At 41.6% G+C, this 239,291-nt stretch overlaps 13 protein-coding genes and 1 long non-coding RNA gene across 17 annotated transcripts; 7 read left to right on the forward strand and 7 right to left on the reverse strand.

Annotated features, from left to right (window-relative positions):
• Window positions 1-10,740: 10,740 nt before the first annotated feature.
• On the forward strand, window positions 10,741-62,798 carry asap2a (ArfGAP with SH3 domain, ankyrin repeat and PH domain 2a). The gene is made up of 28 exons (XM_075487985.1): window positions 10,741-11,334; window positions 28,502-28,574; window positions 34,173-34,318; window positions 35,145-35,219; window positions 40,604-40,653; window positions 44,643-44,772; window positions 45,142-45,227; window positions 45,380-45,455; window positions 45,570-45,656; window positions 47,292-47,395; window positions 47,552-47,621; window positions 48,067-48,154; window positions 48,543-48,591; window positions 48,907-49,073; window positions 50,629-50,762; window positions 51,263-51,357; window positions 51,995-52,184; window positions 52,276-52,361; window positions 52,718-52,833; window positions 53,910-53,977; window positions 54,080-54,187; window positions 56,055-56,289; window positions 56,863-57,015; window positions 57,558-57,648; window positions 57,774-57,832; window positions 57,955-58,034; window positions 58,823-58,942; window positions 60,953-62,798. The coding sequence occupies exons 1-28, from the start codon at window positions 11,209-11,211 to the stop codon at window positions 61,025-61,027; spliced, it is 2,937 nt and encodes a 978-aa protein (XP_075344100.1). The 5' UTR covers window positions 10,741-11,208; the 3' UTR covers window positions 61,028-62,798.
• Window positions 62,799-63,968: 1,170 nt separating this feature from the next.
• Window positions 63,969-67,739, reverse strand: itgb1bp1 (integrin beta 1 binding protein 1). Of its 2 annotated transcripts, none has more exons than XM_075447978.1 (7): window positions 67,514-67,739; window positions 65,990-66,104; window positions 65,825-65,903; window positions 65,605-65,735; window positions 65,399-65,491; window positions 65,003-65,152; window positions 63,969-64,886 (listed from the first exon to the last, which is right to left on the reverse strand). In XM_075447978.1, exons 2-7 carry the CDS (start codon window positions 66,059-66,061, stop codon window positions 64,815-64,817), a joined length of 597 nt encoding a protein of 198 aa, XP_075304093.1. In that variant the 5' UTR covers window positions 66,062-66,104; window positions 67,514-67,739; the 3' UTR covers window positions 63,969-64,814. The 2 variants fall into 2 exon arrangements, with proteins under 2 accessions (XP_075304093.1, XP_075304094.1); XM_075447979.1 differs by having other exon boundaries at window positions 67,455-67,522.
• An 87-nt stretch (window positions 67,740-67,826) lies between these two features.
• LOC142366164 (cleavage and polyadenylation specificity factor subunit 3) lies at window positions 67,827-74,129 on the forward strand. The gene is made up of 18 exons (XM_075447977.1): window positions 67,827-67,987; window positions 68,848-68,911; window positions 69,502-69,599; window positions 69,776-69,904; window positions 69,985-70,162; window positions 70,259-70,348; window positions 70,453-70,603; window positions 70,815-70,990; window positions 71,096-71,254; window positions 71,443-71,589; window positions 71,715-71,867; window positions 72,332-72,440; window positions 72,624-72,722; window positions 72,818-72,912; window positions 73,106-73,193; window positions 73,330-73,396; window positions 73,530-73,626; window positions 73,714-74,129. The coding sequence occupies exons 1-18, from the start codon at window positions 67,917-67,919 to the stop codon at window positions 73,813-73,815; spliced, it is 2,073 nt and encodes a 690-aa protein (XP_075304092.1). The 5' UTR covers window positions 67,827-67,916; the 3' UTR covers window positions 73,816-74,129.
• A 1,205-nt stretch (window positions 74,130-75,334) lies between these two features.
• LOC142365988 (uncharacterized) lies at window positions 75,335-77,559 on the reverse strand. The gene has a single exon (XM_075447752.1). It carries the CDS (start codon window positions 77,413-77,415, stop codon window positions 76,369-76,371), a length of 1,047 nt encoding a protein of 348 aa, XP_075303867.1. The 5' UTR covers window positions 77,416-77,559; the 3' UTR covers window positions 75,335-76,368.
• Window positions 77,560-78,171: 612 nt separating this feature from the next.
• LOC142366037 (transmembrane protein 151B) lies at window positions 78,172-85,069 on the forward strand. The gene is made up of 2 exons (XM_075447807.1): window positions 78,172-78,671; window positions 82,353-85,069. The coding sequence occupies exons 1-2, from the start codon at window positions 78,552-78,554 to the stop codon at window positions 83,970-83,972; spliced, it is 1,740 nt and encodes a 579-aa protein (XP_075303922.1). The 5' UTR covers window positions 78,172-78,551; the 3' UTR covers window positions 83,973-85,069.
• A 983-nt stretch (window positions 85,070-86,052) lies between these two features.
• lrr1 (leucine rich repeat protein 1) lies at window positions 86,053-90,159 on the forward strand. Its single transcript, XM_075447566.1, has 5 exons — window positions 86,053-86,602; window positions 87,309-87,407; window positions 87,838-88,090; window positions 88,897-89,371; window positions 89,464-90,159. Exons 1-5 carry the CDS (start codon window positions 86,420-86,422, stop codon window positions 89,717-89,719), a joined length of 1,266 nt encoding a protein of 421 aa, XP_075303681.1. The 5' UTR covers window positions 86,053-86,419; the 3' UTR covers window positions 89,720-90,159.
• A 36-nt stretch (window positions 90,160-90,195) lies between these two features.
• On the reverse strand, window positions 90,196-92,556 carry dnaaf2 (dynein axonemal assembly factor 2). Its single transcript, XM_075447959.1, has 2 exons — window positions 90,681-92,556; window positions 90,196-90,597 (listed from the first exon to the last, which is right to left on the reverse strand). The coding sequence occupies exons 1-2, from the start codon at window positions 92,406-92,408 to the stop codon at window positions 90,211-90,213; spliced, it is 2,115 nt and encodes a 704-aa protein (XP_075304074.1). The 5' UTR covers window positions 92,409-92,556; the 3' UTR covers window positions 90,196-90,210.
• A 1,628-nt stretch (window positions 92,557-94,184) lies between these two features.
• Window positions 94,185-97,822, reverse strand: LOC142366259 (Krueppel-like factor 11). Its single transcript, XM_075448091.1, has 4 exons — window positions 97,618-97,822; window positions 96,556-96,846; window positions 95,195-96,170; window positions 94,185-94,959 (listed from the first exon to the last, which is right to left on the reverse strand). Exons 1-4 carry the CDS (start codon window positions 97,654-97,656, stop codon window positions 94,658-94,660), a joined length of 1,608 nt encoding a protein of 535 aa, XP_075304206.1. The 5' UTR covers window positions 97,657-97,822; the 3' UTR covers window positions 94,185-94,657.
• Window positions 97,823-106,346: 8,524 nt separating this feature from the next.
• On the reverse strand, window positions 106,347-121,593 carry grhl1 (grainyhead-like transcription factor 1). Of its 2 annotated transcripts, none has more exons than XM_075448824.1 (16): window positions 121,430-121,593; window positions 119,111-119,300; window positions 118,810-118,880; window positions 117,706-117,839; window positions 117,383-117,618; window positions 116,725-116,807; window positions 116,246-116,402; window positions 116,036-116,147; window positions 114,984-115,078; window positions 112,921-113,164; window positions 112,179-112,306; window positions 110,815-110,843; window positions 110,501-110,586; window positions 109,250-109,335; window positions 108,507-108,571; window positions 106,347-107,520 (listed from the first exon to the last, which is right to left on the reverse strand). In XM_075448824.1, the coding sequence occupies exons 1-16, from the start codon at window positions 121,447-121,449 to the stop codon at window positions 107,406-107,408; spliced, it is 1,851 nt and encodes a 616-aa protein (XP_075304939.1). In that variant the 5' UTR covers window positions 121,450-121,593; the 3' UTR covers window positions 106,347-107,405. The 2 variants fall into 2 exon arrangements, with proteins under 2 accessions (XP_075304939.1, XP_075304938.1); XM_075448823.1 differs by having other exon boundaries at window positions 110,501-110,589.
• A 19,105-nt stretch (window positions 121,594-140,698) lies between these two features.
• Window positions 140,699-147,570, reverse strand: LOC142366234 (uncharacterized). Its single transcript, XR_012766758.1, has 4 exons — window positions 147,273-147,570; window positions 142,815-142,940; window positions 141,557-141,601; window positions 140,699-141,054 (listed from the first exon to the last, which is right to left on the reverse strand). It is a non-coding gene; the product is annotated as an uncharacterized LOC142366234 (long non-coding RNA).
• A 2,981-nt stretch (window positions 147,571-150,551) lies between these two features.
• Window positions 150,552-159,526, forward strand: ywhaqb (tyrosine 3-monooxygenase/tryptophan 5-monooxygenase activation protein, theta polypeptide b). Its single transcript, XM_075448848.1, has 6 exons — window positions 150,552-150,642; window positions 151,140-151,543; window positions 155,440-155,563; window positions 156,805-156,968; window positions 157,083-157,178; window positions 158,444-159,526. Exons 2-6 carry the CDS (start codon window positions 151,250-151,252, stop codon window positions 158,516-158,518), a joined length of 753 nt encoding a protein of 250 aa, XP_075304963.1. The 5' UTR covers window positions 150,552-150,642; window positions 151,140-151,249; the 3' UTR covers window positions 158,519-159,526.
• Window positions 159,527-160,272: 746 nt separating this feature from the next.
• adam17a (ADAM metallopeptidase domain 17a) lies at window positions 160,273-176,545 on the forward strand. The gene is made up of 19 exons (XM_075448670.1): window positions 160,273-160,495; window positions 160,771-160,903; window positions 162,924-163,057; window positions 163,166-163,254; window positions 164,406-164,595; window positions 167,004-167,134; window positions 167,313-167,399; window positions 167,943-168,068; window positions 168,362-168,506; window positions 168,606-168,697; window positions 169,019-169,171; window positions 170,328-170,527; window positions 170,610-170,713; window positions 170,853-170,987; window positions 172,560-172,690; window positions 172,812-172,890; window positions 173,029-173,117; window positions 173,215-173,274; window positions 174,927-176,545. The coding sequence occupies exons 1-19, from the start codon at window positions 160,390-160,392 to the stop codon at window positions 175,344-175,346; spliced, it is 2,604 nt and encodes an 867-aa protein (XP_075304785.1). The 5' UTR covers window positions 160,273-160,389; the 3' UTR covers window positions 175,347-176,545.
• Window positions 176,509-178,996, reverse strand: iah1 (isoamyl acetate hydrolyzing esterase 1 (putative)). Its single transcript, XM_075448669.1, has 6 exons — window positions 178,672-178,996; window positions 178,490-178,542; window positions 177,859-178,010; window positions 177,314-177,475; window positions 177,100-177,221; window positions 176,509-176,809 (listed from the first exon to the last, which is right to left on the reverse strand). Exons 1-6 carry the CDS (start codon window positions 178,732-178,734, stop codon window positions 176,633-176,635), a joined length of 729 nt encoding a protein of 242 aa, XP_075304784.1. The 5' UTR covers window positions 178,735-178,996; the 3' UTR covers window positions 176,509-176,632.
• Window positions 178,827-191,571, forward strand: rpap1 (RNA polymerase II associated protein 1). 2 transcript variants are annotated; one of them, XM_075448668.1, is made up of 27 exons: window positions 178,827-179,131; window positions 179,568-179,767; window positions 179,890-180,038; window positions 180,237-180,329; window positions 180,590-180,776; window positions 180,872-181,036; window positions 181,138-181,359; window positions 182,100-182,215; window positions 182,340-182,438; window positions 182,590-182,691; window positions 182,782-182,949; window positions 183,130-183,312; window positions 183,405-183,539; window positions 183,619-183,789; window positions 184,101-184,258; window positions 184,739-184,909; window positions 184,999-185,194; window positions 185,388-185,497; window positions 185,643-185,838; window positions 185,979-186,125; window positions 186,321-186,463; window positions 186,708-187,140; window positions 187,773-187,891; window positions 187,984-188,215; window positions 188,323-188,499; window positions 189,116-189,172; window positions 190,886-191,571. In XM_075448668.1, the coding sequence occupies exons 2-27, from the start codon at window positions 179,572-179,574 to the stop codon at window positions 191,051-191,053; spliced, it is 4,293 nt and encodes a 1,430-aa protein (XP_075304783.1). In that variant the 5' UTR covers window positions 178,827-179,131; window positions 179,568-179,571; the 3' UTR covers window positions 191,054-191,571. The 2 variants fall into 2 exon arrangements, with proteins under 2 accessions (XP_075304783.1, XP_075304782.1); XM_075448667.1 differs by having other exon boundaries at window positions 178,827-179,060.
• The last annotated feature ends 47,720 nt before the right edge of the window (window positions 191,572-239,291 follow it).

Raw genomic sequence — 239,291 nt, forward strand, 5'->3', positions numbered from 1 at the left:
TCGTTTTAGCTCAGTTTGCATCCATTCGTGTTCATCCGACAATTACGAGACTTCATTCATCCTCCGCAACGTGCACTTTGACTTTACTGTGTTTGTGACACAATAAAGGGGGAAATACGACTCTCAACTATGCACTGCTCAATATAACCTACAGAATGAAGTAGGCTATCTGTTTCTCTGTCAAGACTGAAAGGGACAAACGTGAACGCTACTTTTGCACGTGAAGACGAAATTAATTTGAGTTGTTTCCTAGTTATGTAACGGCCTGGGGAGTTACCTCCCTGGCATCCTTTTCTTTCTTTCTTTTCTTTTTTTAACTGGCAATCAGCACCATCTAGTGGATTCCAGTCATTTGCCCCATATGGACTCTGTAGTAAAAAAAAAAAACATATCGAAGAACAAATATCAATTTCTAATCTAAAATAAGCAGGGTTTTTTTTTTTAGATGAGGGCCTGTTTTGACTGAGGCCATTTTATTATCTTTGTTTAAAGCAGTGATGCAGCAGTTGCTTTTGCACCTGATCGCATTGGCCAATAGAGGGCAGCACTTAGTTACTAGAAGCGGCCCATCTGAGCTGGTGGCAACGTTGCGCTTTACTCTCTGAATTGATCCATTTGATCAAACCCTTGAATGTTTAAGATATTCAAAAAGTCAGCGCTCATTACTCTTTTGTTTTTTTTGTTTTTTAAGGAGGAAGGAAAAGAAAATCAAGGGAGGAGTAAAGTTTTAAGACCAGAGTCAGTGGGGCAATTAACGGTAAAGACCTTCAAGTGTCCTGGAGGATAGGCTCCAGTTAGCACACCTTTCTATTCCTGTACTTCCTTGCAGGGGGAGGAAGAAGTGAAATGGAGTTTGAAGTGGAGCTTCACTGCATAATACATGAGAGGAGATATCTGGATTGTCAGCCAAGGCCTGGCTACTGGGCTCGTCAAGCTTCTGGAAATTAATTCTCTAAAATAGAACTATGTCTGCGGTTCCTTGTGTGACATTAAATGTATTTATTAAGTCACTTGTTTATTTATCTATTTATGATTGAACATGTGCCTATATGAGTATGATAAGTTCATTTAATTCATGTTCCAGAAACATTAAACCGTCGCACTTCATCTGAGGTTTCTTTGAGGCAGGTCCTTTGCATTTTCAAGATCAAGAGATCAAGATCAGATTCATTGTCATATACAGGGAAATACACAAAATTTCTCCCCCACTTTTAACCCATCCAGGTTGTCACAACCTTGTGCAGCAAAAACTTCAATAAAATGTTTCCCAGAATTGTTGATCATTCATGCACATCTTCCTCCAGGAATTCTAACGGCAGGAGAGCTTCAGTTCTGGGATGTTGGTGGGTTTCACTGCTTGCTCCATGTCATTTCACTACGTTTCTACTGATTTAAGGTCAGGACTTTTGAGTTGGCAACTGAAAAACAGAAACTTTTCTTGCATAAACCTTTCTTGGGGATTCAGTTCACTGGGATACTTAGAGCCTTTCCGGCTCAGACGGAGGAAAATGGGCACCAAAACATTCTATCACCACCATGTTTCATAGATGGAGTAAGAACACTATAGGATACAATGTTTTTTCTCCTCTAACAGACTTCCTACTCAAGCCACTCAAGCTCTAATTTGGTGTTATCAGTTCTCAAATTCTTTTCTTCCAACCAAACTTCTTGCTTGTCCGCATGACAGGTGTGAAACGACATGGCAAGCATCAGCGTTCTCTTTGGAGAGCTGGGGTCTTCTTCTTGCAGCCCTTGTTGTTCAGTGACCATATTGTTTAAAAGTTTCTCTTGGTTCCTTTGTGACCTTGCAGACTATAACACTTCTTAATCTTGGAGTCATCTCTGCTGGTCAACCGCTACCGGAGAGAAACTTTCAAACACCACTGTATGTGGAAGAATGACCATGTACATTTATGGGGTCTATTTCGGCCTTTTAGAAATAAGAAATGTAAATGATTTAACGATCCCATTTAAAGCTGCATATTCAAGAAAAGAAAACAACTTATATGAAATTAAATTTGAGAGGATAAAGATGTATGATGACAGAACACTAAGCTGTCAATAAAGAGATTTCATTATCTTGAGGGGATGTAAGACTAAATGGCTTATATGGCATTATTGTATGTTAATTATTCATGTCAAGAATCCCTGAAATTTCCTTCTCTCTTCCTCAGAGGACGACGTCACTGCACTGCTCTCCAGAAACACTCACCATGTACTTAATGTACGACAGCTCTTGTATAAAAACCATTAATCATTCAAGAGTATCCACAGACAGAGAAAGTATGACATTAAGTCGGACTGCTAGACCAACCGGGATTCATTGCATTCATGTCACTCTGCTAAACTGCCCTATTGTTCCTCCTAAAAGACACCCAATTAGATCCACCATCGCAAAGAAAGAGCATTTTGTTAAGTTGGCATCGTCTTGGCAACCCTATCCCCTTCCTCTCTGGTTGTCTCCCAGAGTGACACTCCACATTGAAAGAGTAAAGAAAGAGAAAGAAAATGGATGGTGTGAAATCACCATGGGGAGGGAAAAGTCCTCAAAAGGATGTAACAGGATGTAAATGTTGAATTTGTTTAAGTTCCCACTTAATCGTAATGAAGGCCAGGTAGTGTAACACACTGTGCACATGTGATCATCTTTCTATCTACCCTTCTTGTTCCTGTCTTGACTTCTGGCTGATGTGTAAGCACCTTATTTAGTCAATAGTCCAAGTTTTGCACTCAGTCTCGCCCCTCCAGGGACACGCTGCCTTTCTGTTTATGTATCAGAAAGGAAGTGTTTTTGTGTTTCGGGGTCAGACTGGAGAAGGCTGCTTGAAATAGAACAGGTCCTCAGAGATGGACATGTTCTGTTTATTTACCACCACAATTCTCTGGGTCTGAAGATCACATTTTCCCCCCTCCTCTCTCTCCCTCTCTCTGTTTCAGCTTAGCAGCGCCTGCAGACACAGAAAGCTTAGTCGGCTAGCAAAGTGTCTGCCGTTTTAATGGTTCTATGATCCCGGTGAGAATTCTCAGGCAGCACATTATCATCTTGACTTGAAATAGTCCAGCTGCACAACCTGCAGGAATCACTGAGAGGAAGCTCCAGACTGGGGCCAGTTTTTCCAATCAATGAACGGCGTTAGCCAATCAATGAGCTCATCCTAAATGGAAAAAAAAAATCCTAAATTTAGTATTCTGGGAATATCATGGTTGTAAATTGAAATGCAATGGGGTCATGGGTAATTTTGTATAAAGAAATGAGATATATTTGTGTATTGTCTACAATAACAATAGTGCTGAGCAGACTTCTGAGTTCAACAGAAAGCAGATTTTGCAACAAACCATGGCAGCTAAACATCGCCCGGCTAAATCTCGGAGGGCTCAAACACTCATCCATCCTTCTCCCACATCAGCAACACATTTGGGGAGCACAAGTCAAATTTGCATCCACCATCTCTTTCGGTGGGAGTAAGATGAGCTCTCTCAGCTCTTTGTTTCACTTCATGCACAGGGTGGGGCACTTGTTCCGTTTCGCCTCACTTACAGTCTGGCTGTGGGATCAGTCCTAATGTCTCCTCTGTTTTTGGCTCATTCTCCTTCTGCTGAATATACAAGACATAAAACGTGTTACTGATCTTGTCATTGTATCTCAAGCTCACAAAGATGTCAAGCTCATTTGCCCATATATGGAAAAGAAATTAAAATCAATCAATCTCTCCAAGCATATATGTGTTATTTCAAAGTGTGTTTTGTTAGTATTTTTCAGTTTCCAGTGATGGATACACAGGTTACGCAGTTGCTTTAAACATCAAACTTAACTTTCGGGAGTGGTTTTCTTCTTTCTGCACAAAAATAAGATGAAGTTGTGGATCACTGTGGCCAGCACAAAGTTCAGTAGTACTACACAAACCACTGCAGCATGCAAAGTGGACACACAATAGAGGCTTCATGGGTGGGGAGGTGTGGGAGTGTTATGGGAGTGAGGACAGCAGAATTTAAGGAGGCCTGTTGGGTTTCACACAATTTCTCATCATGCTCACATTCAGTCAGAAATGGATCGTCTTTCTGAGCCATAAAAGCCCGGTGGTGGTATAAACGGTGTAGATTGATTTTTTTTTTAGAATTATTTTTAGAAGCTGTATAGAAGATCAATAGTGCTCTCATATGTGCACTGTAATGCATCTGGTTAGCTTAGCTCAGATGAGACTGAAATCAGGGGGGAAACTGCTCACGTGGATCAGTCCAAAGATTAAAAAAAAAAAAAAAGTTAAGTAAAGATCACCAGTTTCCACAAAATGAGCAGCTCTTCCTTCCGTAGCTGTGTTCCAATGAAATGAAAGAAGTGAGATGAATGAATAAAAGCAGGATGACAAAGAAAGCAGTGAGTCATCTAATGTCAGTCACATAGCTTAATCTTTTAGCTAACCTGATAAAATGCATTAAACAATCCATCATGGACGTTTCAATAACCAAACTGTGATGGATGTGAAATGACCCCCTTTAGCATTAGTATTGATCTGACACAAGCAAGATATCTTCCTCACATTCCTGCATGATAGCTTTTTGTATAATTAGTTCTTTTCATATTAACATAATTCCATGTAGTCTGGGAGCTGGATGAAGTCAATAGATGTCAAGAAACTCTGAGTTACATAGACTGAACTCACTGCCCCTCCATGAGCATTCCCAGGGGATACTGACAGATTCTCTTGACACACAGTGCAAACTTGCTGCAGTTGATTCTTTGCTGGGCTTTGCTGTGCTGTGGCACAGATTCTTCATTCTCTCTCAACTCAGCAGGTACTTTCACATGATTGTGAAATGAAACACACAACTGCAGCAACACAGAGAGCAGAATGCAAACAGTCCTGAGGTGCAATTTCATCCACTGCTGTCTCCTGCTATCATTCAATCCCTCTTTAATGCAGCCACTTGAAATGCCTGAGTTGTTCTCAACTCAGCTGTTATGGTGTCAGAACAAATGTAGTACAGCCCGGGAGTTGGCACCATGGCTGCAGTCCCTTGGTGAACCTTCCAAGAAAGAGAGGCTGCTTTAGATTAATGCTGCTGCAGAGCTGCACCGTGAAAGGATTACTGAATGAAGTTATGTATGTCTGGAGAGCCAAAATTTTGAAAGATGAAGTTCAAATTCTCTCTAAATGTCCACAAGGAAGTCGAAGTAAACAAACAAAGCTGAATGAATACTGACAGGGAGACAATTACTGCGAAAAGCCAGACTGTGCCGCAGAATAACCACAGCAGAAAGGCAGAACCAACAAAACAGAGACATAAAAAGTTGCAAAATATCTGCAGAGACTAAGAGAATGCGAAGATTAAAAAAGAACCACAACTCGATGCAAATGACTGTTTGAAGATTGACAATGGCCACAGAGGCTCAAAACAGCCACCAAGACACTCAAACTACAAAGAGAGGCAAACAAGCAGATTCAAAGCAATAAAAAATATATGGGAAGAAGAGAGAAACAGATGCACAACAAGCAGAAAAAGACATTAACTGACCACAAACAGATGCAGAATTACTTCGCAAAGACATATAAGACCCCTTAAAGATGAATTTAACTAAAAAGAACTACAAGACTAATAAAAATCGCTACAAAACCCAATAATAATAGAGCCTACATGGCCAAAGAGAGATATAGAAAAAAATCAGACCCTTTGTAAATGTTGTGTGTCTCTTGCATAGTGTAGAAGTGATGGTGGTGAGAATTTTATAGAACAAGACATGGAGCTCAGATGGTCTCCGTGCAGGAGGACATTTTATCATGAAGCAGTAAATCCAGGAATTGAGGTTTCATGTGCTGATGTTTCTGAAAGTGTTTAAAGCTCAGAGAATATCATTGTCATAACGGGTAACCTAACAAGTATGATCACTGATCGTCCTCCATTTCCCTCTGAATGCATGTTTAACGGCAACCAGAAAAAGCCTTGTCACGATAAGCAGTCACAATTCAGTTGGGAAATAAATATTTAACTGTGGACATTAAAACCAGATGATACTGCAGCAGACATTCAAGTATCTGCAGTAACCAAGAGGGGAGTTGATACAGCATGCATTTCTTATGAGACTTCGCAGCACACTTGTGAGCCGCTGGATTTTCCAAACCAGTACAAGAAATGAAATGTGAGGATTTGAAATGATCTCTTCTTTGTGTGTTTTGCGTTTTTGTCCTATGTTTTGATAGCCAATTTTCTCCAGTTTACACTACAGTGCTTTGGGAAATGAGGAGAGGATCAACATTATACGCAGCCACTGTCCTTTTATTTATTAAGGAGCCGACAAATAAAATGGGACGGTATTCCGGAACTAGGTTTTGGAAAGATTTTTGCTGCAGGATGCAAGGCAAGGTAATACGTACCTTTCCTCAGAGAGGAGGAGACGTTCCTGAACAGCTTTAATGGGGCACGTTGTCATGCAGCCTGTCAGGTTATAATGAAGTACACAGCCACTCGATATGCTCAAGCTCACAGAGGTCAAATCCTGTGAGGACTCAGGATTGCTCTAAAAGCCTCTCATTCCTAACGATGATCGGGAAGGAGCGGCTTTTGGCGATCATCACCCAGATGTCTGTGTGGTTGGGACCGGCTAAAAATGTCAAGCAATTATTTCAGAGAACATTTCTTCCTGGGTGTCCTTCAGGGTGGTCAAGGGTAAATGAAAATCATGAGCCGGAGCATTCCTCTAACTGGAGATAATGGTAATGCTTAGATCTGATATTAATGGAAACCCCCACTGCTTTAAGAGAATGAGAATGCAATAACTGTCAAGTCCTTGCAAATAGATTTAACCAGAATGATCAAATTTAAGTTAATTCTTCAAACGCTCAACTGTTCAGTGACGAGAAGTGTAAAAAAAAAAAAACTGGACTGCATCACAAACAAGCTTTGCACCTGGACTCTTTCAGGAAGGAATCATGCTGTTGTCACTTGAAGAGGATAGATAAAATAATTATTAGCATTAGCTGGGTCGCCACTGATGTGCAAGTTATCCACGCATTGTGGTGCATTGTATAACCAAACCATCACAAGTGTTTGGTCACGTTGTCGTGCAGAGAGAACCAAAGCACAGACTCAGGCGAGGGAAGCAGATGGATGATGACAGCTAAAACAAATGATAAGATAAGACATAGAATAAGGGACTAAGTGAAGGTGTTGCTTGGCAGGAAATCCAACAAAGTCTGAAAACACGCAGTTCAAATAACCTGCAGAGCAGGTCGAGATTATGAACTGAAGCGGGTTGAAATCAGAGTAGCAATGACGATCCGGCTGTGAAGACAGGAAACCTTGTAGTACGTGTCGTGTATGAATGACAATTCAGGTGTGCAGCAACCGGTAACAGAACCCAGGTGTGAAGCGAGGACAGGAAGCAAAACTGAACAGAAAGCTCAAAGGAAAAGCTGTATTAGAATAAAACAGGAAGGAAAGCTAAAAGGAAAGGTTTCTCTTGAAGTCTGAACTTTTTGATAACATCATAAGCTGTGCACACTTTTTCTTAGAAGGACCATTCTTAAATTGTTGAATTCTTTTAATGCTCTCTCTTCTGGAGCGGTGAGCCCCTCCCTATCTTAACTTAATTTATACCCAGTCGTGTTGATGACTTGTTTCCAATTAACCCAAGCATATTTGAAATGTTTTGCATATCTTCACATCTGATTTGATCTGTTTTTTCACACATCATTGTAATTCATTTCAATGAAAAGATTCTATGAACAGCAGGACTGAAGATATGCATCCTGTTCATTTAAATACAAATACACGCTTCACTCTAGGAGCAGGAAAAAGTCCAGAAAATGTCTGCATCAGGCCAAAAGCATCTCAGCTCAGATAATGCATTCTTATTGAGGCTGAAAATTCATTACTGAACTTCCTCTTTGAGGAGTTTGTGGGAAAAGCCTGATTTGTTACAGTTGACTGCCCTCCCACCCAAGTGCTAGACTCCCCCTTCGTGTTCTTTTGGCCTTCCTCTCCCCTCCCCTGTTCAACCCTCTCCAATTTGGAGCCTGTGTATGTGTAGCTACTGCTCAGGTTCATCAGGCACTGCTTATCTAGTTCTTGCTAAGAAGCAGAAGCCTAATTTCTGCAAGCTTCCCACCTGCTACACAAGACCCACATGACGTCATGGCAATGCATTTAGGAAAAAGTGACTCCCACTCACACATCAATCCTATCTATTACAGTAACATGTTCCTTCTGACACTGAGCTGGATGTTTGAGGCTCATTTTGAAAACAGAGCGGGTGTAGTGACACACCCTGTGTCGTCCGGTTCTCAGACCAAATTGCAAATATCTTCTCCATGAGTTAAACTGTAGGAAATGTGCTTCGGCCATTGTGCCGTCTGCAGCTGTCTCATTGCATCTGGCATTTTTTTTCTTTCCCAAAAATCAGCTGAGCTTTTACAGCAAACTAACCCATTTCCAAGCAATTCACAAACATTTTCAGTTTCGCCAAATCACTTGAAGATGTGAGAGTACAGCAGCCGTGACCAAAGCAGACCCAAACAACTTCAATTTGGATTTGTTACTTGAGGCCACATGTAGCTTGCAAATAAAGTCTATACTGAGGATGAGCTCTGCTGTTGAAAGAGGCTTCTGTTCTGTTTAACAAAGCAGCTGACGGCTTTAGCTTTGCCACCTTCTTTTCCAGTGGACGGCAACAAATGCGGCTTGGTTGTAAAATGTAAAAACTAATGATGTTGTAAAAGGAGAATATTGATCATTTGTGCAAAGGCTCCACTCAGCAGTATTTTTTCTTTTATAGTATTTGCTTAAGCTACATTTTATTATCCCTCTCTGATATGCTTTTATAGGTTCTATGAAATGTGAAACTATGTCTTTTTTTATGCTACGATTCAAACATGTACCTCCCGAAAGGTACAGCAATAGAAATGGGAACATCACTGATTATTCATTCAAATTTTCAAGTTTTTTTTTAAGTCAATGCAGTCTCGATTTTAAGGATAAAACCTCAGATGGAGCTGAAAATAGGAAGTCATGTCAGCAAGGACGACTGAAGTATTTTGCTGACCTCACTGACTGAGCTGCTCTGTCTCTGGATGGCAGATGTCCACTGAGAGTGTGTTTATTCATTTTCATGAGGGAGTTGAGGCCTGAGAGCCAGTCAGGGTCAGTCTGGGTCTTGGGCTCTTCATTTAGCTGCTTGCCAGGAGACGCTGCAGAGCTGAAAGAATGTGTGAACACTGCCCAGTTTGTGATTTAAAGGCTGCCGAGGGTTTTTGCCTCGGCCGCCGCCACACTATTTATACCAGTTGCTGCCCTGCCTGGGCCGAATGAGGTGGGAAACATCAGCAGATTTTGCATCCCAAAACCAAGGAAATTACAAGTGCTCATATAGGGCAAAGGCTTTTTTTTCTTTCTCCCAGCTCCTGTTGACAAAAATTCAATCATAGAAAAAAGTTTTTTTTTTCTTTTCATGTAGAATGTTTTCTCCCAAAATGATTTTGGATGAAAAAGATGCGTCTTGGCCCAATCAGAAAGGTCACACAAAACTTGCACTTTCCTGAAAACACTGAGTGTCTGCTACTGATCTTTGTACGTGTTATATTATCAGAGCACATTACAGCACGTCAGGCAAAAATCTGCTGTCAATGCGAACTATTTTTCACAATACACAATGTCACATTGTGTACTGTATTGTGCCAAGTTTGGAGCAGGCTTGTGGTTTTTTTTTTGTCTCGGTTAACACAGTACAGTATAAATGTGCTTCTGTGGTCTTGGGTCACAGTCATATTAGATTTAGAGATTACTCTTCTAAACCAGTATCCACTGGGTCTATGCCATACACCTGCGTACTTATTTCCACCTTAAGAATAAACATCACCAGTGACTTTGTAGCCAACGTGCTGCATTAATGGGCTGTTGGGAATGTCTAAAGTGGAGACTTGTTCCTCTGCTGCTGCGCTCCGTTGGCAGAGAGAAAACAGATTTTGAAAAATAGTTTGAAATCTGGAAGAAGGGGGTTGAGCCAAGAGTAGATGTACTTTATTGAATATGTTGCCAGCTTTTTATGCGTTTTAATTAACCAGTACTTTCCCAAGGAAATCCCACTTGTGTGACTGCTAAATTGTGTAAATGTTTCATCAGTCATCACTACCATCGATACATTTCGGCTGCTGACGTCTGCATGACTGGACCAAAGTCTTGAAAACAATAATAATACTAATAATAATAATAATCCTGTGTTTGCATCATGTCAATGCTGTTCACGTGCCACGAAAAGGTTTGTTTGTTATAAAATCCCACTTTTCGCGAAGTATTTCAATTCTGTAAATGACACACTAGGTGTGTTGACTAAAATGTTTTATCTGCTCTCATGTCACTTTTATTATATATTGAATTTGTATCAAAGTACTGACTGATGCTTTTCTACTTGTTCCTACTATAACCATAATTTAATCGAATGGGGAGTAAACTGTTAATTAAGGTCTCGTTTTAGTATTCTTTATTCTTACTTTACATGTTTCTTAGTTTTGTTTGTCTTTGCTTGTTAATCGAGCGATGAGTCATTTATTATGATTGCTTAAGACTGTTTCTCACTACAGTGCTTACAGAAACTATGATGTGGTAGTTTACGAGGGACGATTAAAGGCAGCATAATTCCATGAATTCTGATTGGCTCCCGGTTTCCGGCTCCTGTTCTCCATTGGCTGGTGCGGCTCCATTGAATCCCCTCCTCTACCTTTGTCAATTTTCTTGCGCTCCCGTTGAAAGCGCTCGGGTGTTGTTTCCCGGGGCTCGGCAGAGGGAGAAGTTACCTCCGACTAGTCGCGGGTTTGGGACTCTCAGAGAGGACACCGAGGCGTCATTGTGGAGGCTTAACTTCACAGTGTTACTGAGGAGGAGCTGCCCAACTGAGCGGAGAAGGAGTATCGGGCTGAGAGGCTGGAGAAATTTAACCTATCCATCACCTTGTAGCACGCGCGGTGAGAGCGGCAACACTGCAACCAGCGTGCCCCACCGCTGCACGGGATTGTGTTGGAAACGACCGAGGGAATGACATAAACCCACCGGAGATGGTTAACCACCCGCGGGGACCTTCAAAGACACTCCTGCTGCTACCATTGCTTTGAGAAATTTCCGGGCAAAAACTGCACTAACCAGGAGGGGGGTGGGGGGGTTGAGAAAAGTGTTCTGTCCTTCTTCTTCGTGTTCTTCTTCCCAAAAGATTAGGGATTAATTATGCCGGACCAAATCACAGTTTCAGAGTTTGTGGCAGAGACCAATGAGGATTATAAGTCGCCGACTGCCTCCAATTTCACCACCAGGATGTCACACTGTAGGAATACAGTGGCTGCTCTGGAGGAGGTGAGTGACTCTGGGCTTGTAGAGTCCCCCCTTATCCAAACAGACGAGTTGATAATGCAGACATCCACCTATGAGCTAAAGATGGTTATTCTTTTCTTGGACGAAATGTCCCAGGCAGTGTTTTTGGTAAAGGAGAAAGAAAACGCGCGCGCTCACATAAATCTTGCCACCTCCATTGATTGTAAACGGAAGCGGTCCTTCGCATCTCTCGCGCTCCAAGTTGACTTTCTGACCGGCTCAGACGTTGTTCATCGAGGTTTTTGGGGCCATTACGGGTCCGTGCTGTGGAAATGTGGGGCGGATTTAAAACATGAGGTTGAATTTGTTTTGCCCTCAAAGGGATTAGCCGGCAAGAGCAGGTACGGCCAAGTCAGTGAAGGTTCACAGCCCTGTTTTTGGATATGTGGATTTGACCTTTTTATTATTTGATCCCCTGATTTGAGATCCCCTGATTTTTTTTTTTTTCACCCAAAAAAAGGTGAAAACCCAGAGGCGCGATCCCTCTTCCAGCCCGGACAGACATGCCACTGCTGCCCTGGCTGTCCATGCAAAAACATGATGACAAAGTTAGAGGTCAGCCAGCTAAATGCACTCAATTTCGCCCGTTTTTAACTCTGCTAAATGCTTATAGCTGCAGTGATGGGGGAGAAACCGTATGCCCGTGCCCCAGTTTACAGCTGCACTCCACTTTTTGTGCACAGAGGGCACTTTGTGTTCCTTTTAACTTGCAGGTCATCAGGAGGAAGGACACTTCCGCTTTGTTCCCTGATTGCCCTCAGCCGCCTCCCTCCCTCCCTTGTTTTAGTTTCCCTACTTTGTATACTGGATGGCGGAGCCTCGCCCTGCTTGGCTGTTAAAATAGAATTTCCCACACGAGTAGCTCGTTGTTATGTGTGTTAGTGTGTCTCTGCTTTGTAAATTAGGGTAGGCTTGAGGTCATGACGTGTAGGGAAGGGAATGAGATTGTGCTGGAGGAGTGTTTAAATGGGGCTGTGGGACATCTGGAGCACCTTTCTTTTATTTCAGGCAGCTTGAATGCCTTGTATGCGGTGTGTGGAGGAGAGATTGGCATCTGATGTTGGTTTTACTCTGTTAATCCACATCTGGGCTCACCATAAGCTGTCTGATCTTCCACACCTCAGTGTGGGTTGTAGGTTTATTTTTAAAGCTTGTGGAGGACTGATCCAGGCAGACAGTCCACCTGCTCACGCTGACAGGTGCTCCACTTCAGCGTCTGGCACCTCGCTGCACACATTTTCGCCCAAACCTCTGGTGCAGCTTGCTTTAAAAATAGCCAGTAATCTGTCACTGGGAACCATTTCAGCCCCGCTTGGAGAGGAATGTGTTTTTCGGTCGGAGAAGGCAAATAAGAGTGGATTTTACGCTCTTCAAGAAGCTGGGCAGCGGTAATTGCTGGCTTGTGAGGTTGAATTGTTGGGTTGGAGAGTCTAATTCGGCAGCTTTGTTTCAGAGTTCTGCCGCAGAGACGTGGAGCAGCGTGTTGTTGTTTCACATTGACCTCCTCCAGCTCAGGGAGCACAAAGCCGTGTTGTTGGGACAACTGGACCCCACAAAGTTTGCTCTGTTGGACCAATTAAACACTGCGGTGGATGAGGAACACTTCCACTTATTGTCTGCGGGCCTGTTTGGAATTTCAAACGCCTTTTACGTACGTCCAAACAGATATCAACAAGCAGCTTGCGTCCTCTTTCACCCTTGAGGACAATAACACATCCACATGCGGAATGAAATCTTTAGACTGCTGTTTTTTCAGCATCATACTGAGTTTTAAACACTGTTTTAAACACTCTGTTCTTCTTGAGAATAGCAGTTTGCAACGGAAGAACTCGCCTCCTGGTTTTAACCCTTCAGCTGACGGCTGAGGACAATCTGAGGAGAGCAGCTGGGGTATCATTTCCTAGGACGCCTCGTGTTTGGCCAAGTGGCACCTGCAAGTTTTGTTAAATGGGCTGTTGGCTTTGTTGCTGACTGCTTTCACACAGTCTCCTCTTGGCATCAACAACAAATACAGACGGGCTGTTGCCTGACATTTCACTGTTGGGTCGTACGTCAGTTTGCAATAATAAAAAAAAAAAAAGAAAAGAAAAAAAGAAGTGCATTTGAACCTTTTCTGAAAGCAAATCGATGACCTCACAGCACACAAAAGTGGTGTGTCCTTGTCCTGTTCCGCTGTTTGTGTGGCTGGAACTTGTTGACAGGGGAGGCTCGCTCCTAAGTAGAGGGGTGTGATTATTGGTGCGGAAATCTGCTGATCCAGATGGTTTGTTTGGGATAAATCTGCCTCTTAATCCTGTTGCCAGCGAGAACGGAGCGCAAACCCCGATAAGACCAATGTTTTTGGGTTATGAAACGGTCAACGCATGTGCACTCTGTGTCTGTGGAAGAGCGCCGAGCGCACACACTGGTAAGGAAGTGTGCACCATCAAAACAGCAGAAGGAATACATCCGTCCGAGTCAAATGTAGCAAACGGACTGCATTAGGCTAAATCAACTGCCTCTCCAGATCTTTGCATATCCGCTGGACTTAAAGTCTCACCCTTTTAAAAGACCTTAAAAACTGACCTCTGGTGCCTTTCTTTACACACATTAACAACGGATTGGAGTGGAAAAGAAAGCATTTTGAAAGAAATGCTGTCCGGTTATTTCCTTCTAAACTTAATTGCATCTGACACCAGCTTAATTGGGGGCTAGTAGTTTTAAACTGCCTGCCATTCGAGAAGCTTGTGTGCATGTGTGTGCGTGTTGGTTTTCATTTGCAAAACCACAGCAATAAAAACCTGTTTATCCAGTAAGAGGATATTGGGCCATGTGTCATGACTCTCCCTTCTTTGTGCTCATTTAAAACACTTGTACTCTGTGCAGACTTCTCAGAAATAAACAAAAAAAATGTCACTTTTTGTTCAGTACCTGCACAATGGCATGATTCGTTATTTCGACGTATGGTCGTGTTTATAAAAAAATGGGGTTGAATTTTAGTTGTTTAACCCCTTGTGAGTTATTTTCAAATGCACATGCTTATTCCCCATTTCAATAGATGGCAAAGTGGCACCATAACAAAGACTTTGCTTGACTTTCAACCAAAAACTTAGAAGATCCATTTATAGGAGTGCCCGGCCCTGAGGGCTGAGCTGACCTCTGTGTTAAATACTGCTCTCGCTAATGATGCCTCTTTGCTTATGTCTCGCCCAAGGAATCGCTCACGAGGTTGTCTGCTCAAGACTGGAAACGGGCACACATTGTGGTGGTTTTTGGTCTGTTTTTTTTTTCCTTCTTTGCCTGTTTTTTCTTTTTTAGCCCAGTTGCTAAATCCTGCCAGGCACACAGGGTGCTAAAATGTTGCAAGAGTTCACTCCTTGAACAGGCCCCAAGTGCATTCCCTTCTCGCCCACATTTGACCTGTGCTACATGAAATTGTCCCTCTTGCAACTCACTGATCGTTTGTGGCGGACGTTTAAAACATGAGTGATTATTTACTTCTGTGTCTGACGCGATCGGATATTCCGGGCGAGCCTTTGTGTTTCCAGCAGTGTCAGACCTTTGGTTAGACCCTTTCAGGCAGATACACGGCCACTTTGTAGTTTTAAAGTTTCTGGACGGGTTATTTCAGCACATAAACCATGCAGTTGAATGTTCAGTGCTTTTGCATTGCTGGTGATAAACTGCAGAACACGCATCTTTTTGTTTTCAATTTGGGAAAAAGAGAGTAGCTGCATGATTAATATCCTGACTCCACTCTCCCTCTCCCTCTGCTCTTTTCAGTTTGCTAATTTTTCACCTGTGAATAACTGTTATTTATAGACATAGTCAGCTTTTCATAGGCCGCCTCTTATGTAAGGGGTAACTCCGTCTGGAAGGCTAGCATCATTAGTCTTCCATTTGGCTATTAATTCATCCAGCAGTGCTCCATCACATGCCTGCTATGCACTGTAAAAGGCTCTCTGGATTGCTGCTGGAGTGATTATTGGTGAGAAATGCTATTCGTAGCATGCAACTGTTGGTCGTGGCTGTGCAGGTCATTCCAGACATTAGTCTGGGGTCTCGCTCATTGTTTCTGGCTTTCCTGATGCTGGCATTAAATAAAGTTATGTATTCTGTTAACACGAGATGATATCTTACTTATTTTCATACTCCCCCCGTGGCTACACTGCTCTGTTTTTGCATAACCGGTTGGTGCAGATCAAAACATTTGTTCTTTTTTTTTGTTACCGTTTGTCTTGAAAGTCTTATTCAAAGTGCAACGATTTATGACTGGAAGTGTTAACGCCTGAGGGCAAATATGCTCTCGTCATTCTTTCAGCCTGTTTGCTTGTTTTGACACTTCTGTGGTTCCCGGCCAAGAGAGTACACGTCCCCCTTCTGCCTCGACCCCCCTCCCCTCATTCCAGGCACGGTTGGCGCTAAAGGCTGGGACCTGGTCGGGGACAGCTGCCCCCCGTGGAACAGGTGGCCGGGAGGAAAGTTTTAACAAGCATTCAGACTGTAGGATTATCAATGCAAGGGTAATCCACATCTAATAGCTTTAGAGGCACACAGAGGGATCTATGAGCTCCCATGCACACATGACCTTAATGTGCTGTCTGGTCCAAGTGAACAGCCTTAACCCGACAGCCACACTGGTCAGTCTTTGGTAAAGAAGCTTAATCGCTCCTATAGTTGAAATAGGATTGCTGGCAGGGTTTCTTGTCTCCTCACTTCCTTTACTTCTGCAGTGGTCATCCCTTGACTGCCTCACTGTACTGTCGTTAACGCATCAGAGAAGACTGAGTCTGTTTACGTTTGTCCTTCCAGATTATCATTCTTTTAATAGGACTGGGGGGAGGGGGTATTTATTTAAAATGAGAGGTGTCTCTCCAGCCTCCTGTGCCTGGAGCTTTCGGGTTATCACCCGACTACAGGCTCTGAACGGGCCTCATTACTATGCAGCAGCTCTCCCCGTGGATCTACCAAGGTTAAGGGTCAAATTCGTGTCCCGATCGATTCAAAGCCACGATCTCCCTTTTTCCCCAACAGACTTTGACTGTTTGGACGTGATACATTTATTCTTCAGCCTCTTTTAAATATTCTTCAGCCTAGTTTGTGCTTATTTTAGGGCTTAAAAGGGATTTGATCCCGTTTAATTGAAGCTGTTGGTCATTAATGAGCCTAGTGAGTCTATTTTATTCCTGAAAACCTAGTTCAGCATTGTGAAAAGGCAAGACAAGACTGGCTGCTGTCTGGCCCAGTCAAATCTTCAGAGGTTAGATACTAGTGCCACTGGGGGAAGATGAGAACTTAAAGCTCATCTCATCCATCAAAGTGTGCTGAGCCAGATTGTCTAAGACGGCTCCTGTTGAAGGCTGTTGTTCTCTGACAGGCCGTGCCTCTTCATTAATGAACTCCGCCATTGATTTGTCGCCCTGGTCACTCTGTGTTGCCCGGGGCCAGGGTGTATTAGGAGGGGTGAGCCGTCACAGCTGTGTTGTCCGGCTGTCACTTTCACTCAGAGAAGTGACCCGGACCTATGCGTATTGGGGAAACTCCTCCAAGGCTTTTCTGAGGATTTTAAGTCTCAATTCCTCCGTCTCAAAAAGATCAGCGGCGTGACAGCTGAGCCGAGGCACTTTGTTCCTCGTCATTTTAGGATTTAGTCTTTTCTTTTTAAGAAGAGCTATGATTGACAGCCAACAGATCTGAAAATGAAGTGCTTCAAGTTGCTGCACAGAGCGTTTTCAGTGGAAAATCAAGTTATTTTCATTTTATCCCACTTTAAGATGAAAGCCAACAGAGGCTGCTGGCTTGTGACTCTTTGTTTTAGCCTTTTTTGTTCTTGCTTGCTTCCTCACATCAGACATGTTCAGCAAGTTGAAGGTGTTATGGTGGAGACCGTCTCATCTAAGGATGTATTGTACTTATTGTCTCCTTTGTGTCAGCCGTGGGTAAGGTGGATGGTGTGCAGCTGAGTTTTCTGGTTTGCTTTGAGTAATTTATGTGCTTTTGCTTTAACAAGAGTTAAGTGTTGTGGTTAGTTGAGTGCCGTCATGGAGCCAGAACAGCCTTAAGCTCCGGTCTCCTTCCATATGAGTTTTGCTGTGTTTATTTGGTTTGTTTTGTGTTAGTTTTGTTTGTTTGTCCAGGCCAGGGCGGCCGACCTGTGCTGGAATGCTGCACACCTTCTGCCTTCCCCGAGTGGCTCAGCCTGAGGTCCTTTAGTCGTAGTTTCTGCTTCATGGTGATTTGTGGTAGCCTTTGCCTTTTTTAACATAGTACTAGGATTAAACTTAATAAAGTAATGCTTTCTTAACTGTTTTAATGTTAATGTTTATGAGCTTTGCCAGTTACTGGGGACTGCAGGCTGTAGCCACTGTGTGCACCTACTACTGGGCCTTTTTGTGTGACAATTGACTTGTGGGTAGCCATTAGTAGTTATTGAGCGCCATGTTTGAATTTAGGTGTAATGCTTGCAGCGGTGTCATTTGTGAACCTGAGATATGTATGTGGTTTGCACTCTCTGTTTGGAGTTTATTTATTCCCTGTTACTGACTTAGTGTTTTATCTATTTAAGGTCCCAGTGGTGGGTGGCAACCTCTGACTCCTCCCTCTCATGAGCTTGGTTCTAAATAAATTGTAAACCTTTGGACACTTGACTCTTCATTGTCTTACGTTGGTCGACAGAATCTGGTTACATCTTTGGCTTATTGTAAGTTGCTTTTGTTAAAAGTGTCTGCAAAATGACCGTAATGTAATGTAATGTATGATCTGTACGTGGGGCTATGATATTGTCCACATGACATGAACCATTGAGGGCTCATGTGTGCCACGCTGCCTGGGTCGGCCAGAAGAGACCTTCCAGGAGCTGAGACACACACACACACACACACACACACACACACACAAACGAATACAGAAGAAATGGACCAGATACTAAGGAGCAACCCAGCCTTTGAAACTCTAAGGAGAAACAAGCGCTCGCAGGTAACACGAGCCTACCTTTTGACGAAAGCCCTTGTTAAACATTCTGCTTCATGGCAGGTATGAGGGGCTTTTGTTGACCTCTGGAGTCGTGTGTGTGTCTGCAGAGGCTGAATGGGAGTCAAAGTCGATGCACCTCTGAAGGTAGTCACATAGCCGAGTGGACAAAAAAGTCACGTAAGAAACTTTCTGATTTGGAGGTGGAAATTCTCTGCTTATATATATATATATATATATATATAATACCATATGAATATGTTACAAAAATGAACTGAGCTTTCATCAGGGGGGTTATTTGATTAAAAGGTGGTCCAACTTTAAATTCATTACAAAAATGATTAGAGATATAGTAGAAACAGTATAAAAAGGTGGGCGATTATTGGCATTAGGGGTAAAACTAGCAGCGCTCTCCCAAGTTATTAGGATAATGAATGTCATTTTCATAGTGGCAACAAATCAATCTGATCATTCAGATTCATTTAAAATTGAATAGAAGGCTTCTCACTGAACTGGCAGCATGGTAAGAGCGGTCTCAATTGTCGCAAAAGTCTCGATACTTTCCGTTTTAAGAAACATGATAGATTTTTAAAGAAATGAACAGCCTGTCGGGGTGGGAGTTTGTGCTTTTAGGGTGCCGCTCTGAAGGACACGTGTGCTGCATCACAACGACACAAGACTAAGAATGACAGCGTCCTCATAAAAGACGACTCTTTAACTCGGCACTGAAACCGGGGACAGGCACTTTAATGTCACCCATTTGGCAATTTTTATCTGCAGAGGCTGTTTGTGAAGTTTCCCCCCCCTGAAGTTTGCCTTTGATGTGTGGAGGGACCAGATTTATGCCGGTTGAAGCTCTTTTCTTGTTTGGTTCCCAGTGGAATTCAAAGAAGCTGTTATGAAACACAGGTCTTCTCTTCTGTATGTATGAAGCGTGCTGTGTCTTACACAGTTTCTCCAGTGTTTTACTGCAGTGTTTTCCAGGGGAAAGCAGGTTATTTCCCCTCTGTCTCTTCCAGTAATGATCGTACGCTACAGAACTGGTCGGTAATGTAATTGCTGGGCATTTTGCCCCTGGCAACGCTGCTCGGACACCACGAGGCCAGGACAAAACGTCTGTGTGAAAGGAGTCAAAGAGAAACTCCCAAGGTGAGGTTTTTCATCTCCTTGTCCAAGCGCCGCACATTTGGCCCTCATTCCCCAACCCTGTGCCTCAAACTTATTTTTTGAAACCTGAAGTAAAAAACATCGCCACAGGCAGAAGTGTTATCACCTTGAAAGCACTGCAACTTTCTGGGAAAACCTGACTGAAATGAAAAGCTTTCCCAGCTTGTAAAGTTTAAAACGCCCTTAAATCGCCCCAGCAGTTTGAATAAAAGTTTTTTTCTCTGACACTTAGACTACTGCAGTTGATGCCGTCGTCCCAGTGTGACTTCTGGCAGCTGGTAGCCAAGACTTTGGTCCAACAGTGCTCTTTGTAGTCCTCCCTGAGGAGCTGTAAAGCAACATGTGTGCGAGTGCTAAAATAACACAAGACTTGTCGGTGGAAAAGCTGTTTCAGTGACTGATGGAAAACCTGACTGAAACTTTTCAGGTTGATGGCAAGTGTTAAATCCTTGGAGGACGTTTTTGTGCTGCTTGCCGGTGCCGTGCTCAGCAGCTTTGTCTCCAAAAGCCCCAAAATGCGTCTGTGTTAATGAGCTTATGTCAGACAGCCTCATGACACTGTAAAAAGCACCCTCCCCCTTCCCTTTGCTCGCTGTCCCATACCAATGGTGAGCTTTCTATGTAGAGTTTTTCCGTGCTTCCCTGGGGCGGTTTGACTGCTCACATGTCCGCTGTCTGAGAGAACAGAGAAGCCCTGCAACCACGGTCGGTTAGCAGTCAGCTCGATGAACCCAGTTCTGTCCAAATATTGACTCTTCACATTCGGCTTGGTGAAAAGTTGTGAATGAACCACTTGAGTGTGTTTTCTTCATCTTTCTTTTTCCCTTAAAAGTTCAGTCATAGCTTCTACCCTACAGTTGCTTCCTTACGGACAAGATTTCAAATTCGATTGTATTACAGTGCTTTCTGCTTTCTTTTGAATGTCTTGGTGGTTGAACTGTGTGTATCATTTTAAACATGTTTCAAATGAGTGTGTGCTGCAGCTGTGCCACATGTGGAGCTGCAGACAGCAGCTCTGCATAGTCAAATTTACTGCACAGACTTCACTTGAATGACGATTTGGTAAGATGATGCAGCAGTAATAAAATCGGAATTTTATTAGAGCAGAGCGACATCTGGAAATGCTCTAAGCGACTGCGAGTTTCATGTAGTCTTAATAGACTGAATTTCAGTGATCCTGTCTGACACATGGAGCTGTCTGACAAGAGAAACGGAAAAATGAGAGGAGCTTTATTGGGAATTGGGCTGGATTGATGTACGCTTATGGTTTACTTTTTTTTCTCTCTTTCTTTACATAAATATGGAACTTAGCCCATTTTTAGTCTACCTGAGCGGATACTGCAGCCACGTTTTTTTACCTTCACAATTCGACCATGATTTTCTTTGGTCAGACCAATATGTTTTAAGACATTTCAACGCAAGGTGCATTTCAAAAGTCTGGTTTTGGCCGTACTAACACGAACATTCGTTTCTTTTTTTTTTTTCTTGTCTCATGTAAACGTGTCGAGGGGCACCCCATCAACTCAGCTGTCCTGATGGTGTCAGTCCTATCCATCGGTAGGACTTTGCGCTGGTCAGTGTCTGCAGGACGTACGTTTTGTTTTACTTTATGTGGCAGTTTCCAACCTGATGTTTCAGTCTCTGCTGCTTCTCCAAGTGCAGTGCAGGCTGACCACACCCCAGTGATGGAATGAATTTCTGTCTCAACCATCGCTATCACATTAAAATCGGGGCTTTTATTCATGGGTGTCTTGTTGCAGTACATCATTTAAATGTTCTTTCTCTTTTTCTGAAGTCTGCTTTGTTTAATTGTAATATCTGGTCCCTCTAACGAGAGATGGATTACAACCCACCATCGCAGATACGGTACCCACATATGCAGCAAATAAATTGGATAATTACATCCCAACTGCTGGATTCTTAATCCCTTCACACTATGTAGCAGACTGTTTCCTCACATGACTGTTGCAGGAGGTGGGGGGGTAGGTAGTTACAGGGTGAGGCAAGGTTATTAGACAAGATATTAAGACACACAGACGGAACCAGCTGCGAGTGTGGGGGCTTTCAATAAGTCTGTAGTGATGGTAACGGTAATACTACAGTCAGGGAGGACTGTTTGGATTGCCTTTTGTGAGAAGTGGACATGTGTGTTCCGTATGGTGATTGGGCCTCTGAGAGAGGCGGGATAGCGTCTTGTAGAGCAGACATGCTGTCATCAGCAGATAGTTAGTTGGCGAGAACAATAGAGCTGGATCTCTGTCTTGTCTGTCAGTCACTGCGGCATGCAATCATCCAGGAATGTCTTTCTTCTTCAGGGAGTGGAGAAAGAGGGGGAAACTGCTGCGATATAACAGGCTTGCTGGCTGGACTCACTTTAGCTGCTGCCCACTCTGTCCTCTCTGTCTTCGCATGATGCGAGTGCTTTGGGTTCTGACGAGCTTGTACGTTCGTCTTAGGTGGATAAAATCACTCTTTCCGTTCCGTTTCAAACGCAATGCAAATCGAGTTTATCGTGTATTTTTGTCAGCCACATTTCCCCTGAAATTGAGTGATTCATCAGTGACATCAGCAATCAAATGGAAATGTATCAGCAACATTTGCAATTCAGTCACTGAAGGCTGCTTTTTACAAGGTAAAAATTCCCCAAACCTCATTCATTTATTTCCTGCTTCCCTTTTTTTTTTTTTTTTTTTTTTTTTTTTTTTTTTTTTTTTGGTTAAACTCCGTATCTTTTGGTTTGTTTTGGACGACGACAAAAATTTAGCCTGACCTTGTCTGTGTATCCCGATATTTGGTGGTGTTTAGGTTGGGAGACTGTGAAGGCCATGGCAAAAGCTTTCAGTTCATGATCACCAACACCTCTTTTCATCTTCAGCTTTTTTAACTGGTGGGATGTTTTGGATTTAGATTTAATCTAATCCGGGTTTACCCAAGCCGAGCGGTTGGGGGGTGTTCTTTCATTACATTTTCCACCTTTTTTCCCTAAGTTCTATTTCATCGCTCAGTCCACATGACTTGTTTCCAAAATGCAGTGATATTTTTAAAGGAATCCAGTCTCAGAAACCTCTGTCACCATACATGGAGCTGAGCGTCCTGAACCTAAATGGGGTTTACAGCATCTTATGTCCTCCCATATCTGCCTCTGAAAACACTTCAGATATTATCTATCTCTTAGGTGCTCTGGTGAAGCTCAGTCACCCGACGCATTGTGCTCAGCCATTCAGGAAGTGCATGTGCATAAGTGAATGGATCTCCACGACGACGACCTCCGTGACCCTCCAGGCTTGTGATGGCGTGTGCAGATTGGCTGCAGCAGATGGTGCGCGATTGTAATCACAATGATTTTGATGATGTCATGCTTTAAGACGAGGATTAATTCAATTCAGTTTGGGTATCTCCTCCTGCTCAGGCTGGCAGGGCGTCAGGAAAGAGCCACTCTGAGTTTACCGTGAGCCGATAACGGGAGAGGAGAAATGCTGCCGCTTCACTAATGTTGTATGAAGTGTGCTTGCAAAGCAGCTCCAGGCTCGGCATTGGATCTATTGTGTAAATTTTCAGCTGTCATCCTGCTCTGTCGAAAGAATGCATGCATGTGGAATCCCCCCTCTCACTGTGAAAAGTTTTTTTTTTTTTTTTTTGGGGGGGGGGGGGTGGCGCTTTGAAATTGTCTAATATAAAGCTGTATGCCCTTCGAGTATCGGGACTCGCACGACTGGTGGCGTGATGCTCAACCCTGCAGAGCATATCAGAATGAAAATGTGCAAGAATGATTGATTGCTTGAGAGAAGGAGATTGATTTAGAGGAGAGTGTTTGTTGTGTTCAGCTGGTTTATTACCCTGCTTGTCTATTGTCCTGTCAGACCACTCTATAGGGAGTGAAAGGGTCTGCTGGAGCGTGATATTGTCTGTGTGTGAGTGGGCTTTTTGTGACAGCGAGGGATCCGTCCACTCCAAAGGTGAATGGCAAGGCTTCAATCGGTCTGATTGATTCACCGGCTCGTTTACTGATATAATGTGGAGGTTAACCAGGGGCTCAGATGGACCAGTATGCCTCGCCCCTGGCAAGAATCAAACTTTTTGACTCGGCAGTGAAGGAAGTGGTGTAAAAGGAAAAATCCACTGGTTAATAATTGTAGTTGATAATTTTGTAGCCACAATAGCAAAGTGTGGACATCCTTGATAAGGGGTGGGCAACCGGGTCAGTTGATCATACGATCATCTTTTTGGGTACAATCACAAAACGCAATCTGAATCACAGTTCTCTTGCATCTCAGCTCATGTGATCATTTAATATTGGATCTGGCTGCCTGGAGGAAAAACTGTCCACATTGGCTGTCTTCAAAGTCTCAGAGGAGAAGAATTAACAGCACCGCTTCTTTTGAGGATGTTTGTTCGCTCGCTGCTGTTCTTTGTCACCTGTGCTGTTTTTCAGTTTTCATGTATGTTGAACGTGACACGGGAAAAAAAACGATTGTGTTCGTCAGACAGAAACCTGTTGGTGTGACCAAAGCCAGACTAACGCACACAGATAACGCAGATGGGCGCTGAAATGCTCCTGCATGTATACGCTCAGCTGGGCTCAAATGGACTCAGGCGCTCCGCAAGTGCCTCACAGTTCCTGTCCAGTAAACACAAGAAGAAGTTGGTGACTACAAAGACTAATCACAAGGAACAGCGTGTGTTATTCTTGCTTGATTCAAGTGTATAATTAATGCAGCCAAAACCCCAATAAAGCTGCTCTCATTCACATATCTTTCTTCTTCCTCTGTCAGATGGCTAAACGTGTCAGAAATTGTGACTTAAAATGAACCTCTGTGGAAGACTATGTGTGAACTCTGTCATGTAAAGCATTTCCAGACTGTTGTTCTGATAAAATCCTAAATTTGTAAGTGCAACGTCATCTGACGAAGTTGGGAGAGTTGCCCAGTTGACCGGCCAAGTCGATCTGTAACTGTAACTCGACTTTAACCGTGCATGTATTATGCCCCGTCTGTCTTTTTCTTATTTCTGGTTTACTAAAAAAGCCTGGACAGCCCTGTTATTTACGTTGTTACAGTGACACGATTTGGGTCTAATTGAAAGGAATGTCGCCCAGCTGCTGTTTACATAGCAGTAGCTGACAAAGAGCCCCTAAAACTGAGGCAGTTACATGATACTACAGCAGAACACAGAGCTGCCATCTGATGACACTGATGCAGCATATGCGCTAAAAGCTTTAGTCACAAAATGAACAGATTGTCATAAATCTTGTGTCCATTTGGCTCGCCCCCCTCCTTGAAAACATTCACATTATTGCCAGCGAGCCCGGCTGAGTCGAACGCAGCGCTGCTTTTTCTGTGACATATTTATTGTCGTGTTATGCATGCAGGGAATAAATTGAGAAGCTCAAAAGGTTGAGCGGTGGGTGCTGCACTCTACCAGTATCTGAGAACATACGACCGTCATCGACACGTTTTTGGGAGTTTTCTTTGAAAAGCACGAGTGAAACACTCGCAGACAGTCTTGTATCCAATTGATTCTGTGTGCCTGTCAGCTGTTAAACCCTGTTACATGCTTTGACTTAAGTAGCTCAGCCTTGTTTGACCTCATATCCTCCGCACCCTACGACGCTCGGCCTCAACCGATCACTACGTAGTTGGAGTGTTCAAATGCGTTTTATCGGCTTTGTATTGAATTTTGGGAAATGTAAATCGGATTTAATTTACAGAGCAGAATTTAAGGAGATATCAGCTCTGTTGGCAGAACACCATCAGTCTTCTTGTGGTTGGCTTGGATAAAAGGGATCTTTGATTTGATTCATAGAACAGTTCTATGACTTTTTCTGTGCCTTCTCTGCAAGAATACCTGTTCTACAGTTTGCAGACGCTTGGCTGTGTGGGGTCTAAGCTGCTGCTTGAGACGCTGTCTGAGCCAAGCAGAGATAATGGGATAATGGCATATGTACCAGATGAGTCATTTAACAGGAGCTGAAGGAACTAAAACCGCAGCATTTCAAGTTCCACTTTTGCTCAGAGGCTTCTTTTAATTTGCACAGTTCCTTTGGTAAAAGACAGCTAATCTTATTTTTAGAAGGTGTTACTTTCATCGGGAACTGCCTGTAGTCGTACCTTTTGATAAACACGTTCACTTTGAATTTAACAGCAGCAACCTTTCTACAAAGGATCCAACAGTGCGGCAAAGGACTGGGAAGTCGTTTGATTCTGCTGTGGAAACACTGTATGGGCTCAGGGGCAAATCTGAAAACCATTTCCACTGAATATAGTTAAAAGAGAAACCAGACAAATGAACAAAAACCCACAATATAGATAAGGTACAGAAATGATGCAACCTTCACTCGGCCCAGTCTCATTTAGGATGGTATGTTTTTTTTTATGACTGGAGATTAATTAAGGCACATGCATAATCTGCACACTCAGTTGGCATTGTTACAAGGTTTTGGTGCCGCATGCGGTCGGCCGCAGAGGGACCCGGTGGACCCTCGCAGACGGGTGCAGAAGAGAAAATTTGCATCACACAGGATCCGTAGAGAATCAGACGTGGAAGCAGTGATTTGTTTTTAAGTCGGCCTCCCTGCAGTCCAGGACCCTTCACCCAACTGGAAATATTCGGCGCATTGTGAATTTAAACTGTCGGGCGGCTGAAATCCTACTTAAAGTAAGAATGGGGGGAAAAAGCTCAGCTTCCAAAAGTTTTCAGCATTGCTGAAAGAAGAGGTGATGCATGCCCTTGTCCCTTGCATCTAAAATGTTGCTCATGGTAATTAACCGATTTGCATCCATTTTTCTCAGTTTCAGCTCATTGAAATGTTGCGTTTGATTGATTTGCACCACATGGCCGACTGTTTTTATTCATTTATGTGTTTTCAATCACTTTGTTTCCAATTTAAACTATCCAGACCAATTTAAAAAACCTGAGCAGTGTTTGGAGAAAAAAACACCCTCTAAACCCCTTTTTCTTTTCCAGCCTCTGAAGAAAATATGAACATATGAATTCGAAGCCATTGGAAAGCTTTAACGTTTAGCTTATATTCTACTGCTGTTGCCCTTATGTTTTGCCCAATATTAAAAACAAGGTGCAATCCTTTGTTTGCATGCTGGGAAATGAAGATGTTCACCTCTCATCAAGCTTGAGATGTAAAAGCACACAATTACAGGTCTGAATGGGGGCGATACTCCCATGTTGCATCGGATCGGCGAGGAGAACGTGGCGTCATCTGCAAAACTAAGGAAAGTTTTAGTTTTAGTTTTTAGTTTTAGTGCTTGTTGTCTCTCAAAAATCAGTTTGTAGAATACATTTTTTTATTCACTTTTCTCTAAATGAAACAATATTCCGATGTTTATGAGTTCATGAGTTGCCTGTAGGGTATATTTTTGCGTTAAAGGGTGTAATTTGATTAATTAGTCCTGCCCGTGTTGTGTCCCCTTACGCCACTGCGATATTTACATCCATCAAAACCGCCACTGCATCCATACCTTTGAAAACGTGGAGTATTAGCATCAGCGTTCTTTCTTGCCCCAAAAATGTGTATCTGGTTTATCAGCAACCATCCTGTTCTGCAAAAGCCCTGCTGCCAGAGCCAGCGTTGCCAGATCTTGTGACAGAAACAAGCAACCTCAATTTACGAAAACGAGTCCAAAACAAGCGACTGATCTCTTTAAAAAAAAAAAAAAAACAGAAGCCCAAAGTCCTGTGTGTCAGTGTGTGTACACACACAGAAAATTCTTTCCTCCTCCCTGAGTCCATCCAGTGTAACTGTACACCCCGACAGGCTGACTGCGGCCCCCCCTCACACTTAATAGGTGGCCCCCTCTGAGCCACTATTGACAAAGGAGTGAAAGAGCACATTGTGCACGTTCATGTCTTTTCTCCGAGCTCTGTGCTCTTCTGCCTACCCTTCAAGCAGTCACTTTCCCTTTAAGGTCTCTTTCTTTATGCGCCTCTCTCCTTTTCATTTCGTGTTTGTGTGGGTCAAACACGGGCGCAATACCAAAACCGCTCATAGCTTTGAAATGAAAACCGCCCCAATTCATGGCCTCAAGTTTACTAATCACATTTATATAGCTGTTGAAAAGAGAATGTTGTGTGTGTGTTTAGTTGTGTACAGTTTTTGTGTGCCTGTGGCTGACTCGGAGCCGCCGTGTGTGTTTTTTGGTTTTCGGAGAGAGTCCGGGGGATCTGATACGCGTCAGGCACATGAGGGAAGAGTGGCGCCAGTTTTGACCCACTCAAGCGGACGTGCTTAATGAAATCCCTGAAAAACTCATTTCCTACAATCCCCCTCATCCCAAAAGAGCCCTTCACTCATCGCTATGACTGTGGTGCAGTGTTTGCTCTGCTCACAGTCTGGACTTGATGCTTTGGAGGGGAACCTGTCCTCTAATGTAACGGGCCTCAGCTTCTCACTGCTGTAGTCCTACAAGCTGCTGTACTGATAAGGACACACACACACACACACACACGCACGCTAGCATGGTTACTAATAAGGAAGCTGAGGTCTATTCTTGGCTTTGCCCTGAATAATTTATTACATGAATGAGACTGGGCATGGCACACGCACAAACTGTACCTTATGTAAGCAGGCATGCTTTCCAGATTTGGGGGGGAATAAAGTCAGAGGAGCACCAAAGAATTGACTATTAAATATTATGTATTGTTAAATCCAAAATGTGTGATATCTTAATTCAACACAGCTACAACACAACGTACTGCAACAATAACAGACATGTCTTACAATCTCTTGACAGCGTTAGTTTCACTGTTCAAACTGTGCAATTAAGAGTGAGAATGTCAACTTTTCAGAGAATTCAGGACTCACTATTTAGTGGTGTTTCTGATATTCTGACAGTAAAGGATGGTAGCATCTATCTAAGATGGAATGAAACAGACCTCACCCAAGCAAAACGGTTATTATTATCTTGTTATTATCTACATTATGACTGCAATACACATCCAGATTAGGGTCATAAATCTCCACTATCCAGAGCGTTGACTTCTCCGTGTTTGACTCTTTGTGTGTGTATGTGTGTCTCTGCAGGCTCTGGACGTGGATCGCAGTGTTCTCTACAAAATGAAGAAGTCAGTCAAGGCCATCTATACATCTGGTCTGGGTGAGTTCCCCCCCCCCCCCCCCGTCTGACTCTGACTTCATGATTTTCATTTCCGTGTCTCATCACCTTTGTTGTAGACAGACACCACTTCTCTTAGTTGGCCCCAATACCCAAAGATGTTCTCTCTGTTCGCTCCTCTGCGAGTTAAACCCTGTAAGCATAATTTTAACTTTCCGAAACACACGTGATATCTTTAAAAATGCTTTTTATCACCTTAGAGGCATTTCTAAAGTCAAATCACCCCTATTACAGTTTGATTCTAAAATGCTGATTTGTGCTTATATGTCTGGTGGTTTGAATAATTGGAATTCACTTTTCTATTTATTTATTAATGCTATTTTTGATAATCTGCACTTACAGCAGATTTTGTCTGTTTAAGCACATTGAGTTTATTCTTTGAAAATGCCAAACCTCCAGAAGAATGTGAACTGTTTTGATTCCTCAGCAACAAAACTTTGTAATAAGAGTTGGAATAAAATGGCAGATCAGCACTTTCTTACCTTTTCTGCCGTCTACAGCCAAACATGGTTGTTGAATTACTAAATTATTTGTTTTGCTAACTGGTGGACCTTTCCAGTGAGAACTGAGAAAATACTTACATATACTTGAATGTTTTGGACTAAATTATCTAACTATCACAGTTGTTTGATGGAAAGTAATGAGTTCATATCTGGGTGTCTTTCTGGTTTTGATGTTTTTAAAATGATGATTTTTATTTTGCTGTGCTTTTTTTTGATCAGTTTAAGGCAAAAACACATTTATAAAAACAATCATGAATGGCGTTGCTGATGCTTTTTTCTGATCGGGTTTCAGCCTGGGTGTGTGTGTGTGTGTGTGTGTGTGTGTATTGTTATTTCCATGGTCACTGCGGCTGGCTGTGCCAGTGTTGGGTGTGTTTTCAATGTCTTTTGTTCGGCTGGCCTGACAGAACCCTGCTGAGACAGAAGAGAGACCTCAGAACAATGTGCTGAGCGGGTCTTTTTCAGAACAGTGTGAGCTCTGTTCAGGCCAGAGGGACAGCTGTCTGATCCAGACCCCAAAAAGGAACAGCTGGGGAGGGGCACACGCTGTGTTTGTGTGTGGGTGCTGAAGCATGGACAGCCTCATGTTCTCGCTTCACTATACTATGAAGCATATGTTTACACGGACATACGTTGGCTGTACACGCCAGCCCGATGTAGTTTACATTTAGAAGTTTGACCTTGAGTTTAATGACTGCGCTTTACACACGTCTAAGAACTACAACTATTTCACAAAATAGACTTTTGGTTTTGTTGCCAGCAGCAGTTGTAAAAATCGAAAGCAAGCAAATCGATCTCTTTGCCTTGAAGCATGAATGTGTGTATAGAGTAGGCACGGTGGCTGGACTGTGGAAATGCTTCTCCTGGGAATGCAGTTCTTTGCCTCTTTCAAAGGAAGCTGGCATTAACCAAGGTCACCTGTTATAAACTATCATCATGGATAAGCTGCCCCAACACTGATCTGCTTTGAACACAACCAAATGCAGCGTCCAGAAATCGTCCTCCTTTCAAGCTCCTCTGTTCAGTATGTTGGCGTTAACAAACTTTGTCACGAGAACTGACAGAGCCAATTTTTTGGCTCAGCTCTTCAAAGCTCGTCATTTTCTCTCAGCTTCGCCGTTTGGTTTAACGGCTCATAGTTTACTTTCACTGCACTCATGTTTTCTGCTGAGAGTAGCTGCTTTCTGATGCAGCACCTGCCCAGCAGTAAATGATACACAGACGGGCACGAGGTAGCCTTTACAGAAATATCCCCCAGAAACTGTCTTTTCAGCCTTTTGCTTTCCATCGTCCATTTAAGAGTCCAGCAAAAACACGAGGGGATCATTTTGCAACCCCAGTGTAAGAAGCTGAGATGTGAGACGGTGGCTGGGTTGCAGTTTGTTGTGTCAGATCGTTTTACAAACTGCATAGAAAAAATGTGATTTATAGCTTGCATGTGCACAGGTAAGGCTTTGTAAGAAAATAAGCATAGAATGCAACTTGATACAATGAGCAACTCACAAGCTCAGTAGAACACAGCTGTGATGGTTCAGAAACACGGTAGAGTCGGTGGAAAGCTCCCAGTATCTTAAAGGCAAATTGCACATGCAGGTAAGATCTAAGCTGGATGCAAATAAACCGCACAGAAGTGTTTGTGATGCAGTATCTAAATTTAATCTCTACTAGATGAAAGCTTGGTTTTCTTGGATGCAGGGAATACATCTGAATACTGAAAAAACAACAGGGAGTCTCAGAACACTCAGAGCACACAGCTGCTGTGACTCGCTGTCGAGTGCAGCGCTCAACAGGAATATTTTCAGCTCTGACATGTGGAATAGTAATGAGGAGGAGAAGACTGGAGAGGCTGGGGAAACGTGGGATGCTTTGTTACAATAGTGAGGGGAAAAATAAACTGTGATGCAAAAGTGAATAATCCGCAGGAGCTGAATAAGCGATGCACGCTTTTACCAGATACCAAAAAAAAAAGAAGATGGGGAAATGGAGTGTAAGGGATGAGACGGTTGAGAAAAAATCTTAAAAGTGAGCGAGAGTGTCCTGTGTTGCTGCAGGCACTTGTCATGGTGTCAGCTGGCTGTATTTAATGAATAAACCAGCAGCAGCCTCTCGAAGCTCTAAAGAAGCTGGAGCTGATTGAGCAGAGCTGGCTGGAATGGGCCTGCCAAAGCTGCAGATGACGGCGACAAACCATGTCACAGCTGCTGTACTTATAGTTGGAGCGGCTGAACAACCTGTGGGTCACTGCTATAAGCTCCCGCATGTATTTCTCTCCCGACCATCAGGCAACCAGGAAAAACTACCATGAGCTCTGATGATGAAGAGTAGATGCACTAGATCCATGTGTGAGGAAGAAGACTTAAAGGTGAAAGCAAAAGATTAGAGTTGGATGAAAAGACTGATAACGCTCATGTTTTTATAGTAAATATGAGACTTCAGCCAGGAGCTGCTTAAAAATGGGAAATATGCAAAAAATGTGAGCTTCCCAGCACTTGTAAATCAAACATTTTACATTTTATACTCAATCTTGTTTGTTTAAAGTGTATAAAAGCACAAAAAGTTGTGGGTATGTGCCACACTTTTTCACGGGTTGATTAGTGACTCACTAGCACACTAAACAGCTAATGAGCATGTTTCCTGAAAAGCTATTAAAATTCTTTGCCTTTTTTTTTTTCTCGTTGGGTAAAAAGTCACTCTCCCCTCTCTTGATGCTGGCGGCCATGTTTCTAAGTGGACATGGAGTCCAGCGTTGTTTTCACAAAGTCCACGGAGAGCTGGGGAAATAATTTGAGGTCACACATTGTGTTTGTGAGCGTCAGCAGATGAGGCCTTGCAGATCCATGTGAGACGGGGCGAGCATGGGAGAGGCGGAAGCAGAGGCCGGTCTGTTGTCTGATGATTAAACCCTGTGTGCGCTTGTGTGTTTGCCTAAGAAAGAATGTAGAAAGAAGCTGCAAAACAAACCTTTGGGATGTTAGATAATCCTGAGCAGACGCCTGGAAGCAGTACATGGTTATTTCTTTTCTGTGTTTTTGTTCGCATGTATGCTGAGAGATAAGATGCTGTGAATACAATTGGGATTGGCAGGTCATTAGTGTGTTTTTAAAGGTGTGTGTGTGACACTGTTTCACAGTCTTTGAAGCATTAAAGCACTTTTGGTGTTATCTGTGACTGTGCCATATTGTGAGACAGTCTCATTCCTCAGAGAAATAACAGTTGGATATCTCTGTGGTTGTTGGCTGACATTTGAGTCTCCTGAGATTGTTCCACTTCTGCACTTGTTTAGTAGGTACTGGAAGCATTATGAGTTTTATTTAATCAGTTTGTGCAACATAACAAGTGGTTTACTTTCAACTACTGAATAAAGACACGTTCTCTCTTGAATAATCTCAATGAAAAGTTTTAGTAGAGGAGGTCTTTAATGTCCTGTACTGGAAGCCTATGCCCCCCCCCCGGATCACCAGTTTAATGTGCTGGGAATGTTTAGCCAACATTTGCAGGTCAACACCAAATTGGACGGTAGCATTTCCAGTGCTATCTTTAGAAAAGGTCACCTCAGTCCTTTTTGTTTCTGTTCCTGCCACGCTCACCTGCTCAGCGCATTGCGCAACCCCTGTGTGAAGTCCAAAGCCGCTCTGCACTGAGCCCTGCATGTGTGATATGTTTAGGTCATGTTGCAACAATTACGCGTGTACTCACTTGGCAGCCCTGTTGGTGCTGCGCTATGTGTCAGCTCCGAATAGCAGAGCTCGCATGTGCCACTTCAAAAACATCAACAAGCCACCGCCTTGTTGGCTCAGAGCCTGGCAGAGCCACAGCCCAACAGCTGGAGCTGATGTGTAAACAGTAGTGGTCGGCATCTCACGCATGACAGCGACTCAAGTTTATTACGTCTGTCTACGACAGACTCTCTGTTAGTCTGTTTTGTCTGTCCAGCCCTCTCATTTTGCCACCTTCGACTCATGTCAGTCTTTTCATTCGGCTCACTCATCACTCCACAAGATATTCTGCGATTTGAATTGGTTGTCTCGTGCGGGGGATGCCTGCAGGTAGTGACTCAGAGGCTTTCAGCCTTTCGCTTTTAATAACATGATGGATATCTCTGTGGCTCAGACATGAGCTTATTGAGCTTCACCTATTAACCCGCCACATCAATGAACCTGTGTGGCTGCTCTCTTATCTGTCCGTGTGTGTGTGTTTGGCATCTTAAAAGCTGGAAAGCTGACTCATGTTCTGGCTGCAGGTGTCTTTTTAGTTAGTCTTCCTCGTTTTTACCCTCTATTTCTGTTGCTGCTCACTGTGTTGTCATGGTAGCAATCCCCTGGGGCCTTGGCATTAGTTGTTATCACCTGCCAGGCATGGCATGTTTGACTAAATAGCTGGAATCAGCTCGGCCTGACTTTGCGGTAGGAAAAGCCGAATTTAGACACAAGGTTCAATTTGAATTCAGATTGGGAATATGCAGTATGCAAGCATTTACAATGAAGCCTAACAAGGAAATAAATGATTAATGTTGGAAAATTTAGGTAAGAATTACAATTGAAAGCAATGAGAAAAGAATCTGTGAAACAAATTATTATTTTTTTTTTTTTTTTTGAGCAGTAAGAAATTAATTCAATTGATCAAAGAAAGAAGAAAAGGTAAAAAGAAAAAAAAAAAGATACGATATTATAGATTTCAACTCGCTTGCAGTTTTTGTGCACATCTTTCAAGTTTTCAGGCACTTACTGAGTAAAACTGGATTTTTTAAACTTAAAAAAGACAGCACCTGAAATGATGTACCTTTGAGACGTTAAAGGTCACATAATTAGGTTTAAAAACAGATTCCGCTGTGCTCAGATTGACAGCATTATGGTCGGACTGTCAGACTTAGGTTGGAAAGGTTGTGGTAAACTTCCTAGTCGGCGGTGAGCTGGTTAGGAGATGTCTTAAGCTGTAATGGAAGGGAAAAGAAGATTGCTGAACTCCTACAGCCTGCTAATCGTTACTGATTCCCAGCACCTGTCAAAGCTAATCTGTGTATGTATGTGTGTGTGTGCGCGTTTGTGTGTGTGTGTGTGTGTCTGTGTGTGTGTTCCAGCCCACGTGGAGAATGAGGAGCAGTACACTCAGTCCCTGGAGAAGTTTGGAGAAAACTGTGTGTACAGAGATGATCCTGACCTGGGTTCAGCCTTCCTCAAGTTCTCAGTCTTCACCAAGGAGCTCACTGCGCTTTTCAAAAACCTTGTGAGTATACGCGGTGTGTTGAGGGGGGGGGCTTGTACTGTACATGTGGTTTGGATGGAGTTGGGTAAACTCCTCTGGGACAAAGAAAGAAAGATTTCCATGCTGTCACTAATTGCCCATATCCCCCTGAGTCACTTTGTGTGTTCTCTAACACACACACACATACGTCTGAGCACATTGTGGGTCCAGCTGGAACTTAAAGCCCCCGAGGAGGGAGCTCAAGTTTTCCATCGAGGCGGCCAAAGAGCCAGTGCAACACCAAATATCCTCTGGATCTGATTCGGCCTGAACCTGCTCCATGAAAGCCTGACGTTGTCTTTATGAGGCACTGGGAGCAGGAGCTTGAGATTTGGTATTACTGATATAACCTCAGCAATATGAGTTTGTACCTGACCTTGATATAAAGATGTAATCTCCAAAAAGCTTGTGCAAAGCCTAGTTTCCTGCGTTACACGTGCAGCGTTCTACACACGCCCTGGTGTTGCAGTCAAACTGGATATGAATGGATTTTTTTTTTTGTGTCAGTGTGTGTTCTTGGTAACAATAAGATGCAAATGGGATGGAGTTTTAGACGGCTCCATATGTTTAATGATTATCTTCATTAGTAATACTCATTTTTTGACATAATTTAACTGTGTTTACCTCTGTTATCACCATCATTTACTCTTTGTTCTTCTTTAGTTGTTTGCCTCTTTTTCCAGCGGACGCTAAATCCACACCCACACGCCCACAAACTCAGAAATGTCCTGAATTTAAGTCTGCTGCTGCCTTAAATCCTCTGATGCAACCTCTCAGCTCTTATTTGTCACTCTTCGCCCTCCTCCAGTTCCAGAACATGAACAACATCATCACCTTCCCTCTGGACAGCCTGCTGAAAGGAGACCTGAAGGGTGTCAAAGGGGTAAGGCAACCAACCAGCACGGTTTAGTGTTACTCCACTCAACAGGAAATGTCATATGAGCGAATATATTGAGTTTTGGCTTTTGCTGTGTCATCTATGACCTTAATAAAAAGGAAAGATGTGATGTGAGTTTTAGTAAAGTCGGAGATGCTCAACTCTGCTCCTGCGTGAAAAGTAAAGAAAAGTGAGAAAAATGAACACTTTATCATCCATTTGACACAAAAGGCTGGTTTTGGGTTCAGGATTCGCTGTTTGTTCAAAGCAGTTTGAAGATGCCTGACAGTAATTACTGTCCTCCAAGTTCTGCAGTCCTGCCAACAAGGTTGATATTACACTGCTTTGAGCTGCCTCAGACTGCGTACCTGTTTCCAAAAAGAGTGAAGCTCAGACAGACTATCAAATATGATTAAAGCCACAATGTTTTCCCATCACTAACCAGTGTAAATGTTAGCACAACTGCTGCAATGACACACCATGAAGAACGTTACTCAGAACTATGAGGGAAGGAGTCTACAGTCACTCAGCACTATAATGCTGCCTTTGATGGAGAAAAAAGTCTTCGGATGTCTTATTTTCTAAGATTTAAAATTGATTTACAAATTAGGGAAAAACAAGACACGGGTGACAAAATGGACTATTAGACATTCACAGAAAGCAGGGGGCACACAGGCTGGCAGTTTTTAGCCTCGTGATCATTCTGCAGGTTCACTTGGAAACCCCGTTACAAATTTTTAACTCTCATCGACCACATTCTTTTCTTCCTCGCGCTGAAATAAAATCTCGCTGCCTGGTGAGCTTTCGGGGAATCAAAAGCATGCTGGATTTACAACGCATGATGGAACGAGAGCATTATCCTGAAACATGATGCAGCGCTATAACAGTATCAGTCATGTTTGTTTGCATCATTTTTGGAAGATCCAGTTTTAACTGAGCCCATAAGATATAACCGGCTCGACATTTTGGACACGTGGTGCCACGGACACATTGGTCCAGTATGTAGTAACAACACTTGGTCATACAATCGGCTGTGTGTTCGCCATCCAGACCAAAGCCTCTCGTCGACAGTCTGCAGATCTGTAATGCAATCAGCCCTCGTTACTGTCCGTGGCGGTCTCTGACCTTTCGCTCCAAAGCCGCGTGATTGGCTTTGGTTTCCACTGAGGTATGATGCGATTAAAGTCAACTTTGTAATGAGGCTGGTTGCTATGGATATGCCAGTTGTACCCGTGACCCTCTGCCACTTGGCTGCATTGCCACATCTCAACGGCTCCCCTTTTTGTCCCTTTTCGTCGCTCTCTTGTGCCTCTCTCTTGTTTTCTTTTCTGCTGCTATCTGCTCCCCTCGTCTGTGATTTCCTGTCTTTGTCTCCCTTCTCTGTGTTTAAACTCCACAACTGTCTCCTCCTCTTTCCTTTCACTCTGTTCCCGTCGCCCGTTGCTCATTAGCCCTCAGATGATTCTCATTACCCCCCCTTCGACATAGAGCAAATGAGTTGCTGGCTGTTTTTATACTTTGCACACACACATGCAAATGTCTCTGCTGATGTAATGTAAATAAAACCAGGAATTAAAGCCTTGAGGGTTTGAAAAAGTAAAGTAAGGATGAAAGTGATGGGCTGGCACTTGGGTCCATTTCTCTCTTAACTTTGAAAAGCTTGCTCAGCTCCGTAGCTCAAGGGCTTTCCCTCGTCTCTCCCTTCCCCATCATCATTTTCCTCGTCTACTGTCATTATCCTCCTCCTTCACTCCCGTCAGGGGGAAGTACCTGGTAAGAGAAGAGGGGGGGCAGGAAAGAGTCCAGACCTGCATGACAGAGTGTTTAGACTACAAGGTGAGGAAGGTGGAAAGTACGATTAAGTAATGAGTTGATACGGACGGCGTAAAACACCAAAGAAGTCTTTGGGGACAAATGAAGTTCAATGTTCTTAGAGATATGTATTTCATGACTTACAAGTAGCATCATAGATGTAAATGTATCTAAAGAAAAACACAGTCAAAACCACACACTTGATTTTCACAGCAGTACTTAAAAGCATCATGGGGTTACTGATGTGATTTTTACCCATCAACACACATTAAACATCTCTGTAAAGGTGGAGTGTACGTGCTCCACTTCTAATGTATCTGTGCTATTGCAGTTACCGGGACTTTAAGTTGATTTCATTAAGGACTGAATGGCTTTCCGGTGACTATTGTTCCCTCAGAGCTTGTTAATATTCTGCCAGCGTTGTCTTTGCCAATGAATGCAATGAACTCCCCTGAGGGAGCAGGCTGCTTAATGGCTCTGGGATTATAGTGCTAGCACCTAGCAACCTGTTACTGCTGTTTCTCTGCTAAAACCTCACAATTTTCCACTACATCTACACCGAGGGCTGACTTACCGCTGAGTTCAAATGGAGATTTCATATGCAAAACTCACTTTTAATTGGTCAGTTCTCACCTTTTAGTCTCCATGGTTAATAAATAACACATGGAAAATTATTAGAATACGTAATACTTTGCTCTGGATGCACCTCAGTTGCTGGTGTACGGAAGGGAAAACAAAAGCTGCTGTGGGGTTCATGGAAGACATCGTGGTGTTTTTGCTGAGGACAGACTCCCACTCAGTGGAAGCTGGAAAATGCTGAGTCCACCTCACCGTTTTGCTAACAGCGGACTTTCAGAGTGGATGCCGGCATGATGTCATGCCTGCAGCCGAAACTCTCATCCTCTGCTTATTCACGAGTCTATGTTCGTAGCTCGCTGTGAGTCATATCGGCTCATCACTATTCAGTCACAGCGTCTGGTTAGCCGGTGTTGAGTCCACCGTGTTTGTTTGGAGTCTGAGGAGGGCAGTGGGGAGGTTGCGCGGACTAATGCATGTGGATAGAGCAGCGTTGGCCTCATTGTGATTCAGTGGGTCATGAACACCGTAAAACCCCCACGTATGTTGAAAGATTTTAGATAAGAACAGATCTCTGATCACTTGCATTTCTTACTGGGTTGCAAATTGTATTATGACCTAAAACCTCAGCAGAAGACAGATTTATCCAGTTTATAGTTTATAGCAGCAGCAATAATCGTATATTTTCCTGCTTATCTCCGGCGGTGAACTGTGATGCACATATATATATATATTTTTTTTGCTGTCATGTTTTTGAGATGTTTTCCTCTGAGTAGCAGTTTCTGAACCACGCCCCAATGGAATGCATTTATTTACCAATGCATAAAGACCGTTGACTTAGTTTTGTCTTTGTGAGTCTTCTTGGGGTGTGATCGTGTCACAGAGCCATGCTACGTTTGGCAGTGGGAAAAGGTGTGAGGAATATGTCGCTGGAAATGCTGCTCCTGGACACTTATGGTTCTAGATCGTAAGAGGTGGTACGTTTGTGAATAAAGGCCATTGTCAGTGGTGACATTCTTTCTCCATCCTTCAGATTCAGTCAGACAGGGAGGCGAGGCGCTAGGAGTCTGCTGCTTTCTTGGGGAGCCCTGTGCCTTGGCCTACACTGCTCTGCCCTTCCCTGCCCTGCAATGCCTGTGTCTGGTATTTTTAGTCATTGTTACCATTTTTCTCCCCTCTCTGGCTCTGACATTTCCTTCCGCTCACTCTTTTTTTTTTCTCTCTCTCTCTCTTGCTCTCTCTTGACCTGCAGTTCAGTCTTTATGTGGCTTCCTCTCTTGCTTTGGCAGTTTTCTTCTCAGTTTTGTTCTTTTTTCCCCTTCCTAAATAGCCTTTTATGCTCTCCGGTGGTCTCTGCCCTTGAGCAGGTTGAGTGAAAGGCTGAGCGCTCCTTCACTCGGCCCACCCTGGGATCCTGTGGGCTGACAGGTTGAACTTGCCACTCCTCTGCTGTCGAAGTGGAGGTCAGTCGTGAGATCAGTCCTCTCGGAAGCTCGAACAATGGCAGTAAAGCGTAAAGTCTCTTCAGTTGTGGAGCAAAATGGAGTGCTTTGTGCATTTATAGATGGAAATGCAGTAAAAGTGAGAGGAGAGCTGCTTAAAATTTTTATAACCAACTCTGTGAGGACTGTTTTTTTTTGGGGGGGGCAGAAGTTTTTCTCACTCGGTGCTGTTAAATTTGTCTGATTATTTGTTACTGATGCATGCAGAGATTCCCCCATTAGCCGTGGCACTAATGGGCAACAATTCATTTAGTCCATTAGTAAGCAGCGTGGTCACTTTGACCGAGCAAAGCCTGTTTCATATATGACCTCATCGCCGTTTACCCAGCGCTGCAGCATTGTTAGGTGAAGTGTGTGTCGCGCGACCAGGGAATTTGTGTTTCCGAAGACGCTCTCATCACGTTCCTGCTTTTCCACAAACCCTCAGCCCGGTTCCCTGCAGTGTTGGAGCTGTGAGCAGCTCTGCATGTGCGAGGAGGATGACTCAGCGCTCTGATTCACATGGGACTGAAAGACACACCTGCACACACACAAATGCACAAACTTCAACTTTGTTCATTAGTCAGCGACAAAATCAAATCTCCCATTTCAACATCTGACAGTAAGTAAGCACTGACGAGGGCCTCTTTGTAATTCCTGGTTGTTGTACCTTTGTCACGATTCCTTGCTTTTGTCTTTTTTTTGCCTATCATGGCTGTTCTGATTATGTACATACAACTAATAGTTATTTTCACTTTGTTAATCCGTCGATATATTTGACTCTTAGTAGCATTTAGCTCAGTTTAGCATTCTGTCAGTTGTTTGTCTTTGATTTGTTCCTCAAGAGCTAGATGGGATGGTTGATAGAATTTGTCATTGTTGCACTCTGAGGCCTAACAAAGAGACTGAAAACGGGGAGTAATAGCTTTTCTGCCTCTGTTCAGCAGTTAAAACCCTTTAAAGCTCACTAATGTCACAAAAGTTGGTTGATAAATGTTAGCACATAGATTCTCATCAAACCATAAATTGTAGTTTTTGTGTTCGGTACGTTGATATAGTGTGTGAGTTAACGAGTTTTAAATGATGTCATATGGCCTCCCTTACCTGATCGGTTGTGATCAGTTTAAGCATTTCCCAGTTATATTCTTCAAGCTGCTTAGTCCATGTCAGGGTGGCAGGGACACCCCGTCTCAAACTAAACTTCCTCCCAGAGGATCACCTGTTATTCCCAGACTAAAATGGATATGCAAGTTCTGGATCAGCCCCTGTGCCTCTCCTTTGGCTTGTATGACCTGGTAACCTCTAAACAAAGTATTTGCAAACTTTGCACTCATTAACCAGTGTTCCTCACCATAGATGAAGGTTGGGAAACTGGACCCAACCTGCTGTAGAGTCAACATCTAAACAGATTACGCTGTTGAGTCGTTTTCCGCTTGTTAAATGATGAACTAAACATATCAGCAACACACTCCTGGCTGCTGTTTATAATCTATAATTTCACTTTTCTTTCTTTTTTCCCAGGATCTGAAAAAGCCTTTTGACAAAGCCTGGAAGGACTACGAGACGAAAGTGTAAGAAGCTGACTTAATAATACCAGCTGCCTCTGTATTTTTACTGTTTACATGATTGAACGTTTGACTTTTTCTTTTTTGGAATTAACTTGAGATTTTACACCATTGTTAATCCAGTATTTAAACTCCATGTGTAAATGTGCCGTATCTGTCGGGTCTCCGTCTGAGCTGCAGTGACCAACTGCACTCCCCTGTCTAAGCTTTCTCTGTGATTAATGTGTCCACACATCCCCGACCATGTGAAAAACCCTCCCTCCCTGTCACCTTTCCACCTCCATGCTGAGACTTCGTTATCACTGACACTCCTCTTGTGACTGTGCATGACGAGAGCACAGGAGTTTTTATGGTGCTCTCATGTGTCTTACAAGCTGCAAAGGACATTCTTTACTGAAAGGGTAATGCTTCTTCTCTCCAAACCGTTCTGATCGAGCACCGCAGGCTTTGTTTTGACAGCGATTTTATCTGGATGCTGTGTGACTGTTCCTGACCGTTCCAACGCATTGTTCGACTCTACTCTTGGCAAATGGAGGCCATCAATAGAGTCCAGTGTTCTAACATTCCCTGCCGCTGGTCGTATCTTATCTCTCTGCTGTCTGTTGTAATAAGAACAAGCTGTTTTTCCTTTCTCATGGACGCAGAGAGATTTAGTCATTTGGTCCAAATTCAGTATTGATTTGTGATTGCTTAATTTGGTTTTTGAGCTTTTTTTTTTTTTTTTTTTTTTGCATCTGATCCCTGCACTTCAGTCGCTTTCAGTCTCCACGTCGGAGATTATTTCACATTGAATGCTGTTTATTCAAGAAGTGAGTCATCTTCAAGTTTGCAACCAAAAATAAGAGATTTTTATCTTGAATTCAAACGCAGAGTACATAAAGGGGGGGTGGGGAGGTCACTTCCTGAATTGACAGTACTGAAGGTGAATGGATTCTCAGCCCCATCATCAGTCAAAACAAGTGTCCCAGCTAACATGTGCCTCTCTGTTAGTCTCAGCCCTGATGATGCTGTAATGCTGTCAGGGCTGAAGATTCATACGCTGACAAAGGCCATAAGTGTACTCTCAGCGAAAGGAGTCTCGTCTTTTAGATGGTTTTTATAGGACTTTGATGTTTTTCTATGCTTGTTTGCATTATGACCTCTGAAAACATGACACATATCATTTCATTTCCTGTAATTCGCTGGCCATGAGTACAAAGCATACCACTGCCGACTTGAAACTCTGACAAGGCGTGTAGTTAAAATACATAAGTTGATCCAACCGACTTCTACTGGTTCCTCTTTAAAGCAGTGCCCCATCGGGAATCAGTGGTCCAGAAGGAACATGTTAGAAGAGAAGTTGCTGCTTTCTTGCCAAGCAAGAAAGAATTTCTTTTGTGTCTAGAAAACGGTTTCGTGATAAAGCAAAATCTGAATTTTGCATCTTTTGTCATTTTCAAAACAAAAGAAGAAATAAAACTGAATGATCCCTTTTACACAAGCATTCAGGTCCTCTAACAGATAAATTATTGCCCCAGTCCATCCTTCCTCTGTCCGTGGTCCTTGAGCTGCGTCTATAACTTAACTGAGTCCACCTGTACCCAACTGAATTCATTGGACATAAGTATGTCAGTGAACACCTGTCTATTTAAGGTCTCCAAGCCAACCAAGACCATCTTGCAGAAGGACAAACAGACAGAAGCCATTCCTCTTTAAAAGATACATGAGCACTCACTGGGAGTGACACTTGTGTGGAGGGAAAGATACATACTGGAAATATAGAGCCCTCTCGAATGAAAACATTTTCCAGAGTGTTCAAGGTCTCAGGCTCGGGTGACGATTTGGATTTCAAGACAACCACCCAAAGCACGTGGCTGAAACACCCAGCTTTCAATGTCTGGACCTGAACCGGCAGATCACTGCTGCAGTACATGTCTGTGCACTGACACTCACCATCCCACATGCCGAGCTTGAACACTTCTGATAAGGATAAACACTCCTTTTTCTCAAGCTTTTAGAACCATTTCCATTAAGGTTTGAGGCGGCCAAAGATCCTTTATGTGAGTACCAAGTGAAGGGTCTGAATGCTTGTATAGATGAGATAAATGAGTCTTATCTTCTTCATAGATTTACCAAAAACTTTTAAAACCAGTTTTTGCTTTGCTGTTGTGGAGAATTGTGTGTGTGTGTGTGTGTGTGTGTGTGTGTGAATAAAGGGGGGAAAAATGAACTTTGGGGGGGGGGATTTGCATCACCATCATGGCTCTCCTATTGATATTAAGCTCCTATGAAGCTACAAAATAGATAACTTAAGCTTCTAATACAGACTAGAATTGGGAGCATCTTGTCTGATGCTGTTCGGGAGTCAGAAAACCTGCAGCTATTTATTCTGTACAAAAACGGAACTGTTAAAAAAATCTAAATTGTGGTTTTAGCTGTTGTTTGAGTGTGATGATTTAATGGTCAGAGATGTTTACTTCCATTTAATTGTCACCCTTAAGTTCTGGAACAACCAGCGAAGATTGGCATGGTCTGGTCTTCCCAAGACCTCTCAAAGTGTTTCTTAATTTTGTGTGATTTCAAAGCTGCTTCAAGCATCTGATTCGTGAAAAAAACGGATGTTTTTGTGTTGAATTAAAAGTGATAACAGTTAAACGTGGAGGAGTTGGTGCCTGCCTTTCTTAGAGGGAACAAACTGCAGCACTGTTTATGCAGGCAATATGCGTCAGGACAAAAAAAAAAAGCATATGGAAAAGAATGGCCAGCTGCATGGGATGGTGCCTTCCCTCCTTTGTCTGCTGTGTTTTCCCCTCACGCCTGTGGGAGAAACAAAATTTGTGTGAAAAATCAGCCCTAAATATTTACTGTCAGGCAACTTGCCAACAAGTTATATCTAATCTCATTTGCTTATAGTCTCTTGGATCCTTTTAACCTTTCTATGCACCAAACCCTCATCTGACTTTAATTGTCCACGTACACATTAACAGAAGTTCATTCTTATGCGTGGCACTGGAGGTCTCTGGTGGGGTTCAGTTTACACAGCCTACCTGTGTGAATGCAGCTTGTCGAGTTAAACCACCCTTACTGCTTAACATCTGCTCTTTTGATTTCTTCAGCTTCGTGCGCCGGTCTCACAAACGTTTGATTGTACAAACAAGCTTTATGCATATAATGGAAGCCTTCCAAAACTATAGATGATCTCACTGCAGTTGAGCTCCATTTTTGTAGAGTTCTTCTGGAAAAAGGTAGACGGCAACACACGTCAAATCAGTGCAATGAGCCATGTATTTCTCATGCGGTGACACATTATTCTTGCAGTGCGCTTGCCTCGGCACATTGTGTGTCTCATCGTTAGAAAAGTTTTTTTTCCTCACAACGCACCACATCTGTTGAATTACACATGCAGTGTTTGCGCCCCAATTTTACAGCATTGATTGACTCCTAAAACTGAAAGGGCTGTCTCTTTTGAAGTGAAAACTAATAAATGCATCGTGATTCCATGCGAAATGGCAGAGAATTTCACAGCACCGAGCCATGAAAGCTTTACAGATTTTTTTTATTTTTTATTTATTTAATTATTTTTACTCCTGTTATACGTGTTGAACTCTTCAGAGGAAGCAGATCTTCCTTAAAGAGGAGAACATGTTCAAGACATCTGCGTCTGCAGCGTGACAAATAGCCCCGTGCTCAACCTTTAAGCACTTGAAATAACCTGAAAATATTGCATAAGATAATTGCTCTTTATGCTACTGACTGTTTTAACTTTAATTAATTTGGGAAGAATCAGATGCCTGCTCTATGGATAAGAATCTAAAAAATCTGAGGATAGATCTTTTTAGTGGCTTAACCCGCTCTAATCTAAAATCATTCATGTGTGAAACCACCATTAAGTGCCTAGTTCCCCCTGACAGCTGCAGGGCTGATTTTTGCACAATATGATGACTTCTGTGCGTTTGCGATGCTGTTCTGAATATGGGGCGTGCTCTTTGACCCTTTGTGACCTCACTTTCTGCCAGCACCAAGATAGAGAAGGAGAAGAAGGAGCACGCGAGACAGCATGGGATGATTAGGACCGAAATCAGCGGGGCGGAAATCGCCGAAGAGATGGAGAAGGAGAGAAGATTCTTCCAGCTGCAGATGTGCGAGGTCAGTTGGAGAAAAGATCGAGAGATTTCACTAATGGAAAGTAAATAATCTGCACCATAAAAGATCAGCAAACGAATGCTGTTTATGGTGCAGATAACATGTGGTTTGGATTTTAGAATGACTGAATAACCTGTTGGAAGACGAGCGTCACAATACATTAGGGCTGCCAGTCCCTTTTTGAGATGTTTCACTTTAATGAGTCTTTCCTTGAAAAATGAAAAAAAGATTTCCACTTTGAAGTGTCTCGATATAAGATCAAAGCAGCGAATCTGTTTGAGACGAGGCATAAACAACGTTAAGAGCTGCCTTCCTCTCTGCCTGAACCCGGTCTGACCTCCCTACCCGGATCTGTATTCAATCTGTACACAGTATCTCCTCAAAGTCAACGAGATCAAAATCAAGAAAGGGGTGGACCTGCTGCAGAACCTCATAAAGTACTTCCACGCACAGTGCAAGTAAGACATGCAAACTCTGCACCCCTTTAGCCCCATTATTTGTGTCAGTTTTATTACTTTGAAGCCACTCGCACATAAAAGCAGATCTTTTCTATGGAACTTCTGTGCTGGATGCTGCTGCATTTCCCTGAAATGATGCGCCTCCTGTTCAGTTTCTTTCAGGATGGTCTGAAAGCTGTAGACAACCTAAAACCTTCCATTGAGAAACTGGCCACAGATCTGCACACGGTGAGAAGACCACTGATCTCTCTTTTTTTCTTTTTCATGCTAGTACTTCCCTTGGGTATTGCACATTACTAATTATCTCTCCTTAATATATCCCCCCTCGTCCTAAAAAATCAGATCAAGCAGGTGCAGGACGAGGAGAGGAAACAGCTCACTCAGTTACGAGACGTCCTCAAGTCAGCGCTACAGGTGGAGCAGAAAGAGGTACGTCACACCTGCCCTGAAGTTCCTGTCAATTTTAAACAACCAGACTTTAAAGCCAGATTAAACTGTATGTGTCATACACACCGATTGTTGCCCTTCTGTCAGTGATGACATTTACAAAGTGTACACACGCTTTCACTTAAACACTTCAGATAAATTCAGAGCATTCTTGTTTCTCTGTTACTTTGTGCTTGAGTTGCTGTTTTTCTGAAGTTGTTTTCTTCTCTCCTTCGCTGCCTTTGGCTCTCTAAATCAAGTCTAGGAGAGTAAGTGATTTCTTGAGGAGCATGTTTCTGTGGCTTTTGACTCCTGTGTTCGCTGTGGTTTCACTTTCAGTGTTTCAGTGTTAGATCTGCTTTGGTTCTTAGTACTTTTTACATCTACACATTTTTATTCTCAGTTATTTCACTGTTGTGTTATAGTGCAATAATCGCAATAATCAATAATAACGAGGTTCAAAGGCATTGAATGGTCCGGGCAAATGTACTCAGTAAATGTAAATAGTTCAATGAATTAAAACTGAACACAAAAGAATAAAGTGAAAGGAGAAACATTGCTATCATTTTTGTTTTGTGCTATTGAGTAATGAAACACGATTCAAAAGTTTGGACACCTTTCTGAAATACGAGCTCTGGGATAATTTACACTAATGGCCCAAAACTCGTTAACCGTAAGCTTTGGGAAATTTCAAAAGATTTTTAAAAAGTTTAAAGGAGGATACGTTTGGCGGAAAAAAGTTGCAGGATCTTGAAAAGAGCGTCGCTCCAGCTTGAGCGCCATCAGCAGTCACGCTTCGGGCGAGTGTTGCAGTCTTTGGCTTGAGGGACATTTTGCTGGTAGAGGAAGGAATTGATTGGATTAAATACCGGTAAATTCTGGAGGACATAGTTGTACCGTCTGTCAAACAGCTGAAAATGAGAAGAGATTATATATGTACGGAGACCTCTAAAGGGCAGTGAACGCAGCACGCAAGATGGCCGAGGAAATGTGACAGAGCTGGGACCTTTTCACGGAGGAAAATGAGGAAAAACCCACAAACAGGAATGGAAAGACTCTAAACTGCTACAGTTGGAGATTAAAAAACGTAGAATCTTGCCAGAGGGTGTGTTACGGAGCACTGATCATACAAGGTGACCAAACTTTTGCTTTGGCCCATTCTCTTTATTTATTATTTTTAAAAATAAGAATTAAAATAATTTAATTTGATGTCGTCATCCTCATCTTAATGTTTTTTGGAAATCGTGTCAGGATATGCTCTCAGAACCGGGGGTGTCCAACCTTTTCACGTTGTTGGATACGAGGCTTAAATTGGCAGCCAGACTTATCATGTAAATGGGACTTCTTTTTTGATGTCTTGCAGAGCTATTTAGACAAAAATGTTGATAACAAAATCTGGCCAGAGGTTCTGGCAGACCATGACTTCATTGGTGTAAAATGTCGCCTTATTTTCTTTTTCCCCTCCTCTTTTGTTTGTGCAGAATTATTCCGGCTAACCGCAGCTATGCCCATTTTTACTCGTATTTGCCCTAAAATTGTCAGAGGAGCAGGAAGCAGTAAATCAGAACACTTTAATGCCTCTGTAGCAGCCTCCTGACTGAATACAGATTAGCTGACTCTGTTGGTGTTCTTTCCCAGGATTCCCAGGTGCGGCAGAGCACCACCTACAGCCTGCACCAGCCGCAGGGCAACAAGGAGCACGGCACTGAGCGGAGCGGGTTCCTTTACAAGAAGAGCGATGGGTGAGCTTGTGAAATGGTGCTCTGAAAGGGTTCATTTGGTTCATAATTCCAGCTTTCATTGTCTCGCTGTAAACTTAAACGCGCTCCTCCGCCTGAGCTGATGAGTTCGCCTCACCACTGTGTATGTGACATATTGGTGCACTCTGTGTGTGGCAGGTTGAGGAAAGTTTGGCAGAAGAGAAAATGCACAGCGAAGAACGGATACCTCACCATCTCACACGGCACAGTAAGCGATCAATGACACTTTGTGTGCTTATTCTGAAAAAAAGCAACTACCAGAAGCCCATACTGGATAAGTGAGTTTGGTCTGGTTTAAGCACACTCTGATTCAGCGGATATGAGCGGCGAAATGCTTAAGCGAATTGGCTGCAGGGGCTCTGACTTTCCGGCCACTGTGTTCACTCATTTACTGTGAATATATCTTGAAGCTTCAGAGTTTACTCTCCATCTTTGCACGTTAGCATTACTCCCACATTGCTGCGCCAGCTGTGCGTCTCTTAACTCTGCCCGTTCCCTTATTAAGATTTAGCTCAGGCCTCGCACAGGGGCAGCTTATCAGATGTTTCACTTGGCTCCAGCAGCGGTCGCATACGATTTAAAAACAACACTCTTACTTGCTTATGTTGTTTTTCCTCCACCCTCCTTTCCTTTCTGACTTTCACATCTGTCAGGCGAACCGACCGCCAGCTAAACTAAACCTGCTCACCTGCCAGGTGAAACACAATCCTGAAGAGAAGCGCAGCTTTGACCTCATATCACGTAAGTTCAACCCGCCTTTTTCTTCTATTTGCCCGCACCCACCTCATACTAATCTTTTCTATATCCCCCCCAAATCTGTGGTCATTCAGGTAAATGCCCTAATTTGATTAGCCCCAGAGAGCTGGAACAAAGGAAATGAATACAATTATTTACAACTTGCTTGAACAGATGCAGACAGGCAGGAGCTGGAGATTAAGTTGGGGCTAATTTTCTAATTCGTAGACAAGCTTGTATTGAATTTATGGAAAAAGAGAACTTTTTAATGTGCAATTCTGATGAACAGAGAAGAGTTTTAGGGGTTTTAATCAGCCAGTTGGACGATATTAGGTGTTGGAATGTCTATTTTGGCAGCATAGACTGAAATCATGTGCATCTTTTCCCTTTTTAGATGACAGAACTTATCACTTCCAGGCCGAGGACGACCAGGACTGTCAGATGTAAGTGCCCGTTCCTTCCTTCCTTCCTTCCCTGTGTGCATGTGGCCATTGTTGTGCCGTAGTGCATCCTGTTTATCGCCTCAACTGCTTACCACACACTTCCTACCTCACATCCACTCAGACGCTTGGCCTCGCCTTGACGTCCCACCTCCTGCCCATTAAATGCCTTTTCCTCCAGTCTCGCTTCTTCCTTTCTGTTTTGGCTGCTGCTGTTCTTACAGCACGGCTCAACCCACTTTCTTCTCTGTCATTAGCCTCATTTTCATCCATCTGACTCACTTCCTTTTCTGTCTGTTCCTTTGCTCTCTCCTCCAGCTGGATCTCGGTGCTGCAGAACAGTAAGGAGGAGGCGTTGAATCAGGCCTTTAAAGGGGACCATCATGTTGGTGAGAACAACATTGTGCAGGAGCTGACCAAGGCGATACTGGGAGAAGTCAAGAGGATGACGGGAAACGACGTGTGCTGTGACTGCGGAGCCCCCAGTGAGTGGCAAAGACGGATGGGGGGGGGGACCTTCTCCGGACAAATACTTTACCGCTCAGAATTAAAACATTATTGGGCAAGTGTGAGGGAGGGAAGTCTGGTCGATGTGGGCCAATCCTAAAGAAAAGCTTGTGCTGCATATTGTGCTAAAAAGCTTTAAATGACTGAAAGGAGTCCATCGCAGGGTGTTAACTTGGCCTCCACGTCTCAGTCTCATCGAGCCTTTCTGGGATGTGCTGTAGAAACAAGGTTACACGTCACATCTTATAATGCAGTTTAAAAACTGGAGTGAATCCTCAAACTCTCCACAGAGCTGTTGAACTCTCAAATATGTGACTATTTTATTACAAAAAAAATAAAAATAAGCTCATTGTTCTCTGATGACCACTGTGCTCACTTGTTGTTAATATTTTTAGCGTGTATTTTGGAGGCCAAGTCATACACTTCGAATGCCAGACCAGTCTTGAATGCACCCTAAAGCATACTTTTCTAAAGGTTCCAGGCTTGTGCTTAATGCCAGAACTAAGATCCCAGGATTTCCTGGTATTTTTCTCTAATATCTGCTCTCATTTCCCTGGAGAAATCCCTGGAAAAAGAGAACCTGGGGTTCTTGGCACATGCTTGCACGTACTGAAGATGATGTGCTGACACAACTTGTTGCATAATGGTAGACCTTAAAATGCTTTAATGATGAATGATATAACTGCCACAGATTTCAGCTGATGGAAGTTAACGAAATTTTCACTCGATGTAATGTCGGTTCTTGCTGAAATGTCAGCATTCGTCTGATTCATTTATTTCTTTTTTCTTGAATTGAGTCCTCCGAGTTAATTTCATGCTGGCACTCATCACAAAGGAGCCTAAACATCCAAATTGAGGGAAGTGCTCTGCACATTTTACGCATGATGGCACGGCAGCATTAATAATTCAAATCTCCTGACACTGGGACAGGATCAAACCGTGACTATCCACGGTTCTGTGGTCTCAATCAATTCTTTTTCATTTACGGTGAAAAGTCCCACACATCCTGGGAAAAGAACGACGTGCAGTTCTAACTTTAAAATCACAGGAAACCCTTTTGATGTTTGTATTTGGGTACTGAATGTGTTAAAAAAAATTAAAATTAGGATTTGACTCCTGGAAGCAAATGTGTGATGTGCTTTGGGGACGTGTTTGGATTATTATGATAAAGAATAGTCGTTATTGAGGTGGTGTAATGTATGCAAAGCCACTGGTGTTTGAAATGAGTTTTTCTCAAATAGGTGGAGAAATCTCCTCCTCCACACGTGCATGTATTTACATAGTGCAGTTGAGAGTATCTAGGCCACACACATCAGTTACAGTTCAGCTTGGTCATTTTCTGCTGTGAGATACCGAACCACCCCTCAGACAGAGCTTTCCACAACACTGCATCATCGTTAGCCAATAAGCTGCTTTAGTAGCTTTCACCAACTGACACTTTTGTCATCCATGCTAGCTTATCTTTGGTTTGTGTCAACTCTATTCTCTCAACGGCTTCCCTTTCTTTCTTTCTTTTTTTTTTTTCTGCCTCAGACCCGACGTGGCTGTCCACCAACCTGGGCATCCTGACCTGTATTGAATGTTCAGGGATCCACAGAGAGCTGGGGGTCCACTACTCCCGGATCCAGTCCCTCACTCTGGATGTCCTCAGCACCTCAGAGCTCTTGGTAAATCACACTGGGCGATCTGTCGATCTTTGTGGAGACTTTCAGGCGGGATAAAACGGGGAAATGAGGCAGGAAATGAATGGAGATGGGGCGTAGAATGAGCATGACAAGATGATGGTAAATAAAGACGGGAGGTTCAAGCACCCTTGGCCTCGCTCCTCTCCACACTCGGAATAGCTGAGATTTTGTTTGGCTTTTTTAATCACCCTTTTGGGCAGAGATTTACAGCCTGTGGGACATTTGGGATTAAATGCTTCCAGTCATGATTGCTTTGCTTGGTGTCAAGACGCCAGTCGTGTTGGCCACAGTCAGACACGGCTGGCTCCACACTTACAGCTCAGGATGTCTGCCGCTTCCCAGTGGGTGTGTTTGCTGATGTCTTTGGAATTAATCAGCGTGGCACGAAAAAGTAACTCAAAACTTATTTTAATTTATTTACGTGTGTGTGTGTGTGTGTGTGTGTGTGTATGTGTGTGTGTGTGTGTGTGTGTGCTCCACAGCTGGCCAAGAATGTGGGGAATGCAGGTTTTAATGAAATCATGGAGGCGTGTTTAAGTGCTGAAAATGTGGTGAAACCCAACCCAGCAAGTGACATGTAAGTCCCCCTTTCTCCAGCTTCCTTCTTCCAAACTATCACCTGCAATCCCCTCATCTCCCCACCACCACCCCTCCTGCTGGTCTTTTCCTGCCTCCTCACTCATCTCACATTACGGCCTGCCACAGCTGCTCATCTTGTGGTACTTTACTGGGCTGTATTCACACATTTTAACCAACCATGAATGGATTATGACTTTTTTTCCTTTTATTTTAACTGGCAAAAACAGTTTACACGTCTCACAACTTTCTGTCAGACTTCTCAGGGTTTCGTATAATCCGTATGCGTCCCATTATTTCACCACTAACTTTACTTTCAAGTTCTTCAACAAAGTGCTAGAAGTCCTAAACAAGTTTTCTTTTTTCTCGGTTTCTTTTTGTCTTTTTTGTTATAAATCCTCAAACATCAAAGTTGTCTAACACCAAATAACACAGTTGATCGGTTGACAAGTTGTCTTTCCACTGTGAAATATGTCATTTAAGAAAAGAAAAAGACAAACTCAGGTTTTTCCCGCCAACCTTTTATGAATCATAAATCCACTACAAAGTGCGTTCTTTATCCCCAATTTTGGTGCCCAAACCTCTTGTCTGTACTATACATTGTACAGTTGACTGTGCCTTTTGTGTTCATCCATCAGGCAGGCGAGGAAAGACTTCATCATAGCCAAATACACAGAGAAGCGCTTCGCCAGGAAAAAGTGTCCCGAGGCGACGTCGCGGCTCCACACGCTGTGCGACGCGGTGAAGGCTCGGGACATCTTCTCCCTCATCCAGGTCTATGCCGAGGGAGTCGACCTCATGGAGCCCATACCTCTCGCCAACGGACATGTGAGGGCACAACATGATTTGTCCCATGATGATCATTGTTCAACTTTCCCTTCAATGGAGTTTCATACAAAGATGTATATATTTCTTTAAGGAACAAGGGGAGACGGCTCTTCATCTAGCAGTCAGGCTGGTGGATAGAACGTCCCTTCACATCGTCGACTTCCTCACTCAGAACAGGTAAGTGCAAAAATGCAGAGGGCAACCAGAAATCAATAAAATGGTGGAGTGGGATTTGATGGCACAGCAAACGCAGAAGAGCCGTTAGCTTCATAACAGGTGCTGCTGACATCTGTTTCTTTCTTTTCTTTCTCTTCTATTAAAATAAGAAGTTAATTACACTGTGATTTAATTGTTTTTCTATCGGGATTAGTTTGCTTTCAGAGAGCTGTGTTTATTGTGCTTTGTCATTAAAACCACTGGAAAAGCATAGATTAGACAGAGCTTTTTTTTTTTTTTCTAGGCAGGCTTGAGCAAACTTTCATTATTTCTGTTCGCTGTTGGGATTTAAAGTCATTCACTCCGTCTATATTTAGTTTGAATTTGGACAAGCAGACGGCCAAAGGCAGCACAGCGCTGCACTACTGCTGCCTGACCGACAACAGCGAATGTCTGAAGCTGCTGCTGCGAGGCAAAGCTTCCATCGACATCGGTAAGCAAACGCACCAGCAGCAAACAGTTCGGCCATGCTGCATTCACTGTCTGTCTCTTTATTTGTTGATGCTTCTTATTCAGACTGGGGGAAAAAATACATTTTCCTCTCATTGAATCATTTTAAGCAGGGATTTTTAATTTTTTGACTGAGGCTTTTCATAATTCCAGTGCCAACATAACTTTTATTATCAACCTCATCATTTATTATTATTTTTTTTTAGAACTGATTTTTTTATTTGACATATACATACATACAAACACAAACTCAACAAAAACAGAGGGGGTGTATATTATATGCAGTTATACTTGCTTAAAGTTCCTTAAAAGTCCTTTCTCTCTGTAAATTTCAGTCACTGTTTTGCACCTTTACATCATATTTCCACTAATCCAATCCTCTTCTTCGCTCTATATGCCCTAACGAGCATTCTGCGTTAATATGAGTACTTTACAAGTGAGAAAAACAACCATACAAAGTACTTTGTATGCTTTTTAATTGGGTTTCTACGGATTTTATTAACAAGAATAATCTTTAAGTCTGGAGATGTTGCAGATTTTAACATCCAAACAGCATATATTATGCACTGAAAAGCCTAACAAGTGCAAAAAACGCTGCTTGCGATAATGCTTGATAAGTGCAAGTAAAATATTCGTGACATTCAAGGGTGGCGTCTTTTCACGCCGGTGCGGTATTATTCCTTATATGCAAACTCACTCTGCGATCTCTCACATTTCGTCTTTCCTCTGGCAGCCTCTCATGCTCTCATACTCATAAACAGTTTCTGCTCCAAGTCTTTCAGGTTTTAGTTCCCAGACACTCAGCCCTTGAAATCGGACCATGGCCGCTTTTTTCTCACAACACTAATCTTTGTGCAGCGCTCTAAAATCAACAGCCAGATAAAAGGTTCAGTGAGAATGAGGACGGAGAAAGCAGAGTGGCTCAGTGTGGGAAACGGTTTAATTACACATTTCTCATGTCACAGTGGGAAAAGGAGAGAAAAAAGGCCAGTGTGTTTGTTCTCATGTGGCGTGTGGATACAACAGTGATTGCATGTTTCTGTTGTTTTTTCCCTCCAGCTAATGAGGCTGGAGAGACGCCGCTGGATATCGCCCGGAGGCTCAAACACCTGCAGTGTGAGGAGCTGGTGAGTTCGCTGATTAGACCTCTTTTATGCCTGCGAGTGCATCACTTCCTGAACCCATAAGAGCTGTTAGTCGGCAGTGTGTTGATTTGTTTGTGCTCACAGCTCAACCAAGCGCTGGCAGGAAAATTTAACGCCCACGTCCACGTCGAGTATGAGTGGCGCCTGCAGCACGAAGACATGGACGAGAGCGACGAGGATCTTGACGAGAAGGTGAGCGAGGGTGTTGGGAAGCCGCCGTCTTTGTGAGGCTTTTCATGAAAGCTGAGGGCAGAATGTGAAGGACACGCATGCGTGAAAATGAGGATCGAAGAGGATTAGGGTGAGGGGGGGTCTACTTTCTTGACAAAGTTTAGACCCAAAACAACTTGAGGTGCATTAAAGAAATTGATTTTGTTCCTGATAAATAAAACATGTGTTCTAGAAAGAAACTTTCTCCGTTATTCCTGCAGTTTGATGAGATCTCACTGGATTCTCACTGTGTTTTTGTTGTTATTGCTGCCGGAAAGTGTTGAACTTGGAGGGGATTTTGTTCATTTCGTGCCAGTTGCTGTCTTTAAGGTTTTGTGGCTACGTTACTTGTAGGTGGAAAGAGGCAGCTGTTAGTTATCTGAAAGTGCCTCAGGCTTGGATGCTGCCGTATTTACAAGGCTATGCACCATGACTAATTGACTGGACCTGAATCATTAGCATTGGTCCCATAGTGTTGGTCCTACAGTGTTGCAGGCATATGACGAATTTTCAAAAGTTCAGAAGGAATTGTCAATAAGATCATAAATAAGAGACAGTCTTGTTGCTTCTTCTTAAAAGACTCAGTGTGACAGGACTGAGCTTTTGGCAGAACAAAAAAACAAAACAGAAAAAACAAGATGGAGCCAGAGTGTGCAGACTTTTGAAACTTTGCCCACAATATGATAATTGTTTGTTAAAGGCAGACACTTCAGCAGTTATAAGCCACAGATCAGCTTTAGTGTCGCTGGCCACATGCCGCAAGATTGTTTGTGCTTCCTCAAAATGGTTCCTGAGTCAGTCTACCTACCAACACTGGTTTTGATCGATCAAGAAGCTCCTTTCATTCGTCTGATTTGTGCCTCCTCGTCTCTTCTTTCTTCCGTGCTCCTGCCTGTGACCCAAAAGATCATCACATATTATTGTAAGTCGTTTTGGATAAAAGCGTCTGCAAAATGACCTTAATGTAATGTAATGTAATGTAATCAGTTCTGGCAAAGCATTTCGAAAGGATGTCTCGATGCCTAAATGTAGGAGGCTGGGGGAAGTGAGGATGCACTTCTGCATCCTTCGCAGAAGTCTTTTGGGTCTCGTTCTGAAGGGGCGGATCCAACATTGTAAATCAAATTGGAAATGAATATGTTTGTTGTCACAAACAGATTTATTGCTCATATGTGAAAAATAATAAAGCGCTTTGCTGCCAAAGAACAATAGCTTGGTGACGCAGCTGCGTCCCCGATCAGTTTGAAATGGTGGCTCCGGAGCTGTAGCGGCACGCGTGTCGATGTAACTTTTGTACGGCTTAGTCTGAAGATCCTCTGTTCCATTTGCGGTGACGGTGAAGTAGAGGGCAAAAATGTGCAAGTTCAATCAGGCAGAAAACCCAATCCCACCTAAATTTAGGTCATTAGATTGCCACCGTGATCCAAGGGCCCGATCCCATTCCCCAGCCAATTTCACATGTGCATGAGTGTGCGTTCATTAGGGCTCAAAATGGTATAAAAACCAGAGGTGACACCCCATCATGACTGCACACGAGCCTGCAAAGGGCACATAACCATTTAAGAAAATCTATGTATTACCAGTGTGTATTTGGCAGCCATCGCTGCAGGACTTTTTTACTTCATACTTCTGGCTGTTAATAACCTTCAGTTTGTCACATTTAGATATTATATGCTACACATTTTAACTACCAAAAGTAAACCTAAACAATCCTGTGCAGCCATTTGACTACAGCCCTCGGCGAAGAGATAAATCCAATCATACATGTCATGAACCGTTCTATTGTCCCAAACCTTTTATCGTTACGTTTCCCCTGCCTTTAACCCTGACCTCTGACCTCTCCCTGCAGCCGAGCCCTCATCGGAGAGACGAGCGTCCGGTCAGCTGTTACACCCCTGGCAGTAACTCCCATCTTCAGTCCGGGCTTGGATCCACAGGCCGGGATGCCGTCGGTCTCGCTAAGGACAAGCAGCGCCCCTACATGCCCAACCTGGTCAACAACGAGACTTACGGCACCATCCTCAACACGGGCTCCCCTCAGCCAGCTGCCGCCTCTGCTCCACCTCTGCCCCCGAGGAACCTGGGTAAGATCAGTCACATTAACATGGACTCAAAAATGGAGCTCAAAAACCTCTGCAGGCAAGATTGAGTTAGTCATTTATAGGCACGTTTAAGTTTAGCGTAGATGGAAAAAGATTGCTTATCACCATCCAGATAACCTGTCTGACCTGAAGCTGGCCTCTTTCCGGTGTTTAGGAAGTTGTATTTTTAGAGGATGCCCTCGAGGAACAGCCTCATTTACTCTGCAGGCCTGACTGACATTTTGACCTAGTTAAACACGACTGATGTCTCTTTGGAGACAGACTGGGTGCTTTAAAAACAGTTGGATGTGCGGCCGATAGAATTCATTGCACTTCTTACAGTTAAGCGGTGTGTGTCATTAGTTCACCTCAGTCAGTCTTTAATAGCATTAGTGGCTGTCTGGAGAGCTGCCAGCAGAAAGGAGGAGAATCAGCCTGCTCGGTTGCCCACCTCCATCTCCTCATTAACCGTCGCTCTCAGTTACGGCTCGACTTCCAAAGTGGACGCAGGTTCCGACAAAACGCACTCTCTTTAACCTGTCTCCTAATTTTTTCCTCCTGCATTGTCTCTTGTAGTCCACTTATCTTCTCTGGGAGGGATCAGTCAGTCCTCGGCCTCTAGTAGCTGGAAACCGGGCTCTTTAGACCTGGTTGGCCGACAGAGGTCATCCTCAGACCCCCCCAACATGCACCCCCCTGTCCCCCCCATGAGGCTCACTTCAACTGGAGGTAAGGACCCCGGTTTGGTGTTGCATTGCCCGATTACCTTTAAAGTGTTGCTTTTTAAGTTGTGGCTTTGGGAGCTGTAATCGTGCACACGGAAACTCCATTTTCATCATGGCCCCCCAGCAGACCTGTTTTCTGTGTTCAGAGACTCTGATACTCTCTTCAAACAGATTTTTAATCTCAGTAAGATCTTCCCAAGTTAAAAACTTGACCACAGCCACAAAAAAATACATTTGCTAAGTCCAGCTTTTGTAAGTGCTGAACATTTTCCTCAAAGATGTGACGAAAATGTTTCACTTTTGTTTGGGACTTTCTGCACCAACAGGAAAAAACAAAACAAATTTTAGCAGGTAATTAATACGTCAACTCTGAAGGTTTCAATTTAGCACCTCGGTTCCTTAAAGCTGCAGTTTGAGCCTTTTGCATCCAAATGACAGAACTGAAGATTTATGTTTTTTTCTGATAAATGTTCCAAAAAAACAAGTTTGTCTGGAGATTTCAAATGCGTGAACCTAACAAAGGCCTTGTGTTGACGTGTGTTGCAGGTCTGGGGAAGATGGAGGCTTTGAGCTTACAGTCCAAGTCAGGTCAGGGTCCGCTGGGGTCCAGATCAGTAGCACCTAAATCTCCTGCTGGGTAAGGATTTGAGAACACGCCGCACACGCTGTGCAGCGTTAAAAAAGCCACGTCTTCATCTGACTGTCACCCTGCTTCGAATATTGTTGTCAACGAGATTTTATTTTGTTTTTGCTCCTTTTCAGCACCGATAAAAGCTTCAACCGAGGGATCCTGAATCGAACAGAATCTATAGAACGAGCAGGTGAGTCAGCCGTCCCGGTGTACAGAAAGTTTCTACCCGTCAGGTCCTGTTTCTTTTCGGGAAAACGTGGAAAGTTTTCTTGCGGTTGTGATGCAATTTTCCTGTTCCTGTTCCTGTTCCAGCTAAGGAAGTACCAGGATGCCCCCAGAACTCCGTAGGTCAGTCTCTACCTCCGGCCCCCATGCTGAGAAAAGCCTATCCGGTGAGCCCCCCCCCCCGCTTCTTTTCATCATTCATATTCATATTGATGTTTGACCTTGTTTACTTCATTCGTTCTGCTGTACAGATTTAATTAGCTTCTTATTTTCCTACTCGTGGTTTAATCTCTTCTCCGTGTTGTGTAATGCCTTTCCCTGTTGTTTCAGTGTTTCCATTGTCTACTTGTGCAATAAATTTCCTTCCTGTAGTCGATGTCTCTGCTCCAGCCAAGAACCTCTTTTCTCACTTTAAGTAGAAAAGCTGTTTAGCTTCGTTCTGGGTGGAGGAGGAGGTTGGTTTCAGCATAAAAACATTGCTGGTCACTTTGGAGAAATGTTTAGATCGTGGTAGTTTTTCTTTCTTTGTCATTTCATAGCTCTTTCTCACAGCCTGTCTTTTAACACTCACATGGCATTATGAATGATGAATGAATCTGTTGTTTTTACTCCAAGTTCATGCAGCTTTTTTATGAATTAGTTGTTTTGTAAAAGCGAAGTTTGGCCACAGTCCCAAACTACTTGCCATCTCCTTTATCTTCAAACTTTGTTGTAGCTTTACATGGTCAGATAAAAGCCTTTGGAGCCTTTTTCTGATTGTGTTTTCCTCGAATTGTGATTTAGCTGAAGATCAGACCTTATTTTAAATGCAGTTAAAGCAAAAATCCTTGTCATTCCATTTGATTCAGAAATTTTGTCTCGCTGGGTGAACATACAGTAGAGATAAGGATGTTGAAATGACCCCAAATCCTGCACAAACTTGATCTAACCTGCTTGTTTTGTTCCTGTGTTTCAGAAGCAGAGGCCGAAGCGAGTGAAAGCCATCTACAACTGCGTAGCCGACAACCCCGACGAGCTGACTTTCTCTGAGGGCGAAGTGATTGTGGTGGATGGAGAGGAGGACCAGGAGTGGTGGGTCAGTATCGCTTAAGCTCCACACTCGTCTGCAAGTGTGTTTTTGGAACCTCGCATCTGTTTCCAGAGTAGAGCACAAAGCGCTCCCAGTTCAAGTAACTCGCTCTGGTCCAATTTCCACCGTGTACATGTCGGCTCGCTCGGTAACCATGGTGGTTCAAAGCAAAATCTATGACCTCATTCTGGCCAATACCCTCCTCCTCCTCCACCTCCTCTTTTTCCGCCTGCTGTTGCTTCCTCTGTGGAGCCCCTTGTGTGAACGTTGACCAGCTGCAACTTGTTTTTCCTCTGAGCCACCCCTGCAGATATGACCGTATTTAGTCAGTCTCTCTCGGTCCAAGTCCCCCGAGGTCCCCGCGATGCCTCTTCTTTGACCTTCGTCCAGCATCACTGTTATCGCTGTTTTTGCTTCTTAAGTATCGAGAATCCCGACGCCGTTCCGAGCCGCACAGACAACTGTGTCAGCTGTGGATGACGGCAGGCCTCTAACTCGACTTCATCACTGATCTTCGCTCTTTGTAGAGGCGGCGTGGTAAATGTGGTCGTGGGTTACGGCCAGACTGAATCTTGACATCACTCTGTATTTTCCTTTCCTTTGTATTCTTGCATAAACTTTGTTGGAGCAGAAACATGTCCCAGCTTTTTTTATTTTCAGGTGTAAGCGACGTTTAAAGTGACTTAAACGGGGATAAAAAGTATTGCCGTCTTTGTCATTGAAGGTAATCCAAATAAGAGGGAAATCCTACTGACTATTTTTCTGAGATGTCTGTTGTGACATAGCCTCCTGTCAAACCATTTGTACTTCTACGTGTAGGCATTTAGTCGGAATGGATGCTGTTGTTGATCTCAGTTCGATTTGATTTTTATTTGAGACTCTGCTGATTTGATTATTAGGGACCAGTTTACTTTTTACTGTGTCATCCAGAGTTCCGTGAAAAAGTTTGTGCACGAAAAGGTGACCGTGAATGATTAAGAGAGTAGAAAAGAACTGATCTCCAAAAGGAATAAAGGTCCAAATGAAAATGTTAGTGCAATATTAGTGCATTATTTTCCTTTTCCAACAATTGAAGAGTGAATAAAATCCAACGAGCAGCTTTAGACTAAAAAGATTGGTAACTTTTTACCAAGGTCTGAGAGCTTGACTCACTTCCACCTCAAACATTGTACCAGCAATCATCAGCTGTTTCTTTGTTAGGAAAGTAGAATAAAGTCATGTTTGGCTGTGAGGATTTAGCTCTCTGGAGCGGTGGCGCGCTGAGCAGCAACATCTGCACAAATGTGACCTTCAGGGAAGAGCTGCCGAAGGAAAACTTACTTTCACCCTGATCGCAAGATTCATTGTAAGAACTCTGCAAGTGAATATCTAAACCACCCAGATGCATTTTCTACACCAGTTAGAATAGGACTTTTTGGCTGCAATAAGACAATGTATGGTTGGTGAAGCGCAGAATTTTATGAAAAGAACTTGCAGAGCGCAGGGTGGGATAATGGATTGATCTTTTTATATAATCAGTTGGCAAAAAAAAAAAAAGATGATCCTACGCAGACCTCAGAGGAGCAGCGCGTGGAAGATTGTTTCAGAACATCACAGACTGAGAAAAACCCAAAACATTCTTGAGTTTTCCTCCCTGGCGTATTGAAGAACGCATTATAACTTTATATTCCTTTTGGAAATCAGACGCACGACGCGTTAAAGCGGCCCACACATGAACAGGTTCAGTCATCGGACGAACAAAGAGTGCAAACTCAGACATTCATTTTACGGTTTTAAGAATCAATATTGGAACACCTGAGTTAAAATGGCAATTCATTCCAAAACTCTTTTTAGATACCCACCCTATGTTTGTGTTAGGTGTGTGCTCGTGTTTTAAGTTTTCTGTAGGAGGATAAGGAGGATCATCCTAATCCTAGCAGTCAAGTGATTTAGTGTCTCTTCGCTGAACGTTTCGGTCGCTCTCGCTGCCCTTCATCCTCCTCTGACCTCGGCTCCGTCTTTTCCTCTTCTTCACAGGTGGGCCACATTGAAGGCGACCCGATGAGAAGAGGCGCCTTCCCTGTTACATTTGTACACTTCATCGCCGACTGAGGCGGCCGCCCAGGGTCTGGGGGAGCGTCCTGGGAGGCCGAGTCTCTCTCTCACCCGTCTCTGCCTCCAAACGTCAAAACGATCTGTCGCCCCGCTTTTCGCCACCTTCGTCATCGCCTTCCCTGGCGTCCCGTTACTGCTGTGTCGTCATTTTGGCTACAGCTTTGTGCGGCTGTTGCTGTTGGCAACCACTGCAAACGTGTCTGCAGGTCACAGAGACTCACTGGGGACTGTGTGGTTTCGACGCTTGAGGCGACTGTTCCTAACACAAAATCGAAAAGACCTAAATTGGGGAAAAAAAAAAAGATGATTGTAGTGAATGATCTCTGGCAATAAATGCACTTTTCTTGTCTTTATCTGTGTTCCAACGTGAGACGACATAAAGGAGGTCACGTGTTCAGTATTCATTTCACCTGTCTTCTGTTCTGCTGCAGTGTGCAGGCTTCAACTCTGAGATTACAACCATGTGTTTTAATGTACTAACCACTCGAAATGTGAACTTTACTCAACACGCTTACATTCCACATCTGCGCATGAGTAATTTAGCTCAAGTCTGCTTATAGATAACTTTCCAGATCTACAGGGGGTGGGGGGGTATTTAATGGTGCTAAGTTAACCCTGGAACATGCTGGAAGCTGCATCCGAGGGAGCGCTTCCCCGTCCCCATTTCAGCGCCTGACTGCCGTTGAAATGGGGTTGCTGCATGTTATATTAGCCTCCAACTAGTCACAGCTGGGAGAGAGAACCTCTTTCTCGGATGTGGGTAATGAATTCACTGTCGTACGTCTTCTGCAAATACTTTTCCGCACTGCCTGTATCAACTTAGCCTGGGTGGATCATATTCAACAGCAACTCTCCAGTTCTTCCTCTTCGTTTGCTTTTAGGTCAAATTCTGACACCGAGTGGAGCTCCGGCAGCCAGTAATTACCTGTGTGCTGAGTCTTTGCTTCTCGTCTTCCTTGTTTGAGGGATTAAAAGTTTGTGTGCGATGGCATGTGTCACCTGCACAGAATAAGCCACGCATGAAAGTAAATTAATAGCTGAAAAATGAGCGCATGGGAGTGTGATGAAACCTTGCTGTAGCTCTGACTTGTGTCGCTTTCTCTCGTCTTGGACAACATTCGCACCCTGACGGGCTGATGTTTTTTTGTTTGTTTTTTTTTTCCTTCAAAAAGCTAAATTAAGTCTCTTTGACACTCTACACAGCGAGGGAGAGGATTGTCCTTGATGCTTGAGCCTCTTTTCGGCTCGTCTCTGGACTCCTTTGCTGTAGAAAGATGCTTTTAACATGACTAAAACAGTGTAATTAACATTGTGGTTGCAGAGCAACTTCCTTTGTGTTTATATTGTTCATATTTTTGGCATTTCACTTGAAACCCAGAGCCTTCCGTGTATTTGTGAATGACCAGAAAAAGGAGCGTGTGAAAGCTCCCTCTTCATCATGTGTACTATTAACTCACTGGAAACAGAAGATTTAATAATCTATTTATGTAAATAGATTGGGGTTTTGTTTGTGGATATTTAAATGTAAAGAAGGGCGGCGTAAAACCTTGGGCAGTAAATGTCTTGTAATGCACTGTGGGGGGTGGTGAGCGGACCACCTCGGTTGGCCCCGCGAGCGCGCGTGCGTGCTGTAAACGCAAAGGCAGACACTCCAGCACACGCAGCTGGGATGATGATCTTGATTCATTCTTATTAACCGTCTGTGGCTCACTGCGTTCACTCTTGACGTGTGCAAGTAAATGGGAAAATTAAACTGGATGAATAAAATTTGAAAGAAAAAAAAAAATACCTGGCTTGGTGTGTTTCTTGTCAACTAAGGAGTTTATGTTCTTGTGGAAGTAGTGGCACCTTTGATCTCATTTCTGGGGGGCCACTCCTGCCCTTCTGTGCGGTCAGATCTCTCTGACCGTTTCCAGAGACATGGATGTGGATTCTTTTTAAGTTAGTTTTGTTTTCTTGACCTATGAATGATCCACGCATAAAAAGCACCCGATTTAAGGGATGAGTCACTTGTATCTACAGACAACTTGGCAAACAGCCAATCTGTATCTTTCTGCACTTTGTTACTAGCAGCATGTTGCAAAAAACGCATTTCTTTCATTTTTCCAAAGATGACACAGTTTGTCCAACGAGAGAAACTATCTGCAGCAGAATAACAGGATCTGAAAGTGATGTCTTTAAGAAAGGAAAAAATCCAGCAAAGACCTGAGAGACGCACCTGGACCTTCAGCTGATCCATCCACTGTTCACAGGCCTCATCAGAAATGGTCTCCATGGGGAGTGGCTGTCAAGAAGCCATTCTTAAGTAAAGGAAGCAGGGAGTAAAGGCTTTGGACTTAAAATCAGGGGCAAAAGGCAGAGAGATGAATCCTCAACTTCCCTGAAGCAGTGTGGGATCATCCTGACAGAGAATAGAACAAAAGGCAGCAAGCAAATAAAAAAAACTTTGGAATATCCTTCAAAAAGCCTGGAGAATGAAGACTACATACAGAATTTAAAAGAAAGCTCGTCTAAGAGGGTTCAGGCTGCGTTGAAGAATAGAGGTAGCCTGAGCAAACACTGACTTTTAGGTTCATTTGAGTTGTACAAACCGTTTTTTGCCTTTTATACTAGATTTACATTCATGTTTGCACACATACAGTTTTTCTGGTAATACATAAAGATTTCAGGGATGACTTACGACCTTTTCACAGCACTGTGCCATTTAAGCAACTAGCCTGCGTTTCAAAGCAACATTTGACCGGTTTGACTCGTTAAAACTACAATCCAGGCGATGCATCATGAGCTCCCTCTGGTGGGGAACAAAACGCACACTGCTGCACGGAAACCTGTTTCTGATCCTGCACATTCAAAAACACATTAAAACAAAATTACTCAAAAGTAAAGAAAAGACTAATCAGAGAAATAATCACTCAAAAGAACTCGTGTTTTGTACCACATCAAACCATTTAATAAGTAAGAGGCTCATTATTGTACAGGCTGAAGTCAAGTCAGAAGCACGACTGTAAACAAGCTATTTCCCAAAAAATCGTCCGTATGTAAAGAACAGCTTATTAGAATTCATGGGATGTAAGAAAATCTGCTATTTATTCACTAAAATTTAGAAGGGGGGGTTGGTACCAGCAAATTCTCTGGACTTTTACGTTAAAATAAACCTTAAAAAAAATGCACAAATGGGGACAAAAACAAAAAAGTGACGAAATACAGGTTGCAAGTAAAGCCAGTTTGTAACATTCCCTCCAGTCATAATGTCTGTTATTGTACCGATGCTGTTGGAGCACAACACAACAGGATTTCTAAATCTGAAGAAGGGATCTGAGCATCAGTCAAATCCGTACTGTGCGCTTTCTCTGCCGATTCATGTCTACCTATCTTATATGTACACACACAAACAGGCTGTGACCTCGTGAACCACTTCGTACCAAGATTTACATTAAATAAGGTTAATTGACTGTACCCTGCTAAAAGCTGCGCACTGTGTCCTCCCACGATTTGTAAATGCAACCATCTGCCTCTTTTCTCGCTGTGCCTTTTGCTCCTGGAAGGGCAAGCGGACAACTGAGTGCAAGGAAACTAATTCCCAGCGACTCCGTCTGAGCTGGAGGATGATGGGAGAGCCGGACGTCGACATAGAGGCTCATGGATTTTCCTTCCACGTCGCCACCGGTGACGATTAAAAAGCTGTAAAAAGAGGAAACTGTTGCGTTCGTATCGCAGCGGACATGATTGCTGGTTCTGCGGTTTGTTTCACCTCCCTCCTCCTCCTCCTCCGGTTGCTCGGACCTCAGGACTTGTCGGATGACAGCGCGCAGTCAAAAGAAGCCGACAGCACCTTGCAGATGGACTGGGCCAGCTCCTGTTCAGACAAATCACAGACAAGACAGGAGCATTAGTCAGGGACGGTGGGTGTCGCCCCGGGCAGTTTGTGTTTGTGTTTTTATATTTAGTTTTCGATAAGCATCCGACACTCACTGAGCTGCTGCACTGGTACACCCAGATGCTGCACTCTTGTTGCTTCGAGTCGGTGGTTTTCAGAGCGAGGAGGTTCTTCCCTGCGCCCAGGCCGTCATCGTAACACAGCATGCGCACTATCAAGTAGAGAGGGTGTCGATGCAGCACGTCCTGTCCGGTGGGAACAGGACAAGACATTTGATCGTGGACTAATTTGCACCAGAATCATACATATTTGTAACGTGTTCAGGAAAAATCTTGGGCCATCCAGTGGTTTAAGTAGAAAATTTGATGAATGCGCCGGTTCCCGAAAAATTTAGTGGGGAAAACGTTTTGTGGACAATTTAAATATCAGAGCCAGCAGCTTTGTACATCATATAAAAACACAGTGACTCTGAATATATAACCGACACTCACACACTGGTCAAGCGAGGCCACTTTGACTCCGTACTTGGACACAACCAGAACCATCTCCTCATCTCCAGGGACGAAAGGCAGTTTTCCGTCTTGCTGTGGGAAAAAAAAGAAAACCCCAAAATATTTAGAGTATCTTCACCACGATATTATAAATCAGTGTCTGTAACCCTGAGGCGTCTGAGGGAAAATGTTCTCCGGCACCGTACCTGAGCCGCGTCGATATAGTTGATGAGGTCCAAAGGTTCCTGAAGGGTCTTGCTCATTTCAAACTCTAAGCTCTCAATGGAGCCCACGTACTTTACCCGAAACTCGGCACATGTCTCAGAGGTGCTGTTTCCTACAAGGACGCACACCAACGCTCTGTTAGAGGAAAGAGTGGCGGGGCTACACTGAAGTTTGGAGGAGTTTAACAGCAGTCAGACTGACCTGAGCTCTTAGCGGAATCTGTATCGAGGCTGGCGACAGTGCTCGATCTGGAGAGTCCTCCCAAACTGGAGTCAACAGACTACACAAAGACGAAAGCTGGATTAATACAACAGAGAGAGAGAGGAGTTCGGAGTGTCGTAACAGTGAATGCACATGCTACTGCACCTTGCTCTTGGTGCTGATCTCGCTGCTCTGCGAGCTGCTGCTGCTGTGCCGCTTCTTGACTTTCCGAAACATCCTTCACCATGACGACCGCATCCAGACTCCCACCTCCACCGACCTGAATCATCACGGCCCAAAGCGTCACACACAGCAGGACTCCGTTCTCAAGTCTCAAACGAGATGATGAATAAATGAACGTCTAGTTTGAATAATGGATGCTGCAGTTTTTTTGTTTGGTTTTTTTTTTTTTCGGGGGGAACTTCTCTGATGAACGATGACTCAGTCAGAGTAAACAACGCTGTATAACCCATAATGATGCAAAAATACCAGTAAGTGGTTTAAATCCAAATGAGTTCATTTCAGGAGTTGACAAGACCAGATTTTTGCCAGATTTCCATCACAACAATAATTAGATTGAGATTTGAAAGGTCTTTTTCAACAGTGCCTTGGCAAAGACGGGCAGCTGCTCAGTCCAGCAATAATTACAATGCAGATACATAAATAAATGATTATATGCACACAAACAAATCAGTTAATCCATCAAAAAATGCAAAAACTCTTTTTCCCTAAAAGTGACCGATTTGTCCTTGTAGATTTTTCTTTGATGCCGGGTGATGACTTCACTTGTTATGATTATTGTCATAACTTTCCGTTCAGTGGCTGTAGGCAGCTTTATAAAACACAGCAAAAGAGACGGACAACACAGCATTTTATAAAACAGGTGTCTGAGGTGTAATTTGCAGAATTCTGTTTTCTGAAGGTTCATTTGGCCAAACGTGGCCTGAAATGCTGCGTTTTCGGCTTTATAGTTGTGTAAAGTGAAGCAACAAAACAGAATACAGCATTTAACTGTGGAAAATGCATATCATACTTCTCGTTGTGGTTGGTGTAATAGTTTTTTTGCACTTTGTAGCCGCTGTAAATGCGCGATATAAAAACGTAATTAACATCTCCTTTGCTAATACCAAATACATTATCGGTTACCATGATAACGACACAGCTAAGGAGGCGACGAAAGGGACACCAGTTACACAGGAAACCATTTTTGTCTAATACACCTGCTGCTGTAGCAACCTCCGCCAACTCCATTATGACAGCTTTATTATATTATCTATTATAAAATAGATGTTTTTTCTGAGCGGGATAAAGGTATGTGAACTATTTTGAAAAAATGAAATTATATGAGCTCTCATGACAAAAATCATACACAAGAATCAACAGGTTGCGCAACTCTCGTTAATCAAACCATTAGCTAACTAACGCGCGTAGCAGACAACATTTCCCGTTATGCCAAAGCTACACCCTAAAAGAAACGCACCGACGGTTGATACAACTCACTGCAATCAACCTTAAAGCCGCTTTCATTAACGAAGTTGTCAACCAGCGACTAACGGACCTTCGTTAGTGAGCATTAACGCAGTAAATCCAGTAATCTTAACTATTTTACATAACGTATAACTCTTCGTACCAAAACCACTTAGAGACTCCTTTCGGACAAAATTTTCTTCAAATACGTTTTGTATGTACCTTCTGTATGAGTCTTCAGTTTCCCTTTGAGTTCACCAGCCTCCGCCCAAACCCACTTAAAGGGGCCGCAACCAAAAAACTCAGCAAAAAATAAGATAAATTAGAAATATAACCACTGAAACTAAAAGCTATTAAATAGTATATATCATTAACTTGGTACACAGTTTAAGGCTGCAAATGATCTGAAGTTAGTATATATCTCTATGGCTGCCGTACTCCGTCTTCTTGCGGGACCTTTGTTAAAACTCTTGATTCTAGACGGTTATATTTTGCAGGTGCTACCGGAAGTTTGCCGTTCCGAAGAAACGCCCCTTTTCTTCATTCAGAAAATGTAATGCACATTGCATTGTGACCGCATATATTTTTCTATTTTCACGTCATTAAACTGTAATATTTAGTACATATGGCTACAAAACGTAAAGTAGATATATTCGTACCAGCCGAAGAAAGCGACCAGCTCCTAATTCGTCCTCTGTAAGTTAATCATTTTAATTAATTTTATTTTTTTTGACAATTGCTTTTTTTTTTTTTTTCTTTTGTATCACCTTCTGAGGCCTGTAGTACGAGGCAGGATTAGTGTCTCAGTGAGGACAATTTTAGGTTCAGTTAAGGATGTTCAGTATCATGAAGCGGGGTCATTTCTTACCAGGTTGTGTCACCATGGCAACATACCTGGAATCTTAACCTGTCAGCATCTAACAGCATCTTCACATCAGCAGAAGGGCATGCGTTTGTAGCCTAAAACCGAAAGCTATTATTTTAAAGCACTGTCTTTTTTCGAGCTTTGAATATTTAAAAGTAAGAAGGCATGATTTAAATGATCAGTCATTGTTTAAACTATGATGAACGCAACTAAATGCATCAAATTATGTCCACATTCATGTAATAAAAACTGATTTGACAGACCATTTATTTATTCGTTCATTCATTCATGCACTCGTTCATGCATTTATTAATTAATTTAGCAATTTAGAGCCTTGATGTACTTAGACATCTACCATACGCCCTCTGACTGGTTTAAATCGCTTCAGTGTTTATTTATTTATTGTTATTTTGTCTATTTGAGGATTTAAAACAGCGAATTTCATCTGACAGATTTAGACCACAACTTTCTCAAAAAAGCCTCAAGGATGCACCTGCAGCACATAATTAATTAATAATTAATAATACTGTAATTAATACTTACATAATGACATTCAGGATCATAGAACTGCTTGGCAAGATCTCCTTTTTTAGGGTTGATTACGCCGGATCACCTAAAGATAGCCTGTGATATGTTGAACCTGCCCCGCAGTGCAGGCCCCAGCTAACTTGTCACTCTCCTCATGTTACAGTGGTGCTGGTCAGGAGGTTGGGAGGTCATGTATTATCCTGGAGTTCAAAGGGAGGAAAATTATGGTAAATATGATCATTTAGGACCTGTACCCGCTTGCTGGTGTGTGACTTCATACATTATGTAATTATGATGAAATGTATATGTTACTAATATTATATAATGTATTTTTATTTTCACATGTAATCACTTTGTTAATGATATTCTAAATATGCGTTAGTTGCATAAACACTGTTTTATCTTTTTCAGTAAATCTAAAGCCGGATTATTTTCTAAATTATGACATTTATTTGTATCTGTTGTATACCTGCCGGAGGGACTCTGTAGCCCCCCCTGGAGTTCAAATACTCTCATTGTCTAAAGAGCGGATGTCAGCCATCTGCCAGGACACTCCTCACCTTCCTCCTTGCGTTTGATGAATTGGCTCAGGGGCTCCGTGGGTTGGACAACTATTTTATTGGGGTTTGATGCTAGTCCTAGAATGTTAAAGATGAATGTGCTAAACAGAACGCTGAAACACTCAACTGTAATTCAGTAAACTATTTCTAAAGTCTGCCAATGAGCAGAGAGGTTTCAGAGAGTTTTCTCAGATGAAAAAGTTGTCGGGGGAATTTTCTTGATTATGAACAAGTTACATAAAAATCCATTTTGGCAGCTGGACTGTGGCATTCACCCTGGCTTGGAGGGAATGGACGCTCTCCCTTACATAGACTTGATCGACCCAGCTGAAATAGACCTCCTGCTCATCAGCCAGTGAGTCCTCCTTATACTTCTGGCACTAATTTGATTTCAGACTTTCTCAAGGTTCTCCTGCATTTGATTCACCCCAAACGTTTCCTTTTGATATCTTGGTCAAATTATTCAAGTCTGTTCCACATCGTCGCTATCATATGTGTTATTTGCTGTTGATGCGCATGCTTTGTCCTCAGTTTCCACTTGGATCACTGCGGAGCTCTGCCCTGGTTTCTCCAGAAGACAAGCTTCAAAGGGAGGACCTTCATGACCCACGCCAGCAAAGCTATTTATCGCTGGCTGCTGTCAGACTACGTCAAAGTCAGGTAAGAGCGGAAGTGCTAGAAAACATCCTCCTCTGTTGAATTATTGATGAGGCATGCAACTTTTCTTTTTCAAATTCCAGCAACATCTCTGCAGACGACATGCTCTACACTGAGACTGACCTGGAGGAGAGCATGGACAAGATTGAGACCATCAACTTCCACGAAGTCAAGGAGGTGGCCGGAATCAAGTTTTGGTGCTACCACGCCGGTCATGTGCTGGGAGCAGCCATGTTCATGATCGAAATAGCTGGAGTCAAAGTAAAGGATTTTCAATCTCTAATTACTTTCTTTCATTACGTCGATCATAGAACTTTGCTTTTCTCACAAGTCCACTGTCTCTCCCTCCATCCAAAGCTGCTGTACACTGGAGACTTCTCCAGACAAGAAGACAGGCATCTAATGGCAGCTGAGATCCCAAGTGTCAAACCCGACATCCTAATCATAGTACGCGAGCGTTTAAAAATGGGTCTTCACGTGGAATCATTCACAAAGAACAGCCATTTTAAAGAATCTTTACATGATAAATACTGTTTTTGTTCTTTTTGCAGGAGTCGACCTACGGTACTCACATCCATGAAAAGAGGGAGGAGCGTGAGGCTCGGTTTTGTAACACAGTGCATGACATCGTCAACAGGGAGGGCCGCTGTTTAATTCCTGTGTTTGCGTTGGGGCGTGCCCAGGAATTGCTGCTTATCTTGGGTTAGAAGTCACCTTTTGGCCTCCTCATTCAGCTTGCACCTATTTGAGGGACATTTCTGTAAAATCCAACTTCACTTGTGTTGCTGTCTCTATTTCTGACAGTTACTGCACTCTTTTTTAGCATGATAACACTTATATGTACAGATAGCTTTGACTTTTTGCCAGCTTCTCTTCATTATGTATCAATCAAATGTGTTATGTTCTATTTTAGATGAGTACTGGCAGAACCACCCAGAGCTCCACGACATCCCCATTTATTACGCCTCATCCCTGGCCAAGAAGTGCATGGCCGTGTACCAGACTTATGTCAATGCAATGAACGACAAGATCCGCAAGGCCATAAACATCAATAACCCTTTTGTTTTCAAGCATATCAGTAATTTAAAGGTAGAGCGTGCAACAGACACCCACAGTGCATCTCTATATCCTGATAATTAAATTCTGCTTCTCTTTCGATGTCTGAAAAGCAATAATGCTGTCTGCTCTTTGCAGAGCATGGATCACTTTGACGACATCGGCCCCAGTGTGGTGATGGCGTCTCCGGGTATGATGCAGAGCGGACTTTCCAGAGAGCTCTTTGAGAGCTGGTGCACCGATAAGAGGAATGGAGTTATCATCGCTGGCTACTGTGTGGAGGGCACGCTGGCTAAGGTCAGAGCATGGACAGATACTTACATACTGCAGTGTCCACGCAGTCAAGCCTCCAGTTAGATTCGCCCGTAATCTGTGTTGTTTTCAGTTCTTTTTCATTGACTAAGGGATTAATACCGAATATGAGCGGGTTGATTTGTATTGAAGGTATTTCAGCTGGAAATGTGATTATTGTTTGGACTCTGCAGCACATCATGTCTGAGCCCGAGGAGATCACCACCATGTCCGGCCAGAAGCTGCAGCTGAAGATGTCGGTGGACTACATCTCCTTCTCCGCTCACACCGACTACCAGCAGACCAGCGAGTTCATCAGGGCTCTCAAACCACCACATGTGGTAGGAAGGGGCCAAAAAGAAAAGAGTCATCCTGTGTTACTGTCTCTGTACTCAACACATTTTTGCAGCTGTGTAAATGTAAAAAGCTTTGCTCGATGAAAACGGAGGCGCTTCTTTCCTCTCAGATCCTGGTCCACGGGGAGCAGAATGAGATGGCTCGTCTGAAGGCTGCGCTGATCAGAGAGTACGAGGACAACGACCAGGTTCACATCGAAGTCCACAACCCGCGCAACACCGAGGCTGTCACGCTGAACTTCAGAGGAGAGAAGCTGGCCAAGGTACATACACAGCCATCTTCATTTTCTTAATCTTTGCGTTTGACTGCTTTGTTGAAGTTGGGAAGTTTTCTAGAGTAGAAGCTACCAACATCAGTGCATTTAAGAACTATAGAGAAATGTCAATTTTGATGCCATCAAAGCACTACAAAAAGAATGAGATAGAGGCACGGCTATCATCGTGTTGCATCATTACTCCTTCTTTGTGACAGTTTTTGGTTCATGGGAAACTGAGGATGCTAATGATGAATACAAGATTTCAGCTGCTCAACACTCTGTGGTCGTCGTTGTATGATTCTCCTCCTCATTAGGCGCCGCACATTTTTAATAGAAGCGAGATCGGGACTGCAAGCTGACCACGCTTGGCTTTTGCACCTTTCACGTTTTAGAAGACTTTCCAACTTTCCTTGAAAGGGGGTTTGTACATATGTTTGAACAAAGGTACTCAACATTTCTCCTTCTCTCAGGTGATGGGTTCTCTTGCCGATAAGAAGTGTATTCAGGGTCAGAGGGTGTCAGGCATACTAGTGAAGAAGAACTTCAACTACCACATCCTCAATCCGTCTGACCTATCAAGTAAATCAGTTTTCTTTAACTTCAAATGTAAAGTTGTGCTGCGTGGTCACAGAACTCAAACTGAACTAAATACTGAATAATTTGTTGTCTCGTGCTGGAGCCACTGGACAATACAACCATCCTCCTGCATAGCAGCACACTGCTGCCAGCTGTAGTAATCCAATGTGTCTGCTCCGTCTGCAGCGTACACAGAGCTGGCCATGAGCACGGTGAAACAAACCCAGGCCATTCCCTTCACTGGGCCGTACTCGCTGCTCGTCTGCCACCTGAGGAGCCTCACTGGTAAGACTTCCCATCACGTGTGACTACTCGTTCATTCATTCAGAGCGCAACTTTTCCCCCTTTCATTTCATCTAAGTGCTGACCATCTGTCTCAGGGGACGTTGAAGAGCTGGACGGAACTGAGAAGAGCACTTTGAAGATCTTTAAGAACATCACTCTGATCCACGAGGTCGGCATGGTGCTGCTGGAGGTGAGAGGCCGCACCGGCGTCTTTATGTCATCCTGCTGGGTCACTTTGCAAAATACAGTGATGCAAAGTTAGAAATTTGATCAAATTTTAATAGAAATTTAGTTTGTGGTGCTCATAGAGAGGTTGGGACTTTGCGGGGTTAGTAATGGCTGCAGTTCACTCAACCTTATTTTCTTCTTATCACCCGTTTCAGTGGGTCACTAATCCTCTCAATGACATGTATGCTGACGCCGTCACCACTGTGGTTCTGGAAGTCCAATCAAACCCAAAAGCTCAAAAAGGTCAGTTTGGACCACACTAACTGTTTACCTGCGGCTATACTTATGAGTAGCTATGAAAGTAAGGAGTAAACAGCAATTTACTTGTGTGGCAGCAAAATTCCATGAAATCAGTGATCATTTTCTGCTCTATTCGCAGTCATGGAGACCCAGAGTGCCATTATGGACATGGCGGTCTTCCAAAGCCGAATCGAGGTCATGTTGCAGTGAGTTCTGCAATAAATCTTTCACATAACATTGTATACACATGGATAAGTATGATTACAATATCAAAATGTCAACACTCAATTTTTCTCGCTTCAAATATCTGCAACGTTTTTGTGTCCTCGTTGTTCTCAGGGACATGTTTGGAGTCGAATGCGTGGACTTCAGTGATGGTAAAAGCATCTCTGTGACAGTCGATGGGAAGACGGTTAACATTTGTCTGGAAACGCGGGTGAGCGACCGTCCACTGGTCAATGCAAGATAAAGGAGTGTGCATTTGCTGCTTGATTTTGCTCCTGACTTCTTCTCCCCTCTTCAGTCGGTGTGCGACGAGGATGAAAGCCCAGACGACGACTCCCTGAGAGAGATGGTGGAACTGGCGGTGCAGCGACTCTATGATGCCCTAAACCCAGTTATCTAAAGGTCTGCTAAAACTCGAGTTAATACTAATCGTTCCAAGCATTCAGCACATAACGACAACTAAGTCTCATCTCTTGATTGTTGGACAACTCTGACTTTTCATGGAACTACTGTAAGAGAAGAAAATAAGCTATGTGGAGTTTTTTTTTTTAAATTTAAAGTAGGTTTTGTTGTTTGTTTAATAATGCGAGCACTTTGTTGTAATATATTTTATTGTATTTGTGTAGATTCACTGTAGGTTTTGCACTGATTTGACACAGTTGTGTTTATGTTTAATTGTGATGTGAACTGTGAATTTTTACAAGTATTAAATTGATGTTTACTGTATATTTAATGGACTTCAAAATATATGTGTGGAGTCACTTGTTTTAACATTGTCAACGCATCTTTTTTATTTTATATATCAGTTTCCGCTTATTAGGAAGCTGAGAGAGAAAGAGATTTCATGTGCAGCCTAAGGCTCAACACCGCACCGTGTTTAATAATAATCAGCTTCATAGTTTTCTTTTAAAATTGCTTTCAAAAGCAAAGATCACAAACCTCCACCTTACCTTCTGCCTTGGAGCAGGAACAAAGGTCCCTTGGCTGAGGTATGCATGTTAACCAGATGGCCACTTGACATCCTGGCAATGGTATTTTTTTTATTAAACTGGGGGTTGTTAGAGGCTCCAAGAATGGACGCTGCAACAGACCTATTGCTTCTGCTCAAGTTCTTATTACATTCATTTATCTGCAGTTTTTTTTCGATTAATATTTGATTGAAGAATGCCACCCTTTCAACTTTTTCCTTCATTTTCTCAGCAAATACAGGACCCTTTAAAGCTCAGTATCATCTATAATCCTGCCTGTTCCTAAATTGTTAATGTGGTAGTTTCAATTTGTCCATCAGTCTCCCACAGTCCAGTCATTTTATTTCATTTTCTTCATATAAAAGATTAATTTGTTTAAAACTTGCAGATCTGTAGTTTTACACAAAAAACAACAGGGCAGGGGTGGTCGATGGCGTAGTGGGTTAAGCAGACACCCCATGTACAGAGGCTACTGTCTGCAGCTGCAGCTGGCCCCGGTTCGAGTCCCGCATCGAACTGCCCTTTGCTGCATGTCTTTCCCCCTCTCTCTGCCCCCTGCTTCCTGTCTCTGTTGAACTGTCCTGTACATTAAAGGCATAAAAAAAGCCCCCCAAAAAAACAACAGGGCTGATGGCAGAGACAATTAATGATTTGGGTACCAAATAACAGTTTGAATATCCTGAATTAGGATATTAACTGAAATCAAAGTTCCCAAATAACGTTATAACACTGGCAAACAATGAACCAGGTTAGAAGCAAACCTGAAAGGTCCTCTGATCAGCAGGTGGAACCGCTGAGCATGCAAAGCAAATATGGTGACATATGTTTGTCTCAGTGCAGCTTTTGGTCAGTCCAGGAGCCCGTTACTCTTTATGTTTGAAAATATGCAGACATTAACATCTCTAACTCCACAAGTCTTTATTGAAATGTGACCAAAAATGGACATAAAGATTCTTTGGATACTAAATATTACGCATCTCGCAGCATCATGGTCTTCAGACGTGTCAAGGTGTTGCTCTGGTTAGCACCGGCATGAGCAGCATTTTCATATTTTTGGCAAATGTTCAATCCAATCCAACCACACATTTGACAACACTCAAAACCAGCAGCATGTCAGAATTTGTTTTATTTCCCCACAAATTTCTCAACATTTAAACCAGGTAAATTTACCTGGAGCCTAACCGTTGCCACTTTCAGCTGCATTTGAACATGAACAGTGATGCACCGAACCAAAGTGACCAGCACTGCTCATAAGTTATGTATTCCTAAACGAACAATATAACCATTGACATTTACAATAAACTCCATCAAAGGCACATTCTTTAGAATAACCATCTGACCACAGTCACTGCAATGCCCCTGTTTGAGGCTTTCAAGTAATCATTTTCTTACATTGCTCTAAATATCCCATAAATAGCATTACATCAAGCCATAATTAAAACGGAGCCATTCGGAAAAAAATCAAATTTGCCAGCCGTATGACTTTATGAAAGTCAAAAAGATCAAATGAAAGATCAAACGGTTGTAAATCAACCACTGAAGCTTCCTGTGTTTGCATGTGGCGACGCATGCTCACAATATGTTGGCACAGTGGAGAATTATGGGTGACAAACCAACAGAGAACGGTTCACCAAACAAAACCCAAAACAGGACCAAACATATACATTTGAACCTTAATTTTTCCAAAAAGACAAGTGTATTCAGAGAGTGATGTGAAGTATAGTGTACTTGCTCATATGCAAGTTCCAAACAGCCCCGAACAAAATTATTTCCAATCACACTTTACACCGAAGTCTCATCAATTGGAACAAATGAGTGATTTGTTCTTGAACTTGTCAGTTCATTTTCTGTCCATCTGCTAAGTACTTATTCGTTATCACAGCTCAGTAAGTAGTGTTGCATACAGGAGCGAGAAGGGGGGTGAGGATATGATGTTTTCCATCCACAGTACCACCACGTTCTAAGGTTTTATAAACACATTACCATTAACGTTGGTTTAAGCTCAATAATAACCCCACAGCTAATACCATAAGCATCCCCACTCCAAACTCCATCATCCTCTCCATCTTCTTGTCCCCCACAGCAGTCTGCTTCCTCTTCAGTATCTCCTCTTTTCGGACTCGGATTTCCTTTTGTCTTTGCAGCTGCTCGCTGTAGTGAGACTTGAAAAACGTGTCGAAATCAAAGATGCCTCCTCGGCTGTCTATGCCCATCACAGACCGCTTGCTGTCGGTGTGCCGACTCGCTGAGCCCCCGGTGGTGTCCCTGGCAGAGGGCCTGCCTGTAGTCAGGTCTGACAGATTGAGGAGTCCTCGGTCATATTTCTTCCGGAGCCCCTTGTTTCCCAGCACCATGTAGGCTTCGCTGATCTCCGAGAAGCGCACAGTGGCCTCGTCGCTACTCGCGTTTCTGTCAGGGTGGTAGATGAAGGACTGCTTGTAGTATGCCGTTTTTATCTGAGCTTGAGTGGCGGTAGATGACACCTCCAGGATTTCATAATAGCCCGTTTTGGTTCTGTAAAGAGGCTCGGATCTGGTCCCGTTGTCACTGTACTCCCTGATGAAAACTAACTGCCCATGTCCTGGGTACAAATACCGACAACAGGAACTCTGCTGCCGACGGTAAGAGTTGGACAAAGTCCTTATAAACTTGGCATAGTTTCGGTATGGAGGAAGGTTCCTCTCAATACGTTGTACACGAGGCTTGCTTGAAAGCGAATGCTCTTCAAGTTCACGATAATGATAGTTTTCATCAATATTTTCGTTTTCCAACCCAGTATCGACACCACTAACCAGTTGTGCTACCCTTGTGTAACTGTCCGGAGAGACTCCACTTGCCATTTTATCCGCTGCATTTTCGACTCCATTTAGTCCGAAAATTTTTATGTCATCCAGCAGAAACCCCGCTGTTAGTGACGAAGCGTGCAGTGCCCCTCTCTCCTGTTTGCTCGGGCTCTCCAGGAGGTAGCGGTTGTATACTTTGAGCGCAAAGTCGTGCGCTCTCCTTGCAGTATACTGCCTGACCTCCGCCATGTTGCCCGAGAGTTCCGCGTCTGAGGAAGCTCCTCTTACTACAGCGCCCCCCAGTGGTGAGTAGGAATAATTACACTAGATGAGTTTGGCTTTTTTTTCTGCGATTTTTAAACTTTTTATGGGGTTTGATAACCGGGACAGGGTATGTTTACAATATTTATCACAACACATACTAACACAACTAATCTTTTTTTTTTTTGTTTTACTGTTAGAGAAGTGATTTCAAGTAAACAAATCCATCAACTGATAAGCAAAACGTTTTAGCCAACAATGGTCAAAACTCTTGCTTCTGATAGTTGACAGAACAAATATTTTAACAATGTCTGTAACAAACTGTGTCCCGCTTTCTTTTTTGAGTATTCCACTGGAAAATTAACATTATTACAAGCTCAAAATAAATGACTTAGTTCTGATAAAAAAATAATAAAAAATGTTACAGTAGGCTAACCTGAATGATTTGGTAACAAATCTGCGAAGCAGAGGTAATTGGCACCTGGGACAGTAATCAGAGGTTTACATCAAAATCAATTAGCATCTGGTCAAGCTCTTTAAAAAGGGAATAATGGAGCCTGGTCCACAACAGATATGCACTAAAACGTTACAAAACTCTCCAGAAACAACAAAAACGTACCAGGCAGTACATTTCTGCCGCTGTCAAAAGATGCTCTTATTATGAAGTACAGTAAAAAAAAAAAAAAAAAAAAGGTTTGTTTCACTCTCACCGGAAGTCCGTTTTTCCTTGCGGTGCAGCTTCCACATAGAGGATCTATTGCGTTAACCACCGCTGCGGTGTGTTTTTGAAATGGGATTTGCTTTATTAGGCAGTTTAGCCTGCCAATCTCCGGTCTCTGATAAAGACCTCCGCTGACTGCATCATCATCATGATGGTCAACCTCTGCTGCCTTTGCTGCGGTGAACTCCCTGAACCCCGCCCCCCTCCGCCCGGTCCGCCGGGAGCACCGCGGGACTCCCGCTCCGCACAGCAGCAGCATCAGCAGCCTGCTGGTTCCGGCCCAGACGCTGTGGGGCTGCGGGGGGCTCAAAAAGGGGGAGCAAACCGAGGGAAATCTGCAGTAAAGCACGGTATTAAAGATTTATGAGCTTCTAATTTTCTTCGGACATGCGAAAAGTGCAGCATGCTCTCTTCGGATCAGGAGCACACGGAGGACACGGTGGCCAGTGGACCCCATGATGCTGAGGGAGAGGAGCAGGAGGAAGACTCACCTCCTCCTCCTGAGTGTGGTGTCCCGGAGGAAGTAGGTGTAGACATGGCATATATTTGTGATTTTTATTGTTTTAACCAAAACACACTTAATTATGAGAGATGTGGCAAAAATAAGTTGACAGTTTCACACATGGCAGCTGCATTTTGTGTAATTAGATAGTAATCAGTGTTTGGATTTTTGTGCTCTCAGCTCTCTGGAAATCATTTAACTACTCTGTGCCATCGCATTGCAGCTGCTTCCACCTGCTGTCAAACATCTTAACTGGCTGAAATGTAGTAAAAATGGTAGAAGATACCAATATGTACTTTCACAGAGAACGCATGCCTAATTGGTTGTTTTATTTTTGCAAAATCCTACTTTAGTGTCGATCAGCCCAAGTTTGCCTGCTTTTACTCTGTACTGTGTCTTTATTTAGTTATAGAGTGATCGCCGTGGTTGTCTGCGTTTGCAGTCAGCCCTGGAGAGAAAGAAAGATCATATCAGTTGTCATAAAGCAAGTTGTTCTCCTGGCACCGATCCAAACTGTGGTAGATGTCACCAAGGACCAGCAACTCTTTATCATGTTTTGGATGCGCCCCACTCTGTCTCTGTATTGGACATCTATTTTTTGACTCTCTCTCTGCCATCACATCTCTTAATATTCATCCTTCACACTTAACTGGCTCGTTTGGTGTCTTACCCAGTGACCACTCGCTGCCATCTCATTTTTATTGAGCTTGTAGCTTTTCTCCCTTTGCCTGCAAGGCATGTTATCCTGACGCACTGGATGAGTCCTTGTGCCCCCTCTCATACACATTGGATAAAGGATGCTCGATATTTTGTGAAATTGAAGAAAAGGAAACATTCTCTTCATGGCTCCAGTTTAAATTCTCCAAAATTTGGGTGCCCTTCTTAGAATATGTCGGGTCCCTTCGATTTGATACTGTCTCCATTGATTGATGGCCCCCCTTGTTCTGCACGGCATTGTCTTTTCTTGTATTCCTTGGGGTCGAGTCCTGTTCTCCTCATGCTGGTATCACATAGTCTCTTTGTTTTGTTTTTCTTTTGGGGTTTTTCTTTTTGTGTTTTTTGTCCTAGTTTTATTTATGTACATATTATTTTAATGATCATGTATTAGTTTGTTTTTTCATAAACACTTTTTATTTCCCCTCCTCTCCGTGGTGGTACTGTTGTAATCCCTTTGTCTTTTTTACATGACCTCTTATGCCATTGCCTATCTCATTTTGCACTTTTCTTTTATTCAATGTATTCAGTGATACATGTGGGGATTCATATACCGTATTAAATGTTTGTGTGTTAAATTCTATAAATAAATCGGGCAAAAAAACAACCAAGTTGTTCAGTGAATGACTACTTTTCAGTAGTCTACAGTTCTAATATAAGCAACCCGGGACATGGATGCACACCAGTGATATTTTATCTTTATAGATATTTACTCAGCAGGGTTATTTTGAACCTTCACCCAGCTGGCTATCTGGTAACTGTCAGCCAGATGTTTCACTTGAAGAAGGATTTAGAGACGAGAGGGGCATTAAGACTTTGAATTGCTGATTTGATCTTATCAAACTTAAGGGGAAAGAGATGTTACACTATTGATTATTTTTATTATAATCAGCAGTCACGAGGCCTGGACACTGTAAGGTCCCTGTTTCCTCTATAAATGACTGAGGTGGAAGTGGCAGTGTGCGATGTCCCTGCCTCTGTGTAGGGTTGTAATGGATGGCTGGTTGTCAGCATAAATCCTCTCACTTCATAAAACACCAGTGGTAGTCAACAACACGGGACGTCATGTGGAGCAACATCACAAGAGCCGGATAAAAATATTAGATTGTACCATGCGCAAATCCTGAGAAATTGCCTGCTCTAAAAAAGACTGCTCTAAATTAGTTACAATAAATGTTGTTGCAGTCTCAGATTTGTCTTGTCATGCATTAAGGCTCCAGCTTCTTTTACTGTTAGTGTTACTGATTAAATAGCCTGGAGCCAGTGCCTTTGCTGAATGAGACCATTTGACTGCTGGACAGTATTGCAAATGCGAGCACTTTGTGTTTCTGATAGTCTGCTCCGAGCTAACGACCCAGTACTCAGTTAAAGCTGAGAGATGCTTTAGTGTTGAAGCAGCTCTGGAAGAAGCATTCAGTCCCTTTACACAAGTGAGCACAGACAAGTGCTACTCTGCAGCAGAAAAAAGGTTGAGATTGTGCTAGATGATTTATTGAATGGCTGTTTGTTGTATTCATTTCTTTTTTTTTTTTTTTTTTTGCTATTTTAAGTGGCTATTGTGAGGTTGCAGAATGTTATTCAAACTATTGGCAGTTCAAGTCAAGTATAAGCAGCTTAATATGGAAGTGAAGTGGTACTTAAAAACTGTATTAAAGTGTTGGGTTACATTCAACCAAAGTGTTTATATGTGTGCACTTTGTGTGTCATGTTGGGATGGAACCAACACTTCCATTATTGATTCATTGTTTTATTTTTTTGTGGGGGACATAATAATTAATCAATTAAATAATTAGCAAAATGTCATGAAAATAATGACTGCCAAATAAGAAACCCTTTTGATTGCAAAAGACCTTCAAGAAGATTTTTCAGACTCTGGTGTGGTGGTGCTGCATTGTTCTGCTGTATAGCAACACCCATATAAATACGATCTTCCGTGGTTGTGTAAGTGTCATCCGAATAAAACCGTTCCTGCATTAGAAGTTTGCAACAACAAAAAAACTAAACAGCCCCAATGAATTTTGGGCTGAACAAGGGCTTGTTCTGCAGCTGGTGGCACTGAAAACACTTCACTTATAAGTGGGGAATAACAGATTTAATTAAATGCCAGCAAGTTGTGAAAGCAAACATCAGTCTGTGAAAAAAAGCTGAAAATAAGAAGAGGATGGCCTCTACAACATTATGACGATCCCAAACACATCTCCCATCGTGAGGCACTATCAGAAGGTTTTGCCAAGGTCCTGATAGTCCCCAACATGATTGAAAGCAGACCTAAAAATGGAGTGCATGCAATAAGGACTAAATACCTGACAGAAGTAAAAGGATTTTGATTAATAACTTAGAAAAGATCCATTGAAGAAGAACGGAGGCCCTAAATTTGTCACTTGTAATTTCCAGGAATGGATAGAAAACAGTAATGAAATGATCATCTTCAGCTTGATGCCTTTTGAAAATCGGCTATTATCCAAAGAAATTTTGATCAGAAGAGCCAAACGTTTGCATATCATTTTCTCTTCTGCATGTCATCCGAGAGCATTGACACTAGCTGAGTTTTTGCTACTCTTCTCAGTGTGTAGACTTGTGCTTTAACACCTAAATTTATTGACTCTTTACTCAATAAATTCACTATTATTTAAGAAAGTCTGTTACCCTTTGATATTTATGTGACAATCACAAGCAGGTATATTTACTATCACATAAAAAAATTGAAATTAATTTCTTCGATAGACGTGTGAAAACACATCGGTAATATTTTTCAGCTTGTTGATGCATAGCCTCACAGGGGCACCACGTGGTTTAATGGAATTCCACTGAGCTCTCATAGTGTGATTTACTTTGTGCTTAGGTATGGAAAAGCTCTGCAATTTATAGATTAGCTTCGTGCATTTACATTTCTGCTGCCAGCCATGGAATCCCTGGCATGTTTAAGGATCTCATTGCTTTAAGTGTCTTGTTCTCATCACTCTTGTTTGTCTTGGTTTTTCTCTGCAGCAGCATCCAGTCAAACAGTCCCTGGGTGATTGTGTCTGCAGGGAGTCCCACTGGCGCTGCCTGCTGCTCTCTGTGCTCATGTACAGCTGCCTGGCTGTGGTGGCCTGGTGTCAGCTGACCAGGGTCACCAAGATCAGCTTCAATTCTGCCCTCACCTCATCGTTTTCGGCCTCCTTCACCTCTTCCCTGCGGGGGGCTTCTGGGTTGGGCATTGGAGGGCACTCTATGATCTACCACGACAGCCCGTGCTCTGATGGCTACATCTACATCCCGCTGGCCTTCCTGCTCATGCTCTACGTGGTGTACATGGTGGAGTGCTGGCACTGCAGAGCCAGGAGCGAGCTGCAGTCCAAAGCAGACGTGGACAGCGTGTACGAGCGGGTGCTGCGGATGCAGCAGGCGCAGCCTTGCATATGGTGGAAGGCTATCAGTTACCATTTTGTTCAACGGACACGGCAAGTCACTCGATACCGCAATGGGGACGCCTTCACCACCGCACAGGTGTACCATGAGCGGGTCAACACCCATGTGGCTGAGGGCGAGTTTGATTACAGCCACTGTGGGATGAAAGATGTGTCACGTGAGCTCAAAGGCTTGGAGGGACACCCAGCAACTCGCTTACGCTTCACTAAGTGTTTCAGCTTCACAGAGGCTGGTCCTGAAAATGAATACCTCAACCAGAGAGCAAGATTCTTCTCTGAAATAGAAGGTTTGGACGATTACATGGAGGCTCGGGAAGGCATGCAGTTAAAGAATGTGGACTTCAGAGAAAACCTGGTAGTCTGTTTTGACCCAGACAGGATGCCTTGGTACACTTCCCAGGTTGCCTTCTGGCTGGCAGCTCTGCTCATGCTATCATGGCCTCTGAGAGTCCTCACTGAGTACCGTACTGCTTATGTGCATTACAGAATAGAGAAACTGTTTGGGTTGGAGTACATTCACAATAGCCCCTCTCCTCTGGACGAACACAGGCCTCTAGGGAATACTCCTGCGTGTGTTATTCCAAGAGTCAACACATTGGACAGCACTGACATGGAGTGGCATATACGCTGCAACCGTCAGCTGATTCCCAGCTACTCGGAGGCCATGCTGATAAACATGAACACAGGAACCTCGAACTCATTTCAAAACAGTTCATCCTCCAACTGCTTCCTGGTAGACAGCAGCAATGCGACTGCTCAGAGCTACGGAGCTCTTCAAAGCCAGGACGACTGCGAGCAGTGCAACGAGATGAACGGACAAGCAGCAGCAGGAGGCCGGAGGAGAACCGCCACCAGCTCCAGCTGCTCCTCCATCTTCTCCTGCAGTGGAGCCCTGCTCCACTCCCACCTCTCTTCGGACTCTTCTCGGTTCTCTCTCTGCCGCATGTACGGCTCCCTTCGCACCGTGGCTCCGTGGAGGAGTCGCAGCAGCAACCTGTCGGACCCCTGCTGCGTTGACGAGCAGTTCTGCCGGTCTGACTCCAGTCAGCTGGCACTCAGCGACAGCCCACCGACTTACAGAGATGCTCGTTTCTTCCCTGCTCTCATTGTGCATTGGTCTGAGGGCAGCGAGGATGGGAGGGAAGCAAGGCGATATTATATACGGAGAGGGTCATCATGTGCAGAGACAGCTTTTTAAATGAATCAGTTTCCCTGTAAATGTTTTTCAACAGACTTTCTGATAACTGACTACAAAGTCTCACAGTCTTGAACTGCATTTAGATATTTAGTTCCACCATGAAATCATTTGCAGGTGCGACAAGCTAACATCTACAATGGTACGCAAATATTTAGGTACTGGTCAAAATTTCAGTGAGCAGAACATTAACTTATCTTCAAGTGATTAAAAGTTAAACATCTTTCGATTATTGTTGTTTGTTACCATTTTTGAGTGGGGACAAAAGAAAGGAGCACAATGCAAAAGTGAGGCACCTCAAGAGATTTGAGCTCTGAGATAACTTTGATAACTGACTCCTCAAACCTTATCCCGACAGTCATGATCCTTGAACTCCTCTAAGTAGCTGCACAGCTCTAAGAAAAATGAAATAATAAGAGATAATTGATGCATCTCCTTTGCCTTTTTGTGGCCCTGTGATGGTTAAGCTCCAGCACTCCCAAACCCTAAATAGAAATAGACCCTAAAATTAAGAAATCGAATGAATGAAAATAAAGAAAATGAATGGATGGATGGATAATTCGTGCTCACTGTATTAACTATGTGGATAGGCCTCAAAAGACCAGTTCAACACAAAATGAAAAAATACAAAATGCCTTTAAAAGTACTGTAGTACTGTAGTGTACTGTGGATTTGGATGGATGGGTATGTATGTATAGATATGTACAGTATGTATGAAGTGAAGTAATCTTTAACTTTAAATGTTTTGCTCGCTCAGCAATTAATGGTGGTAGAAATTTTGACCAGGGACACCCAAACTTTTGCATGATGCTGTGTGTTTTCCAGATATGTTGTTTCCAGAGTGTAAAAACTTTACCAATTTTGTACAAGCAGAGCTTGTAGCTCACCTGTGCGTGATGTACCTGTATATGTGTGAGGAAAATGGCTCGCGTAGGAGGCAAATGTAAGAATAACACATGAAAAATGTAAAAAAGCTGCATGTTGTCACAAAAGCACATTATCTTATAGTGGATTAGCAGGCTGACATCAAAGAAATGCTGTTGTTTTTCAACTCTATTATCATTTCATTGAAACTTGTAAAAAAAAAAACCTGAATGACCAGGAGAAAACAATAAAGTTGATGCCTTTGAAGGTATTTTGAAAAAAAAATCAATACCATGATACAAATATTTATTAAGCATGTTATTTAAACTGGAGTGGTCCTTCATGAATAATGGAATAGGGAGAAATTATTTGGTATTGTTAATTTTACCTTAAATGTATCATCATTGTTGCTGGTTGTTGATATCTAAAACTTAAAAAAAATCCAACCTTTGAACTGCTCTCTTATCGCTCAACTTATGAACATGTTGACTACAACTCTTGATATGTTGTAGTTGTACAGTAAGTTACAGTATTTGCATTGAGCAGTAAACATTTAGAGTACTTTTCATATTTCATTTACTATTGAGATTTTATAACAATAATTACTTAATACAATGTGATATTTGTAAATCTATCCGGTAACAAACGCTTTAAAAATTGCATCTTTGGCTCAATAATCAGTAGTTTTTGTTTACTTTCTAAAGGCCACCAGATAGCACCACTGACATGTATCAGTCCCTCTAGTCTAGCACAATGTTTTGTTTTGGAGGGGTATTTAGGTGATTTAAATGTTTTATCTTCCGCTGTACCAATAATTTACATATGATCAAGAACTGGATTTATGGCGCCAATATCTATGGCCCCTAATTTCTGAGGCATTAATATTTTTTTTTTAAGTTTTGGCTTCTTTGTAGCAGCACCTATATGTTAAGTATATTTGATCAATTTCCTTTAAATAGATAGATAAGTATGAACATAAGTAAATGTAAACTAGGATTCTGGTTGACGAGCACGAGGCAGTAATTCTCTTTTAATATGCAATAGTCACTTTTTTCCTATTCCCGGAAAGGCATATTGATATTTTTGCATTAATCGACAACATCACAGTGCTTTTCACGAAGTTATCTGACGCCGCACGCGCGGTTCAGCCCGGCATTGTTGTCCATCTCGCGCCCAAGCTCACATAACGAGCGCCTTTTTGACGTCACTTCCCAAGCGCGCGGTGCTATGCTAACAGCAGCGAGCCAGCTGACAGCCGAAAACAGTCCGCGACCTTTACGGTCCGCCAAGTACCGTCAGCCAAACTGCAGCTGCCCTACGAGGGTCCGAGTGTTACCGTGGCAGAAAGGGCCTATTTTCTTTCAGCTCTGTTCAGATGCTGCTGTAGCTTTGTGAAGAAGGTTGCTCTGTTGTTGACATCCATGACGAGCACGGGTGTGTATCTGCTTCCTCCGTGCTGACTTGCTAGCCTAACTTTTTTTTTTCTTTTTTTTCCTCGCGGAAGTTTTGCCCTGGTATGCATGTAAAGCCTTTATTCACTCTGACGCGGCATTAAGCCGGACTGCAGTCACCAGCAACCGCTCACGATGAAGCTACAGTGTGATGTCGAGGTGGTAAATCGGATGCTCCCCACATTTGGGATGAAAAGTCGGGGGAAGGGAGCGAGAGCAGTGCTTTCCATCGGGAAACACTTGGACAAGACCAATCAACGCAGCAGTATTTACATGATGATCTGCACAGCCAAAGACAGGGCAGGATCCAAGTATAAGGTGTGTGTGCTGTTTGTTTCTGGCGTAGTACTGCATGTACTATTTGTTAAAGCTAGAGCTCCATTAGTCATTAATCTAGGTTCGCGTAGCCCTTTATATGTTGGTACCCAAATCACATTTTAAAGGATTTTGTAGTTTTTAAAAACATTTTTTTTTAATGTCAAAATCACTATCAGGCTATTTTAGTGCTTCAACAATGCCTTAAGGCTTTGAAAAGGCACAGTGTACTTACTATATGTGTAACTACTGTCATATTCATCATGTATTTAGTCAATTCAGGCGACAAACCTGTGAGCCAGTATAATTTTAAACCTACTGTTTAAAATTTAGACATCATTTTTAAAAGAATCAACCGCATTATTGTCATTTTAGTTGTTACAAGTTCATTCAATTTACCAGCTAAAGTTCTGTTTTCCACTGAAGTTTAATGAGGCATACTTTTGTAAACAGTTACGGACTTAAGTGGTGTTTATAATCCTGTATTACAGATTTGTGGTCTCAAATGTTGCCCCCAAACCTTGTGCTTCTAATGAATAAAAGTTCTTTAAGTCTGCTTGTTGACAAAAAGTGGAGGTGCTTTCTCTTTGCCTGTCCTGACTTGCACAAGGAACGGATCCCTCATGGTTGAATGGTGATGCATACCCGCCCCTCCTACGGTTGTGAAATGTGTTTTTCCACAGCTGATGTTTGTCAATTTCTCTTGCAGCTGAAAGACAACATCGAGAAGTTCTTCACTTGGTTCGTGGAGGACGGCAAGGCAACTGTGAGGTTAAAGGAACCTGCTGTTGACATTTGTTTGAGCAAGGTATGACATCTTGCATGGTGTAATCACAGTCTGAGGAAGAGGGTGTTTATATGTGAGAGTCAGGCTGTTCACTCGTTCCTTTGTCCACCTCGTGGACCTAAAGTTATTACCAGGACAGAGAGCTGAACAACCTGAGAGCATTTAACACTATTCTTCAGGTCTGATTGATAGAATTGTACGGCTCTCCCAAAGTGTTCAACATTTCTCACCTCGTGTACCATCCCACTCACATTTGTGTTCCCAGAGGCAGAGAGTCCACCCGGTTCATTGAAAAGAACTGTGTCAAGATATTTTAGGCCAGTAAATCCAGGTTAGATATTTCAAGGAATCTGGTTAAAGACAGCCAACCATCTGAGACGATAAAGTCCATCTCTAGGTGTTACCTGGTGAATCTGCTTGCATGCCTGTAACTTGATTTAATTATTTGTAGGCTGATGCAAATAGCTTGAAGAACTTCCTCTCAGCAGCTCGTCTGGCAGACAGAGGAAGTGACACGAGCAGCCTTCCCCTGTCTACACTCACTCCTGTTCGCGCCAGAGACGTAGAGCAACCAAAGAAGAAGCTCACCATCACGTCCAAGAAGGATTACCCCCTCACCTCCAACTTTCCCTACTCCCTGGAGCAGCTGCAGGTCTCCTACTGCAAACTGTCACGGGTGGACATGCGCATGCTGTCCCTCAAAGGTAGAGTGAGTTGAGTGGGTTGTTGGGGACGTGCTAAAGGGGGATATTAAGGCCTTGGAAAGCTTGAACACACAAAATAGAAAAATACACGTTGGCATGTATTCTTAGGCTACGGCTACACGAAAACGAAACAAGGTTTTTTTTGAAAACGGGTACGAAAATTATTGCGACCACACAGGAAAGCTTCTGTGTCCGCATGGAAACGCGACGCTTGCTGAAAACGACGCAGTACACACGAAACACCTCTATGTGCGCTGTAAGCCACCCCCACCGGTTACACCAGAACAATAGAAGAAGCAATGCGCATGCGTGTACGCTCCTACTTCTACCAGCGCGAAGCTCACGTTGTTCCTTCAACAACGCCGCTGTAGTTAGCAGTGTCTGCAGCAGTGCTGCTATCAATGTTGTGGGGTCCATGATGATCGCTGTCTGTCCTTGTTGTGTTGTCTTCTTCTTCCGGATTTTGAATGGAAGCCGCTTTTTGTTCTGGTCACTGACGTATGTGTATACGTCACTGGCGTTAGCCATGTGGCTGTGACGCAGATATAAACGAATCTGTTTTGGCTGTAACAATGGAAACGAAACGACGCCGTTCTCAGATCTTCCCACTCTGGAACCCGTTCTCCAAAACTATCGTTTTGGGGTAGTGGGAACGCCGGCTCCGTGTGGCCGCAACAGCCAAACGATAAGCAAAAATATCATTTACAGTGAAAAACGTTTTCGTGTAGCCGTAGCCTTAAGCTGTAGAATATTACCGAAAGACTGCCGTAAATAGCCACATTTTCCTTTGTTTGTTTTTTTCCTAGCTCTACGCAAGCTCGACCTCAGCAACAACCACATCAAGAAACTCCCCGCCACTATCGGCGACCTCAGCTGCCTCTCTGAACTCATCCTCCACAACAACCACCTGGAAGCCTTCAGCCAAGCCCTCTGCCTGTCCACCCTGCAGCGGACCCTCCAGGTCCTGGACATCAGCCAGAACCGCCTGCAGTCCCTGCCCGCCCAGTTCTGCCAGCTCAGAGAACTAGTGAACCTCAAACTGGACGACAACGAGCTCGTCTGTCTGCCCTTCCACATTGGCCGGCTCTCGAAGCTGAGGTTCTTGTCTGCTGCCCACAACCAGCTCGCTGTTCTGCCCGGCGACTTCCGAAAGCTGAGTCTCGAGAACCTGGACTTGTTTGGAAATCCGTTTATCCAGCCCAATCCTCTGGACCACAGAATGCAACTTACATTCCCCCTTCCACTCCAGGAGATTGCCTTCAGAGCTGTAGCTAATCTCAGGTTAGATGTGACGCCCCCCCCCGTCACAGTTAAACCCGCCGTTCCTAAGTTCTCACCGCTAACAAACTTTCCCTCTTTGATTCTCCCTCCAGGATTCCATACGGACCTCACCTCATCCCTGCCCACTTGTGTCGGGACCTGGAAGTAGGCAAGACCTGCGACTGTGGCCGAGTCTGCATCAACTTCTACATCAAGACGGCAGTGAGCATGAACCTGCACCAAGTCTCTCACACCGTGGTGCTGGTGGACGACATGGGGGGCACAGACGCACCTGTGCAACAGCACTTCTGCTCCCTCACCTGCTACTCTGAGTTTTTAGACAACTCCCTACAGAGAGGAATCAGATGAGGGGGGGAACGGACATGAATACACCCCACCGTGGACGATGCAATAGTTGTTTTGTTACAAACACCTAAGACGAGGGGAAGCAGAGGCGCTTAGTTGGTTTTAAAATGGCTTCAAGCTGCTTGTTTTACACTTAAATCCAGCCAGTGTCTGTTCTATTTGTACCATTGTGGCACCGACGATTAGTCATGACAAAAACTCCTGCAGGTCTCACACAGTGTCTCGTCTTTTTCTGCTCTTGCTGCCTTTTAGAGGAGACCCTTATGACCCACTTCTATAAGGCAGGGGAACACAGAACTGAGAAGAATTTCCTGAACACAGTGCCTCAGAGTTCATTAACAGTGGCTAAAAGACAGTCGGTCATTACTGTGTTAATGACCCGGATTTTTTTTAATATATATATAAATGCATAAAAGAAAATAAAGTATTCTTTGTCTTTTGTAGTTTATTATGATATATTTCAATCCTTTTTTTCCACGTCTCTCAACAGTCCATCAGTCCAGCTCATACATCAGCTTGTTTTGGAAGATGAACCCAGCAGCTGTGGAATGATCTCTGATAACCGTCTCGTTTCCATCTGTATCGATCTCTCTCAGTAATGCAGGCGCTGGCTCGTCGTGCTCTGAAATTTGAAAGATTTGCTCTGCCGGCAGGTCATCCTCGTCCGTATCCTCCCTCTGCTTTACAGATTCAGCAGAACGAGGCGTGAGCTGTCTGTCTGAATCTCCACCTGATGTTTTTGTGTCGCCCGACTTCACTACCTCGTCAGAAATGCAGACATCAGCTCCATCGCCGCTCTGACTCAAGGTTGTGGATGCTGCGAAAGACGTCTGGGATTCCTCCCTGAATGTGGGATTCTGAAGCGCAGCATCTGTTCCCACCTGAAACAGAAAAAAGAAAGATAAATCGGTTTGGGTTGGTTGCCTTGACGTGCACCCACAGCACGATGGGCAGGATTTCTCACCTGCTCAATTCCTCGTCCGGTTTTTGTCTTTGCCGTCTCCTCTTGGATATCTGGAGACTTCGTTTTGGGTGTTGACTCTACAGCAGAGGTCAGGCTTTCGTCTTCGTCCCCTGCTTTATGACTGGAGAGTCTGTCGTAGATTAAAATGTGTTTATCTGCAACGGTGGTTTCTTCCCCAGCAGAAGTTCCTGTTTTCAGGACAGAAGGTTCACCAGATTCCAGTTTCTCTGCTGCTCTGTCGTAACGGTCTTCCTGTAGTTCGTTGTGGTGACTTATCTCGTCGCTTTTACTTTGCTCGTCCCACATGGTCAACTGTAAAACCTCCTTTTGCGCCTCCTCCCGCTCTTGTGATTCTTCCTTTTCCTGCTCTTCACGTTGAGGAGTCCTGTGGTTTCTTTGTTTTGCTGCTTGACTTTCCTCCTCCTCACTTTCTTGTCTTTTTCTCTCCAGCTGCTCCTTCTCTTTCTCCACTTCTTCCCCACCTTTTAGACTCTGCTCTTCTCCTTTCTCCTGATCCCTTTCTCCCTCCTCTTCCTCGCAGTTCTCTCCCCTTGTCTCCTGTTCTGCCGTGTGTCTTCCCTCTATTCTTTCCTCCAGCCTCTCACTGTCCCTCTGAAAGTCACCGACTGGTGTAGCAGGTCCAACAAAAATGTCAAAAGCTTCATGAGGAGGACGAACAGGGAGTGTGACGGTCAACTGTCCTTTCTGTTTGTTGAACTTGGCCTCCCCTTCGTCTTCGTTCACAGGGTAGGCTAACGGCAGCTCCAGTCTGTAGGCTGGGTTCTCAGACTCCAGCAGCAGACTTTTCTCGTTTACTTCTAAGTTGGTGTTTGTGACTGACTTCAGGAGTGGCATGTCGATGGTAACCACAATCTCTTTAGGCCTGGGGCTTTGGGCAGAGTCTCTCGAACACCTGAAGTCCTGTAAATCAATGAAAGATCGATATTTTACCGCGTAGTTGGGCTTGGTTGGCTCTTTGGTTTTCCGCGGTTGAGTCCGAGGGCTTTCCAGTTCAACATCACTGTTGTTTTTCGTCTCTGCAGGCTTGGTCTGCAGCCGTTTTTCATCCGGGTATGGGAAGGCAAGGGGGTCGGGCTGCTCGGGGGCCTCCTTGGCCTCGCATCCAGGTATGGGTTTTCGGATTACAGAAGGCTGCGGGGTGCCTTTATATTTTGTTCTCATCTCTCTCACATTGTTTTTGTCCAGTGTCACTTTAAAGGCTCTCTGGATCCCTTGAATGGCTGTATCATCCACCATATCCATAAATCTCTTGTTTTTGCTTGCTATATAGAGTGTTTCAGGGTGATAAATGACATCATAAATCATGAATTTTTTACCTTTAGGGTCTGTATCTTGCCTCCCTGGGAACAAAGTGTGAGGCAGGGACCAACTCTGGCCTCTGCGGCCATCCTCCCCCACAGCACACTTAGATTCAGGCCTCCCAACTTTGTCATTGGAACAGATGTTGACGAAGCATTTCTGTTTGCCACCCACGCTCGTTTTGATGACCCTAAATGGTGTCGGGTGGATGAACTCGATGCGGTTTCCTCTCTCCTGCTCTAAAAGTTTGATCTCTTCCTCATATTTTTTTCTGTTCTCAGGGTCTGATATTTCTTGGGCGTAGTCGTGCAGCATTTCCCTGAATTTGTCGTCTTTGAAAGCTCTGGCAAATTTGTCGATTTCATCCGCTGTCAAGTTAAGGTCCTTCATCTCATCTCCGAGCTCCATGCTGACGGTCTTGAGGAGGCGTACGGGTTGGACTCACTTTTGTGATCGAAACTCTCAAAAAAACTATTTCAGTTTTATCTAGAAGAGTGAAAACGCGGTATTTACTTCTTCTTAGGTCAATTGATACGCGTTTTACTTCGTGTTGCAAGGCGAGTGACTCCAAATGGAAGGCACCTGAAGTCCAGCAGTTTTGTTAATGTAACCATAGCAACAGGGCTGTTGGTGCAACAAGGAAATGGCCCCCCACCTCCACCCCAAGACAAAAGAATACGGCTTTAAATGTATGCTTTAGTCCAACATATCGTCCAAGTCTAGGTCTCAAAATGATGGATGGATGGATAGATATATCGATGAATTTATTGACAGAAAAAAATTGTGGATCTCTCCACATGTTAAGCTTGAATGATTGTGTGTTTCACAGAGAAATCACGTTTCGAAGCGTTATTTGTTTTATCTCAATCAGGTCAACTAATCATTTCATCTTAAGTTATATGATTTACCGAACAGTTTAACGATTAATGAAACATTTATTAGGCAAAACGGAATTTTAACTTCAAGAATAAATGCTCCAGTCTGGTTGCTATAATTTACTTAGAGCAAACCTTGCGGGTCATTTTGACCTAAAAAGGTGGAACAGCCGAGAGTATAATAAGACACCGGCTAAGCTGCTCTTTTGATGTGAACAAGCCATTACAACTCTGCAGTTCCATGTCTAAAGTGACTTTATAATCGATCCATCCAACGATGGATGGATAAATCATGAAATATTGTTTATTTTTCTTATTTCAATTCTACGCGACATGCATAGAGCATATCAATGATCGGAAAACCGCTTTGTTTGGACATTAAATGTTCACGTCATGATGGGGTTATGGGTAAGTCAGTGTGAATTATTATTTTTCTCTACCAAAAGTGTTTTTTTTTTTCACGGTTGCTGAAGTGATGACATGTTCAGACCAGCAGATGTCACCCTAAACCGCAGCTTCGGCGGCACGCCGATTGGTGAGAATGTCGGTCAGTAAGGCAAATGGGCGGGTGTGCGGAGGAGAGCGGTGATTGGTCGCACCCCCAACAATTCATATTTCCCTCTACCTGATTGGAAGGGGTGTGCTGTTACTGGGTATGAGGCCACTGATAATGAATCTGTGTATGTGAATGAGAGAGATAGGGGTATGGTTGATGCATCAGTGGGAATGTTGTGAGTTACTTTCTCGTTGTGTGGAATATCCAGTGGCAGTAATAGTTATTTTTTATATATACATGTATGTATTTAATACACAAATCACAGGATATGGGTAGTTTGCAACAATCAACCAGGTGAATGAGAAGTCTCTTGATTAATTAGGCCCACTCACAGCCCCTTCATCTCATTGTTCTCACCTGACACATCTGAGAGATCTCAAATTGATCTATTAGTGAACTCCAGTAAAGGGCAAACATCTTCTCTCCTGACTCATCAGGCATTCCGGCCCTGAGATAATGAAGAGGACACTGTGTTCTTGGATGATCCGCTAAAAGATTTTTTGTGACAAATAGATAAATAAACAAATTCATTCAACCAGCAGGAAGCTTCCCACATGCTCGTGAGCATATTAACAGGAACGGGAGAGAGTTTCAGCTGACCAAAGAAGGCGCTGGTAGAGGGGGAGTCAGTGTGACGCACACAGGATGTGGGCAGACACCACTCACTATTTCTGTATCACCCAGCTGGGAAAGATCGCTGACTGTACCTCGTTTCTACTCTCTTTCGGACAAGAAATGCAAGTAAAGAATGAATCATTTCAACATTTTTTATTACAAATATGATATTAAATAATATGAAAAGTTAGCCAGGGAAATATAATCAAAGTATAATCATAGTACTGATGATTAATATTCATATTTACACTGTTTATCGTGTCACTTTTTTCCCCCCCAAATATGATAAAATAAATGAATTTCATGTCACAATAAACAATACATTCACACAGACATCAGGTAATGCAGAAGAGGTGGACAAAGTGAAATGTCTAAGACAAACTTCATACAAAGGCTTTGGCAAGAGTGCATACATATTACCAATAATATCAGAGTAAACTAAGAATCTTTTAAAGAAAATACATGTACAAATGAGCAGTAGAGCAGGAAGAGTTCAGTGCATGTTCTGTCCTTAGTTCCCATGAGCAGGAGAAGAGCAGCCATGTGTGCTTGGCTGCTCCCATCGTCCCTCTAGTAGGTTGGGAGTGGGTGAGATGGCAGCAGTTCGTTGCCTAATTCGAGCCAGCAGGTACCAGCATGCTTAGGGTGGCAATGCCAGGTTTAGTGGGTGGATTTTTACTGGCAGCCATTTTGCTCAGATTGTGAACATCAGCCTGCCAAGAGGGAATCTTCTTTGTTGTCATGTGACGGCGGGCGTGTTTGGTTAGATGATCGCTTCGCATGAATCGCCTGTCACAAACGGGGCACGCAAATTTCTTCTCCCCGGTGTGTGTGCGTCGGTGACGGGAGAGCTCATCGGAGCGGGCGAACCTCTTATCGCACCCATCCCAGCTGCAGCTGAAGGGTTTTTCACCTAAGGGGGGGAAATGGAGAGGGAAAAACCGGGAGAATAAGTGAGTCACACTGTTGTCATACAAACTTTACACGTCACTTCTGACACAAACAACTACCTCACTGTCTGCTCATCGAGCAGACAGTGGGAAGAGTGTTTGACAAACAGGATGCAACACTCATCTGTGGTCACCACATTCATTCCACATCATCTTGAAAATCACAACCAAAGACCTGTTTATCCAGGAAACCCTCACCTGTGTGTGTTCGCAGGTGAGCCTTGAGGTGTGAGCTCTTGAAGTAGGTCTTTCTGCAGCCTGGGAAGTTGCAGACATAGTTTCTCCTGCGGGAAAAGTCTATCTTTGTGGCTGGTGTGCTGCCACCGGGCCCTGCTGGTACGTACACAGGGGCCGGGGCGAGAGGTAGCAGCTTGGTGTTGCCCAGGGTCATGACAGTCTGAGGGCAGTGAGGGACCTGAGAGACTGAGGACTGTGGGAGAACCAGCATCACTGTCCCCTGGGGAACTGCTGACCCCACAATAAGGGACTGATGGACAGAGGGCGTGTTTGCTGAGGTGGACTGGGGGAGGATGGATGTGGTGGCAGTCCGAATTCCAGTACTGGAGGTCTGAACCGCACTGGGGATGAAGGCTGAGATTATACCCGATTGGCTGCTGACAGGGAACATCTGGCAGATTATTTGAGGGCTGGTGACTGGAGGAGGGGACAAGGTCGTGGAAACACTGGGACTGGGTGGGCTAATTTGTGGTTGGATGTTTACAGAAGTGGCGGTGGGGAAACTGTCCAAACAGGGTTTTGAGGGACTGCCAAGCTGCACTGTTTCCGAGCATATGAGAGAAGCAGGAGGACATGGGGGTGTGGTCATCTGCTCAATGTTTGTAATGCATTCTTGCTGCTGCTGCTGCTGCTGCTGCTGCTGGCAGACTATTGTATCTGATGCTATGTGTATAGTTTTCTCTGATTTGGGGGCCAATGGAATGTGTTGTTGGCAGAAGTTTCTGTCTGCGGTGTGGCGGATGACGCTGGTCGCCATGGCTCTACAGGCCTGTGATGGAGAAGGGAGGGCGGGGGTCTTTTCAGCAATGGGTGCCAGGACAGGTTGATGGAGCCCAGATCCATGGTGCTGTGTGGACACCGTTGAGCTGGAGCTTGGCTGGACCACGGTGCTTGATGGGGTCTCAACAAAACTGGGGCTGTGAGGCGGGGTCATACACTGCAAAGAGACGGTCAGTTAATTGAAGTGTATCCCAGTACTACTGCAATCAAAATTAACAATGTTTGCAAAGATAAGCTTCCCAGTTGTTAAGCAGATGAATACTAAATAATGAAACCTCTGAGGTATAAACACAGATTTTTATGACTCCGCACCTGCCAGAAAGTACACTATCTGAAGGTCAACTGTCACACAGTTTCAAGGCTTTTCTAGCTGCATCACCTCTCTCCTCCTTCAATCTCATGTCATAAGCCAAGGCCAAGGAGGTCACGCAAACCTTGAATCTCAGAATTATGTTTCCTACTTAAACACAAGCTATCTCTTGGGTTTTACGACTCGGTGTGAGGCTGCTGCATAACTTGACCACTTAAAGATCATATCTTACCAGAGAGGAGAGAGACACAAAGTCCCTCGGGGGCTCTGGAGGCTCTGGTGGCAGGAGAGAGTCGCAGGAGTCTGAAGCGGGGGTGAGGGGCCTGGGTTTGCAGGGGTTTGGTTTGTTGCTGCTGTGGAAGAAAGCCTGGCCCCAAGAGCTCATACACACCAGAGCTTCAGCCGCCTCCAGATCAGTGTACTCCAGGCCAGAGGAACAGCTGCTGGTTCCACTACATACAGACTGTTCGCTGTCATGCCTTCTTCTCTTGGTGAAAGACCCGCACTGATCCATATGTTCAGTCTAAGAAGAACAAAGAAACAGGGAAACTTTTAGTACTTTTGAGTTGCAACAATGCCGGTTTATCACAGGTATTTACAACCTTCTGACTAAAGTTGACTAAGTCTTTATTCCATTCAGTAGAGTGGAAAAAAAAACTAGAAAAAAATCTATTTCCAGTTATATCTGCTCTGTCACTGTTCCTGTAGCTGAAGTTCCCGGGGCCAAACTGCATGATGCTGCCAGTAAGAGAGGGGGTGTTGGTGACTACACCCCAGCCCAGCATGCACTGCCTATGGCCCCTAGCCAGGGCACCTCCCCTTCCCAAATATAGACCAAACAGTGACGTCCTGCGAGATGAGCCATGTGAAATCCCCATAAAGCGGTTTCCATCAGGAAGTAGTCCTGTTAATGTTACAACTTTGTTGTACATTTTGACAACAAATAAAGTCTATAATTCATTATCCACAGAAATACTACAAGCCTTCTGCGTATATTTAAATTGCATTTTTAAATTAGGTAATCATCTCCTATTGATTCATTAAAAAAAAAAAAAAAACTGGGTCCGTAAATGTATTAATTTAAAATGCCTTATTTGGTTAAAAACAGGCCAGTTAACGTGACGAAAAATCAGACTAATAAACTTTTAACATAAATGTTGAATTTAGCTTTTGATTTGAGTACTGAAACGTCACAACAGGCAGTAAACAGGCAGTAAACAAGTAAACATCACGAGTGTGAAAGGAAAACAAACGTTTACGTAAGCTTAATTAACAATTTAAAAAAATGCCTTACCGCGTGTGGGTCCATCTCTTTAAATGTTCGCGATGGCATTCAAAAAGAAAATGTTTAACAATATAGTTTTAGTTGTCAAAGCCAGTGTAGAACAAAGGGACGGCGTTTGCCAGAGCTGCTGCCTATTCTGTTCTAGGGTTGCGACGGTCTCTTTCTCTGACTGGCTCCCTTTTTCTCTCAGCTGTGTGAGTAAAACATGGGGAGGAGAAAGGGGGGGTAAAAAAAAAAGAAAAAAGAAAAACAAAACTCACAACACGCAACGGCGGGTGGCAACGCTTGGCCAATCACAATCGAGTGTGTGCAGAGTTTGAACCAATGGGAGACAAGTAAGCGCATGAACAATGCGTGCTCGCTGAGCGGTTGGAGGAAATAGGGTGCGTGGCCGTTGATGGGCGTGGCCACCGGAGTCACCAGTGTCAGGGTAAACCCGATGAACTGCCAGCCTCCAAAGTAGGCGAAAGGTCGATCCGGTCTATGCTGCGTTCAGAGACTGTGTGAAAAAGACGTAAAAAGGCAATCACTGATTATTACCGGCGACACGATGTTGTGGGAAAAATAAGATGCTTTTTTCTTTTCTTTTAGTTTAACTTCGTTTGATTTTACTGGCTGGATGGAAATCCACCAAACGGAATTAAGAACATAAAGTTATTTTTGTGATTACGATAAATGTTAAATCTGTATTAACAAGATAATCTGGTCATTTTGGTGTTTGGACTAAATTCCGCCGGTAAATACATTGTTTACTGATTAAATAATTAAATAAATAATGAATAATAATTTCAAAGAATGTTAAACAACCACGGCTGAATTATTAACAGGTTTCTTTCTTTCTTTCTTTCTTTCTTTCTTTCTTTCAAATTTTTTTCTTCCCAGTATACATACATAAGGAATTACGTGTTATTTTCTCTAATGCACAGTGCTGGGGAAATGAATACGTTTGAACCCATATTATTTAATTATTAATTAATTATTTAATCTCTTTCAGTACATCAACCATAATTTATACCACTATTCCAACACCCTTTGAACGCAACATTGCTGCAAGACGAGGCGCGGATTTTTTTTTTTAAAGATGTTTATACTGTCTTCTCATAGAAAAAAAAACAGATAAACAAGTGTGTGAATATCATCACGTCCAAATTAAATTGTGCAGACACAAATTAAATGAACTACAACTACAGTGTTACATTTTAGGGATATTCCCGTAAGGTTACAGAATGTGTTTGCCCTCATAATAAGTAGGCCACGTTTATGGCCATCAGTTTAACAAAAAATAATTGATAAGGAATCACTGTCACTTATTTCTACTGCAATCTTAGACTTTTATTGTCATGGTTTGGACTTCTGTTTGCTTAAATGTCTTGTACATCCCTGACATTTTGATCCTTAGAGTAAAATGATTTTCCATCAAGATTGACTGGACATTTAAGAACCCTACATGCTTAGTAAAGGTTCTCAAGATTTAGATTTCTGACAATGAATAAGTTCTTTGCTCCTAACATAACGTGGCCTATTGTCTGGCCGTTGTATGAGCTCATTCCCACAAGCACATGTCCGACAATTCAGATTTGTCTTGACCTAGATATACTGTTACATCATCAGCTGCATGTGGACAAAGGAAAAATGTGTCATAAGTGCTGGAACTATATACCACAGCTAGACTTTTAAACACACAACATATGTCAATCTAACCAATAAACCTGAAAATAAGGAAGCTATTAAGAGGAAGTTGTCATTTTCATCAGCTCAGACCCATATTGTATCTTATATAATTTCTGGTCTAACAAGTCAAGAAACCTTATTACACTTAATCTTTAGTGCTTAACTTGTTTGTTAGCAGCTTGTCTGCAGCAGATGTAGGTGTAGCAGGTGTGTTGGCCCAGCCCTGGCAGTGCCCGTCTGTTAAAGAAGGTGGTACCTTGGTATGACTCACATAAGCATGACCTCAGGGAGTATTGAGAACTGTGGCAATGCAGTTTCAGTGCCAGCTGTTAGCAAGAAGAGAGGGGATGAGGGAGGAGCTACAGGGAAAACCAGTTAGCACACAGGCATGATAGGCAGTTGGGCCTAAGTACAGCAGCCTGTTTGTGATATAAGTGGGGCAGCCCACTTCAACTATTAGTGAATCTGGAGGAAAGGTTACACTGGCCCTAACTGGGCCCCTGCATTGACACCTCCCCTGTCCGGTCGACTCCCCCAACTCAGGAACTCCAGGAGTCAGAAAGTGGGGAGTTGCCCCAGTGAGGTTAAATATATTCTCAATGGACAGAGATGGACTCCATTACACCCGCAGAGCTGTGACAGTCAGCCACAGGCAGAGGCTGCGCAAACAACTGACATTAAGCAAAAGGAAAAAAAATTGTTAGTATGTTATATCAAACATAATAAACACCCACAGTTACTTGTTTAAAAGATGTTTTATACTGATAAACTGAAACTGAATGTATTACTCAGATTACAGAGGAGCTAAATGCGGCCTTGTGTGTTAAATTCACAGTACATTTAAACAGTTTTGCATTCACGTTACAGTGCAGTTTCAGTCTCAATCTGAAGGCGCTCAGGCATGACTTCCTTTCTACCGAACTGAGATTGTTTATGCCACTCTTAAAGATGTTAATATTGGGATTTATCATTTGTATATGATTCCTTCGCCATGAGTTTACATTTTTTTGTTTGGATGAAATGCAGAAAGATGGATTTTGCACGTTCCAGTTGAAGATAATGCTGCAACACTTGGCTATTATACATCTGATTTATTCCTTATCATTATTAAATAACACCCAGTGTTGTTTATCTTAGCCACAGATACTAAATTCTAATATCTAGTATGTGAGTGCGCAATAATTTATGGTAAACATTGTCTGTCAGTTGCTCCTCCCCACCATCACTGCATGCTGTCATCTGGATCAGAGGACATAGCAAGTAAAGACTGCATACAGTAGAGAGCCTTTACAGGAGCTTCTGCACTGTTCACTGTGATTCCCTTCTGCTCCTCCTCCTCTTTTTAAATCCAATTTTTAGTTCTAGTTTTACATTTATGCTGTTGTTAATATTGAAAGTGGTAAACTTCAACATTTAAAAGACATGATTGATATATTGATGCTGTTCTTGCATTCATTTGTGATTGTCTGTTCTCAGTTAAATATAGATGAGACAATAGAAACAATTTCTTAGTATATATTATTGGCCACATACACTTACCCTTTTTGGAAATGGGGTTGCGTTAGGGGAAAATCTAGAGACAAAGGTGCATTACAGAACAAATGAAAGGGAAGTATTTGTTACTCATTAACTCTCATGTACAGAACTCATCTCTGATTTAAGTATAGGTATTTAATACTGACCCACATCATGTACACTTTATATAAAAGTCAATGATAATGGTAATATTTTATTTTAAACACAATTCTGTGCCGTGGAGAAATGTGACATCCTGAGGTTTTACACATTCCTTAAGTGGATTACAGGCGGCTGTAGCTCTGGAGGAAGAGCAGTCGCCCACCAATCGGAAGGTCGGTGGTTCGACCCTCGGCTTCCCCAGGCTACATGTCGAAGTGTCCTTGGGCAAGACACTGAACCCCATGTTGCCTACCTTGTAAGTCGCTTTGGATAAAAGCATCTGCAAAATGACTGTAATGTAATGTAATGGACCGGGTTGATTCTTGCAAGCACTTATTTTTCAATGATTTAAGTGAAAAAATGGTGAAAATTGCATGTATTCTGTAGATAGACTTAATCTAAATAAAGTGTATTTCAAAACATTTTAAAATTGATGAAAATAAGAATTCAGAAAATAAATCAAAACAAGTGTCATAGCAAACTGTGGCTCCTCCATGGCATTGTTTCCTGTCTCCAGAAACATTTCTCTGCTGCGTATTGTCAACAATAAGCCACAGATGACCTGTAGTACGAATGGTCTCAGAAAGTCAAGCTGCACTGAAGGATGCTTTGTGTACCACTACAACACGTGAGTCCACCCCCTCTCCTCCTACACACCAGCATGGAGCAACAACAGGGATTTTTCTTCTAGCGCGTGGCTTCTGATTGGTCAGAGTGGGATACTAAAGCCAATCTGTTGCTATGAGAGACTGACTTGTGTGCTGCGAGCTCGCTGTCTGTTGTCCTGGCAACATGAGGAACAGGAGGCAGGTTTGAGGGCTCCCTGGAGGAGCTTCCCTGGAGACAGTCTGACGATGTGTGAAGCCTAATGATCAAGGCTCCATGATATCATTAAAGCGTACACTTTGAACAATATCCCGTCTGGTTGTCTGGCTATGTGGCAAAAAAAATTTCTTTTGCAACGGTTTGCCACTTCACTCCATGCTGTTCCATTCATAATGGCAGCATCACATTTAGAGTGTGTTTTGGAAATGCATTAAATGAGACGAGATTTAAATAAATCCGGTGCTGGTTTCATTATCTACAGACTGAATCACTGAAGCATTAGAAGACGATGCAGTGCATAGAGAAATAATAAGGATTATTCTAAAACTGTGAAGTGTGGTCCTCCAAAATCTGTGATGAAACATACTGTATATGATATAGAAATGTATTTACTGGCTCTAGTGTACATAGATTTATGACATTTGATTTGATCTCTATAATTTGTGGAACTTAGTGTATTGATCTTTATATCATATGCAAATGCTTGGTGTTTTCTTTTTAGGAAAAGTTAATGAGTACTTCAGACTTAGTCTGAGAAGGATTACAGGACTTGCAGACAAATATGCATTTTCCAAGTGCAAAGTGAACTAAAACTGAGGTTTGGTGACCTTTACAAGCGTAGGGCAATTGTGGACTGATTTTCCCCAGATACACAGGAGCATACAGAATTGTCATCAGAGTGTGCACAGAGTAGAAACCAGATTGATCCAAAACTTCAGTAGCTGAGTTTCCTTTTGGTAGCAAATCAACCCTGAAGGGATCTTTTGAAAAGCTGCATAAAAAAGAAAAAAAAAAAAGTTAGTCATGTTTTTATTGACAAGTTGGAAGAGGGTATACTATGCTGAGTAGTGTTGACAGAGGGTGGCGGTATAGGCCACACTGCCAGGGGTTGCAGTTCCACAGAAGAAGTATTTGTCCCAACTGGACAGAAACCTTGAGAAGAACAAACATTTGGACATCCACAAGAGGAAGTTAAGAGAACTCTTCTTCAAGAATGACTTTCATCTTTGGGGTATTCTGGGATATATCACATCTGGGAGGACAACAGTGAATCATGTGAGTTTTTTTGTTTGCAGCAAAAAGGCGGGTGAGTCGTGTTAGTTTGATTTTTCCCAGGTCAGGTTGTGTTCTGCAAAGTTGTTTCCATTCCCAATATGTGTATCAAGTATACTTCAAAACAGCAAAGAACAGAATGTGTAAACTTTTTGGTATTGGTGCTAATTTCCTAAATTTTTACAGTTTCGCCTTTTCTTTTTCACATATTTTGAATGCAAAGGAGTGAATAAGAGATTGTTAAGAGGCATCTACTCCACCAATCAATGTGCCAGTTCCAGCACCTTATCTAGAACCAGTCCCATGTGTTTCCACCAGGAAAAGTCTGAATGGCTCCAGAATGTGGCTCAAAAAGCAAGTCAATCACCGCAGAAGGCTGACACATTTATTGGTGTCCAATGATTAGAAAAAAGTTATGTGTACAAATAATTAGAATAGAGTTGTGGCTTCATGCACAGTCTGGAAGGAAGTGAAGATTTTAAAAAGATGAAAAAAGAGACTGACTGGCTGGGTGAGAAAGGAAGCATGACGACCAATGGACCAGAGCAGTGACGCCAGCTAATGTGAAAGGTTTGTCAGAGTGGTGAAGAAGGGAGTGACAAGGAAGCCGTGGAAAAATCAAAGTGACAAGAAAGAGTGAACAGCTCGGATCTCTCTTATTTAACTTCCACCATAGCTTCCTTTCCATATGTGCCTGATGACATAATGCAAAGGTCTATTTCAGCTTTGTTATCCAACACTCAGTATCAATATTCTGAAGGGCATTTTAAACTGACAAATGATCCGTTGCTAAGCCCAATCTCAAATGGCACCAAGGAGGAACAGGCTCAGCACCGGCAAGCTACAACCAACAGCATCGTCCTGGTACAAAAGAGCCATAAATGAACTTCAGAATTTCTTCGCAGAGGACAAGAACCTGCTGGGAGGACGGTTATATCAGCATCGCTCCATCAGTCCAGACTGCACAGCAACACAGAAGTCTTTCTGTTCTTGCAGAACACCATTGACCCAAAGCACACACCACAGCCAAGACTAGCCCCTGAATTTATCTATGTGGCCAAACCCAATACTTCAACGTAATTCTCATGGAAATCTGTGGAAAGACTTGAAGATGGTGGTTCACGCACTCTTCCAACGGAACCAAATCCTGGTGGCAAAGTTTCCAGAGACTAACCGAAGAAAAGACTCTTGGATCAGACTATTTTTGGTATTTTTGAGGTATATCATTGTGGAATTCTTATACATTTTCAAGCATTTATAAACTGAATGTAGATTTTCTATAAAATGTGTTTTAAAAAAAAAAAAAAAAAAAGGGTGCAGGGGTCTGGCTACTTTTTGAAGCAACTGTAGTTTCTCAGAGAAAGGAAATAATGTATGACAACAATGAGTAGAAAAAGTAACATCCTGTGTGAAATCACAACTGATTCAGTTGGAATCTTTCAATATCCGAGCCAAATCATTTCTGAATAAACTATAAAGAAAATAAGACGGAGGGACTGTGTGACAGAAGCCGCATCCTGACACCGACTGTGGCTTTAAATGAGGACATAAAAATGAAGAAATGAAAAGAGAGAATTGGAGAGAAAATAAAAAAAGAGATGGCAGATTATATTTGAAGGCATGGCAGCATTGCAACGTTGACGTGGCTAGTTGGTTAAAATCTAACTAAATGAGATCTTCCTCTCTGTCCACTCACCTGAACACTGAGATAGTGCTATCATTTATGATGCTGCCCGTAAAGCCATCAGGCAGATATATATCGTAAATGTCGTCTCATGAAGAGTTATCTTTCTGTTTTTGTTATCCAGTCATACAAAGGGATTACAAACCAATCATTTCGGGACAACGGTCTGTTAATTCTTGAGGCTGTACGAGGCGAGACATTTATCTCTTCAAAATGTTGACTATGGCATGTTAAATGGCCATTAACAGATGCTGGTTGAAACGCGACTCTCCAAGAGTGGATCAGTGGCTGGGTATTGTGGAAGAATTGCATTTCATGGAAAAACTAACCTATTTTGTAAGAACTAATGCTGGGACCCACACCAAAATGGTCCATCTGTAAGTCAAGAGATGGATCAAAGACTTCACAATCATGTGATATGATTATTTGAGCCCACAAAGAGAAAAGTGCCCCCAGTTATGTTACATTTATGTGTGTCCCATGTATTTGTATGATTGTGTTACCTGACAAATTTGTAAATTGAAAAGAAAAGTAAATATAGGCTAACAACACAACCGACAGGGTATCATTCCACTGCACTATTCAAATATTATCACGTCATCATTTATTGCCACCAGTCTTGATGCCACTTTACCAAGATGATAAATGATAAATGACAATTAAGTGTTGTGAGTGATGAATGTAAGATGTGGAGAAATGATTCGTAAGTGGTTTAGTCTCATCTGGCCAGAGAAAACACACCTTTTGGATTGACATTTCAGTCAAAAAGTGCTGCTTTTTTTTTTTTTTTTGTTTGTTTTAAAGCTTTTTTCCAGGCGTTTACTTATACCGATTGCATGACAGAGACACAAAAGTAACTCCACAGTCATCTGTGCTGATTCACACTCCTCAGTTTATGAGTGGAAATGATATGATATAATGATCACCAAAGAAGCGTGTCGATGAGCAAGAGGAGAAGAGATTACGTTGAATTACTTTAGTGTCTTCAGATTTGTTGCCATGACTCAGGTGGTGGAGCAGGTCGTCCACTAATTCAAAATCATATCAAATCAAATTTATTTGTATAGCACATTTCATGTACAAAACAATTCAAAGTGCAAGACTGATGTTTCTTTGTGTCCAAGTGTGTTTGGTTAAAACACTGAATGTCAGGTTGAGCATCTTGTGTAGCAACTTGTGTAACTATTCCCCATTTGAGTAACATCGGCAGCAAATGATTGACAATTCCTCCACTGTTTGTTATTTTCATTTTTCTGTGTTATTTGTTTTGCCCTAAAATATTGGACATTTATTTTTTCCTTTTTACGAAATAGTGGCTCTGATGACAGGTTAGAGAATGACTAAAGGCTGTTACAGTTAATCCCAACTGCAGCATTAATGTCAGCATCACTCAAGAATCAAGAGCAATTAAAGGGTGTATGTGGAAATTTGTGGCCAGGTTTCCGACAGAGCAGCTTCGATGCACCGTGTCCATTTCCTGCACGCAGGCTTCGAGTTGATGCCCAGACATCTGCTCCTGTGGACGCACACAGTTAATTTCTGCTACAGTTCACCCTCCTACAGACCTATAGTTATTTGATTATACCAGGCATATATGGAGCTTCCTAATCTATCACGTGACGTAATCCGTCACTTGAAAAGCAGTAAGTGAAAATTTATAACAGAATGTCTTTTGGCAGCTACTGAGCTTTTATTGGGCTTTTTTTTTTTTTTTGCATAAAATTCTTACAAAAAATAAACAGAAACAGAAGAATCATTAAAACGCTCTTACCTTTCTGTCCCTTGACATGTAAGGGTAAAATAACTTCATATAAAAGGGAAATAGACATTTATATTAATAGGTTTAATAGAAAATTGGCTATATATGCAATTACCCACATCCATTCTCTTAATAAATATATACACAATAAGTACTGAGTTACAAAAAAAGGATCGCATTCAGATCCATTTTTCCAAATCATATATACAACAACATTTCGATTTAAGAAAATCAGCATGTATTCTATTTTGTGGTTATGCCAATAAAGGAGAATTATGTTCTGAAGAATACCTGAGCCTAGATATTATTGCACTTTGAGTATTAATTGACTTCTCTACAGGGAAAGGGTGGCTGTGTTTTAGCAATGTTACCAATAAAAATTATGTAATACTTACAAACAGGCTCTTATTTCAATTGATTTAGAGGGAAAACATCCTTTAAGCCACATTATTACAAAAAATGTATCCTATGCTGAAAAAAAATAAAATACAAAAATTTACAATATTCTACCTTAACTTTACGGTGATATTCCAAATACTGTGATATTGTTTTGTATTAATACACTGAACCACTGAGGCTCCATCAACAATTAACTCATCTTTTTCTGCGCAAAATGCCAAACTTTGCAGACTGCAGCCATCAATGCTGTGGCATTAGGAGGGGAAAGATGCTGCAATATTCGCAGAATAAAAATTCTAACATATGAATAAACAAACTCTGCTGCTTGCATAGCTTGAGGTATAGCAGCTCTACAACTGCTCTGCAAACCTGAACAGTATGTACAAAAGTAGGCACTAATAACCGAGGTGAAGCTCATGTTCTCACTAAATACAAAAGTGTCATGACCATCAAACACATCCTCACTTCTTAATTCTTATACACAAAAAAAAAGCTTTACAATTAATCACATGTATAACTTACATCTCTAACCAGCATCGTTGCCTGTTAGGAGCTCTGGCGTATTAAACGCACCGCTTTTTGGACTTTCTTAAAGAGCAGTTGGACAACAGAAAAAATAAGAAAAGACAACACGATTTGAGTTTCAGATCAAGTCCATAATCACCGCATAGCCAGAAGTGTAAACCTGACGGCTCTATTTATCCTCCAATGATGTTTGGGACCACTAAGTCAGATCTCAGTGAGGGTGAGTTTGTACATGCCGCCCAGCTCCTCCACGGTGATCTGGAAGGTGTCCTCGTTGGAGTAGTGTTTGATGATGTTGTCGTCCATGTGGACTAAAATACTGTTGGCACGAAAAGGTTTGGTTAGCGTTTTACTGATCTAATCGCCATCCCCAAAAAAGTCTTTCATAACGTTGAATTTAAGTGTGGAGGAAACTTTTCCCTTTCTTTGGTAAACAAACTGAACTGAGATTAGCTCTGAGCTGATCACTCCCACCTTATGTCCTCTATGTACCAATTTCCCTATCAAGATGCAGCTTTTGAGTCGCTACCTGACAACGTCAAGGTAAATGTCTCAATGCATGATGATGTTGATCCTTGACACTCAATATAGGAATAAAGCAGGGGGATGGTGGAAAGTATTAATCAGCAGACTGTCAAGCAAGAGATCCCTAGTTCTGGATTAGTTTTTCACAGTACTTTTGAACTCCTTCCCTCACTTGGGATTTCTTTCATTGGAGTCGGGTACACGATTGGTGTTGGAAAAGTACACAGTTACAGCTTGCAAATTTTAGTAGCCTTTGGTCTCGCATCTTGTCACGGGACATTGACGCTGCCATATACATGACAACAACTTGGGGATATGTTGGCAGTTCAAGTGTTTTGGACATGCGGAAGGACAAATCCACTACAGCCAAGTCTGGCATACTTTCCGTTGACACTTGCCCTACTTGGTTCAGAAGCGTTGCATGATCAACCCACCTACTTCTTTTTCAGCTTACAGGTTTTACCAGTTTAGCTTGTGTAGGTCTGTTCAAACAGGTCATACGACTTAATGAACTCAAAACGGCAAGACTCACTGCTGACTGGACAATTAACTCACAATTTAGCAAACATTACCTCCTGGGTCAAAGTACCCATTGTGTTTATCTTGGGTTTAATATCCCTGTAAGTAGGAAGAGCTAAAAATGAATGTTAAAACTACATTTCAGTTGAGCAAAGCTGAGAGGACATTCATAAATAAATTATGAAAGTTGTTTTTTTTCTCTGAATATATAAATTCATCAAATTCATTTCTGGAACAGAATTCATTTAATGACCGACTCACCCCTTCTTGCATTTCTTGTAGACTTTTTCAACCTTCTCCAAGGGCAGCTCATACTTATCAGAAATCTGGTTGAGAAAAAAGTACATGTCAGTGTTAAATTCTTATCACTTGCACATCCTTGTTTTTCTTGTACTACTGACAGAGCTAAACCAACAAACCCTGACCCTAAAACTGAATGATGAACCTCATACGGCCGTTTAAACAGTTGTCGTTCAGCGTTGTGGTCCTGCAACCTGCCCCACAAAGCTGGTGGGCCAGGTTTTGGACCACATGAATAAAGCAAAACAAAGACAGACACAAGAATAAGTCTACTCTGTCAAACAGAGCAGTCATATCTCTCAGATCCAGTTGCTTTACGAAACTGCTGTACGTAACCCTCGTGCTCTTTTCTTTTTGAACTAGATAACCCCAAAAGTGACCTCTTTTAGACCCTTTGTTCCAACATTTTCTCTCTCTACCTACTTCCCATTTCTGCTTTCAAAAACATTTTGTCCCGTCCCTCCCCTGACGAGCACCTTTTGCCCCCTCTCTTGACTTTACAGTCCCCCTGTGCCCCAACTAAAACAACTTCTGACTTTCCCCAATCCACTCCTGTCCCTGTCACAGCTCATTTAGCCCTTACACAGCTGCTCAGACACAGAGAGAGCAGGGCTTCACGCTTCTACGTGCAAAGTTTATAACACCAGCATAAAACAGGAACATCCAGTCCACAAGACAAGTCCTATGCACCGAGTACAACTTACAGCTTCCACCAGGCCTTTCAGCGTGGGATTCTTCAGCATGAGGGCATCAAACACCTCCTCTGTTTCTTTGCGCACATACAGCAGGACTGTGTGGTGAAGAAGAAGGAGGCAGGCGTCAAAGCAAGACAAGCAACACAAATCTGACTATAAAAAAAGAAGAAAATATTCATGAAGCTTTGGGTAAAATGAAGATGGCATATTATCCGTTTGAAGCAGTCACTTAAGTTGTGTAAGTTGAAATGGTCTTAAAGCATTTGTGACTTCTTTACATTTGTTTGTGACATGTTGAGAATTTAAGTCTGAACATGACATTAACAACAAACGGAGTGAACTTTTAATCAGTCAGCTTAACTGATTGACTCCAAGAGGCCCGACAGGTAAAAAAGAAAAAGAAGCCCAATAATTGACAAACTCAAAGAGTAAATAGGACATTTTTTTTAAACTATACACATTATCTAGTACAAAAGGAGTATTTAGGGAGCCACTCAATATTTCTTAGGAACCCGAGACAACCGAGGTCTACTGATTGGGTTGGATTGCACCTGATTAGGTTCAATAATTTCATGTGGTTTGACTTCAAACTGAAAACCTGCAGCAAGAACTTATCTTGCAAAGCTTATCTTGGCTTTGTGAAGTTATTGACATTACACAACTCGTTTATATATATAAAAAAAAAAATAATTAAAGCCTTGCTCTTTAAAACTTTCCTCTTTTCAACAACTGTATTTGCATCTGTAATAGTAGCAAAAAGAAAAGTCTGACGTATGCCTATGAATAGCATTTAGGGCAGAGGGCACAGCTTGTTTGCCTGCACTGAGTGACCGGTGGTATTTGTTAGGTCTATGGAGGCCTGAGGCACATGTGTTTGTGTGTTTTGAAAGACCTGGAATAATCACATGGCCCAGGGAGTGTTGGTGGTGTTGGTGGTGTTGGGTGTTGGGTGGGATTGGGGGTTGGTTGAGAGGCCTGTTTGCAGCAAACACTTCAACACACTGATTTAAGGGCGGATTATACTTCTGCGTCTATCGTCTTGACGTGTTGCTTTGCTCTGGTCGCGAACCGCTTTTCATGTTATGGTTCTGCAATGGTTATGGTTCTGGAGTGGTCAAGATTTTGACGCTCGCAGAGGCACTGCGTCCGAGCGTCAGAGGCTTTGCGCCTGAAGCATAAATCAGGCTTTAGCCCCAGAGAAGAGCATCACTCAAAGGCCCTGCAGTTTCACATTCCACTACACCAATGCAAATATAATACCTTTCTTTGGTTCGTCCACTCTTGCCATCTTGTTTGGGGGTGCACCAAACTCCTCATCGTTGAAGGGTAATCTCCTCATGCCTGAGCTGCTGTAGGATAGCATAAACGCAACATAAAAAGCACCGGTTTAAATGGGCGTAACATGTAACAACCATTTAACAGGCCATTAAACATCAGCACACATGACACTCGAAGCCCACAACCATTTCCTAGAAACTGCAAATGCACACCTATATGGCTTTTACTGGGAAGGGGTCAAAGGTGGTCTCAGTTTCTAAACTGCTGTAAAGCACGTGTGAAATCAGTGAACTCACCTGTCTTCTCCATCTTCTGTTGAGAAGGGCTGCAAGAAAAAACGAAAAGTTACCACATCGGCTGCCGATCAGCTTAACATTTATTGTTATCAAATACTGGTGATGCCTGGCACATGAATAGGATTTTAACAATGTGAAGACCGAGATGATAATTCTTTAGCTGCAGCTACATCAGTCCACTAGGTCAAAGGCAAAGTAAACAGCAAAGTCCAAATGGTTTCCTGTGTTGTCCCATTTGTTTTTCCTTTATCTCTATCATGAGCAAACAATATGTGTATATATATAAATATATATATACATATTTGTATATACGTGATGCAACACTTGTGAAGCTTGTGAGCCTTTTGCGCTGTGACCGTATCGATCGCAATCACTGCTGATAACAGATTTCTATTCTGAGAACAAAGTCGGTAAACTCCGTATATCAGAAACAGATTGGAGAGTCTCAGTCAAGTTCAGTGTTATTGGCATCCCCAAAAATAACCTGCTGTCCCTCTGTCCGCCCTGAAGGTAGCAGGGCAAACTTAATGAAAGACAAATCAGTCATTTCAACTCACGAGTCTTAAAGATGTCAAATTTCTCATGGACAGTCATTTCTAATATATAAAAAAAGCCGCCTTTGAAACATGTCAAAGAAAACCTTAAAGCTCTACGAACTTTAGAGTGCAGCTTAGGTGTGTTTCTTGCACACACACACACACACACACACGCACACACGTAAGTGGGTGTCGTGCTCATCCTGTACGTGCCATGTGAAGTGTCCGTGCTTGCTGCTGGAAGCAAAGCTCAGAGTCCACGCTCAGAAAGGACACGATGCTGCTGTTCAAAACTGATAATAAAAAAAAAAACTTGACAAATTGCACGCAGTTTCGGCATTTATCTGCATTTTTACTCATTCCCGGCTAACTTATTACTTCTGAACCACACATCGTCCACAAATAGATAAGAAAGCTGCACTCCTCTCCCTGCCTTCAAGACTGTCTTTTCTCTTCACAGAAAGCGTACGAAAAAAACAAATGAAGGTGGATGTACGAGCTATGTTTGTTTTGAGTCACTGGTGAATGATTCATCATGTGAGTAAGCAGTCTGAAAGCTTGCCATCAGTTTTTGTAGGACTGGTATCAAAAGCTGGAAACAAGAACTATCTGTTCCTGCCAACTAGCAGGCGGCCAGGTCACCTCGACCCAGCTGGCAGATGGGTGGGTGGAGGGTGGAAAACAAACTGTTTATGGACCACCTAAGATTTCTACAAATGGCCAGTCGATGTAGAGATTAATGTTTATCTTTGGAAACGCAGTGGAAGGCAGGTTCCTCCATACTGTCGTAAACAGTGTTAGACTTTTGTGTCTAGAGCTGGTACTCACATGGCGCTGGAAGTTAGCAAAGTGGATGTCGGGGATGAAAAGGACCGGCTGGGTCTCGAGATCGGTCATCATCTTGAAGATGGTCACATCGTTGCGTTTCTGGAGGATGGGTACTTTCACGTCCGCAACTGAGAGAAAAAGCAGTGAAATACAGTTTATTAAGTAATTAAGTCAAAGTTTTAAAGCCTGCTGACAGATTCGTATGGTCATTTCGTGGCAGCACAGCAAGCTGTAAACACAACACGAAATATTGTTACATAAAAGTATAAAGTAGTTATAGCTAATATGTCAACAAAAATCTACATCTTTATGGAAACTTGGCATGTATAGATATAATATTTACTCTTGCCATGTTCAGGGTTTGGTTCCTGGTTACTCCTGACTGTAATAATTGGCCCTTTCCCTGCTTGATGCTCCTCAATGTTTAAGCTTGTTGCTAACGCCATCTATTGGCTGTTTGGTGCAGGGCAGGTTGCCTTCAGAGGGTCGATTATAGTTTTATTTATTCAATCTTTGCTAAAAAAAACTAAAAGTGTCTGGTGATATTTGTTATAAGGGTTTCTAAGTTGTCACTTGATCAAATGTTTAAATAAAATGACTCATTTATGCATGTTGGGGACAGAAAAGATGATGTGGAAGCAGGTTAAGCAGGTATAATATCTATATATAATACATTACTGAATGGGTTGGAATGAACTTGAGAATGCACGTAGATAAGTTTACAGGAGTATTCATGACTTACAGCTCATGCCAGGGTTGAGGTCGGGCACCTTTCCTTTTCGGCGGGACTGTTTCCTCTCCTCATCTCGGATCTTCCTCTCCGCTCCCTTGTCACAGAACACTTTGATCTGGCAGTAAGCGCGGTGGATGGGTTTGTTGCTGCGGTTGTTGTAACTGTATGTGTCGATCTGCAGGTTCAGGGGAAGACCCTTCACCCCCTTCTGAGAGGAGAAGTCGGTGCTCAAGCAGTTGACGGATATGAAGATCTGTGAACAGATCGTAGCAGCATTGGCATACTTTTAGATGTGAATCCTAAAAGTTGGAGTAAGTCACACTAAAACCATAGCAGTTTCCGTTCTCTTAACTTTAGCATTCGTATCATATCACACACTGCGAGGGCCTCCTGCAGCAGGTGCCTCTGAGCTCAGTCCTGTGTTGCCATCTACTGGCTAACTTTAGCAACAGCAACATATCAGGAGGTCTGAAAACAGCTGCTATGACAACTATTTTATCATTTTTCTGAAGAAAAGAAAAAAACCTGACTGTTCTTTGTTATCTCATCAGCAATTAAAACTAACTTTTAAGATAAAGTTTTAAACCAGTTATATAGATGAAAATAAAAAAAATTTTAATGTACGAAAAACTATTCATAGGCTCTGCTGTCATTCTTTGTATTTTGGGTTCGCAGAATTGTATACTTTATTCTTTATTAAGAAGATATAATACATTAGAGGATAAGGAGAGCTTAAAGGTGACAAACAAAGACAAAAAACATAGGAGGGTCTGCCCTTCGCAAATACACCACAAATACTGTACATATATGCTCCATTGTAATTGTAAACCCTGAGGGCAGACCGCATGTATACAGACTTGCTCATACACACACACACACACACACACACACACACACACACACACACACATACGAACGTTTGTGTGTCTCACCTCACTTCACCATAAGCATCACAACAAAATGCCTAACCCCTAAATTCAAGCCTAAACCTACAATCATCTGAAAGTGAGCGGCAAATAAAATGTCTGCTGTCCCCTGAACTGAAACTGCTGCTCCTCTAAAATACACACATGCATCCATGTACACTAACAAACCTATCTTCATTTGTAATCCAACACCTTATTGATGACAGATGCTTAAACTATGTGACGGCAGGGTGGTTGCACGCATGATGAGTTAATGACAACGCACAAGGATGAACATCCTATACACACAGGCCTCGAGGTGCAAAAGACATCCTGGTGTTTGCCGAAGAGGTCTGAGCACGTGACTTTGTAAAGATTTTACTTCAGAAAGAAGCTGCTCGTTGAAGGAGACGAGCGGGAGTTTGCCTGTCGGTCCATGTCAGCGACAGAGAGTGGAAGTGTTAGAGGCCACCACTGAGCATCTTAAAGTCGAGTCGAGGACGGGAGCTCCTCCTTTCCATCCCCTGTCCGACCAGTCGAACAGGATTTTATTCGCCAACTGTCCAATCTTGTCTTTGTACCCCCTGCTGAGTTTCCTCATTCTTGACTCTTTGCTGCTGAGGTCTGGTGTGCAGAAATACCGTAATGCGCAGCTTCACAATAGAGGTGACTGGCACGTTGGATGAGTAAAGAATGTAAGAGCAGAGCGCAGGAAACTCACACAAATGTCTTTGTTACACAACCTGCGTAAACACACTGAAGGAGGGGGCACAGCAAGGCAAAACTCTCACTTTTTTCCTTTAACCACTGTTTCGAAGGATCTCTTATGATCACAGATTAAAGGGGGTATGGGACCTGAAACTGTAGTTCTCTCTCTCACACACTTCTGGCACATTGTGTCCATTCCTGGTTTAGAATTTTAAGCATGCTGATATTAAAAGTTCCATGCTCACATTAAGAGTTTAGAAAAACCATTTCCTGGAACTGCGGATCACCGGTGACTCTATTTGTCAAACACTACTTGTTTTTACATGACCACTGATGAGCAAACAGCAGCCCTTACATGTGGAGTTTGTTTAAAGTTAATATCTGCCCTGATGTTAGCAACAGTGTCATGTCTGCAAAATCGTGCGAGGAGGTGAGTCACTGTTTATCTCATCGTCTTACCTTGGCCTCCTCGTTTGTGTCCCAGGTGAAGGAAATGGCGTTGTAGGAAATCTCCTCAATGTTGCCGATGGTGTTAAAGCTCTCCTTGTAGTCAGCTGGAGCAACAAATAAGAGTTTATCGATCCTCTGCAGTAACGTGATTTGAAAGCATAGTTAGCAGAGGCAAAATGATCAGTGAAAACAAAGATATTTAAAAAAGAAAAAAAGAACTGACACACGACTCTAAAGAGCTAGGAGTTTGTTTTTTCTTTGACGAAGTATCAATAGGTCAGGCAGAGATTTGTGAGGGTTTCAATAATCCCTCACCATCATCGGAACAGAGCAGAAACAATGAAACGACACACCTCTGCCTGCTAAGCCGTTCTTTCAGACTGCAACTCACCTGTGCAGACACAGGAGGATTAATCTGCTTGATCCCTCTTAAAACTCTAACATCTCAATTGGTTTATATTCAAATGCCAGCTTAAAAAGGACCAACTAGGCCCATTTCTTATTCGTGGTCCTCCTGCGTAGCTTTGTGCGATTTGCAGTTAAACATAATCGCTTAATTATTTTGTTCCGGCCCATCAGTTCACCCTTTCTGAAACGAGCCATGTTTTTTTGCTCCAGTCACTTCAACGCTCCCCTTCCTAAAAGCCCACTTTTTTTTTTTTTTTTAGTATTTTTTTGGGCTTTTTATGCCTTTAATGATAGGACAGTTGGAGAGAGACAGGAAGCAGGGGGCAGAGAGAGGGGGAAGACATGCCGCAAAGGGCCGCTCAGTGCGGGACTCGAACCGGGGCCAGCTGCAGCGAGGACTGTAGCCTCTGAACATGGGGCGGCTGCTTAACCCACTACGCCACCGACCGCCCCCTAAAAGCCCACTTTTAATCTAATTTGCCATCTTCTGAGAGTCTGCAGGGGGACAGCACTAAGAGCATTTGAGCCGTGCATCTGAATCCTGTGCATTTTGCCCACAAGGATTCCTTTTTAAAAAAAATATATTTATATCGCATTGTTTAAAACTCTGGACAAGTTTCATATGAACCTTTAACATTTTTTTGGGATCTTACCAATGTCGAGACACCGCTGTTTAGCCGTGTGCTGCCTAGAGTGCCAATACTTCCAATGTTTCAACTGATCGTCTCTGCACTTCTCCTCTCCAAACACCACCATCACCACGCTCTGACAAGGGGACAAACACAGATGCACTATAAAATCTCAAAGTCTTGCATTATAATAATAAATGGCACAAGATCAGTTTTTTTGTTCGTCTTTCTTACCCTGACTTTAGTGATCGGTTGCTGCTGCATGCCTTTGTTGTCAGCCTCCCTGAGGGTGATCGGGTAAAACTGTCCCTTGTTGAGGTACGTCATCGTCCCGTCACCTGTCTTCTGTCGTAAAGACTTGGACGCCTCAAGAGTGTACTCAAAGTTATTTCTAACATAGAGAGAGAAATGACAGGACAAAAATGATGGAGAGAAGTTTTCACACAAATACACGTTCTTTATTTTCAGCAGAACTGGATCGTTTTGTGTTTTTCTAATAACAAAACTTCAGAAAAGAGCTTCACTGGGCTGCTGCTGCTGCTAAATCCCGACCAGAAATCAGCGTGTGGAACTGGTGTGTGCAGACTCATGTCTTTTTTAATGGATGGGAGTCTGGTGTCTCCCCTGTGACTGAGATGAATGGGGCCATTCTGCTGTTTTGTGTTCAGGGTTGAATGACGGTGTGGCAGTGGGTCGACAGCAGTGCGACTTACCCCGGCACGGTGTCAAACTGAGTGTAGTCCTCGGGCGTCATGGAAGCCATGCGTAACTGGAGCTCTCCAGGGAGGGAAAACACCTGCAACGCAGCAAAAAAACACCCGAAAAAGAAGATGGAAACATTGATTAATCGAGCAATTCTTTATAACACATATACTCATGTAAATAGGCAGTGTTTTAATCTAGTGTCTCCCGTGTTATTTTTGACCAGTTATAACTGGTTGTTTAGCTATTATTAATATGCTGTTGCCCTTCATTCGCATTTAGATTGTTGTTCAAATCGGTTCTGATGCCACCCCCCACCCCTCCTGTCCTGTGCAGGGGTTTTGTTGGGTTACTCTTTTCTGAGGTAATTCCCCTCCAGGTTAAAAAGAGGATAGAGAAAAGGCTTTGACTATTGTACGAGAAAAGTACAGCACTTTATTGTGTTGGTGAGACAATGGCATAATAACACACTGGCCACTATTTTGGCATGTTCAAATAAAACCAGGGAAGGCTGAGCCCACCGCTGGCTCCATGGGATCAGGTGAATATCCTATTGTTTGATGGGAGAGATCTGAGAGAGGAGAGGAAAGTGAAGGAGAGGAACGAGGAGGGGGGTTTGTAGGGAGAGCATTAGCAGAGTTTAGAATGAGGGGGAATCGAAACACTCACCTCCTGGGAACTGTCCTTGTAACTCTCAGAGAAGGTGGAGTCAGGTGGCGTACGGGACTGAGCGCCGGGGCTGAACTGGACCATGTTGTGGGTGATCTGGCGGTCGAAGACGCTCACATGGCCGTCGGTTTCAGAGCAGTTGTTTGGCACGGTCACAGAGAAGCCGTGGCTGGGCACCTCTGTCTTGACAGGTGGGTAGTTTGGCATTGTGGCGATGGAAACTGTGACAGTTGTGTCTGTGTGAACAAAATCAGCAAAATGACTCCCAGTTTTCATCTTTTTAAAGTCTCTTTGTCTGGTTAGCTTACTGAATGGGAACAGACCTGGTGAGTGGAAATGGGCCCTCTTGTCCTGGGTCAGCTGTAGAATATTGACAGGCGCTTTGAGGACCTGGATCCTGTTGTCCATGCCAGTTTCCTGGAGGGGAACTAAGGAGTGTCTGGTCTGAATCTGGTGCCTGCAGTGAAGAAAAGTGGTTCACACTTTCTGTGTCGCACTGCACTAAATCAGGTAAAAATGCTGTAAACTGCCTCAGACTTACACAACTTACACAAATGTGCCCAGTCATAATAAAGTATTTTCCCAATTAGTGACATAGAGGTTTTATGACGTGTTCAATCATAGGTTTTGTGTTATTTTATCCTGCTGTAATTCATTAATCAACCCATTACGACCAGATGAACCAATGTGGAGACTCTGTGTAAGACAGGCAAGTCAGAATATGGTAGTCCCTGCATTAAATTAGCATGAGCAAAATGCTCAGCAAAAGCAAGACAAGTTAGATTTAAATTTGGACCACTGAAAGAATCACAAGGACAAGTGAATGCACTACAATAGCCAGTGAGTTTTTGACATGAACTGTTGGAAACGAACAGGTGACAATCGTGTATCTGTTCGGTCTCCACCCTCTCTGCCTGCTCGTATTAAAGCATCCTGATCAAAACACATGAGCGACAATTTATTTTCTGTAAATAGTGTTAAACGTAAAAGCATAGACAGTAATTTATCGAGAAAGCCTTAAGATTTATGTTCCTAAATTGTATTTATTTCATGTTTCTTCAGAGACTGAAGTTAAAGGTTTTCTTGGACGCTGGCAGTTTCCAGCCCTTCTATGACATATCTTTCTGTGTCATTGGTTGTGTGACTGTAAATGTTTGAAGGAACGCAGGTATGATGTTTTAGCTTCAGCAGAGGAACATGTCTAATGAGTCAGACTCAAAGCTATCCTGGTTGATTTTCATTCTGAAATGCATTGTTTGCTATTTTGGAAGCATCCCCGCCAAGGTTAGAAGTGTGCGGAGGTGGGAACAGAAACGTTTTGATGATGAAATTTCTTTTCAAACCTTTGCCCTTCGCTGTGCTTTTTTTTTTCTTTTCCTTTTTGTTTTTAAAGAGGGGGGTGGTATTAGGAGAGGTCTGCCGCTTACCTTTTGTTAGGATCCACATCAGAGACCAGTGAATCTGTCTTGGGCTGTATTGTTCTCTTGTCCTTGGGCACCTGCATGTGAGGGTAAACACAGCCGCTCAGCGTCTGACCACATCACATCCAACAACATGGGTCATCCTGCTGTCTATATGGGCAGCTAGATCAGTTACATGACATAGGCTCTGCCTAGCATATGTTGTTTAATGGTTGGGTGTCACTATGATTGAGGATCAGATGGATAAAGGCTGCAAGATTGTAGGAAATAATGTAAAACTTTGAGTTTTACAGAAATTTCATGATACCTCATAGTAGTCGTAGAGGAAGCCGAGTGCTGCAGCGCTGTCCTCGTCTCCGTTAATGCTCATCATGGCTTTGGTCGCAGCTGTCAGAGGATTCTCCAGAAAGGATTTCCAGGCTTCATCTTCTGTGGTGAAGGAGCGACGCTGGGCACCATAACCCGGCTTGTTCTGGAGAACCAGGACCGCACGCTTACTGCACACAGGAAGTGTCATTTTAGTTACTGTGTACTTATCTGTTAATAAGATGTTAATGTGCCTTTTAAGTCTTGTTGATGTCATCTGTTGAATATAAACATTATCCATACACTTTATAAATACCTAAAAAAGCTGATGTATGGGGCTGGGATCAATGGCATTTAACTGCACCCAGTGGAAAGAAACTAAAATCACAGCCTCGTTAAAAAACAGACGAACTGGTTATAAGTGCGGTAGATCAACCGTGTAGAGGTTCTTTATCTGCAGGACACGTTGTTCAGGCTTTTTGGCGATTGTGCAACAAATCTCAGCCACCCCACTGCGAAGGCGTCCCGACAAAAGATGCGCTACAGGCTCGTCCAGTGTGGCAGCTCTGATTTGAGGCTCTCTCATTGGCTGAGAAGCTGGCCGCAAGTGACGCACCTGACCCTGCTGCATTCCTGTGTTTCAACGGCACTTAGCTGCTGTTATTTTTAAGAAAACCTGTTTGCGAAAATGTAATCATGTGCTATGACGGACAGTCGCCGCCTGCATCGTTTTCCTCCTCTTCCACTTCCATCTTGTGAGGCCTCGAGGGTCACGGCTTTGTAAACCGGACTGAGCTGGGGGACTCAAAATACAAGAATAACGCATACTTTCACCAATTTATTGAAATATTACTTGAACCTTTCGCTGTAAAATAGTTCACTTCAAGCTCTTGAACTTGAATAGGTGCATTAAAAGAAAAGTGATCCAGAACTCGGCAGATGTATCACATAGCCAGCGTTCCTGCAACGTTTCCACCTAAGTTGTCTGTTTACAGTAAAGTGGACTGTTTACCCAGCATCTTTGCACTTAGACATGTCAAACCTAATAATAGGACACCTTCAGTCATGCTACCATAAAATCCACCTGCTGAGTTATCACGATAATGAGTGAACAGATCTTGTCCAGTTTCTATGTCAAGTATCTACAACAAATGGAGCTTTTTTCTCCTCTCAAAGTAATAATTAGTAATCCTATATCTAATTGTGCCATTCATAAAAGCAACCCGATAAGATCCCTTATTTTGTGTCAAGAATACTGGGGTAATATAATCCATTGCTAAAACAAAACTGAGGTTGATTGCTTTTTAGGCACCCATGAAAATTAGATGTAGGTTGTAATGAGGCGTCAACAGCTCACATACTTCTGTCCCTTTTAATTTATGCGAAAACGGATACGTGTTTACTGCTCAGGGAAGGGGTCACTTGCTGTTACTATTTAACACTATTTTTTTTTTTTAATTCAACCACACATCTTTTTTTTCTTTTTGTCACGTCGAGTAAAATCCACTACGACTTCAGATAGTCCGGTGCTTGCTTACATTGTCTGTGTTAGTAGTCGGGCCAACGCCTAACAGGTGTACAATTTCACTCCCCTCAAAAGTCTCCTTGTCGTTGTCCTCAAAATACATACAGAATACAGTTTTAACGGCAAATCTCTGACGGAAAAAAATTGCCAGAAAAAAAAAAAAAAACAAGCAAAAAACAAAACAATAACTAGTTTTAAAAAGATGAACATAAAATACGTTTACGCGTAAACTGTTACACCACCTGCAGAGATAGTTTCCTTGGCTGACAGCTCACCGCTGATCTCTATTTATTCCTGAGCAAACATATTTAAAACCGTCAACACAACCGTGAAAAGTTGCGCTCAAACACTAAACCGCCCAACTCCACCACGGGACACGACAGGTGGAGAAACACCTGTACATGCTTCAACATGACAGGTGAAATAAGCGGAGTTACACCATGGGAAAACTATGAGATTGTGATCACCTTCTCGCTTGGCAGTCGGGTGTCTGGGAGAAATTTACCCATGGGGGGGAAAAAAAGAAATTAAAAAAAGAGGCTAGGGTTATCCTAAAAGGATGCTTAAACAAAAATCGGAACAGATTTTAAAATATCAGGAGTCGTGGCTCAGAGGTGAGACGGAGTGTGACCTTTAAAATAAAAAATAGAAATAAAAAAACAATCTCGCTTGTGCCATCAAACAAATCTGAGAAAACAGCGCAAAAGCAATGTTGAAATCCAGGGGAATATTATAAGCTTATAACGTAAACGTGGTCGTTGTGCAGGCTGGATGTGGAGAGTCAGGACAACTTACTTGTCATGCTCCTGTGACATCTTGGTTGGTCGAACTGGACTTTCTAGTTGGTACTGAAAATCCGACCCTTCTTCTTTACCGTGGAAAACTCCGCCGCTACCGCTGGATGAGGGCCGTGGCAACAAACAAGGTGTCCCCTACTGAGAGAACGGGTTTTGTCGGCTTTTCTTGCTTTATTTGGGGCAATGCTTAAAAATTAAGGCCGGTTTTACCTGTGCCGAGGCCGCGGATTGGATTACAGGTGGACGGGGGGCGGGGCCTTGTTGTCAATTATCCCGACTGTGGCTGTGATAGGCTCAACTGATGGCTTATACCTGAAGCTGTGAAGAGACAGAAGATGAATCCTTTTGGGTTGAATTTGGGGGAAAAAATATTAGAAATACAAATTGCCACTGAAAAAAATATATTACTGAAGGGTATAAGATGATTAAAGCTCATGAGGATGGAGGTTCTATATATTTATCTGTCGGCCATGCACTGACTGTGCAGTGTGGAATCTCATTATTTTAGCCTTCAACTTTAGAAATGTATCCGGATTGTCTCTAATGAGGCCACAGATAGCTGTAGTCCAAGAGCTCATTCATTTGACTTGTATTTACACAGAGAGAGAATGTGTTTTTAAAGGACACTTCTACATTTTTCCAACTGTGTAGTTGCTGCACCTGCAAAGTCCAGAGGTTTGACAAGTGTGAGGCGGGCCTCGTCAGGGGGGCCCCCAAACAGTTTTAGGGAAGTATAATATCAAAAGAATAACTGAAATGTCTGATGTGTGGTTATCTTTGCTCATCTGTTGAGTGTAAAGATTACACAAACACATCCTGATCCTATAGGCATTATATAGGCAGAATAACTGACAAGGAGAGATGAGTGTTGAGTCTTTTTCAAATTTTACGTGATAGAACGCTCTCTGTGTCAGACTTTGAAAACCCCCGGTGTAATCGATAAATTACTCGGAGCACGATTAACCCGTTTACCTTTGTGCTTCTAAAAGTCAAAAGCAGACATGCTTAAATTTAGTACTGTGCCACAAAGCACTCAAGAAGTGAATAAAAAAAAGTCAGGTTATATAACCATTCTTCTTACACACTGTGATGTAACAATCAACAACCCCCCCAGTGTCGCTGCTACCAGAAGATCGCAGTAAAGGCTGTTTACAGACTCGTGAAGGACAGATTACCATCAGCGTGCACAGCTGCAGGCAAATTGTTCCTGAAACCTTCCAAATTATTAGGAGCGTGAAATGAAATGATGAATGGCATGCCCACAATGAGGGGCTGTGGAAGGTGGGCATTTTTTAACTGACAAAGTAAAACATCACGCAGCTATGAACAGAAGCATGTTACTGACAATCACATTAGAAATATGGAATACAAATTGAAGATAATTATCATCTATCTGTCTATTTTGTTCTTTACACGGCTCTGACATAAAACTCCTTCACTCAGTAATACTCTGCAGTGAGCTGTGATCTGTTGGCTGACTATGAAACAAACGGAGATGAGATAAAAGGAAACATTGAGTGAAAACAAGCAGCTTTGTTAGAGACAAAGGAGGCTTAAAAGATGCTATCAGCTATATTCAAAGTTTCTCTTCACACAGGTAGAAACTGAACGTAAGCCCCCACCCATCCCCCCACATCCCAGATAAACTAAAACAAACCAACACGCAGTGACAACCTCCTCCTCCTCCTCCTCCTGGATCCTGGTTTACTGTTGATTTATCCCAGTGGAGGGACACCTGCTTCTCCTGGAGCTTGTTTGTGTTTGCACTGAGGACATGGGATAATACAGTGATGGAGGGATAGGAGGATGTGTGGGGTTTTTGTGTGTGAGAGAAAGAGAAACGGTCAGTTGAGAATATGTGGCAGAGCTGCTGATGGTGAAGATGCTGACTCCACAGAGCGGGAAACAAACAAAAAAGAAGCGTTGTACAGATCAAAGCAGGGGAAAAAAGTGGGTAAAAGACCTGCTGGTTCTAAGATACTTCCCTATTTAAAAATATTTATGCAGACGTCCTGAGTTTGGAGCACAGAATGAATACAGATGTGTTAAGAATGAGTTACAGTGCTGTAGCTCAACAACAAATGACTATATTTCTCTTATCCTTAAAAATCACTCAGCTTGAAAAAAATGCTGTAAATCTATATTAACCAACAGGTCTCCAAACAGGGCCATGGGTGGATTTTGAAACAACAAGGCCTGGGGAAAAAAATTGTGCTAGAGGCACCCGCCCATCTGAAAGAGGAGCAAGATGCCTTGACTGAAAGAGACACAAGACAATCATACAGATAGGATTTGTGTTTGTGTTGGGCCTCTATGTATTTTAAAGATCTTTTACAGAGTTTCATGTCACTTGGTGGTCATTTCGCCTCATTTAATGGCATCACTATGTTGGTCATATTCTGTCTAATCTTTTGTTTGTTTTGTCCCTTTTTTCGCCATTTTGATCATACTTTGGTTGTTTAGTCTCTCTTTGTAGTCATTTTGCATTTAGTTTTTGTCTTTTTGTGTCTCACATCCTAATTTTAAATCCCTCTGTAACTCTTCTCTGGTACTTTGAGTGATTTTGTCTCATTTTTAGTTTGTGGCCATTTTATGTTTCTTTAAACTTTTTGTATCCCTTTATGGTAGCTTCGTGTCTAATTGTGGTCATTGTGCATCTCTTTTCTTTTTTACACTTTATCTGGATCTCAGTTTGGCTGTTTTGTGTCTGTTTCTGAGAAACCAACAATATCCCATTTTTGAGTTTAAGATCAGAGGCCTCCTGACTCCTTGAGCCTTTTCGGTAAGCTGCACGATTGAGGTTAAATGAATGTTCTCCTTATGAGACTGGAAAGTGTGAGCAATCCACCTGTTAAAAAAATGCAGTTGTTTGCTTTCATCAGTTGCTTTCCTACTTTGCATTGCAGTTTTAGTAATGAAAACCATAGTGACATCTGATGTGAAAAGGAGTCACCTGATGAAACTTTACTTCTTCCTTTATCTCACAAAAAGAAGAGGGGTAAGCATAAAAACTCCCCAAAGGAAAAAGAAAAACCTCCGGGCCTCCACTCAGGGATCCCTTTTAGCTTTCAATTAAAGTCTGCTCTTGAGCAGAGGTGAAACCAGGCCACGCTCACGGCTTGCTGCAGTTTCTCGTGCTCAACAGCCAGAGGCAAATACATGATCTCATAAGATGACACTGAAAGAAGATTGAAAAGTCTTTGGTGCTGTAAGCACAAGCAGCAGGTTCTAACAGTTTTCAACAACGCAAGTCTTCAGGAAGATTGTTTTCACCGCTGTCAGTACACCCCCACTGTGCTGCTCCGTTACCTCCTACATCCTAGAAGGCAGTTAATGCCATCCCGCCTCACTCCAGGCAACAAACTGGGATGAAAATGAGATGCAAATCGTCCCCCGTTTGTCCAGCATGTGAGCACTTGTTAGAGCTGACAGCGATTCTAACTGTTCTGAGCTCTGTTTGATTTGCACTGGTCTGTCAGCTTGTGCATATGACAGTCTGAATTATGTGAATTATGAGACAGTGCCATGATCATGTGTTTTAACATCACTATCATGTTGTTTGCCAATCCAAATTTTAACTGACATCCCATCTGCACAAGGAGCAGTTACGAAAGCATTGTAGGCTGTATAGGACAGTCTTATTTACTGATTATAGAGGTTGTCTGGTATTTCTCCCTCTAATTCTAGATTTGACTCAGCAAGACCGTACACACACAGCAGTGGGTTGGTCACAATGTTTTGCTATGTTTTGCTGAGGCTTGGGTTAGATGATATCACACTGTTTCCCACTGATTACAGTAAAAACAGTCACAGGCACTGAGGGCACAGCAGACCCGCATGCTGCTCCACGACCCCTAAAACACTGGTGTTAATCTGCACACACTCCCACACACACTCAGAGGGGAGCAGGTCTGTGCGTTCTCCAGGTGTGATGGGATTCCGGGATTCTTGCCGGAGTGTTTGTGTCTGTGTGTTTAGTTTCAAAACACTGCTGATGTTTTAGCCCTGAGCTGTGGATGTGACTGACCATTCAGACTGATTAAAGAGGACATTATTATTGTTCACAATATTTGTCACATGAACTGTTATGTGAAGGTTGTACCTCATGAAAATGACTCATGCAAAAGCTTGACACTTTATGCCATTGTCGTATTAATGAACCTCTGACTCCCTATATGTTATACAATTAGCTTTTTCTGAACTTGGTTTTGAACTTTGGGTATGTGTGAAATCAATCCATGCACAACATAATGTGCATTCTATCTATTACAGTGTCATGTATTGCAACAGTTTGAAAGGCTGCAAACTCCCAAGATTTTGGTGTGAAATTTTCAAAAATTGACCAAATTTTCTTGCTTGAGAAGAACTTATTTCCATTCTAGCCTGAAATGGGACTGAGGTGGCCAACTGAAACTGCATCTGTGGAGCAGGGATGATAACTTACATTTCAATCTCTGATAAATAACATAGCGCACGGGTATATTTTCATGTGGAAATCTTGTGTATTTACAGAATGTTTTCATGAGTTTGATTAAAAAATGGAACAAGAACTAAAATGCTGGACATCCACGATTAACCACAGTAACACAATAAATGTCACTGTGGACTTATTCAGCAAATCTGAACACCAGTTAGATTTGTATATTAACACAGTGGCATTGAAACATGAATCTCTCATCAAACTCAATCCATTGGTTTGTGTCCTGGAACAGAAATACATGTAACAGAAATAAATGTATCATTATTTTTTCGTGACTATGGATATAAGAATATTTGTATATACGACTATATTTTCACTTTTTCATAGTAATGAAAAAAGTCATTATCAGCTTTAACAGGGAGAAGTTGTTGCTGGATTTACAAAGGAAAATGTCAAAGAGTAGATCAACTGCTTTTCAAGAGCAGAGATTTAAAATTATTGAGATGAGTCACACCAACTTCAATCAATCGTTGAACTGTTTTATGGATGTTTTATGGATAAATAAACATGTATTACACAGTATGCATAAAATACAGGTATACCAGAGTAACTTCAGAAAACATTTGGACTCCTTCACTTGTTTTGAAGCCACGCCATCCGGTCTCGTCTTTGCTGTCATGCTAGAAGATGAATCATCAGCCCATCTTCTGGTAAACTTCTCTCTATTTGACTATTTATGACCAATATCCTAACAGCAGCAGAAAGATCAGAGGTGGTTTGGTTAAATGTAGAGAGAAAACATCCCATAAAATGAATCAACTTGGTAAAAAGAAAAAAATTACTAAATGGAAAAGAACTCCCAACAATCCGCACTGTGACAACTGATGGAGAAGAGTGGAGAAATGGAGAAATAATCTCCTGTTTATCTTTCCCATGCTGGATTTACAAAGTGGATGTCAGAAATTTACAAAAAAGTGACACAAATCTTTTGTTTCTTCACTCTAAAGTCTCAACAAAATCATTTTTTTCCTGTAGGAGTTTCTTTTAAAGGTGGAATATGACAACTGTTGTGGTGGTATTCACACACAGTAATATGAGCATTGTATTGTGACATTTCTACGAGCAAATCTAGGATTCATGAAGGCAACAAACATCTCTCCATTGCATTTGATTAGATGATTAAATTGAAGGGAAAACACTCAGTTTTGTACGATTATCTCTTGAATCCATCTTCCTCCATGCATACTCTTTGCAGCTGTTTTGCCATGTTACCAGTGTGATTGGCACATATTTTTTCAATTAAACTGACACATTACTGCCTATTTCTTTTTCACTACCTGTTAGAAGTGTGAGGCCTTTACAGCCAGTGTTGTTGTTTGAGGAATGCTGGCAAACAGAATACACAACATTCCAGTTCAGTCATGGCCACATCATGCTATTTTAAGACTCAGAAACATGGGAACTTTTTACATTTGCATTTTAACTACACCCAGAAACATAGATTTAATGAGAAAAGTTGTATTACTTTTCAGATTAGATGTAATCTTAAAATTGACCCAACCAAGAAACAATTCAGCTTCACACTTATCATTTTGAATGATGCTCTGCTTCTGCTAACTCCAAAATGAATATTTGATGTAAAGCTGCCTTTCTATATTTAGCCTCTGCACTAACTCGAGTGCTGTCAGAGTGCAGATGTGAGTAAATCCACCTTTTCTGCTGCTCAATTGGGATCAGATGAGCTCTGATGTGAGATGAGAAAAAGGCGACTTTGTCTGGATCTGCTGGCATAGGTGTGCTTCCAAACAATCGTCATATTATCTCAATTTTACGATGTTCACACACAGTCAAACAAAGTCCTCTTTTTGCCTCCTTTCTTTTATGGATAATTGTTCAGCTGCGCTCGTTGTAGTCCTGTGACTTACAAGTACAACTCAAGAATAGACAACAAGACAACAATGTGTGTTCACATTCATCACATGGAAGCTGAATGGGGGGGAGGATGTTTATGGATGGGACCGGTGAGGCGACTTCAGTGAGGGCGGTTATTGTTGAAGGAAGTGTGAGAGACTGCCAAACAAGCTCTGCTACTTGTTACCTGGTTGAGCCTCCCAGTCCAGTTTTGTTTCTGCCGTGATTGATTCTAACTCAACCACAAAAAAGCAGCAATCACAGCGTATCTTTTTTTAACGCAGATAGCAGACAGTATTATCCCCTTAATGTGCTTAAAGTATCATCACTGCGTAGGATGAAGTAGTGCGTACATACAGAAGTGTTTTATTGCCGTAGTTTGTAGAGAAGGAAGTATTTTATCTACACTTTGACATTAGTTATCAAGCCAAAGCAATTTGAAACCATAGCTTTCAGATAAGTGCATTTAAGAAGAGAAATGCACAGGTTTCTCTCTTTAAAATATAGTCAAATGAAAAGGAAATGACATCCCTTTTGTGTTCTAAGAGTTTCATCACATCTCTTTTCGATTGATTTTGTCCCACTCTTCTTTACATTGATGCTTGAGTTCATTGCATTTTGTGCTCATTCCTCTATGCACAACTCTCTTAAGGTCAAATCACATGAGGTCTGGACTTTTCTGGGCAATTGCATCTTGATAATTTCCTTTTTCAGTCATTCTGTTGTTATTTTCCTGTGGTGCTTGGGATCCTGTTGCATAACACAGTTTTGGCCAAGTTTTAGCTGTCAGACAGATGGCCTCACGCTTGACTCTAGAATACTTATACAGAGGGGTTCATGGTGTCCAGCTCCTGTGGCTTCAAAACAAGCCTGAATCCTCAACCCCCACCACTGTGCATAATAGTTGGTTTAAGGTGTTTGTGCTCACATGCTGTGTTTGGTTTTCATCAAACTGGGCACTTCGCATTGTGGCCAGACATCGGCACAATTGGCTCAAAGAAATTTTTTCCAGAAGTCTTACGGTTTGTTCAGATTCAACTTCGCAAACCTAAGCTGTGCTGCTATTTTTGGTTGATAGACCTGCAACCCTTCCAAGCAAACTATACTTGTTCAGTCTTTTTCTTCTGTTTGGAACTTTTCAATTTTTTTTCTTTTTTCGCAATTTCTTTGAGCATTGCACAATCTGTCCTTCGGGTGAACTTGCTGGGATGTCCACTCCTGGGAAAAATGCAACTGTCTGTAGACTAAAAGACTCCAAATTGTTTGGAAACGACCTTATAACCTTTCCCAGATTGATGGACAGGAACAATTGTTGTCTTAAGATCATTGCTTATGTCCATGTTCTCATTCAATGAGTTGGGGTTTATGAATATGCTGATCTGGCCTCACACGCATCTCCCTGGCAGCAGATGAGACTGGCTTTTCCTGTTTAATCTGACTCTGCTATGATGTGGCCGTTCGCCAGTTCTTTGGACCAGGGAGCCAGCTGGTTCGAGCTTCTGTTCAACCAATGCTCAGTACATGTGCCACACTGATATATTGTCTTTTTAAAAAGCTTTAAATGTGTTTTTTTTTTTTTTCACCCATTTACACCGACACTCATACAGTGCTTCTTATCACATATATATTTATATATGTACTCTATATACAGTATAGTACAGGAGTAGCTGCCCCTTTTTCACTACAATTACACACTGATGAACGTATCACAGGCAGTGTGGGGTTCAGTGTCTTGTCCTAGAACACTTCGACACGGGGATTGAACCTCCGACCTTCCGGTTTAAAGACGGCAACTCTACCAGCTGAATCTCACACCTCATACAACTTTGTCCCACACAGCAGGTAGTCAGTATTTCTCCAAATAGTCTACGTAGAACATCCGTCACCTTTCTGAGACTCCAGGTGGTGCTCTGCAGATTGAAAGCAGAAATCTTAGCCAGAAATCCTCAGCTGTGGTGATAGATGACTGTACTCATATGTCTTGTAGCACACAATAAGCCCTAAATGGACACGTTGAGTGGATTAAAAACTTGATTTTTAGACATTGAAAATGCTCAAAACTGGTTTTAACTAGATTTCAGAAGTGCAAAATTCTTATTTGTCATTTTATGTCATGTTTTGCATAAAAAGCCTCGTTTCCACTGTCAGTACGGTTCGGGTCACTTCGTATCGGTACGGTACGGGTCGCTTTGGGGTCAGCTTTGCGTTCCCACTGTACAAAAGGGACCCTCAGGGGTGGGCGGAGTGCGTGCCGAAGCGTCACTAAGTCGATTTACGTAAAGACGTGACGGCATATAATCTGCGACACAAGTGGAACAACAACAAACCAGCGCAATAGCTGACTCCGAAAACTTTCGTTTCGCACAGCGCCATCGAGCTCCCGCTGTACAGCCTCCTCACCAACAACGGAGAGCAGAGCCTGCACCTCCTCAGCACTCCAGACTCCGTTGCAAGCAGACATTAAAAATGGCGCGGGTGTGTTGTTGTGCTCGGTTGTGCTTCAGATATCCGCCACGCTGCGCAATGACATCATATGCTCGACCAATCACCAGCTCGCAGTGCTTTGGCTCCTCCCCAGGGGAACCAGTCCTGTGTGCTAGGTACCCCAAGCAGAAGGGTTACAAAAATGGTAATGGGTACCATGGGACCGGTACGCTTTTGTGGTAGTGGAAACACTGAAATAAGCGAACCGTTCTGAACCGACCCGTACCGGACTGCATAGTGGAGACGCGGCTAAAGAGGATTTTCGGAATTATTCTGATGTAAGGTTATTTGTAAATGTTCTCAGTTACTTTCCATCCCTGCATGACTTACATGTTGTTGCACATTTTAGAAGCCGTTCAGAGAATAGTCGTCAGAGTAAAAATGAAAACTAATCAGTCCAACAAAAGCAATGTGAGCCAAGAGTCATGACTTTCATACTCCTGCATACATTCAGCTACACCCGCACAAACATCGTGACTCAGGAAGTCAGCTGCGAGGAATCCTTTCTGAGGAAATCTGCCGTCAAACCTGAAATGTATCTTTCAGAGGAAGGAGGAAATAAAGCAAAATGTTTTCTGGAAAATCTACTCAGACGTTTTGATTTAGCTTCGTATAAATCTGTTCGAAGTATTATTCATTGTCTCTACAGTCAAAAATACATGAAGTATCTTCTTCCATTGAGAAACTCGGGGTAACACTATGTAATTCAGTCTGGCTTAAGTTCACTGAGGGGACATGATGTGGTCACAGTTGGTTGGTCATCAGACCTGCTCTCTGTTTCACTGAGAGATATAGATTCTTATTTAAATACATTTCTAATCCTAGTTTGTCTTAATGCTGTTGACTACATGATTATTCAGTTCAATAAAGAAACCTTTTATTCCACCAGTTCTTATTTCGATACTCACTGTTAGCTGATTGGCTGTTCTGGATTAATAGACTGAATTATTAAACCTAGACATGTGTGCAGAATATATAGCCATCCTCACCATATTTTTACCTGGACATTAAGTCTGATAGATTATATGGCTCCATTCGAAAATGTTGCAAATAAAAGGCAGAAATCAAACGTTATCTGTGCTGGCCGTGAATGACGGATGTCAAAGATGGAAGCCGGGCAGAAGTGATAAAGCAGAAATGTCACTTAGGGATTATCTACTTAATGTATCCCAACACACACTCATACAGTTTATTATGGAGTCTCTCTGTTGCGATACAGTTAGCAGGATCTTTGCGGGCATGTATGTACCTGCAGTGGTTTCTGTTGTTTTCAAACCAACCGTTGCCCAAATGCTGGAGTTTGCAATGATTTTTTTTTCATTGTGAATGCACTCACGCTGTTGTTCTTGAATCCATCATGTTTGGCGAATCCATGAGAGTTTTATTTGAGATGAAATTGTTCTCAATGTGTTTTATTCTGGGTAAGTGACTCAAGAAACATCTCCACATTGTTGTGAGCTCGCAAAAAGGGTTACAAGCAAGAGAGAAGACGGCCAAGAGAAGTTAACGTCATGCCCAGACAGAGAGCAGAATGAGTTTCACTTGAAAGAAAGCCAAGACACTGAGCCTGGGGAGGGCGTGAGATAAAACTCTGATTTTGATTGATTAGTTCGACTGTGACAATGACTGAATAACACTTTTCATTATTCTTATTTAACATGACATCCTCTTCAAAATACAACATGACCCGATCCATAACTTAATGTCATGCTTAATATGCAATGGCCTTGTTTAAATTGAATTTTCTTTTTTTTTGTTGAACTTTTTGTTCATTTTCAAAATTATTTTAGAACACACTCAAATTTTCCTTTCAGTTCAATAACTTCGAAGGTAAAGAATAAATACAAAATGTAACTCGTGTAAAAATGTAGAGGTGGTATTAACTGATTAATGATATTTTTTAAAATCTTTGTAAATATGTTTCACTTGAAGCATCACATCTTGACTACTGTTAATACTAATCTTAAAACAAATCATACGTGTAAGAACTCCATCAGGTTTTGTCAGCTGTTTTGATCTCTGCATCTCATCCACAAATCTGGTGACCTCTGACCCCGGTGTTTGTGACTGTTCGTGTCATATTTTGGTCAGTGGGAGTGTGAAACTTCTGCTGGAACAACACCCTAACATGGATGTCTATTGTCAACTGATCCACAGACCAGTTAAACAAGCAACACCTCTGTCCTCAGTCCATCCCAGGGTGGAGCTGAGAAATCAGTGCAGTCAACGAGGTGGATTAGGCTAACCGTCACTTGGGGTTTTTGTTTGTATGGTCATGTAAGGATTCACTTTGTGTGTGTGATTACATACATGTGCTTACCTCCTCATCCACAACCACCTGTTTTTAAAGACTTTGTGACACATTTGTTTTATTATGACGTTATTTTATCATTTTGAGCACTATTTTTTTTCACTTTCTTACTCAGGAACACCTGCTAATCCTTTTGATCACGTCTCGTCTGCGTTGTTGTCGCTCTGAAGTTGGAGTTGTCACCTCACTGTCATGACTTGTTTTGTTTAAAGACGTTTTAATGTGGCTTTTAGACTCTTTGCTCTGTATTTGTTCTGGCACAAGGAGATCAGCAAGGCAACCAACATTCTGAATACTTAGTAGACAACAGTTTCTTTAGTTTGTGTGTGTGAGACACGGGAGACGTAAAACCCTCCCTCATGTAACTATCAGGTTGAATTCTGCTACCTCAATGTTCAACCCTTGTTTAGAAATCTAGCCTCCCAGTATACAGGTCTTGTGGGGTGTGTGTACATTATCGGAGGATTCACGCTTTACAGAAAATGCTCATGGTTTGAATCAGAATCGGAACAAAAAGGTTTTATGGAAACTGCTTTAGTAACAGAACAGACCTGACAGAAAAATAAAACACACATCTGGAAAAGAAAAATGAAAAAGAAAGTAAAATATTTCTTTTTGTAAATGACTGCATTAAAACCAATGGGACATTTAACTACTGGTTTAGATAAATGTAGTTCACAATTCCTCAACACCAACAAAGATGACACTTTTCGTAATATAATAACGCAGCCATGAAATATCTGCACATTGTCACAGTTTGACATGGTTTGTGGAATTATTTTGTAAACAAGTTAAATCTCTCATTTGGCTTCTACGACATGTCTTCCTTCACACTAGTGAAACAAAAGGACCACTATGGAGGTGTTTATCCTGTAACATGTTGTGTGTTTGACATTTATGCTAATTAGCTGACATTTGAATACATATAATGCCCATAGCATTTAAGAAAATTTATTTAAATTTCTACCCTAAAATGTTAGAATTTGCCCAACCCATGACCTTAGAATATGTATGATGAAAGATCTGCATTTCAGTCACTCTGACAGCTTTTGGTTGGTTCTGATTTGTGGAGAGATTAAAAAAAAAAAGAAAAAAAAGAGAGATTTCCAATTCTTGACTAACATGCAAAATGTAATGACCAGACGTTGAATTGGAAACGGGGTAATGATGGACCAGTAGGGTATTCAGTCTACCCTTCCCAGTGTTGTAGAGGTATTGCTTAAGTCAGATAGTCTTACTCGTTTTTCTGCAGAACTGAGCTCTAACTGGTGCCTAGTTTAGATTTTTGGTTCCGTCTAATGGCAGTAATGACCTGTGCTTCTAGGCTACCATGTTTGACCATTATCCCTTGGAAATTGTTTATCAGTTGGCCCTGCAGGTCTGTGTACTGTGTGGATTATAGGTGGTAATGAGAGGGACAAGCTTTTCAGACTCATTCCGTTAAAACAGGGACCAGGTGGCTGATGGTTTAGGTGGGAGTCTGAGATGCTAAAGTGTTATGTTTGACGGATCTTAAAAAGCATTGGGGATAACCCCTCTGTCGGAGGCTTTGATTAAAGGAAAGAAATCGAGGATTGAAAATCTGATTCTCTGGATGAGAATCTGTGGATGCAGATGATTGGGGGTTTAACTATACCCCTGAAGATATTTGAAGTAGAGCAGGGGTGTCGTGTTGGACAATCAGTCAAATTGTACAATTTCTGGTGCAACAGGGACTCTTTTGGGAAAAAGTAGTCTCAGCTCAGAAGCCTCACTGCCTTCTCACCAAACGCTTTCAGAAGATGCGCTCACCGTGGAGCGTATGGTTTGCAAAATATTCTAATAACACCAAATCAGCCATGAAACATTTCAAATACTTGTCTCTAGTAAATGTTGACACCAATTAGGCTACATTTCTGTTACAGACCAGACATAATTTCTAAATGAGAAATTGTCAATTTGAGGAGATAAAGAACATATGTGGACATTGAGATTTCATGCGGTGACAAGCAATACATTTTATTCTAAGTTTGTCAGAGGGCCGAGCATCCAGATTGGAAATCATATGTGACCGGGCTTTTGTCAGGTCTGGGATGATCTGCTGAGGTGGAACAGGTGAGCAGTCTTCTCAGCATCAGTCAAAAAGGAATTGTGTTCCAAACCAATGATGACAAATCATCAACTGTCATGAAGCCTTGAGTTCAGAATTTGCTACCTTGTCACTACCTTGAGGTCTGGTCAGATAGGCAAAAGGAAAAAACCCTACCATTGTCTTTTTTCAAGCTTTTTTTCCTCTACTTCAATGGTAAAAGTCATGAGGTAAAGGAAAGACGGTTGAAACTGTCTTAAGGAAGAGTTCACCGCATTGCATTGAGAATCCTGCCACTCTTACACTACACTCTGATTGGGGTCTGCAGCACTGAAACTACAAATATTTAGAATATATTCTACAAGATTCCCTTTAGATACTTCATTACATTGTTGCACAAATGTCATCTTATAGCTATTAAATTAATGATATTATAGAATATTGCTTTTTTGTCAAGGTTTGTAATTAAAAAAGGAAAGAACAATTTTAAAAATGTAAAACATGTTACTGTCACAGGCTGCTCAAACACTTCCTCTTGTCCTCATATTTATACACACATATCAGTTGATATAACTGGATGAAAATAATCGAGTGTCGCTGTGACCTGATTGCCAGAGGAGGGCAGCACATGATAAACCAACACACACTCGGAAAACTTTCTATAGAGGATTAAATAGATACTCAGCCTTTTGTGACCCCTCTATTTATATGCAAATATATTTCTGACAGCGCAAAGAAGGCCTCGTCTATGGAAATCAGCAGCAGGCTGTAATTGATGCTGGAGATTTCTACAAAAAAAGGAAAGAATGAGACTAGCATGAGACCTTTCAGCTGGGAGGCCTCTTCTTAAGAACAATACTCACACCCAAATGTACTTGTAAATGCAGAGCTGCACCGTGTCTGGTCTCTTTTTCTCCTTATTTTACTATTTTTCCCCATTGAGTTTTGCACAAGGAGGTTTCAGTATCTCATCCCAGAAATGTTTGTAATGTCAAATTGTGGTTAAATCAAACTATTGTGATCTCTCAAGATATCCAAAAGGGTAGATAAGCAAACCAATGAAATACATAGATCTTTCTGAAATGCGTAGACAAAAACAGAGACAAGAGATAGTCCAGTCCACAAAGGGGAGGAAACAGGAAACCGGGCATCATGTAAGGAAGTAGAGCAACAAGATCGTCCCCTTCTCCTCCTCCTCACCACACACTCTCGGACAAATGTTCCTATGTAATTCCCTTCCCACCCAATCCACTGCACTTGTAAAACGTTGGCGTGCTACTGGAAACCATGGAAACCACCGCATGTTGGCTACTTGAAATGCATTCACAGCAACCTCACTGTGAAAACAGGACTATCCCACCCACAAGAGGGAAAGAGGGTGCATTGATCACCGTGACGTGGGTAGTGCTGGGTCTTAATATGAAGGACAGAAATGTCCATACAGTTCAAATACAAGAGCACACCTCCCCTTATTTCCTTTGCTTCCACAGCAAACCTGTGCTCCTTAAAGATACAACCGGAATCATACATTTTCAAGTGAAAAGATTAACAAGAATGATGTGAAAATGAAATAAATCATATCGGTTTTTAAATGATCCACTTCCAGACATCACATCTGTGAATTGTAATTGTATTCGTTGTCTAAGTTGCTTACTTTTAATATTCATGCTTTTTTTTTCTTTCTTAAAAAAGGTTCTTGGTCTTTAAAACAACAATTATTATTATTAGACCATTTAAGGATCTAACTTTGAATGGATTTCACTGGAAATCTGCCCTAAATCTGACATGATTCTTTTGAGTTACCTCATTCACTCTTCAATCAGATATGACGTAAACCTACTCAGAACAAAGGAAATATTTTGAATACCTGAACATCCAAACTTTCATTATGGTAGGTTACCTTAATTTAAATGGGGAATGAATTTGCAGCTCAGTTAGCTTTCTGGCAGAGACTCGATTATTTTTTTTAAAAAGGAATTACACACAAGAAATTCTTGACTTTTTCAAGATATTTGGTGAACAAACGTTTAATCATCTTTGAAACTGTACCTCACATGGGTGATTTACTCAGCAGATACCATTTAAATTGCAATTTATTTGTTATCATTGTCGTGATACAGTTCAATTCACAAAAAAAAGCAACATTTGATCAGTCAAACAGAAAAAGTAAGATCATCCCTACATTTATCGCACCTTTAAATCTATTCGTTAAAATCAGGGGTCCTGGATCTTGTGACATTCTCTGGGATCTCCTTAGCGAGTGAAAGGAGTACCCAGGCTTACTTAAAAACATAACACCAACAGCTTGATGATCTCTTCACTACTGAATTATGGATTGTCATCATGTGTGTTTAAAAATCTGCCTCAGGCTCAGGCAAAAGGTTGTGCTGGTCAATGCATCTAGCAGGGCATTTAAAAAGATCTTACAATCATTTGAAGATGCAAGTTTCTACTTTAAAGTTCCACTTCAAGGTCTTAAAGTGTTGTAACAAGCAGGAAGACCTTTTTTTTTTTTTTTTTTTTTTAAAGTATCTCTGTTCATGCCTTAGATTAACATTAAGATATGTTTTGTATATTAAAGAAATATACAGCTCAGCAGGGACGTTTAACAGTAACAACAGCCCGATTCTTATTGTTAAACTCATTCCAGACCTGCACAGAGGTGCAGATGTTTTAGTTTGGAGTTGATGTGTTGCTTCAGTGACTGAGCGGTTGAAAATACTGTGTGCTGTGAAGAAGACGGCTGCATTTTGCAGTTATTTTCCACTGTTGCAATGAAAAGCAAACAAACTCTTCTAACTTTTCTCTATATGTCACTATAAACTGCAAAGGTTTATTGATGTTTATGTTTTCAAGTGGCAATGGACACATTCAGCCTTCAGAACACATTTGCTTTATTGATTTATTTTCAATGATTTGATCAGGACATCAATCCGGAACTAGGTATTAAAGTCAGATAAATGTGGGAAAGTAGTAAAACATGTATGAAGATAAAAAGTACTAATAATCAAACATGTACTTTAGTTCAGCACCTGAATAGATGTACATATTTATGTTCCACATCAGATAGAAATTCAATTTCAAGTTGACAGAAATTCAAATTTCCCACCATTTAACCTGTCTCTTACAACTGTAGGGGTCAGTGTTGTGGATTTAACATTCTGTCATGAGGTCATTTAAATGTTTACTGTGGGTGCAACATGGTTAGACTCTGCCTTCACCTCAGCGAGATCCTGACTGCTTGATGTCACTCGCAGAGAAAGGGATGAACAGCCTTGTAAAGTATTTTGGTTTAAAATCCTCAGCCTCGCGTGGACTGACATCTGTGACATCTCTGGCTGATGGAAATTATTTTGTGATCGACAAACAACTGGGGTGGATTTGTGTCCTGACCTGGACCGTCCTGTGGAGGGTTTGCCAGTGCTGTGGTTCAGGACATTTTTATTCCACCAGGACACGACCTTTTGATGTGCAGGCTTTGTTGCTTTCTGAGGCAGGAAAAGCTGGACAATTTGTTCCCTCAAACTGACACTTTCTTTAATAGTTACGCTCATTAATTATTAGATTATAAGTATTATAAGTATTAGACGCCTTTCACAAGTTTGTGACTGAGGTGGGTCTTTTAAAAAATGCTTCTTGCAACCTTCAACTTCTTTTGATTCTTCCACTTGTGAATGGATATGAACTCTGGCAACTTCTTGCTGTCTATCTACTTCTCTACAAATGTGCTGAATTTGACGGTAAATATCTACGGATGACTGAAAACATCAATGCTGGCCATTATGTTGTGGTCTATCATGTTGACAAGCTTTTGCAATGTTCTTCTTTTACCAAACAGCTTGAGGGGCTCCAGAGCACAGAGTCAGTATTTTCTAAACTCTTTGTTTAGTTTCTCTGAGCCCTGGTGCTGCTGCCTCAACAGCTTACTGCAGAGAAAATTGTTGCATTTTCCACCACGGACTTAAGAAAGGATAATAACTTTGTGCACACGTGAGAAGTTGCAAGCTTCCTCAAGAAGAAGAGGCTGCTCTGTCCCTTCTTGCGAACAGCCTTTGTGTTGCATTTCCAGTTCATTCTGTTGCCCATGGGAACCTGAAGATATCTGCAGTTCTCTGCCACCGTCAAATCTTCTTCCAAGACAGACAGAGCGTTCAGCTTACTGTTCATCTCTTTAGTTAGGTGCCCTTTTTTTTCTTGAATGAGTCATTGGTCAGGGATAAGTGGCTTAATAAAGAAACAATGGCCAGGTACATGGAAAAAAAGGAGCCAACGTCCAAAAGAAAAACTTCAGATAGCCTGGAGCGCCTCTGCTCAAGACAACATTAAAAGATAACAAGTGTGGCTCAAAATGAAAAGAAATGAGGGGTGGCTCAAGACATTTGCACCGAGCCATATGTACTTATTATTGTCATGTGGCATGAAAAGAGGTGATTGACTCTCTTCAAGACACACAATTAGACAGAAAATAAATATTTTTGGTTCAGGCTTGAAGACACAGTAAAGACACAGACTCTCCCTTTGTTCTCTCCCACTTCCTCTGTATATCTGGGTGTGTTTCTTTGTGTGTTGTACCAGGTGTCAGCCAGATTGCTGACCAGTCAGCAGTGACACACTGCCCTGGCATCCTTCCCCTGTCTGGCTCGTGTCTGTTGACTCTTCACTTGCCTGTCTCGTATAAGCACCACTTGAACTCTCTGGCAAAAGATCAACGATGCCTGGTAGCACTTTTTTTTTCTTTCTGCTCTTGGTCTCCATGGTATCAAAAGTGAGACAGAAGGAGAATGAGAAGCAGCACAGACAGAGGCAGGTTTGTGGTGATGAATCACCACAGGATGCAGCCCATTTAAGGATCTGGATGTCAGTGGATTTTGCATGGAAACGCTGACACATCCTCCGTGAGTTATCTCACTCACTCAATCTGATATGACTCGAATCAATTCAGAAAAAAACATTAGAAATATCTGATTATTAAAACTTTCATGAGGGTTGGTTCCAACAGCGTTTTTTTTTTTTTGTGTGAAAGAGGAAAGATTTTACTGGAAGGAGGAAAACTCTGTATCATGGTGGTGGGACTTCCTAATGACCATTCAGCAAAAAATACAACTGAAGCTGATGGGCTTGTTTTGGTTCCATAATCAAAGTACTGAACTTAAGAATTTCACGTGGTGATGGGGATGATTGGAAACTCACAGGATCACTGCATATCATTTCTATGTTGTTTACATAGTCGTCTCACAATAACTTGACTGTGGTGGCACCACAGTGTGAAACTTCCACAGATGATTACTTATAATGACCCTTTTTTTCAAATGATACATATTCTGCAGTTTCTTATGTGAATGTGCAAATGACTCACAATGTAATTACATTTGCACTTATTCGTATGAATTTATGATACAAAAGGTTTTTTTTACTAAACATCTAAATTGACTCTTCCGACATTTTATTCAACTGATTCCAAATTTGAGGCTCGTAAAGAAAATGCTCATTATCACAAAAATGACCAGTGTTTTTTACCTACAGCTAAATGTTGTGTAAATATACCTTTAAAAAAATAAAAATAAAAACATAAAAACCCTGCGGTATCACCACAGAGTAGGTCACCTTGGGAAAGGGAAGGAGAAGAGAAAATAGAAACAAGAGCAGAGACCTCGTCATCAGAGCAGAACATGACCTGAGGCGTGGACAAAGACCAAAGCGTCTCTCTGCAATTCGCTTTTCTGTCGTCTCCTTTCAGACCTTCAGTGAAACCAGCCTTTTGTGTTAAAGGTTTTGTGCTTACAACAGAAAAAACTCTCATCTCAAGTGTAAAAGACGAAGACCGCGGTGATTCTCACATTCTTGAATAACAAATTCAGCAGATAAGTCTAAACTGAAGAGTCGAACGATTCCTCTTTCAGGTACCACAGCTCTCTTACCACTGATAACTGTTAAAAAAATATGTGTTTTTTGTTTGAACAATGAGTGAAACCAACACAAAAAAAAATATTAAAGACACATTGGTAACAAAGCACCAAACATCCTGTCAGATTTTCCATTTTTGGGCAACAAATCCCCTCCTGTTGAAGCATTGTTTCCAGGAAGGCACTGTAGGAGCACATCCTGCAGGGATATCCTTGTGTATTTCTGGCAACAGGATATTTGCATCAGATCTGTCTCCATGCCTCTTCCAAATATAGAATTTAGCAAAGTAAGATTTCAGACCATTTCTCATTTATTGGCCTTTAATCCACCACATAGTAATCTAAAATTACAGAAGAAAAAACAAACATATTTCAATCTGTGTTTCTGTGTTTGAAAGTTTATTTCAGATGCTCAGAATATTAGTCTCTAATTCTACCATATGAACGGCTTTTGAATCATAATACTAAGCACAGGCAGGCGGCCCATGTTGCTATAGAGACGAGACCACAATGGGAGGTTAGGAATCTGTAAGGATAAAGAAAAAGAGGGCATATCATTAAATGAAAGGATAAGAAATCACTTCAGAGGTGAATTAAAGTCCAGACTATTATGTCTTATAACATAAGACATAACATAAGACATGACACAGCTTTATTCATTCTCAAGGGAAACTCCTTTGCCGACAGTCTGGAGCAGACAATCAGTCGCTGGCATATCAACAAAACACAGAAAACAAGCATTGCTGCAAATAAGTTCAGTAACATAACACTGAGATGCAACTTCACCCATGATCAGTAGCCAAAAAGATTCAAGTAGCTACAAACGTATGTCTTAAAATCTCACTGCTGCCGTAACAAAAGACCTCGCAAAACATTCTGAAGTGTGGCACGAGGGCTAAGAAGCCTCTAAAGTTGCACTTTTGGAAGATGTAAACAGATTGGGTTTGTCTACAACAGACACTTTAGCTTAAGAGCCTTGTGTGTTGGAGACCTCTGAGGCATTCGAGTGTACCCTCCAAAAAACTTACTTTAGCTGAATAACCTTGTCATATTGCCAGAAATGAGTCGCTGGCCTAGAGGAGACACAGATGCTCAGATTAGACTTAAACATGTTCCAATAGCAATCAACCCTCCCCTGATCCCTTACCCTGCACAGCCATTGAAAACCCAAATGCTTCTTTGACCCTTTGTGTACAGTCCTGCTATGGTCTCCAAAATCAACTCTAACCTGCTTAATTCTTAACAGAATTGGAATGAATTTTGTTTTTTGCAAACATGAAAAATGCTGATTACCATTTATAATCAAATTCAGACTCTTTAGGCAGATGTAGTATAGCTACAAAATAGCCACAGCTTTGTTTGGGCTTCAGCTTTTACGAGTTTCTCCTAAAAGCTCGCAAAAGCATGAAAATGATTGAGGTCTGGCCCTCAATTACAGTGTGGAGTGAATAAAGAACAACGCACACATTAAACCACATGGTAAAACTAACGTTCAATAATATTAATAAATGAATTAATAGCTAAAAAGAAATGCTTGTAGAAACCATAGAAATGATATAAGATAAAACCTTCCATGTATGAACTGATTTAGATGCAAGCAATGCTCTAACTTCCTCCCACAGTCCAATAGAAGTGCTTGATTGCTTTTAGATTAAATTGATTTTAAATTCAATGTAGGAGTGTGTGTGTTTTTGTGCGATTGTTATTTCCACTATGTTTACCTGTCTCGGTGTTGGCCCTGGGGGTACCCAGGCTTTAGTCAGATAAAGTGAGAATAGAAAGTGAGTGGATGAATGCAGTCAATGTTACGTGTGATTAAAAAAATACAAAGTATTCATGTTAAACAAGTAGAAAAAGTGGCAAAATAACAAATTGAACAAAGATAACAATGTTCACAACGAAGCTCCATCTATTTGTAGGAAGACTAAAGCACAGGTGTATTAGTAGAGCTGATCTCATTCCCGTATTTCTCTTTTTATTTTGTCGGATAGCTAAACATGTGAGAAGTTGTGACTGAAATCAGCCGAGTTGGTCGATAAATTAATTCACCTCCTGTGCATGTATACTGACACAAAGTGATAGTCCATTTAAATGGCCAAGTCAAGCTACCGCAGCTCGATTCAACTGTGCATGTAAAGTTAAATTCCATTCAGTAATGTCACACACAGCACAGGCAGGCAACACAGGTGAACTCTCTCAGTGGACAATATGGACAGGAACTCACGGCCAGCAGTTTAGCATCTGAGATACAAAGACGTTACTTCTCAGAAAAATGTATAGGCTTACTTCATCTGTTGTTAATAAGTACTGCAATCCCTCTTCATTCACTGTTACCTCTCCATCTGCACTCTCAGACTGCCCATATAGTCTGAAGGCTGTGTAGAGAGGAGCCAGTCATGCCTGCAGCCATGTCTAGGGGAAACAAATGATATTGCCTTCATGATATTACTGTGTGCTTGGCAGATCTACAAAATTGTATATGATCTCCCATTTCCCATAACCATCAAGGGAAGAAATAGCTTAAATTTTCCACTTTTCTACTCTGCGTCCTAGACATGACCTCTTCAACTCATCTGGAATTCTGGTCTTAATCTAGGCATTAGCTCTGTCAGCCGCTCCCATATGCAAACAACTTTCCCACTGGTAAGCTGGAGCATATCCCATTTCACATAGTGTGATTAGAAATGTTGTCTTTAACTGAATTTAATATTGTTGATCTATGTTGACCTGTAACATTTGCCCACGGACTTCTACAATCAGGCAGTGAGTCACATTGAATAGCGACATGCCTGGTCCTGTAAGTTTGATGAGTGTATGAGCCTCAGGTACAGCCCTTTCAAACACACACACAGCAAAAACCCATAGTTAACTATCTTAGACAGACTGTTTCGATGATTTGGAAATGGACATTTTTTGCTGGGTTGAGATTGATTCAGTTAGATTTAGCACAAACTGGGAAACAGGCTATGTATATAACTAACAAAATTCACCTTCCGGTACTTCTAAAGAACAATAAAGACCTTAGAATGTTTGATTTAAGGAAAACTCCAGGTTTCACTCCAGGTTACATGTCCTGGAGTGAGAGCAGGTTGATTGTTTAGTCAATAACTGCTAAGATTGTCTACAGCACAAAAACTTAGTATTGCCACATTAAACTACAACCAAACAAAAACCATGTATTTTCTAATTTTCAAACATCTTCTATATCAATCCTATCCGTGACCCTGCTTGTGTATTTTTAATGTCTAAACCTAACCAACCAACCAAAAAAAAAAGAAAATAGGTTCAGATGGTTCTCGAATCATACTGCTATGCCTCAATCCATCTTCCTATCTCCTTAAAATGTTTCTGTTAATGTTAAACTGTTAAACATTAATTTCGGGGTAGTTTTGTGTAATCCATCCATTTTCTATCCCGGCTTAATCCAATTCAGGGTCGCGGGCGGGGCTGGAGTCTATCCCAGCTGCCATTGGGGGAGTGGCAGGGTGCACCCTGCACAGGTTGCCAGTCCATCACAGGGGCCACACAGAGACAAACAATAATTTCTGCTAACTCCTAGGGACAATTTAAGAATCTCCAATTAACCTGACATGCATGTTTTTCGATGGTAGAAGAAAGCCGGAGTACCCGGAGAGAACCCACTGATGCACAGGGAGTCCATGCAAACCACACAGAAAGGCCCCAGCTGACGTTCAAACTCTTGCTGTGAGGTGACGGTGCTAACCACCACAACACCATGCAGCCAGTTTCAAGGAAAATTTCCCCAGAATTTTTGAGCCTGGAACGATTTATGCCGTGGACCAAAGTAGCCATTAGACATTCTGGAGAGACTGAAAAGTTCTTGAAAACATACTACAAATTATAATCATGCTGACTGCTCATCAATCATCTTCTGGAAGTCTTGTGAGTAAAAATGCTTTGCGGTCTAAAAAAGAACATTTGAGCTAAACTGGCGTGTTTCACAAAGCGTGAAGGGCATTTTGGAATAACATTCTTTGTGCTGAAGAATCAAAGATGGAGGCGTCTGGCTACTGTAAGAAGAGTAGTTGGGTGCACACCGAATGTGGCTTTTTAAGAGAAGAACCAGTAATACAATCTATCATAGCAGGTAGTGCTGTATGTTGGATTACAGTCTTAAGTGTAGAATATCTTCAGGTTCTACTTAAGTTCACTGTGTCTACCAGCCAGAGCAAACCCGAATCATGTTTACTCAGCAGGTTATAATCTGCTTTGCAACAAGCATCAAGCTCACAGATGCTTCAATGCAAATGTTTATGCTGATAGATAATTAAAATGATCTATTGTTATTAGCTGACTGGTGGCATTAAATCTGAATTTACCAGGGACGTATGTCTAACTTTAATGTGAAAAGAATTCTGTTGTAAATCCACAGTAAACTTACAGCAATTTGACACAGAGGGATTCACAAGAGGAATCCGACACACAACTGTGTCAAAGGTGGATCACATTTTTGCCTGTCCAAATATATAAAAAGTTTGAATGTTGGAATTAGTTGGAATGTACTTTCGTTTTCATATATCCAGTTAGCATATAGACACAGGGTGTTATTATTCTTATTTTCTTTCTTTTTTACGATTGTTCCCAATGTTTATCAAGTCTGTGATATTCTTGCCTATTTTCTCTTGATAATCTTTTTTTAAAATGATTTTTCCCTATATTTCTGTCACCAGTAAAATGATCAACACTGAATTTATTTTTAGCTTCAGCACTGGGGCTGGGATTTCAGAAATCTACCAGATTTGTTTTATGCATCCAGGCACAAACATCAACCCTCGTGCTGCTCCCCTTCATTCTCTTTCGCTCTTCGATAGTGTTCGATGTGACCTGGCTAGCTGTTGCTAAGTTTATCTCAATAATCTGTGCCTCAGAGGCACGCAGAGCCAGTCCAGAAAAGACAGAGTGCAATGTCGGAATAATCAGAGAAGAGAGGAGGGGACGCAGGGATGATGGGGGAGGAGGACGGGATAAAAACTTTTTTACAGGAGGTACAAGCTGAAATCAGCTTCGGGAAGAGGAACCATTGGCAACCATGCTCATCAGTGGATGTCACAATGGATAAGTGTGACAGCTGATTTTTTTTTTTGTCACATAACAGTGGCACTTATCAGCTTCAAATGGCACCAGCAGAGAACTTTAATTATCAGAACTGAGCACAGGACTGTGTTCGCCGTGACCTTTCTGCTGTTGTTTGCCTGCAAAGCTCGAGAAATGACTCAGCTAATTATTATTAACACCAACCCCAAAACCTTTTCATGGGGCCCATACTAATTATGCAACATTACGCTGGACTATGTGTGTGTCTAATTAATTAACTAAATGGGTTACCAAAGGTTTTTTTCACCTAAAGACTTGACTCAAGTGACTAGACAGGAACCTAAAATGTACATATATACACACATACATGATATCAGTTTTGTGTTGAGTAAAGCAAAGCAATGGGCAATAAAAGGAATTTCTCCTGGACTGGGAGATCTAAGTCCTGCTGGTGGGGCACTGTAGAAGGCATGCTTGCCTAGGTGTCTTGATGTAAAACAAGAGTCTGTAAAAACATGCGCTAATATTTACAAGTCAGCAGCTTAAAAAAGTTTTCAGACTTTATCTGAGAAAAGAAAACAAGACTGAACAAAATGAGTTTAGCATTAAAACAGAGGTTTGGATGGAATATTACTCAAAAGGATTCTGCTGGCTGGTGTGATATTGATATGATATTATCTAAATCAACTCCCTCCCCCAACAAAAAAAACCCAAAGCATAACTAAAGAAAAAAATAGCAGGGATGCAAGGAAAGACAGTGAAAATAGTAGAAACTACCAAAAAACATATCAAAGCGACTCATGAGGCTCAGAATCTTAAACTTGCACATATTCCTAAAAGTGATTATGGTGTTGATCTACTCTTATGTCAGTTATTACATCAAATGACTCTTTAGTGTTTCCTAAAAGCTTCATGGTTTGTAAAAGCGTCTATAAAATTTTATTCCCTTTATTTGTTTAGCAGCATATTGTAGCCCAGCTCAGGCAGTGCCTATCAGTCTACTGGCTCAGTGATTTGAACCACGCCCTCAGATAACTCATAAAGTACTCAAAATGGCGAAAAAGAAGATATCTGTATGCATTTCTGCGCCTTGCAATTACACTTCTCTCTTAGTTTCTTAGTTTAACAGTGTCTGCTTTGTTTATCACAAAGAAATCTCTTTTTTTTTTTTGTTTATTAGTCAATAGTTGCTCATCACCGCTACAGTCACATAAGGGATGGGCGCCTGGCTTTGGGACACACAGCGGCCTGATACTCACCTCATCTGTGGATAAACCACAGGGTGTGGTTGACATGTCATAAAGGCAACTATTGTAACTTTCCATTTCAGTTCACCCCAAAGTTGCAAAGGAAGGGCGAGGCTCAGAGACTCTCTGCTGATGACACTTTTGTTGTTTTAAAACTTAAAAGATTCTTAACGTTTCTGTCAGTCACAGTTTTATTCTAAGTAATATTTTCTGAATTACACCTTTAATTCCACGCAGACTGCCAATTGACCAAACTACAAGTTGTTACGCAAAACTAGATTACTTTGGAGATTAAACGTGTGGAGTATGCACGCTGAATGCTCTCATATTCAGACTTTGCTCATTGCTGAGTCTTGAAAAATACACTCCTACCAGCACGCCAACGCTTTTTCCCTCCAGAAACGCTGATAATGACACTTCATGGTAGCAAGCATTCACTCACCTTTTTATGGTCTCCCTACATTTCATTCTTGCTCCATTCCTTTGCAAAGCTGGTCACGATTCAACTCAGCAAGTTGACACAGGAGCGCATGAGTCCTCCCGTCTCATCTCCTGACACCATGCACACAGAGTGTCTGTATCTGGGTGTGTACAATGCAAACACAGGGCAAAAATGCTTGCAGATAAATGTTCTCACTAACTATTTTACTGCATGTGTGACTCCACTTTTCCTTGCAGCTCAAAAAAAGGTCATGAGGATGAAAGAGAGACAGATGGCCGCTGAGAGAGAGAGAAAGAGATCCACTTCAGCCTACTCCTAGGACTATTTCCTTTGGCTGTGTCCTTATTACTGTGGCACCCTGGGTGGGAGTATTGGAAGCCCGGTGGTTGTGTAACACCTTTTCCTGCCTCCGCACTATCAAACTGTGCTACAACAAGGTTGAATCACAGCAGCTTTCATCTTAGTGGGAAAGAGAATTTCAAGTTTTTGTTTTTTTTGTTTGTTTCGGATTTTTCTGTTTTCCTGCTTCAACCTTTACTCACTTCCTCCTACACACACAGCAAAACAAAGAGATTTATAGAATAAGATAGATGTATATAATTTAGTAAATCTCTGTGTTAGTGTGTGCTCTATGAATACATCAAACTGAGAGTGCAATCAGGAATTTTCCTTCTTTGGCTGAAGTAATGTAAAGTTATGGAAAATTGCAGTGATGACCAAAAAAAAAAACATAGTACATGAGGGGCAAGTGAAATGGGCTAAAAATGTGGAGACATATCTCAGATGCAAGAATTTAACATTTGTTACACGATGAAATAAAAAAATCTGAAAACATGAGAGCTTTAACTCAATTCTTCTAAAATAAAATCCGTATTTTTCTGTATACATCCAGACAGAAGAAAATGGGGGGCAAAATATTATTGAGTCAAGCATTGAATCATTCAGAAATGCAGTATGCCACATGACTGATGTCACCAATCATTCTCATTAAACACAAGCAGCATCTAGTAAATAATGATAGTTCCAGTTTCCGAGGTAAAAGCTTTGTTTGCCTTTAATGCAGATTAACCATGTCAAAAATGACAAATTTTCATTCATCTTTAATTTTCTTCTTATATGACACGTCATTCCAGAAAGCAAACAAATACATTGAAGAGCTGATTTTCTCATCTGAAAGGCCTCCATTTGACCAAGAAGTAGTCAAAAAGTCAAAAAGTCAAATCTGAGCAGGACAACATCTTTATAGTTACTAATTATCAGGGAAGGGCATAATAATGTAACACAAAACAGCTGGATGTGAGTGCTTATGCTTTGCTGGCATTTTCCAGCTGAGATTTTGATTAAAGCTCGCATTAGCTTACCTGTAATCTGTTGGGAATGGTAAATAATGCATCTATGGTAACCTTTGGGATGTATGACTAATTACATAAAATTGGGGAAAAGTAGTAGACACTGATACAAACGGCACAGAAAGTAAACTGAGACTGTATTCTGTGGTTTATTCGGAATACTTTCCTCTGCAAAACACAGAAATCTATGGATTTTAACTTTTTTTTTTATTACTTAATGTTGGTGATTTTTGACATCTGTGGCTTGTAAAACTGTTCACCTGCTTGGTATTTTTTCCTATTTTTGCGTTACAACCTGTGATTAAACTGGATTTTTGGGGGGATGTTTTTGTACAAGAAAAAAAATGGTGATAAATGGAATTAAAAGGATAATTAAAAATATTCTAAAAAAAACCCCCAAAAATAAGCAAAACAAACAAAAAAAGCTGTACGGGCTTATGTATTCACCCTCTTTGCTATGTCGTCCTTAAATAAGAGCTGGTCCCAACAAATACCTTCTCATAAGTTAAATTAAATTAGGTCCTGTGCAATCTATGTGTCACATTATCTCAGTATATAAACACCAATCAAGAGTTACCACCAAGCAAGTGACATCATGAAGAGCAAGGAGCTCTCCAAACTAGTCGGACGAGGTTGTTTGGAAGTCCAAATCCTGAATGTGTTACAGAAAACATACCAAATTCTGAAAATCCCAAGGAGCACCATCAAATCCACCATCACAAAGTGGAAAGAATGTGGCACCAGAACAAACCTACCCAGAAAAGGCCGTCCATCAATACTCACAGACCAGGCAAGGAGGGCGTTAATTAGAAAGGCAACAAAGAGATCCAAGATAAGGCTAAGTCTTAAAAAAAAAGAAATGTTTGGTCATTAACCTGGAGGGTAACATTTACATTTTCTGGCAGCACTGGGTAGACCTGATGTAAGGTGCAGATGATTGGTGTCAGGGCTTATCATGTTTATCTGCAAAGTGTTAGAGAAACCAATAGAGAACTGTGTCCTCATAGAGAGGTTTCAGCTGAGACCAGCTGCACCCAAAGGTTTCTTCACATTACGTAAGCCCACGCCTTTTCATGGCCCCGGTTGTTTCCTTGCTCTTCAATTGAAGGTGGGGATCAAGAAAGCACAAAGGTCTCAGTGACGGGGAAGTTTAAGTTGTGCATGCAAAAAGCTCACAAAGGACACATGAGAAGGCGGATTGATGGAAAATAAGGTTTGAACACCAACCACCTTTAATATTTTCTAATATCACAAGAAACTGTGCACTAGAGTTAAGTGCCATTTATTTTGAGCCAAGGAGCCCTGATGCATAATTGAATTTGTTTATGGTATGTAGCCTATATCTGCTGTTCTCTTCATCCAGCAAATAAAGATGTAAGTCTAGCAATATTTGGAATTTTCCTCCATAACTAGAAAGAAAGCTAGTGACGAATTACAATGATCAAAATTGCTTCAGTTCAGAGTGTCTCATCATGCTTTTTTGTCCTATGTCACTCCATATTTGTCCCAAAACAATTGATAACACCAACAAAACCTAACTGGGAAAATATACAAGAATGATGTATGATTTTTGTGTGTTCATAACAACAATAGTTGAAACGTAATTAGAAATATCGATGTCCACCTAAAAGGAGCTAAAAAGCCACACCCGCCTACAGCTACAGCAGCGTGTGAAAACTGGGAAGCGATTGGATGTGCATTACCATGGCAATGTGGTGACGTCTTCATTCCTTGCTCTAATTGGAGGAAACCCCGTGGCCCCAGTCTCTGCGGCGCTCCGGTCATTCAAACTATCTCTAAAGACCCGCCTCCTTCCCCCGCGCTTAAGAACTACTGGCTAAAACTGCAAACCGTCCCTGTCAATCAAATGGAACCAAGATTTGTGATTGGATAGTCCATATCTAGATTAACCCTCCTCCTATTTTAGCATGTTCAGTTGGATTTTTGCTGCTGCTGCCATTCTTTGCCTTTCTGACCAATCTCTCAAATCGGATCAATTTGGGGAGCAAATTTGGACCTCAGTACGTCAGATACAATGAGTATTATATTTTTTCCTACAAGTGTATGATTTCGGGCTTACGGTTGAACTGACAAAGTGTTTTGTCGTTTGGCGATTTGCATGAATAACGCTAACATGACATTTAATATTAAAAGGAGTGGCCGATGTAGCTAACGCCAGCTAATTTTTGCTAACTTGCTAGCGAGCTGCACCAGACAGCTTTGTGGCGGGTCGCCTTGCAGAACGGATTGACGAGCAGATCTCTACTTCTGATGCTCACAGCAAACCTCGGTTATAAAAAAACAAAAAAAAATACAAACTGTTTATTTAACGTGACAAATGATGAGACATTGTAGGCAGCAATCGTGGGTAAATCGAAAACGTAAATTTAGACAAGGGTAACGGGTGTTTACCATTTTTTTCCCCGGTTTTGCGTCTTTTAACGACTGGCATAAAGTTTTTTTATTTTAATGTTTTTCAGTGCTATCAGCATCTAATGATTTCAAATTCCTCTTACAGCTTGTGGGGAATAACAGCCGATCCCGTGCTTCACCCATCATTCAACTTAACTGTCCTTGACCACACACCCCCGGATTTCTTTCTTCCCGGTGCCCCTGAAATTATAAACTATGGATAGAACGGATCTTATTCAGAAGGCCAAGCTGGCAGAGCAGGCTGAGCGCTACGACGACATGGCAGAATGTATGAGGGAGGTTACGGAGAAAGGAGGCGAGCTGTCAAACGAGGAGAGGAACCTGCTCTCCGTCGCCTACAAAAACGTGGTTGGTGCGAGGCGGTCCGCATGGAGGGTGTTGTCCAGCATCGGGCTGAAGACCGAGGGCAGCGAAAAGAAGCAGCAGATGGTCAAGGAATATCGGGAGAAGGTGGAGAAGGAGTTGGAAGAGATCTGCAACACTGTTTTGGTAAAAAAAAATGTTTTACATCTACTGCAAAGGTTCATGTTGCCTCAATGAGATGGAGACCACATATCTTAAATTGTGCTCACCAAGCAGAGTTGTATTGTGTCCTTACTGGTTAGAAGAGAGTGGGTGTAACCGACTTTAATCAGGGAGGATGCTTTTCAGTAACTTGCTGCTCCTCCTGTAGGAAAGCAGAGAAATGCAATTGTACATGTCTCCTGGTGTGGCATCTCCTGTGAGCTCTTTCTGTAGTGTAAATATGGCCTTTCAAGCCAGAGAGGACAAGGAAGTATTATGCAGTCCTCCCACTGTTGTTGCCTTTTGGGAATCTGGATTGAGAACAATGGGCTTGAAGCTTTGTGAGGGCGTGAACTGACAAGAGGTCATAGTACCAAGTCAGCAAGGTGTGTCTGAGTTAACTTTTAACTCGGTACACACACAAGAAATGTCTGCTTTGGATACAGTTTTACAGTATGCTGAGTATTCATTCGGTCCCATCTGGTCAAGAGCAGCTTTATGTGGTTACCCAAGTGCAAGAATTTACATGCACAAATGACTCACACTCTCCCTAAAGCCCAGTTTGTACAGCTCACCAAAATGACACTGTCCTGCGGAGTCACTCGTTACAACCGGTGGATTTAAAGGCAATCTCAGGCATTACTCGCCACATTTTGAGGCTTGGCTTTAATGGAACACTGGCTGTTGTCCTTTCACCTCTTGCTAAATCTAATACAACAGCAGAGATTGGTGCTTTACATTGTTTTTAGTCTGCTTTGATGATGGATTTGAGGTAATCTGGGGGGAAGCTTAGCTGCAAGATTGAGATGATTTCCCCAAGCCTCTGTGGTATTAAAAATCCACTGTAAAGCAGCACGGATCATTCATTTTCCACCAGCTCCTCCATGTGTGTTACCGAGACTGTGGGCATGGTTTTCAGCGCCTCTGCGCACATGTGTTGACTGAGGGTTTGTCGGCTGAAGAGGGTGTGTCGGTTCTCAAGCCTGGTCTGCCAAAGCCTGAGAAATTGGCCATGCCCCCTCAAAAGCAGACGGGCAGAGAATGCGATGGACATGTAAGCTGCTTGTGTGCCCGTGTGTTTTAATTTCCTCCACGATGAAACCAGATGGACTTGCATCTCAGTTGGGAGGAGCATAAGGACAAGGATGTTTGGACTCCGGTTTCGACACGGTGTGTGAATGTTGGACTTGAAGGAACCGTAAGCGCAGCAGACTGATGACATCCTCAGAATGTGCTATTGTACACAACGAGCCTCTGAAAAATGAAAGTATTGCACAAGTGGTTTTTCCAACTTGGTTCTCTGATTATGACTTTTGCTAAGCAGAGCAGTGATGCGAGCCATTTTAAAACCAACACCCTGCAGCTAATTGGAGTGTTTCCAATTGTATTGATAATGAAGCATCTATATTTGGCATGTGGTCCTGACAGCAAAGCTACTCTTTAGCCCACAACAGTGTGTAGTTTTTGTTTTCTGTGAGGATTGACCTCTGTCAGTAGAGTAGAGGTGTTGGTGACCATTTTCATTCTGAGTGAAATGGTTAATCTGCTCTCTAAACCGGTTAACTTGTACATAAGTCACGGTTTCACTAACAGAGATTATCCCTTGTAATCTCCCTGGCATGTTTGCTGAAAGACTTGCATGACTTAGGCTTGAGTGTAATCACAGGATGTGACTTTTTACACGTGATTTGTATTTAGCGACATTGCAACGTTATTTGTTCCGACTCTAAACCATTGTTAGTGGCTAGTTTTGAGTTTAGAGTCGATTTGCTCAGTGTAAATTTCCAGTCTCTTCTCGGATTGGCGTGGAGAGAAGCAGGTAGCTCTTGTGAAGTGCAGTAAATTTTGTAGCACAGGTTGTAGATGTGACGTCACAGAAGGGCAAAAAGACACAGAAAACACATTTAAGATGGGAACTAATTTGGCAATTTTAATTTTTTTTTGTAAGATAAGATCTCATTTTATGAGGAGAAGTTAGAAAAATGTCTATTAATTGACTGCTGTGGTTACTCAGGATATTTGACTGACCTCATTCTTCGGGCCCTTAACATTGCTTAATCTGGACGTAACCACAGGAAGCGACCTCGGATCATAACTCTGCCGCTGCAGACTTTTACAGGAGACACTAGACGTGATGGGTGCAGCACTTCATCCTCTGCTGCTCTTACCCTGATGCACCCATCACTCCCAGACAGAGTAATTTTGGGCTCATGAGAACGTATGAACTTTATTTATTGCCCCAGAATTCAATCTTTCTGCTCCCCAGCAAGTGGAGCAAGTAGTTATTTGTCTCACTGATAACTGGTCTTCACAATGTTACACAGCTGTATTTTTTTTTTTTTTTTTTTTTTTTTTACAGTACCTTGTGTCCTCTTTACTGTACATTTGTAAATGCTCTCTGTGTTCAAAATTACCGTGTCTTCTACTGTTCATTTCCGATTTTGCTTTCAAACATTTTAAGAGATTTGTGGCCTCAATCATTCAAGATGATCTTCCTTTCACTTTCCCTCTCGAAGGATCCTTCCAGGTTATAATAGATTGGACATTTTTAGGGCAATTTTAGTAGTTTTATCAAAATCCTTTGTCGTTTTGTTTGATACAGATAAATAAATTGATCCCTCTGAAACGGAGCTACATCTTTTCCACAGCCACAAGATGCGACTTCGAACATGGTTGTTTAAGTAATAAGAATCTCTTCACTGCATCACTTAGGGTTTGATAACTCGTTGCCAGCGGAAACGCATGAATCACTGCAGTACTTTTCCAATGGAAGGCTCTTAATTACTTGTTTAGATAAATCCAGGTGGGGACTTTGACCAAGCAGTTTACCTTAAAGTTTTGCTTTATTCATTGACTAGTGCAGAAATTAGGTACATTTAATATCAGGAAACTCGATTTCTGTCCAAATGCCGATGTCCACCGGTTTCTCTTGTTGGTTGCATAAATCCCTGTCGAGACCAACAGCCTTTGATTTAAGAAGATATTCATTTTCTATGTCTCTCAATCCCACGAACGATGCCAGAAGCCGTGCCAAATGTTAAGTCACTCTGGGGCGTCTCTAGATGTAACAGCGACTGGTGCATTCTCTTTATTTTGCATCAGATTTACACTCTGCGCTCCACAGTCTATATGGAGGCACATCTTACACTTGCCACGCATAAAAAGGAGCTGTTTAGGTTTATAAAATATACATGCACACACTGCAGTTTTCTCAGCTTTATGGTTTCTTCTAAGTGTTACAAGCATGATGCAATGCAGGCCAGGCTTGTATGTTTACCTAGACTTTGCTTATAGATTATTTGCGTACATTTCAGAAGGGGAATGGAAAAAAACCCAAAACTGTGCCAAGTCTGTTTAAAATTGGCAACAGCGGTGTCAGCAATAAGACATCCAGTCCTGCTGTTCAGTGCTGACGAGAGAGGAGTGCGTATCGGAAAAAGTATGTATCTGGGGCAGAAGACAGCTGTGACACCCCAAAGGCCTAACCTGGTTGTGGACAATTTGGAGCAACTGCAGCTGAAACTAATACCGAGCTCCTGATGGAGCAGAAATGCACTCGTTATACATCTAGCTCAGCAAAGCTAATATTATTGATACAACGCATGGAAGAAGGGTTGGTCCCACTCATTTACTTTTTTCTTTTTTATATAAAGCAAAGTGAATGTGGGTCTTGTCGTTGCCATTAATGACTTAATGGCTGTTCTATGACTATAACACGACTGCTGTGTCGGAATGATGTCAGTCTCTCAGACTCGGCTCGTTGCCCTCTGAGATGTCACTGTAGGCCTGTGGTTTGGCTGAGTGCTCTGAATAGCCTTAATGTTCATGCTTTATGATGTGCATCTATTTTTTTTTTTTTCCTTTTCTTTTTCCCCTTACAGAAACTGCTGGATAATTTTTTAATTGGGAACTCAACAAACCCAGAGAGCAAAGTCTTCTATTTAAAGATGAAGGGGGACTACTATAGATATCTCGCTGAAGTTGCTTCTGGAGACGACAAAGCAAGTGAGTTTATAGCAGCATTACATTTATTTTATTTTCTAAATAACTTGCTTTAAAATTGACTGTTTTTTTTGTATGGCATTGCATTCTGTGTTAAGACAAGGCTTTTATTTGTCAGGTTACCTTTTGAATTTGATTGTGTGATCCAGAATCTCCCATGAATCTGGGTCTCTTTACACTCAAAATTCTGTTTTCAGTGTATCGACGTGTACATGAAGGAGAGTTTGGGCGTCTCAGCCTGCTTTGCACATGCCTGGTGTTTTGTGTAATGACCATGTACTGGAAACCATGACAACAACGGCGCCTGTTTACCAATTTTTTTTTTTTTTTTTTTTTTTTTTTGAAGATGTTTTTCTGGGCTTTCGTGGCCTTGTACTGTCATGTCATGTTGGGCAACAATTCTACTTCATTGTTTGACTACACAAACAAAGCATTTGTTTTTTCCGTTTCATTATTCCACAAACTACGGTTCGGTTGTTACGTTTTTACCAAAATCAGCTAACAAAGCTCTCTATTGTATTTTGACGCATCGTTAATGTAGATGTTATCGTCACCCGCCATTTTTGTTTCAGCGTTTGTAGGGAATTTCTGTGTTCTCTTTAAAGGGGTTTGCTGCTTATTATTATCTTTTAATGGGGGTGTGTGACGTACTCCTGAGTCGTCGGTGTCTTACCTTCAGGACATGAGTTTGGAGAATCGTAGGGTTTCCCAACAAGTGAGCTAAAGCAAAGTCCTACTCGGAGGAAGCCCTCTAAAACGACTCAAACCTTAAAATTTCATAGTGATAACTCTATTTACAACCTCGTTAACTGGGACGGTGTTGCGAAACAATGTTTTGTGGTCCAGAAAATGTACCCACGGCACGTAATGTGTAAAAATCTACAACAATAGAAAACGTTTTTTGGAAACATGAGATGGAATATTTTGGACTATTCGTTGCAAGTTATTTTTAATTATAGATTTCTGCTATGTAGCCTAGTACTTTTAAATAGACCTGCCAAGGGAGCTGAAAACTTAATGTGCCACTTTGAATTTATTAATTTTTTTATTTTTATTTTTGCAGCTTCCATCAAAGCCTCTCAATTTCTTAAAAAACTAAATATTATAATTTTGAATATAATCTGCTCAAATTGAGGTAAAATGGAAACCATATGGGTTTAAACTTTTTCAGTTATATTGTCTTCCACTCAGGGGACTGTCGTAAACATAACCGTATTCTGTTTGATTCATCCCTCTTTCCTCAGAGACGATTGAAAACTCACAGCAGGCGTACCAGTCAGCATTTGACATCAGCAAGACTGAGATGGACCCCACACATCCCATTCGCTTGGGTTTGGCTCTAAACTTCTCGGTCTTCTACTACGAGATCCTTAACTCTCCGGATAAAGCCTGCGAACTGGCCAAAAAGGTCTCCATATTTTCTACTGACTGTCAACCACTTGCCCACGCCTGCTGTTGAAGTCGGCCCCACGCGGGCTCATGTTCTCAGTTTTACTGTTTTGTTTTTTTTCTTGGTTCACAGGCATTCGACGATGCCATCGCGGAGCTGGACCAGTTACACGAGGAGTCTTACAAAGACAGCACCCTAATCATGCAGCTCCTCAGAGACAACCTCACAGTAAGTGCTCTGCTTTCACAGAAAATGTTCATCTCTGTGGAGAAATTTTGCCGTGCTCCTTTAAAAATATCTGCCGTACGGTTTAACTAGACTCCAGAGACACTTACTTTGTGGTGTTTAGTCATGTCTAAAAGTAAAACGTAGTGTTTTTCGCAGAATTGGATTCTATTTCTGGCAGTACAGTTCAAGTTTGTGGGGTAACTGCTGTCTATACGAGCCAAAGAAGGCGGCTGTGGTTCATATTCACATGTAAAATATATACAAGGAAGGGTTAGAAGGGACACAATGTTTTTCCTTCTCGTACATTCATGCTCATGCCACTTCATCCTCTTTTTGGAAATGAAAGAAGAAGAAGAAAAAAGTCACAAAGGGGAACCAAAACTTGCTAAATCTAGGCACAAAGTTTACGTGTCTTGCTAACAACCCCCTCCCATCATGCTTTGATTCATTGTGTGTTTATGGAGGTGAGGGGATGATGTCATATTTTTCAGACAGAAAGGGTGAGTCGCTGCAGTGCAGCTCTACAGTGGAATAAAATCTTAACATTTTAAATTTGGACAACTGAAATGGTCATAAATAAATGTTTTGGAAACCTGTTTGTATCAAATTCACGTTAATAATTTAAAACATGCCTTTTGTGTTTTGATTAATCTAGGATTGGGAGTCTATGGAATGAATGTCTACGGTCAATATTATTTTCATTCTCCTTGTAAATTTGACATAACCATATATTTTTTTTTGCAGGCTCCTTGACCAACATCCGTTGAATTTGACTGAAACTGGTTCAGTTAGCTAAAAATAGACAATTCCCTGTTACCAAGTCTACAGAAACAGGATCTACTCATGCATGTAATGCCGTGTTACGGGGCAATGATGCCGTATAATTGTTCGTTGACAGAGAAAAGAGCAGCCAAGTTTTATTTTGTTATGTAATCTCTGTCAGCCAAACTAGAGGTGATCACCTCTGCATGTACAGAGTTGTGAACTGGCCTTCATAAGAACATTGTAAAATGCAGAAGTTCAATCTGAAGCATACTGAGCTTCCCCAGCTTTCGCTTTGTCCAGGGACCATGCTTTTTTTTTTTTTTTTTTAAATTGGCCAGAGGGAATAATGTGACCAGATTCTTAGTTGCAGCCCATTTCATAGCATGGAAATGAGCAAAATGACATGCCAGGGTAGTGTCCAAGTGTTAAAAGATATGAGAAGTGATGGAGAAGTCTGGATGTTCGATGGCGTTTTTAAATCGCCGTCTTTCTCTCTGCAGTTATGGACATCCGACAACGTTCCAGAGGAGGGCGACGCTGTGGAAGGAGGAGAGGCCGGCGAGACTGAGAACTAAGGATTCCACGCCCTGAAGATTGGGATTGTCTCCAAAAACAACTCAAAAAGGAACCCCCCCCCCCCCCTCCTAAAAAAACAACTTTTTACATATTCATTCCTTCATGCTCCACTCAAACATTCTACCAATGAATCTCATCACTGAAAACGGTCATAAGGAACAAAACAATAAAAGAGAAAAAATAAAATAAAAATCTTTTCACGATTCAGATTTGGACAGCAGCTGGTGAAAAGAAGAACCCCTCCATTCCTTCAGTTTGTCTTGGCCTTCCCATTTGTGCTGTTTCAGTTGTAGAAGAGTGTTACCTCGACATATAAGACCCGAGTCCTGCTTTAAGAGGCAGAGAAGGTGGAAGCTTGTGAAGTCAGGATGTGTTTTTTTCCATAAGAAAATTGGTTCTATCAAATTTTTACTTTATTTTTTTTGTTTTAGTTTGTCTGTCTCTGCAAAGTTGTGTGGTACTGTTACAGCAGCTGAGGTTTAGGTTCAAACAAAAATGTCATTTTCACACTGCAGGGAATGCCAGTGCACTTTACATGCCGGCAGCAGGTTCTACAACAGCAAAGTAATTCCCATTGGTTCAGTCCTAACTTTTTGTCGTGGTAACGATGCCAATCTTTCACTGAAGCATGTATTACTTTTTTTGGGGGGGAGGGGAGGGCGGGGGGTGTAAATGGTGGGTCATTTCTTGCCAATTGCAGGGACCATTTTATTGGGAGGAAGACAGTTTTGTCATGCACGTCTTTTGAGATATTACACTGGAATGGGAATAATTGTTGTAACTCACAAAATCCATGTGTCATGATTAGTAATTTTCAGTGTTTCAGTGCAGGTTTGTACTCGCTCTACAGGAGGGTGATTTGTTAGTCAGTCCAGTGATTGTCACTAGAGATTTGGACCACTATTGTTTTTGCAATTCATTCAGTTGTAGTCCCCAAAAGCCTTGTGGAACTGTTGAATCCTGATGTATCAACTATGTTAACATGAATAAAACATTTTATAAACCAAGTCCCACGTTTTCTGACTGAATTGAGCTCAAATAATGAAAGTTCACGGATGTTTGTGAACTCGCAGATAGGGAATTGAATTTGTTTTGGATTCTGGTCCAGGTTTTCATACAACAAAGCTAAACAAGTATGAATTATACCAAATATTATAAAAAAAATATATATATTTTTTCCTAAACTTAAGTGTTTCTCCACAGGAAGATCCCTTCCAAGTGTGATTCATCCATTTGCCAAGATTACTAAAGATTTGCAAAAATGATACAGATGCAGAAATAATTATTATAGTTATTTGCGTTTATAGTTGAATACCAAAGCATGATGGAAAGCATGCTAATTATTTTTATGTGTATTCCAAGTGGAAATGCTAAACTTCCTGCTCCACAGTAAGTTCAGATTTAAATTAAAAACATAGCAAGACGAAGAAATAAAATGATTAATATTAAATGCACTATAGTTCATACTGAAATATGGAAGTAAAGGGCCACTAATAATAGTAAAATAGATATAAATAAAGGCAAGCAAACTAGAAAGATTACCAGCACATAAACTAGTTACATCATTTGAATATTGCTAACTGTCTAAAGGATCACCAACTTGTTTATATTATATGCAGTACAGTGGATGAAATAAAAGCTAAATGTAAATTATTATTCCGTAAAGTTAAAGCTTGTATTCATACTTCTTGAAGATTGTGCTCCTTTAAAACGTAGAGACTGAAATGTTGGTCCCGGGTTTGACAAAAGCGGATGTTTTATGTTCAAGGCACTTCCGGGTAGATCAGCTAGCAGTCGTTGAGACAAACCGAAACATTTCTTTTTTTTTTGACGATGACAAGACTCGCATAGCAGACAGAGCCACTCAAATATGAGGAGCATATTGGTAATCTTCTTTTTTGTTCCTTTTTGGGTAAACGGTGCAACTAAGTCGAGGTTTACCACAGGGGAGAAAAACGAAGAAAACCCCGAGTTTGGTAAGTAGCCAAGGCGATAGAGAACGTTAGCTAACGTTAGCTTGACTAACCGCTGTTTGTCTTTGGGATAATGAGAGAAAATTATACACATTATTTCCACTTGTGACAAATAGACGTGCTATTTGTCCTAAGTGTTCAGGCATTAAATCGTGGCTAGTTGCTAAATAACATCATATTGTATCGGGCGAGGAGGTGTGGAACTGTCTCGTATGAACAAACGCTGCTTGTTTGGACGGGAATTGAATGGTAACTTGACTTCTGTCCGTGTATTGCAGACACTCTCAATTCCCTCCTGTTTGATTATGAAGTGCTGCCGTTTTCGGGCTTCCAGTTGCACTCCGTGAGGAAGAGGGATGTCCACTCCCAGTCGCACCTGGAGCGTCTGGTGAGCTTCAGAGCCATGCACAGGTACAGCATCACCCAGCTGCCCGACCCTCTTTCGGAAGTACAGTTTGAAGTTATCCATCGGTGAAAAAAAAAAGCAGACTTTCATAAAGCCATCTGCTTTGTGCTGTGAAAGTTCACTGCCTGGAAAGCTCTGATGAACTAGGGACCTCTTGAAATTTATATCCACGTGAATTCACACGGAAGTCCAGACCCAAAGTTTCCAATCAGAGCATTTCACTGTGATAAGGTGATCAGGGATGTCTGTGTTTTAATGTTGTGGCTCATCTTTGCACATTGAATGGTTATTTGTTGCTGTGATGTGTCCTCATGCCTAGGGCAGGTTTCCATTGAAAGACCCAACTCACACGACATGCTTATTTGAGAAAGTAACTCAGGCTCACTTGGATAACAAAATTGTTGTTGTCATAGCTTTTGAGTATTTACAGCATAATGGTTGGTTAAAAAAAGTCGTCATCATATTTTCTGGGTGTACTAGATAAGATTTACAAGCTTCCAAAACACACTCTTTCCCCAACCTGCTTTACAACTTTGTATATCAAATTGAAGAACAGACAATACTATATTACATTAAACTGTATCTCTTATTTAAAAGAACCCACAGACAGTCCTGTTTATAGGAACTATTCTACAACTCTGACAGAATCATTTAAATTCTGCCAACATTAAAGTGTTTCATGACTTATGACAGCTACATTCTGTGTGATTTTAGCAGTCGTATAACTGTAGGCCACACTGACACAAGCATCTGATGAACTAGGCTATGGTGTCATGTTTGATGTGTGCAGACGATATGATGACGATACCTGCTCAATTGTTGCCTTAACCAGATTAGTGTCCTTGTTTGAGTTATGTTTCGCTGGTTTGGCTTCCATGTGCATTTTTCACGGCTGTTTTCACAGCGGGTTTTTCAGTGTTTCGTCGATGAACTCGTCACTCCTCGCTATGCTTTATTGGTATATTCGGAGACATCGGTCATAGACACATTTCTGACACGATCAGATATGCGTTCCTGTCTAACTTTGGCTAACAGTGGTCTTTAAACCTCTTTCACGTGTTAGATGACCATTTTTAGCCACGATCAAAGCTATCCCAATGATTCTATCATGTTGGTTCATCTTTAATTAACGGCCAAAAATCCCAAGTTTTTTACCCGGCATTAGAAGTGATGTGTGGATGTCGCTGTGGGCTTTCTAAAGTACCTGGGAGAGCTATGGTCTTGTTCCCCAAGGAGAGTTGAATGGTAAATTTTAAAGTTATGGCATCAGTTACATTTTTTTCTCTCTGACATTTTTGTTTCTATTTTTTTCAATTTGTAGGCTCTTTTATAACAATTGCCTTGATTTCAACATCTTGCTAATCTCTATCAATTCAAAGGGGTAGACATTGGTAACAAGGGCCCCTCCTTTTCCTACCTTACACAATAGGCAGCATCTCTGGAAGCGGTACCACCCCCTCTCAGGAAGGCAGTTCAAAAATAAAGTCAATCAAACAGTTTGACTGTTTTGTGGAATTTTCCTTCCCACATATTCGGTGACCAGTATAGACTAACCCATCTGGCATTTACCAGAATGTCCTGATTGTCACTGAGATCTTGGCTTCTGTCTTTGTAAAAGCTCCCCACCTTTGGGGAGGCTTGGTGTGCAATGATTGGTCAAAATGAGGGAGAGCAAGACATTCTTTTTGTTTCAGGTGTACCTTTTGCATGCACCATGCTCTATTTGTGATATGCTGATTCTGAGTAATCTTAAGAATGACGAAAAAAGCTTCATGATTACGGGGACCAATAATTATTTCAGTATAGATATTGCAATGTGAGTAGTTCTTGAAGATTGTCTTGAAAAATGTCAACTTTGTATATCTTTGATTATATTAACATATTCTGTCAAATCATGAAGACATGTCCCTTTTAAGCCTTTTGTTAGTGGCACTAAATCCAGTGTGACTTTTGTACCTAAAACAGTCACCTACTGACGCTTTTGTTAAGATGGATAACATGTTGTCATCTTTTTTCTGACTTTAGGGATTTCAAGCTTTACTTGACCACAAAGACGGACCTTTTTACTGACAAATTCAAAGCCGTGTTTGTCGATGAACACGGGAAGGAGGAGAACTACGATGTTCAGCTTCAGAACTATTTCACCGGACATGTTGTTGGTGAGTTGACAAAGACTTTGTTTTTTTTCTGAAACCATTCTTTTCCTGACCCTATATCAGGAGCTGGTAGATTCTAACATCCAGACCAAATGACTTTTGTGTTTACAGGGGAGGAGAATTCACGTGTGCAGGCACACATAGATGGAGATGAATTCTCTGCTCACATCCTCACAGATGGAGCAGAATATAATGTGGAAGTAAGTGTTTTATCATTACCTCTCAGTTGAACCCAATTAGGGGAAGAATCGACGCCTCAACATTTTCAAAGGCACTTGATCAAAACGTTTACTGAATACGGTGCGGTATTCTGTAAATCTTAGCAGCTTTTCAGTGGGATTTTTAGATAATCCATTGGGATTTCTTTTCTAAAGCGGTTTTCACTCATGAACACTGCAGATGTTGAGGAGAATGTGTGGACAATTTGATACGGTCTCTTGCTGCCGTTGTTGTTCACACAAGCGCATCGCAGCAGGAGGTGGAGATGCCCCCTCCTGGCTGGAAATGCGAAGGAGGGTGTGCGGGGGAATGGCTGTCTAGAGCGCGTAGGAGGCGCAGATATGCATAAATTACACTGTGGAAAAGCTGTGTTTTCTTTACAACACGTTGAGAATAGCAGATGAGGCTCTTTGTTGTGTTGATAAGCGGACTGCAGGTATCTGTATGTATCCATAACAGTGAGGAGCGAGCAGAAAGCTGCATGTAAGGACAAACTCACCAGCACACACACCCACACTCACTCGGACAGCAAACACAAATGCCATCTTCATACATTGTCTCACCTGCTAATATGCCAGAGATTTGACTACAGGGCTGGGTAGAAAATCGACCACAAGAAGTTGAGTGGGAATGTTGTGGGCATTTTCGTTTTCACATGCTAACAGCTCTGGAACATCTGTAGAACATTTCAGGAGCCCAGTTCATGTGTAAAAGCTACTTAAAACAATGGCATTGAACATTACCAGCCATTTATAGCTGTTTATAGCAGCTTATTAAGGACATTTGAAGAGAAGGTAGTAGTTACATATTAGATGCATTATAGCCCAGATTATCTCAACCCGAGGGTAAATGCATCAGGTATTCTAAAGTATGGAAAAACAAACATTACATCGCATCTGCCATCTCAGTCTTACATCAGTCCTTTACACTTTCCAGTTATTTATAGCTCATCATTTTTTAAATACATTGTGCTGCACACAGCTCTATTTTCCCTGTTTTCAGTTCTGACTTGTATCTTTACAATCACACCCTCCTTTTGTTGATGTGTTGTGTTTTTGTATATACCCTCCCCTCTCTTTTTTTGTTATGTAAAACTCTAATAAGATCTCCCTTTTTTCTTTTGGTCATCCAGCCCCTGTGGAGGTTTACAGATTCCCCAATTGATGGCAGGTTGCTGGTTTATCGCTCGGAGGATGTCAGGAATCTGAGCCGCATCGTTTCTCCAAAAGTGTGTGGTTACGTCCATGCGAAGGCCGAGGACATTCTGCCTCAGAGTATCAGGAGGAGCTGGGAAAGGCATGAGGAGGCACAACTGGAAAACGGTGAGCTCTGCAGTCTTTTTTTTTATATCCAGCTGGGGATGGAGAATCCTCAAATATGTGTCCATATTTGTGCAGATTACAACCTAAGCTTTGTGCTTTTTATGTAGACTTTAAAGGGAAAGTTAAAAAGAGAGAGTAGGAGGATTAATCTTAAGGTTGGAGAGAAAGAAGTAGAAGGCTTTAGCCTTAAGACAAAAGCGGTGGGTGTGAATTCTAGAGTAGTGACTTTAATTAGAGCCTGTTTCTTTAAAACGCATTCAGTGTGCTCATACATACTGCTGACAAGTAGGTATTATATAAAAAAAAAACGAGTTCCTTTTGTGCTATGTTGGAAATGTAAAGCATATAGCAGTGTTAATGTGCCAGAGGAGATATTTACAACACCTCCCTTTGGTTCATGGCTGAAAGCTCTCACTGGGGAGATGAGTTGAGGTGAAGGTTCGTATGGAGGAGGCATTAAAATTCATGCAGACTCTGCTGCCCAATGAGATGAGTCTGAGTCGTCAATGCTCTCCCACTGCTTGTTGATGAGGCCAGTGCTGCACTCTCCCACTCTTGTGAATAATGTAGAGCCAAGTGCACTGTATGATGTAATGCTCAAAATGATGTACTCCTGTTTTCCTTCCCTGATTGCAAAGGGTTTTTAGTCCATTAGGTATTAAGGGTCCAATCTAGGTTATCAAATAAATACAACCAAAGCATTTTGTGTACTGCAGCTGCGTCTTTTTCCATCCATTAATATGTTCCTCTGTTCAAAAGGATCATATTAGGGCCATGGAGTGACTCACTCGACTCCATGCGGCCACTATTCCACAGCATCTGCCGCTTTTCTGAAATCTGTAGTACTCTGTATGCCTTGGAGCACATTGTTCGAGTATGAGAGGCCATACAGTGAAAAGCCAGAGAGCTCAGGCCTCACACCAAACAAATTTATTTTCAAATACTTACATTTCCCTCATCTGCAAGACCCAAACACAAATATACGCGCTTAAAGGGGCACTAGGTAGCATTTTCACCTAAAATTATAGCCTTCAGGAGTTTACCAATGGTTAAACAAGTCAATGGTAAGCGAATGAAGCCCGTCTCGCTCCCAACAGGGGTCTGTATGCTGAAAATCCCATATGTAACTTCGGCAGGAGGGACCCGCCTCTGAAGTGTCGTGATGCGCGAGAAGAGTCGTTTGTGTTTACGGCACTTAGCTAGGTACTGTATGCTAGCTGTAGTTGTAGGCTATGTGTTCGCTTGCGTTGAAGAGCCAACACCAAGCGTTTCATATTCTGCCTTTCACAGACTGAATATGAAACGTTCGATGTTGGCACTTCCCATCTTTGTGAAATTTCTCCAAGCGTGATCTTGTTCATCTACCATAGTGATCTGCGTTTTAGTTCGTAAAGAGACAGGTGATGATGGTGCTCTAATTCCTCCTGAGTTCGAGACGTAGCCTAGCTTCAGAAATACACGGACTGACCTGATTAGAATAAGAATAGCGTTTTGATCCAAACAAGAATTGTTATCTACAAATGAAAATTGATTAATTTGTGATTGTAATCGGAATAGAGTAGAGCTAGTCTGCGTTTATTGCGGCATGTATGTTGGTAGTGCCTGCGCGCATCTGTCTAAGATGTAACTTTTGTAAGTGTCTGCTAATACAAAGGAATCACTCCACAAATACACCATGATGAGGGAAGAATCCCATTCAAGATCAGCAACAGTCCATCCATCCATCCATCATCTTCCGCTTGTCCGGGGATCGGGTCGCGGGGACAGCAGCCTGAGCAGAGAAACCCAGACGAGCTGTCCCCGGCCACTTCCTCCAGCAACAGGATTATAGCATATTATCTTGAGTTCTCTCTTCAGAAAGTCTCTGATTATAGTATCTTACGTGGGCAGTCTACACTTGTGAATCAGATGACCTAACTGCACTGACTAAATAACACAACGAACGGCAGCATTCGCCACGATGTTTAGTTAGTGGGTGTGTACAGGTGGGCATTTTTACGACAGTGTAGAATTTCAGTTTGACCAATAGAGATCGCTATACTGCCGCTAAACTACCTTGTATCCCTTTAAGCACAGAGAAAAGTGATGTTGTTCTTCTTAAGATTTACTGTCACTTCTTTCTCCACCTGTCAGATTTTCTGATTGATTTCATTCATATTGATTGTGCTCATAAGCCTCTGTGACCCGGCAGTTGAAATCTGGCCCAAACAGATAGGCAGGACCCAACAAAAAATGAAGACATGCTAAATTTGAAAATGAGGACAGCTTACAGTGAAATACTGGAGCATGGCCTCATTCTTACTTGAACGTTCTGATGAATTTCTGAAGAGTGGATCTCTATGTAAGCTTAGGTGTTGGCTACATTGTGTTGCAGCTTCATTATCGCTTTTCCTGCCACTTTCTTGCAGAATACCATCACAGAGAGAAGAGAGAAAGTCACGACCACAGGAAGAATACCTGCCCCTTGTTGCTGGTTGCAGACTATCGCTTCTTTAGAAACATGGGCCGCGGACAAGAGAGCGTCACTCTAAACTACCTGGTCTGATGTCACCATTCTACTTTCAAACCTTTTTCATTAAGACAACTTAAAAGCTGTTTTATTTACCTTAAAAAAAAAAAAAAATGTGCTCTGTAATCAGTAGGCTAGTACCAGCAAGAAATTCCCCATAGTTCTGTTAATGCAAATCATGTTTATTTACTTTTCTTTCTCACTGCAGATCGAGCTGATTGATCGAGTTGATGACATTTATAGGAACACCACATGGGATGATGAATATAAAGGTTATGGGGTCCAGATCCATCAGGTGTGCATCTGTCTGTAAATTGTACTTTACTTCACAGTGGCACAAAAGTTTGGCTCAACAGCCTTTTTTTTTTTTTTTTGGCACTTTCTAGTACTCTGGGTGTATAATGGCTTCATTTTATGCAGCGTCATCCCCGGAAATGAGGCTGAGAATAGCATGGTCCTTCAGGGGGTTTGAGGATAGCATTTTTAGGAGGAGCCGAGCGCTTTTGCGAGTGCCTCGTGGGGTGATTTAATTTGTTCCAAAGGCTTTAGGAATGAATAGAGACATTGTTCTTAATGCTGGGAGTCCTTGGCTGTCTCACTGAAAAGATATGCATTCATGAAGCTGCTTTTGAGTTATGTCCCAATTTTAAATTTTTTTTTAACCATAAATGTCAAGAAGAATTTGTCCTCTGTCACGTTGAACCACAGCTCAAAGCCCAGAATGTGTTGCTGAGTGACTGATTAATTTCCCCTCTTAAACCTGCAATCAAACTGCTAGCATGAAGCTGAATTCAGACCAATTCTGACAACCTATGCGCGCTGTCTCCACCATTCTCAGATTATTATTAATAAGGAGCCTACAAAGCCTCCCCCGGGCCACGCTGGCATCGACTGGGTCCACTATAATATGGAGAACAGCCCTGTGAGAGGGAAGGAGGTCTGGGATGTGAAGAGACTCTTAGAGGTAAGAAAGCAAATTTCAGAGGATCTGAACTGTGTAGACGATCTCTCTTCAGTCACACTTCAGTGAGTTTGGAAAGACAAAAACTGAATCCTCAACTAACCTTTTTTTTTTTTTTTTTACATCCTCTGCCAGATTAGTCCAAAATACTTTACCACATTCTTTCAGTTTGTTGTCTTGATATCAAAGTGAGCTGCTCTGGTGTAGATGTCCACCATCAGATGTTTAGATTCTGCCAGTAAACCTAATTTGGACTCTAATTAATGTTTGTATATAATTCTCCTCGTGTTGCTTAGCAATTCAGCTCAGACGTAGCTGACAATGCCTCCATCGTGTGTCTGGCCCACCTGTTCACCTACCAGGACTTTGACGAGGGGACACTGGGTTTGGCCTATGTCGCCCCCTCCAAATCTCAAGCCCTTGGTGGCTTATGTCCAAAACGTAAGTAACCTCGCTTTCCTGTAAAATGACTTTATTTTGATTAGCTAAACATACGTTACTGAATGTACCGACTTTTAAAAAGTTTTTTTCATGTTCTAGCTTACTACCCATCTCGCTCTTCCAAGAAGCCCAGTTACCTCAACACAGGCCTGACCAGCACCAAGAACTATGGCAAAACCATCCTCACAAAGGCCAGTGATTTCTCTCTTTTTTTAAAATGAGTTTTTAATCAGATTCTTTGATAGATTTGATCACCGTGGACACTTGGTTTCAGCCTGGATTTTATATTTTGTAAAGTTTTTGTTCTTAGTGGAACAGGAACACCTTTTGTGTGGGTGTTATGAGTAACCATGACGCCAACTTGTTTTTGACACTTATGATTCGTTCTAGATCAGCACCCCCCCCCTCGATAGAATGTTTTCTTTTTTGGGTGTCATTTGTCCTTTTATTAACCGAAGTATCCAGCAGTAATGCCCGTCATAATTAGGTGTGGTGGGTTTGTGTCTGAACAGGAAGCAGATTTGGTGACGACTCACGAACTGGGTCATAACTTTGGAGCAGAACATGATCCTGACAACATCCCTCACTGCGCTCCCACTGATGACAACGGGGGGAAATTTGTCATGTACCCCATTGCTGTGAGCGGAGACCATGTTAACAACAAGGTACTTATCCAATTAGTCATTCACACAACATTATTCCAGCTCTGCGAATAGAGCAAGAATGACTAGAAGCATTGCTATTTGTTTGTGTCGACAAATTTTCAGTATACAGCAATCTGTGCTGCCAGTTAATGATTATAAAATGTGACAGGAAAGGCATTTCTAAATGTTACAGGAACCTTGATAATTAAGTCACAGTTGTTCTTGTGAAATGTAATGACTCATAGAAATGAATCCAGAGAGCATAATTGGCTTTAACAGCACATAGGCATTTGTGTTGGCTGCAGTTTCGGTGTTTATATGGTTCGACTTTTTATATTTGACCCTTTTTGAAGATAAAGAAGCATTAAAACTTTACAGAGCTTGTCAAAGTGTGTCAATAAATGCACTCAAAGGCTGTGAGACTGTTAGGTTGGCCCACAGTAGTCACTTCCACACGCTCTGCTTTCCATTGATCTGAAAGCCACTTCACACCTCAGTGTCATATCTAAATGAACACCCTGTTGCTTTTCTGTGAGTTCCTGTAACGACAACTTGACTAGGTCCATCTCAGAAAAAAATCAGTTTCAAATGGGTTAAGATTCAGGATTCAGAGGAATCTGACGGATTGTCTCACAAAATAAAGACATCGCACTGTCCTATCCAATTGTTTTCTGTGTAATGATGAGCACAAAATCTTTTAGTGTTTGAGCCAAATATGGGGGAGAAAACTCATTTGAGCTGCAGCTTCAGTTTTCTGTGATTACGTTGCAGTATTTTCATCTTCTTTATATAATGCAGTGTGCTTTTCTTTATGGCAAAAGGACACATAATGGTAGAACTGTAGCTCTCGGTTAATTCTTTAATGACACACAGAAATGTATCATTACAGAGTAGTTAAGTCATTAAAGAGCCGTAAGTCTGAAAAGATCCAACTATGCAACTTTTAGAGACATGAAAAATGCTTCTCTCCATGGCTTTAATAGACTGATCAAACTGTTAATGCTGCATAGCTCATGACTGACGAGGGTTTTGTTGTCTGTGCAATTTTTCATTTGAGATCGATTTACTTTTCTGCATAAATGAGATAATATACATGGTTTTTTTTTAGTTTCATATTTTTCCTTCAGTTTTAGATAACATATATCCACCCTCATCTATTTTTCCTTCCCTCCTTAAGCGCTTCTCCAACTGCAGCAAGATCTCAGTCGGAAAGACCTTACGTCTCAAGGCTCCGGTGTGCTTCAAGGAGAGGAACAGTAAAGTTTGTGGGAACTCCAGAGTGGAGGACGGGGAGGACTGTGATCCTGGGCTTCTCCATCTCAACGATGACCCTTGCTGCACTGCAGACTGCAAGTTCAAAAGTGGCACACAGTGCAGGTAAGTTATCCAAAAGACCGATGAATCGTACACACAAGTCTCAGGAATGACTCAGCCAGCGGATTAACTGATGTCTCCACAGTGACAGAAACAGCCCTTGCTGCAGGGGTTGCATGTTCGAGCAGGCAGGAACAAGATGCCAGGAGCCCATCAGTGCCACCTGTAAAGGCATATCTTCCTGCACAGGTGATCGCCTCCCGCTGGTCTAAATCTAGAACTGCAGCGTTAATTTAAAGCTGCTGTGTTGTTTGGTGCTGTCATTAGTTGATCAGCTAAACAAACTGTGGAAATAGTTGATATCTCAACCTTTTTTCTGACTTCACAGGCAACAGCAGTCGATGTCCTCCTCCTGAAAGTGCTGCTAACAACACTGTGTGCGTTGACAACGGACGGTGTTACAATGGAGAGTGCAACCCCTTTTGTGAGGCCATACAGAAGCTACAGTCCTGTGCTTGCAATGGTAACGAGCATTTGATTATTACACGGGGGTCTCGATCACAGGTTAGTTTAAAGGGAGTCAGTGATGACAGAAATTGTGTTTTTAAAATGTTTTTTTTTTATCAATAGGATCATTTTTGGCAGTGATTCACATTTTAAGTTGGCGCGTTTTTTACATGGAGACGTGTACCTTTGAAAATCAAATACGCAGCCACAGACCTTCAAATAATTTTCTTTGATTTCCAGGAGGAAATGGGCATATTTACAGATTACCCTCTCATATTCTGAATGACTCTTTCAAAGAACTGTAGTTTAACACCTCATACTGACTGAAAGCGAGCGAGCAAAACTGACGCGATACGGCAACGAAATAGGCAACGCGAGGGTGTCCTGGTTAGAATGCCCGTGCGGCCATGGAGGCAATCAGGAGAATTTCAGAGTGCGGATCCAGACACGTTTATTTTCTTCAATAATTACCATATACCAACACATACACCAACACCTACATCCACACCTGACATTTACAGACTGACTGTTTATATACATTGTGGTCCAGCTAATGAGCTGGACTATACCATTTCACCCGGGTAAAATCAGCGACACACACCTACTTATATCTACAACCATATATACACAACTCATCACTAGAATATATATACAATCGTAATAACTATCAATACACCCAGAGTAAACATAATGAACACACACATATATTTTACCACAGTTAAATACATATTTATATCATATGAGACTCCCCTCTACCCATTTCCCACTTGTCCTCCTCCCTCCCGGATCGAATAAAGTGCGCGTGCCCCTGGGGAATTGTTTTGCCCGAACACCTCAGGAGACAGGACGACGAGCAGAGGTAAGTTTATGCTCATATAAGTATATGCTCAATATAACTCCTATGTGTTGTCTTTATTTATATTTTATGTAGTCTTTATTTCCTCCTGCCGCTATCGGCTTGTCCATCAACATTCGTCTCATTCACCAGGTGAACTACGAGGTGCGTCAGCCCCGTGTCCCTCCCGTGACATGATTGTTCCTGGAGCGAGTGACGGCGGCGCATCGTGACCATTTTGTCGGGAGTGATTATATTGGTTCAGAAAGTACTCACTTGAAACATCGAGTTCTCTGGCTCCCTTCGGTTCAGATCTTTGTGGTATGGGTGTTTGGGGTCATACACCATTGGGTGCTGTTCCACGGTAAAGATCAGCTTCTCCTCGTCCATTATTCCCTGAGTGATGCTGACCTGTTGCTGACTAGCTTGTCAACAGGAAGCAGCGCGTTCATTTCAACCAATAAGAAGTGTTTAGGGGCGGGACGCCGCCGCGAAACCTCGTCCAGATAGAGACAGCGCGGGCGATTTTATAAGGGGTCTGCGTCATCGCTGGACGGAGCGACATTGCTCGCGGCATGTCAGGACAGGCTGATTGAAAAGTACACATTCTAATCACTTTTTATCAATCGCTCGCTCGCGTTCAGTCAGGATGAGGTGTAATTGTGGGCTGACTCTGTTCAGGACTGTTGCCCTTGTTTTTTTTCTTTGTTGTGTTTTGTGTGTAATGTGTTTTGCTTTTGCTTTTACTCCCAGAAACGGACAACTCGTGCAAAGTGTGCTGCAGGGGACCGGGTGGGATCTGCTCTCCCTTCATCCTGGAAAATGGCAGTTTTATTTACCTTCGCAAAGGCAAACCCTGCACTGTGGGCTTCTGCGATGGAAGCGTAAGCACCAAATCTTAATCTCTCAGTTTTACCGAGCAGATTCTAGCTGATCGAATATCTGCAAACGCATGCTGGAAAAATGGAAGCTAAATGCAGCGAGGACTTTCTCTTGTTGAAACAGGGAAAGTGCATGAAGCAGGTACAGGATGTGATTGAGAGGTTGTGGGATTTCATTGACAAGCTGGACATTAACACATTTGGTAAGTTGATTACAAGCAGGCTGCTTTACCATTTAAAACAAAGTGATGACAAGCTAAGGTAACTAAAGCAGGCAGAGGAATATTTAATTAAGTTTTTTCTTTTGTGTGTTGCTCTCTTTGTCCACATGTCTACATCAGGGAAGTTCTTGGCTGACAACATTGTGGGCTCAGTCGTGGTGTTTTCCCTTGTTTTTTGGATTCCTCTCAGTATCCTGGTTCACTGTGTGGTAAGAACCCGATCTTCATCATCTTCACTTCTTTTGCATTGGTAACATCGTGAGTAATCACCTCCACTTATTATTGTTTTCTTCTTTTCCTCTGTAGGACAAACGACTTGACCAGCAGTATGAAGAGGACACAAAGTCAATTTACTACCCTCCAAGTGTAAGTTCATCATGCTTTTTATTATCATATATGACCGCGTGCACTTGCCTTGCTGCCACACTAACCAAACTAATCCAGTCCAGCATAGCTATATTGAACACTGACGTCTTTAATAAGGAAGAAAATGGGAGTGGCTTAAATGGTTGCCTGTTTTCTTACAACATATGAACTTAGAGAATGTCTTGCTTAAAGAAGAAGGCGTATGAATAAATCAGGTCAACAGAAACGCAACATAAGGCTGTGATTTGCTGCCAAGTATGCACATCGTCACACCTGTCGATCTTCTAGATACTGTACTCAGGGGTCTGGGTAAGAAAATCTGGAAAAAGTCTTTTGCAGACATTTGTACACCTTGTTTTTTTTCATCTTAAAAATTCTGAAAACAGGCCATCATGTTATCATTTTATATCCAGAGTGATGTATGTGGGTTACATTATGGTTTAGCTTTTAAGCTTTTATGGTTTAGCTTTTTAGCTTTTGTTTTTTTCCAGGGCCATTTTCACGAGTTCGACTAGTTCAAAGTGCCATACTTTGGTACAAATATATGATTTAAATAATTTGATGACATCTCATAACGCCTGAGGTTGGCTTGTGTTGCTAGCCATTATGAATCAAATCAAATCTAGATTAGCTAAGCTGTTTTTAACACCGTGGACCTAAAACTTTGATAATTAATTGTATTAATTTTGTTTTATTTGATTCTTGATAAAGCTGGTGCTAAATTGGCTCAGTTTTGGATAAGAACAGGACACAAAGTTATTTATAATCCCAAAGTACAGCGGTTGGATAAACCATCAGGAACAGCTGCACATCGCTGCCGCATTCCTAAATGACCTGTCCGTCACTCTTTGCCTTGGAACTGCTGCAGATGGTGGAGGTTTGTAGTAGAGCTCCCCCTATAGGTGAGTGTGTGCAATGGCATGGTGTTGCGTTGTGTTGCCATTGAGTCCACGATGCATGGTCAGTGGCCCGTGTTTGGGGAAACTCCTGCAGTCGCTCTCTCTCTCTGATGCAATCACTGATCTAGCTGCACGTTTTCAAACCTTCAAAGTCGCATTCATCTGACAGAGAAACCCTTAAATGCGACTGAACGTCTGTGTGTTCCTCTGCACAGATGCAAAAGGTCATCTGATCAGATTTTACCTCCACAAAGCAAGTTTGCATTTTAGGAGTAGTCAAACAGCGAGAGGACCAAACAGGTTGTTGTTGTCTGTCGTGAAATCTGATGTGAAAGTGTGAGTCAACATTTTCAGTTTGCATCTGCCACAACAAGCCAAAGGTTGAATGTTTTGTAGGTGATTGTTTTTATTTTTTACTCCTTTTCTTTTCGGCTGTCTGTACTTTAGATTTAACTGGGACAATGTGGAGACTGAGGGTACATTCCTATTTAGCCCTTTCTGTTGACATTTTGACTTGCCAGTGCACCACAAGCACAGGGGTCACTTTAATGAAGATGTGCCATTAGGTCCTGTAACTCAAGGCTCTGGTACCTCTAAACAGAGTGCAGCCATGTTGAGTTGTAACACCTCTGTTTGACAAATCAAAATGTCTACTGGTAGAAAGGTTGCTTTTACTCATTCCCACCATTAATTGAGATATTGGGACACACCTCTTTGATGTCCCTCTTTTCACGGGTTGCTCTTGTTCTACAGAGTCAAGACATGTTGAACAACCTCGAGTCGGCGTCCGTGCGCATCGTCAAGCCTCCTCGGCCTCCCTCCTCCTCCGCTGGCAGGACCGCGCTCTTGTCTCAGTTCCCACAGCCTCAGCTGCTGAGCCAGGTCCGTGCCCATCCCGCAGCCAGCTCCAGCAGTACCCAGGACCCCGGCCCGAGCTACGGCGCCACCCCGGACAGCGGAGGGGGGCCGCAGATGGCAACCATCCAGGAGGACACCAGCAGCGACTCTCCCCTGGGAGAGGAGGGCCTGTCGGACGATTTCACAACCGCCGGAGCCTGCTCGTCGGCTACGAAATCCTCCTACGAGGATCTGACAGACCAGAAGCCGCAACCAAGGGGCCGGTGGCGCCTCAAGAGGCAGGACGGCGTTGACACAAAAGAGACGGAGTGCTGAGAGGAAGCAAGCAGTCCATTTTATGTAAAAAAGAAACGAACAAAAAATGTCCACTCCTCTTAATCATTTAAGGGAACAAGCAAACACGCGCAGTAACATTCGCCTTTTAGTTTTCACGCCACAGCCGACTGCTGTGTAACGTAGTAGCAGACATCTTCTGCGAGTCATATGTTTGTGTTTTGAGTGTTTTCATGTAACCTGTACTTTGAATTTAACCACTGAGGAGTCTGAATCCCTTTAACTGCGGTCAGTTCACATTTTTTGTGCCTTTTTGAGTTGGTTTAAACCCTGAGATCTGTGAAAGTGAGATGAATATTTTTCTAACAAAAAGAAAAAAAAAAAGCTCCTGAATATGCAAATACTTTTCAGACACAAAATGAGATGAGAATGGATCAGACTGATCCCGTTGCTCTCATCTTTTTTTTTTTTTTTTCTTATTCTTCCAATGTGTCTTGTAATACGCAGTAGGCAATGATTGTAGATCACCAGGTTCTCGACCTCTCATCCCATTATTGTGTTTATTTATGTTAGAACTGGACATTGCCCAGTAGAGGAAACATTTCAGCTGTATTTTCTGTATATTGAGAAGATGGACACAGGACTTAAAAGATGATGTTTTGTCTTGAATTTGTGTTAAAAAATGCACTTAAAGGTATTTTTAACATCACTGGAGAATTTAGATTGTATGGTGCACCTCTGTGTATAAGATTCGGCGTTATGTGTATCAATGTCATATCATCGTATTCGGCTTCCAGTAAGGAAGTGGTTTGAAAATCGGACTCTCTCATGTCAATTCTTGCCACGAAAACAAACATGGTGCCTTGTGCAGAAGGTCGACAATTTCGAGCAGGTGAACGCTTCACGGCGTCTTTCATTTGGTTTCTAAATCCCTGGGTGCTGTTTTTCTGTTTGTTTTCTGCACTTGTGCCGATCTAAGCTCTGAAGTGCTTTTGCGTAGTTGGTGCCGCCTCACCACTGTTACCTGCTGCGTCGCGTTAACATTGCAAAAGACGTATTTTATTTTAGGTCAAGAAAATAACTAGATTGTGCTAATTTTTATACACATGCTGGATGTGAAAACTGCCGTGTCATGTCAGATAATGTGTATGTTCATGTTGTTTGTATACCAAGTTCTTTACTTGTATAGCTTCACATGTCAAAATAATAAAAAAAAAGTCTTTATTGAGCATTTTAAACAATGACACATGGTCTTGCATTCAAATAAATCAAAGCTCCGGGGCTAACCGTATGTAAAGGAATAGTTTTCACAGCAAACATCCTCAGCTTCACTGGTTACAGAGGAGGCTGCTTTCGGGGCTCTTGGCGTCTACGTCTCCCCAGTAAGGCAGGATGAAGGGAAGGTAGGACAGGCGGCTCTCCAGGATTCCCCACAGGTGCTGGGCCACAAACTGGTTTCCCTTCTCAGAGAGATGCAGCCCATCTGACAGGTACACTGTGTAGTCCTGTGGAGCAGAGGATCAACCAGGAAGGCTCGGATTAAATTTCAAGACCAGATCAACCTGCATCAAGGTTCTAATATTCAAGTAAAAATCAAGAACCTGCAAACGTTTAGCATATAAATGACAACGGTGACTATTAAGTTCAGTTTTCTGACCATTTGATTGTGAAAATCTGACAAACAATCTGCAAAACGTTTTAGAATTAGTTTTTTTTTTTTTTATATATACATGGAGTATAATGATTTAACGTGAAGGACTTGCAGGACAGACTAGTAATGATAGGCTCCACCCACTTGTCCATCTTTCTGCATGAGTGTCCACAGATCTAGGACTTCTGAACCACACTGGCCAGCTGCCTGTACACAGGCCAGGGCATACTGCCCTGCCATGGAGTTATGACGATTGAGAGGACTTCCTAGAGGGGACACAGGGAGGTCTTTGCAGGCGAAGTGACTAAAAATGTTAAAACGGAAGAGAAAGGGGGACAAACTGGTGACCCAGTGTTACCTTTGAGAGCGCACTCTTTCTCCCAGGCTGGCTCGTGAATAGGAGGAGGAGTGATGAATATAACTTTGTCTGCAGATACGCCAGCTGAGGTCAAAAGCCTGCTGATCTCCTTCAGGTTCTCAGAATACTCCTGCAGAGGAATGTGCTGCTGCGGGTTCTCATCTACAAACAGACAGAAGAGTAAAAAAAAAATGTTGGTATTAGTCGCAAGCTACATTATCCTGCAGTTAAAACGTGAAAAATGTCGGCATGTTCAAAGCCCCCCTCCCAAACCTGTGCGCATCACTGCAAACACATTATACCACAAAGATTCATGAGAATGTTGTACTGTGTCTGAACAGTGTTTAAACTTATTACCTTAATGACATATTACACTACTGTCCTTACAGACTGTTTAATACTCCCTTTAACATGACCGCTCATATTTGTGTCGTTCCCACATCAATGAAATTAAACACTGAAATTGCAAGAAAACACCCAAACTGACTGGAACTAAATCACCATTACAGCATGACTGCTCCTGGGGTGAAACAGTGAGGCTGTACCTTCCAGTGCAGAGTCGTTGGCTCCAAAGAAGACAGTAACCGCTACTATGTTGTTGTCTGCTGAGTTTTGGCCACTAATGAGGCGAGGAAGAATAATCTTGGCCCATCTGGAGTTGTAGCCAGACAGTCCTCTGTTTAAAACGTCACATTTTCTGAAGAGGAAGTAAATGTCAGATTCAGCGATCAAAGGCACAGTATGCAGGATAAGTATATGCAGCAGAACCCCTTAGAGACATGGGGAATTATTTATCAGTGGGTGGTCAGATTTTTATCCCTAAAGTATAGAGCCTAAAAAAAAAATCTTTATTTAGATGTGCTCATTTTGAAAGTCCACAGCTCATAAGTCACTGTGGTGTAATAGTGATGCAGAAGTTGGATCTGTATATATGTTAATAAACTTTCTTACGACCTCTTTCAATGACTAAATTAACCTGCTAATCGTAGTTTGGATTTCACATCATATTCTCATTTAAAAAAATGAACTCGTGTCCCCAATTATTCTAATATAAATTGGGTATCTGACAGGGGACATTTTAAAAAGTTGAATTCATGTAGCATAGCCCGTATCACATTTATGTTTAACCTTGGTTAAACTGTAAAAATTAAGCTACAACAAGTGGGAACTGCTCACCTTGCAAATTTGTCGGCTAATTCTGCTCCCCACCCATTGGCTTGAAAAGAAAACTGAAAGATGCAAAAGTGTCAATACTTCCACATTTAGGCAGTCAGTCCTGCTGCTACAGCTCACTGAGAGTGTAGCACACAACACGGACAGTACTGTCTGTAAATAATGATTTTAATGTAGAGACAAACCTGTGTAATGGAGTCGCCAAATAAAATAACTTTAGGCCAAATAACTGTTGTGGACTTCAACATGATGGAAGTCTGTACAGAGTCTTGAAGGAATCACGAAAGATAACGCGAGATGTCGTAATCCCGGAAACCTGGGTCACTCTCAGTTTAAAGCAGGGATGATGAATTAGTCAAACAATCCTGTTAAATAATGTTTGTTTCCAATGCCTATGAATTCCAGGATAGTGTCTGGAAGAACAATGATAAGGTAGACAAATAAATAAGAAAGCCGCTCTGCCTTCCTCAGTCCCTATTTTGAAGTGACGCATATGTTGTGCCACACTAAAAGTCTTCCGTGTGGACCGCCGACTGTTGTCAGATTATCTCCAGGATTCAGCACATATCTGAAGGTTAGCTGGCGCCACAATAAAAAAAAGTTCTGAAAACGGCTACGGCAGACACTTTAACGCGACACGGTTTGGTAATATTTTGGTACAATTTTCCTTCATCTGAACGCAGTTTAGGATTTTCAGTTTACCTTCTTACGTTTACCGCGCGCGACGTTCATCCGCGTTGCGTTGCAAACTCAACCACACGTGAAAATAGAAAAGCATCACTTAACCAGATGTGGATAGCCTGTTTGATTGATCAGTTGGATTTAGTCGCCATAGTCTCATGTTTGCCAAACGTGGCTTTAAGTTAAAAACATTTTTATGAGCTAACTGAAGGGCTTGAATGTGTTCAGGTTCAGTTAAAGAGCCAGGCTTCACTTGTCAACAGATGCAGCATGTTTAGTGGGGCAGCCATCAGCTTTGGACCCCTTGAGTTATCACCTTTCAGTCCACCAAACTGTGTTACGTATTGGTGATAAATTAAATTATTTACCATGACTCTGACATCATTTCTGTGTGCTTCAGAAGGATGTTGCGGCGTCCCCAACCGTCCGACTCTGAGGCGGACCTTCTGAGAGAGCAGGAGCGTTTTCTGACCTCTGGTGCTTCATCTGCAGCCAGTGTGGTCCGTCGTCCTGACAAGAGGAGAGGGGACGCTGGAGAGCTAGAGGGAGGCCACAGCGAGGAGAATGGAGGAAATCAGAAGGATGTGGTCACCATAGAAGGTTGAAAATGAGTAGTGTCTATTAGTAAAACTTCCAAGGCCTGTGTGGAGCAATTATTACCATCTAGCAAAATTATACAAAAACAGAAACAGCCTAATGTTCATCTGCTCTGTTTGATTAAGATCTTCCAGACCAGCTCCCCTCTCTGACACCAGCCCCTCCTAAGAAGTCGCGCTTTAAAGCCAGCCGTGTTACCTTTGAGGATGAGGATGCTGAGGAGAGACTGGACAGACATGATAGTCACGTCAGTGCCGTTCTCTCCAGGATTGTTGTAAGTCCCTTTCGTAAAATCAAAACAATATGCTAAAAAGGTGTGAATAAGTGACTGTAACTCTATCAGTGTACTGTACAGTTCACCACCACAAAAAAAGCATTCTTTTTTCCTTGCTATAACTTTGCCTTGATATAAAATTGTAGGTTTTTGCTATTTTTTCTTCTATGCATCTGTAATATTATTCTTTGCTCTAAGGAGAGAGATACCAGCTGTGCTCCGATATCTCTACCAGCATTTACTGGCATGGCTTTCCCCAAAGTACTGCACCGCTCAGAAACCAGCAGTCAGGTAAAAGGCCTCTTTTTGATCCGTCGCTGTGGTGAATTTGGAGAATTGTGTGTAGATGAGTGAGACAGACATAAACATTTGAAGACCCGACTGACACATGACAAAATGTTGAACAATTTAAGTGGATTGAACTCTTTTTATGTCACCTGTATATACAAAAACACACATTGCAAAAGGTCTAAAACTAAAATATACATTTCTATCTGTGGGCAATATTGTATTCTGTGATGTGACTCCGGTTATTTGGTCCTTACCTGCAGGTACCGACTTCGTCAGCTGGAGGAAGGAAGAGCATCTTTGCTCGTCAGATTGCTACTCAGAGACTTAAGGAGGCCAAAACACTTTTTCATTGTTCGCCTGATGCTTCTCAGACGCCTGAACCAGGACAGCAGAACCTCCCACCTGAAACACATATGGATACAGATCATGTTGATGCTGCTGGTCATCGTAAGTAGTATTGAACTATGAGGTTCGTTTTTAAAGCTGTTGTGTTTTCCATGTGCCTCCTTTTCTTTCTCACTCTTCTCATCTTTGTTCACTAGAACCACCCATAGTCTCAGGTCCAAGGTTGGTGTCAGGTCAGGGGCTTAGGGGACCCCAGAGCTCAGGAGAGACCATGAGAATCCACAGGGAGAACCAGGCCAAGCTCCAGGCATTGTCTCGGTCTGAAATACTAGAGGAGCAGAGAAAACTCTTGTCTCAGCTCGGTAAGCAGTGATGTGTTTTTTTTTTTTTTTAATTCAAAATGATACAGCGCTTGAAACCGTTTTGTAGCTTTTTGCTCAACATGATTATTTCTGCTTCTCAGATCCCAGACTGGTTGAGTTTGTCAGAGCTCGTAAATCTCAGGGCGTCCCGTACTCTGCACCCTCATCTAAACATCCCGAGGAGAAAAGCTGTGAGGAGGATCCTCCTCTTGAAAATGTCAGCCAAGAGTCCTCGAGTGCTTCTGCGTTGTTTCAGAAACCTCAAGAAGTGGAGATGGAGGAGGGAGAGGAGAAGGCGATGGCACCACCTCCATCTGTAACCGGTACGATTTATTCAAAAGAAAGTTTATTTAAATACATTTTTTTATTAACTCGTCCTGTTCAGCTGCTGCTTTCTGCTGCTGATGCAAAAGCAAATCAACAACAATTATGTTATATGACTGTTTGCTATCCATCAAACGTCTTATTGTCGTCCTCCTGGAATCTTTCCCACTTAACTCTTCTGGTAGTTTTGAGAAAGTACATGCTGATTGTATAACACACAGTGGTGCTCAATCAGAAACAGGTTGCTGTATGTTTTCTTAGCAATTCACCCTGTGGTGTTGACAAAATTGTAAAAACTGCTATGATTTGCAACAATGGAAAGTTGGCATGACAAGTGAAAAAAGCCAAGCTGGCTTTGGAACTCTATTACTTATTTAAAACCACAGTCAAATTTAAATAGGCTTACAACGCTTTGGACTTTATTTGACTGAACCTGTGTTTTCATATCCTTTTATAGGTTTTTACAAAGTTGCCTTCTAAGTTTTAACAACATTGACAGCTATTCAAGGTTATTCTTCTTCATCTATGTGTTTGTTATGGGAGTAATACTGTTCTTCTCCTGTGTAGAGTGACCCACTGAACTAATGAATATAGAAGGTTCATCCTCAGTAAATAAAGATGTAACAATGATTTTAGCAACGCAAATAGAGATTATTACAAACATAGTTATAGTTTCTTTTGTTATTGTTACACACTGTAACTTTAAGTCCCTTTTGGCCCATTTTTACCATAAATTCAGAGGCGAACCTGCCAGTGAAGCCCCAGAGGGAATGGGTCCACATGGACAAGCTGGAGCCGGAGAAGCTGGAGTGGATGAGAGACTTGCCTGCACCCAGAAGGAAAGGAACTCAGAAGGTAAGGGAGGATTTCTTTAGTGATCTGCCACCTTATTTAATGTTCTGGATTCAAGCCTGTGTGCGACAAGGCGTGTTTGCCTGGAACTGAAAAGATCAGTTTGTGGTTTGTTGTGTCCTGAAAGGCCATGCAGGCTCGTTTTGACTTTGCGGGGACCTTAATTCCACCCACCGAGGATCTGCCGACTCACTTAGGGTTGCACCACCACGGAGAGGAGCCAGAGGTCAGTAGAACTGAATTAAAGAAAATTATACATAAACACTGATTTAAAAATGATTAAATGGTTCAATTAACTTTGACGATCTGTTTTTTTTTATCATACTTTTAAAAAGTGTACGTTTTTGTTTTTGTTTTCTGTGATGATGTCACCTCAGCGGGCAGGTTACGCCCTGCAGGAAGTCTTCCTGCTGTCTCGGAGTCAGGTCATCCAGCAGAGGAGTCTGGCTCTCGGCACTCTAGCCAACATCCTATCAAAGGTAAACAAACTTACACGCAACAGGTGTCCCGCATAATTACAGGAAACTTTATGGGCAATCAGTTGTGATGCCGCGTTTTGTGTCCTGTAGGCACGCGCAGGAGAGTACCTGTCTGTCCTGAAAGGCAGCGTGATTTCCACTCTGCTGGACGCCGGACTGCTTTTCCTGCTTCGCTTCGCTCTGGATGATGGTGTGGAGGGAGTGATGTCTGCAGCGGTGCATGCTCTGAAAGCACTGCTTGTCTGTGCAGATGATGAAGTAAGATCATCCAGAGTATTTGATTGTTAAATGATGACAATTACTGCTAAAGTTATCATCACTCAGACTCCACGCGTCGTATTATTATTATTATTATTATTATTATTATTGTTATTAAGTCTTTTTCTGAGTTTCTGTATGACAGCAGAGTTCTTGTGGGTCTTTCCGGATTTCTTTCAGGACTGTTTGGACTGTACTTTCTCCTGGTTTCGTGGTCTGGCCTCCTTTCCTTTGCTGCCGACTTCTCAAGAAGAAGAAGATGATGAGGAGGATGAAGGGCTTGATGAAATTATGAAGGAGACAGCCAAGGAAAAGGAAGAGAAGAAGACTGATCATGATGTTGCGAGGCAAGACGTTGTCAAGGTAAACGAGCGACGTTCGCTGCTTTTATGAAGCATTTGTTTCTGCTCGAGTTTGGCAGATTAAGGCTGACGGGTGACTGCTCTGTGTTGCAGGGTCTGTTAAAGATGAAACTACTCCCCCGGCTGCGCTACATTCTCGAGGTCGTCCGACCGTCACCTCGGGTGGTTCAGGACATCCTGCAGATCCTGACACGCATCGCTCGGCACTCCTCGCCATCTGCCACACAGGTGACAAGAGTAACACTGACAAGCTTTCAGTTTAACTCGGTGAACTGCTGGATTACTGTTCACTCTATTTCACTCTCAGGTGTTGGATTGTCCTCGCCTGATGGAGACTGTGATGTCCGAGTTTCTTCCCAGTTCCTGGGCCGCATCCTCGTCACTAAATCCGCAGTCCACTTATGGACTCCCGTTGGCCAGTGCCATGAAGCTCCTGAGGGTTTTGGCTACCTCTGGGAGACACGCCTGTGCCAGGCTGGTAAAAGTTTTTAATAACGGTCTCGAATTTAGCACTTCAGGTGGTCTTAATTGGATGGGCTGAGTCGTACTTTTAACGTTTAAGCATTCATTGGTTCCCCCGTCCCTCATTTTTCTACGTCAAGTCCATCTCTGTGAATTTTAAATTTTATGCAAATTACAAAACATGAAACCTAGTCAAGTCACTTTTGTATTTCTAATTGTGAAATGCAATGCATTTATATGCGTAACCTCAGGTTACCACTAAGTATGTTTAGAACAGGGTGTTTTCATCATTTGGTCAGTAGTGCATCTTCCTCTCTTCTTCCTCAGTTGAACTCTCTGGGGATGAGGGAGCGTCTGTCATGCCTCCTGAGTGCTGAGCCCAGTGAGCTGCTGCTGGAGCCGACCGAGGCGCTGAGGATCACCACCGAGGCCTACAGACTGTGGGCTGTAGCAGCCGGTTACGGACAGGCCTGCGACCTTTACTTGTAAGTCAACTCACGATAACGCTGCCTGCTAGAGGTAGAAAGATTGCTAAACAGTCTTGTTACTTAATAAGATTATCATACCTGTCATCTTGGCAAGCGGCTGCTGTCTTGATAGCCAAGCGGACAGAAAACATCCAAGAAAATTTTTATTCATTCATTGAATGTGACACTCGCATTGATTGCTGACCAGCTGGCCTATTCCAGTCTTCCTGCAACTTCTTTCCTTTCCTCTAAAATTAAACCCAGATTAAAGAGCTGCTGTTTTGGCACAATCGAAAGTGCAAAAGTTGCACCTGCAAGTGAAACGTGTCGAGTGCAGCAGGAGAGTTTGGGAGCTGTATTGCTGCTGATAACCAAGTTTAAATCATGAACAGTTGTTGCTTCTTAGAATAACACTTTGAGCTTTCTGAGTGCACCTTGTTTATACTGAGGCGAGCATTTTTAATTGCAGTACTTTCACTGTGGACTGTTTTACCCCAGAGACCTGTACCCAGCCTTGGTGAAGGCACTGCAGTCGGTCCACAGAGTTCTGCCCCCCTCTGATCCTCTGCTGCCCCAGCAGCTCCAACGGTTCTTGGCTCTGCTTTCTCTGCTCACACAAGTAACGCACACTGCTGGCTGCCATCAGGAGCTCCAGGCTGACATGGTCAGGTACAGAGGAGTTACACCACGACGAATCACATACCGTTTACCTGAAACAGTTGTGTCCACATATTGCCTTCTTTTTTTATTCATTTCAGTGCTAAAGGAGAGGTGTGCCCCCCTCCGCCTCCTGTGTCTTGGGGTCATGTCACTGGGCTGCAGGCATCCTTGTTGGGGCATTTGAAGGCTTTTGTCAAGAGTCTTGATGATCAAATCCAAAGAGACAGCAGCCTGGCTCTGATACCAGCTTACCTGGTCTATTTAGAAGCTTTCTACCTCCAGCTCTCCAGACAGGTGCGACATCCTGCCTCGTTGTTTTTACATAAGTAGGAAAACTGTTCCTGTCTTTTTTAAATTAAAATCAGGAACTCTCAGTGCTTCGTACAACCATAAACCTGTAACTGATCAATTAAACAAAACTATAAGTCAGGAAAAACTGAAACTAACTCATGAAACGAAACATTTCGACTTTTCTGATATTCACCAGAACTGTTTCAAGCCGGTGGAGACACTTCAAGAACTGGAGCTTCTGACGTCCGAGGTTCTTCTCCCTCTGATGTGTCACAGTGTTTTGCAAAACTCGTTAAAGAATCTCAGGTACGCCTGTTTTTTTTGTTTCTTCACTTTGAGCCAGTCCTTGTTGTTGTCACTAATCATATAGTCAGATAATGCAGTTAGTCTAAGTGAAACCTTTACCAGTTGCACTTTCAACAGCACGCTTTATCATCAATTTTTATACAAGGTCTTCGTCTGTGGTGTGCAATGTTAAGTCTGGTCATCTGGGCCCAGAGACGACACCTAACCTCCCTGGTTTGGCCTGCTCAGGATGGAGAGAGCGACCTGGCCTGGTTGTTCCCAGCTCCCCCTTCCCTCTTCTGACAGGGCTGGGTCTTCTCTTGGATACCATCACAGGAATCCATAAAGGTCTCAGCAGGAAGGTAGATCTTCTTAAAGAGTTTGAAATCATAGGATAACCTTATTGACTTTGGTTAAAATGTCCTGGCATTTTGTGGCAACATGTATTAAAACCACACGTTTCACTCAAAAGTTTTCACTTTTCGTGTCGGATCCTCTCTAGTTCACTGGCCTCCTCCTGTCAGAGCCTGTGATTGGTTACCTGCGTTGCTGCAGTAAGGCCACACCCAACCTGTCCCACACCAGGGCTTGGCTTCTTCGTCACGAGCATCACCTCCTCTACCTGCTGCTTCGGCTGGCACACAGACTCGTAGGCCTCAATTCATTTTAAACGCCAGTCCACTGAGCAAAAACAACATATATTTGTTCAGTGTGAATCACTAACTGTTGGTTATAACCCACGTCTTAATCCGTGTAATTATGAAGCGTTTGCATGCAAGTTATTCAATCATTTCTGTAATAATACTTCTTATTTCCACTCTGTTCTCTTTTTAATGTTTCTCAGGTTCCCATTGAGCCAGAAGTAGCGAAACATGCCTCGCTTTACCACCAGGTGGCACTGGTGCTGCTTCCCTGGTTATTGCCAGGCAGTGAATACCTGGCACATGAACTGCTCTCCAGTATTCTCTTCAGCAAGGACTTTATATCGTAAGCATTCCTCCTCATTTTTTTACAGTTTAATCAGCCATTAAAATCCTGATCTTTTTCTTTGGTTCACTCTCAGACATTTTTTCTTATTGTGTTCGTTAGCTTGTAAGGTGCAGCCCAAGATTTTGATTCAATTTACATAATTTTCAAAAACGGCATGTTTTTTTTGTGTGTGTGAAAAGTCAGTCAAATTGTCAAATTACCAGTAACAGTGATGTCAAGTTTATGTCTGTTTGATTTGCAGAGAGGGACACAGCGGCGGACCCGAGGCTGTGGAGCTCGGAGAATTGAAGCTTCAGGACGACGCACAACACCAAAGCGCTCCCTCTCTCCAGACCGTCGGCGCCCTCCTGAGAGAAGCCTGCATCCAGCTGCCATCCATACGAGGCTGCTTCCTCACTCACCTGGCCCACCTGGAGTCGTCCGTAATTGCATCTCGAGATTCTCTCCTGGGGCGTAACCCGTGGATCAACTCCCATCTCCTCCCAGAGCTCACTGGTCCCACGCTGCCCTCCGACTGGCCTTTCCTGCCCCTCGTCAGTCTGTACGAACGAACGGGGGTCTCTGATGGTGGAGGGCTGGCGGTCGAGGAGCTTCCTCAAGGGGCTCTGCAGGCAGTGACCCACTGTCTCCAGTGGCTGCTGCTGCTGGAGGTCTGGAGGGAAGATGCTCTAAAGGTACAAAAACAAGTCAAGGCAGATATACTTTTATGAGCTGCCATGATGGGAATTCCTCAGGGGGCTTTAGAGTTGCTCTCATATACCTCGAGTGAAATATGGAAAAACTTCAAGCTAACTTGAAGCAGATTCTATGAGGTTGAATCAAGCAAACTGAAAAGCGAGCAGCTAAATGAGTTATCATGGAAAATGAGATATTGAGATATACAGACTTAAAAAATCTGACACGCAGGATGTTCCTCTTATCTCTTTTAAAGACGAGTCAAAGCAGACTAAGCTACGAAGAAAGAAAGAGATTAGAACTTAGTCCAACTAAGGAGCAAATGAAATGTATTTTCTTTATTTTTTCCTTGAGTAGTTCTGTTCTGATGTCCAGCTAAGGAAGGAAGTGCCAACAGAGTCTCTACAGAGAAATGCATAAGCAAACACTGACGGCGGGTCATGAAACATTTGGATGCACGGTTCTTTTTTTCCCTTTAGGAAACGTGCCTTTTTAGATAAATCATTAGCAAATTAAACAATAATGAAAATTAGTGATTGTAATGCAGTTCTGCAAAATTCTCATCGGCAATATTGTCGATGTTCTTTTGTGAAGCTTTTATGTAAACTTTGATTTGTTCCCGTCTCTGAAGGTGATCCCTCCTGTCGCCAAGCTGGCCCGCCTGTCCTGCGTGTTCCTGTGTTCAAGCGACTTGTTCTCGGAGAGACCGGTTCAGAAACTGACCTGGGGTCTGTTCAGACTGCTGACCAGGTCTGGTGAAAACATCTGAAATGTCACTACGGTATTATACCAAATAAAACAAACTCAAAAGCTCCTAATGAATGACTGTTGCTCCTTTAAAGGGGATCCAGGCTGGACTCTTTGGACCTGAACGTGCCTCCTCCTGGTCTTGCCTCCTTCCAGGACTTGTTCACAGCCCTCTTGGCCCAGTATGAGGCCGTCTCTTTTGGAGACCGGCTGTTCGGCTGCTGGCTCCTCCTGCCCCTGCAGAGGAGGTACAGCACCACCATGAGACTGGCTGTGTTTGGAGAACACGTGGGAATGCTGAGATCACTGGGGGTCACTCTGGAACAGGTAAATTCATGACTTGCCTTTTTTAAAATGTAAACATGAAGGAAGGTTTCCAGTTGGGTTCTCGCCTCTGACTTAACTCATTCCTTTGTCCTTCTCTTCAACCGAAGCTGTCCATCCCGATCGAGAGGTTCACCTCCCCGCCAGAAGACTCCCTCCCTCTCCTTCGTCTCTATTTCCGCTCCTTGGTAACAGGGACCCTGAAGTTCTCCTGGTGTCCCATCTTGTATGTGGTCGCCTTGGCTCATGTGAATTCGTTCATCTTCTTTCAGGATGCTGCAGCACAGGTACTGCTCGGCTCGCATATGTTTTACCTGTACAAAGAAAGGCGTAAGAAACAGGAAATTATGTCATTTCTTCCTGCACGGGGAGTGTTCTCCTTCATTTGTGATAAAAGGAGGTTTTTTTTTTTTTTTTTTCCTGATGGAGACTCTCTTTAGGATGTCTGTGCATATTTTCTTTGTGGTATATTTTCAGCAGCCACAACGAAATGTCAGGCAAAGTCTCACATGTGTAATGGTTTAACAAATCCAGAGGGTGCTGCAGCTGCACTGAGTTGGAGGCTGGATTTGTGGGGAGAGCTTAGGGATTTTACAGGGATATATGAACCTTTTCTGCATTAAATATAAGCTCGGTGGATTTTGAGGAGTCTGCATAACAGTCTTCATGTTATTGATTAAAACAGTGTGGCAGCCTCGGAATATTTCTTGGCTCGCTCACGTTTGAAATGATTAAAATCTGTGGTATGTTACTTGGATTTAAGTGTTTGGGCTTAAATTTGTTGAATGAGAAAAATACTTTCCAACGTGCTTACTTACTCAATTCCCAAATTACAGAACGGTGCAGCTGAAAATATTAAAACGTGCAGCTGGGGTAGTATGAAACATCAGCTTTATTTTCCAGGAGGTTGAAGCTGCTCGACACAGCATGTTGAGGAAAATCTACTACCTGACAGATGAGGTACTCCCCTGCTTTTACATCACTGCTTGTTTCCCATAACTTTCCCTATTTCTCTTTGCTATGATATGTTCATTCCTTACTCACTCTTGCCCGTCACACTCCTTCCAATTTACTGACAAGCTGGTTTGTTTTGTGTGCTGTTTTCCATCTTATTGATGTCCTTCCAAATAGCTGGTCCCTTCTTGAAGTGTTTTTCTTTCCACTTGTGCATATTGTAGTTTAGTTTTTGTTTCTTATTGTTGTTCACCAGTGTCTTTGTGGGTTTTTTAACCAAAGGAGTTCTGGTGCGAAAGCCAAAGCCTGACTTTGAACCGGTTCTCTGTTCCTGCCCCCCCAAAAAACTGCTCCTACACTGGCACCAACTCTTTGCTGGGCCAGAGCATAGAACCACTTAAAGCAGGGGCCGGGGAGATTATGGAGACCACCCAGATCTATTCAAATGTTTTGACCATCAGGTTTAAAAGCCCAAACCCAGAGTAACGTTTAGTCTGCTTAATTTAAGAGAGCACCGAGCTGCCTCGTGGATGGAAAGTGTGAGTTTGAGCGTGCATGCATGCTTGTCATGTTTGTGTCTGTGTTGGCCCTGTGACGGACTGGTGACCTGACCTTCTGTTGAGTATTTTTCTGACACATCTGTAAGAGATTATGGGGGGGGGTTAAAACCCAGACGTTTTAATGCAGCAACTTTTCACGAATTTAACTCTCTGCAAGCATCGATCTGCCTTTGTCGAGTCACCTTTAACATCACATTAAATACCAGAAGTAATTCCACTTGGAAACTTAGTTCCTAACATTTAGAAACCAGCCCTGATTATTTTTATTTGTATTTCCTTTTTTTTTTCAGCATGTCTGAACTGTACCTGAATTGATATTTAGAAAGTCTGCACACCCAAAACAAACACACAGGCATGAAATCTGATGTTTGCGGAGTTTAAGAAAAAAAAAAAAGACAAAAAAAAAAAAAGGGGGTTTTCAGTCAAATGTAACTTTGTAACTTGACTCGGCGTCAACATAAAATTGGACAGATTGATAGCCGTGCTGAGAGGAATCAGTGCTGCCACAAAAAGAAGGCTTAAGGTCAAAACACGGAGGATAAGAACGTGTGGACAGATGTGTGATGTGAGTCTGCCAGCACAGGCGAAGCGGGAAGCTGGAAAGCCGGAAAGCCAAGTCACAGCTGCTTTGCTACATAGTTACTGCTGCCTCTGACGTTACCGAAGCAACCCGTGCAGTCAGACTAGTAACTGACACACTTCTGATCACTTAAGAATGATGGGATTCAAGATGGGATTTCCGAAACAAATATGCTTGGCCAGCAGTCTAAATATAACCCTTGAGAGCTAATGTATCATTTGCTCCGGCAGAATGCATCTGACTCCTCTCTGGGCCGTGCCAGTTATATTTTTTTATTCCTCTAAATGATTGTAAGTCTTTTCGACTGCATCCGGAAGCATTTTGGTTTCTACCCCGTAATGATACTCCTTTGAGAATCCAGTATGAAGGGAGAGGTTCCACATTTGTGCATTTTTCTGGTGATGAAAAAATATAGGCGGCCTTTATTGACATCAAGTCAATCTCTAAATTGAGATTCTCCATGATCTCTCCCGCTAATCTCAGAAGAACCCCCTGGGTTTACAAGTACCGCTTGTAAAGAGTAACTGGTTAACGACAAGACTTCTGCTGCTCTTCTTACTCTCATTGTCTCATTTCCAGGTGTTGAGGAACCACCTGCTTCTTTTCCGTCTTCCCCAGCAGCACCTACAGCTCGGCTTTGATACATATGAACAGTTACCCCCCATAAGGGCTAAGCGCTTGGAGAGTGTTCTGGGTCTGCAGGACAACAGCGACAACAAAGAGACTGACTGGAAGAGGGACAAATAAGGGAGAAGGATACAGAGGAGGGGGCGATATGAGGCTCTTTGCATGCGGAATAAAGAATGAAGGGGAAAAAAAAAAGGTATATGATGGTGGGAAGAAAAGTCAGCTGAGAAAGACCATGTAGACATCAAGATGTACCTTGGCCTAAGAAACGGTGTGGTCACACAAATGTTTCTGTGGATGATTTCTTAAAGGAAACCAAACCTGAGCTGGACTCGGCCAGCTGTGCAAATCATTTTGAGAACCGTCACTGGAAATTACCTGAATGCCTTTTCAGCCACGGCCAAAGGTTGAATACAAATGCAGAGAAATTCAGTACAGATGCAACGTGGCACAGGTCCTACAGTTCCTGTCTTGTTTCTGCTTGTGACTCTTAATATTTTGCCAGAGTTACAGTTAGTTTCTTGTGCTTGAACAGCAGCCCAGGACAGTTCTTGGCGTCTGAGAGGAAAGACTTATTACCAGCTTTACAAGTGCCTGAAATGGTCTTTTTATTTGTGAATAAAACAAGACTCACATGATGATGATGTGTGACCTTTTGTTTCTAATCCCTGTAAGACTTTGCACTGCGTGTCTATCCTGCATTATTTTAACTTGGTATGACTGATGGCCACAGTAGGCTTAAACATTTCAAACTGGGGTGAAAAACAAGGAAAGTTCACTCAAGTCTGCAGGAACGATTCACATAAAGAGAGTACTCTGTTCCATCTTGTTATTGACTCGCTTACCAGAGTCATTAAATGCTCCATTACTTTTCTACTGAAACTGTCGGATCAGATGTGGAAAATGCCCACGAGCCACCAGTTGGTTTTCTGCCGACATGCTTGGTTAAATAAGCTTGATCCAGTCACATTTGCACAACCTTTGTGTCACATGCTAGTTATGTTCGACTTGATATTCAACTTAAGCAACACAGATGCCCCTCTGAAACTATACGTGGGCTTCAGCACAGCGTATTCTTTTATAGCTTCACCTACTGGACAGCTTGTGTTGTAAGCTGACACAGGAGCACTTTAAAACATGATGCAAGTTCCTCGTTTTCAAAATGCCTTCATAATCCCTGGAACACTTTCCCTTCACACGTAAAAGAACAATATCATATTAAATGAGTCATTAGTTCGGCTGTCCAAGGCAATGAACCGACCCAACTCTGATCATTATTGTGATTTAATATAACAAATCCTTTTTCTTGAGCGTTCTTGGCTCTTGTCAAATTTCCTGGGATGTAATAGTTGATGTAAGACGATGCCACCACCTGTGGGGACTTCTGATGGTCCCAATCTTCACTCCACATCTGGTCTGAGTTTGCTCTGATTGAGGGAAATGTGCAGAAGTGCGTGTTCCATGACAAAAGCCAGGAATGTGGAAGAGACTCGTCTTAACTTAATCCTCCCAATTGCCCCGTGCAAAACACAATTCATTTACCCACGAGGAAAATGCACTCACTCGTGATCAGGAGATTATTAATGAATTAGTCTTCCTGCTACTTCTAAACCTCTGCAGAGATTTAAGTTGTGGGAAAACAAGTATAAATTCCAGTCAGGATCAGGGTCACTCCTTTCCGTTGTGACGGTATTGGATGATTTATGAATGTGTGCTGGAGCCTCCAAAATGGATTATGGTTGACATTTATGATGCACTGGCCCTCCTGACTGTTGTACAGAGATGTGTAATGCCATTAAAACCTAAATATTAGAGAAACGTTTTGGTATTTTGAGTAAATAAACTATGCTTTCTTGCAGAGGGTCCGATAAGAGTATCTACTCATTGTAAAGTCTGCATGCAGCAGCCGGTGTGCTTACTGTGCGGTTAAAGAGGTAGTAAATCTATCCAGATTTCGTACATGTTTTTTTTATTTATGGTACTTATTTCTTACGTGTGTTTTAGTGCATGTAAAAGATCTGCATAGTTCAGCTCAGTTCCAAGGAAAATACCTTGCCATTTCCATGTTTCTGAAAACCACAAATACATGCCATGTGTATGTGCTGTGCATGTTTTTTTTCCAACTTTTTCCCTTTTTTTAGCGGATGTGCGTAGTGTCTGCAAGCCTTATTTTCCTGCAGTAAGGCTGGTATTCAGGCTAAATCGCGTATTCTTTCCTAATTTTGACCAGATATTTTAGGTGCCAACCCTAACCAGGTGATAAATTCTTCTCATTCGTTGTCCAGACTTTCCTTGCTTTACTAAATTACGCCACCATGTAACATTTGCATAGGACCTACCCAAGGGACATGTTCTCAAACTGGAATAAATGTTTCCTTATTCGTAAATTTTGACCAGCTGACCAATCCCAACAGACTGGGCCTTGCAGGAGGCGAGCCTTCATAAGTCAAAACCTCTAAAGAAGCTTTTTGAACAGAGAGCTGCCCCAGTACAACAGGAAAAAAAAAAAGTGTCTTTTTAACTCTAAACTATGTCATCTTATCACAGTCGACTCTTAAATTAAATTCTGAACTCGTGAGCATAAAATGGGTGCCTTAAGACAGACACAACAGGCACGACTAGTTGAAGTTAATATCCTCCCTCCAACACATTAAGTTAATTTACGTCATCTCATTAGTTCAATGGAGTCTTTGCTTGTCGCTTGGCAGCCTCATTGTCGTGACGACACAGGGAAGACGCAACTTCTGGCCAAGAAATATTCCAGCACTATTGGGAATTCGCAAAACATTTTATTCACAGAACACCCCCAAGTCTCAAAAGTAAATTTGTCTGTGTGGAATGTAACCCTCTATAAATCAGTTTGGCTTCTAAAGTCTTCGATAGATAAGGCAAATAGATTATTTTAAGTCTTTCACACAGCCAATTTTCAGTTTATGCTAAGCTAACCATCTATGGGCTCTAGCTTAATTTATACATATTCTCATAACTGATGAAGAAAAGAGATTAAGCCTGCTTTCCAAAATGATCTCCTCTGCTCTTCAGCTGCAGTTCCGATTATCTGCCTCTCTAGTCCCAAGCAGGATAAAACATTTTATGGTGAGCAGCACTGTTTGCATTGGCACTTTTAGACAACTACCTCTCCACCCTCTTTCTTCGTCTTTACCCTTGCAATGGTTAACATATTTCCACCCTCCAACTTTTTACTACCTATAACAGTGATTGCCGAAAACAGAATAAAGAGGCTATTAAATAAAAACCTCTGTGATTAAATCCATTTGAAATAATAATTGGCAAATGACCGGCTGCCTGCATTTTATGGGAAAAGAGAAACATTTACTATAAAGTTTTAATTTAATCAGTGGTTCTAGGTTTCCAATAAAAGCCTTTCTTAAAGGTTTCTCTTTAGGCGGTGGGGGCAACATGGGGTACAATTTAAGACATTTTACCTGTTTTTTTTTTCTTCCTGTTCTTGGATAATCCTGTGAGTCTGTACTTTAAAATATTATCCGCAAGAATGTCTAAAGAATGATCAACATATACACTCGGGCTAGGAGAGAAGTTATTCAGGTTATTAGAAAACCTGAGTGCTGCAGGTGAGACTTTCAATAACTGCCCTCATGTGGAAAATAATCTACGTACAAGTTACAGTTGAATTATTCTGGAGAAGTTGCTGTTTGCGTGGAGTTGTGGAGACCATCGCGCAGTGGTTTTGGTGGAGTTTTTCTTTCAGCCACGGCCAGCAGTGTGATGTCAGTCCTGGATCGTTTATACACAACAGGACCTTAGGCACCCCCGCTGAGCTCTGACAGGAAATGAATCCACTCCATAAACGCTGAACTAGGGTAGTTAAGTGCTGTGCAGTGAGTGTGCGCCTCATTTGTCATCTGCAGCAAGCGATGTCGTGGGAAAGAAAACATTTTTCCCAGTTTATTAGTCGCGAGCAGTCAAAAACCAAACAAGACAACAGTGAAGGGATAAAGAGGCCTCTGAACGGTTTATCCTCTATGAGACGGAGAGTTGTCAAGAGCCTAAGAGAGCATGATGCTGATTAACTCGACAGTGGGGTTAAGAAACTCAGGTGTCCAACAATTAAGAGAGCTCAGATCAGGACTATTGTTTAATATGAACGGTTTTAACTCATGAACTCTGAGTTCCTGTAATATACACACACATACACACAGATACACAGTCTTTCATAAAAGACATAAAAGCAAAGTAAAAATGCTCTCAGAGAGTAGATTGCCTGACATGATGGTTGTCTCTGAGCCTGGCAATTGATTTTACAAGATCAACAAATCATTTCAACTTGAAATCATGCAGACTGACAGTTTTCAGACTCTTTCTAGTTTTCCGCATATGAATCCTGACTATTCAAAAAAGTAAATTGCCCTCGTGATTCTGATTTTAAATCGCAGGTAATCTGTCCAGTACTGGCATCTCAGAATCTGAGCACAAAAGCAGACCAGTGAATGTTGAAGGAGCCTCCAAGAGAGCCAGCATTTCATTACAAGACCTGCAGGTAAAGTCGTGCAGCTGTTTGTGTCAAATTGTACACATCTGTAATTGGGAAAATATTTGACTTACATGCCAGGAAGGAGTCTTTGCTGTAGAGAAGAGTAGTTTACAGAAGAACAAAAAAGTAAACAGGACAGGATGTTTGGTATAATGTGCTCTGGAAAGAATGATTAAAGAGTCCACCGGCAACAATAACAGTAGATATATTTTCAGCAGAAGACTCTCATACCAACTGAGAAACTTGTATGTGGGTATGTTGTGGTCTATGCTTTGGCCATAAACTGGGCAATTCGCACTCAGTGGTTCAAGTATAAATTCTGCACGGCAAAGAGTATATATATTGCGTTTTTGTCTGCAAAGAAATTCTGCTAATGATACTAGGCACAAGAATCAAACTGAAAAAAATAGGTCAGCATGGAGAGGGAGTAAATCAAACTGCTCTTTTAAGAAATACAATGAATAATTTAGCCTTCAAGCCTCTCTTCACAAATTAATTAAAAAAAAAATTGTGGCGTGAGACAACATTCGATTTTTTTCTTAGCTCAGTTTTCAGATCTAAGAAAATGTGGCCAAGAGTGGAGGTTTTGGGCAGTGACAGGTCTTTTCAAAGGAAGAGGAACAGAAGGATGGAATGATTCAATCGTAAATCTGAAGCCGCTTTCTGACAAGGAAACTTAAATGGAAGTTAAAGTGTGTATCTACATGAATCTCTAAAGCCCTTTTTTACACAGGTCAAAAACAAGCAAAAATTCAGTAACCTCTGGCATTTGTGTGCAATGAAAAAGAGTTTAGTCACCACTCAGTCCCAGGTCGAAGGCTTGAATAAATTGTGGGTTTTTATTGACTTCAGCTCTCATCGGTATTTTCAATGAGGGTGCTGAACTTGATATCTAAAGAGGAAGCACAGCTCACTTTCAACTCTCCTGAACTCTCATGTGCAGATTCTGAAACTGACGTACAAAAGAAAATAGATCCACTTTACCGTTTATAAGACAGCTAGCAGCTTGTTCTCAGTCCTGCTGAAGTCTACAATCCGGTTAGAAATAACTCAATTTATGTGCACTTTATAGTCCTAAGAGCACTGAGAGTAAACATGCAACTATTGGCAGTAAGATAGCATTTAATTGCTTTGTTTTAGCAAGTGTACTCGATTTTGAAAACCCATTCAAACACGTCACTTTTCCTGTAAAATCAGTATTCCTGGACTCAAAAAATCCTCAATTTTGGCACTTCATGCCATGGTACAGCCAGTTTTGCTGGCTATTACAAGGACTGCACACAGACAGGGATTGCTCAGTATTTAAGCTGAAGTCTTGGGCCACCAGAGAGGGTCTCCAGGTGGTTGACCTGAAAGTCCAACAGGAGGACTGTCGACTGAGAAACACAAGGCATCGACACGGCTCCAACAGAGCCCTGTCATAGATATCCTATGAACGGGGTGGGGGAAAGGCCACAGCAACTTGATTAATCTGGGGTGTCATGACAAGAAAAAAGGTTGTTTTGCACAACCTCAGTGCACAGGTTAGGCTTGCATGAATTGTCATTACATGCAATGGCTTACCACACCATTGCCTCATAAGAGTAAAAAAAAGCCTTTACCTCATGCAGCACATAGACTGACTGCTCTTTTTTTTCAAATAAATGTTTTTTTTTCCCTTCGAACTTTTCTGTCAATCCGAGCTTTGATACGAGCTATAACATCAGTTTTAGAGGAGTAAAATAATTAATAATTAATCCCCCATGACGCCTCCTGGAGCATCTTGTCCATGAACATGCTGAGTCATAAAAAAGATAATAAATTAATACTGAGATCAAAAATCTTGTCATTTCTCTTTGATATCTCTGAAATAGATATGAGCTAAGGTTTTAAGTCAGATTTGAATACCTGCAGGAAAATTAAGGAGGCGTGTCAAAGAAAGTATCTAACAAGGTTTCTGTGATGATGAAAAAAAAACATGAAACCACTTTTCTGCCAAGAACTGCAGGAGATTATTGATAGTAATATTTCTGGTGTAACATACTTCAATTGTATTCCTGTTATTTATGACCTCTGTGATGCTAAATGCCTCAACTGTGTAAGCAGGATAATAAAATATAATTGTACTTGCTATTACTGCCTGCCAAATACTGACCATGCTGGGTGCCCCTTGATTTTTTTGTGTCAAAGAGACCAACAAAAAGCAAAGCTGCTTAAAATGTTAGGAAATGCTTAATCACAACCATTTTTTCACATACAAGGAGCTCTCTCGCACAAAGAGTCCACAGATCCAAAACTGATATCAGAATCCATGTTGGACCAGACATACAAAGCCTGCAAGAAGGAAGCTGGTACCAACTCAGGCAGTTGCTGAAAGAGTAGTCACATTTGTTCACATATGCATGGGGCTGCAGCAGCCTGAGACTCTGATGTCTCCCAGAACTTCAGAGACGTGCCTCCTCCAACCCAAATCAAAGTGCCTTCATCGCTGTGACCAATTAGCAACAGGAGGTGGATCTGAGAAAGTACATATGACCGCATATGATCGTCATTTCCACCTAGTCCACCGTCGCTCTGGGAAGAGCGAAAGGATGAAACCTTTCAGAGGAAGTGTATCAAGTAACAGGAGTTTCTGAAAGGATGGAGACAGCATGGCTGGCAAATATGCTGTGAGCATGTGGAAGAGAGTGGCTGAGGATTTGCGGATTGTTTACGTGGCAGAGCCTTTAACTACTGGGAGTCCCAAGAGAGGCAAAGAAGAAGACCATCAGCTTCACTGCCAAACTGCAGGGATGAAAAAGGGGGTCCAACCTGAAACAGCTAGTGATCCCAGGTTAAACTATCTAGTATTAAGCATTCCAGCGCATCTGTATTGTGTCTATTCATTCTTATTCTATCTGAATATGTCACCGTGGGAAAAGCTGGGACGGGCACTGATCACTGTGTTTATAGGCCAAATGATCTATATATGAAAAAACTCTTACACAATTAATGATGTTTGCAAACCTTGTATGATGGGGAAGAAGGAACCTTGTTTTATCACTGACAGTAGTAACTGTGATAGGCATGTTGGACAAACTTTGATTAATTGAATTTTAAATGAAAAGACTGAGCTCATTTAAACTTCATGAGAATCCCGTCCAGACTTTTTAAGCCCGATGTTTAGATATTGTATCATTAACCCTGATAAGGCATATTCTTTCAAGAATGTGGCACACTTCAAGTTTTTCTCTTTCCCAGGAGACAAATATCCTTGTTGTAATCCTCCCGTCTCACCAAGAGGAGATGCTGTTTAGAAGGCTGCCATTCTCTCCTCTCTCTGCTCCAACTTTCCAAAGCTTGAGACATGCAGGGACCTAAGTGGGCTAAATGAGTGTCACCAGGTCCTAATGCCATTAGGCGCTGTTGTAATTCACTGAAACTGATTATATTAGAGAGAAGACATGATGCTCTCACGATGCCCCTAACAAAGCCTGCCTTCAGGCCACATCTACTCTTAAAGCAGATAAAAAACAAGCAGGGAAAAACAGAGGAAGAGCAGAGGAAGCTAGAAATGCAAATCCGATTTAACAAAGCAAGAAATCTGAGAGAGGGGTTATCTGCTTTACATTTAAAGTGCAAAAAGACCAGCGTGTTTGCAATCAGCTTCATTATTGCATTTTGATTTGTGTGCTTGGGGTGTAAATGAACTCCATTTTGAACAAATGTTTTATCAGTGACCATAGACTCATGCCTACACATGGCCTCAGTGATTTCAGTGTTTGAAAAAGATCACAATGAATACATGAATACTGAGGACCTCTTTGAATATGTGTTAAAGACTCCTAAAAGACTAATAGTCTGCTTTCTGTTAGTCTTTTGTAAACAGAATAAAACTAACCAGACAGAGAGAGGATAGTAGATATCTATGTCTACATTTACTCACTGTTTATGTGACTAAAACCCTCATATTAAATGCTTGGTATGCGATCAAAGTGCATCTCAGACTTGCTTCCACAGTGTATTATGGTCTGGTTTGCCGCTCACGTCTCGTTCTTGTCCACCGTCTCCCTCTTTCTCTGTACTGAGAGGGGATATGAAATATTTAACACAGACCTAACATGGGTTGTGCCTCTTGAGCCAGCCTGAGATGTGGATATCAGCATGAAACAGACAGAGGTATTTCATACGGGTGATAAAAAGCTGGATTTAAAAGAGAAGTCTTTTTTTCTTTTTTAATTTTGCTTTTTGCTTGAAGCCACCAGGGAATCCCTCTGCCCCTGCTTTATTTGTGTGTATGCTAAAAAGTGAACGTGCCTGTGGGAAAGAAGCAAAAATAGCTTTAATGGCAATTTCCAGGTGCAGTAGCGACAGCAAAAATGTCACGATATTAACTTTTTGTGGCACACGTTTACCTGCAAAAGCTCAATTCTTTTTTCTTATTTCCTGTTTTGCAGATTACAACAACAACTTTAAATTCTTAACCATTTATCTTTGGATAATGTAGCTGTCATTTTTCAAATTTACATCATAAATACTCTTCATGGGTTTATTTGGCAAATGTAGTTTTGCAAATGTTGCCTTTTAAGGACTTTCACTTGGCTCTGCTGTTCTCTGCAAGTGTAGTTTTAGCCTTTCAGCTCACTGTTTGTTCTGTAAAGTTTTGTTCACTTCAGTGTTGATTCAGCAGCAGAAGCTCAAAACCAAACCACGAACCAACATGGGGCAGAAAAGCACCGCTTGTAGTTAACTGGCACATACTCGAGCATTTAAAGGACACTCGTTTCCCTTGGAGAGGGGTGAAGACCAAAGCTGGGCAAAAATGAGATCCAGTTGTGTGATAAAGAAAGTACACCTGATTTCAATTTAAAGTTTTTTTTCATACCAAAATATTTAATGAAACCTCAGAGCAACAACAACACACGATGTGTCACATGGTATCATTGTTCATTTAACAGAAACTAAGCCAAAATGCAGAAGCGGTGTGTGGAAATTTAAGCACACCCCTACTGTTTCAATAAGAAATAAGAGGGGAAGTAGCAGCTGTTTTTGAAATTCATTTGATTAATTGATCATCATAAGTGTGAGCTTCTCTGTAAAAGCACATTTTTGGCAGTTTTCTGGTCTGAAGTATTCAGGTGTGTGTTAGCACGATGCCAAGGAGAAAAAACACCAGCAGTGATTAGTCCACCATCTAAAACACCTCAATATGGCTCGTAATGGAATTCTGTAAAGTACCTCCCCTACAAGATGCTTCATAAAAAAATTGCTTCAAATTACTGCCATCAAAGATAGTTCTTGAAGTTATTTAATCATGGGGTGTACTCGGTTTTTCCACACACTGCTTCTGCCTTTCGGCTCAGTTTTGTTAGATGACTTTTGGCCCGTGTTATACGACATGTGTTCTTGTTCATGTGAGGTTGTATTTTACCTCACTGTAAGACATTGGAAGGACTAAAGGATTTTTTTTATTATGTTGTAACATGTAAAAACTCATAATTCAAAGAACTTCTGACGTTTCTAAAAACACCAGAGTACTGCTTGCATCCTTTTTTTTGTAAACTTGGAGCAGTCCACCCAGCACCCCCTTGATCACTTCACTTGTTATGTTCCTGGCGTAGTTGTTGTTCTTGATTACGATATATGTCATCAAGTAGACGTCAGGCAAATTAGCATTAATTTGGAGTGTTGCTTCTGGCCACCTGGCGCTTGTACTTCCAACATGTGCTCTAATCTTATCTTTGATTAGAGCGCCATAATTCCAAAGGGAAATATCTGGCACTATTACAGCTGAATGTTTCCCAGTGTTCAATATCTAATAAGTCTAATGTGCATATTTGCTGTTAGTATCTAGTGTTCAGTGGGTTTTTAAAGATTTTTTCGATGTCTGTTCTTGGACCAAAACGAGCTAAACGAGCCACAAAGCTAAAAAGAGATGTCGTTTGCTATTTGAAGGGATGCCTTTCAGATTACAAACAGTAATTTTGATCTTGTGTAAAAATGTGTTGAGTGCAGTCTTAGAATGGATTTTAATCATGACATTGTGTCATTTGACAGGATGTGACGTGAAGACTTCAGTTACCATAACAAATCCAACTGGTGACCAGTGGAGCACTTTGTTATTTGGTGGAAAGCAGAACAGAGGAAACAAACAAAGAAAAAAGAGACTGAACTTTCTGGAGCAGACCTCCATTTCATATTAAATCTTTCTACAGCATTGATGATTTTAGAACAGATTTAATGACTCATTTTATTTCTTTTCTTTTCTTTTCAAATGTATTTGTATAGCACATTTCATGTACAAAACAATTCAAAGTGCTTCACATAAAATAAAAGCATTGCAGCAGGGAGTGTAAGAAGCATTAAAAATACATAAAAGAATATAAAGAGAAATAAATAAAATAATTTAAATTAATTTAAAAACAAGCAACAGTCCAGATAAATTAAAAGATATCGTGCAGATTTCATGCATAGACAAATGAGAAAAGACATGAGAAACTTGAGACACATGAGAAATGTTTTTAACCTGGATTTAAAAATGTCTACATTTGGTGAAAGTTTAATCTCCACTGGCATCTCCACTTTTGCTTTTAATTCGGTGTGCTGCTGCCCTGACTGTTTTTCTACATTGATTGATTGGAGGCAGCTTTTATTTGATCTATTTTTATCCATAGTTATTGTCTCTTATATTTGTTTTGAACCATTTTATTACTGTTTTTGTTTTTACTCGATTGTTTAATCTTTTTTACATTATGTTTTTTTATACTACTCATATTGCTTTTATAATATCTCTGATAATTTATTTCATTCACCCTGAATGAAATCAAGTTCTATTGTTCTATTGTTTTGTGCTTAATTAATAAAGGAGACTAACCCAAAACAAATAAGCTGCCAGAAATGCCCTCTCAAATTATGAATTTTTCTCAGTATTTGCTATTTGTGTGTGAGATAGTGGAACCAGAGTGGAAAACCTAAACATAGGGTGCAGATAAGTAAAATCCAAACAGGAAGGTTGGACTTCAGGCAAGTTGGATTAGCTATGAAGGGGTCACAACCAGGTAATTAGTCACCCTAGCGATGTGGACTTGGAAAATTTGGGCAACACAAAAGGCAAAACATTTTTTTTTTAATTACATACACTTATTAAGGAAGACACAAGGAGCCAACTCTGGAAACAGAGTAGCTACAGAGAAAATAGAAAAATCTAGCACTAAAAAAAATTAAACCGAAAGGAATATATACTATATGTATATGAGATGACTAATGACTGATGGCAAACAGGTGTGTGGCAGGAGCAGCACAGAGATAATCGACTAAACACGAAACAGGTGAGGAAGAAACGCAGGAGGCAGGGACAGACATAAGGAAGAGTAAACTCAACTCTAAAACAACACAGAAAGTGAGTACCTGAAGAAAAATAATAGAAAATATAATTAAAAAAAAACAATCCAATGATGAAACCATGATGATAAGTAAATAAGCTAATGGGTGTTTTATGTACAATGATAGACACAGTATGCCTGAAGAGATATTTGCATTGTTGAGGAATAAAGTTGTCCCTGTGTAACCTCGGTTAGGTTTGCCTCGATGCCGAACAAGTTGAATCCAGGCTGCATGTGGATTCCTGCCGTGCAAACGCCGTAACCGCACTGGGTTCATTAGGATGGCTTGACAGCCTTGTGTTTAGATTCAATGTGCCCACATACATTAAACTTCATGAGGCCTTTTAAAGGCACAGGATGAAACCATCTCTGGATGAATGATGGTCACGCTCAGTAAAGATCAGGGATTCATTTACTTGTGACCCATGGCAGACTGCAGTCTTTCAGCTTTTAGGCGCTAATGTATAACATTAATCAAAACAAGCTTTATGGTTTTGTTGAGTTACTGGGAAACGATTGTGTGATAGAACCAGACTCCACTTTATGAACGCTGAATCGAAATCGAAACGTGAGAATAATGTTAGGCTCCTCTGCATCTTTGGATGGTGCGTCTGCGTCATCGTCTTAATTGCCTCCACCTGTGAAGGTTCGGATAAAAGGCATTTCTTGGTAATTCCTGCAGGGGTGTCGCTACATACATTTTAACCCTTATCTTTTCTAAACTGAAGTGTCGGTCTCTATATTGTGTTGTAATGTATGATTAAGAATTTGTAAGTACCACATTTTGAAACCCTTTTTTCTTTTGCCACATCAATCAAAAACAATGGGGATTTTCTGAAAATGTGAAAAAAAATTATCAACATATCACAGAGGATGGAGAAGAGGAGAATTGAGGAGATATTGTTTCTGAGTCCAACCACGCCACTGCTGTCTGTCTCTTCTTATTTTCTTTATTTGTATATGTTCAGTGTCCTAATGAAGCATAAGTATGTGAGGAGATGAGAGTGACGACAGGCTCTTGGCTGGCGGGCCATGTGATTATTTTCTCTGGTTGGATTTAGCCAGCGAGACTAGATGGTTATGTTAAGTTGGGCTGCCTTCACACCAACCTTTCCTGAATTTCTAGACATTTCAAGCTTGCTCCAAATCGATAATCCAGATGTGTCATGTTATCAAAAGTAAACAAAAGAAACACAATTTCACTGAATTCTCACAAGAGTTCTTGTCTGATTTAAAGGGTGTAGCTTATTTAGTCTGCATTAAGTTGAACGTTTCAGGCAATGGGCTGAAGTGTTAAAAGTCTGAACTGGTTGTGATCACACAACCACCAAAAAAGAAAAATGCTCAGAGCCAGTTGTTACAGCTGTTAAAACTCTCAAACACTCAAACCAGTAAACTGAAGCTTTGACTTTGCAGACAAATAAAATATCAAATGATTTTGACGTATTTTGTCCTCTGTTTTCTGCTGGACATTTTCCTGTTCTAGTTTACAGTAGATAATAAAGTACACAGAAGACTTTCAGTTGTGTTCAAACTGCATTTCTAAACTGGGAGTAGAAGCTCTATTTTTGTTCACTCTTGGCTTCCTATTTCATAAATAACTGTTTATTTGTAAGCATATGTAGCATTTTATGAGTCTGTTAACCCTTTGTGGTTTACGAGTGACATTAACCGACACAAAGAATTGATTTCTCATGGTGTCACAGATAAGAGTCCTTCAAAGACTCCTTTCATCATATCGCAGCAACAAAACAGCTCTGATTGGTCACATGGCAGTGCTGAGTTGACTATCCGGATTTGCCATCATGGACAACTAACCTGTGTTGACATCCCATTAGAATGTTAAAAACCCATTAACTTCCACCTAAATGGAAAAAAAAGCTTAAATGTAATTTAAGCTTTTCCATTACAGCCATTAACCCACAACGAGGATAGCATTTCTGAGATCTGAGAGGTCAGAGTGAACGAGTCTGTACACACTAATTAATTAGACCCCCAAGCACTGTAGGTGTGAGTGCGTGTGTGTATACGCGCACAGGGCAGTGGGTAGATGGATGTGGCTATAAACCCATTAAAAACATCAATACTGACGTGATCGCTTGGAACAACAGCTTTATGGTAATCATTATGTCTCACAAACTAATCCTGTGAAGTGATGGGTGCACACACACACACACACACACACAGATGCACTTTACACAATACAGTATTGATTATTGGCTATGTGAGTGTGTGCAGCATGTGTAGCAAAACCAAACTTTAGGAGCTGACCTAAGTGATGATCCACCAAGCCCTCGCGTGTGTGTGTGTGTGTGTGTGTGTGTGTGGTAAATAAGGCGGATTACATCCAAAACTTTACATGACTTTTTTTAGCAATGTTTTCCTAAACCACGAACTGACATTTTAGCTTAATTCAACCTGTTATGTCAGTCTCACATTATACTGGATGTGTCGGTGTGGAGTCAACAGCATTTTCACTGTAACTTAATTTGTGTCTTAAAAAAAAAAAAAAAAAAAAAAAAAAGATCTAAATGTTGCATTGAACTGCCATGCTTTCTGGTACAATACCGTCATTTTTGTTTCACCTTTGAGCCAGTGTTTGCTGTGAAAACTTACCTGTTTAAAGGACTGCTTTGGGAATGGAAGAAAGGTTATGCTGCAAGGAAAAATTTATGATAGCAAGATGACCAACATGTAAAATACATGAAAGACAGATGTTAGAAGGGGAAAGAGGCCAGGTGATACAGTGACAAAGTGAACCATTTTATTCGCTAGTATTATATGATGCAGTCAAGCACAGTAGTATTGCTCGGGTTGCGATAAATCTTTTCCACAGTAAACATTTTGACTGTCACAGCATTGAAGGCGCAGATGTAATGCATGATATCAACTATGGCTTAGCCTCTATTAGTGTCCACGTAAAATTGGACAATGAACTCTAAAGCCTGGTTTATAGTCGGTAACGCAAGACGCAAAGCAAGACGCAAGAAGAAACGCAAGCCCTTGCGCGGTTGCAAGCCCCCCATTGCGAGATTGCGTGTGTCACCTCAATTTTCTAAACTTCACGCAAGAAAAGACGCAAGCCTACTACTTGAAAACGACATACTCATCGATCAGACAGCATGCAGAGCGTTTACACACAGTGCACTTCACTCCTGCCCGAGCCGAAATCAGCCAGCCTGAAAAGCTGATTTCGGTTAAACTATAAACTCTGTAAATATATAACTTTAGCAATAATTGAAACATTTTCAGGCGAGAAAGTAGTCGTTTAGACCCCCAAGGTGTTGAAAATCTGACAAAATACCGGCTATTTACAAGAAGAAGAAGCATGAATCACTCGAAGAGGTCCTGGCGGTGAATTTCCTTTCATCATAGTAGAATAAGAAGTGTAACTCAGCCTTAGTAGGAACACTCCTCTGGAAAGAGGTCTCTGATGTTGTTCTTGGGATCTGCTGAAGCCACTCTCCAAAATTTGGGGGTCACGGCCACGAGGGCTCCAACAAACACTGTTACTTTCCCTTTCCTTGTTTTTTTTTTTTTTTTTAAGCTTCTTTTCCTCCTTCCTCTTGATTGTTTTAGCTGCTTGGCTCGACTGTTGGAAACACCTGGAGCATCTATGAACATCTGTCTCTTGTCTTTTCAGTGTACTACTGTCAGAGTGGGTGGGTTGGCAGGACACGGATGCAGACTCCAGAGGTGTAAGGCAAAACTGGGTTTATTTTCAAAAAAGGGGGTTAACAAAAGGCGCGGCTGAGCCGGAAGACAAAACTGTGGGAACAAAAACAAGAATTTAACTATGACAAGAAAAAACTAAAGACATGAAAAAAGCACTTATCTTAAACGTGGCATGAGGGCTGAAAGTCAGAAAAAGGATTTCACAAAATGAAAGGGGAAACTGGGAACTAAATACTAAACTGGGAGTGATTGGTGAATGGGTGCAGCTGGGGACAATGAATACAGGTGACATGAGTGAAACTAATGAACTGAGTGGGGGAAAAACAATGGCAAAACCTAACTAAACATGAACTCAAAAACCAAGACATGAAACAACCTAAAACATGGGGAAAACCCCATGGACGTGACAATTACACACTGTCGGACCCCGTCAAGGCTTTTTTTCATCTGATTCGTCATTTTAAATCACTGTTGTTTCGGTCACCTTGAGAGATCACTCTGATTGGCTGTTTAGTGTAGCTCTGTAGGACGTTTATGTGACTTTAACTCTAACTTTGACTTTTAACAATGCGTACATCTTAAATGCTTAATAAAAGCATGCATGTACGCAACAATCCAAATGATGTGTTAGTTTAAATTGAAAGAGTTCAATCAGCCTCCAACTGTACAGCAATGTTGAGCCTTTTTTGGTAAATGTACATTATGTGTTGAAGTTGAATATTGGAGAATGTCTTTGCTATAAAGACACCCTGCTGGTGTGAGGAGATACGGCAGAGGGGTGTGCCATCACCACTTGTTCTTGATGTTGGTTTGGTGTACAAGAATCCTATCGCAAGTGCCTTCATTTGTAGTTTGTGGTCCACCACATTGTCTGGCTGGTTAGCCATTACTAGTTTATCAGTCTGGATTTGGAAGTCAAACTGGCAACCTGTCCCCACTCCTTGCTTGATGGCAGCTTGGATGGGCTCTAGACCCCAAATTGCATTAATTGGGTATAAAAAATGGATGGAGCCAGACTTCCTTGAAAACTTTTAAAGTGGTCTAAAGCAACATTTCTTCTGGCTTTGTGAAAGTCTTTCAAAGTTTTTCTTTGGACATTGGCTGCTTTTCTCCCTAATTTTCAGTCCAGTCCTTATGTCTAATAATTTTCAGAGGAATGTGTTTTTAAATTTTTTTTTTTTATTTGTTAAGCCATTCAACAGTGACCCATGAATCATTCAGCTGAATGATTCAGATGATTCAAGTGATGAACCAGTGTTATGTCCAAACATAACAGGCAACTTTGCAAAGAAGCAACTTCAGATCATATCTTTAGGACTTTGTTACTGGCAGCCAGTCCCAAAGACGCAACGCAGTTTGTTCCCATTTCTTTAGTTGGATCTACAAAAACAATGTCATAAATAACATCGATTTGCATGAATAAAATTGTATTTTGAAACCAATTAGGTGGTTTCTAAAACATGGGAAATCTTGGCTTGAAGGGCAGTGTATTACAAATTTGAGGAAACTGCACAAGTGAAGAACAAAAGAAGTGTGTGTGCATGTGTTTATATTGTATAAACCAAAATTGAAATGACCAGATCAGTTCTTTTAATCTTCTTCCAATATAGAATAAAAGTTTTAGGATGTTGAGTGACCACTTGTGATCCCACTTTCTTGTTCTATATACAAATTGAATTGTACATTAGCTGCTTTCAACATGCCCGAGTCCTACACGATTCATTTTTGTAGACCCACATCTGCCTGCAGCAGCATGACTCAGTAGAGTATCAAAGCCAAGTGTTTACCCACAATCATCTCCAAGTCTGTGACTCGACCCATGATTAAAGACAGAGGCTTATATCACTCACTTTAAAAAGCTTTATTTTTATGTGCACAACTGGCCAGCAGGCTTACACAAAATGCAATGTTGTTTTTCATCGGCAAGAGGCACATCAGTTTAGGAGTCTGTCAGTCAGCCTTGGACACATTCATGTTCTCATGGCTAAAAGAATGTGAACATATGCAGCCCAGACCGATTCAGAGTATGCTTTGAGGAATAGGCTCTCCTTCTAAATTTAGTGCTACCTTGGTGGATTCTCAGAGCTGTCCACTTATGATCGGACGCATGTTAATGCAAGATGTGAACAAGGAATATACCATTCATGTACTTTTGAATATGTACTCCTAACTATATAAGTAATTCTAACTCTAAACATGCACCTTTTTCAAGTGGAGTAGAGGGTGGAAGCAAAATAAAAAGGATGATTAGGAAGTAAAAAAGTGAAGACGGTGGAAATGATTATACAGGTTTGGATCTGAAACAGCGATACCTTCATATAGGTATAACACCACCCACTAACCCCTCCTTCTCCCACACCAGGAATTTTTGTCCTTGTCATAAGTGGCAACATCGTTCTATTGTAAGCCTCAAATTTGTCAAGTCACGGACACAGATCTGGACAGGAGGCAGTCCATGTGTCCATGAAACCAGGCTAGTGTAAGTTGTGCAGAATCATTTTTGGCATTGTCCTGCTCAAATAACAATGGATCTCTAGAGAAGAGAAGTTGCATTGATAACAGCATATAATATATGGCTACCTTCACAAATACTTAAATCAAACATGCATCAGCATACTATTTTGAACCCCTGCTGATGACAGCTTGGATGGTCTTTGTTATCTTACACATGCAGAACAATATCATCGTATATCCCAAAAGGAGGTGAAATCGTGGAATGGCCCTCGCATGATGTAATTTACCAAGGGTCCTGCATCTTTCCACAGTTATTATGTGCTGTAGATGTTGGTAAAATTAAGCCTTGGTGGATGCTCATTTTACATCCAATCCAGACACCCTAATCTGTCATCAACTAATCTGATGATTGTTACATCTTCTGAAACAGAGTTGCTTGTATATATTCACATGGCCTTTTCCAAGTATGACAATTGAAGTTATGTTCTTCTCCACTTTGCTGTATTGTGTTGGAGACAGAAAACATGCCAGATAAAAACCAAACAGAAATCTTATTTTATGACAAATCTGGTGCCAGCAACAGCCATTGTTTGAGAAGGCCTAAAGCCATTAACCTTTTCATTTTAATCTAAACTTTTTAACAACTAACTTGCAAAGTATGGTAACAAAACATCCAAAATCAGCATCAGGAAAGATTTCTTCATCTATTTGTCTTTTGTTCCGTCTTAGTTTTTGTGAATTACTGCAGACGGCAAACACATAGCGCTCTTAACCTATTGTGCTCCTGAGACTGGAGGCAGCTAGTGCTGGTGTGACCGCAGGGAAATCCGGTATATAACTCAATTCCCCCGTGATCCAACTATCCAACGCTCCTGTGGTTTGATGAGGCTGTGGAATTTACTGTGGTTTCAGTATGGATCGTTTCAAACTGTTCAGGCTGATTGATTTGCTGTATTCCAGACTCATAAATGTTTTGGGAAGAAGAAACAGCAGTAGGCCGTCTTCCTTCCCTGTGGCTTTGCCTCCATTTAACATCCAGCTGGCAGATCGAGCCACATTTGTTCTGGTAACCTGTGTGTGCTTTGCGTGTGTCGTGCTTTGTTGAAATTCCATATGTGCAGATGTCCATAACATACTCATCTCTGTAAGGGCCGCATCCTCCCACCAGGTTCACAGTTTTTTCCTGAGAAATGTCCTGCACATCAAACAGTGGGTCTAATTAGAGCTGTGTGTTTGTACAGTGCTGCGCAAGTTTACACTTAGTTCAAAGTTCGGGCTGCACTGTGATGTGGTGTTTACAGCAAGAAGGTTCCCAGACTGATTTTGATTGGGGCCTTTCTGTGTGAAATGTTGTATGTTCTCTGTATGCATGTGCAAATTCTTTCTGGGTACTCGACCTCTTTCTACATCCATTACATGTATGTTAGCCGAGGTGGTGATCTGTCTAGGGTGTTTCTGCTTTTTGTTCTATGGTAACTAGACTCCAGCCCCCTGTAACCATGATTAGGATTAATTGATTTGGAAAATGGATGGATGGATGGATGGACAGATAGATTGATACTTCATATTCGTAATTCTTCATTTATAAGTTCACAGTCCCAAAATGGACTTGTTCACGTTAATTTCTTACTAATATGAGCTCCTTTGAATTTTCCTCCTTCTTCCTCCACGGATACATGCACATCTCTGTATTTATCTATCTAATTTCCACATAAAAGGACTCAAAATAAAGAGGTGACACAACATGAGCAGTTTTTTTTTTTTGTTAATTCGATGTTTATAGAGTTTATATATGCACTATCAAGTGTGTCGTGCATATGAAACCTGGCGTAATTTCCTATATACAACAACTGCTCTCAAGAGTCACATTCACTCTTATTGCATTATGAATGACTGAAACTCTTCCTCTGCCAATTCGGAAAAATATTAATGGCTGTAAGTGATCATAAATTGCAACTCAAATCAATTTACATTTATTAAATAAATGAAATGGCGTCTTTTAAAAATCTTATTCTGCTGCCAATGTAGTAATGGGGCTCCAAAGCATGGGGCTCCAAAGCAAGATAGTTAGAGTCCTGCCCATCACAATGAATCAAAATACAGTATGAAGCTTACTATTCAGCCTGCAGTCTCCCTTGTTCTGTGTTGCCAGCTGCAATATTACACACACTTATTAAATAACATTAGCGAGCAAAGGCCCAGTGACAAACGCTTTAGTTTCACATGAAGCACCACACTAAGACAAGGTAACTTCAGCAGCAGGTCGAATAATCCAACTTTAAAACCACCAGCAACTGGAAAAATAGTTTCTACATCAGACAACTTAAATAAATGATCTGAGAAAACAGACCACCTGAAAACAGACTACAGCTATGTGAATAAAATCTGTTTGGGGAGCACAACAGCAGGTAAAATCGTATCAATTGTGAAGGTGCAGCTATCAGAACCCAAAAATCGTTATTTCTGTTGCAAACACCAAAGCTCTGGCTTTGTGCCTGGGGAAAAAAAAAAAGCTGTCGTATGGGTGTGAAGCAACTGTGAAAGAACATGAGCACAGTGATCCTCTCATTTTCCTGCTGTTTATTGAAGTTACAACTCTATTGTTTGTTGTATGCTTTCAGCCTGTTGCCTTCATCAGGGTCAATGTTTTCATATCAGCAGATGGATCTGTGAACTCTACTGAGTGCATCATAAACATTCACCATTTTCAGCTGAATTATTTACTTAGAAGTGTTTTAATAGGGTCTGCTGATCTGCCTATCTGTTGTCGGTTTATGAAAATTAACTGCCTCCCAGCACTGTGATCCCTTACAGATTTCAGAATGCACAATAATAATATATTGGAAGCCACATAAAGTACCACAATGACAAGGCTCTACAGTGGCTCTTTTTGGCTTTTGAAAATCAACCCAGTTCTTTCCTAGAAACACCTTATGAATGGCTTTCCAACAACCTAGAACCAGACATGTTTTAGTCTAACGTTTTAGCAAGGCTACGTCATGCAGGCTCTAATGCGGTTTCAGTACTTCCTTGTAGAGTGCTTAGCCTGTGTCTGGTGCAGAAATCCTCGCCAGTCTGGAGGCCTCCACCGAACCATGCTGCTGCGAGGTGCATGCAGGCACAAGTCAGCATAATTTCGTTACCTCTGCACAAGAGCAGAGCGGCACTCACTTCGCATTCGTCTGTTACAAACAGAAATAATAGGAATGTGTTTCTTGCGCAATGCTGGTTACTTAACCGTTTACTGTTGTGAGAGAATGCTGTCTGCTAACTGATCAGACAGTCAGCCCACGTTGAAGGAATTTTTGTGAAGTCAGAGTTTCGACACGATGAATCCCTCCGGTTTTGACGCCTCTTGTACTTCCTGTTATGATGCTGGCTGGTCCAACAAGTTTCCCAACATCTTGCACACAGATTAGCACCTAATTGTTTTCAGGTATCTGTGGTTTTCTGAATAAAACCTCCCCGTAATTTTGGTAATCTGACTTTTCTTAAAGTAATATTAATGCATTTCCATGTCCACCATAAAGAATGGTTAGGATATTTTTTTATATTTTGCCAAATTTCTGAGTTTTCATATATGGATATATATTTACTGGGGTAATATCAGGGTGAGATGAGATACAGACTGGGTCACAAAACAAACGTCAGATAATGTTGAAAAATTATGTCCAAAACCTTTGGTCTGGAGCACCTCTCAGCAGCGACGTCTACGTATCACTTTCACATTTCCCAGTAATGACTTTGCCAGAAACAAAGAGATCATAAATAATCTCTGAATAAGTGATCCCCAGAGTCGATGCTTTGAGTGGAGGGAGAACCCCGCAGGAGAGAGCTGCACTATTCTTATCATCATGTCATCAATAACACCAGCTGCAGCATTACTGTCAGGCCAATGTATAAAATATAGCTTAAAATGCTCTGTTAATGAATCCCAACGAGCAAACGTTGGTTTTTCAGCTGAGCTGGGTGAGATTCTTTGTTTCCTCTTGGACTAACATCCTCCTTTTTCCTCTCTGGTCCTCCCAACACAAGTCGCAGCTTCCCCATGCTACATTTAGCATGTTTAATCTTGTCAGCTACTGCAGACAGAGTATTTACATTTTTTGTGATTCAACCCCTCTTTGTGTGATGAAGCAACTAGTTTAAATGTAGTGTAACGAGGGAAGAGGTGTCTATAAAAAAATTACTACAGCCTGTTGATATTATTCCCAAAACCTGCGGCATGTGTTTTGCACATATGGGGCACCGCCTGAGAATAACACTTCATGGTCACCTCCTGTGCTTCAGCTCAGAGAGGCAATTTATTGTGGAATTTCACCATTTCGTCTTGTCAGGAATGTGTCCCCCTCCTGAATGAAGGTGTGAAAACTGATCTTAATTTTGACAGGATGAGTAATTTATGAGTGTAGCGTGTCTGTATTTGTAGGAATGTGTTACTGAGCGTTACCTTATTCTTCTGATGCTAGTTAGACTTATCAAGCAGGAAAGAAGAAATTCTATCTGAAGGGCTCCATCACCTGTGACCTAGTTGCAATGTGACACTGAAGTGGGACAAAAACAAAAATTCTGATTATGAAGTATAAAAACAGAGGAAATAAACGCACAAATGGGAGCTCTTGTTGGTTTGTATTATCCAACAATGACAGTAGACTACCCACTGAGGTTAGACTGCACAAAACACATTTCAATGCACTGGATAGAGACTCCCCGGAGTGTCCTCTGGTTGCCTGGCAACGTGACAGCGATGACATGCCTTGAACATGTCAGTGCACATAAACCTCTCTGAAACAACTGGTTATCACTTCTATATTGGATAGATCAAATAGACAGAGGTGTTGGTTGGTTGATTGAAGCACTCTGAAATGAGCCCAGCCAGTTGTCCACCACTGTTTCCAGATTTCTTTGCTGAGCTGAAGCTAAAGGAAAACATATTGTAACAAAAAAAACACTCTTGATGACACCTGGAAGGCCAACCAAAAACGAAATGAAACAAAAAAATATAAAATGTCTCTATCTATGTAAGATCTTTAAGGTATCATTATTCAAAATGTTTCCTTTTTGAGAATGTTGGGGATTTTTATATTAACAACCACTAATACAGGGTCAAAATTTGAAAATTCACCCAAAATATAGAGAGTGTTTCTATGTCTATAAAGTTGGAACTGCTGGATCACAGTCAATTTGATTGTATGATAAATACTAACTTGGGGAACAAAGTTCTGCAAGATTTGATGCGTTTTTATTATTCCTCTGAGATACAGCCACTCAAAAATGAAGTGTTTTCACCCACTGCTCAAAAAGTATCATGAGTCATGTCTGGTTTAAACTGTACAAGCCGTTCAAAAATGATTCTGGGGCGACGTTTTCATGATAGTTTCTGCCAAATTAAACCACCTGTGGCCTTAAGACTGCACAGATTCCCCCAAAAGTTTGTTTTACTACAGGAAGACAAATATTAGTTCAAATAGCTTTAATGGTTCATTAAAACTTGCAATAGTGGCTGTAACCTTTTAGCCTACTGTGTTTATTTTCTCCATTTTTGGGTTTGTGTATCTAATCCTTAAATTTACTCTTCAATGTTAGCAAAAACTGTAAATTTGTCCCCCTCTGTAACTGACACAGAACAGACGTATTAAAGTAAAATTAGAGAAGTTTGTGAACCTTAAAATTATGTGCCCCTGACTCATTTTGACGTACACCTGAAACTGCACTGGAGGACCTCGGGCTTAGATACCATATTTTATAACTTTAATTTCCTTCCTGGCACGACACCATTTAGCTTTATTGTACCACATAACGCACCAAAAATTAGATACAGGACACTCTCACCATAAAAGTAAAGAAAAAAAAGTTTAAAAAAGGCACTGTTTCCATTACAAATAAAGTGCAGCAATGAGACTCAGGATAACATTACGAGGGGAAGTGAGGAAGAGGTGATAAAGGGTACAAGCAAGACAAAACCAATTGACATCAGATTGGATTTTACTGTTGGAGAGGGCTCAGAAAGACAGGATTACAGACGGATGCAGAGTTAGCTTCATTGTTGTTTGAGTAATGAATCATTAGCTTTCTTGTTCTGTCACAGTTGCTTTGCTTAGCTCTGTCAGTAACGCTACAGATGTGCAGGTTTAATCTCATAGAAAGAATACAATCATAATAATTTGTTCCTCTGCTTGTGTAGTTGGAAATCAGAGTAGATTAAATCTGTGGTAGATTCCCCAAAATAAAACGAATGAAACACGTTTCAATGCTCCACATTTACTCAAGTGCTCTGATAAATGGAAATGCACAACATTGCAACCTCATCCACGTTATGATATCTATTAAGCTTATGATTATCACCTCGGCCTCACAGATGCAGCCCCAGTCCCTTTTCAGACTACATTGGAAATAGATTCTTCTTAAAACGTTTGGTCAGATTTGGTTATTTTTACACTGAAATTAGAGGAATAGCAAGTTTTATTTCAGATAAACTTGAAGAATCTATTAATTTATCATTGTCTTTTTGTGAGCATAATAGTTCAACACATATGCCATGATATATAAAATATACTTACCCTACCTTATCTCTTGACATTTTTGGTGGTGTCTTTTGTCAGCATATGAAGCCTGACAACAAATTCAGAGTATAGCTGTGTACATATAGGATGGTAGTTTGTTTTTATGAAAGCAGCCTTACATCCCACAACTTTAGGGGAAGCCAGAGCAAAAAAATGCCAAATCCCCTAGTGATGCTTTAATAATCACAAAAAGAATAAAGGGATTGCTGTGGGGGCTCAGACCACTTTTTTTTTTTTTTTTTTTACATACTCATCTTATGTTTCAGAAAACAAATGCTTCTGAGTTAGTATCTTTTCCACTACCACGTCAGCTCTCATGAATTACAATCTCTATTCTGATGCTATCTTTTTGCTAACAGGCGTTGCCAGCAGCTGTTTGTGTGTGAATATTGATCCTGATCTAAGATCTTCTCAAACTTTAACCAGCTTCAGTTTAAACTGATGTAAAATAACTAAGTGGGCATCCAGAAAAAACAACCTTTACGTAGGAGGAAAAGGCAAGTCTTGTCAGTATAATAGAAAGTAACACATTATTTAAGATGAAAGCATTATCCAAATGCTTCCTCAGAACTTCCCTATAGGCTTAAACATATGTTCACATGAGAATGTGAAGACAGATCATAAATGTGAAAAACAGCACCGCTTTGGCCTTTCCCTGAGCTGCTCTTTGGTAACAGCATAAACGTAGAACATCAAATACAAAGGTTCAGTCCTTAATGACATGATTTTGAGGGATGAACAGAACCAGTATGAGCAGCAGGTAATTAAATCCATGCTTGTATGAAATACTTACAGCAGGATTTGACCACATTTTTGGCCGTTATAGGCCTGAAGGATATATTAACAACCACTCCACAGATCTCTCTGCAGTATACGCAAACACACACACACACACACACACACACACACACACTCAACAGAGATTGTGTCGACTCAGGAGAATCAGCAGCAGCACCAGCAACTCCTTTGATCACTTAAGTGAGATTTTTGCTGATTCTCTGTTCAAAAGCCAAATCCTAGAGAAGAGTGAGGGTCAATGAGGTGAGGGACAGGCAGGCTCACTCTCTCAGTCTGCTTTCAGTCATTATCATTCCCATTACCTCAACACTCCAATGAGAAGGAAACAAACTGTTCCACTGCCTGTTGCTAGGAGCATTAGTGGAAAAACAAGTTTGAGTTTGAAGATTTGAAGAATTTCGTTATGGCTTTTTAAAACAAAAGTCCTGACTATCCCCATTATACTACCACTACTAAAAAGTTGAGTAAAAGCTTCCTTCGGGAGTCACTAAAAGGTTTCGTATTTAATTTCAGAAACGTCCCCTGCAGTAATGTATTTAACAGTCTTTGCTGTCTGTACTGTCCATGCTTATGAACCCTGTTTTAATAACAGCGGCCTAATTGCCAGCACATTTTCCCCCGTCAACTGTTTGCTCTTCCATCATTACAGTGCTCTGGGTGACTACAGCTTTAGGACTGCCAATAAATCGTCAGTGTCCCCTGTGAGGAAACATTAGGCTCGCATCGAAAGCCCCTCGGAGGGTTCTCTGACGTTTTTATATGGGATATCAATATTGCACATATTTTGTCTTGAAAGCGCCCTTAAACGTGTGTCTCATCTCTCAATGACACATGGCAGCCGGTCTGTTTTTTTCTTTTTTTTTCCTACATTATTTCGTATTCCCTCAATCCCAACAGTAACACTCTAATATTAGACTTTTGCTAAATATGACGAAGTGTCAAAGCTTTCTGAAATAAGGCCTGATGGACTGTGTGTGGACTTAAAGTGTTAGTTCGCCATTTTGCACATTAAGCCCTGTTTGGGGGTATTCTGGGATGAGTTAGAGATGTTCTGATCACAATTTGGACATTTGGTGCTGAACGGAGCATTTAGGTATCCACTGCTGCAGCCCCCCCACCTTTGCATTGAGTCAATGACCACTCAAGCAAACAATCATAAAACGGCATTAAACTTTCGTTTGCAGAGACATGAAACTCACCGTGTGGTCTGTGGTGGACAGCGATACGTTGGCTCGAAAATCACCGCGAAATACGCTTCCAGAGAAGTTATATTACCATTATTGTCCGTCTTCATTGATTTGTATTGGTTTGACTAGTATTACTCCGCGCGCTGTATGTCGCTGGATGTCTTGCTGCTGCTATTCAACGGTGTCCGGAAAAATAGGTCCACCAAATGCTAAAACAACTATTAGAAGGCACATTTCGCTGCGATTTTCGGGTCAATTTATCGCTGTCCACCACTGACCACACGGTGAGTTCCATGTCTTTTCAAACGAAAGTTTAATGCCGTTTTATGATTGTTTGCTTGAGTGGTCATTGACTCAATGCAAAGGTGGGGGGGCTGCAGCAGTGGATATCTAAATGCTCCGTTCAGCACCAAATGTCCAAATTGTGATCAGAACATCTATAATTCACCCCAGACTACCTAAAAACAAGGCTTAATGTGCAAAATGGCGAACTAACCCTTTAAGTGCCATTTGCTGGTTGAAAACATGGACTACCTCTAGTAGTGAACCGTTTATCTAATTTGTAACCTCTTTTACAACATTTCCTGGCTCGAAAGGCTGATCTGTGTGATTAAATTTGTATTTCAAGCATTATAGCTCAAGTCACTGCAGTGGCCACAGCCACACTGGTGTGGTTAAAGGAGCCTAAATGAAGCAGTGAAGCGCCTGCATGGCATTCAATTGATGTTTTAATGGGGCTGTTTGTTGTAAAATGCAGGCGCTCAAATAGCTCAAAGGGCTGATTTGACCTGTTTTTAATCATGGCAATTATGTCAGTGGCTGGCTCTGAACAGCAGTGAGGTTGCTGTTGACCATGAGGTGCATTGTCGATTTGTGAGTCTGGTAAACAGGAGCTCTACAGTCAATCATGGGACCGAGTAAAAAAAAAAACCCCAAAAAACCCCATTATACTCTGGATATAAGAAGAATCCCCAACATCAACAATGACTTATTAACTCAACTGTATTAAATGTTGTGTGACTAGAACATGTAGTAGTAGTGTTGTGTAATAGAACATACACATAAAATTACATGATCTCACTAAACCTTCTTCCACTGTATGTTTAAATGTTACTCGGAGCACAAAATGTGTCCAGAAACTAAACCTTTCCTTTGTTTGTTACTGACACACACATATCTCAGTCAGCATTGATGTGTCTGAGTCAGAGTAGAAGGGGACATCTACATATGCGGGCTAAATTCTAACAAGCGCTGTTCAGACAACTGCTTGTTATAGAATTGTAGTTACTTGAGCTTCATTTTACGATCTTACTGGATTCCATCATTTGCTTATGTTGCAAAAGCTGCACAATATGAAGATGAAGACTGATTCCTTATTTTCCCATCATTTATTAAAATGACTTGGGAGGAAAACATACAACTTTTTATTTCTCTTTTTTCAGTGTGATGTAGGCTAAAAAATAAAACGTATTGTTGGATGCTTTTACAAGCAGAGAGGGGACTCAGTAAGTACGGCAATATTTACTGTCTCGCACTCATATTGCTCTGTTTTGATGATTTTACAAGGAACAACAGAAGAAACCCCCCTGGGACAGGGATAACAACAGCTCATATAATTCATATAGTATAGAATTTTCCCCACTGGGGGATAAATAAAGTATTTTTCTATTCTATTCTATTCTATTGTGGACCTGTTGGAAAACACTCTTAGATTCTGAAAACCTCAGGAAAACCAAAATTTCACAGCAGAGCCATGATCAGATTTCATCAGTTGTTTTCTAAAATACTGTGTTGGTTGAAATGAATCAGCTAGAAGGCCAGGTGGTGCATATCATCACTGATTAACAAACCAGATTACAGTCCTGGACAGAAAGAAATGCAAAGTAAATAACTTTTTTATTATCAAAATGATTAAACAAGAGCAAAAGAGCTCTCATATGGTGAAATAAAAGACTTGAAAATAAGAAGTGCCCCAGACACAATTATTAGCACCCTTTAGATATTTGAAGTTGTTAAAAGAAGTGTAAAATCTCTATATTTCTCTAGGTTGTGTGGTTTGCACATGTGATAGTCTTTAAATATTCTTGTCATCACCTAAGTGCCCATCTTTTATGTGTACACGTTCAAGCTCCTTTATGTGTGAGGGAGTCTTTTTTTTTTTTTTTTTTTTTTACAAGGATTCAAAAGCTCCCACCAAGCCCTCCTTACTCCTTGCATTAATTTTTTTTTTCCATTTTCCAGACGGTCATCAGTACTTCGCAAACATCAGGGTCATCATGTTGCAACAGGAGAGGAGACGGCATGGGTAGCGTGGTGGAAGCTGTATCGCGATAGAGAAGTGAGGAAGGAAAATGTAGCTTGAGTATTTCTAATTGTAAAATCGCGGCATGTTTTTCTCTTTTTTTTTAAACAGCTGACTCTATGAAACATACTGCACAATCAAATAGTCAAATCGGAGTGCTTGCAGACTTTAACAAGCTATTGCACCTGGCTGACTGATAGATGGCACAGCCCTAACAAGAGAGCTGTCAGTTAAAATAATTGCTCTTTTCACATATGGGTTGCAATCAGGGGCGTGGCTACGGGGGGCCTGGGGCACTGCCCCCCCAGGAACAAGTCCTGCCCCCCTGAGAAATGCCCTGTCCATCCAAAGAAAACTGGCCAGAAAAAAGGCCACGATTTATTATCTCTGTTTGTGTCTTGTATTGGTAGAATAAATGCAGGTGGTGATTTTAAAAAAGCATATATCTGCAAAGCTTATAGCTTTATTTATTTTTTTGTTATCGTCTCCCCCCCCGTCCGTAACCTTAACCCCTTGCTGCTGAAAAAAAAGGCGATTTTCACATTTTCGGATGTTTTTGTTTTGTATAATGATCTGAAATGTAGACTTAATGAAAGTAATAAATGCTGGAGTTGGCTTGATGTCTTGCCCCAAGTATCTACTTGAATTTAGACCCTTAATGGAGAATGTGGAGCATGTTAAACAAAAGCTAATGTAAGCGTTGTAATGGTGCATTTGTATGCATCATACAAGTTCTACATTTCTTTACAAAAAAAACTTCATAAAAAAATTCCACACTGTTAAAGGGATAATCCGGAGTAAAATGCACTTTAGATCAATTTACGGGATGTTGGGAGTACATACGTTGAGTTGACATCAAAATCATGTCATTCGGATGTGTTTTGAGAATTTCGATTTGACCGTTTTTAGCCAAAAGTCGTTAGCCTGGAAGTGACGAGGGCATATCATGTCACCGCTACAAAAGGCTATTTTTATACCTCTTCTACAGCTCCAAACAACATAACACTTACGTGGTAGTGAATAGAGGGTCCCTAAAGCCAAACCGAAGTGTCCCGAGGTCTTCATGTGGTCGGATAGAGAGTCCAGAATGAATTTAATCAAGCCAGTACCTGCTCTCAATCAGAGCCTCTTCCGTCAACAGGAGGCTATCTCACGCGAGACGTCACGTGAGTCCGTAGTTGATTGCCGAGTGTGGAGTAACTCGCTCTGGAAAGTCACAATTGCGTTGCCGTTTGTTTTACAAACATAGTCCAGTATTTCTTTCGAAAGTGAAATGAAGTTGTATGCAACAGCAAAGCCTAGCTTACTAACAGGTTGAAATTTTGAAATGTCACGTGACGTGATGTCTCGCTTGAGATAACCTCCTGTTGACGGAAGAGGCTCTGATTGAGAGCAGGTACTGGCTTGATTAAATTCATTCTGGACTCTATATCCGACCACATGAAGACTTCGGTTTGGCTTTAGGGACCCTCTATTCACTACCACGTAAGTGTTATGTTGTTTGGAGCTGTAGAAGAGGTGCAAAAATAGCATTTTGTAGCGGTGACATGGTGACAATGACATGATTTTGATGTCAACTCAACGTATGTACTCCCAACATCCCGTAAATTGATCTAAAGTGCATTTTACTCCGGATTATCCCTTTAACAAAATTGACTGTCACGATTTATGCTAGTGTGACCATATTTTCATTACTGAATTGAATTATTATTATTATTATTATTATTATTATTATGCTGGAAGTTGTAGTAGTGGTTTTCCACCGATTTTTATTTTTTATTTATTTTTTTTCTGCCCACCCACACATGCCATTCTGCTCACACCTCTGGTTGCAATAAAGACATCCTTGTTAACCCACCGCTATTCCTCTGTTCCTCTTCTCAGTGCCACATGGTAAATAGAAGCTGTCTGACCCTGCACTGGTGTATGTTTACACAAATCAAGGCAGCTGCTCACAATTAGCTGAGTGACGACAGTCTCAGCAAGAGCGGTGTCTTCTGCGATGCCGGCTTGCCCTTAGATACTTGACTCTGTTGCCATCAACTCGGACCCTCATTCACATATTACATCGATGCTCAACAAAGCCACATCAGTTCCGGCTTGAAAGTCATGTTTGAAAAGGGCAAATTTAAAGAATTGGAAAAACTCCTTCAAGTGGTGAATTCGGCACGGATTCTGGTAAAGGATATAGGTTGTTTCAGGCTTCTAAAATCTGGAACAAATACTGATTCAGATGATAATTTGAAAGTAATATTCAAAGACATTTGACAAGGAGATGATTCCAGAACTTTTGTTTGGTGCAGGTCCGCTCAAACATATAAAAATGAGTTTCTTAAAGGGACACTATGTAATTTCTTCCCCCATCTAGTGGTGCAATTTTATTTTGCAAAGTTGAATGAATTTGCTCTCTAGCGCCTCACGTTTTCAAATGTGCGCTGCAACTTCTTGAACTATGGCAAGCGGAATGTGTCAAGATTCAAGAAGCTATAGCTTCAGACTCAAGGTCCATACAAACAAAAATAAATCAAGACACACAGTACAAAGGATTATATAACACACATACAACAACACTATGAATACAGATGACAGATAACATGTCAGATAACAAAACATCTCCTTTGGTGTGCAAGCAATGCAATTAGTCATATTCCGGGAGTTACCGGAAGTGACGTCGACGCAGTGTTAGCATTAGCCTGCGTTAGCAATAGGAGCATTAGCAGCGGTAAATAAACTCCCGGTAAACTTACAAACTTTCTAATGCCTCGTTTTGTGAGTTAAGAGCCTATGTATACTACGGCAGAAGTTTGGTAACAATCAATGCATTATTAGTGGGATAATTTACGAGATAAAATCTATTTAGCTTTTTTTTTTTTTTTTTTAAACTTTATTAGTAAATCAACAAAATAACAGTTTACAAATGTGAGCATAACGCCAAAAAGAAGATATCCAGGGGGAGCATAGGAATAATAATAAAAAGAAGAAGATGATGCACTTACAAAAAGAAAGCTAATGAACACAAAGACATATGTGCCAAGGAATAAAATCTATTTAGCATTACAGGGTTGCCAACTTTTCCAAAAACCTTGGAGTGAGATTTCAGCAGGTCGGTTCGCGACACGCATCTCAGAAGTTGTTCCACAGTACAGATATATATATATCTGTGTAGATATGATGTAGATACATGTATACATTTTATGAATATGCAATAGTGCAGAGTGTGGGGCCTTCCTCTAGAAAATTTTGCATTTCTTAAATGCAATTTCTTCCATTCTAGTCGATTTTAGGGTGATTATTTAGACATGGCAAATCCTAAATTCGCTTGAATCGAATAACACTACATTGCTGTAGTGAGACAGCGCTGCGTTACCAATCAGATTTCGCCTTGGCAAACCAACGTCACTGACGTACCGACTGACGTAATGACAAGCCGTTTCCAGCAAATCAACAATCAGAGAGGGATTAGACACTCTGCTGCAAGGGCGTAATAATGGTGTAGACATTGGTGGGGACATAATTTGCCACTCCACCACCAACTAAGTTTGAGGGACACCTCATTTGTGTGGGGGGTCTGGGGGTCCTCCCCCAGAAATTTTTTTATTTCTTAGATGCAATTTCCTGCATTTTAACCAATTCTGGGGTGAATAATGGCAAATCCCATCTGATTCACAGCCCTCTGATTTTTTTTTAATGTAAACCATAATGGCAAGATTGAGAATTGATTTTTTTATGCAAGTCACTCAAGTTTCTGGTGACTTCAACATTATCCCAGGCCCAAGCAGACATTGCCACAGAAAGATGTTTTATGTGTGTTATGTGTTTCTGAAATTTCAGGATCTGTAAGTTGATGAGTTTGGGTGCATTTTGTATAAAATATCAACTGATGAAGTTTTGAAAGTGCACACTGCAAAGATAAGTGTGAAAAGTGTGAACAATAAAAGTGGAAATGTACAATTTTTGAAAAATGTAGGCGGATGACTACTTAGCATTAGCAACAAGCATTTATTAGCTCTGCACAGTTCCCACAAAAATAAAACACCAGCAGTCAAAAGTAGCTAGCGAAAATAATGCATTTCGCCAAACACAGACTTTTGTGCAAGTTAGCACCAGAACTGATATAGTTCATCATAAACAAACTCAAAATAAGGCTCAAAGTGCTAAAAACCGGAATATGCCTTTAACAATAACATACCTTGTAAATGTATTACTCTCATCCATCAGACTTTCTCAAGCTGTCCCGCTGTGTCTCTTCTTCTGCTGCTGACTGGATGCAGCGCAGAGGGTTCAGTGGCGCTCATTAGCGCTGACTAGCGGCGGGGAGGAGTATTCGCGGCTCAAGGTCGCATTATTATTTTTTGCCGTGTGAAATGTGATGTGTGGCGTGTGTGCGTGTGAAAACAGGCAAAAGAGTGTGTCACATGGTGAAACCGTGAGAGTTGGCAGCTCTGGCATTAGCGGCTGTAATAAGCCATTTGGCGGAAATGACGTCACAATGACGTCATTTCTGCTTGTAGGCCTGGTGGGGAAATCGCGATTCGAAGTGCTTTATGTCCCTCTCGGCACTTCGTCATTTTTCATAGACCAGAAGGACATGGCAGCCTCCATAGAGCTTACCTGCTCTATGTAGATACAGACTAGTTATTCTTCACTCAGGAGGATAAGTGAGATTTTTGACAGAGATCATTTTACACCAATGAGGACTAACTTATGAATGAATATGTTGATTTGAGCTAATAAATGACTTAATTTATTACATAGTGTCCCTTTAAGGAAAGACTCAATGACATGGCCCAGCAAACAATCTGGATCTTAAACCAACTGAATATTCATAGTGGACATTAGAAAAAATAACCTATGACTTGAACCCTTGAACTTCTATAGTGATTTAACGGGGACAGTCACATAGCCTTTGGAAATGCTTTATATTCTAAACTAGCATTTCTGATGCTCCCAGACAGCTGTCTTGGGTTTACTGCTGTGAATAAGAAACTGGCAACAATCAGCCCTGTTAGCACAAAAACATAATTCATTGGTTAATTTGGTTCATGTGAACACTCAGAATTAAGCACAGCTGCGTCTTATCAAATTTTCAGTTTGTATGAGGTAAGTATTAGATTTACGAAAGGTGCCAATAACTGCGCCCTGGATAGGTCTTGTGCTTGGTTTTATCACCTTGTAAAATCTTTTTTTTTCTTGCTAGCGTTCAAAAACTGAAAAATTTAAAGAATAAAAGAAAGCTGGAGCTCAATAATTCTAATACAACTTAATATGGTAACAGGCTAACGCGATGACATTGTTTCTTCATCGGAGTAGACACAGAATGAAAGCAGGCAATTATAGTCAATCTCAAACAGGTGTGCAGAAGTCGTCTGACAATCTCATTGCAAGCCAATCGGACAGCCAAAACAAGGGTGGAGCTTCATACTTTACAAATCCATGTACTGGTAAAAAAGTACTATTAAGTCCTTCATTAACTTGTTGTGTATTTGTTGAAATGTCCCTGTGGTCTTGCTTATGTGGGACAAAGAAAAAGATCTTTGAAGCCTTGCATATCTGAACGTACTGCAATACAAAACATGGACTGTGCAATTACCAGACATTATGTACAGGCTGATCATGGCTCTGCGTCATCACTGAAGTTTCAGGAAATTGGAAAAATGTCTCCCTTTGCTCTAGAGGTGGTAATATCAATAAACTAATTGCTTTGCAGAGAGGGTTATTGGATCCACACTTTAACTACTGTGAAGCCCATTAGTATCAATTAAACATTGAATTTGTCAGGCTTTTTTTTTTTTTTCTTTTTAATTATAAATGTTGGATGTTCCTGTTTCTAACTCTGCATCCTGTTGCTTGGAGAGAGTTTGTACATGTTTTTTGTGCTGTTGGCCTTCTGCTGTTGCATTGTTGTGCAGCATGGTTGGTTCTTGTCAATCATCCCACTGGGTAAAAACTTCATCTAACTGAAAAAAAAAAACAATAAATAAATAAGAGTCAGAAAGCTAAAGCCCCACACAGTACACAAACCCTTGTCTCTTGTGCCAAAGTCTAGCTAATGGACCATGCTACCCCCCCCCCCCCCCCCCCCACCACCCCCCCTTTATGGAGTAATAACAATTGAAATTTTTCCACTTATTAGGCTGACAGACTGTTATTTGTTTCGTACAAAAAGCTACGTCCTGTAATGCAATGTTTTAGCAAGTAATGAAAAACACGAAATGTAACTCTTTCATTGTTAATTGATTTGTGTCACTGAGAGGTCAAAACATTTGATTTAACTACTGTTAGAATCCCATGCTTTATATAAAGGGATTTCTGCCACAGATCACAGACCACTCTTCTGTTACAGAGGAGACGCGTACATGGGTCCTGCAGTGAGTACTAACAGAACAGAAGTTACAGAGCAGGCACCAGTATGCATGCGTCATCTCTGTCTGTTATTATTTCTTCGATCATTCATAATCTCACTATCTTCTGCCAGCCTGCAGCCTGCTTTATGTGATTCATGCTGCCTCAAAGTGGCCACATGCCTGAGATCAGGAGATCTGCTGTGGCTCATGTCGATGTGCCCCTGCCAGGGCCCCTTAGAAACTCTGTTTGAGCAATTGGATAACAACTTTAAGGCCTGTGTTTCTTGCCTGACTGTGTCCCCTGATATTGTTGAACGTCAGGAACTCCAACAGGAGACTGTGCAGGAATTCGTCTTATTCTCACCCAACTCTGAAAAGCTGACATTTCACAGAGACAGAACATGTCACTGTTTGGCAAAATCTGCGATCAAATGTTTGTGTTGCTCCTCAGTAAATTGAGTGGTTTCAGATTTTAAGGTAACCCATATGGTTGACATGTTACGTAAAGCAATTGGAATGTCTTGCATAAAAAAGCTTAAGGGAAGCTCTGTCATCACAGAACAAAGTACGTAGCCATGGTCAAACCCTTTTTCATGCAAGCGCCAAAACATTATTGTATCCTTGAGCTCAAATGTAACATAATTTACAATCACAGAAAAATGCAGGTCTGCTTCACATAGATGGACAGGATTAGCCTCACTTACATGAGGTAATATTGGGCTGCTAACAATTGAGTAGTGATTAATATGTTAAATTACAGAGATTGAACATCATAACAAGCTCTTTTCATGGAACATTTAACATGTCTTATCATATCGAAGGCAAAAAATGAAATGAATAAGCAATGTTTGCTAAAGTATTTTTCATGTTGGCTCATTGTCGTTCATGGAAACTTCAATGGAACAAAATCCCCAATAATTCGTTAGCACCTGGGCTTTGCCTGCTCCGAAATGGTTGACACAGCAGGTGGACTGGTACAAGGTAATATTTGACACTTTTGCCATAATATATATATAGATATATATATATATCTATATATCTATATCAAAAAATAAAAGAGGGAGAGAAAATAGGAAATGGTCAAAAAAGCAATCGTTTCATTTGTAAAATACATTGACAATTAAAAAAGCATTTCTTTGTTAAGATGGGTCACATTGACTGTTCAGTGGTCGATCTTAGTTTAATTGTTGCTCTGATTCAGGAGCGGGAGCCTAAATGTAGAATTTATTACTGAACGGGCAAACAAACAGAGTGACCTCTTGTTGACTGAGAGTTGAAAATAATCAGAAGCAGATGATTGTACTTTTTTAACTTTAACATTGAACTGTATGCTAATTGTCAGATTGTATCATATCAGATGCTTTTTGGTCTTTTTTGAGTATGAATTGACAACATTTATGCAAGAGATTGAAGCCGGAAAATTACACTTAAAGCTGCCGTCGGTAACTTTTTTTTAGTCATATTAGCTTGAACTGTCATGGGATTCTGGAAGTAGAATATTAAATAGCCTGTTTAGGAAAAATCCCGAATTCTGTAGCTCCCTCTGAAGCCTGTAATCGTGCTTGCAAAAATCGAGCGCTCCCGGCTGTTTTTAACCAATCACGTTAGGTTTATTATTTATCTATTATCTGAGCAGAACAGTCACCAACCACGTCTTCCATGCTGAGCGTGAGTCTGTCCCCAGCTTGTGTGCGCACACCCTGGTGTGAACTCACGTGCACAACCTCGTCCACAGAGGGGGAGGGGTTTGGGGGGCGATTCGGAGCTTGTTAGAGGTTGGGGGAGGGACCTGAAAGTTGTCAGTTCGAATTTTCCGACTTTAGACTCGCAATTTTGAAAACATGCCGACGGCAGCTTTAAACCTGATGATACAGGAATACAATACTTAAGAACATTTTTGTTATTTTCTCATAAAAGATGTACATTTGTTGAATGAAAATGTTTTAGTTAGAAATGGTTAACTATGTTGACACACAGGCTGATTTTCATGGGCTGATTTTCAGTCACAATTTCTGACATCTTTGCCGTCTGAACGGAACAAAACAGAAATGTATATATAAATATTATATTTACTGCATGTCTGACATTGTATATGTGAACACGCTCTGTTGATAGCTTTGTGTTGAAACGTGCAAGAGTATTTTTAATCTTGATGTGAGCCAAATTAACAACTTAAATGTGAGTACCACTTATAATGGTACAGTGTTGGTCCATTATAGAACCACGACTAAAGAGAAGCAAAAGACAAAATGCATGTTTTTGTTTTTTTTTAAAATTCTAAATGAATAGTGGATTAACAATAGCCCCTTTCACACTGCCGAATAACCCGCGTTTAATTCGCGAATTTAGCGTGTCCGCTGTTGTGTTCACACTGCCGACCCGGGCTGCCGCGTCAACTCGACTCGCCTTTCGACCCGCGTCGGACCCTAGTCTTTTTGCCGAGCCGAGTTTGATGTGAACACAATCGACGCGGGTCGGACGTGGGCGTGACGTGAGGAGTTTAAAAGACAGAATGGACAGCTGATTCAGAACAACAGCGACAGGTGAGGACAAGTTTTACTCTGTTTTAGCCTACATCAAGTTGGAGACATTTTTTAATATGGCCAACTGGTGAGACAAGGAGGTCCGCGAGCTCCTCAGCCCCCGAGCAGAGGACGTTATTTTCCGCCACATTTCGGGGACGGTGAAAGATGGACCTCTGCTGGAATTCGGGCTGGCGAGAAAGATGGGAGAGCGCGGTTTCCCACGCAGCAAGACGCACCGTAAAGTAACATCTCCATGAACTGCATTGCAAAAATGAGTTCTCAAGGTGTCCCGCCATCGTTTGTTTGAAAAATTTGATGCAGACAGGTGTATTTCATCCTACCTCCGACGCATGGCTTGTGCCTACGTCATTGCACACGCCCAGCATTTTGTGTTTCGTGTGACGCTCTGCCACTAGGCAACGCCCCCTGAACTCGGCTTCAGGCGACTAGGGTCACCCTGACACGCCAAGCGTTCACATTGCTCGACGTGGGTCGAAGGTGCAATTTGGACCCGCTAAGGTAGCGGGTCGCAGTGTGAAAAGGGCTATTATCTGATGGAAATGGAGACTACACCTTTCAGTGACCCCGACGTAAATGTGGTTCTTTCATGCTGGGAAATACTATTCAGTCCTTCCTCTGACAAATATTTTCTAAGTACAGGTAATAACAAACACACATCCACTCTGTCATGCTTCGTGATGGATTAAATCACGCAGCCCCATTGTTGTCAAGACCTCATATAATTTCTAATGTGGGAGCGGATATGAGCAAAGATTAACATTAGACAGTACAGCTCACTTGAGTACAGTATGTCCTTGAAATGTCTTTTGATTGATCCCTGAATAAAGACCATTAATGAGTTTCTGTTTGATCTGTCATCATGGATCCCTCCATAGGAAACTAAATTTTTCAATTGTTTAATTTTGGTTTTAGACAATCAAATTCCTGGAATGACATGGGGAAAAATACTCCCCGTAGAGGTAAAAAATATAGATCTCCTTTCTCCAGATGCTGTGATTGGTGATATTAACAGTATAGAAGCAATAGCAGCCAGAAGAAACATTAACAGGGGCTTATTTGGGGTCCAGGGATTGACCATAAATATACAGTCAGACATATGCTGTACAGTGTTCAGCTTTATCCCAGAAAGGCAGAAAGAAAAGCTCATTTAACGAAATAGAAGGCCATCGGGAATATACATTGATATACTTTCTTGCTGAGAAAAAGTTGAAAAGATCAGTACTGAATATGGTTAGCTGAATACTTGAAGCAGTGAGCTTGGATCCCACCTAAATTCCACATAGAAATTGTCTACCATCCCCACTAAAGCACAAGTGAATTATATAACTGCTGATAAAAATGTGTTGATAACATCGAAGCCACACAGCAAGAGCAAAAGAGTTTTGACTTTCCACTTCAAAGGTGCTGCGACTGCAGCGTGATTTGAAGTTGTAGGTGGAGATGAAGGTGGAGTGGTTGGATAATTCTGCTCTGAGCTTGGTGACGTGGCAGAATACAAATCCAAGTGGCTTATTGAATGACGTGTAGTCACTTCAGATAGCTCGACATTTGTTCACAAGCATTTAAATAAAAAAAGTAATCTCATTCATACTATGCGCTCTTTAAAGCAAACGCACATGTTTTATATAAATATCAAACAATAGGATTTTATAAGTTGTTAGTTGGCTGTTTTACTAAAACATTAATGGGTTTAACAAAACAGTTTAATATGAACAATATGTAATAATGTGCAACAGTTTTACTTCAAAGCTGTTATTTTTGAAACAGGACGTCCAGGACGGCTTGCTTTATCTGGCAAATCTTTCTTTTTTTCTTCAGGATATGTGCCACATCCTCTTACTGACATTTGTCAAACTATTAAGCAATAATATTTTTTTATAATATAATAATTTGTGTCCTGGATATGGCTCTCCTTTTCTTTTTTTGTTTGTGGATAGGACCATAACTCCATGTAGGAATACAGGCTCTCAGTATTTTGTGAAACCGTAATAATTTTCTCGGTATTATTTGGAGGCTGGAGGGTTTTTTGGTGGAGTTACAAAGATGACTGTCATCCAAGAGACCCGCGTTAATCTCTCCATCTAGCCCATTAGTTTCTACATTTGGTTTCAAGCTTCACTTTTGTTTTCATTCACCTTCTTTGGTAGAGTTTGACATTAAAACTACTTGGTTAAATCTAAGGTGACGAAAGGTTTCGGATCAATCCTTCCAAACTGTGACTTGGGTGGAAATCTGAGTCACTCTTGCTTTGTCAGGATTCAGGGCGCATCACAGCACTGGTGAAAGTTACCAATGATGTCCTCATGGCCTCATGTCTGTAGTTTGTTCCTTTGAATCTCAGTACCACATTTGATACAGCTGAACACAACACTCTATAATAGAGGCTAAAAGATGTTATCAGGATTAAAGAAACCACAATTGGATGGGTTAAGTCATATTTGTCTGATTGATTCTTTTTTGTTCATGTAAAGGATGAGTCTTTCAAACACTGCAAGGTTCTGTGCTTAGACCAGTACTTTATATATGTTTCCATTATGTAACATTATTAGACAATACAGCATACATTTCTATTTCTGTAGAGATGAAACTGAGATATACGTATCCATAAGTCAGATGAAACAAATGAGTTGGTCAGACTACATGCATGCCTTAAAGACATGAAGGCCTTGATTTTCTGCTTCTACATTCAGACAAAACTGAGGTTGTTGTCTTTGGATCTGAGCGCCCCAGGAAGACGGTGTTTAGCCATGTGGTTACTTAAGCTGGCATCACCTTGGCTTCTAGTATTACAGTGAGGAACCTCCCTTACTTTTGACCAGGATCTTTCTTTTGACTCGCATATGAAGCAGGTTTCTTGGACAGTCTTCTTTTATCTTTGTACTATTGCCAAATATTAGGAATATTATGTCTCAGAGTGATGCAGAAAAACTGGTACATGCAGTTGTTACTTAAAGACTGGACCACTGTAATTCTTTTATTATTGGACTGTCCCAAAGATTATCTGCTAAGCCTCCAGCTGATCCTCAAATGTATGTCCTAGCAGGAGAGATAATATTTCTCCAGTTTCAGCTTCTCTTTTTTGACTGCCTGTTGTATTCAGAACAGAATTTTAAATTCTTTTCCTCACATACAAAAAAGTTACTAATGACCAAAATCTTGAATATATCATAGTTCAATATTTTCCCAACAGAGCACTTCATTAGACTACAGATTTACTTGTGGTTCCTAGAGTTTCTCTAAGAATTTGAAACGGAGCCTTAAGCTATTACGCCCTTCTCCTGTGGAACCAGCTGCCAGTTTGTGCTCGGAGAGAGACACCCTTTCCACCTGCGGGATTAGGCTTAAAATTTAGGATGCCTTGGATGACCCTGAGTCATCCTTAGCTCTATAGGTCTAGACTCCTGGGGGATTTCCTATTTTGTGCCTTGAGATGACTTTTGGTGCTAAATAAATAAGCTGATTTAAATCTGGATTGTCCACATGTATGCTTTAAGTGGTGCTTTAAACAAAAACAGTCTAGATAGATGAATGTTTTGGCCATTTTGTGAAAACCATTCAAGTACATTGTAAATGCCTTAAAATGGAATTTAAAAAAAACAACTATTTGATCTCAGTGTCCGTTGATGGGATTCCTACAGTCGAACACAGTGGTAGCAGCATCTGTGGGGAGGATTTTGTGTGATGGGCTGTGGAAGTTTAGTCAGGATAGAGGAAATGATGATTGCAGCAAAATATACAAAAAAAATCATGTTTGAAAACCTTTATCAGAGCGCTCAGGGTCTCCTGCTGGGATGATGGTTTACGTTCCAAGACGACATCCCAAAATGTAATGCCAAGAAAATAAGCAGAGCGGATTTCAGGAAACCTTCTACAACCCTGGAGTGACTCAGTCAGGTTCTTGAACCTGAAATCGGAACATCTCAGGAGAGTTGAAAATGGCTGTTAACTGATTTGTCTCATCCAAGCTGGTTGAGATTGAACAACAAGAAGAATTGGAGAAACCTCTAAATGAAATCTTTGTCTGAATATTAATCTGAATTGAATATATCAGTGTTTAATTTTTATTAACCTAACCTAAGGTTAACCTAATTAACCTTTCTTTGTTTCTCTGTGCTCCTGTGTCATCTCTTAATTTGAATCCAGATGTCACCTCTTTTCCTATGTGTGAATTCAGTGTTTTTTGGGTGTCCCCTTCCTCTCTTCTTTGTTCAATTTATATCTACTAATATTGTTACAACTTATCTCTACGCCCTGCTCTTCAGACTGTATTACAGACCTCCTGACACACTCAGGATTTTTCCATTCACACGGGCATCACCTCTTTGCTTCCTCTGCATCAGTGTCCTTCACATTTAAATTGTTTCCAACAATTTAAGATTTTGCCTTGGGATTTTTGATCTTTTGCCAGAGGGAAGGAAATGAAATCCAGTTGGAGGTTTTTACCTCTCATGCCAAGATTTCCTGCCCTGCAACAGACTGCCTGCAGAGAAAACAAACACAATCTTAAGATATGTATAATTGCTTTTGATATTTCTTCTTCCTTTTTACGAATTCTGTCCTTCTCCTTCGCACGCACACACAGACTCACTTTCACGTCCTTAAAGAGTTTAAATCAGCTGGCCTTGAGCTATGGTTCACAAAAAATCAACCAAGAAATGTGATCCTTATCGCTTCACATGTGGTTCCTCAGCAAACCTGCATGGACAAGCAATCTGATCTGCTTGGTATTAACTGTTCTGTCAGCATGTCCGGCAGTCTCGACTGATGGGACTTACAGAGAAAAAAAACTCTTAAGAAACAAAGTGAGGGAAGAAATAAGTCAGATCTCATTTGTTAGTTTCTTTTAAATTTACTGGATGATGATATGTAACGTGCATTTTGGTTTGGAAACAGCCATGTCAAATCTCTGCAGATGTCTTTTACCTCTGAGATGCTTGCATGTACTAAGGAGAGAATTGTCTGCAATGCCCAGAACACTTAGAAAGGAAGGCACTTCTTAATTGGACATGATAAGAGTTATACAGACACACATACACATACCTACCGAAGATGGGGAAAACATCCTGAACGACTAAGACAGCTGCACATTTCACTTTTATTAGATTAGACATCAAGAGCAACTCATTTCCTGCTGAATGCGAGGTAAACAATGTGTTAAACGCTGCATGACAACAGCTGTCAATACAGTTGTCTGTCAGCCAATCATAGTTATAAAGTGATGGATTGAGAGAGGTTTAATTTACTATAAACTTTCAAGGGAAAGGGAAGTGCATGTGGCAAGCTAACAGGAAACGCATGCATCAATAAATCCTGAATTCACAGCAGTTTTTAAGGTCATCCTCATTAGTTTACCCTCAATACTTTGCTCTCTATACTCTATTACATTTGAAGTTTTCAAAATAAAAATGCCAGTATGAAAAAAAACAGCAACTTTGGAGCAACTTTGTCCAACTCATGTCATCAGCTGTGTAAATGTTTTTGAATACCGGAACAACTTCAGAAACATTACCTCCTTGAGCCTGATCAGCAGTGCAAGCAGAGAAAAATCTTTTCACAATTCCATTTGGATTCAATGTAGAAAGTCTGGCAACTAAATTCCACTTCAAGCCACTTAAAGTTAACCAGATGCACCATTGCCCCAACTCATTTGGGCTTCTGCCCTGCAATCAAAAGAGGAAGAGGTTCAAGTCATTGCATGTGCAGGTTTCCGCTTCATCTGAAATATCTTCAAACAAGACATTCAGCCCCCAGCAGGTCCAGGAAAGCTGCGATTTAACCAGAACTTTGACACACCTGCAGTGCAGCCGTGACACAAAATTGTGGACTGTAACTGTGACAATGTCAAAGCCATCAATGTTTCTAACTTTAGTTTTCCTTTTTGGCAGGTGACCACTTCTTTCAAAGAGCCAGATGGTCTCCAAAAAACAATCATGTTTCCATGAAATTTTTCCAAACACCGCTAAAAGGAATGAATAACATGAAAACCACACATCATTGTTCCTTGGGCTAATCAGATGTGACTGAAAAGTCTGAAACCACATGCTTGGCTGAAGTAATGCAACATTTGTCTCCGGCACACACAGACACAGACACACAATATCATGTCATATCTATCTAGAGGTTACTTGATCCCGCATACAACAATTATTTGATCTGGTTCTTTCAGTTTCGCAGTCAGAAAACCAACTATGTATGATGAATTGACAGTGCATTTTTACCAAGATGAATGATTATTATTATTTTTTTTTTTAAACTTGTATTTGTTTTATTCTATTTCTCATTGAAAATGTATGAAGAATAACAAGCGGTTTATTATCATTATTGCTATTTTTTCCAAGAATTTTCCTGAAAATGAATGATTAGCTACAAGGGGGAATTTATGAAGAAGATACAAGGATGAGGAAGCAAAGCCAAAATCATAAAGAGAAGACTTGGACTTGGACCGGAGCCAGACAATTTCATTACACACTGTAAAATGCTTTTGAAAGTATCTTAATAAGCACAGCACACAGTGTTATTAAACTGTGCATATACATACTTTTTTTTATTATCTCAAAGCTTGTTTCCTCCCTTTCCACAGCAGCTTATACTCATGCTATTATTACAAGCCTACAAAGTCCTCTGATGATGGGGAATGTGATTTCCCAAACTGCCACTGACTGACAGGCTCACACTTGAACATGGAGGTACTCTATAGGGGGTTGATGAAGTGAGTCATGCATGACTGAAGCACCTGAGTCTGTTATTAGTCCACAAAGGTGTGACACAGATTTGCTCAAAATGAATAAGAAAAGAAAGGGTAAGTTGTTGCATATATTATCGTAAAGAGGAGGAGATTAATCACCGTGTGGGTTTTACAAACCACCCATCTTGTTTTGGTACAGCTTTCCTCAACAGGCAACTGTGGAAATGGCCTAAAACACTGGTTGTGTTTGTAAGCTGTACATCATTCTACCTTTCTACGTCACGAGGCAAATGTGTCAAGTGTATATTTCTCTGAGAGCAATGATGGAGGCTTTGTGGCTGCATGTCTAATTCTGTTTGATGTGGATTCCCACTGTCCCTGCCTCCCATCCAGCGAAAGCACAGCCAACTGAACGGGCTTGGCAGAATCAGCGGGGAAAGTAGACCCTATTGAGCTCGAGTTTGACATTTATCTTTTCATTTTTCAGCGCTGCATCTCCACTGACATGTTAAATTAAAACACATACTGTTTACACATGTGAGACCTCAATATGATGTTTGTTAATGAAGTGTGTAAACGTTCTTCAACACAAGCTTGATGTAACAAAACTGTAAATGTGTGCAGTTTAATGATATAAGAAGATTTTTGTTATCACACAAGTATGTCCACATATATTAGGATTTCATATACAAAACCTTAGTTTATTAAAAAAAACATGAAATGTCTTTGGACTTCTGTACTTCATATATTTCATCAAACATACGATAAAGGTTACACACTATTCATTAACACTTTAACAATATCTCCATACAATAATGTATCCAAAATAATACACCCAGCTGAAACCGGATGTTGAATTTCAGTTGGAAGTAAAAATTGGGTTAAATTCAAATGCCACTTTTGGGTCGATGACATCATCTAGCATTGGACAGATGTTGAAGCTTGACTTTAATTTCCTAATGTTTGTCCAATTTTGGAAGTTTACTTTTATTCACAGCTCCATCCAGAGGGTCGTAACATGGCCAAATTGACAAATGAGTTGTTGTGAACTTCAACTATTGGATTAATAGTTTTCCCAGTTCAGCTGACAGATTCTTTTGTGGAGGGGCAGGACAAGCATCAAAGCGCTGCCATTTTTTGCTGTTGCAGAATTCCCCTTATGTTTTTATTTAGGATTCTTTTAAGTGGCATGTCTCTCTTTTACAACACGCATATTAAAAGGCATGGGATAACCCCGTGACAAAAATTATTGAAGATTAAGTGGATCAGTTCTGGTGCCCCTCATGATTACAATCACAGCTCAGTTTAACTGAAGCTCCTGCATGGTTTTCTAAGGAAAATAAAGTGCTGCGTTAGGGGAGGTTAAAGTGCGATTATCCCAAAATGAAACATCATGTAATAAGCAATGTAATGATTGTAATGTCACAACCATTATTATCAAAAATCTTCATCCAATGATCCATCCATCTATCTGTTATCTTCAGCTTATCTGAGGTTGGGTTGCAAAGGCGCCAGGTTCAAGAGGGAAACCCAGACACCCCTCTCCCCAGCGACACTGTTCAGCTCCTCCTGGGGGATCCTTAGGTGTTCCCAGGCCAGAGGGGATGCATAGGTCCTCCAAATAGGTCTGGGTCTTTCATGGGTTCTCCTCCGATTGGGCATGTCCAAAAAAACCTCCAAAGGTAGGCGACCAGGACGTATCTTAATAAGATGTCTCCTTTTTTGCTGCAAAGTAGCAGCAGCTCTACTTTGAGCTTCTGCCAGGTGCATGAGCTCCTGAACCTATCTTAAAAACTGAGCCCAGCCACTGCCCCAAGGAAGTTCATTTCAGCCACTTGTATCCATAATCTCATTCTTTCAGTCACCACCGAAATCTCATGATCATAGGTAAGGGTTGGAACAACAACAGACCAGAACATTGAAAGCTTTGTCTTTCGGCTCAGCTCCCTGTTCACAACAACACACCCAGTACTGCTGACAAAGCCCCAATCCGCCTGTCCACTTCTCGTCCTATCGTACCATCCCTTGTGAACAAGGTCCCGAGACACTAAAACTCCTCCGCTTATGGCAAAGACCCAGCCCCGACTTGCAAGCAACACTGCACCCTTTTCCTGTGAAAATGCACAGCGATTCAAGTCCCAGCCTTACAAAGTGGCAGTGATTAATTTCACTGATTGTCAACCTAAATAAAATCTGTTTGACTTTTCAATGAGCTTCAGCACAGTCATTAAAATCATCAAATCGTAGAAACGGTGCCTGACCTTTAAAAGCCACGAAAACTGCTCAGTGGTTTCCACTACCAAGCACTTCTGTCTCTGTCAACATACAAGCTATCAGTGCAGACTCAGAATGAACAACAATAGTTTTGTTTCATATAACATTATGATAGTCTGTTTGAAGGAAAGCCATTCCATTTTTCTAACCGTGACACCACAGTTATTACTGCTAAACCCAAGCAAACTGCAACTGAAAGCTGAGGAACAGCAAACTTAAGGAACTATAGAAAGTATCTGGTCCGACGGGATACAAATATACCAACAGTCATACAGATGTGCGTACTGGGGGAGACATCTGTATACATTTTGTGACAGTTTCCTGCATTTCTGTGGGACTGTGTTGCTTTGAGGTAGCTGACAGTCTACAAACGGTGTCTTATAAAAGGGGCCTTGACGGTGACAAAACTGGCATTGACAGCATCGAGTTGTGAGGTAGCGTTCACGGAAGGTTTTGAGATGTTAGATTTTGGTCACTTTACACCCTGACTTTTATAATTGTGTAAAGATGTGAACATTCCCAATATATCCATTTTATTACGATGTTCACAGGTGTTCGGTATCGGTTCAGGGTATCCTGCTTGGCTTTTCTTTATACTCATCATTCTTGAACTCATTTAACTTCAAAAGATGTCTGGAAGTCCGTAACTTCCCCAAACTGAATTAGAATCAGGTGAGCACCTTGTAAACGATCTCCTTGCAGTATTTTACAATGGCAACATTGAATTCAGTGGTCAAAACTTGGGTCACTGTAAAAAGCTAAGTGAATAAAAGATAACCTTATTTTCAAAGAATATAAAGGGGAAAAAATGGACATTTCTTTAACACTTCTAAGTGAAATTACTTTATTAGTCTCAATCTTTAAAAAAGAAGAAAAAAAGGATCCGAACAAAATTACGGTGCATCACGTGGAGTCACACAATTATTTTTTACAGAAAAACATTTCCTGAGATTTTGTTTTGGCTTTCTTACATGAAGGTATGTAAATGAACCCATTCTTGCCTCTTTCAGGGGGCAAGAAATGGTATTCATCTGATGAATCTTTGAAGATCATATTTGAACATGTGGACAGGGAGTGGTGTCCATGTGGAGTTGTGGTACACAGTAGAAAGACAAGCGTCCTCTAAAACCTTCTGGAGGCCCTCTGCAGCCAGATAGGGGTTTTGATTGGTCTTTAGAATAATCCTACTAATAGTTCTGTTCTAACTTCAACTTCATCAGAACAAGTGGGTTCATCATGACCTGCCTTTTAGGCATTGGTTATTTAAAATCTTACAGCTGCTTATAGGAGTTGATGGCTGCTGAGTGTTTGAGGAATCAGGAATTATGAAACTTTAAAATTTGTTCCATTCCTTTGTGGTAAGTGTTAAAAAGCCGGTTCCTTAAAAGCTAATTAAGCTTTGAAGTGTTGGTTAAAAGTCATGTGGCAGCTCAATTTCTTGGGGTGTCATAAGTTTTTTAATGGTGAACAGTGTATCACTGATCAGATTTAGCCACCAAATTTATACAGAAATGTGCTCGTAGTAATGAACAGTGTTTAATCTCTAATGTTGGATTTCTGCACATCTTTTTATCTGTACCTCACCTCAGTATTCACAGAATTAACTTAACTGTCTATCATGGTAATAGAGTAGATTATCTGCTGGCTTCATCTTCCTCTGCAATGTAAATCGATGTG

The sequence above is a fragment of the Odontesthes bonariensis genome, chromosome 17 (genome assembly GCF_027942865.1).
Source record: "Odontesthes bonariensis isolate fOdoBon6 chromosome 17, fOdoBon6.hap1, whole genome shotgun sequence".
In the NCBI taxonomy this organism is placed as follows: Eukaryota; Metazoa; Chordata; class Actinopteri; order Atheriniformes; family Atherinopsidae; genus Odontesthes; species Odontesthes bonariensis.

Excerpts from the sequence above, each read along its gene's own strand:
- LOC142366164 (XM_075447977.1), top strand. The coding sequence starts at position 67,917 with ATGGCTACAAAACGTAAAGTAGATATATTCGTACCAGCCGAAGAAAGC. Across the intron at positions 70,604-70,814 it reads GGAATTGCTGCTTATCTTGG|ATGAGTACTGGCAGAACCAC; the intron begins GTTAGAAGTCAC and ends GTTCTATTTTAG. Across the intron at positions 73,627-73,713 it reads ACATTTGTCTGGAAACGCGG|TCGGTGTGCGACGAGGATGA; the intron begins GTGAGCGACCGT and ends TCCCCTCTTCAG.
- LOC142366259 (XM_075448091.1), bottom strand. The coding sequence starts at position 97,656 with ATGCCATCGCGAACATTTAAAGAGATGGACCCACACGCG. Across the intron at positions 96,171-96,555 it reads TTGTGTCTCTCTCCTCTCTG|TGTATGACCCCGCCTCACAG; the intron begins GTAAGATATGAT and ends GTCTCTTTGCAG. Across the intron at positions 94,960-95,194 it reads TCACCTGCGAACACACACAG|GTGAAAAACCCTTCAGCTGC; the intron begins GTGAGGGTTTCC and ends TCCCCCCCTTAG.
- dnaaf2 (XM_075447959.1), bottom strand. The coding sequence starts at position 92,408 with ATGGAGCTCGGAGATGAGATGAAGGACCTTAACTTGACAGCGGATGAA. Across the intron at positions 90,598-90,680 it reads CCGGACGAGGAATTGAGCAG|GTGGGAACAGATGCTGCGCT; the intron begins GTGAGAAATCCT and ends TTTCTGTTTCAG.
- iah1 (XM_075448669.1), bottom strand. The coding sequence starts at position 178,734 with ATGTTGAAGTCCACAACAGTTATTTGGCCTAAAGTTATTTTATTTGGC. Across the intron at positions 178,011-178,489 it reads TTAGCCGACAAATTTGCAAG|AAAATGTGACGTTTTAAACA; the intron begins GTGAGCAGTTCC and ends CTTCCTCTTCAG. Across the intron at positions 177,476-177,858 it reads CAACGACTCTGCACTGGAAG|ATGAGAACCCGCAGCAGCAC; the intron begins GTACAGCCTCAC and ends GTCTGTTTGTAG.
- itgb1bp1 (XM_075447978.1), bottom strand. The coding sequence starts at position 66,061 with ATGTTTCGGAAAGTCAAGAAGCGGCACAGCAGCAGCAGCTCGCAGAGC. Across the intron at positions 65,904-65,989 it reads AGATCAGCACCAAGAGCAAG|TCTGTTGACTCCAGTTTGGG; the intron begins GTGCAGTAGCAT and ends GTCTTTGTGTAG. Across the intron at positions 64,887-65,002 it reads TGTACCAGTGCAGCAGCTCA|GAGCTGGCCCAGTCCATCTG; the intron begins GTGAGTGTCGGA and ends TTGTCTGAACAG.
- rpap1 (XM_075448668.1), top strand. The coding sequence starts at position 179,572 with ATGTTGCGGCGTCCCCAACCGTCCGACTCTGAGGCGGACCTTCTGAGA. Across the intron at positions 181,037-181,137 it reads AAAACTCTTGTCTCAGCTCG|ATCCCAGACTGGTTGAGTTT; the intron begins GTAAGCAGTGAT and ends TCTGCTTCTCAG. Across the intron at positions 182,439-182,589 it reads ACCACGGAGAGGAGCCAGAG|CGGGCAGGTTACGCCCTGCA; the intron begins GTCAGTAGAACT and ends ATGTCACCTCAG.
- asap2a (XM_075487985.1), top strand. The coding sequence starts at position 11,209 with ATGCCGGACCAAATCACAGTTTCAGAGTTTGTGGCAGAGACCAATGAG. Across the intron at positions 34,319-35,144 it reads CTGCGCTTTTCAAAAACCTT|TTCCAGAACATGAACAACAT; the intron begins GTGAGTATACGC and ends GCCCTCCTCCAG. Across the intron at positions 57,649-57,773 it reads GCACCTAAATCTCCTGCTGG|CACCGATAAAAGCTTCAACC; the intron begins GTAAGGATTTGA and ends GCTCCTTTTCAG.
- lrr1 (XM_075447566.1), top strand. The coding sequence starts at position 86,420 with ATGAAGCTACAGTGTGATGTCGAGGTGGTAAATCGGATGCTCCCCACA. Across the intron at positions 86,603-87,308 it reads GGGCAGGATCCAAGTATAAG|CTGAAAGACAACATCGAGAA; the intron begins GTGTGTGTGCTG and ends TTTCTCTTGCAG. Across the intron at positions 87,408-87,837 it reads TTGACATTTGTTTGAGCAAG|GCTGATGCAAATAGCTTGAA; the intron begins GTATGACATCTT and ends AATTATTTGTAG.
- adam17a (XM_075448670.1), top strand. The coding sequence starts at position 160,390 with ATGAGGAGCATATTGGTAATCTTCTTTTTTGTTCCTTTTTGGGTAAAC. Across the intron at positions 168,507-168,605 it reads TGGTGGCTTATGTCCAAAAC|CTTACTACCCATCTCGCTCT; the intron begins GTAAGTAACCTC and ends TTCATGTTCTAG. Across the intron at positions 170,714-170,852 it reads AGGCATATCTTCCTGCACAG|GCAACAGCAGTCGATGTCCT; the intron begins GTGATCGCCTCC and ends CTGACTTCACAG.
- LOC142366037 (XM_075447807.1), top strand. The coding sequence starts at position 78,552 with ATGCTCTCTTCGGATCAGGAGCACACGGAGGACACGGTGGCCAGTGGA. Across the intron at positions 78,672-82,352 it reads AGTGTGGTGTCCCGGAGGAA|CAGCATCCAGTCAAACAGTC; the intron begins GTAGGTGTAGAC and ends TTTTCTCTGCAG.
- grhl1 (XM_075448823.1), bottom strand. The coding sequence starts at position 121,449 with ATGTCACAGGAGCATGACAA. Across the intron at positions 117,619-117,705 it reads GGCCCATTTCCACTCACCAG|ACACAACTGTCACAGTTTCC; the intron begins GTCTGTTCCCAT and ends TTGTTCACACAG. Across the intron at positions 110,590-110,814 it reads ACAGAAGATGGAGAAGACAG|CAGCTCAGGCATGAGGAGAT; the intron begins GTGAGTTCACTG and ends GCTATCCTACAG.
- ywhaqb (XM_075448848.1), top strand. The coding sequence starts at position 151,250 with ATGGATAGAACGGATCTTATTCAGAAGGCCAAGCTGGCAGAGCAGGCT. Across the intron at positions 151,544-155,439 it reads AGATCTGCAACACTGTTTTG|AAACTGCTGGATAATTTTTT; the intron begins GTAAAAAAAAAT and ends TTCCCCTTACAG. Across the intron at positions 157,179-158,443 it reads TCCTCAGAGACAACCTCACA|TTATGGACATCCGACAACGT; the intron begins GTAAGTGCTCTG and ends TTCTCTCTGCAG.
- LOC142365988 (XM_075447752.1), bottom strand. The coding sequence starts at position 77,415 with ATGGCGGAGGTCAGGCAGTATACTGCAAGGAGAGCGCACGACTTTGCG.